This window comes from Oryx dammah, unplaced genomic scaffold, assembly GCF_014754425.2.
Source record: "Oryx dammah isolate SB20612 unplaced genomic scaffold, SCBI_Odam_1.1 HiC_scaffold_6, whole genome shotgun sequence".
NCBI classification, from domain to species: domain Eukaryota; kingdom Metazoa; phylum Chordata; class Mammalia; order Artiodactyla; family Bovidae; genus Oryx; species Oryx dammah.
Genome location: NW_024070190.1, coordinates 33,559,430 through 33,845,629, shown reverse-complemented (window position 1 = coordinate 33,845,629; position 286,200 = coordinate 33,559,430). Strand labels below are relative to the sequence as shown.

The window sequence follows — 286,200 nt, the reverse complement described above, 5'->3', positions numbered from 1 at the left end:
GACTGCAGCCATGAAATTAAAAGACGCTTGCTTCTTGGAAGGAAAGTTATGACCAACCTAGATAGCATATTAAAAAGCAGAGACAAAAAAAAAAAAAAAAAAAGCAGAGACATTACTTTGCCAACAAAGCTCCGTCTAGTCAAGGCTATGGTTTTTCCAGTGGTTATGTATAGATGTGAGAGTTGGACAGTGAAGAAAGCTGAGCGCCGAAGAATTGATGCTTTTGAACTGTGGTGTTGGAGAAGACTCTTGAGAGTCCCTTGGACTGCAAGGAGATCCAACCAGTCCATTCTAAAGAAGATCAGTGCTGGGTGTTCTTTGGAAGGACTGATGTTGGAGCTGAAACTCCAATACTTTGGCCACCTCATGCGAAGAGTTGCCTCATTAGAAAAGAGCCTGATGCTGGGAGGGATTGGGGGCAGGAGGAGAAGGGAATGATAGAGGATGAGATGGCTGGATGGCATCACCAACTCGATGGACATGAGTTTGAGTGAACTCTGGTGATGGACAGGGAGGCCTGGCGTGCTGCGATTCATGGGGTCGCAATGAGTTGGACACGACTGAGCAGCTGAACTGAACTGAAGAGGATTAAGGGATCTTCCCAACCCAGGGATCCAACCCAGGTCTCCCACATTACAGGCAGATTCTTTACCAGCTGAGCCACAATGGAAGCCCAAGAATACTGGAGACGGTAGCCTATCCCTTCTCCAGCGGATCTTCCTGACCCAAGAATTGAACTGGGGTCTCCTGCAATTGCAGGAGGATTCTTTACCAACTGAGCTATCAGGGAGGCCCATTAAGGGAGGGGAGAGGTTTCAATTCCTCCTTATCTTTATTCCACCAGGCCTGTGAGGGCTTTGCCAAAGTACAAACTCCTAAAGTCTTGCCTGATGAGAGGCTGGAGCCCTAGGAGGAAGAAGAGGTAGGGTCTTCTGGCTCCTGTGGGCAGGGGCAACTCCAATTCTAGCTTCTCAGAACACTCACCAAGGCCCCAGGTGGCCAGGAAGCACTGTCAGGGGCACGTGGGAGGCAGCTGAGAGGGGTGATGGTGGCGCCCCCTCCTCTTCCGCAGCCCCAAGTCTTGTTGTTGTCAAGTCTCCCCAGCAGAGCCTGTTGTTCAGTCATTCAGTTCTGTCTGACTCTTTGTGACCCCATGGACTGCAGCATGCCAGCCTTCCCTGTCCTTCACTATTTCCTGGAGTTTGCTCAAACTCATGTCCATTGAGTCGGTGATGCTATCCAACCAACTCGTCATCTGTCGCCCCCTTCTCCTCCTGCCTTCAATCTTTCCTAGCATCAGGTTCTTTTCCAATGAGTTGGCTCTTCACATCAGGTGGCCAAATAGAGTTTCAGCTTCAGCATCAGTCCTTCCAATGAGTATTCAGGACTGACTTCCTTCAGGATTAAGTGGTTTGATCTCCTTGCAGTCCAAGGAACTCTCAAGAGTCTTCTCCAGAACCACAGTTCAAAAGCATCAATTCTTCAGCGCTCAGCTTTCTTTATGGTCCAACTCTCACATGACTACTGGAAAAGCCATAGCTCTGACTGGATGGATCTTTGTCAGCAAAGTAATGTCTCTGCTTTTTAAATACGCTATCTAGGTTGGTCATAGCTTTTCTTCCAAGGAGCAAGCATCTTTTAATTTCATTGATGCGGTCACCATCTGCAGTGACTTTGGAGCACAAGAAAATAAAGTCTGTCACTGTTTCCACTGTTTCGCCATCTATTTGCCATGAAATTATAGAACTGGATGCAATGATCTTAGTTTTCTGAATGTTGAATTTTAAGCCAGCTTTTTCACTCTCATCTTTCACCTTCATCAAAAGGCCCTTTAGTGCTTCTTAGATTTCTGCCATTAGGATGGTGGTCATCTGCATATCTGAAGCAATATTTTTCCTGGAAATCTTGATTCCAGCTTGTGCTTCATCCAGCTCAGCATTTTGCATGATGTACTCTGCATATAAGTTAAATAATACAACCTTGACCTACTCCTTTCCCAATTTTGAACCAGTCCATTGTTCCATGTCCAGTTCTAACTGGTGCTTTTTGACTGGCATACAGGTTTCACAGGAGGCAGGTAAGTTGGTCTGGTAGTCTCATCTCTTTAAGAATTTTCCACAGTTTGTTGTGATCTACACAGTCAAAGGCTTTTAGCATAGTTAATGAAGCAGAAGTAGATGTTTTTCTAAAATTCTCTTGCTTTTTCTGTGATCCAACAGGTGTTGGCAGTTTGATCTCTGGTTCCTTTGCCTTTTCTAAATCTAGCTTGTATATCTGGAAGTTCTCAGTTGAAGCCTAGCTTGAAGAATTTTGAGTATTACCTTGCTAGCATGTGAAATGAGTGCAATTATTTGGTAGTTTGAACATTCTTTGGCATTGTCTTTATTTGGGATTGGAATGAAAACTGACCTCTTCCAGTCCTGTGGCAATTGCTGAGCTTTCCAAATTTGCTGGCATATTGAACACAGCACTTTAACAGCATCATCTTTTAGGATTTTAAATGGCTCAGGTATTTAAATAGCTCAGCGGGAATTCCGTCACCTCCAGGAGTTTTGTTCATAGCGGTGCTTCCTAAGGCCCACTTGACTTCACATTCCAGCACATCTGGCTCTAGGTGAGTGATCACAGCATCATGGTTATCTGGGTCATGAAGGCCTTTTCTGTATAGTTCTTCTGCGTATTCTTGCCACGTCTTCATGATATCCTTTGTTTCTGTTAGGTCCCTATCATCTCTGTAGTCACAGGTGGGTGAGGGAACTGAGCCTCAGATAGGTCTGCAAAGTGCCTGGGGCTCCCAGCAGGTTGAGGTGAAAGGATCTTCCATAAGGCCTGAAGGGTGTCTCTCTGACCTGGGGCACCTACAGTCCCGTTTCCAAGGGTCTGTCCTTGCTGGAAGGCGACAGAAAGCAAAGGCTTCCAAAGAGGGAATGTCCTAGTGGGGGTATGGGGTGCAGAGAGATCAGCCTCCCACCCCAGGGTATGAAGGGGCAGCTCCGTGGCCTTAATCATGAGGAACTGGGTGCTGCTGGGTGGTAGACAAAGCTCCACCAGGGAGCTAGAAGGTTTCAGCGCAGCCTGTGACCTGGACTAGCAATTTAACCTCTGTCATCAGAACATCAGAATAGTTTTCTCACTAGGTTGCTGTGGGGCTCAGAGGAGATTACAAATAATGGTTGCCAATATTTGCTTTATTGATTACTGGCTAGGAACCAGTCAGGAAGTCCCAGTCAGATCGAACATCTGCTCCTTAAGAAAAATGGTGTTTTAATGCCTGTGGGCTGGGCTCTGAACCTCCTCCTCAGGGTCTGCAGGGCTCAGCAGGAACCGGGGAGACCCAGACGTCCTGTGGACCCAGCTCCTGCTGCCCACACACACCTGAGAAGCCTGGAGGAGGCAGGAGAGCAGATGGTGGGCAGGAAGTATGGCCTTGGGGCACCGGTCAGACAAGGCGCCAGGGTTCAAATGACCTTGGGCACATCCCTTACTCTTTCTAAGCCTTGGCTTCCTCATGTATAAAATGGGCACAATAGTAGTATTTACCTCACAGCTTTGTTGTGGTTTAATAAGATACCATCCACCAATAGCACTTTGAAAAATCAACTGGTATTTTTTTCCCCACTGTATTTCCTCCCTTCCCCACCCTTCTCCCCTTCCTGCAGCTCTTTTGTGCTCATTGCCTCAGGGAGAGGATGTGACAGAAGGAGGCAAAGGAAAATAGAAAGAGTCTCTTCCAGACTTGTGTGCAAAGCCTTGGCTGGAGGCAAAACTGAAAAGATTTAGGGAAAAAACATCCTCAGTGAGTAAGAACACCCCACCCCACCTACTAGCAAAGCATCCCCTGAGAGGAGGAAGAGGAGGATGGCTGGGCAGATTGAGGAAGAGGAGAGGTGAGTCGAGGAGGTATTCTGGGGAAGCACCACCACTTTAATGGAGCTTTGGGATCTGGGAGCAGAGTGGGGACCTAGGCTCCGCTCATGGGGAGAATCCTGGGAGGCCATGAGGCCCAGCAAAAGGAAAGGGCTGGGCAGCATGACAAGGTCATGGCCTCAAACAGCCCCACTGTGAGTTCTCCTGCTCCATCAGGATGTGGAAGCAGCAGGTGGGCCCCAGATGCACCTGTGACCCAGAAGTGGATAGACAGTCCCATCCCCTCCCAGACTGACAGGATCGTCAGACAGGATCACAGGGCACCTCCATGGTGACCAAGTGGACTCAGGACACCATTTTCTCACTTGATGCCTTGTCTGTAATGACAGCCACCCTCCTCCCCATCGGAACTAGGACATCCTCCTGGGGAAAATGGCAATGCAACTTGAGTTGTCTGAGATTAAGATTCAGCTACCACTGGCACGGAGATTTGAAGAAAAAAATAACGCTGAATCATAGAAAATGAAGACCTATGTCTCACCCACTTGAATGATGGACTGTCTGCAACTGGTGCCTGCTACAGATTTAGGCAAGGAGCTTAGCGTGGTGCCTGATGTGTGGCAGGGCCTGGCTGCCACGCCCAGTGTGTCAGGCCCAGAGCCAGGTGGGTTGCAGAGCCTAGCCCTGGCTGTCAGGCTCTTCCCTGCTGAGGGTAATCAGGGGGGTAGCGTGGCTCTGGGGAGTGTGTCCCCGCTCAGCTCCCTGTCCTCCCCAACCTCCCTGAGGTCTGAAAGTGACATTGCTCCCCCACATTCCATGAACATTTCTCCCACTTTCCCCCAGGCTCTTGGGGTTCTCTGCTGAGCCTCTGGAGCCCTTGGCTTGATGGCTGGCACCACCTAAACTCGGTGAGCATAAAGCGTTCTCTGGGAAGATGGACCTCAGGGTGTCCTGCCCGACTCTGCATGACACAGAGATCTCCTAGGACACCCCAGCCAGTTCACCAGAGTCACAGCCAAGTGAGTGACATACCTACTCTGGACGGGGGCCATGCTTACACCTTTCTCAGCCTGGAGTCTTGAGAGGCAACACAATGGCTGGGAGTGGTCCACGTCGTCTGGGCAGGGGCAGCTTCATCAGGGTCAACAGAAGATTCTCACAGAACAGCACCCTGGTCAAAACCTTTCAAAGGCAGCTTGAGGTTGAATGTGGAGTTTTCTACACACACCTGGATCTGAGGGTCCAGGCTTTATCCTCATTCGTGGAGCTGATTTGCCTGAAATGTCACTGTACTAGTCAGGATTCACCAGACAAACAGAACCGGTTGGCCATCTCTAACCTTCATCACTGGGTTTCAGTAGAGCTCCAACTTTGTCACGTGGCTGGAAGCTGGCAGAGAGCCCTGGCTCTCACTCCTGTGCTCCTTTGAAAGAAACTGCTGTATCTCCTCAGGCAAAGGGCAGTCCAGATAGATTTTAGAAGCAATGTCAACCTCACTCCCATTACTTTCCTGTTTCCCACTCATGAGCTGTTTGTAGCTTTTTATCACGGACTCAGAGGTGCTTGGCTAAGCCTGGTTCAACAGTATGAGTGGCAGATAATCACAGTTGTTATATGGGTTCAGGGCAACTAAAAAAGACAAACCACCTGGTCCTCATTAACTGTGATAGGCAGCTGAGCTGCTCAGCACAGAGGGTGCACTCAGCAGACTTCAGCCGTCATCATCACCATCATCCCCGTGGTCATAACAGGCAGTCTTGCTCTAAGCTCATCTCTGCACTTATTCACGTTGTGACCACGAGCACGCTCATCTCAGTTCCTCACCTGTAAAACGATGGCAATGATAACATCCTCTTGGGATTAATTTGAGGACCAAATAAAACAATGGATGTAAAACTTCTTTAAAAAATATAAAAGTAAGCCAGTAGTATTATTACTTGGTAAATAGTTGAAATTTCTTGTACTTACACATCAAACCAAGCACAACTCACCTCTGAGCTTGATGACTGTGACCATTCTTGACAGAAACTTGTATGTGAATGTAACAGCTCTCACTTTAATCCAAGGGAGAACATTTTATTTATTTTCACAAGCTAACCCCTGCAATTAAGACAGAAAAGTGAATTTAAAGGAAAATAAAGCTTAGGTTTGGAAACTGGAACAGAAATAGAAGAATGCACCAACTTCTGATTGTTAGTGAAAAGCTCACCAGAGTTTGGTAACTTATAACTGAAATATGGGACTCTGGTTTTTAATACCAGTTTTGTCTTTTAAAGACAATTTGATGGTAAATCATTAAAAAAAATTAATGTGATTTAAAAAATGGACCATAGATATGAATGGAAAGTGCAGAATTGTAAAACTCCTAGAAGACAGAAAAAGTGAAATTCTAGATGACCTTGGATATGGCAATGACTTTTTAGGTAACCCTAAAAGCAAATAGATAGGGAAACAGTGGCTGACTTTATTTTTCTGGGCTCCAAAATCACTGCAGATGGTGATTGCAGCCATGAAATTAAAACATGCTTGCTCCTTGGAAGGAAAGTTACAACAAACCTAGACAGCATATTAAAAAGCAAAGACGTTACTTTGCCAACAAAGGTCCATCTAGTCAAGGCTATGGTTTTTCCAGTGGTCATGTATGGATGTGAGAGTTGGACAGTGAAGAAAGCTGATTGCTGAAGAATTGGTGCTTTTGAACCGTGGTGTTGGAGAAGATTTTTGAGAGTCCCTTGGACTGCAAGGAGATCCAACCAGTCCATCCTAAAGGAGATCAGCCCTGGGTGTTCACTGGAAGGACTGATGTTGAAGCTGAAACACCTATACTTTGGCCACCTGATGCAAAGAGGGGTGACTCATTTGAAAAGACCCTGATGCTGGGAAAGACTGAGGGCAGAAGGAGAAGGGGACGACAGAGGATGAGATGGTTGTATGGCATCACTGACACAATGGACATGGGTTTGGGTGGACTCTGGGAGTTGGTGATGGATAGGGAGGCCTGGCGTACTGTGGTTCATGAGGTCACAAAGAGTCAGACATGACTCAGTGACTGAACTGAACTGATCTGATCTGAAAAGCAAAATCTATGAAAGATGTAATTGATAAGTTGAACTTCAGTAAAATTACAAACTCCAGCCCTATGAAAGACTGGTAAGAGATACGGAAGACAATTCACAGACTAGAAGAAAATATTTGCAAGAGACATCTGATAAAGGATTGTTATCCAAAATATGCAAAGAATTTTTTAACTCAACAATAAGAAAGTGAGTAATTCAATTAAAAAATGGGCAAAAGACCTGAATTGACACCTTGTCAAAGAACAACTGGACAACAAATAAACATAAGAAAAGATGCTGAATATCAAAGAACTATATTAGAGAGTCACAAATTAAAACAATTAGATACCTCACACACCTGTTAGAAGGGCAAAAATAAAAAACACTGACAACACTATTTGCTGGTGAGGATATAGGGCAACATGAATTCTTATTCATTATTTGTGGAAATGCAAAATGTTGTTGTTGTTAAGTTGCTAAGTCATGTCTAACTCTTTGCTACCCCATGGACTGCAGCATGCCAGCCTTCCCTGTCCTTCACTACCTCCCAGACTTTGCACAAACTCATTGAGCTGGTGATGCCATCCAACCATCTCATTCTCTGTTACCCTCTTCTCTTCCTGCCTTCAATCTTTCCCGGCATCAGGGTCTTTTCCAATGAGTCTCCTCTTCACATCAGGTGGCCAAAGTATAGGACCTTCAGCTTCAGCATCAGTCCATCCAATGAATATTCAGGGTTGATTTCCTTTAGGATTGACTGGTTTGATCTCCTTGCTATCCAAGGGAATCTCAAGAGTCTTCTCCAATACCACAGTTCAAAAACATCAGTTCTTCATGGGAATGCAAAATGGTGCAGCTACTTTGGAAGACAGCAATTTCATGGGGCCGCAAAGAGTCGGATACAACCGAGTGACTTCACTTACTCAAACATACTCTTAACATATGGCCCAGCAATCACATTCCCTGGTATTTACCCAAATGAACTGAAGACTTATGTCCATACAAAAACCTGCACGTGAATGTGTATACCAGCTTTATATATAATCGCCAAACCCTGAAACAACCAAGATGGCCTTCATTAGGTGAACAGATAAATAAACTGTGGTACATCCACAGTGTAATATTATTTAGTACTAAAAAGAAATGCACTATCAAGTCATCAAAGCCATGGAGGATATGTAAGTGCTTATTACTAAGTGAAAGAAGCTGATCTGAAAGTGCTGCTTTACTGTATGATTCCAACCATATGACATTCTGGAAAAAGCAAAACTATGGAGACAATGAAAAGGTCAGTGATTTCTAGGGGTTTTGAGGGAGGAGATAAGGATAAATGGTGGGACTCAGAGGATTTTTAAGGCAGTGAAACCACTCTGTTTGAAGCTTAATGGTGAATACCTATCATTGTACAAAACCCATAGGATGTACAACATTCAGAGTAAACCCTAATGTGGACCTTAACCGTGGACCCTGGACAATAATGATGTGTCCGTGTAGGTTCATCGGTTGTAACAAATATACCTCTGTGGTGCGGGATATTGATAGTGAGTGGAGGAGGCTTGCATTTTTGGGGGACAGGGGTATTTGGGAACCCTCTGCACCTTCTGCTCAATTTTGCTGTGAATCTTAAAAATGCTGCAGAAAATAAGGTCTATTTTTAAAAAGTCGACATGAGAGAAACTGTCTTCCAATACCATTCTGTCCTCCTCTTAAAAATGTCCTTTTGTTGTAAATTTTTTATTACGGCTGAAGTCAACTCTTTACTTGGGACTCTGCCTCTTTGATGAAAACTTGAGAGATCTGAGCTTTAATTCCATGAAAGCCACTATGTGTCCTGTCTTATAAATCATCTCTTCTGGCCCTTGTTCTTTCTTTCTGTGTAGTGGGGGCGTTGGGTGTGCTGGAGGTGGTATGGGAGTGCTGAATAGGTGGTGCTGGTGGAGGAGATGATGGCAGTTGTGAGTGGCTCGGTGGTGACGGCACTGGGCAGGATAGTGGTGGTCTTTAGCTTGGGCATGATTGTTGTGGAGCTGGTGTGGGGGGGCAGAGGTGGGGATAGTGGGCATGGTTGTGATGGTTGTGATGGTGGGGGTGGAGCTGGTGGGCATGGAGGGGCAGTGGTTGTAGTAACAGTAGAGGTGATGGAGATGGAGGTGGAAGGAGAGGTGATGAGGGAGGGGTTGGTCCAGATGGTCTCAAGTTTTTTCCCAGAGCTGCTCTTCTCTGTTCTTTGATTTCTGCTGTCATTTGTGTGGACAGGGGTCGGCCTCTGAGGCTACCAGTGGAACAAAGAGGAAAGGAAGACAAGATTCAAAATCAGCAGGGCCAAATGCTTTCACTTACTTTACAAGTTCTACATTTGCATTTTGGGATCCTCTTCTCCAGTATTCTTGCCTGGAAAATCCCATGGATGGAGGAGCCTGGCAGGTGTAGTCCATGGTGTCACAAAGAGTCAGACACGACTGAGCAATTTCACTTTCACTTTCTGTAGTATTTGTGGAGTATAAGTTGAATTAGGGAGGTTATTCTCAGTCAAGAGTTCATCAGACACCTACGTCTTCCACCAAACTGCTGGAATTGAGATGAAAAAGAGAACACTGTATTGGAATTTTGCTGCACAAAATTTGAATTTGGGGATTATGTCAGACTCTCAAAAAGATGCCACACAAATTAGGAGAATTCTAGAGATTTAATTTACAAAGAGATATTTACAGAGGTGTGGCCAGGGTGAAGGGAAACCACCAGGGATGGTGCAGGAACCTGGGTTACCACCGCTAGTCTTGCTTACAGGAGTGAGCAGTTGCCAGCATCCAGGAGAGACCATGGTTTGTGTGTTGTAGCCACACATTCCAGGAAACAACCTCACTCAGAAGGACCATGCAGATAGTGGAGTGCAGTTTATTACACCGGCGGGCACAAGGCAGAGTCTCCTCTTAGCCAAGGACCCCGACCAGCATTTGTGAAAATCTTTTATATCCCATGTGTACGTGTCTGGACCCACCACTCCAAATTCCTCGAGACTTACATAATCCAAGAAAAATACAGTCCCAGTAACCCCATCATTCACGTGCTATGTGCTCATGTGCTCAAACAGTCAAACAATTAGCCAATAATCAATAAACCTGAGGTTACACTCTGATAGATACAGAAAAATTTATGGCCTGTCTGGAGGAAGGGGTGATTAGTGTATGTTTTCTCTTAGGCGATGAGTAACCTAGATATGATCTTCAAGTTTCCCCTGTCTGGAGGGGGTCTTATCCTTCTGTTGTTGTTTTCATAGGCACTAAATACAGAGTTCAGAGTCCATTGGAAAGGTGGCCGAGCATGATCAACATGAACAGGCCTAAGATGGAGTCTAGGCCCTATGAATTCCTGCTTCATGTGTGATAGAGGAACTTCTGTGGCAGGCTCCAGCCAGCAGGGGAGATTTTGTAGACATGTAGCCAAGTCAGTGGACTTCACTGTCCTCCCTCCCTCCAGTCTCCTACCTGGGCTCCCCACTGGCCAAACAGCCTAGAACAGCCAGAGGGCAGGGGAGCCCACTGAGGTGGTTCACCCCGATAAGTCTTCTGGGCAGAGAGCAAGGTGGAGACGGGAGGAGAAGGGACCCGGAAGCGCAGACATATGTCACTGGCCAGGACATTGTTCAGTTACCATTAGTTCTTCCATTCAGCACGTGTTTTTTGAACATCTGTGATGTTCTGGCTAATGTCAAGGCATGGCAGAGAAAGTCCTTCCCCTCATGGAGCTGTCGTTCACTGGGTCATGGTATTAGGTGTGACGTCAGGACTCTTGGGCCCAAAGCCGGAATGGCCGTTTAGTTCGGAATATGCCCCGCCTGACCCCTCTCTGCCGCCAGTGCACATTCTCATTGCTAGTCAAGTGGGCCAGGTCAAAAGTCGCCACCCCGTGCCCTTTCCTGACCCTGACCATGACGCATCCTGCCCCTCTGCACTGCGAGGCTTTACTTGACATGGGGGTTCCTGAGCTGCAGTTTCCCTGGTATGGTCGTGACCCCACCAGGAGCCCTGTGTCCCTCTGCCTCGAAGGCTAACTGGCGCTTACTAAGTACTCAGAGAGTAGAGGTGTGACAGGCATTTGAGGCATGACAATCAGTGGTTTTTTTGCTCTCACGAATATTAGTGCTCTGTTTTCCCACTTTTGGCCATGCCTCCCTCCCAACCTTTTTTTTTTTTTTTCATAATTTATTTATGTTTGGTTGCTTCACTGCTGCATGAGAGCTTTCTCTAGTTACGGCAAGCAGGGGCTACTCTTCGCTGCCGTGTAAAGACTTCTCATTGTGGTGGCTTCCCTTGTTGTGCAGCACAGGCTATAGGTGCGTGGACTTCAGTACTTGCGGCGCATGGACTTACTTGCCCCACGGTATGTGGAATCTTCCCGAAGCAGGGATCAAACCTGTGTCCCCTGCATCGGCAAGGTGAATTCTTATCCACTGGACCACCAGGGAAGTCCCCATGCTCCCCTTTTACCCTCTTCTTAGATCTCATTGTCCTCATAGACTCTACCCCACAGCAGCCCCAACCCGCTGTACTGATGACGGTTCCCACCCACAACCGAACTGCCTCCCCCCATCCCCTGTGGGCCACAGGGCTCTCCTCCTCAGCCAGCAGTGAGCTGGACTTCAACCCAGGACAGTGAGTTTCAGAGCCAAGTCTTCTGCTGCTTCTGGTGTTTGCAACCCGCTGCTGTGCAGCCCCACTGTAGATGATGTGAGAGTGCAGATGACAACTACTGACTGTAACGATGAGTGGTCTCTGAGCGCACACTCTGGGCCAAGGACACAGGGAGCCCCTTGACTCACATTGTCTCATTTAATTCTCACGACAGCCCCATGAGGCCATAGCTTGGCATCCCCATGTGACGGATGTGTAAACGGGTTCAGAGAAGTTTTCAGTGGCTTGTCAGACCATCCATAGCTGGTCAGCAGTGGAGCCTGACCTTGAACCCAGGCTGTCCAGTTCCAAATCCTGCTCTAATAACCACATCTCTACCCTTTGCTATTCTCCCCATACTCTACCCCTTCCCCCTCCAACAGAGTCTAGAGCAGATCTGGGCATAGAGAAGGTGCTTAATAAATGCATGCCGATGGATGGTTGGGTGAGGTACCCCATGACTGATCAACACGCTGGACCCCCTGACACATCTTGGGACACAGTAGCAATGGGAAAGCCTCTACAGTAAGCTTTGCTTCCAGAAGCCAGCATGTCTTCCCTGTAACAGCCTGATGTCCTTTGTCTCCCCAGACTGAGGCACTGGCTGGGCTTCCAGCCCTCCCAGGACATAACTCCTGACAAGTAGCCTTTGCTTCCAGAGCAGAAATAGCAGGCGGAAAACCCAGGTCCCTCTCTCAAGCCCCTCTGAATCAGAACGGCAGGAGCCCGTAAAACGTCCAGTTATGAAGTGTCACGGTGTCTGAAACAACTGCTTCTTTATTGCATAAGCACTCACCAAAAATTGGTTCATTTCTGGGCAGGGGCTAATGGAAAAAGAGAGCAGCTTTCCATGTATTTATTATGTGAAACCTAACATATGGGGAATATGTGTGGTGATATGTAATTAGACATAAAATGAGCCAGACTTGAGGAATTGCCAAGAATCTGCAGCAGGATAGTGAAGCTGCTTTACAGGGTTTGAGCGTTATCTTTCTTTGCCAGTCCAGCACTGTACTCCACTACCCCACTTACCTGTTAAACGGAGACCATGCCACAGAGAACCAGAGCTGGGAGTTCATTCTGAGGATACCTGGCCAGGCATCATCTTTGATTAGTTCCCATGTCTTTTCCAAGGCAAGGATATATTCCTCTTGATGCCCCAGACTCAAAGGAGATGCATATAGAGAAGGTGGGTGTGGAGGGTATGAGGCCCATCCCAGGAAGTGGGTGATAGAAGTAAGTGGCCTGATTTCCCCAGCCCTACTTGGACTGGGTCACCTGTTATCATTTATGACACACCAGCTGGACAGGTCAGGGAGAGAGTATTGGGGGGCAGAGGGAGACTGTGGTGGCTTCTAATTTCAGCTCTGTGGCAGTCTTGCTTTGTGATCTTTCCCAAATCACTGGAATTCCTAGGGCCTCAGTTGCCTACTTTGCAGAATGGGGGTGATTCACCCAAGAAGCCCAGGTACAGGAATATGTACTGGGTGACTGTGATGACAATGTGAAAGAGAGCCTGCTGTCCTGACCCTTCCGTGATAACCTGTCTGGTGTTTTCTTCATCACCATGGGTTGATTTCAGATGTTTCATAACACTATACCAGAACAGGTCACTGTGTGTGTTTTTTCCCCTATTCATATAGACGATCGGTTACATATACACCTGGCACTTAGCAGGTAACTAAGCTCTCCCTTGACTTGCAGATAATTGCTTGCCAAATTCTGCCAGTCTTACCTCCTTAAACTCTCTTGCATCTGTCCTCAACATCTCCTTTTTCTCTGTAACTGCCCTGGTGCAGTGTCTTTTTTCCAAACCATGACAACGGCCTCTCAGTCTGAACTGGGCTAGTGAGTCTTGTTTCTGCCTCTTCCCACTCCCTGGCACCCACCCCTCATCCTCTCTCCATCATTCTCTGCCCTGCTCAGTGTCCCCAGAAACTGACCCCTGTAGTCTCCTTCATGGGGACTGTCTTGCCAGCAGCTCTGGCTTCTGCCCCTGGAGAGCCCCAGGAGGAGATCCGAGGGTGGGTTCTTCTTGCTCCAGGCTCCAGTCCTTCTTGGAGCCACGTTTCTGGCCGGGATTACTTCCCCAGGGTCTGCACCTCTGGCTCTTCCCTAGTGGTGCAGTTTCTTGCTCTCGCTTGGCAGGCCTAGCTAACAGTGGCAAAGCCTTCCCACTGCCCATCTCTGAGGGTTTTTTCATCCCTCATTGGTCCCGCTGACACCTCCCTAAACGGTGGGCTTATTTACACATGGACTGAGCCCCCCGTCTCCTGCCGGAGACCCGAGTGTGCATGTTGTTCCTGTTTCCAGGTTCTCCCCTACCTGGCTTCTGTTGTCTGCACACAATTCTGCAAACTCTGTCCTGGACCGCATCTCTCCATCTCAAATACCTTTACCTCTCCTTGTCTTCATTCAGAGAAAGGGGGACGTTTACAACGCTCTGCAGCTTGGCTGGTGTTCTCTTCTCTGATCTACCTCTTTCCTCGCTGTCTGTTGCTCCCCGGCAGAGCCAACTGTCTCCCTAAACGTGAACCCCACTGCTCCCTCTCCCCAGGTCCACATGGTTCTAAATCCTACCTGCCCATCAAGCCTTGGCTAAGAAGTCACCTCCTTCGCAAAACTTCCCTCTCCTTCCAGCTGGAGCCATGTTTCCCTTCTCTGAACTCCCAGGAGACATTATCTCTTTCTCTCTGGTCACTTCTCACTTCCCCAGCTTCCATTAGGATAATTTATGGACAAGCTCTATCTTCCCTTTGGGCTGGACCTCTTTCATCTCCCTGTGACCATGTGGCACGGTCATTAAGCATGAGTGCTCTGGAGACAGCCGCCCAGCTTCAAAGCCTAGCCTGCTGCTTTTTACCCACACAAACTTGGCACACTGTGTTACTTCCCTGCGCCTCACGTTTCTCATCTTTAAAACGGAGGGGGTGTAACCATAACACCTGTCTTATAGGCTGGATGGAGGATTACATGCGTTAGTACACAGAGCACACTTAGAAGGGGGTCTGGCACATAGCAAGTGCTCCATAAATGTCAGATCTTTTTTTTGTCGTATTGTTTCTCTAAGCAGTGCACAGATAATGAATTCCATGTGTTGTCAGAGATAATGTGAGGGTAGATGGAATGATAGAATAGTGCCTTGAAAACAAAAACTTTCTCATCAGAAGGATTTTCCTGGATTGGTCATGTTGAAGAATGTAACCATTTCCAAAGCTAGAATTATATTCAGGGTCCAAGTCCTGCCTTCTCATTAAAGCTGTGGGTAAACAGATGCCCATTTAATTAGTGGCTATTTGCTTAGTAAAGCCTTATGTGACCCGTGAAGTAATCAAAATAATTATGGGCACAAACTGGAAAAAAAAAAACTTGCCCAAAGCCACACTGTGAGTGGCCAGACCTAGGGCTTGAACTCAAGTCTTACTGAAACTGTTTTCTTCTGTGCTTGTCAAGTTTCTGAATAATTAGAGTTCCAAACTTCCAAGCCCCAAGAGAAGGCGACCTCTATGGGACTAGCCTGGACAATGGGAACCCCAGTGAATAAGGGGCAAGGGCTCATAGACTTGGGGGTTCCCTGGGACTCACCAGACCTTCTTATGATTTGGGGGTGGAATTCGGGGGTCTGAAAACTCTGCTTCCTATTTGCCTTCTGGAGTTTTGCATCCCTTTCTAGGGGGCAGCTTACCCCCTGAGCAGGTCTCAAAACACCAGGAGAGTCCTTGCTTCTGAGTGAGAGACAAGAGCATATTAATGGGAAGAGATGGATGAGAAATAGGCTGGTTGGTGTTGGCCAGTCTGAAAACAAAATAGATCTGATCTGAGGACATTTGGGAAACTATTGACCTTGTCATGGAGCCCAAAGCCGTTGGTTAGGTGAGCAGGGACTTGGCAAGAACTTTCAGAAAGAATACTCCTGGCCTCAGCCCCCAGGAATGGTGGTCATTCCCACCTGGAGGAGGGAAGCTTGAGGAAGAGGAGCCCAAGGGGCCAGCAGTTGGAAGAGTGGGGAACCTGCTCTGGAGCCCATCTGCCCACCCTTGCTGATGTCTCACAAGCCAGTTGTGGGGTAACATCCTCGTCCCTGGGAGCCTCACATGCTGTACAGCAGGGTCTGGGAGGGAGCCTGAGTGAGGGCAAAGACAGAAAGAGGGGTGCTGAAGCTGGGCTTGGGAGTGGGGGTGGTGTTGGGGTAAGGCTTCTCTTATGGGCAGTGGGGACATTGGAGCCAGGTTGGCACTCCCACCCAGCCTTTTGTTAGATCTTTGGAAAATCCCCTAAACCCACCAAAAGTCAGCTTTTTCATCTTTAACATGGGACATTCATACCTGTTCCAGCTTTTTCAGTGTAATTAGGGGAAGGTGAAAAGTCTAGAGATGAGAGAGTGCAGGGATGGGGAGTCTTAGTCACCTGAGACAGGCGAATTCAAACCCTAGTTCTCTTACTTAGCTCTGTGCATCATTGAGAAATGGATAAACTGAGTCTCCTTGTCTTCATCTTTACAGAGGGGTCATTGTTAGGACTAAATAGTGATATAGGTTAAAGGTTTTAGCACAGCACCTGTTCATGTTATTATTGGCAAAGCACACTTTTAGGCACAAAGTCAAGTCTCAACAAATGTAAATCGGATGGACAATTTATGGAAGATTCCTTGGAAATTACAAAGACCCACAGAGATGTGAGGACTGTTACCATCAGACCCAGACAATGGGGTGCTTTGGGAAGCATGTGGGGTTTCTGTACCTGTGGGCCATTCTCCCTGCCTTCTGAGCCTCTCAGATTAAGGCGCAGCCAAGACTAGCCAATTCATACAATTCCCCTCTCCCCAAGGGGGGAAGGGCCCAGCTGAGATATGATTTTCTAGATGGGAGTTAACCTATGATCCAACCTTAAGTCTCTGTCCAGAATGTTCAATGGTCAGGACACTAGGGCCCTTTGGAACCCTCCCATAAAGCTCCAGTTGTGGGTTGGGGCAGTGGAGGACTTTTCTGGGAGCAGAGGGGTAGGAAGTGAAGAGGAGGGTCCCTTTGTCTCTTGGTGTGCTCCCCAAGGCCTGGCTACTGGCTGAGGAGATTGGTGTATCAGGATCTCCCAATCCTACCCTGGTCACCCTCTCATGGGATCAATCTTTCAACTTCCAAACACCAGGGAGGGAGCACATTCTTTCATCCACATGGAGAGGAGGTATCATGGGGTGTTGCTGAGAGATTTTACTGAAGCAAATATGTTCAAGAAGGAGACTCAAGAATTCCCCCTACCCCCATGACTACCAGATGTGAGTAGATGGGCAAAGGTCCACCAAAACAGAGGTAGCCCTATGGTCCTGATATACTGGGAGGGTTTGAAAACACCCATGGCTTGCTTGGCACCGGGTGTGGCTGGGCTTAGCCTGGAGGCCTTTCACTGTTCAGTGTTCCCTGATGAATCTAAAGTCACATCATAACAAAAGACTGACCAATTCATTCGGGAGGTGAAGAAACCAAAGCTCAGAAAAGTTTATGAACACGTCCCAGGATAGCAGGGCTAGAACCAGCAGAGCCCTGAGCCCAGGCAGCCTGAGCCAGAGCCCTCGCTTCTGAGCTCTGTTTCATATGACTTCCTAGCAGGACATGAGAGCTCAGATGAGACTGATTCTAGAGCATGGTTTCCTAGAACTGCTACTGCCTACTTGTAAGAGCTGGGGCAGTGCTGGAAACAAAGAAGAGAAGGCAGAGAATGGTTGATGGCAGCATCAATAAAGATGCAGGTGCTAGAACATTAGAAGATTCCAGGGGGGAGGATAATGGACAAAGGGCACGTTTTGTCACATTCCCTCTTCAGGTGAGACGGGCTGTGGGTAAGACGTAAGTGTGAGGTGGGGGATAGGCTGCAGACTGCTCTGTCAGCTCCCCACACAAGTTTCTGTTATTTAGCCTGGTTCTATGAGTACCCCCATCATCTAGCCAATTCAGGGTAAAAGAATCCTGAGAGATTAAACACCGGAGAAGTTTAGCTTTTGAAAGAATCATCAGTGAAGTTGGTTAAAACTTTTCAATCTTGTCAATAAAATTGGTTAAAACTTTTCAGTCAAACTGGTCAGAAATCCAGTCAGGTGCATTGAAAATTCAGGAAGCTCAGGCCATACTACTTTCAGTCGGGTTTTGTCTGAACTTCTGCAAAATCAATCGGACGTGTGGTCGGTTCATCACGAAGTCCTGGGAGTCTAGACGGAAGTACAAGCAGGCTTCACGCACACCGAGGTGGTGAGTTGGAAATCTGGTGAGTTCGGTCCAGAATCCAGCAAGGTCAGTCCAAAATGCTGATCAGTCCCAAGATCAGTGTGGTGAGACAGAGGTCTAAGCCGTGTAGTCAGATACTTACAACAACCTATCCCCCCCAACCCCCAACCCGCCCCCGGCTGCAACTTGGCATAGTGTGGGCCCAACATCCGGTCATGGGACTGGGTTTGTGCGGGGTAGACCGAGAGACAGAGGATTGACTGTGAAGGGGAGTGAAAGTGGAGACAAAATGGTGCTGTTGGGGGTTTCTAGAAGCATCTCCACCAGCAGCCAGGTCAAGGAAGTAACAGGCTGAGCAGGGGTGGCAATCCCAGACAAACCCTTTGACTGCCTCAGGGAGACCCCCAATGCCACTCTGTTGACCTCTGTAAACCTAGCATGTAGTCAAGCCATTAGGCCTTCAAAAGTAGCCCCTCTTCTAGCCACTGGGCAGCCAGCCAGGGTGTTGTCCCCTCCAGGACACTGTCCCATGAATACACATAGCTCGCCTGTCCCCTCTCGGCTGGCCTGTATGTTCTCCCACGCTCCTTCCCCTCTCTGGCCAGAGCTGAGCAGCAAAGCCAAGAGCTGGCCTGGTGCCCCAGCACACGGAGTTGTAGCTGGGCTCTGACCCAGCTCCTCAAACAGGTTCCATATGGTCCTCCGGCCGCCCCTCATCCCTCTTCCCCACCTTGACTGTTTCCGAGATTAAAACCCTTTCCTGGTTGTCAGCAAACAGCCTTGCTGCTTCTGCGGCTGAGCTGGTGTGGAATACTCATCAGAAGGCTGGCTGGAGGGGGATGGAACTTCTGGGCTCTTAGGTGGGGGGTGTGGGGGTGCAGGTGGCCTGAGAGTGGAGATGCCCCCGTGTGCCCTTCAGCCCAGCTGTAGCCTCTGGAGCAGTCCTTGAGTGTTTGCCCATGGCATCAGGACCCCAAGTCTCAAGGCAGGGACATGCAGTGATCTGAACCCTATGTTTTGAACCCAGAATTCCTCCTGCAGCTAAGAGGGATGTGATGAAAGCAGAGAGAGGGACAGCTGAGATGGGAGGGGAGCTGGGATGGGAGCAGGGAGGCTAATCCACATACGTAATCACTAGTGACAAACGGCCGATCAGTCGGCGGCGGGGAAGCCAGACGCAGCTGGGGTGAGTTCCCGGCTGCTGGCCCTGCTGGCCCCTGTGTTCACCCCTTTAGTTTCAAGCCTGTGGGGGTCTTGAGTCCTGGGACTGGAGTATCAGGTTGGATGCTCCAGGGGCTTGGGACTGAACCTACTTACCCTGGTAGTGAAGTATTTTAAAAATTATGCAGCCAGTCCGGCAGTCCTGGAGGTCCTGGCTGAACCGTCACCTTGGGTTGGAGCCTGTCTCGACTCTGGCTCTGCCTTTCTCCCTGGAAAGGCTTCTGTTGACTGTGAAACCTGAAGACACACACAGATGCATGCGCGTGTGCTTGTTGTTGTTGCTGCTAAGTCGTGTCCAACACTTTGCGATCCCATGAACTACAGCATGCCAGACTCCCCTGTCCTTCACTGTCTCCCAGAGTTCTCTCAAACTCATGTCCATTGAGTCAGTGATGCCATCCAACCATCTCATCCTCTGTTGCCCCCTTCTCCTCCTGCTCTCAATCTTTCCCAGCATCAGGGTCTTTTCCAATGAGTTGTATCTTTGCATCAGGTGGCCAAAGTATTGGAGCCTCAGCTTCAGTCCTTTCAATGAATATTCAGGGTTGATTTCCTTTAGCATTGACTGATTTGATCTCCTTGTGGTCCAAGGGACTCTCAAGAGCTTTTTCCAGCACCGTAATTCGTGCATGTGTGTACATGACCTTTCTAGATAGACACCCAGTGCTTCTAGGTGCCCATGAAATCCACAAGCAGTGCCCACCCAGGCTGTCTACACTCCTTGCACCCCTGCTCAGCACCTCTGCTCAGCACCTCTCCACCACCAAGTCCAGCCCAGAGGCTCATCTGGACACACAGGCACAGCTGATCCACTTCTAAGCCCCTGATGGAACCATGTCCTGGGGATTCTTAGCTTTTATCCCTCCTCCATCCTGTCACAGGCCCATGCCCAGGAGCTGTCTTCTTTGATCCTCACGATTAGCTCCTTGGTGCACAGGCTATCATTCCTCCCATTTTACAGATGAGAAAACTGACCCACAGAGGCACAAGGTTACTTACCCAAGGTCACAGAGTTAGTACTTGGCAGGGGTTCAGATGCAAACCAATGCCCGTCTGACTTTCAGGCCACACTCTGCACGCCCTCCTCTCTTGGCAGATTCTCTTCCCCACCCTGGGCTGCCCTACCCCAGGGGACACAGGTGTATTTAAACATTTTAGCCTCAGTGTGGGTGTGTAGCCAGGGGTCTACACATGCTTCTGTTAAAACCTTCTACTCCAGCCTGTGTGTTCTCCATAATCTCAGTGATTGGATTTTCCTTAAACTGAGCCCCAGTGCATTTTCCTCCCCATCTAGCTTTTTGTTTTGCCCTCATCACAAGCTCAGGAGCAGACCTGACCCACAGCTGTGGCTTGGAAGGGACACATTGTTGTTAATACTGTGGCCGTCCTCTTCCTTGTAGAGTACGATGCTGGTTTCATTGCCCCTCACCGCAGCTCTAGGAAAAGGGCAGGGCAGGAATTGTGCCCATTTTACAGGCAAAGAACTGAGGCTCAAGGCTTGACCTAGGCACACTAAGGATGAGGAGGAGCTGGAAACCAAAGGCAAGTCTCTCTATTTTTCCTCTTATATTTGTCCTAAGATGAGAATCACTTGATGTGTTTATTAAGTACTCATTTATAAGTTTTAATTCAGACTTTGAAATCTGAATTTCAGAGAAGAAAGAGCAATTCACCTGCCTCTTCAGACAGAGCTCACTTGCCAGTGATTGGCAAATCTACTAAAAGCCTTGAAATCTTTTATTTTTAAAAATCCTTATGCTGGAGAGAAAACCAGTGAAACAGATCCTCTGACCTGGAGCTAAGCACCCTGCTGCCCCTCAGGGGGTTTCACAGAGCCCCAAAGCTGGCTCTGGGCCCAGGTTACAAACTGTGAGCTACACTGTCATTCAAATCGCCAGTCTGCCACTTACCAACTTATGCCCCAGGAATGTTCTCCGTGCCTCAGTTTCCTCATCTGTACAATGGGGACAATAATGTTATCTGCCTCACAGAACTGTTGTGAGAATCAAACAGGCGAATGTCTGTGAAGCACAGAGAACACTGTCTGGCATGTAAGAAGTGCTGAATGAATCCATGTCATTCGCCCAGCCACCCTGTCTTGGCTGACGATGTGTTGAAGACTACAGCGTGCATTATCTGATTTAAATGGTTGTCTTGGTTAAAGGAATGATTCAGTGGCATCATCCTACTGAGTCAGAAAGAAACGCAGCCAAAGCAGTTGGTAGATTTAATTGAACCATTAGGAATGTTTTAAAAAATACGGATCAGCTTGTGGTGGATGCTGTCATTTTTGCACAGAGTGACCGCCACCTCCTTGCCTGTGGGAGGCTGGAGTGTGAGCAGATCTGCCTCAACACAGCTCCCCGCACCCCCTTCCAGGAGAAGTGCTTCCAGGAGAAGTTCCCACGGAGATGAGAGGCGTCAGACAGAGGACGTGCCGCCAGTGTTTCCTTGATTGCTCAGGTGCCCTCAGCGTCGCCATGGGATCAGGTCCTGGAAACCCTGAGTGGTTTCCCAGATGGGACCTTGGAGCTCTGCTGATTCGTTCTGCCTTCATTCTTCTAGGGGAGCTTGGCAAAGGGATTATTCACTTCCCCTCTTCCTCCACAAGGCTCTATTTACAGGGGCCAGCTCTGTCTGCTCTGGGCAGGAAGGGGTGTTGGGAGGAGGACAAGGACAGCCACTTCCTTCCAGGCCCTGCTGTCTTCTCTGAGGGACATCCGGGGCCTTGAGCAGTTCCGGGAAAGAGGCTGCCGGCTGCCACAGAGACTACCCCCCCGCACCCGCCCACTGGAATTGTCTGGAGCTGGGACCTCTCTGGAGAGGCTCAGGGGGGAACTTAGGACAAACCACATTTACATCCAGGTGACACTGGTTAGTTTAGTCATCAAAGGGCAGCCTGAGTGGGAGGGAAAGGATCCCAGAGTGGATATGAGAGACATGATCATATTACCTACCTTCCTGGTCAATGGTGTCCAAGGAAATAAGGTCCCCAATCCTCCCTATACCCTTGCCCTGCTTGACCCAAGCTGTATGCCAGCCTTGATCTGTGATGGTCCCTCATGCCCCAACCTCAGTGACGGCTGTTCCTCCTGCCTCAGGACCTTTGCACATTCTATCCATTATTGCTTTCCTCAGCTTTATCTGTGCAACTCCTCAAGCTAAGGTCTTAGTCTGATTGTCACTCTTCCAGGGAGGTCTTCCTCGAAGCTGTACACAAGCCCCCTCTTCCTCTTCCCCTCCTCCCCCACAACACACCTTTCCGGATTAGGTTAGGATATTTATTTTTCTCCCTTATTACACACACTAAGTTCTATGGATTTCTCCTTCAGGGCACTTTGCACAGTTGTTACAAACTTTTTCTTTGGTGTCCATCTGCTGGAATTCATAGCCACTAATGGGTCACAGATACATCCTTCACAGTGCCCTGCCTGGTTCCCAGGAAGCTGCTCACTCCAGGTCACATGTCTTTCCAGGGGTGACCCATGGACAGTGACTGGCTGATGCTGGAATACAAAGAGCCAGCCTGCTTGCCTTGATTTGAGACAACTCTTAAGGGCCATCTGAGCTCTAGAGTGTCCCATAGGATGGCTGAGGCCTCAGTTATAATCACACTGCAGGCCAGTGATTTGAGACAACTCTTAAGGGCCATCTGAGTTCTAGGGTGTCCCATAGGATGGCTGAGGCCTCAGTTATAATCACACTGCAGGCCAGTGATTTGAGACAACTCTTAAGGGCCACCTGAGCTCTAGAGTGTCCCATAGGATGGCTGAGGCCTCAGTTATAATCACACTGCAGGCCAGCTCTTCTCTGCCCAGTCCTCCCTTCCTTGGTTCCTTGTCATCTTCTGCAAACACTCCCTTAAATACTTTCTGCACACAGCTCTCTGAATCAGTCTTTCCACGGACCCCATCTGAGATACCCACCTTACCCACTTCTTTCAGAAACCTCTTTTTTTTTTTTTTTTCCTTATCAAATCTTCTCTCAGAGAAGATTCTGAAAAGCTCATTTACATGGAAGTACCAATGGTTAATAATAGCTCAGTGGGTTTCCTTTCCCAGAGTCATATGCTGTTTTATGATGCTGTTTATCTGCTGCTTACATCAAAGCCTAGATAAAATTTTTAAGAGTCAGGGAAGTGGGTAATGACGTAAGGCTGGGGGCACTTCGGATTCATCAGTAATCTAGGACCACTCCTTGCCAGCAGTCTAAGGGCCTGCACATATGTTCATTGGTGAGGCAGATACTTTTCAGAACCATTGAGGTCCATCATCTTGGGGGTCTCAGAGGGAGAAGCAGGTGGGTGTGACAAAGTGGGGCCTGCTTAGCTGTGTGACCACTTCCCCTTTGGAGCTCAGTTTCTTCAACTATAAAATGATGGATTGTAGTACCTGTTATAAAACTGCATTTATGGATTGGCCAAAAGTTCGTTTGAGTTTTTCCATAAGGAAAAACTTTTGGCCAGTCCAGTACATGTGTGCTCAGTTATGAAGATAATTTACACATTTGTTTCTATACATTAAAATGCCAGAAATAGATCCCTTAGAACAGAGGTTCCCAAACTTCTTTGTTCATAGCACTCTTAGAGTCAATAGTTTTCTATGGTGCTCTCAGGTCCTGGTGGCTCAGATGATAAAGAGTCTGCCTGCAGTATGGGAGACTCGGTTTCAATCCCTGGGTTGGGAAGATCCCCTGGAGAAGGAAGTGGCAACTTGCTCCAGTATCCTTGCCTGGAAAATCCCATGGACAAAGAAGCCTGGCAGGCTACAGTCCATGGGGTTGCAAAGAGTCAGACACAGCTGAGCAACTAACAGGCCAAAGGAAATACCAAAGAGGTCCTTTGATTAGGTATTTAGGTCTCAATAATGCAAAACGTGTTTTGTAGTCATCTACAAATCTAAAAATAGTACACATAAATTGAAAGAAAAAAGAAAAAGTTTACATTGATCTGAAAATAGACACAGTTATTTACTAACGGGATGTGTGTTGGGCACAGCACGACTTCTCAAACCTTGGAACCATGTTGGACACCATCACTCATTTCCTGTACCACAATGATTTTCACATGGTATTGGCTTTTTATCACAGCAACCACCAGAAAACGAACTTCACAAAGATATGACATTGTTGGAAGGAATGTCACGCAGTCTAACATGGAAACTGGGGAGCTAGTAGAGCCAGCAGTGTGCTGAGCACCCGACAGATGGCGCTGTGCTTCCCTCAAAGCCGGAAGGATCCTGGCAGCGTCTTCAGCTCAGTTCAGTTCAGTCGCTCAGTCGTGTCCGACTCTTTGCGACCCCGTGGACTGCAGCACACCAGGCCTCCCTGTCCATCGACAAATCTCAGAGTTTACTCAGACTCATGTCCATTGAGTCAGTGATGCCATCCAGCCATCTCATCCTCTTCGTTCCCTTCTCTTCCCGCCTTCAACCTTTCCCAGCATCAAGGTCTTTTCCAATGAGTCAGCTCTTTTCATCGGGTGGCCAAAGTATTGGAGTTTCAGCTTCAGCATCAGTCCTTCCAATGAATATTCATGACTGATTTCCGTCAGGATGAACTGGTTGGATCTCCTTGCTGTCCAAGGGACTCTCAAGAGTCTTCTCCAACACCACAGCTCAAAAGCATCAATTCTTTGGCCCTCAGCTTTCTTTATAGTCCAACTCTCACATCCATACATGACCACTTGAAGAACCATAGCTTTGACTAGACGGACCTTTGTCGGCAAAGTAGTGTCTCTGGCAGTGTCTTAGTGGATCTGTTATTGTGCCCTGATGTCTCAGGGCACCTTTGGGAGCTGCCACCTTAGCATTAGGTCTTCCCAGGTGGCTCAGTGGTTAAGAATCCGCCTGCCAATGTAAGAGACGTGGGTTCGACCCCTGGGTTGGGAAGCTCCTCTGGAGGAGGAAATGGCAACCCACTCCAGTATTCTTGCCTGGGAAATCCCATGGACAGAGGAGCCTGGCCGGCTGCAGTTCATAGAGTCACACAGAGTCCAACACTACTGAGCACAGATGCAACACAACCTCAGCACTAATCGCGATTATTCGCAGGGAGTGGGATTTTTGATAATTTTTACTTCTTTCTTTATATTCCCCATCCCCATCTCTTCAATAATGAACACATGATGCCTTAAAAGAGATCAGAATCAGGTAGAGGTGATAGCTGTACAATATCTTGAATGTACTAATGTTACTAATGGTAAATGCTTTTTTTTTTCTTTTTTTAAAAATAATTTTATTTTATTTTACTTTATAATACTGTATTGGTTTTGCCATACATTGACATGAATCCGCCACAGGTGTACATGAGTTCCCAATCCTGAACCCCCCTCCCACCTCCCTCCCCATATCGTCTCTCTGGGTCATCCCAGTGCACCAGCCCTAAGCATCCTGTATCCTGTATCGAACCTAGACTGGCGATTCATTTCTTACATGATAGTATGCATGTTTCAATGCCATTCTCCCAAATCATCCCACCCTCTCCCTCTCCCACATAGTCCAAAAGTCTGTTCTATACATCTGTGTCTCTTTTGCTGTCTCACATACAGGGTTATCATTAAAACATCTTTCTAAATTCCATATATATGTGTTAGTATACTGTATTGGTGTTTTTCTTTCTGGCTTACTTCACTCTGTATAATAGGCTCCAGTTTCATCCACCTCATTAGAACTGATTCAAATGTATTCTTTTTAATGGCTGAGTAATACACCATTGTGTATATGTACCACAGCTTTCTTATCCATTCATCTGCTGATAGACATCTACTAATGGTAAATGTTATATCATGTGTGTTTCACCACACACACGCACACACACAATTTCCTAAAAAAAAAAAAAAAGAAAAGAAAAGAGAGGTCAGAGAAAAAAATGATTTCTATGTTTTTAAAAATCTCAAACCCTTCAGAAAAGTTGGATGAGAAGACCAAAAGAGAAGACTCTAAGCTGGGAAGCTGTAAAGCAAGCACCACCCACAACGTGCACCAGGGAGTTTTCACCATGCTCACGGTCTGCCTTTCCTTGGAAGGAAGGCCATTCACCATTCCACCAGCTGGCCTCCTTGCTGGCAGAGATGAGAACACAAGCTCTGGGAGGTTATCCTCCCAGAAGATGACGCATCAGAAAGACTTCTCTGGGGGGGGAAGCATCCAGCAGGGGCCACAGGAGACGAGTGGTTGGTTTTAAATCTCTTACTTGACCATGCCGGCAGTGACTCTCACACATGATATCACTCTTGTGGATGCTGTACCTGTCCTTTCAGTCGCATAGCTTGGGTCACTCACTGCTCCAGCTGCCAAGTAAATGTAGAGAGACAGGGTTGTTCTTCTGCATGTGGTCATGTGTGTGCACACCTGCCCCTCTGATAATATCAGGCAACTGAGCCATGCATGCCTTCCTCTGCTGGACTTCCAAGGGCAGCATCTTCTGCTGATCTGTTTTAGCCATGAGGAAAGATGGAGGTTCAGAGGGCCTCTGGGAGTGCTCAGAGGTGGTCATGAACCTGTTGCTGGAGGTTCAGATGGAGACACAGTGAAGGAGAATGCCATGAAAGAGATGATAATCTTACCACCTGGTCATCTCTTCTTGCACCTGCTTCCTTTCCAATCTGGGACAGTCCCCTCCATCTTTCATCTCTCTCTCTCTCCCTCTTCTTATAACGCCACCTATTCTATTGGATTAAGGCCCCATCCTTATGATCTCATTTGACCTTAATTACCTTCTATAAGCCCCATCTCAAAATACAGTCACATTAGGGGTTAGGGCTTCAACATGAATTTGAGGAGACACAATCTATAGAACAATGAAAAGTAAAATGATGTTTTCAGCATGTGACATGTAATATTACATATCCCTTATTGGTACGTAAGTGTGGGGCTGGAACTACGTTTAAAAATAACTAGATAAATAAATAAGAGAAGATACTGAAATTGAAACATAATCTCCTCCACATTGAGGAATTTAAAATCTATTTGGGAAAGCAATACAAAAATCTGTAAGTGTGAAAAACAAAAGATTAAAGGACAGTTTCAGATACATGTTTCTTCCACTATCTGAAAGTAGAGGCTTCCTATGAAACCTTTTGTAAGTGAAAATGGTGTAAAGCAAAGAAGCTACTCCCTTAAAATACATCTTGCCTAAGACGCACGAAATAAGTCAAGATAAAGCACAGATGCTCACAGACACTTCAGATCTATGTTGGCTTGATGTTGAGGTGCTAAATGTAGCTGCTGGGGAAGGAGCTTGGCAGTGCCCCTCCTGATGCTCAGGGTGCACGCTGCCTCTGTCATAGTTCACTGCATAACAAATACTGAATGCTTTTTAGCTTTCACTTTTTTTTCAAAAAAGCAAAAGTGGTCTTCATTTTCACTTTTTTTTTGTAAAAGCAAAAGTGGTCTTCAAATCTCTCTCAGTTAGGGAAACCAGGTACTTATGTACCTCTTTCATGAAAAAGGAAGTTGTAGATCCAGAGAGATGATATGGGGTGGGAGGTGGGAGGGGGATTCAGGATTGGGAGCTTGTATACACCCGTGGTGGATTCATGTCAATGTATGGCAAAACCAATACAGTATTGTAAAGTAAAATAAAGTAAAAAAAAAAAAAAAAAAAACTTCTAAAAGCGAAAGGAACTTTTGAAAAGTGTAGGATACTTGTATATATTCATGTACTGCTGAAGCTTAGCTTGAAGGATTTTAAACATAATCTTACTAGAATGCAAAATGAGTGCAACTATACAGTGTTAGGACCAGGTACACCAAAAAATGTCTTACGGGCTTTAATGGCGAAGCGCTCCCGGGCGGGGTTCCCGGACCGAACGGGGCAGGTCGAGGGAATCCGCGCCGAACCGCGTTGGGAGTTTGTTTATATGTGCACGTCGCGAGGGATGGCTGGGTTAGCGGATGGGAGTTTGGATAGGCTGCTGGTTCGCGGCGTTGCGAGCTGATAGGTTTCTCTATGCCGCTGAGGCGGGGTGGCTTATGCAGCTGAGGCGGCGCGGTTCATGCAGCTGGGGGCGGGGCGGCTTTAGCTGGCGGAGTGTGCTGTCCTTGGTCCCTGGCATCTGGGAGGCGCCCTCCGTTAGGGACTTCCCCCGCCGGCGGGGGAGAGGAGGGGCGGCCCATCATGGCTCCCGGGGTCCGACCGTACATACAGTAGTTTCTAGATTCTTTGGCATTGCCCTTCTTTATGATTAGAATGAAAACTGACCTTTTCAAGTCCTGTGTCCATTGCTAAGTTTTCCAAATTTGCTGATGTATTGAGTGAAGCACTTTGTCAGTATCATCTTTTAGAATTTTAAATAGCTCAGCTGTAATTCTGTAATCTCTACTAGCTTTGTTCATAATAATGGTTTCTAAGCTCCATTTGACTTCAGACTCCAGGAAGTCAGGCTCTTGGTGAGTGACCACACCATCGTGGTTATCTGGGTCTTTTAGACCTTTTTTTGTGTGTAGTTCTTCGGTGTATTCTTGCTACTTCCTTTTAATTCTTCAGCAGTATGTGAAACAAAAAGTTCCAGATGTATAATCTGGGTTTAGAAAAGGCAGAGGAACCAGAGATCAAATTGCCAATATATGTTGGGTCACAGAGAAAGCAAGAGAATTCCAGAAAAATGTCTGCTTCTGCTTCATTGACTATGCTAAGGTTTTTGACCATGTGGATCACAACAAACTGTGGAAAATTCTTAAATACAAGGGAATAGCTGACCACCTTACCTGTCTCATGAGAAACCTGTGTGGAGGTCAAGAAGCAACAGAACCTTATATGGAACAACTGACCAGTTCATTATTGGGGAAAGAGTACTATAAGGCTATATATTGTCACCCTATTTATTTAACTTATATGCAGAGTACATCATGCAAAATGCCAGGCTGGATGGATCACAAGCTGGAATCAAGATTTCTGGGAGAAATATCAACAACCTCAGATGTGCAGAAGTGGGATATCTAATGGCGGAAAGTGAAGAGGAACTAAAAAGCCTCTTGATGAGGGTGAAAGAGGAGAGGGAAAAGTGGGCTTAAAACTCAACATTCAAAAAAGTAAGATCATGGCATCCAGTTCCATCACTTCATGGCAAATAGTTGGGGAAACAGTGGAAATAGTGACAGATTTTACTTTCTTGGCTTCCAAAATCATTGCTGACAGTGATTGCAGCCATGAAATTAAAAGCTGCTTGCTCCATGGAAGGAAGGCTATGACAAACCTAGACAGTGTATTAAAAACCAAAGACATCACTTTGCCAACAAAAGTCTGTATAGCCAAAGCTATAGTTTTTCCAGTAGTCATGTATGGATGTGAGAGTTGAACCATAAAGAAGGCTGAACACCAGTGAATAAATGCCTTCAAACCGTGGTGCCAGAGAAGATTCTTGAAAGTCCCTTGAACAACAAGGAGGTCAAACCAATCGATTCTAAAGGAAACCAACCCTAAATATTCATTAGAAGGACTGATACTGAAGCTGAAGCTTCAGTACTTTGGCCACCTGATGTGAAGAGCTGACTCACTGTAAAAAACCGTGATGCTGGGAAAGACGGAAGGCAAAAGGAGAAGAGAGTGGTAGGGGATAAGACGGTTACATTGACACAATGAATGTGAATCTGAGAAACCCCAGGAGATAGTGAAGGATAGGGAAGCCTGGCATGCTGCAGTCCATGGGGTCACAAAGTGTCAGACACAACTTAGCAAATGAACAACAACAAAAATAACCTGCATATGTGGAATAAATGCCACAATGTACTCTAGTATAAGGGTGAAGTAACAGTAGATTTCATAGCATGATAAAGTATCAGCTACTGCCTATCTCCTCATTGAGTCATTCTCCTAGATTACATTAGGAGAAGATAGAGAATGCTAGGAATATATTTGATCAACTGTTTTTGCCTGGATACAGATTACCTGATGACCAATCTCATACTGATGCTTCATTTTTATGTTTTTAAAGAGGTATACTTAGTTTATAAAAATAACTTTTTATCTTGAAATGATTTTTGGACTTGAGGAGTTGTGAAGATAGTGTAGAGAGTTTTCTACATCCTTCCTCTAGCTTCTTCTAATGTCAATAGCTTACATAGCCATTTGATAAGGTTCACTTATCAAAATTAAAACATTAACATCAGTACAAAATTACGCACTAAGCCATAGACAGTTTTGAGTTTTCTCAGTTTTCCACTGATGTCTTTTTTCTGTTTTGAGATTCAGTCAATGATACCACATTGCATTTAATTACTGTGTCTCCTTAGGCTCCTAACCTGTGACAGTTCAACATTCTTTCCTTGTCCTTCATGGTTTTACTGTGTTTGAGGAATACTAATCATATTGTAAATGTCCCTAAATTTGGATTTGTCTGATATTTTCTCAAGGTTAGACTGGGGTTATGGCTTTGGGGGAAGAATATCACAGAGGTAATAGTCCTTTCCAATAGCATCCCATCAGAGAGTACACGACATCAGTATGTCTTATTACTAATGATGTTAACCTTGAATTGGTTAAGGTGGTTTTTACCAGGTTTCTCTACTATAAATGCTACCGTGTATCCCTTTTTCTAGCTATTTGTTATAAATGAGGCAATCCAGCCCATACTCACTGAGAAGGGAATTAAACTAACCTTTTGGGAGAGACTAGTATGAAAGAATTTGTGGACATGTGTTTAAAATGCCATAGTAATTAATAAGTATTTTTTGGGGGGATACTTTGAGGCTGTACAAATATCCTGATTCTTCTTATATTTTGCCCACTGATTTTAGCATCTCTGGGTGGGTCTTGCCTGTAGCAGTTATTACTGCAATGATCTATTAATAGTAATAGAAAATAGTAAAAAAAAAAATTAAGCATTTTCCTTTTCCCTCAGTCCTCTAAATAGAATTCCACTAAATAGAGTTCTTGGGACTTCCCTGGTGGGCCAGTGGTTAAGACTCCAGGCTCCCAATGCAGGGGGCACAGGTTTGATCCCTGATCAAGGAATTAAGATCCCACATACCACACAGTGTGGACTGAACTGAACTGAACCACACCCACAATCAAGATAGTATGACCTCATCTTAACTTGATTACATCTGCAAAGACCCTATTTCCAAACAAGGTTGCACTCATAGGTGCAACGTGTCAGGACTTGTACATATCCTATTGGGGGAACAATCTAATCCACAACTCTCAGCATGAAGATATGAAATTCATCCAGGCTGCAATGTAGGTAAGTATTTTGCTTCTTTTAAATGATGACTAGTATCCTATAGTATGGAGATAACACAATCTGTTTATCTATTCTCTTGCTTCGGGCATATGAGTTACTTCCAGTTTGGGGCTGTTATGAATAAAGCCTTCTGTAATATTCATGTGCAGATCACAAGAGCTCGAGTTGCTTTGAATCCTCGTCAGTGCTCAGGTATTGTCCAGCTTTTAATTCTAACCATTTAAGTAAATCTGCAGTGGTAACTCAATCTGTGGTTTTCATTTTCATTCCTCTGATGATCAGTTCTGTTCAGTTCAGTTCAGTCACTCAGTCGTGTCCGACTCTTTGCGACCCCATGAATCACAGCACGCCAGGCCTCCCTGTCCATCACCAACTCCCGGAGTTCACTCAGACTCGTGTCCATCGAGTCAGTGATGCCATCCAGCCGTCTCATCCTCGGTCGTCCCCTTCTTCTCCTGCCCCCAATCCCTCCCAGCATCAAAATATTTTCCAATGAGTCAACTCTTTGCACGAGGTGGCCAAAGTGCTGGAGTTTCAGCTTTAGCATCATTCCCTGCAAAGAAATCCCAGGGCTAATCTCCTTCAGAATGGACTGGTTGGATCTCCTTGCAGTCCAAGGGACTCTCAAGAGGATAAATGAAGTTAATCAGTGTTTCGTGTACTTGTTGACCATTGCATGTTTTCTTTGGTGAAATGTTCACTTGACTTTTTTACACATATTTTATTGGGTTGCTTATCTTACGGGTTTAGACTGTTTGTTATATATTCTGGATGCAAGTCCTTTGTCTGGTATATAGATAGATATAGTAAATATTTTTTCCCAGCCTATGGCTTAACTTCTCATTTTCTTAAAGGGATCTTTCCAAGAGTAGAAATTTTCAATTTTCGTTAGGATCAATTTATGAGTTTTTTTTTCTTTTATGGTTCATGTGTTTTGTGTCCTACCTCTGTTAGGGAAAATAAAATGGAAGTAATCTTGTTCAGGGCTTCAGAAACAAGGAAGCAGAGTAGGCTTATGAAGTGTCTCTGACCTGCCTGGACACTACTCTGACCACTCGTGAGTGCACCAGCTGTTACCAGTAAGTCAAGATATAGATAAGGTTGAGAGTGGGTCTTGGAATTTTTGAGCCCCTAGCTGTCTGACCAGCCATGCCAGTTAGTTCAGTCACTCAGTCATGTCTGACTCTTTGTGAACCCCATGGACTGCAGCACACCAGGCTTCCCTGTCCATCAACTACTCCTGGAGCATTCTCAAACTCATGTCCATTGAGTTAGTAATGCCATCCAACCATCCCATCCTCTGTCATCTTTTCCTCCTGCCTTCCATCTTTCCCAGCATCAGGGTCTTTTCCAATGAGTCAGTTCTTCAATTCAGGTGGCCAAAGTATTGGAGCTTCAGCTTCAGCATCAGTCCTTCCAATGAATATTCAGAGTTGATTTCCTTTAGGATTGACTGGTTTGATCTCCTTGCAATCCAAAGGACTCTCAAGAGTCTTCTCCAGCACCACAGTTCAAAAGCATCAGTTCTTTGGCACTCAGCTTTCTCTATGCTCCAACTCTCACATCCACACATGAATAATGGAAAAACCATAGCTTTGACTAGATGGACCTTTGTCGGCAAAGTAATATCTAGAATCAGACCACTGCTATCACCACTATCAGACCACTGCTAGTATAGCTGGTGATGATGTTAGGATAGCAGGGGCATCAGTTTGTCTCCATAGTTAACAGGCTTATGCGCTTGAGCGAGTCATATAACTTGTCCCAGATTAATGGGGGCAAGTCAGTCCTGGTCCATGCCTTCTTAGCTAGTCTACTGTAGGAATAAGATGGAGATAAGGTGGGTAGTTTAATGAGGTCTGCTTCAAATTGCAGGCAGGCACACGAAGTGTGTGGAAATACTTGCCATCTCATCTTCATAAAACTGTGAGGTAGATATTGTTTTCTTCATTTTTATCCATGGAGAAATTTTCATACATGGAGGCTTGGAGAGGCTAGGTAACTTGCTCAACTGAAAGAACTGGGAAGTGCTGGAATTGAGATAGATGCTCCTCTTTGCTTTCTGCCATAAGGGTGCTATCATCTGCATATCTGAAGTTATTGATATTTCTCCAAACACTCTTTATTCCAATTTAGGCTTCATCCAACCCAGCATTTCACATGATGTACTGTGTGTATGAGTTAAATAAGCAAGGTGATAACATACAGCCTTGACGTACTCCTTTCCTGATTTGGAACCAGTCCATTGTTCCATGTCCAGTTCTAACTGTTGCTTCTTGTCCTTCATACAGATTTCTCAGGAGGCAAGTAAGGTGGTCTGGTATTTCCATCTCTTGAAGAATTTTCCACAGTTTGTTGTGATCCACACAGTCAAAGGTTTGACATAGTTAATAAAGCAGAAGTAGATGTTTTTATGGAATTCTCATTGGATCTCTGGTTCCTCTGCCTTTTCTAAATCCAGCTTGAACATCTGAAAGTTCTCATTCACATACTGTTGAAGCCTGGCTTGGAGAATTTTGAGCATTACTTTGCTAGTGTGTGAGATGAGTGCAGTTGTGCGGTAGTTTGAGCATTCTTTGGCATTGCCTTTCTTTGAGACTGGAATGAAAACTGACCTTTTCCAGTCCTGTGGCCACTGCTGAGTTTTCAAAATTTGCTGGCATATTGAGTGCAGCACTTTCACAGGATCATCTTTTGGGATTTGAAATAGCTCAGCTGGAATTCCATCACCTCCACTAGCTTTGTTCATAGTGATGCTTCCTAAGGCCCACTTGACTTCACACTCCAGGATGTCTGGCTCTAGGTGAGTGATCACACCATCGTGGTTATCTGGGTCATGAAGATCTTTTTTGTGTAGTTCTTCTGTGTATTCTTGCCACTTCTTAATATCTTCTGCTTCTGTTAGGTCCATGCTGTTTCTTTCCTGTATGGTGCCCATCTTTGCATGAAATGTTCCCTTGGTATCTCTCATTTTCTTGAAGAGCTCTCTAGTCTTTCCCATTCTATTGTTTTCCTCTATTTCTTTGCATTGATCACTTAGGAAGGCTTTCTTATCTCTCCTTGTTATTTTTTGGAACTCTGCATTCCATTGGGTATATCTTTCCTTTTCTCCTTTGCCTTTAGCTTCTCTTCTTTTGTCAGCTATGTGTAAGGCCTCTTCAGACAGTCGTTTTGCCTTTTTGCATTTCTTTTTCTTGGGGTGGTCAACCATGCTCAGGGCTTAACAAATACTATGACTCACAAGATAAAACAGCAGTGTAAAAAGGTTAATGTGACATCAGAGCTGCAATTTGCTCACAAACTAGTGCTGATACAGTTTGTAGCCTGGAATTACAAACAGGAATCCCCCAAACTGTAATTTGAAGTCTCACCTGTGGAGTGATTGCACTGCCTGGGCCTTTTCCCATCTGGGCCTCCACATTGCTGGTATACGGGACTTCCCAGTGCTGTTTGAGTCTGGATATTAGTCGGCCCAATTTGGTGATGTTTGTGCTGTTACTATCTTCTACAGTTTCTATTTCTTTCTTTTTTTTTTTTTTTTTGATGATTGTGTATTGAAAGCAAATTAGATAATTCTTTGTTAAATATTGAAATTGTTTATTTGTGTACAGTGAGTGATGTCTTTTGTTAACAAATCCTTAGAACCTGAGACAAAAGTTAAAACTTTTGGTAAACCAACCTCAAAGTCATGGTCTTCTAGAAGTCTTAGTTTTTATGTTTAGGTCCTTACCCATTTTTGGGTATTTTTGTATGTGGAGATTGAGGGGTCTTTTTTTTCATATAGCCATCCAATTGGTCTAGAATCATTTATTGAAAAGACTAGTCATGGTACATTAAAATACCTTATATCTTTGTCAAATCAACTTACTACCATGTGTGTGTGGATTTACTTCTGACTTCCTAATATGTCTATCCTTATGCCAGTATTACATGTTTTGATTAGTACAGTTTAATAAATCTTGAAATCAGGTAGTACAAATTCCTAAATTTGCCCTTCTCTTCAATATTGTTTTGGTTATTCTACGTTTTTTGCATTTCCATGTAAATTTTAGAGTCCGCTTGTTAATTTCTGCTCCCCCAGAGAAGCCCTTGGGGATTTTTATTGGATTTGCATCAAATCTGTAGATCATCAATTGAGGGTAATTGACATATGTTCAATATTGAGTCTTCTGACCTATGAGCATGATATAGTTACCATTTGTTTGGTAGTTTTTGGTGTACAAGTCTTACACATCACTGAATTTATTTCCAAGTATTTTGGGATACTATTGTAAATGATATTTTCCACTTCAATTTCTAGCTGTTTATTTTTGGTATATGGAAATATAATTAATTTTAATGTTAACTTTGTATCCTGCAACTGTGCTTACTTCACTTATCACGCTAGTGACTTCTTTGTAGATTATTTAAGATTTTGTATGTATGTAATTGTGCTGCCTAGAAATAAAGACAGATGTACTTCTTTTCCAGCCTGGATGCTTTTATGCTTCTGTGTCTTCCTATTCTAGTGGCTAGGACCTCCAGTAAAATCTTGAATAGAGATAATGATAGGAGACATCTTTCTCAGTAAAAGATGATAAGACAATTGGATAGCTATATGAAAAAACAAATGAACTCTAGTGATTCCTAGCTCTGTGTGGGCTCAGGGAATTTTTCAGTGTATAGCTCCCTGGTAATTGTTCTGTTCCCAGATATTCTTTGCTTAGCCTTGGATATTTACCCTAGTCTGCACAGGTTGGAATCCAGCCAAAGATTCAAGGGGACGATGCAGATTTTAGAAGTTTTTTCTCTGCATGACTCTCTTTTCTCTGGTATTCTGTCCTGAAAATTCTAGGCACTTTGGTCTCTCCAAACTCAAGTTTCTATCTCTTCAACCCATTGAGAGTTCCTTTCCTGAACTCTGCTTGGGTTCACCCACTCTGCTCTGCATTCCAGAAACTGCCTCCACGCAGAAGATTGGACTTCAGTCTGATCTCATTTGTTTCTCATCACTCAGTTCTGAGTTGCGTGTTGTCCAAAGTCTGAAAACAGTTGTTTAATTGTCTATATTTGAGGATTCCAACATTTGTAGTTCTTAGGCATGTAAATCTCTGGTGACTCATATCCTTGTGTTGTTGGTAATTTTTGACTGTGGGTTCGTCATCTTTGGGCATCAATCACAAGGGTCTCCATTGGGAACACCTTCCCCCAGAGAGGATTTGTACTTGGTTGGGAGCCAGAGAGGTACATCTGATCTGGAACCCTCCCCGGTAGACCCTCTCAAGAATCTGAGACTTAATTTAGGAGTTGCTTCATCTCCCCCAGCCTGCAGGTGGCTCCCTTTGGTGTTGCCAATAAGTATATTTACCTTCAGGTCCATATCAGCGTTGGGTTTTAGCTTCTTGTGACTTTTTTCCCACCTTATTTGAATAGTCTCTAATATTCTATAAGCTGAGAAATGTATTCAAAAGTCTGTGTTATAATTTAACCAGGCTTGAGTTTTTTTTAACAAGAAGGCTTTTCCAAGTATCTCGTTTGCCATAATATTGGAATCAGAAGTCCTGGTCATTCATTCTCCATCTGTCCTTTCATTTATCCACCCATTGATCATTTCTGTACGCCTTACTCATTCTCTATTGACCACCACACTGTTCCCAGCTCCTGCAAGATGTTTCAGAGAGAACAAGAGAAGGTGCTTCCCTTTCAGGAGTGACATAGTTGAGAAAGCATCTCTAACACTTGGACCCTCTTTTGAAATGCTCCTTCTTCACCTGCCAGCCCTTCCTTCCTTCATGGCTATGCTTGACCCTAGCATTGCAGGGCCCAGTTTTGAGCGGCTCCCAGTGCGGGAAAGGTTCCTTTTTGGCTTTGTCCATGACCTAGACTTTGGTGGGTCCAGGGCTACTCTGGACCTGGGACCCTTGAACCCACCCCTGCCCCTTACATGGTCACTGATCTGCCTGTGGCCTCAGCCCCATCCAGACTTCCTTTCCTGAAACTCCAGAAGCTGATGGGGTGGTGGGGAAAGGAGAGAGAGGCAGGGGTTGGTAGAATGTGGGTAGGGCCACACTGTGGGGTGTCTGGGTCTAGAGAACAGGTTCAGCAGGTGCAGCCCGGGTCAGAACAGGCCTGGCAGCATATGCTCACAGTCTCTGAAACAAGCCTTGCTTGTTAAAGGAGAAAACAAAGCAGCCCATCTTTCTCTGCATAGACTTCACGCATTTTGAGGCTTGTGGCTCCTTAAGGGCCCAGGCGGCTGCTGCCATTCGTGTGTTTGGCCAGGCTGGCTGCCAGCCCGTGCCCTGTCTCTCGCCCTTGCATCCCAGTGTCTGAAGCAGTAAATCACCCACACCCTGTCTCTGAGGGGAAAGAGGTCTCAACCTCCTGGGGCTGTGCAGAAAGAGGGCTCCCCGCACAAACACGCTCCTTCCCACCACAGACCGGCAGCCTCTGTAGCTGAAAAGGATTGGGGGTGGTAGTTTGGGCAGCGGGGGTACTGCTGAGGCGGTAAAGGGATGAGAGAGAATGAAGTCTGTTCTGCCCAGCAGCCTCAGGGACAAGGTGAGAGCAAAGGCCTATATTTCCTGTAAGTCAGTGCTTTCCAAACTTGCACTTGCCTGTGACTGACCTCGAGGTCTTTCTCAGAGCCGATTCTGATCGGGGGAGCTATAGTGGGGCCTGAGGGTTGTTGTTATTCAGTTGCTCAGTTGTGTCTGACTCTTTGCGACCCCATGGACTGCAGCACACCAGGCTTCCTTGTCCTTCTCTGTTTCCCGGAGTTTGCTCAAACTCATGTCCATTGAGTCGATGATCCCTGAGGGATGCAGGTCTAATAAGCTCCCTGGGTTGGCCACATGGCTGGGCCAGAGGTCACGAGGCGGGAGGCTTCAGGGTTTTGTCCCCTTAAAGGGTCACTGTGCTAGAGGCTGGTAGAGCTGCTCCCTGGAATCATCTGGAGAGCTTTAAAGGTCCTTGGCCCCACCCCTGCTGCTGCTGCTGCTAAGTCGCTTCAGTCGTGTCCAACTCTGTGCGACCTCATAGACGGCAGCCCACCAGGCTCCCCTGTCCCTGGGATTCTCCAGGCAAGAACACTGGAGTGGGTTGCCATTTCCTTCTCCAATGCATGAAACTGAAAAGTGAAAGTGAAGTTGCTCAGTTGTGTCCGACTCTTAGCGACCCCATGGACTGCAGCCCACCAGGCTCCTCCGTCCATGGGATTTTCCAGGCAAGAGTCTGGCCCCACCCCAGGTGTCACTAAATCAGCATCTGTGCCAGGGCTAGGACTTTGTGTGCTTTTGTTTCTAATGCTCCCCCAGGAGGTGTGAAGGTGCAGTCAGGATTGAGAACTACTGGGCTGGATTACAGAAAGTCGACCCTCACCTTCAAATTCCGTGCGTGCATGCATGCTCAGTCGTGTCTGACTCTGCGAGCCTGTGGACTGTAGCCCTCCAGGCTCCTCTGTTCCAGGTCATGACCGATAACTTGCACTTGGGGAGGAATGACTGGAAACGGGTTAGCATCACACTCTTCCCAGGAGCATCTGCATTTTCACCAGGGGCCTGTTTGGCCATAAAGGAATGGCAGTGGTGGATCTCCAGGGAGGAACAAGTGACCTGGTGAGGCCTGTGATCTCGTTCCAGCGATTTCATGCTCTGGCCTCGTGTCTTGGCCCTGAGCAGCAGAACTCCTGTTTTGGTCTGTCTGTTCTGCCCAGAATTCCCAGAGGTCCTGCAGCTTTCCACTGCTCAGGGGCGTTCTCTCCTCCACTCCTTTATCATCTGAGTGAAAGAGGCAGCTGGGGACCCTTGCCCGCAGGAGGCTGTGCTCCCCGTTGGTGACCCCCCACCACCACTGAGGACAGTGGGAATGAGGTGCTAAGGCCCGGGTCTTGAGTAGACCCCTCAAGGCCTGCACATCTGCTCTCCATTCCCTCTGCAGCAGGCCAGCTGAGCAGAGCCTTTCTCTTCGGAACCCTGGGAAGATCAGATCTGAAGGCCGGGTTCAGGCCACCCTCCATCCTCAGTCCCCCAAGAATCATTCCTTTGAGACCCTCTGCTCTTTCCCATGACCCCCCGGGAGGTGGCCGGCTCACGCTACAGTGGGGGGCAAAATGGTGGAGGTGGCACACATGTTGGTTCCGTGGAGAATTCGGGAAGCGAGAAGGTTGAGCCATTTAAAAAGAGAAGAAACCTGCTGTGTAGTACGGGGAGCTCAGCTCAGCACTCTGTGATGGCCTAGGTGGATGGGATGAGGAGTGGGGCGGGGGGGAGGGAGGTCCATAGAGCTGATCCACTTTGTCGCACAGCAGAAACTAACCCAACTATACCCCAATAACAACGGGGGTGGGGGGTCACACAAACATCAAGGCAAGTGAGAGTGTCTTCTCCACCTCATCTGTGAGGATCGCCACGAGGTCACCCGGGGCAAGTGTTCAGAAGGCTGAAGTCTCGCCCTCAATTGTCACCTCGGTCACTGTCACCACCAGGCTGGTAAGAGGGCAGTGCGGCCACACGTCCAGGGTCCTCTCACTCTCACCCAGGCCCCCAGGCGCAGAGAGAGCCGGGACCCTGTGGGGTGGGGATGGAGCTCTTGGGATCAGGCTCTACTTTAAGGAATGTCAGCGTCATAAGGACAGCAAATGGGCAGTGCTTGCTGGCCAGAGTGTCACTGACACTCCCGTAGTGTCCCCTCGTCGTTGGGGCAGTGCACCGTGGCAGCCGGGAGGCCTGGCCCTGCCTTTACCTTAGGTGGCTCATGGAGCCCCTTTGAGCTGGTTTTTTTCCTTCTGCAAAGCAGGGGCAATAAAGTAAAAACTGGACTGGGCAAATTCAAGCAAATCATCCAGCCTAATAACAAACAGTGAATAAATGGTGGCACACATCTCTTATCCATCCTACCACTATCCATCCACCCATCCATCCATACGTATATCCATTCATGCATCTATTCACCTATCATCTATCTATCTAATCTGTATGAGGGAAGGATCCAGTGGGTCTCACACCTGGGGAGCCTGTTGGCTCTGTTGATTCTGGACCCTCTCCCAGAGATCCTAATTCATAGGTCTGTGGTGGGGCCCAGAAATCTGCGTGTTAAACAACGTTTCTGGGTCATATCTCTAGAGGTGGTCCTCAGACCCCTCTCAGAGAACACTGACGTAGGCCCTCACCCTATTTTGCCCAGGAGGAAATGGAGGCAGAAGAGGGTGACCATCAACTGTGTGCCTTGGTGATTCCGAGTCCTTGGTTAGGACTCGGCCTAACCCCTGCCTCTGTGAGTGCGGTGCGTGTGTGGTGAATGGGGATGGAGGTGGGGTTGTGTCACCAGAGGCCCCGGCGGCAGCTGGCAGCCCACCACGCTGCCCTCTCTCCTGCACCCTCCCTGCCCACCAGCACTGCCCCAGCTCCCACACTGAGCCTGTCGAGGAGCAGGGATTTATTCCTTTGGGCAAGCTTTCCACCCTTTATTTCCTGTGTTATTTATGTCCCTTGCTTTTATCTCCTGCCTGGCTGGCCCGCAAGGCCCATTATGTCACTTCGGCCATGGCCACATCAATCTCCAGCCCCGGGGGTCCGAGCCCCCCAGCCCATCCTCCTCATTTATTTCCCAAGTCTCCTCAAGGCCCTGCCGGCAGCTGTCCCCACGTGCGGATGGCCTTGCGGGCGTTGTCCTCAGAGGGGACCATTGTGAAGGGGCCGTGGGCCCATTGGATCAGACCGGCTGCAGGAGGCTCGTCTGGGGCACAGGAGTGAGATGACCGTTCAGGAATCAGCATTGTGGAGCAGTGCAGTGGGCTGGCTGTCAGGCCTTCCTGTCCTAGCCCAGAGGTGCCCAGAGAGCTCCCTTAGACTTAGACAAGAAGCAGCCCATCTCCAGGCCTCACTGACTCCATCTGTGCCATGGGGGCTGGGGTAGGGCCGGGCTGCCCCAGATCCCAGCTTCCCGGGCTCCACTATAGGTGATAGCGCTTTCCAAACTGTGTTTTATAAATTAGCAAATGTTCATGAAAAACAACAGGAGGCAGTTCCATAATCTGTTTGGGAAGTTCTGGTTTGAACAGAGATGTAGAGAGTGGAATGGTGACTTCAAAAATATATGTTCACCTCATAATCCCCCAAAACTTGAATGTGACCTTATTTGGCAAAAGGGTTTATGCAGATATAATTAAGCTAAGGCTCTTGAGATGAAAGGGCTTCCCACATGGCACTTGTGGTAAAGAACCTGCCTGCCAATGCAGGAGACATAAGAGATGCGAGTTTGATCCCTGGGTTGGGAAGATCCCCTGGAGGAGGGCATGCAACCCACTCCACTATTCTTGCCTGGAGAATCCCATGGACAGAGGAGCCAGGCATGCTATCGGTCCATAGGGTTGTAAAGAGGTGGACATGACTGAAGAGCCTTAGCACGCGCACACACACACACACACAAGATGAAATCGTTTTGGATTTAGTGAAGGCCCTAAGTCCCGTGACATGTGAAATGTAGAGAGATCTTGGAGACTCAGACACATACACTCTGAAGCAGGGTGCCGTCTTTGAGCAGCTGAGTCTGTTCAGCTGAAGCTGGGGTGGGGCTGGACCTGGAGACTTACCTACAGCCATTGGGGGAGGCAAGCAGTGCCCTAGAGTCTGAATTGAGGTACAGATTACACAGCCAGTCTCCAATCTCAAGCATCACCCCACACCTGGGTCTCTGTGCCAAGTTACAATAGCTCCATTTATTGGCCTTACTATGTGCCAGACAGTCTGTTAAACACTCTCCATAAACTATCTCATCTAATCGGGTAGCTCAGTGGTAAAGAATCCACCCACTAATGCTGGAGACGCGGGTTCAATTCCCGGGTTGGGGAGATCACCTGGGGGAGGAGATAGCAACCTACTCTAGTATTCTTGCCTAGAGAATTCCATGGGCAGAGGAGCTTGACGGACTACAGTCCACGGGGTTGCAAAAGAGCTGGACATGACTTAACGACTAAACACAACAAAAAATCCCCATGATATGCGGTTACCGTCACTCCATCCAACACAAGAGGGTCAGACACTCCGGGAGGTCGAATAACACAACTGTGCTGTGGATTGCACACCATCTGACAAAGGCCTGGGTATAACCAGCAATGACAATCAACATGTTTGACAACAGGGGCTTTGGGACTCTGACCTCTTAATTAAGGTGCCACCCAGGAGCCTTCCCAGTCCAGACCAGCTGAACATCCACTTATAACCAAAACAAGTATATACTGGAATCATGTTGGGAAGACTGTAGGCACCAACAGATTCCAGCTATTCTTTTCCTTGGTGTTATTTTCATTATCAATCACTCCTCCTGGGACTATGGGGAGAGCATGGCATTCTGTTCTATTTCACACTGCATCCAGGTTTTCTAAGCTCTGATTTGCAGGTTGTTTTGCTGCTCAAGCATCTGCAAGGGCTCCCGACTGCCTACAGGAAGTACTCCACCTCCTCTGCTGGTCATAGCTCTTGAGGACTGGCTCCAAGATACCTCTACAGGTGGATTTCCCTCCTCCCCTCCAAGGGGGCCTTTCTCCTCTGGGCTGCTTCCTCGCTGTGCCCCTGGACGAGCCATGCACCTCCCTCCGTGGGCCTTCACTGAGCCATTCACCCTCTTCCGATGCCTCTTCACTGAACTGTCCTTCAAGGCTGCTGAAATCCAACCTCCAACCTTCAGAATACTCTGACATTCAGGGGGCACCCACTTTTGAAAATCCTACAACTCTCCCTACTTTGCTCACACTTGTTTACATGCCACGTAGCATCTGTTTTTGCCTCCCAGCAGCCCAGTCACAAAATCAACCTCTTGATGTCAGGAAGCCATGGCTTTGCTTCTAAGTCAGCATTCCCCAGACTTTAATGTGCCTGTGATTCACTTGGGGATCTTGTGAAAATGAGATCCAGATTCATCAAGACAGGATGGGGTGTGACCAGCCCCAGGGTGATGCTGATGTTCTGGCCCTTGGACCACACTTGGAACAGCAAGCCCCACGCCTCTCAGTCTTGGGAGTTTATAACTAAATACTACATCTGGGCCTCCCCCTGAGTCTCTCAATTAGCCATGGGTAGTCTGGGCACTGTATTTTTAAAAGCTCTTCGGGTGATTCTGATGGGCAGCTGGGGCTAAGAGTCACTGGGCCAGCACCATGGTTGAGGATGCTTAGACTAGAAGCTCTTGGAAGGCAGTGACCTGATCCTGGAGACAAGGAGAAGGCTGGGGAGGCTGAGGTACCATCGCATTTCATGATGAAAAGGAAGTGAAAGTCATTTAGTTGTGTTCAGCTCTTTTGCAAACCCATGGATTGTAGCCCACCAGGCTCCTCGGTCCATGGGATTCTCCAGGCAAGAACACTGGAGTGGGTTGCCATGACCTTCCCAACCAGGGATTCAACGCAGGTCTCCTGCCTTGCAGGCAGATTCTTTACCATCTGAGCCACCAGAAAAACCATGGTCAGGGCACTTCGAGAACATCAGGGGAGAGTACCCATGCCTGACGACCCAGCCCAAAGGCATCTCTAAACCTGCAGAACTGCCTGCTGGGAGCTGAGCCCAAGAAGACGTTAGCCAGGAGCTCCCTCCTTCAGCCCAGCAGCCCAGCGGGGTCAGTTGGTTCAGAAGGACTCCTGCCCTGGCACCCAGGAAACAGGCTACTGTGTGGAGTTAGAAGGTGCAGGGTGCCCTCTGCTGGGAGGTTTGAGCTATTTCTCTCCAGAGACTCCCAGGGTGAAGTGATCAGAGATGGAAAGGTGCAGTGGGAACGTGCATTGAGGCCTGCTTCTCCTAACCCCTCGAAATGGGGAGAGATCAAGGCAGGCCAGGATGCTCTGTGTCTCTTCTGTCTTCCGATTCCAGGATGGGAAATATTTGACCACACAGAAATTACGCCAAGTCCCTTCCACCTTTTTGTTCTCATCATTGTGATCATCATCGTCAGGTGACATGAAGTGGCTCATACTAGAGGTAACAGGACTAAAAACGTTGATGTTTGCTCTATGTACTCAAGAGGGGCTGGGCTCCGAGCACCCACAGATCCTGGTCTGGATTGCTCTGTGGTTTATAACACACAGAGGTCAGTGTGGGGTCAGCATCAGCAGTGATGGGAATTAGACTTCAGTCTGGAGCCAGGGCCAGGGGTCAGCCTATGGCTGAGATCCAGGGTCATCCTTGCAGAGTGGGGGTCACCCTTGTCCAGGGTTGAGGCTCAGTAACCAGGGAAGCACCAGCTGGCAGGTCCGTCTCATTACAAGTAATGGCCACACATCTGCCTATGGTGAAGGAGGCCTGTGTCTAGGAGACCCGGGCAGGAGAGAAGAGAGGAGAACTTTCCAGTTTCCTCCAGCTCCCCCAGGATGGCTGCTCCAGCTCGTCACCAGACTTAGGGACCGAGGGTCCAGGCATCAGTGCACCGTGCATCCGAGGCCAGTCCCCTGGGCATGATCCACAGAGGGCCCAACCCCTGGGCGCCACGTCAGGGCCCAGTGCCTCCTTCTCATGTCTGCTGGCTTTGACACATGCTTCCAGACCAGGAAAATGTGGGCAATACTGAGGGGACGGGGTCCATCCAGCACCATTTTGGGGGCATTGAGAATCAGCCTGTGGAGATGCGTGGGAACTGGCCCTGCTATAGACCAGGGATATGAAAGCTGGGGTCTGAGGGTGGATTTCACAGGTATGTGGGACTCTCTGTGATTTCATCGGATTCTTAGAGGGGCCATAATCCAAAAACATAGTTAAGAATCATTGCTTAGGCCCATCCTCAAAACCCATCCTCCCACAACCTATGTTTGTTATAGCTTTCTTCAGATACAACTGACAAACAATAAACTATACACTATATATTTATAGTACCCAATTTGATAAATTTCAACATGTGTTTATACTGTGAAGTGATCACCACGGTTAAGATAATGAACATATCCACAACCCTCAAAATAAATCTGCCTTCCATCACTATATATAAAATTAGAATTTTATATTAATGGAATTATACACTTTTGGGGGTCCAGTTTTTTCCATGCAACGTTTTTTATATTTATGCATACTATTGTGTATATCAACAGTTTATTACTTATTATTGCTGAGTAATATTTCATTGTGTGGCTTTACCGCAGTTTGTATATCCACGCATCTGTTGATGGATGTTTGAGTTGTTTCCAGGTTTTGGCTATTACAAATGAAGTTGCTGTGAACATTTGTAACTAAGTATTTGTGTAGACATATGCTCTCACTGGGCTTCCCTGGTGGCTCAGTGGTAAAGAATCTATCTGCCAGTGCAGAAGACGTGGGCTTGAGCCCTGCGTCAGGAAGATCCTCCAGAGATGGAAATGGCAACCCACTCCAATATCCTTGTTTGGGAGAGTCTCATGGACAGAGGAGCCTGGCAGGCTACAGTCCATAGGGTCACAGAAGAGTCACACTTGACTTAGCAACTAAACAACAACAACTCAGTTTCTTGTTTTCTTAAGCTTTAGTGTCATTCTTTAAAATATATATGTTATTGATTTCTTTTTGGTTGCATGGGTCTTTGCTGCTGCTCAGGCTTTCTTTTGTGGGGAGCAGAGGCTACTTTCTGGTTGTGGTGTGAGCTTCTCATTGTGGTGGCTTCTCTTGTTTCAGAGCACAGGCTCAATAGTTGTGGCACAGGAGCTTTGTTCCCAGGCATGTGGAATCTTCCTGGACCAGGGATCGAACTCAAGTCCCCAGCATTGGCAGGTGGATTCTCAACCACTGGACCACTAAGGAAGTCCTAACTCACTTACTAATTCTAGGATCTTCTTGTCGGTTCAATGGGGGTTTTCTGTGTATAGGATTGAAGAAAGAATTCATAGGGCCTGGACTTCATCTTAGGCCTGTTCATGTTGATCATGCTTGGCCACCTTTCCAATGGACTCTGAACTCTGTGTTTAGTGCCTATAAAAACAACAACAGAAGGATAAGACCCCCTCCAGACAGGGGAACCTTGAAGATCGTATCTAGGTTACTCATCGCCTAAGAGGAAACATACACTAATCACCCCTTCCTCCAGACAGGCCATAAATTTTTCTGTATCTATTGGAGTGTAACCTTAGGTTTATTGATTATTGGCTAATTGTTTGACTGTTTGAGCACATGAGTACATAGCACGTGAGTGATGGGGTTTATTGGGTTTGTATTTTCCTTGGATTATGTAAGTCTCAAGGAATTTGGAGTGGTGGGTTCAGACACGTACACATGGGGTATAAAAGATTTTCACAAATGCTGGTCGGGGTCCTTGGCTAAGAGGAGACTCTGCCTTGCGCCCGCCGGTGTAATAAACTGCACTCCACTATCTGCATGGTCCTTCTGAGTGAGTTTGTTTCCCGGAACGCGTGGCTACAACAGGATCATGTTATTTGCAAATAAAGACAATTTTGCTTCTGCCTTTCCAATCTAGGCATTGTTTGTTTTTCTTGCTTGATTGCACTGGCTTCAATATTAGTACCATGTTAAATAGGAATGGTTCGGGTGGGCTTCCTCGCCTTCCTTCCAATCATATATAGCAAGGAGGTATTCAGTCTTTCACTGAGTGAAAGCTTTTATTTGCCCTGGTAGGTTCTGGGCAAGCTCAAAGGGGTGGCATTTTAGGACTGTTTGGAGGACCTTGGAATTAGCCTTGGGCAGTACGCTCTTCTTTTCCCCTTTTTGGTTCAGACCTCATGGAGACTCCCAGTCCCTTGAGGGCAGAGATGTTATCTTTGATTCTGGTTTCTCATGCTATTCCTGATGTGGCTGGTGGGCTTGACAGATTCTTACCACCAACCAAGTCACTGAATCTTGCAGAAAGGGCCTATGTGACATGCCCCTCTTTGCTCTACCCCCTTTGCTTTCCTCCTAACCCAAAGGCAGCCATCCTTCCCTTCTTCCCTTCTGTTCCCCTCCAGAAACCTGGATGGAAGGCGACATGAAAGCAAAGGGATCAGGTTTCCTGAGCATCAAGTTCCTTTCACGAAGAGTCCTCATTCAAAAATAAACCTGTGGGGAGGAGGAGGGAGGGTGACTGAGACAGGAGGGAGCTGTTAGCATAGCTCTGCTTCCAGGCTGTATTTTTAGGGCTGGCATTTAGGCTTGGCCTGGGGACAAGAGGCTGGAAAATGCAAGGTATTTCCTCTTCCTGTCAGCTGAGACGCTGTGTGTGAGTGTGTGCATGAGGCCCCTGCCACCTTCCCACTTAACACCTCCCCGAATGGCAAACAAGATGCACTTCCTCCACCGGCCTGCTCTCGGCTCTGCTCTTGGCTCGGCTGATTACCAGTCCTTCAGTCCTGTCTCATCTTGGGACACTCTCGAGGTTTTTCCCCAGACCATAGCACAAACTGCTTCCTTATGGGAGAGGAGCACCTTGTTCCCTTGGGGGTGGGCTCTGCACCCTCTAGCATCCTGCATGGGAGACTCAGTGGTGACATAACTGATTCACTTGTTCGATTATTTATTCATGTGTTGCTAGCCGTGTGGCTTGTGTGTTAACTGCTCCGTGCCTCAGTTTCCTCATATGTAAAATGGGGATAATAATAGAACCTGCTTTATAAGAGTGTTGCAAGGATTCAGTGCATCAATATTGATAAAGTACTTAAAGTGGTTCCTGGCAGGTAATGAGAGCTCTGTAAATGGTAGCTGTTAACAATTTGAGTGCCTATTGCATTTCAGCCTTGAGCTTGGGCAGGGACTGGGGCTGGGGCTGCAGTGCTGAACTAAACAGATATGGTCTCTGACCTTTATTTGCTTATTCAATTAGAGACTTGGTTGCTGCCCTTCAGAATTTTAAATTCTCAACCTCAGCTTTAGACCCGGGTCCTGCTTTCTCTCCGTGGAGGAAAAGGTCTCTTTTGCCCATCACAAGGTGATAAAATATATAATCAGAGAGGTGATGATATTGATGTTAATGGCACTTTGTGGAATTCTTAGTGATTTTGTCCCTTCTCTGCTTTGTAAAGTTATTTCACTTTTCATCGTCTCATTTGCCTTATTTATGAATTGGAAGGGAGGACAGTTACCGTGGATGATTATCAGGTCTGTCTCAGCCCCAGAATCATCTCTTTATCTCTCCCTTGCTGTCGGCTGCCCACTCAGGTGCACAGGCTGTGCACTGCACAACTCCTGGAAGTGCTGCTTCCCGCGGCGGATGATACTCCGCACTCCACAGTTGTGCAGTGCACAGCCTGTTCGGCTGTATAACCTAGCCTGCTTATGAGCCACCGAAGCACCTAATGTCCCATCTCCTGAGTTTATGCAAAGCAGAAAAAAAAAAGTATAACATCAGTCAGCTCAAACAGGAATGAAAAAAAGCAAAATAACACTTATCTGATTTCTCCCCTCCTTCCCTCCTCCCTCCTCCCCCCTCCCCACCCCGACTTTGTCATTCCCTGAGCTTGGACGGTTATTCTACTGTTGGTTTCTTTTGCCCAAGACTTTCTCTGTGTCAGCAGAGGCTTGTTGACATTCCCAGTCATCCATTTGCAAATATTTATTAAACACAATGGGCTAGGCACCATGGTACATGCTGAGATACAGGAGGCCGAGGTCCTTGTTCTCATGGGGTGCGCATTAGGGTTCAAGGAGATAGCTAAGAAACAGGCAGACAGAGAGGCAGGACAGTGTCCAAGAGGGTTAGGTACAGTGTAGACAGTCATAGCGGGCCCTGGATGTGGGGAGGTGAGGGTTATGTACAGTGTAGACAATCCCAGAGAGTCCTGGATGTGGGGAGGTGAGGGGGCCAGTAGACTGAAGGGAGGGAAGACATCTCTAGAGAGGTGACACCGCAGTTGAGTGACGTGGGCACCCTCACACTGGCCCGGCCGGGAAGGGGTGAGCCACCTCCTATGCTTGGCCTCCCTCCATCGCCCCGGCTCTTTCTCTAGACCACCGCTCTACTTCCCACCACCTGAGAAAAAAGTCTCTAGTGGCCTTTCATCTGAAGAACAAAGGTGGTGGTGTTCAGTCGCTCAGTCATGTCCAGCTCATTGTGACCCCGTGGACTGCAGCACGCCAGGATCCTCTGTCCTTCACCATCTCCCAGAGCTGGCTCAACTCATGTCCATCGAGTCAGTGATGGACATCTCATCCTCTGCTGCCTCCTTCTCCTGCCTTCAATCTTTCCCAGCATCAGGGTCTTTTCCAATGAGACAGCTCTTCACATCAGGTGGCAAAAGTATTGGAGAATAGAGGTGGAGGCTCATAAATCTTCATTCAGACTGAAACAGATCCAAGCAGAGGAAGGAGTCCTTTAGGTCTCTCTGAGTGGATGTTTGGGCTGGGTCTCCCCTCTGAGCCAGCTGTTACATGGATATGCGAGGGTCACCTTGAAGGGAGTTGTGCGTGCCTGCCAGGCTTACTCGAAGGTGGCCTAGGCTGGAATGATGGGAAAACCAGGGTCACTAGGTCAGGCTGGTGAAGAAGAATAGAATTGTCTCCACTCCCTATAAGAACAATGTGTAGAAGCGAGATAGTCATGGGTTCCCAACCCCATGTCAGCCTCTTACTGGCTGGCTGAGTTGGGGAAGGTACTTGACCTCTTTGTGTCTTAGGTACCTTGTCTGTTATAAGGGGCAAGAGGTAATCGTATATACCCCCACGGGTGCTCTGAGGATCCAGTGAGTTTGTACACACAGCGCTTAGAGCAGCATTTGGAATGCATGAGCACGTGTGTTCAGCCTGATCTCATTTTTCAAGAGGATTATCTATCCACTGGCAAGTTTTCTTCTGTGTGTCAGAGACCTCTGTTCCAACTCTACAAATGCAGTCTTCATTCTCTCGTAAGAGGCTTGTCCTGGAAGAGAAGAGTTGTACATGGATCGGGGGAAATGTCTGAGTGTGTCTTTTTAATATATGGAAGGAGAACCAGCACAGCACGCATGGGACATATGCCCACATTTCCCGAGTTGTGTGCATCAGAGTTTTTAGCTTGAAGATGTGGGTATCTACATTTGCATCTCTAAAAGGAAGTTCTTTGTTGAGTTCTATAAATGAAGGTTTTTATTCATCTCTCCACCCCCTCATCCATCCATCTACCCATCCATCCATCTATCCACCCATCCATCCATCCATCCATTCAACATTCTATAGCTCTTTATTTTTTTGCTGGGTGTTGTACTGCTTTTTGTTTATTTGTTTTGTTTTACCAAGGTAAACCTTAGTCCAGGTTCATGAGAAAACAGATCCTACATCAAAGCTTGTGTGCTAATGCTTGATTGCGGGATACAATCCCAAGAAGCAAGAGTGAGGTGGGGTAGATGTAGGACAGTGAGGAAGAAAAGCAAAACCAAGGTGATGTGTTCCTGGGCTGGCCTCAGCTTCTCAGAAAACACAGCTGGTTGCTCAGTCATGAGGACCGTCCCTGGAGAGGGCCTGTGGAAGCACTATATCTGACAAGCCGCTGAGGGTGGAGAAAGAACAGGCGGCGTCTTTGCTGGTCCTTCCCCATCCACCAGGCAGCTGACTGCTCTGTAGTTCTAGACTGTATTGCCTGGCCCCTCCTGGCAGCCACTGGGGAAGCTGGAGCTTGGTGGATCCTGTGGAGTCTGACCCTGGGCACAGTGAATGTGAGGGTTTCCATCTGTGGCTGTGATGCAAGCTGTTCACCCACCGTCACACCCATGGGAGGCCAAGCTGATGGGAGCTAAGAAGGAAACAAACAGAGGAGCAGAGGCCAGGCTTCACTGGGAAAGGCCACTTTAGACAGGGGTCTGAGAACGCGTCCGGAGCAATAGTATTTGAGTTGAAGTCTGAAGGATTAGATGGAGTCCTCAGGAAAGCCGGAGGAAGAGCACTCGCAGAGGTGGAACTGGCCATGCGGAGGCCCATGGAGACTCGTGTGCTGAGGCCGTGAGAGCAGGTGGGGCAGCCGGAGGGGTGACTGGGGGTAAGGCTGGAGAGCCGGGGGGCCAGCCCCTGAAGAGCTTCCGGGTGAGATGTGGAGTTTGAATTTTATTCTGAGAGCCACTTGAGGGTTTGAGGCAGGAATGACCTTAGGCAAAATGCAGTTTTCAAAGTCAGGATGGTAGCCACGTGAACAGATAGTTGAGCACCACCTTGGAAAGGTTATCTCAGTGTCCAGGCTGGGTTCTGCCACCAGCTGACTGTGTGGGACCCCAGGATCGTCTCCCTGAGCCTCCTGCCTCCACGCAGGCAAGAGGCCCTGGGAGGCCTGGATGGAGGGGTGCAGGGGATAGGACCCCCCAATCTCAGGTGGGGAAAACGGCAGTGTTGGAAGCTTCTGTTCTGTGTCTGTGGAGAGGGAAGGAGGGACCATGTTCAACAACAACAAACCCCACTGGCCCTAAAATGCAGAGTGGTGAGGCTTTTCGCCTTTCTTTCTGTTGGTCTGCGGAGAGGGACCCAGGGCTCACTTGGTGGTTTCGAGGCTCTAGCCAGGAGTCTGCCCTGGTGACGTCCTCACCTGACTGCTGAAAGGAGCTTTGAGTTAATCATCTTTGAAACTGCGGAACGGTCTTCTTTTTTTAAACTTTTTTGTAGATTGTGGTAAAACAATTGACCACTTTAATGATTTTTAGGGGTATGACTCAGTGGCATTAATTACACTCACATTGTTTGGAAGCATCACCGCCAACCATCTCCAGGAAATTTTTCCTAAACCTTGTAATCGTTATTAAACAGCCACTCCTTCTCCCCTCTTCCTTCAGCCACTGACAATCACCATTCTAGTTTCTATCTCCATGAATCCGACTAGTCTGGGTGCCTCCTAGAGGAAGTACTTATAAGCAGAATCGTATAGTATTTTTCCTTTCTGTGACTGGTGTATTTCACTTAGCATAATGTCCTCACGGCTCATCACGCCATAGCCTGTGTCAGAATTTTATTTCTTTTTAAGGCTGAATAATATTCCCTGTGTGTGTATATATCCCCCAGTTCGTTTATCTGCCCATCCAACAACTTGGACACTTGGGTTCCCTTCACCTTTTGGCCATTGTGATTAATGCTATGAACATAGGTATAAAAATATCTGAGTTCCTGCTTTCAGTTCTTTGGGTGTATACCCAGGAGTGGGATTGCTGGATCATACTGTAATTCTATTTTTAATTTTCTGAGGTCCTACCACACATCCTATTTTCCACAGCAGTTGTACCATGTTACGTTCTGTGGGCCTTGCTTTAGTAGGAGGTGGCGGTGGGAGTGTCAGAAGCTCTGCAGATTAAAGGCCTGCCACACGCTCCTGGTGTCCTCCCTTCCTCTCCACAGTGGCTTAGGGTTGTCACGATGGTCTGGCTTCCATCTGCCACACTGACTGTGAGGTAGGGTCACTATCCCTCTTTAACTGAAGAGGACGCCAAACCTCTGATTCTATGGCAGACAGCTGCTGCTCTTTGCCTGCCCAGCCTCCACTCACCTCCTTCCGGTTTTTCCATTAGGGAGTCACCCTTCCCCCACTCTCAGTGCGTGCTGTTCAGTGGGAGCCAACTCTGACCCTTGGCTGCAGGGGTAAGTAAGGATTCTGCTTCCTCTGGACATGGTGATTAATTCAGCAGAAGTTTTATGACCCAGACCTGGCCAAACAAGAGCTGGTCGGCATCTTCCAGAAGTGTGCAAGAGTTTGGGGAAGTAGAGTTTGGTTTCAGCTGGGGTTAATAAAGAGACAGGATGGAGCTTCCAGCTTCTGGTGGCCATTTTCCCCACCTCTTAGGATGATTGTAATGAAGCATGAAGTCAATGCAGAAATGCTGAGCCAAGAGGTAGAAAGAGATAGACTCAGGGAATGTTATTCAAGCACCTGGATCTAACTGTACCTGAAGCTCTTAAGTCTGCGCCTGGACTTTTCAATTACAGGAATCAAAAAATCTTCTTAGCTTAAGAAGTTGAGTCAATGTTCTCTCCTTTTCACCTGAAGGGAATCCCACTCAATTTAGAGGTTAAAAAACTTGCCCAACATCACTCAGCCAGGAAATGGTGATGCTGAAAACTCAAATCCTTAAGGGAGTTCCTGGCTTAGATCTGGATCCCAGCTCAGGATCAGGAGTAACCCTTGTCTGGCTCTCGTTCAGAACTCGGAATCTGCTAGATATCAGGATGCGGCATCCTAGGACAGGAGCTCCAACCTGGCCAAAGAATTGCAGGAACCAGCAGAGCCACAATGCACAGGCTTTGTGAGCTAATCCCATGTGGAGTTGGTAAATTACAGCCTGTGGACCAAATCCAGCCCAACTCCCGTCTTTGTAAGGCCCACAAGCTAAGAAGGCTTTTTACATTTTTAAATGGTTGGAAAAAATCAAAATAAGAATATTTTGTGATATGTGAAAATTGCATATGTTCAGTTTTCTTCATCCATAAATACTGTTTTATTGGCTCATAGTCACACTCACTTGTTATCTGTGGCTGCTTTGCACTGCACTGCCAGACTTGAGTAGTTGTAACCACAGACCATATAAAGTATTTACTGTTTAGCCCTTTATAGAAAAAGTCTGCTGACTGCGGCCATATCTTGAGCTTCCCTTCTTAGCTTTCCACACTCTCTTTCCAAGCTATTCTTTGTGTCCTTTTAAGCTTCCTCTCCCTCCATCTCTGCTCCTTAAAAAAGCAGGACCCTCATGAAAGCAGGGAATGCCTGGAAAGCACTTAGCACAGGCCTGGCGCTTGGTAATGGTTCAGGAATGAAAAAGGTGCCGTCAAGGAACCTGATTCAGCAGCTGAGGACATGTGTGCTGGCTATGTATCCCATATCCATTGCTTACCCCATTGCTACTCCTCAGTGGCTCCCAACAAGGTGAAAATAATAGTATTATTTACCTCTTATGGTCCTTGTGACATCAACTTAGCCATTACATGTAGGGTTCTTGGAACGTAGGAAAGGCTCAGTGAGATCCTAATTGTTACTGTTCCTGTTTACTTAATATCTTTGGAGGTACCTGGTATCTGCCAACAACTAAACCTAGCCCCAGTCTGGCCCAGCATCCCATAGCAAGATCCCATAGCAACATCACCCACTGTGATGGGTGCAGAGACCTGCTGTCCTGACTCAGAGCTGTTATGTCATATCAAGCGGGGGCTCCATGATACCCCTCAGGAAGCAGCAGAAAGCCTACCAGCCAGGGGCTAAGAGAGGGGTCTGAAAACAGGATATCCTGGGGTTGGCCCCTACCTGCAGAGGGGTGTGTGTGGTGTGTAGCTGGATGATACTGACTCATTTATAGGAAAAGAAAGAGCAAATGGGTCCAGTGCAGGATGGAGATGAGGGCAAGGTAGAAACAGCCTCCTGAATAGCGGAGAAGGTGTCCCTTGGTTCAGACTATAGTAAGTTGAATGAGAACAGGTAGAATTGAAGGGTCCATGGGACTTCTGCCCAGGCTTAAGGCCACTCGGACGTTCAAGAAGTCTTGTGGGAGGGAGTTATCTGTGGACCTGCTGCCTCTCCAAGTCTTTAGCTTTGTCAAGGCCTTGGGGCGGGGGGCGAGCTGAATATTCCTTGCCTGAACCAGCCCCAGCCCACTCCCAACCACTCACTGCAGTGCGTTCCAGGCCAGAGCCCAGCGCTCCAGCTCCCCATGGGGACAAGCGTCCATTCTCTCACCCGGAGGGTAGGGCAGGGGCAAGGGGGCCTTCCTGGGCCATTTCGGGACCTGTCCCTCCCTAGTAACACAGATATGACAGAGAGCAGGGGACTATCCAAAAACTAGCCAAGTGGACACGCACGCACACGACCCACACACCCAGCACGCTCTTCTAGCCAGACACATCACACTCTGCACCCACACAGAGAAGCGCACAGCCCCTTCCCACCGCACACCCAGACCCACATACGTCCTCTAACACACACACACTGTGCTGACATGGCCCGGCCGGACTATGAGCACCACTCTCATGCTTGTTGGAGGCCAGGGCAGGCCGGCATCAGCCTTCAGGAGTGACCGAGAGAACCAGGTCCAGGGGACATCACACAGAGGCCACCAGAGGACCAGCAGGTTCTTACACACCACCTGGGCCAGTGACTCCCACACTGGGGGCACACGCTAGGGGCCTTTGTTGACAATTCTCGGGCCCCGTTCCCACCTGAGAACTGGCGAACCAGAATCTCGATGGTGAGTGGGGGATGGTGACCAGGGAAAGAGGGCTGTGATCTCACAGGCTTTCTCCAGTGCCAGACGGACTTAGTAACCTGCTCCAGCCCAGTCCCCTCACTGTTCAACACAGGAACCAAGGCTGAGAGCGGGAGACTGACGTGCCCCAGGTCACCCAGCAGTCTCATAGGAGAGCCAGGATGAGAACCCAGGTCTCCTCACTCCCAGTGCCCAGGCTTCAGGTCTGCAGACCCTGTGCCCTTTCCTGCCCCCCCACCAGCCCGAAGTGCCCCTCCTCTCCTGCCTCCCAGCAAGGGACCATCTGGCTCTGACGCTGTGCAGGGGCAGGGGGCCCACAGCAGGCAGACTGTCTCCATCCCCCCTTCCCACGTGAGGGAGGCCTGGCTTAGGGCACGGAGGGCTGGGCTCCCTGCAGTCGCAGATGTTTGCCGCTGCATGCTGAGCCCCGATCCTGCTCCTGGGGGAGGCCGGAAAGGCGCATCCACACGCTGCCCAAACATCTGGACTTTGCAGAAGGAGCCAAAGCACACCACCCAGATGTTCTCAAAGCTCAGTGCTGGGTGTCAGCAGAAAGCACATCTGGGTGGAGGTTATGCTTATGTTGGAGGGGAGAGAGTGGATTTTGTTCATAGATTCAAGGTAGTCTTTGAACAAAGCTGGTCATGGGAGTGAGCCTGGGGTCTTCAGCCTCCCAGCCCGGTGTGTGGAGTGGGCCAGACCTAGCCTCTTTGGGTAGGATTCAGATCCCAGGGACAGCAGCCAGGTGGGGTGAGCAATCATAAACTCACAATAATAGCTACCATTCGTGGAACACTCACTATGTGCCAGGCACTTTTCTGCACTTTACACATACTATCTCATTTTACACTGGCAACAGCCTCGTGGAGCAGGTACTATTACTGCTCCCATTCTCTAGGCCAGCAGTCCTCAACCTTTTTGGCACCAAGGGTCAGTTTTGTGGGAGACGATTCTTCCATGGAGCAGGAGAGGAGGATGGTTTGGGGATGATTCAAGGGTGTTACATTTACTGTGCACTTTATTTCTATTATTATGACATCAGCTCCACCTCAGATCATCAGGCATTAGATCCCGGAGGTAGGAGACCCCTGCTTTAGGCAGCTTAGAGGCAGGGAGGTCATATCACTGGCCCAGAGGTAGTGCTGGGCTCACGTGGAAGCCGATGCAGGTCACCCCTGACCCTCTATGCCACCTCATGTGCACCCCCATGGTTTCTAGGGGCCAGTCCCAGCATGCCCTTCCTTTCCCCAACACAATTTTCATATGAGGGATTTTTTCATAGAGGGGATGGGAGACTGGGAGGTGCCCCTTTTTCTTGTGGTTGAATCTTGGGGAGGAGAGGTTGTAGGGAGCCAAGCCAGGCCTTCCTCCTAGACTTGTGGGTGGCTGGTGGTGGTGGGTGCCAAGTGTCCCAGGGCTTCCAAGGAAAAGTGAGCTCCCTGGGGCCAAGGCCAGCTGTGGCCGGCAGGGCTATTTATTTTTCTGCCCCTAAGCCTTTAAGTCATCTGTTTACACAGGGAGGAAAGGAGCTGGGCTCCGTGTCCCTGCCCAGCACCCTCCCTTCCCCACAACCTGGGGAATGGCAGGCTGAGTGAAGGACCCCCAAGATCCCGTGGAGGAAGCTCTGGAGCCAGAATCATAGGGCCACTGGGAGACACTGCACTGAGGGCTCTGACTGGGATCCTGACCGGCCCTGAGCCACGGACTCCGTGCTCCCTCCACCCTTCCTGTAGCCCCGGTGGAGTCCTCAGGCTTATAGGACCTAACAGGTTCTCAAGAGCAGCTGGATATCAGCCATTCACCCCTTAGTATAAATGGCTCCTTGTGGCACAAAATATTGTGTCCTCTATTAAGACAGCATCAGGGGAAGGGGTGACAGGCCAGGAATGGAGTTGGGGGAGGCTTCCTGGGCTCTGTGGTCCTAGAAGAGGCAGGCTCTGCTTCTGAAGGCTGCTCTGGCTCTTTCATCCCATAAACATGTCTCAGGATCTAGGACAGCCACACTCTGGGGCAGGGCATACACAAGGAGACGAGGTTACTGATCTCAAGGAGCAGGGGAGCTGGAAGCATGAGGAGCAATCCGTGGATGTCCTCAGCAGCTGCTTTCCCCAGGTGTGGGAGGAAAGACGGGCAGCATCCCGGGGGGCCTTGCAGAGGAGGTCACACTTCAAGTGGCTCTAGAAACAAGAGTGGTTTCTCTAGCTGGAGAGCAGGAATTCCGGTGTGTGCAAGAGTCAGGTGCCCAAAACTCAGGGCCGACGCGAGAACGAGCACACAGAGCATTGAGGGCACTGACTGGGAGGGTGAGGCTGGAAAGGTTGGAGCTCGAGCAGGAGGGGCCTTGGGTGTCCCCTCAGAATCATAGGCAGTGGGGAGTCATTGAGAATTTGGAGCGACGGAGTGACAACCTCACAGTGCCGACAGAGAGAAATCCAGAAGGGCGAGACAAGAGGTAGGAAGACCCTGTGTGGCCTGCGAGCAAGACCAGGTGGCCAGACGGGAGGGCAGAGGTGTGGGCAGGCAGAGAGACTGGACAGACATGCACGGACCATATTTATCTCATTCCAGAAGGAGCTTGGAGAAGGCAATGGCAGCCCACTCCAGGACTCTTGCCTGGAAAATCCCATGGAAGGAGGAGCCTGGTGGGCTGCAGTCCATGGGGTCTTGGAGAGTCAGACACGGCTGAGTGACTTTACTTCCACTTTTCACTTCCCTGCATTGAAGAAGGAAATGGCAACCCACTCCAGTGTTCTTGCCTGGAGAATCTCAGGGACGAGGGAGCCTGGTGGGCTGCTGTCTATGGGGTTGCACAGAGTCGGACACAACTGAAGCAACTTAGCAGCAGGAGCAGAAGAAGGAGCTTAGGAAGGGAATGTGGATAGAGCCAGGTAAAACAGAGCTTCAGGGTCCTCCTTTCTCTGGACCTGCAGAGGAGGGGGTCAGAGGACCTGGAGGGAAGATGTTGGCTTGGAGGAGGGAAAGGTCCTGTTGGGTGGGTGAGCAGAACAGCCTCATAGCCAAAGAAGGGGAGGCACTCAGGTTCGGCTCTGAGTGATAGGCTGGATTTACAAGTAGACATAGGGTGGGGAGGGCATTCCAGGGAGAAACTGGCTGAACGAAGGCGATGGGCACAGCAAGAGCCCATACCCTTATTTCTTCTCGAGCCCCTTCACCAGCATCGTCTTGTAGCCTGAGGGTATTGATGACAGGATGTAAGCCAGGGCATCCAGCTGCTGTTTGACCCGTGGCTCTCTTCTCCTGGCTCCCGGAGCCCTCTCCCCAGTTCCTGCCCTTCTTGCTCTCCTTTGCTGCTCCCTCCCCATCTCTCCCATCTGATGTTGGCACCCAGGGCTCTCCTGAGCCTGTCTGCCTGCTACACGCATCCATCATGGACACCTGGGAGAAGAGGGTGGCATGTTGCAGACAGAGGAACAGCTCGGGCAGGCTCTGTGGTGGCGGAAGCTTGGCAGGTTGGAGGGACTAAGTGAAGACGGCGTAACTGGGGTGTCGAGGGCAGGGCAGAGATCTCCAGGGCTCTGTGATGAATCAGTTCCAGAACACACAGCCTCTCAGCCAGGGGAAGGTCGAGAAAAATTGGCTCTATTTCCAGAGAGAGAACCGAGGCACGAAAGGACCTTGAAAGAAGGCAAACTCTACAGCTCTCTGAATTCTGTCTCTCCTTGTGCCTGGGGTTCCTTCTTCCTTGTGGATGCTGTTTCTTTGCAGAGGGGCTAGATGGCAGAAGGGGCTGAGGACCAGGAGGCTTGGTTCTGCCTATATTCTCCCACTAACCCTCTGTGGGACCCCTGCAGGCCCCACCCACCTCAGCTTCCTGTGGTTAAGAAGGTTCCAGGGTAGTCCGGAACCCAGTCAGGTCAGCAGTGAGCCCCTTCCCAGACAGGTCCACACCTATGCAGGCGCCGGCAATTTTCCTGCCTCTGGAGGGGCCTCCTGTGAGGCTGTCCACATGTCTGCCTTGGCCAAGGCTGCAGCCTTCACTCATCTACCCTGTCCTCCCCCGGCCAGGACGTGCAGGGGAACAAAGGGATGAAAGAGCTGGGACTGGCTCGACTTTGAGATTGCTGTTCTCTGCCTGGCTTGCTGGAAGCCTCCCTCCTTTGGTACTCCTTGGCCTTCATCTGGACTTCCCTGGTGGCTCAGACGGTAAAGCGTCTGCCCGCAATGCGGGAGACCTGGGTTTAATCCCTGGGTTGGGAAGATCCCCAGGAGAAGGAAATGGCAACCCACTCCAGTACTCTTGCCTGGAAAATTCCATGGACAGAGGAGCCTTGTAAACTATAGTCCACGGGGTTGCAAAGAGTCAGGCACGACTGAGCGACGTCACTTCAATTTGGAGGAGTCAGCCAGCCTTGGCTGCTGCAGCCAGGGAAGATGGCAGATGGACGTGCACGTCATCTCTCGGACTGACGTCCTGCACCCTAGAGTGACCCAGAACTACAGGGTTCAGGCTCTGTCCTCCAAAGCATACTGGGCATTGGGGTCTCATCTATCACAGAAAGAAAAGGACCAGATCTCCTGGCTGCTCAGGGGGCTGAGGCCATGCTTCCAGGGATACTAGCTGTTCCCTCCAGTGACTGGGTCACCATCGGACCCAAGCTGGGTGCTGAGGTAGAAAGAGCACTGGGGGCGGGAGGTGGGCGGGGGGAAGCCTGGCTTTCCCATAACCCACTGGGTGATCTGGGGACGGCCTCCCCCACATCTCTGAGTCCCCTGTCCTCCTCTGAATGGTGAATGGTACAAGACAACCTCAAGGGACCCCTTTGTTCTATAGCTTGTGAAAGCATGACTGCAGGGTCTGGCCTGCCTGGGACACACCCCTGGGGCTTGGAGGAAGGTAGATGCTACAGTTTCGGCCAATAGTGACCACAGGGGTCCACTGGCCCGTGCTTTCCCCCCACAGAGCACAGCCTGCCTGCTGCAGCCACAGTGTAGCCAGGACCAGCTGAGCCACTGCCTGCTGCGTCCCTCCTACTGCTAGGTACCCCTCTGGGGCTTGGGGCTATCCTGGCCCTCACCTTGTCCCTTCATTTGCCCTGCTCTGGAAAGTCAAGCAAGGCTCCTTGAGAAACTGATCATAAGCTCTGTGAGGGCAGGGGTTGTATGGGTCTAGTTCGTGGCTTTACTTCTGGTCTGCTCAGGAAGGGCAGGGCCCTGAGTGTTCCTGTTTTGGGAAGTCCCACAGGATGGGCCCGTCAAGCAGGACATGGAACCCACTGGCCAATGCCCCTCCTCTTGGGGGTTCCCAAGGAGCAGAGAGGAAGACACCCCCTGAGATGCCCCAGAAGCAGGAGCCACAAGGAGGTGAGCCAACAGCTGCCCTTGACCCGACCTCTTGTTGGGAACTGCCCAGCCAAAGTACTCAGACACTTGGCTTCCAGGTCTAGATTTAGTTTTGATTCGCTGGAAGACCTTAGAGAAGTTACTTAACCTCTCTGGGCCCAAGTTTCTTCTTGGGAAAATTACAAGTAAAATTCTCATTGTTGTTTTTCTTTCCCCCACTTCTAAGGGGAGGAGAAATGATGGGAGATATAGTCATCTGTGTGATACAGATATTAGGGGTTACAGATGGTATAGGACAGACAGACCAATCCAGAACCCTCTGATGTAGCTTTGAGATCCATCACACACCCTCAAAACACACACACACACACACACACACACACACACACACACACACCAGTCTGCATTCCCTTTAACTCCTCCAGTTTTGCCAATGCAGTTAGATTTTTCCATACCTGAGGCCCAAGAAGAGGCCCCAGGTTACCGGAGGAGCTGGGCAGACCTGTGCTGAGGCAGTGGTGTGCTTGTGTTAGCCATGGAGAGGGCTAAGGGTGTGACAATAATGGAAGGAATAGAAGTTGTGGTTTTGTGGCTCCATAATAAGCTCATTTTCAAGTCTCGATTTCAGTGTTTTGGGACATTACTAGTATCTCCTCCTGGCCCACCATCCCAGTGAAAGAGGCCCATCCATAACTTTAGAGCTCAGGGCAAGGCAGCCTGCAGAGGTAAACTCACTGGTGCAGGGTCCCACTTTGGTTGCGAGGAGTGGGCCGCACTGCCCTCTGCCCCTCCCCTACTCAGCCTCCCTTGCCCCCACTCCCCACACACGCTCCTGTTCCCCAAGCCTTTGAGAAGTCTTGCGAGTCAGGTCATTAGGACCCAGGGTCTGCCCTGTGTCTGAGACACAGCGAGGGACAGAGAGGGGCCAAGACCAGAAGCAGGAAGTGGCGGGACCTAGAGCGGGACTCCCGACTGAGCAGCTGGCCCCTGCTGGGGTGACCGTGCACTTGCCAGTTCCCAGGGTGGGGGGTGTTGAGCCGGTGGAGCGGCTGTGGCCTGAGGGCCACCTTGGCCCCTGACCTGGGCCTTGGGGAACCTGGCACCCTCTGGGCTTCCTCTGGGAGACCAGCCCCTTCCACCGAAGCCACTCCTGGCAGGACAGCTGATGCCCAGGCCTTGGAGGGTGAGAGGCCTGGCAACGAGCCCTTCCACTGCCCTCTCACCGCCCCCCAGGGTCAATCCACAACAGCGCGGTGTCTCCACACCTGTCCCCTGGCCTGCCAGGGGCAGGGGCCCGGCAGGAGCCTGCTGTCCTTGTTAGCCTCCCCTAAACTAGGAAGGGCCTCCTCCACTAAGCACCATTCATTCCCATTTGGTCCTCTCCCCCTGAACTCCTTGATTTGGGATATATACTTGGAATGAGGGGCTTCCCTGGTAGCTCAGACGGTAAAGAATCTGCCCACAATGCAGGAGATCTGGGTTTGGTCCCTGGGTCAAGAAGACCCCATGAAGAAAGGAATGGCAACCCACTCCATTATTCTTGCCTGGAGAATTCCGTGGACAGAGGAGCCTAGTGGGCTAAAGTCCATGGGATCGAAAGAGTAGGACACGACTGAGCGACTAACACACACGCTGGGAATGAAGGCGTCATTCCTAAGGCTGAGGAGGGCTCAGTGAGAGATGCTCTCCCTGAAATATCTGAATTAATAAATGCACTCTCCTTGCTCTGCCAAGTTCCGCAGGGGCAGACTCAATACTAACAGAGCTGCCATGGCTGTCCTTGGGCCATGTCCCTTTAATGAAAGGATGAAAGACTCTGGAGGCAAGCCCAGGTAGCAGCTGGGTCATGAGCAGTGGTTGGCAAGTCTGTCTTCAGAATATTCACAACAAAACAACAACAATAATAGATAATTCATTTACCACATACCGTTTGCCTGCCACTCTTTTTAGCACCTCTCACGTGCTAACTCATTTAATCTTCACAACCTTATGGGGAAGGTATTGTCATATTATCCCCATTTCATGGATGGGGAAAATGAGGAACAGAGAAGTCAAGTGCCTTGCCTGGGTCACACAGCCAGGAGGTTGCTGAGGTGGGGTCTGGATGTCTGCAGATAAGCTGCACAGCTCCTACACTTGAGCATTCACGCAGACCGCCTCTGGATTCTTTGGTCGTTCAGTGCTCTCTCCCCCATCCTGTTGGTCCTGATTGAACTCCACCTACTCTTTCTTCCTGGATGATAGGAAAGCCCACGCTGGCCTGAGTGACAGCCGCACTCCTTTGTAAAGGATGTACCCTAGTGGATCTTTTAGGCCCTTGTTGGTTTCCCCTGTGGCTGCCCCCTGCTCCTCACCCCTCCCTGGCATTCCCCCAGGCCCCCAGCCCTGCCCCCCCTTTGTGGGGACCATGGCCCCCAGGGCCAGCCTGGCTCTGCAGGACTGGTGATTACACCCTCCCTACGGAAAATCGCCCGCTGCGTCCCCCCCCTACTCTGTGTGCTCCCCAAACAGCTGAGCCCGTGCAATGTGAGAGGGGCGGCTCCTTGCCAGAGGTTTCTGGAAAGCATCCAGAGGTCACTGTGGGCTGGCTTAAGTAGGCTGGGCCCTGACCACCGCTCTGAATAGCCACTGTCCCGCCCGGGGCTGCTCCCTCAGCTCCAGAGGGGGCTAATTGGTGGGTGGGGAGCTGTGGAGGGCTGGATGCTAGTTTGCAGCTGAAGGAGGCGACAGGGGAGCCAGGCATTTGGTTCGGTAGCTGCCAAATAGCAAATGCCAAGAGAAGATGGAATGGAGCATATGAATCTTCAGGCTAAAACTGCCTTCCCAAGCCCCATCTTTGTCTTTAGACCCAACCTTCTCCCGACAGCTGGCCTAGCCACCCACCCACCTAACAAGCCCACCCCTTACCTCTCAGACCACTACTGAGCCAGCCAGCTTGGACCCAGGCCACCTAACATTCGGAATACACACTCCCCAACCCCACCTAGATCCACAATGCTCATCCTTCTCACCTTAGCCAAGGATGCACGGCTCCCAGCAGGCCTGCACCAAGTCCGCACCCTACCTAGGTCATCTTTGGCCTGTATCCACTCACCTTCCACCAGATCTGTTGATTTCTGTCACCCAGCCTATGACCCCACTGCTGGACAGCCCACTCCACACCATCACCACTGTCCTCCCCCAGACTACTCCATCTGCCCCCATGGCCCCTCGCTGCCCATCCACAACATCAACCAACCGCCCACCTGTTTACCTAATGTGCAGCCTGCACTTCGTAAATCAGCCACTATTTCCAGACCCAACTCCCTCCAGGCTCTAATAAACGTGGTTCTCCAGCTCTTCTGGAACTGTCCAAGTATTAGAAGCCTCTTCTTGGACAGAGAGAGATTTTCTACTCAAGTCTCAAAGGAGCAAGGCATGTAGGCTGGGGTTCTTGAAAAAACATTGTTTCTTCCTCCCTTACAATTCAAGTACTGCCCTGCTGGGAGAGCATGAGATGGCTTTCCACACTCTCTGTTGCAAAAATCTCATTGGAAAGACAGTAAGTTTCAAAAACTAGGAGACAGCTGAAAGGGTCACCAGCAAATGAAATTCAGGAGGCCCCAGATAGATGGAAAGAACTCTTTAAAAAAAAGTTATTTATTTGCCTGTGCTGGGTCTTAGAAATGACAACCCACTCCAGTATTCCTGTCTAGAGAATCCCAGGGATAGGGGAGCCCGGTGGGCTGCTGTCTATGGGGTCGCACAGAGTCAGACACGACTGAAGCGACTTAGCAGCAGCAGCAGCAGCAGCCGCAGCAGCCACAGCTGGGTCTTAGCTGCGGCCCGTGGGATCCTGCATCTTCGCTGTGGTGTGTAGGCTCATTTAGTTGCAGCATTCAAACACTTTGTTCCAGCACATGGGATCCAGTTCACCAACTAGGGATTGAATTTGGATTCCCTGCATTGGGAGCACAGAGTCTTAGCCGCTGGACCACCAGGGAAGTTCCCATCAGAACTTTTTATCTAAGTTCCACGGAAAGGAAAGCAGAGTGGAGTAGTGAAAGGGTCACAGGCAAGGATCAGGGGCCTGGGTTCTGCTCTTGCCCCTGCCCCCGTGGGTGAGCTTGGGCACTGGACCGTGGAAGTCAGGGGTTCTGGGTTTAGACCCAGCTCTATCACTAACCATGTGGTCTTGGGCAAATCACCTGGCCTCTCTGGGCCTCTTCGGTAAGATGGCTGTGTAAGGAGATGACATCTTGCCTCCCTGGGCTCTGGCCCCACTGCTGTCCTTGGGCTGGTGGAGAGGCCCTGTCAGGAGCTTGGCCAGGTTTCTGGTGCCCTCTGTCCTTGGCACGCTGATTCCAACAGCAGGAGCCCTGCTTCAACCACTGACCAAGCTCTGCCTGGTGCATGGTTCCTGTAGGATTCTCTGTGCTGAGCAGGGAGATAGTAGACAGGGAGGCTGCTCCAAGTACTTCCTGAGAGGAAGACATGTCAGCAACATCCCCACGGCCAGACTCTGTAGCCCGGGGAGAGCGGCTAGGCACCATTTCACATGTCAGCACCCACTGACTGTTCATGGCTGCCTGGGGCACAGCTCAAGGAAGGAGCCTGTGCTCAACTAGTGATGTCTGCTCAGGGACAGGGAAAGGGGAGACGAACGCCAGGGGCTGGGCCTCTGGGTTTGTTTCCCTATTGTTATCCTCAAACCTTTAGTAAAATCTCATTTAGAAGAACATTCCCTCACTGTGACAGGAAATGAAAGGAGAATAGTGAGTCTGCCCCCGGGATCAGATGCCAAGTGGGAGCTACCTCCATCCCCCCACTTCAAGTCAGCGTAATGGTGGAAGGGGAGATTACCTGGAGATCTTCCCAAAAGGGTGACTCTCATGGTGCTGTGAAGTGTGGCCTTTGGGGCCCGCGAAAGGTCACACTTCACAGAACCTAAGGGTTTCTCTGGTAGCTCAGTTGGTAAAGAATCTGCCTGCAAGGCAGGGACCCGGCTTCGATCCCTGGAACCGGGAACATCCCCTGGAGAAAGAAATGGCAACCCACTCCAGTAGGTTTCTTGCCTGTGAAATCCCATGGACAGAGGAGCCTGGTGAACTACAGTCCATGGGGTCGCAAAGAGTTGGACACAACTGAGGGACTAATGCTTACCTTATGTACATTTACCAAAAAATTTTCAGATTTCCCCATGAAAATACAGACTCTATGAGGATAAAGTATAGTCTTGTGTCTGCTATTTCCAGTTGAATGAATTGTAAGCCCTGGATGACCCAGCTGTGTTACTTATTCAGTCTTCTCCTTCTTCCTTCCTCTATTCATTCACTCCATTTGTTCACCCACCCATCAATCCATTCATTCATTCACCCATCCCTTTATCCTTTCATTTATCCATCCACCCATCCATCCACCCAACCATTCATTTCTTTCTTCCTTTCCTCCATATTCACTCACTTTGTCCACTTATCCATCCACTTATCCATCCTTTCATTCAGATATCCATTCATCTATTTTTTCATTCATTCACCTATTCATTTACTCACTCCTTCAGCAAACATTCAGGGGCCCCGCCTCACCCCTACTGCCAGGAAATCCCTTCCTCCTTGTCAACTAGGCCAAGGAGGACTCCCAAGCTAGAAAGTTTTGAAAAATGACTGCAGAAAGCATTCGAGTGGGCAGGGGCCTACCACAGACCCAGGTAAGTCACTTTCCCGATTTGGCCTCTGTTCTCTCACTTGCAAATGGTCAGAGGGCAGTGGCACGAGAAGGAGAAGAGAGGAACTGCCAAAGTGAAGGGCAAGCGAGCAGCTTCCTGGCCTCCATGTTTTGCCCGTGGGAGAGCGGGTCCCCAGGTCTATATTCTTGGGGTCTGGGGGAGAAGGACATGTCCCAGGGGCTGGCCCAGTACAGCAGCCCCCACACTGTGGCAGTGGGGCTGATTTCTGTGTGCGTGGGCATGTGTGGGTGCTTCTGAGGGGGTTGTGTGTGTGCTCACATGCATGCGTGTGCGTTTGCAGGAATGTGTATACACACTGCACAGCATTCCCAGAGTGTGAATGGGGATGGGTTTCCACCCTGGGGGCCCTTCTTTAGAAGGAAATCACAGCCCTGCTGTCCCCACTGGTCTATCCATATCCCCTACCACCTCTCTCTCACTGCAGCCCATCTTCATCTTAGGAGGTCCCCTTAGCATAGTGGCAAGGATTTAAACTCTATACAGCATAGATCTCAATCTCAGATCTGCCAACTACTGGCCAGTCATGTGGTCTTGGGCAAGTGAGTTTCCCAGTGGCAAAATGGGTGTCGGGTGCTTCTGGGGACACAAGGGCACAGTGAATAGACAGGGAACAGCCCTGCACACGTGCCCCCTGAATTACGCTAAACAGTGGGGCCTCTACTCTGGGTGGAGGCAGGGGTAGAGGAAAGACCCATTTCCCAAAAATAATGACTTTGACCCTGAACCCAAGCAGCTGGTTGGAGCTGGTGGCCTCTTTCTGGGATTGTTTATGTAGCTTTCCTTATAAACACAAAGGATGGAAAACAAAGCCAAAAAAATGTTTAAAAATAAATGAATGAATGAGAAGTTGTTTGTGGGTGGCATGGACAGGGCCTGGGGCTGCCACAGTACATTACTCTGAGGATTAAATGCTTGCATCAGCTTGGGGCCTGACCCCAAGGCTCTCTCCAGCCAACCTCTTTTTAGTCACATCTACCAGTCCTTGCCACCTTCCCAGAGAGGTCTGACTCCTCAGCACTGTTACCTGGTCACAATCATGAAGAATTCCTGGAAGCCCCTGCCAGGAATTGGCCCTGCTCTACCCACATCTGTGTGACCTTGGGCAAGTCACTTTCCCGTCTCGGCTTCTGAGGATCCCTAAGTATCCTCTCAGCATTAACATCCTGTGATTGCCTTCTATCTAAGAGAGTGGTTATGAAGGCACTTTGAGAAGAATAAAGAACCCCATCAAGAGATTCATATTGCATATTGTTGGAGGATAGGGGGCCACCCCTTAAAGGATTCTTTAAAAAATTCCAGAACTTTCAGTTTAAGGTTATTTTGGCCAGATCTGGGCCTAGATGCCCCCTGAAATATTTGTTGATGATCTGTGCAATGAGAAGACCTTCCCCTTTCCTGCTCAGGCGCCAGTGCTGTCCTGGGACAGATTTGCCCAGCACACATCCTGGAGGATGGCCGACCCTTTCTGCAGGCTTCCCAGATGCAGAGCCCAACGGCAGCAGTGACCGTGCTATGGTTTCTGGTCTCTTTCTTGCTCAGAGCAGACCCAGTGTGGGATCCCGGTACCCTATCCTGAAAGCAGAGGGCATAGTGACCCTGTCTTCCAGGCAGGTTCTCCTCCAGCTGAGGCTATCTGCACCTTTGGAGGTTCTGAATCCTTGCCCTTAGATGCAAATACAGATACACAGCTTGGGGATGAGGAGAGTGTGAGGTTTGACAAGATCACGTGTGTGAGTGCAAAGTCGCTTCAGTTGTGTCCAACTCTGCGACGTTATGGACCATAGCCCATCAGGCTTCTCTGTCCATGGGATTCTCCAGGCAAAAATACTGGAGTGGGTTGCCGTGCCCTCCTTCAAGGGATCTTCCCCACCCAGGGATTGAATCTGGGTCTCTTATGTCTCCTGCACTGGTAGGTGGGTTCTTCACCACTAGTGGCACCTGGGAAGCAAAATAGCAGAGGATGGCTAGTCAGGAGACCCAGACTCACCTGGGTCTTTGGACAAGTCCCACCTCTCACTCAGCATTTTTACTGTTCTAGGTTCTTTTACTATAACGCCTAGTTATTGATCATCAGCCTTGTGGTAGGCACCATGCTGGGAACGTTAGTGAACAAGACTTGACCCCATGCCCTTGAGGAGGGTACACTTTGGTACAGGAATGACCACTCTCCTTTGCATCAGCACTATTCCTCTCCTTCCTGGCACTCACTGCAGGCATTACTAGTCAATCACAGCACTCTATAACACTGAGCCCTGATGTAACCTCAGGATCTCTTGAAACCCAACACTCCAGTTTCCAGTCAACTGGTACCAGGTGGGGATTATCCCCTGCCCAGCCTTTCTCACAGGGTCATTCAGGGAATAAAGCAAGATGGTAGATGGGTGAAGGGAGTGTGCTCTCAAAGCAAATCCAAGTGCAGAGTCTGCTTCTAAACTGTGCAAGCATGCAGAACTACTGAGAGGGTAGGAGGGGGCTCCCTTCCTAAATATTCTTGACAGTGAAACCAAGGAGGCAAAGCAGTTTGTGTGCAGAGACCAGGCCTGTACCCCAGCACCCCATGGCCTAGCCCACATGGCCTGTTCCATAAATGCCCACTGCATAAGTGAACGCATCCCCCTGTCTTTGCCCAGCCCCCTTCACCTACCTGGGAAGGGGGCCTTGCTTCCTCATTCCTCCTTTCTGGAATAAGTTAGCCCAGAACTGAGGGCTCCAGGGAGAACTCAGGACAGACAGCTCTTCAGAAGGCAGACCTAAGGCCCCTGATGCAGAGAACTGCAGTCAAACGCCCCTCCCAGTGTCCAAGTGGCTTCCTTTTTTGGCCAGAGCCTCCTGGGTCAGGTTGTCCTCAGTGAGGCGGGACGCGTCTATTTGGCACTGTCTCCCTTCCCACTCAGCAGCTAGCTAACCCAGTGTTCAGGCTGATTGTGGAAACCTCTGGGGTGTCTGGGGCCTGAGGCTGCTCCCAGAATGTGACAACACTTGTGCGTTAACGAGAAGGAGAGGAGGCTGGGGAGGGAGGCTCCTGGCCAGGGCCCTGCCAGCTGGGCTTCACCACCTACTTGTTTCCAAAGCAGGCAGGTGAGGAGTGGGGAGGTGGACTCCCACGGGGGGAAATGGAGTTTGGGCTTGGCAGGCTCCACTCTGTGTGTTTATGAACAGGAGTCTGGCCCTGCAGACCCTTTAAGGCCCCTCTCTCATCCGGCATCTGATATAAACCCAATAAAGCTCTGGGAAAATGGTGGGGCAGGATTGTTACTGCTGCTCTCCCTGTGGGGAGCTGGACCAGAGAGTTTCAGTGGGTCACTCCAGGACACACAGCCTCACAAGACATCATTTTTGCCACCTTTAGAGAAACCTAGAGATGTTGGGGCTCCAGCATCCACAAAAGGCTGCCCATAGGAGCAATAGAACACTCGTGGCAAGCACCTATGCCCTGGAGTTAAGCAGTCTGGAGCCAAACCTTGCTCCCCTCCACCCTCAAGCTAGGGGACCCTGGGCAAATGACTTAACCTTCCTAAGACTCACTTCCTCATTTGAAAACTGGGGGAAATTTTATCCATCTCATGAGAGTTTTAAAGAATTGTCTTTCTCTCTCTCTCTCCAAACATGAATTGAGATTTATTTTATGCCGTACTCTTGAATGCACTGAGGTACAAAGATGGAAAAGTTGCTGGCTCTGCCCTTCAGTTTAACCTAGGCAAAGAGGTCAACAAATAATAAAATACAGTGTGGTTAGGGCCAAGATTCTACACACTGGTCTGGAGATGCTGAGGAAAGGAGTATTAATCGTTGGGATGGGGAAGATTGGGAATCAGGATATTGAAGGATGAGTTGGAGTTTGCCAGGTAGACACAATGAGTTGGAAGGGTATTTGGGGAAGAGGGGACAGTCTTGGAAAGACTTGGGGGTTTGAAAGAATACCGCAGGTCTGGACAACAGGATCGCTGGTATGACTGACGCATGCGGTTCACTGCAAAGGTGACCTGGAAAGGTTGTTGGGACAGAGTGTTTATTTTGAAGCCAGGTAGACTGCACAACAGATGGCGAACGATGGGAAGATCTTCTGCAGGGTAGAGGTATAAGGGCTCTGACCTGGGCTGCTGCTTCTGGAACTGAGATCCAGGCTAGAAGCTTCAGCAGACACCTGCATCCTTGGGACAGGAATGGGCGAGGGGAGCAAGAAAGAACAAAGAGGTAGGACCTGATCCAGAAGCCAAACAAGGAGGAGGTACCCCAGGGCATTGATGCCCCCAAGCCTCATGCTGACCTAGAAAACTTACACTCCACAGGAAAAGCTTGAGGAAAGCAGGAAAACAGTCTACCAGGGGTGCTCTTGTTCCTTGGTTTCCATCCCCAGGCATTTGGCCACCCCAGGGAAGGAGATAGGTTCTTGGGCAGTAAGGAACTTCACTTTCCGGAGCAGAAACCTAGAAACTCAGAAATTGACCAGGTCACCCAGGGGCATACAGCAGATCTAGGGCCAAGGAGAGACTGAAGGGAGTGTTTCCAGAACTGGAAATGCTGGGGCTTTATTTGCCTCTAATTGTGTGGGGGAAGACTGAGAGTAGAGCAGAGGAGGAAAAGCCATTTAGGGGACTTCGTGGGCAACACTGGCTGGAAGCCCACTTGGAATCTTTCGTTTGCAAAACCCAGGCTCTTATAGTGTCCTTGTGCTGATTGCCCTGCGTAGGTGTGACAAGGGGGGAAAACAGAGGATAACTCAGGGGCAGGTGGGAGTGCTTGCTGAGACAGAGGTTTAGAGAGACGCGCCCCCCACCACCCGCCCCCGCCCCAGACTGGGAAGAGAAGAACGTCTGTGAAGCTATGGAGACCAGGGCCCACTCCCATGCAGTCCCCTGAGATACCCTTAAGAATTGCTGATGGGGAGACCCTGGGAGGCAGGGGGAGTGAACAGTAGGGACTTGGATCCTGGGTGCTAAGTTGTTTCAGTCATGTCTGCCTCTTTGCGACCCTATGGATGGTAGCCCGCCAGGCTCCTCTGTCCGTGGGATTTCCCAGGCAAGAATACTTGGAGTGTGTTGTGGTCCTGAAGCTGCAGCCAAAGACCCCAGGAACAAATGGGGCAGCCAACTTCACCGCACCATGGGACATGAATGATGAAGCTACCTCCTAAATCCTTGTGACTGTAGAGAGAAATGAGCTCCCCCTACCCCTAAAATGAGGCTTTCACAGGCTGTTTCCTCCTCTCCTGGGAAACTCAAGGTCATCTCTGGAAATGACGCCTCTCCTTTGATGCCTAAGCCAAAGCAATGACCCAAATGGTGGAATCTTTAGACAAAGGAGGGTGGGGGGAGCACCCAGGGAGGTCAGGGAGGAGAAGCAGTTCCTTATTACTGAGCACCGGCAGCAGAGGCAGCAGGAGTATGACAAGGAGGCTCTTCATGTTAGGTAACCTGGCTTCAAGTCCTTGCTCTACCACTGCGTGCTCTGTGCCCCTGGCCGGGCTGCAGGAATGCTGCTCCAGGGCTGGCATTGAGACAGGGAACTCACTGGGAGAATACTTGAAACAGACACAACCCAGAAGGAATCCGCATCCATAATATATCAGGAATGGTTACAAATCAGTAATGTTTTGTTTATACACAAATGTTTGTTACAATATGTTACAAACAGACTGCTTACAAATGACACAATGGAAAAGTGAGCTATTTTGAACAGACAGTTCACAAAAGGAACACAAATGACCAATAAACTCAAGCATGCTAACCCTCCTTGGTAATCAGGGAATTTAAAACACAATAATGATTTTATCATCATATTGGTAAAACTTCAGCCTTATTATAGTGAAAGAAAGGTAGGCAAGAATGTGAGACAGGGTCTCATCCCCACCAGGGCAGAAGTGTAAATTGGTACAACCACTGTCCACAGCAATGTATCTGTAGTAATATATTATATCCGAAAATATGCACAGCAATTTTGCTTCTAGGAACCTATTGAAGAAACATTAGCACATGTATACGATGTTCATTTCAGTATTAATGGTGAAATTAAAATGTGACGGCAACTAAATATTTCCAATCAGTAAGATATCACTGAAGTATGGTTTATTTCACAGCAGAACACAATTTTTTAGTTAAAAGATGATCCCTATATATTTATGTGGCTAAATCTCAGAATCATTGTTGAATGGGGAAAAAAACCAAGTCATAGACTGACATATGCCGGTAATCCTGAGTCAAGGTTCCATTTTGCTCTAAATAACCAAGTACCCAACCTACTCTTGTTTAAAGGAAGAGGAGTTTATTTTTTTTCTCAAATAGCAAGTAGTCTAGAAGAAGTAATTGTGAGAGCTGGGTTAGCTGCTCAATAATGCATTCTCAGGAATCTCCTTGGCCTTTCCTTTCTGCTCATTGCCTCATGGTTATAAAATGGCTACTGTAGTTCCAGACATCACATTTGTATTCAAGGCATGAAGAAAGGAAAAGGAAAAGGGTTTTCTCTTTGTAAAACCTTGGCTTTTTCTTTGGTAGAGGAAGCCCTCCTTGGTAGCCTTCCCCTAATATCTCATTATGAAGAACTGGATCATCCACCAACTTTTAGACCTTTATGTTTAAAAGGGTGAGGTTATCAAAAATCATTTAGAGTAGATTTTTTGATTATGTCTATTCTGACTGGTGTGAGGTAATACCTCATTATAGTTTTGATTTGCTTTTCTCTAATAATTAGCAATATTGAGCATTTTTTCATGTGTATCTTGGCCATCTGTATGTCCTCTTTGGAGAAACATCTATTTAGGTCTTCTGCCCATTTTTTTATTGTGTTGCTTGTATTTTTGATATTGAGCCACATGAGCTGTTTGTAAATTTTGCAGACTAATCCCCAGTCAGTCGGGCCACATTGTTTGCAAATATTTTCTCCCCTTCTTTGGATTATCGTTTTGTTTTGTCTATGGCTTTCTTACTGTCAAAAGATTTTGAGTCTAATTAGATCATCCCCCCCTTTTTTTTCTAATTTCTATTACTCTAGAAAAAGATATTGCTGAAATTTATGTCAGGGTGTTCTGCTTATGTTTTCCTCTAAGAGTTTTATTGTATGTGGTTTCACATTTAGGTCTTCAATCCATGTTGAGTTTATTTTTGTGTATGGTGTTAAAGAATGTTCCAATTTCTTTTTTTTTTTTTTTTACATGTAGCTGTCCAGTTTTCCCAGCACCATCTAATGAAGAGACTATCTTTCCTCCATTGTATAGTCTTGCCTCCTTTGTCATGGATTAATTGACCATGTGTGCGTGGGTTTATTTCTGAACTTTCTGTCCTGTTCCATTGATCTGTATTTCTGTTTTTGTGCCATTACCATACTGTTTTGATGATTGTAGCTTTGTAGTATAGTCTGAAGTTAGGGAGCCTATCATGATTCATTCTCACCCATTCTCCCTCATTTCAGCTGGTTTCTGCACATCCCTTGACTACATCAGATTCCATTAGCAGGGAAGAAAGGGGTGCCTGCTGGGTGGATGGTGGACAGTGTTGGCTACAGTTAAAATTTATATGGAAAATAAAACACACTCATGTTTCTATTTTTGTACCAAACACAAGGGTTATGGGGGTGGGGTGGGAATAAGAAATGGATTTGGGTGTGACACTCAAAGGGGCCTTGGGTTTCATCTGCAGTTTTTAAAAGGAAGGCTGAAAAAAAGAAGACTGTGTTCATGTATCACTTATGTAATTAAAAGTTAGTTTTAAAAAATACTATCAGTGTTCAGCTTTGGCACCCCTAAATCTGGCTCAATCGCAACCCAATCCAACACTGCAGAAACAAAAGCTGTCACCTGGCCCGTTACTCCAAAAAGTTCAACGTGGGGTCCCCTGGGAGAAGAGGGAGGAAATTGCCTGAGTGACTCTTGGCTCCAGGAAAAAAGTTGGGAGCTGATCACTTACAGCTTCACAGCCCTTTAAGCAGGGCTGTCTTTGACAGACAGAAAGTCAAGCCCTCAGGATTTCCTTGCAAATTCGCGGGGCCTCCCTCTGGAGTCCTTCCTCCTTCTTCAAACAGAAACTGCAGTCTGATTAAACCGCCTGTCAAGTAGCGGCAGGGCAGCTGCTGTCCTTAAAACCGCTTACGAGAGGCTCAGGGGCACAGGAGGCAGGACGGATGGGAGTGCTGGCTGGGCCCGCTCAGCGGGGAGGGCTGGGAGGGGCAGAGGAGAAGACTCCCTGTGTCTGCCACTGGGGTGCCACAGATCTGTGTTGCCAGAGTGCAGAGCCGTCTGTACGTTCTACTAGCACATTTTACCGATGTCTCAGCAAGTAAACAATCTGCCTGCAATACAGGAGATGTGGGTTCAATCCCCGAGTCAGGAAGTTCTCCTGGAGGAGGGCACGGCAGCCCACTCCAGTATTCTTGCCTGGAGAATTCCATGGACAGAGGAGCCTGGCGGGCTACAGTCCATAGGGTTGCAAAGAGTTGGACTTGACTGAGCAACTAAGCACCACCAGCACATTTTACTGGTTCAGAAATGGAGTTCCAGGGAAAGGAACTACCGGAGTCCACATGGTACAGAGGCTCTCGGCCTCACCTCTGACCCGCAGCTTCCCTGGAAAGCTGGAAGAGCAAAGGAGAGAACTGGGATGGGTCTGGGGGGCGACGATGGAAGGGTGTGGTTCTTAAGCACCAGCTCCTCCAATGCCCACCTTCGTTTCCTCCCTTGCCCTGCAATGCCCAGACGATATTACAGCGCCAGAAACCCTGCTGAAAAGACTCGGTCTCGAAGAAGGTCCTTGGAGATCACCTAGTCCAGTGTGGTGTTCTAAGAGTGAGCAGATAAAAATCCAACTTAAAAAAAAATGAAGTATATTAACTAGAAAAGATCAGTATATTTCTTGAGGTAAGGGTCAATATTGTTTTGGGAAGTTTGTCTGTGAGTGTTTTTGAGTCGGTGGCAATGGCGTTTTTTCCTTTGGATCCCAGATAGAAAGAAAGAAAGGAACAAAGAAAGAAAGAAAAAGAGCAAAAAAACCCCCACTGATTTGGTCTGTATGCATCATTTTACAGACAAGAAGACTGAGGTCAGGGTCGTACAGTGGGCAGGGATGGGACAGGGCCTCAGGGCTCCATGGCAAGCTGCAGCTCAAGCCGCTTCCCTGGTGATGGGGCTCCAGATCTTGTGGGTCCTCCCAGGGCTGCAAACATTACAGGAAGCTCTTCCTGGCTGCTCCTACATTTGAGCTGCTTGTTTACCCAGCCCTGCTCCATGGGTCCCCAGCTAGAGGGACCTGTTCCTTTGCTATTCCTGCTAAACATTCCTGCTATTGTAAATATCCAGCTGTAATCACCTTGTTTCTCTCTGAGGCCTCTAGCTTGAAGAAGTTCTTGTTCCTTTATGTGGAATCTGGAAGCGATCATCTCACAGTGGCTGGGTTTGAAGGACCAGGCCCCATGTTTCCGCTGGGAGGGCATCTGGCTGGGTTGGCTCACTTGGTGTGGCCACGTCAGGACCAAGAAACCTGAGTTCCAATCCTGTTGTGCCTCCACCTTGCTGCACGGTATTGCACAAGTCACAAGGTCTTTGAGCCTCAGTTTGCTTCTCTGTAAAATAAGCTAATAATCCCTACCCTCACAGCAATGATCAGATTAAATCAGCATTGATAGATAAGCTTACTGGTTTGGTCATGGGTGATTTTTACCTGACTAGCATCTGAAATGGCACCGCACTCCAGTACTCTTGCCTGGAAAATCCTATGGACGGAGGAGCCTGGTAGGCTGCAGTCCATGGGGTCGCTAAGAGTTGGACACGACTGAGCAACTTCACTTTCACTTTTCACTTTCATGTGTTGGAGAAGGAAATGGCAACCCACTCCAGTGTTCTTGCCTGGAGAATCCCAGGGACGGGGGAGCCTGGTGGGCTGCCATCTATGGGGTCGCACAGAGTCAGACACGACTGAGGCGACTTAGTAGCAGCAGCAGCAGCAACTATTCCTTACCCCTCACTCTTTCTGCTAAGTGTATCCAATTTTCTTTTGAGGGACCACATCTCTCACAATTGGCCCCAGAGATGGGTGTGGCTGACCCCCAGTTCGCCCCTGTACTCTCACCCTGACCCACACCTGGCAAGTCAGCGTGTTCTCTCTTCCTGGCCTAGTGATGGTTCAGGCATGAATGCATGAAAACGTGAAGCAAGCCAGACCAAGGGATGGAGAAAGGGGGCTGTTGTCAGCACCACTGCTAGGGCTTCTGAGCTGATGGAAGAGCCCAGAGCCGCAAGGAGTCAGTATCTGATGAGCCAACACGCTGAAAAAGAGATCTGGGAGATGGGGGAGTGAGAGACAGCTTGTTGACACTGCTTGGGTTTCTCAGTCCAGATAGACATAAGGCAAACTCTGCTTCCACCCTCTCAAGCCAATGAATTCTCCTTGTGGTATAAACCAGCTTGACTTGAGTTTCTTTCACTGGCAGTTGAGAATGCTGACTAATTCAGTAGCCAAAACATATAAAGTGTCAAAAAAAAAAAAAAAAGCGCCTTTCTCTCTCTGGGACCTCAGAGGGCCCCTCCTCTTTCTGCCTTTCCTGCTCCCGCCAGCAGCCTCCCTGCCTTTCCTGGCAGTATCCTGCACGCTCAGTGCCTCCTGAGACCCTCTGTTCTCGCTGGCTGGGGAAGAGCCAACCTCACCTCTCCTGTGAACCCATCCTGGACAGGAAAGGGGATCATTAACTGACCACATTTGGTTCAGACATTGATTTCTTTTGCACAGGGCTCCAACTCACTCAGTTCTGCCCCAGTGGATCCCAGTCCTCCTCCAGGAAGCCTTCCAGGCCTTCAGCCCACTTGGACCATTTCAACCGTGCAGCATCTCATCGCTGCCTGGGAAATTCCTCCTATTCACCAAGCTGCCCGAGTCTGAGCTCTGCCCTAGTTCTGCCCCCTCCTCCCCACCACTCCTCCCAACCCTTCACACCCTTTCCCTCTTCCCTATATGGGATCTGTCCCTTGGCTACTGCTTCTTGCATGTCCCGTTCTTGGCAGCCTCTGCTCTGGCTCTCCCCAGGCTGTCAGTGCACTGAGTGTGGCATCTCCTCACCTGCTGATAAAAGGGCCATGCCACATGTCCCCCGGCAGATGCCGGGACCTGCCCAGATGATGGGGGCCTCTCGCTCATCCCTCCTAACAGGTGATGGCCATCAGTCATCAGCCAGTATGGCCTTTCACACTGAATTCAACCTACTGACCCCAGCGTGGACTACTGTCCAGCCTGGGGGGTGGGATCCGAAGCATCTCCTCTCCTGTGCAACTTGGCAGTGCCTCTCAAGTTGCAGGGGGAAGTCAATGCTTCAAGGCCAGTCTCTAGCTGGATGTGAGATGCACTCACAGTCTGGGGTCAACATCAGCTTGAGATATGGTCCTGCTAAGAGTTGCCAGATGAAATGTAGGACACCCAGATACACTTGAATTTCAAATAAACAGCAAATTATTATTAGCATAAATATATCCTGAATTTTGCTATACAAAGCTCATGATCTGAGCCACAGTCAATTGAAGACAGTAAGGAAAACCACTAGGCCATGTAGGTATGACCTAAATCAAATACCTTATGATTATACAGTGGAGGTGACAAATAGATTTAAAGGGTTAAATCTGGTAGACCAAGTTCCTGAAAAACTATGGATAAAGGTTCGTAACATTGTACAAGAGGCAGTGACCAAAACCATCCCAAAGAAAAAGAAATGCAAGAGGGCAAAGTGGTCTGAGGAGGCTTTACAAACAGCTGAGGAAAGAAGAGAAGTGAAAGGGAAGGGAGAAAGGGAAAGATATACCTAACTGAATGCAGAGCTCCAGAGAATAGCAAGGAGAGATAAGAAGAACTTCTTAAGTGAACAATGCAAAGAAATAGAGGAAAACAATAGAATGGGAAAGACTAGAAATCTTTTCAAGAAAATTGGAGCGTTTCATGCAAGGATGGACATGATAAAGGGCAGAAATGGCAAGGACCTACAGAAGCAGAAGAGATTAAGACGAGGGGGCAGGAATACACAGAACTATACAAAAAAAAAAGGTCTTAACGACCCGGATAACCATGATGATGCGGTCACTCACCTAGAGATGAGCTTCCTGGAGTGTGAAGTCAAGTGCGCCTTAGGAAGCATTACTATAAGCAAACTAGTGGAGGTGACAGAATTCCAGCTGAGCTCTTTAAAATCGCGATAAAAGATGATGCTGGGAAAGTGCTGCACTCAATATGTCAACAAATTTGGAAAACTCGGTAGTGGCCACAGGACTGGAAAAGGTCAGTTTTCATGCCAATCCCAAAGAAGGGCAATGCCAAAGAATGCTCGAACTACCAAACAGTTGCTCTCATTTCACATGCTAGCAAAGTTATGCTCAAAATCCTTCAAGTTAGGCTTCAACAGTATGTGAACTGAGAACTTCTAGATGTACAAGCTGGGTTTCAAAGAGGCAGAGGAACCAGGGATCAAATTGCCAATGCTTGTTGGATCATGGAGAAAGCAAGGGAGTCCCAGGAAAACATCTACTTTGGTTCATAGACTAGGCTAAAACCTTTGACTATGTGAATCATAACAAACTGTGGAAAATTCTTAAAGAGAGTAATACCAGACGACCTTACCTGTCTCCCGAGAAACCTTTATGTGGGTCAAATTAGAGCCGGACATGGAACAGCTGATTGGTTCAAAATTGGAAAAGGAGTACAACAAGGGTGTATATTGTCACCCTGCTTATAGGCAGAGTACATCATGCAAAACACCGGGCTGGATGAATCACAAGCTGGAATTGAGATTGCCAGGAGATGTTATCAACAGCCCCAGATATGCAGATGGTCCTGCTCTAATGGCAGAAAATGAAGAATTAAAGAGCCTCTTGATGAAGGTGAAAGAGGAGAGTAAGAAAGCTTACCTAAAACTCAACATTAAAAAACTAAGATCATGGCATCCAGTTCCATCACTTCATGGAAAATAGAAGGGGAAAAAGTGGAAGCAGTGACAGATTTTATTTCCTTGGGCTCCAGAATCACTGCGGACAGTGACTGCAGCCATGAAATTAAAAGACATTTGTTCTTTAGAAGGAAGCTACGACAAACCTAGACAGTGTATTATTGGCTATGGGTTTTCCAGTAGTCATGTGAGATGTGAGAGTTGGACAATAAAAAGGGCTGAGCACCGAAGAATTGATGCCTTTGGTGCTCTTGAGAGTCCTTGGACAGCAAAGAGATCAAATCCTAAAGGAAATCAGTCCTGAATATTCACTGGAAGGAGATGCTGAAGCTTAAGCTCCAATACTTTGGCCACCTGACGTGAAGAGCCAACTCACTGGAAAAGACTCTGATGATGGGAAAAATTGAGGGCAAGAGGAGAAGGGGGCTACAGAGGATGGGATGGTTGAATAGTCTCACCAACTCAATGGACATGAATCTGAGCAAACTCTGGGAGACAGTGAAGGGCAAAGGAAACTGGTGCGCCTGCAGTCCACGAGATCACAAAGAATCAGATACAACTTAGCGACCAAACAACAACATAAGTACATCCAAAATAATGCATGAGAAATACATTAATATTTTTCTGTTGATTATCTGAAGCTAAATTTTATCTCGGTGTTCTTTATTTTTTGTTTTGAATAAATCTGACAACCCTAGCTATGTGGCTAAAGCTGGCAGAGGTTACAGTAGGTTGGAGAAGGATTCCCTGATACAAAACCTTGCAACAGGTGGCTGTGGAGTTGCTACCTCTGGATAACTTCAGAGAAGATGAAGAGAGAGGGTCATTCTGGAAAACACATCACCGTCTGCTTGGAGGTGGATGAGCTTCCAGTACTGTCCCCGCTCTGAGTCATTAACTGCAGGCCCTCGTGACTCTGTGTTTTGAGGATCTGGCTGTATTTAAAGCACTGTGAACTCTGATCTCCTCCCCAGATCTCAGGGGTTAAGCTCAGGACTTCACGGTTTCACATTAGAACTACAGAAGTCCCCTGCAGGTGGCCCTAAATTCCAAAGGGCCTGGAGAATAAAAGCAGAGGAGGGACAATTGCAACAGACATTAGCAGGAAGGGAATCAACTTCAAAATTAGTTTCCGCATATTGTACCCGAGTTTTTCATTGACTTTAATTGTTAAATTGGAGATGGATTCCTCTGGAGGGAAAATTTTGATTTCAGGATGTAATGAAATGACTTTATTTTTCTTAGAAAAAAAAGGTAAATTGCATATTTAAAGGGAAAATATTTTCCAGTGTAATAATGGCAATATTGAAAGTAAGTTGCCAAGCTTAAATGCAAAATGATTACAAGTATGTGTTTGCATTTGGCTCAGAGTTTCAAAACACCCAGTGACAGCTTAATTGAGCAGAACACAAGGCTCATAAACCTCTTTCCTCAATTTCCTACAGCAGCAGACAGCGCTGTGCTTCTTGGCTGCCTGGGTTGTGTTTCAGGGCACACTGGAGCTGCTGAATTCATAGGTATGATCCAGTTTCCTGTAAGCAAAAGCAGGTGGAGGAGTTGACATAAAGCTGAGCAGTGATTCCACAAGTGGCACAGGTGATCAGGTGGTGGTGCTGGGGGGTGGTGCAAACTGCAACGTAAAGTAATGGATGGAATGAGTGGTTGCAGGGACACGTCAGGGAGGAGGACCCAAGAAGGTAGAACTCGAGTCTTTATATTTAGAATTAACCTCAAGACTAATAACAGAACAAGAGCACATTTCTGTGCATTGTGTTTCTTCCGTTGGGGGTCCATCTGTAAGCAGGAAGCCTAAAACAGGAAGCTTTGGCCCATCAGAGATACCCTGGAAAATAGCTTTGCAGCACCTTGCAGACACATATGGAGTGACCCACCTCCTAGTGAAGAAGGGAACTCCTCCAGGACTTATTCTAATGTGGGGTAGTCTGCATTATGGAGCCAGTCTAGCATAGGAGTGGGAGTGGGAGGCAGAGGGAGTCAAGACCGGCAGCTGTGGCCCAGTTTTCTGATATTTGCAAGTTTGGCTCCCATTGTGTTTCTCTGTTTCCCTCTTGCTCCACCCTACCTGGCTCCGTCGTCCTCAATTTCCGCCTTTTCTCCACTTTGCTCTTCTCTGCTTCCACCAGGCCCAGGCGGGCCTTATCCTGGGCCGGGCCGTGCCCTTGGCTCTGGCCTCTGTGTGCCGTGTGCGGTGGGTGCACCGGGGGTGGTTTGTGGCTCAGAGGATGGAAACTGTTTTCCCCAGTTTGGAACGCTGGCCTTGTGTGGGGGCCGCTCAGATTTTTCCAGACGCAGTGTACTACTGCAAAGAGCTCTGGTGTCTCCGTTGTGCAAGAGCAGGGTTCGGGTGGGGATTTTTAGGCTTTCTTCCCCCTGAAATGGAAAGGTCAGTGAGCAGATGACAACCCCCTCAAAGGGAAGCAGAAGGATGTGGCTTTTGGCCAAACCCACAGCTAAGCATAAAGGTAACTACTAAGTGGGTGAATTCAGAGCAACTCTGGAAGGAGGGAGAAGAGACTGGAGAGCTGGAAAGCTTCTGGAGAAGGGCAGGACCTGTGCTAGAGAGCAAGGGAGAGAGAGTGGTTCCAGGAGAGAGAGTTCAGGGTAGGGTGGATACCAGGGTTTGAGAAGAAAGGAGGTTTGGGGAGGGCAGTGCCATGGACATCTCAGGGGAGAAAGTTTGAAATGGTCCATATGTCAAGGAAGAAATAAACCTCCTCTCAGATCCAGGATGGATAGTTCTGAGGGCAAGTAAGCTCAACTCAGCAGAGACCCCATGCATGTGGCTTAAACACAGTTATTCATTCTTTTTTTTTCCCACTCATCAGACATTTATTAAATACCTACTGTATGCCAGGCTTTATGTTTCCTGCCCTCTGGAAGTTCTTGGACTGGTGGGAGAGCCCAACTTCCATAAAAAATCCTGTGATATACTGTAATAAAGCCTAGATGAACCAGTCATAGTTCAGGTGCTGGTGAGAGAAGAAGGGCAGGCCTGTCCATCAGGCAGCTTGTGTGAGGCCTTTGAAGGGTGAGAGAGCTGTCTAATTAGTCTCTCACTCCTCCCAGGCTCACGTGAGCTGGCCTCGACTCTCCCACCCGAATATTCAAGGAGGCTTCTCCCGCACTCCAGGTCCTCTGCTCTGTGGTGGACACCAGGCCTTCTTGCCCTGACTCTCCAGAACTTTCTGTATCAGTCAAGCTTTTGTTCACAAGGTTCTCCTCCCTGTAGATCCTCCCACACTCTGTGTAACCTCTGGTGTTCTTTTGGGTCACTAGACTAAGCTAATTTGAGTCATTCCCCCTGAATGTTGAGAATGAATAAAGCCTTCATGTCTAGCCATTATGAATTATCTCTGTCCCTGTGAACACCATCATTGTCATCATATGTTCTGCTTTTAACAATTTCTTAATGACTTTAGGTTCCAGCAACCCAGATGAAATAGACAAGTAGAGATTCTTGCTCCTGTCTACGTCATCCACCTATCCACCCAACCATCTATCCATCCATCCACCTTACAAAGTTGGCACAATCATGGGGAAAGGCTTACTGTGACAAAAAAATAAACATGAGCATTCACTCCATGTGGAACTGGGCATTTCCTTTCTAGATGTTTTACTAATTATATGCAGACATATACATCTATATATTTTTTCAAAGTTGGTACCACTTTTCAGAGAAGGCCTTGTTTGTTTTCATTTAATGACAGGTGACCACTGCTTCATGGGAAGGTGAAATACATAGCCTTACAAGGAGTCATGGGGACAGATTCATGTGAGAAAGATGGAGCCCATACAGGCCTGGGTAGAAAGCCCGGCCCTTGTCTCTAGTCACTAACAAGGTCTCCTTCCTCTGTCTGGGTCTCAAGGAGACAGATCTGCAGAGCGAGGGGATTGTCTCATTGATTTCCAGAAACTCTTTCAGCTTTTGTTTCTCTGTAACAGCTTCTATTTATACTTACTGCAAATGAGCTGATTTAATTCCCACGAGCCTATGAGTGGGTGCTATTTCCACCCTCATTTTAGAAACCAGGAAACTTAGGAACAGAGAGGTTGGGTACCTTCAAGGTCACACAGCAGGGCATGACACAGTCAGGACTTGAACTCAGGTCTGTGTAACTTCAGAGCTTGTGTATTTGGTCACCACATCATACCATCTGCTGCATGTCAGTGGACCCAGGAAAGGACCGAGCAGGCATGCTGTGCTTGGGCTAGTAAAGACCTCGGTGCAGGGTCACCAGCATGGAGTTCAGAGTAAAGCAAGACAGATGCATCCTCTAAACTAGCTGGGCTTAACCCCCAGAGCCTGTGGCATCACAGGGCATCCAGGGCTGCTGCCATTTCCTCTGCTGGGCAGGGCAGGCACAACACAGGCTCAGCTGCCCTCGGGGAAAAACCAGTGCTTTTACTCCAAACCGGGTGTCTGGGCCTCCCGGAAGTGTAGGTTTAGGCAGTGTAGTTCCCAGAGACCCAAACACTGTCCTGAGGCTCAGAGGTCACAGGGAGGGTTCATCCCTGGAAACTCCATCTATCCAGAGACTCATCTGGCTGCCTCAACTGAAAAATCACCCCTCCCCATGAGACAAGCATCCTACGTGGAGCAGCAGGGCCGCTGAACATGGCAGGTCTCTGCGTTCTCAGTTATTCATCTGCCCCCCGCCTCCCGCCACCCCAGTTATCCACATCATCTGGCTGGTCTTGGCGGCAGTGACCAGACCAGGAGACGGCACGCCATGGATCCCAAAGCTCCCAGCGCACCCGCTTGGGAATGGGAAGCCTCAGCCTTGCCTTCCCTCTGCCCCCTCCTCCTCTTCCACCACCTCCAGCATCCGAGTCCGCCTGCAATTGAACCCAGATGCCAGGAAATATCTTGGTTGTACTGCTGAAGTGAAAACATATGGGTCTGATGAAAACTCTTCTGTTACAGTTTCATTAGTATCTTCCCCGGAAACTCACAGATGGAGGGGGAGACCTCCGAGGCCAGCGTCTGGCACTCCTTGTGCAGGAGGGCAGCACACACGTGCCCTGCTGTCTCGGAGAAGAATCCACGCAGGCTGCTTGGGGGCTGGAGAGGGAACGGGGGACGGGACAGAAGGCCCTCCACCCACCCCCTCTGAGCCCTGTTTCTCTCTGCCTTCCCAAGATACTCAAGATCCTAGATCCTAGTTCTGACTCTGATGCTCACTGACTGTGTGATGGTGAGCAAGTCACAACACCCCTCTGAGCCTCAGTTTCCTCATCTGTAAAGTGATGGTGAGTGAAAGTGTTAGCACTCGGTTGTGTCTGACTCTGCAACCCCATGGACTGTAGCCCACCAGTCTCCTCTGTCCATGGGATTCTCCAGGCAAAAATACTAGAGTGGGTTGCCATTCCTTTCTCCAGGGGATCTTCCCAATCCAGGAATTGAACCCAGGTGTCCTGCATTGAAGGTAAATCCTTTACCATCTGAGCCATGAGGGAAGCCCAAAATGATGATAAAAATGTCCTTTTCTCATAGTTGTTGCAGTGAAGCCAAGGTACTTTGGAGAGTGGACAATAGTCTGAGAGTACAATTGACTGATAAAGCAGACCGTCCCGCCTCCAACAAAGCTGTGAGAACCAAGACCTTGTGTGACCCATTTGGCAGCAAAACTTGAGCTAAACGGACATGAGACTACTCATTGAAATTATGTGTCCTCTTTGGTGTGAGTATCCACATGTTTTGCCCCCCAAATATTATTATGTTTGATCTTAAGGTGCTGCCCCAGTCCCTGCTAGGAGTTTCAGATGTTTAAATAGACATTTCAAACCCCAAATGTTCTGAAGGCTGGAACACATCCAGCCACAAGGGTTTGGGGTAGGGGTTTGTCAACCTGTTTTTGGAAATGAAGGGGAAATTCATTTGTGGTTTTAGGGTTTTTTTTTTTTAAAAAGGTCTAGAGTTGTGCTGGATTTGAGGTCTTTTGTCAAAAGCTCCCCACTCTGCCCGCATTTCCCAGGCGTTAGCTGTGACCCAAGAATAATTAATCAGGATTCTATCAAGCACGTACTAAGTATCAGGCACCGTACATACAATATTTTATAAGTATTATCTATTGTAACCTCCCAACAGGCCTGTGAAACATTTCTGTGATTTTCACGTTTTACAGATGAGGCAATGGGGGCTTGGAAGGTGGGTGACTTGCTCTTACAGGAAAAGCTGATAAGTTGTTGTTGTTTAGTCACTAAGTTGTGTCCGACTCTTTGTGACCCCATGGATTGTAGCCCGCCAGGCTCCTGTCTCCATGGGATTTTCCAGGCAAGAATACTGGAGTGGGTTGCTGTCTCCTTCTCCAGGGGATCTTCCTGGCCCAGAGGTTGAACCCACATCTCTCGCATTGGCAGGTGGATTCTTTACCACGGAGTCACCTCGGGCACCCAGGCTGATAAGAGGAGATTCAAACCTGGTCTGACCAACTCCAGAGTAAGTGCCTCAAGGTACCATGAAATCGTGGAGAGAGGAAGGGGCTGTCTTGGGAGGGGTGACATGCAAGGACAGGTCCTGGAGAGGGTGAGGGATACTCAGCTCTGCCCTCTAGCTGAGGCGCGTTCTTCCTAAGCCCAGACCTATATGTCTTTCCCATGCACACCTGGTTCTTTCCCTTCTCCAGCAGGGACCACCACCTCTAATCAAGCCTGAAGCCATGTCTTCTCTTTCCTCAGCGGTGAGAGTGTAAGCTCCCAGATTCTCCTTGGTCTTGTCCTGTTGGCCGTGGTTCTCAGTCTTCTCATCCCACCAAATGGACCCCATAAGTTCCAGACAGCTCATCTTGGAGTGACTGAACAGGCTGAACAAGTTCTAAAGTCCACAGACAGCTTAGGCATAAGGTGCTACAGACCACCGCCAGGGTAATAGGAGCTGCCCTGGAGAGCATCAGGCCGAGATCTCCCTGGGGACATCTTGCCTCTGGACCATTTACTCAGCTGCCCCCAGCTGCCCTCAGTGTCTCCTTTCTCTGTAGATCCAGCTCCACTGGGAGTAGTCCAGGCCTGAGTTTGGCTTTGTTTTTACATTACACAAGGGGATCATGAACATATTCTCATCAGAAAAAAAATACACAAGTGCACAAAGTAAACAATAACAGTTCTACTTTACCTCCGCCCTCTTAAACCTATTCTCTCCCCAGGGTAACTACTGTTTACAGTTCGGTGTGTATCATTGCTGTCCATCTTCTTGGTGTTTATTTGCACATATTTATCATTTGGACTTGTTTGGGGCATTTTATATACACATCTCACATAGCGTACTGTACTTCGCTTTTTTTTTCTGCTTACCATATGTTTTAAAGATCTTCCCATGTCAGGTCATATAAGTCTGCCTCATTCATTTTAACTGTTGCCTCATAGCTATCCCATGGATGTCCGAGGGCTTACACAACCACTCCTGCTGATGAACACATAGGTCTTCTGCAGTGAACATCATGTGTTGGTATTAATATACCCCTGGGTGATTACTTTCTGTAAGAGGAATTGCTGCGTCCAAGAGTGTGATAGTTTTTATTTTTGCTAGGTTCTGCCAAATTGCCCTCTAGATGGCTGAATCAATTTAGCATCTCACTAATCCCTTGGGCAGCAAGAGATCACACCAGTCAATCCTAAGGGAAATCACCCCTGAATACTCATTGGAAAGACTGATGCTGAAGCTGAAGCTCCAATACTTTGGAGCTAACAACCGACTCATTGGAAAAGATGCTGATGCTGGGAAGGATTGAGGGTAGGAGGAGAAGAGTGCATGAAAGGATGAGATGGTTGAATGGCATCACCGATTCAATGGACATGAACTTGGGCGAACTACGGGAGATGGTGAGAGACAAGGAGGTCTGCACGGTGCTGTCCACCCCCGTGGACAAAGAGTCGGACACAACTTAGCAACTGAACAACAGCAAAATCCCATTTTGGAGTCAGAGGCAGCGGTCCTCCTAGCTGACCGGTCTAGGACTCCCTGGCAGGTGGCTCTGAGATGGCTCATTTCCCCTCTGGGGAAGTTCTCTGGCAGCAGTGTGGGAAGGTGGACTCTAGCTATGCCAGGGTCAAAGGAGGGTTACACGGAGAAGGCAATGGCACCCCACTCCAGTACTCTTGCCTGGAAAATCCCAGGGACAGGCGAGCCTGGTGGGCTGCCGTCTGTGGGGTCTCACAGAGTCGGACACGACTGAAGCGACTTAGCAGCAGCAGCAGCAGCAGCAGCAGCAGCAGCAGCAGCAGCAGCATGATTACAAGCAGGGGATTTGGAGCCATCAATACCTGAGTTTGAGTCCTGCTCCATCATCCATGAGTGTTGTGATCTCCAGCAAATATAACTTCTCTGAAGCTTTTCATGTGAAGAACAAGAGTAACAATAACTAATCATATTGACAGATGGCCTAAATCTTAAGCCAGATGATACATACATGTAAAGCACTTAGTACAGTCTCTACATAAGTAAATGGCAATGAATGGAACCTGGCACTTTATACTGACTGATTGCTAAGATCTGGGTCCTGTTACCCAAAACACAGCCCTCTTTCCTCTAGGGTGTCCTCATATGTGTGTCAGCCCCTGAGCCCTGCCCCAGTGCGGGCACAATGTTGGCTGGCTGCTGGCCCATGCCTGTGGCATGCAGAGGCCAGAGCCCACGGGGAGTGGGGAATAGCACCCAGGAGGCAGGAGGAGCAGTTCTGGCCTCCTGGCCTTCTGGCCTCCTGGCTAGGAGGGCAGACAGGACACACCTGGATAAACACCAGTAAACAGAGGTGGGGGGTCTTACAAACACAGACCTGTGCCAGTGCAGCTTCTCCGAGATAAACGCACCAGAGCCAAGTCCCCAGGTGGGAGCAGAGGGAGATGTGGAGTGTGTGTGGCTTGTAGGTGGGGGCAGGAGACGGTGGGAGAGAGTGCAGCCAGACAGATGGCACAGCCTGGAAAGGTGAAGTGGAGGACAGAAGTGGGGTGCAGGGGGTTACCCAGAAGGTGGCTGTGCTCCTGGCACTCACTGTGGAGAGGAAGATGCCCTGGGCTAGTTGCCACCACAGTCCTCAGTTCAATTCCCAACCCACCTCTTGGCAGCTTGGCCTTAGGTAAATCTTCCTCCTTTTCTGGACTGTGGTTTGAGCATCTTAAAATGGCTTATGTGGAGGCTGCTGAACTTGGTTATCTAGAATCGTTTCCAGCTTGAAACTTCTAGGAATTACTGCCCCATAATAACATCCCTGCTATGACCAGTCTCATCTTGAATTTGAGTCACTGTGGCCATCACTCTAATCTCTCCGAAGTGCCAGCACTTAATACTTTATAAACTATGTTCACATCTGTTTCTTCATCTACTTCTGTCCTATAGCTTTGGATGCAGGTGAAGCTGAAATTCAGATCTCATTCTACACGAGATTACATGAGGGACCTGGGGCTCACTAAGATGAAACCACTTACAGGAGGCTGGCATCTTGCCTCTCCAGATGCCAACTGAGTGGTCCAAGGTGCAGAGAGTGGGTCAGATTGAACCACTCAGTGTCCCCACACACACCACCAGCAAAAGACGTCTGGCTCTGGTCACACCCACTGTGTCAGGCTCTTTGCCCAAATCACCTTGTCTAATCCTCATAGCCACACCAAGGTTGGTGCAGTCATGATGCCCACTGTACAGATGAGGAGTGGGAGCTCAGAGAGGTTGAGTTAGTGCCCAAGGTCAGGTAGCTGGTAAGCAGTACAGCTGAGCTTCCCAAGGCCCCACAAGCAGACCTCACCTCTCCTTTGCTGCTCTTCCCAGAGAAGGAGCTCACACCTTCACTGACATCTGAGAGCTTCACTCACCATCTATTTCACTTTAAACCATTCTTAAGGTCCTGTTCCCTTGCCATCTCCTCCAGGAAGCCCTCACTGACCATTCCTGCCACTCCCAGGCGTTTGTCCTTTTTTCTTTCCCCAGCGCACACTTTTGACCTTCCCGTCCGTGTCTTCCGGGTACTCTTAATCATGCTCCATTGGGTAGAAAAGGGATTCTCCTCCTCTCCAGCTGGAACTTGTCATTGTAAAGTGGGGTTTGCCATTTTCTAAATAAATATATTTTAATGTAATGGTAAAAAGAAATACCTGTTTTTATAACAATGAAAACTGTAGAGAACTATTAGGCTAGTGGCTCACCTCTCTGTAAGCCTACAGTATAAAGTAGGACCAATCATTTCACAAACGTGAAGCACTATCTTAGTTTGGGCTCCCCAAGTGGAGAGTGAAAAAGTTGGCTTAAAGCTCAAAATTCAGAAAACGAAGATCATGGCATCCGGTCCCATCACTTCATGGGAAATAGATGGGGAAACAGTGTCAGACTTTATTTTTTGGGGCTCCAAAATCACTGCAGACGGTGACTGCAGCCATGAAATTAAAAGATGCTTACTCCTTAGAAGAAAAGTTATGACCAACGTAGATAGCATATTCAAAAGCAGAGACATTACTTTGCCGACTAAGGTCCGTCTAGTCAAGGCTATGGTTTTTCCTGTGGTCATGTATGGATGTGAGAGTTGGACTGTGAAGAAGGCTGAGCAACAAAGAATTGATGCTTTTGAACTGTGGTGTTGGAGAAGACTCTTGAGAGTCCCTTGGACTGCAAGGAGATCCAACCAGTCCATTCTGAAGGAGATCAACCCTGGGATTTCTTTGGAAGGAATGATGCTAAAGCTGAAACTCCAGTACTTTGGCCACCTCATGTGAAGAGTTGACTCATTGGAAAAGACTGTGATGCTGGGAGGGATTGGGGGCAGGAGGAAAAGGGGACGACCGAGGATGAGATGGCTGGATGGCATCACTGACTCGATGGACGTGAGTCTGAGTGAACTCCAGGAGTTGGTGATGGACAGGGAGGCCTGGCGTGCTGCGATTTGTGGGGTCGCAAAGAGTCAGACACGACTGAACGACTGGACTGAGCAACTGGACTGAACGACTGAACTGAGAAGTCAACTCTGAGATAAGGTTGTGATTTATTTGTGAGGTTTATGTGGGAATGGTTTATCGGTAGTTGAGTTGGGACATGAGACAGGGAGTGGAAGACAGCCAGGAGAGGGTGTGTTTCCAGCAGGTGATCGTTATGGGCAACTGGGGTTCCATCTTCCTGGAGAACTCAGGGAAACAATTAGGACCCATGACATAGAGTTACCTCCCTGCAAGGGTGAGGGACCTGGTTGTTTAACTACAACTCTGTCAGTCACTGGTGGAGAGCTACTCCCAGGCAGAGCTGGCTCCAGTGGCCAGAGAGAAATCCCAGGCAAAGAGATACAGGTGCTGGAGGGCATGGGAGCTGTTGATGGGGCACCAAGAACAGCTACCACAAGTACCCGCAGGTACCTGGCTCCTGGTAACACAGCAGTGAAGGAGGTAGACCAGGTCTCTACAAACAAGGAACTCTTAACCCTCTTGTAGACAGATAATAATGAAAAACTACAGAGCAGATGGGGCTTCCCAGGTGGCTCTGCTGGTAAACAATTTGGCTGCAATGCAGGAGACCCGGGTTTGATCCCTGGGTCAGGAAGATCCCCTGGAGAAGGAAATGGCAACCCACTCTAGTATTCTTGCCTGTGAAATCCCCTAGACTGAAGGCAGAGGAGCCTGGCAGGCTAAAGTCCATGGGGTTGCAAGAGTCAGACATGGCTTAGCGACTAAACCACCACCACGGAACAGGTATCAGTGTAAAGGAGAGAGAACTTCCCAGGTCTGAAGTCAGATGGCCAGGATCAGAATCCCAAGTCTGCCACTAGTTTTGAGCCAGTTATTTAGTTCTCGATGGAGCTCAAGTTCCTCATCTATAAGACAGAAATTACAGAAGTAGAAACATCTTGGAATGATTTTGAATTTGTTAAAATCAATGCACACAAAACAGTCAGTGCAAGGCTCGTCATTCGCTGATGTTCACTCACTTAGCCATGTCCAGCTTTTTGCGACCTCCCTGGACTGCAGCACAGCAAATTTCCCTGTCCTTCACTCTCTCCCTGAGTTTGCTCAAACTCATATCCATTGAGTTGGTGATGGCGTCCAACCATCTCATCCTCTGTCGCCTCCTTCTCCTCTTGCCCTAAATCTCTCCCAGCATCAGAGTTTTTTTCCAGTGAGTCAGTTCTTCATATCAGATGGCCTGTATTGGAACCTCAACTTCAGCATCAGTCCTTCCTATGAATATGCAGGGTTGATTTCCTTTAATATCGACTGGTTTGATCTCCTTGCAGTCCAAGGGACTCTCAGGAGTCTTCTCCAGCACCACAGCTTAAAAGCACCAGTTCTTTGGTGCTCAGCCCTCTTTATGGTCCAACTCTCACATCCATACATGACTACTGGAAAAACCGTAGTTTTGACTAGATGGACCTTTGTTGGCAAAGTGATATCTCTGCTTTTTAATACGTCATAAAGTGCATTCAATGTTACCATCATCCTTCATTAGACATCATTTATGTCCTTAGACTAGCCTGGAGTTCCACTTTCACAGAGGAAAGGGAGGCTTCCAAGGCTAGAGCAGGGGACCAGTCCTGCCTAGGCATTCTGATGGCCTTGCACTTGTCACACAGGCCACCCAGCAAAAGCCTGACCCACAGTTACCTAAGCCTCAGTGTAACACGTAAGCATTTAGCTGCTGATGGGAGGGAAGATAGGAGTTTCATTGTGGGTCTGGAGGACTAGTGGGGATGGGAGAGGTGCCCGAAGTGCCCTCTGACCCCAGGCTGGGCCCATTCTGTCAACTTACAAGAAGAGAAGGGAAGTGGGACCGGGGCCTGACCCGTTTTGTTCACACAGCGCTGCTCCTTGCTATGGAGATTGGTGCTGAGGAAAGAGGGAGCTGCCCTCCCCTGACATCTCCTGCCAGTGGCCCCATAGCTGTGGTCGCTGGTGGTCCCTGGCGGCCAGGCTGCTGCCGGCAAGGGCTTCGCACAGCTGCTGTGCACAGCAGCCAGACTCCGAGGCAGCTCCCCGGCCGAGGGAACATTCCAGGACAGATTGGACTCATTAAGCACTCTCTGCTCCCTACTCCTGGCAAAAGCCTGGATTCAGACCCAGGCCCTATCCTGCCGCCAGCCTTTCTCTCGCTCCCCTTAATAGCCTGTGAGCCTCGTCGGGGGAGGGCACAGGATGTTGCTCAGCCCCTCAACATCGCTTCCTTTCTCTAGATGTTTTTCCCTCTGCTCCCCATGGTTCCTTCTCCTGCTGCTCAGTGTGAAACGAGCCACGACAGCCGCTGGAAGGCAATGAAAGGAAAGCTGGGTTCTGGCGTCGAGTCTGCTGTGTGACTTTGAGCAGGTCACCTAACCTCTCTGGGCAGCTGTCTGTTTGGATTGTCAGCAGGAACTCCTGGTCCCCACCTTCCCCACCACTTTGTGGAGATGAGGAAAGCATGTCTGGAAAGCATTGATGTGGGAAAACGGATGCTCCCGGGGGCTGGAACACATCCTATCTAGAGGCGTCAAGCCTTGGTCATCTCAGAGCACGCTGAAGCAGAGAACTGAATATCAGAGCCATCCAGTGAACCAGCCTCGCTTTACAAGTAGGGAAACTGAGGTCCAGCCAGTGACCAGGCAAGCTGGGGTTGGAAGCTGGCCTTCTTTGCACTGTACCACCTTATCATTTGAAGATGATGATGATGAGACACACGACTTTCGAGCATTTGTGGGCCAGACCCTAGTCTTCATCACTTTCCATGGGCCTGTCTGTTCCTCCTTACGAGGTGGTATTAGTAGCATCCCTCAGAAGTGAGACTGGAATGGTGGGTATGGCTATGCCAGAAATCTGTTTGCTTAAACAGCACTTCTTTTTTTCTTCTGGGCCCAGAAACTTCTGAGGATGTTTTGCAGACATAGAAGGAAAAATTATCTTTCAGGACCTGGGGGTATGCTGGATGAGAGAAAGGCTTAGAGATGTGTGCTGGGCCCCGAGGGGCACGGCCACTCTCTGGCCCCAGTGTGGCTGGGAAGGGGGCACGAAGGGGTGGCCGCTCCTCCCACACTCGCTTCTCAGTTTGTGCTGGGGGCACAAAGCAGGGTGGGAAATCTCCCTCGGAGTGGGAGGCAGGTGCTGGCACTTGTGCAAGGGGAGGCGAATGGACCTAGGGGGTATCACCAACTCAGGTGTGACTTCTGACTTCAGCCTCCACTAGCTTGGCAACCTTGGACACATGAGAACATATCTAAGCCTGTTTCCCTATCTATCTGTAAAACAGCCTGTATTCAGCATTTAACACTGGAGAGACTTGGAATAAACCGCTGATAGACTCAGTGCGGCAAGCCAAGTTCTATGGTGAAGGCACTGAACGAAGGACAGTGAGGGGTGCGCTGAGCTCAGCCTGGGGAGGGAAACTTGACCCCAGCAGAGGTTAGCTGGCAAGAGGGCAGGGAGCGGGCGGTGGGACCTCTCCAGTCCCTCCAGCACCCTCCCAATAGAAGCCGGCGTCTGCCCAGACACCTCTTGGCCAGGGGCTCCAGGGGGCCCAAACCCAGCCTAGCTCAGGCCAGACAGGCTTTGACAGAGGCCCCCCGCAACCACCCGCTTTCTCCTCCTAACAATGTCCTTCTCCCAGCCAACGGCAGTGAGAGGTGGGCCAGGGAGCTGACAGCGCCAGAGAGACTTCCTGTCTCCTTGCCCTGCCCTTCAGGTTTGGGTGTACCTCGTGGTCTCCCCGCCCAAAGGTTTCACTGGCTATGAGGTAGTGATGGAGTTACACATCCTCCTGCTTCCTGGGCCTCTGGGAAGAGGGACACGGCAGCTCAGGTGGCTCTGCGCCTTTGTCCTCGAGCCAAGCAGCCCCTCAAGGGGACAGAGCTGAGTCAAAGAAGAACTCCTCTTCTTCCGGCAAGGCCCCCAGCACAGGGCCCTGGCCTCAGGGTCATTCCCAAGGTGCTGAGAAACCCGCTATTCTCCACCCACCCACCCATCTTAGAAGAAAAGAGCCTCTCCCGACATGGGCACGTGCCCATGTGCGTGTGCGTACTTGGGTGTGCGTGTGCGTGCCTGAGCATGTGTGTGTGGGTGGGGAGGGGTCTGGAACCGAGGGTCCAGAGTGAGCTGCCAACCTCTCCCCTCTCTTTCTTCTGGTAACTCCCCTTCTGTGACAGCAACACGACAACGAAAACAAAATGATCTCAGAGAACAAAGCACAACGGGAAGAAATCAATCAATAGTGGGCGCCGGGAGCTGCTGTGATGGGAGCAGGTGCAGGCTGTCCTTACTCCCCTTCTCCTCTCTGATTTTTTGGTGGCACCAGGGAATGAAACTGAGGTGTGAGAGCTAGGAGGTTCAGAGAACGCTCAAGGGTGGTGGGCAAGGGCTGTGTAAGACCCCTGGGGCTAGCTCAGCGCTTCTGGACATATCATCCTTGCATGTGGGGCAGGCAGCCAAGGTCTTGGTCCTGGAGTCCCAGCGCCCCACTCTCCCGAGGAAGAGGTGGCATCCCTGTCTCTTCTGACAGCCACGGAATCCCTACCCTTTCAGTTCAGAGTCTGGTAGTTTACCGCCAGGGGAAAAAAGGAACAAAAAGGGAAGAAAGAAGAAATTTCATTATAAACTCTTGATCAAAGCGCGAGCTTCCTCCCTTCCTTCCACCTTTCCCTCCCTCCTTCCTTCTTTCTTTCTTTTCTTCTTTATTTCTCGAGTAGAAAGACCCAGGGAATGTAAACAAAGAATCTCCTAGCACAAATCAGGCTGCCTTGTTCCCAAACGCCAGGAAGAACATGTTTTCCTGGAAGCTGGAATCTGAGAGGTCTGCATGGCCAGCTGGGGCCAATGGCTCTGACAGGGATGTGATCAGGGCACAGAATCAGTCTGTGGGCTTCCTATGGAGCTCTGAAATAGCTGCCACTTAGGTCCAAATGTGCTACCTGAAGGAGGGTCCCAGAGAAGCCAGAGGGGTCCACTGAGGTCACCTGGAGCCAGGGTGCCCTGGGAGCTGATTTGCTAAAAAATGGGTCTCAAAGAGCAGGATGAGCCTTGCTGTCTGCAGAGTCCTCGGCCTCTTCTGGGAAGGTCCTTCTGACCTGCAGAAGACTCCATCACGTGTACACTGATGCACAAAGCCTCCCTCCAAACATTCTGCCCACTAATGGCTTTGTTTTCTTCTGAAATGAAACCCCTAACAAGAGGCAAAGCCCCAGCCGTATCAGTCACTTACACTTGAATATAAATAGGTCATCTGACCCTTTTCCAAGGGCGGGGTTTGGATACAAGGAAGGGAAAGAGCCTGAGAATGCTGGGTCTCCAATAGGGGTCACCTGAGGGGGAATGACCCAGAAAAGGCAGGGGAAGAGCAGGAAAGAATGTTCTCAGACGTCATACTTTAGGATGGGGCCAACACTTCCTTGAATAAAATTAAGGCTTTGCAAGGTCATGCCAAACCAGCGATCAGAAAGTCTACCTTCTCATGAACAGTGTGTGTTGAGAAAGGCAGAGGTAACAAGTCCTGGTGCTAGGCATATATCAAGTCCTGCACCCGTGGCATGTCATGCAATCCCCACAGTGCCTTTGTAAGGCCAAGACCACTCACCCCATGTGACCAAAGAGGGAATGAAGAGGCAGAGAACAAGTTGGAGCAAGGGGCAGAGCTTCGGTGAAATGCGGACTTGCGTCTGCAGCTTTCAGAGGACCTGCCTTTGCTACCACAGCCTGAAGCCACCTGTGGTGTGCTCTGGCTGTTTTGGGCACGAGTGTGTCGATTCCAAGGCTCAGAGCTCAAGGCTCTAAGGCTAGAGGTGGGAAGTGATCTGACCAAGATCACGCAGAGAAATACCAGCACACGTGCAAATGCTTGGTTCAGTGTCTTGCACATATTGAGGGCTGGATAAAATAGGCACTGTTATCATTATCATTATTATTATGATTATTCCACAGGGATGGAACAAATATCCAGCCCAAACTCTATCACAGCATATCAGGATGTCAGGGCTGGAGGCACCCTCTAAAGCAGATCCGCCAACACGGGCATCCCCCCGTGACAGAACAGAAGACTGAGGTCCATTTATGGGAAGTGATTTGCCTGACGTCACATGCACATGTGCTAAGTCGCTTCAGTCCTGCGTGACTCTTTATGACCCTTTGGGCTGTAGCCCACCAAGCTCCTCTGTCCATGGAATTCTCCAGGAAAGAATACTGAAGTGGGTTGCCATGTACCTCCTCCAGGGAATCCTCCTGACCCAGGGATCGAACCCATGTCTCATGTCTCCAGCGTTAGCAGGCAGGTTCTTTACCTCTAGCGCCATCTGGGAAGCCCCGCCTAAGGTCATATAGGTTACTAAATAATGTGCAAAGTTGGCACCAAACCCCAACCTGCTGACTCCATGACCAGCACCCTTTCCATTCTCGTTTGCCCAGCTTTTCTGGTGGAGTGGACTCAACAACGCCCCTTAAATCCCTGTCTTAGGCCTCCCTTCTCCTCCAGCTTCTGTCCCCAAGACAGCATCAGAAGCTGATTTCACCCTGAACCATGGGGCCTGGAATGTGCAGAGGGACCTCCCCAGGCCATGTGGCTGGAACAACATCAAGAGACATAGACATCAAGGAGAAGCAGGCTCCCCACTTGAACCTAGTTCCCATAGCTTCCCAGACTCCCTTGGGTCCATGCCCATGGCTGTCTGTGCTGGGTTTGTCCGGATCTGGGGAAGCCAGAGGTTAATGATGACAGGTGAATCATTCATTGGGCCTCCAGTACCAGACAACAAGCTCCCTTCCCAAGATCAGGCTGTGGAAGCTGGCCCCACAGTCTGGGGTTTGTCTGGTCCAGGGGTCCCATCACAGGGCATTTGGCACCGGAGGGAAGTAGGAGTATAGATGGAACATCCCTGCTTGGACCTGGAATCCTGTCTCTGGCTGAATCTTCTGTCTGCCTTGCCTTCCTGCCTCTCATCCCTTGCTACCACTTTACATTCATCAAAATTCTAGCCTGGTGACACGAAGCTCACACCTGTGACTAAGGGCACAGCAGAAGGAAGCCGTGGTTATCATCAGACTGGCCCGTAGGCAGTGAAGAGTTCAGCTCACTTAACTGGGGAACCACCAGCCCTAAGAACTAGTCCAAGTCTGGCCACAGTTTCCTGAATGACCTTTGGTAAATCACAACAACACACTGGGCGGTTCCTCTGCCCACAGCTCCTCTAAAGGCTCTCCCAGGCCTGATATTCTTGTGTTCTTTCATGGTGCCTGCCAGCAAGGCTCAATGGAGAACAAGAAACTAAGCATTCATCCTGTGCTATGCAGCCACTAAGTGCTCAGTACTTTACCCCGACCTTTTGGAAGGATGGTGTATCAGTTAGCTATTGCCATAATAATGCTGCATAACAAGAGCCCCAAACTCATTGGCTTGCCACACTGATCGTCTATTCTCAGGGATATTCAGATGGTCTCAGCTGGGCTTGTCTTACACTACTTCTTGCTGCAGGTTTGTGAGGATGAGTCTGCTCCTTGTGTCTGTCATCCAGTGGAGGCAGGGTCGGGGGGGATTGGGCAGGGCCCTGTTCCTCCCATGGAAGTGGCAGAGGTGTACGAGGGAAGCAGAAACACATGAAACTTCCTAAGAAGTCAGTGCCTTGGCCAAAATAAGTCACACGACCTCACCCAGAGTAATGAGGCAAAGAGAAAAGCTCTACTGGGGAGAGCCCATGCCAAGGCTTGGCTTCCAAGGAAACCTATCAGCCAATTCAGCATAAAAGGAATGATTCAGCTTCCTTTACAGGGAGGTTAAATTATTTACCCCACTTTCTTTATCGCACAAACTGAATACAAATATTTCCCTTCCCTTTTGCATCTAAGGATTGAAGATTTGAGATTCAGCCTTTCCTGCGTGCATGCGTGCTAACTAGCTTGAGTTGGGTCTGACTTTTCATGACCCCATGGGCCATAGCCCACCAGCCTGCTCTGTCCATGGGATTCTGCAGGCAAGAATACTAGAGTGGGTTGTCATGCTCTCCTCCAGGGGATCTTCCCAACCCAGGGTCTTCCTTCCACAGGAAATTTGGCTTGTAAGAACTCGACAGGAGAGGGTAATGGATAGTCCAAAGGAGTGACTGTCTAATAGTGGAATTTTGTTAAGCATAGCCGCTAGGGAAGAAGGGATTATCAGACATCCACATCTGTAGTCACTCTCTTCATGGATGCTTAAGTCCCATCCTGATTATCATGGCCTAGAAAAGTTTTCCAGGAGTTTCTCAGATCCATGCCATGCTCTTTTCACATTTTCTCTTGCTAAGCCATGATTCTTTGCTTCTAGAAACATAATACCTCTTCCGAGAGAAGTACTATGGAAACCTCACCACAAGTACACTCCCGTCCCTGATTGTACCCAATTAAAGGAAGACGCTGGTGGAAAAATGATTTTAAGGAAACATAGCTTTATTATTTTTAAGTTAATCCACTTGCTCAAGTGAACTAACCACTAAGCATTCCACAGAGCTGGTCTGCAGGGGACCTCCTGTAATGGATTCATCGGATGATCCATTAGTTATTAAACATTTATTGCACGACCACCATGGTCTAAGGGCTGGGGATTCAAAGCTGAGTAAATCCCAGCATTTGCCCTCCAAGAGCTCAGTCTGGAGGGGGAGACAGACACATAACCATGATTTTAAAGCGGAGTGGATTGGAAAAGACCCTGATGCTGGGGAAGACTGAAGGCAAAGGGCGGCAGAGGATGCAATGGTTAGATAGCATCACCGACTCAAAGGACATGAATGTGAGCAAACTCCGGGAGATAGTGAAGGACAGGGAAGTCACAGACATGACTGAGCGACTGAACAACAAAGGTGTGATGAGTGTGATGTGTATGGAGACTGCTGGAGCACAGAACAGGACAACTGTACAGGGTGGCGACTGGGGTTACTAGGGAAGATTTCCAGAGGGAGGAAAAGTGGACTTCCTACTTGGGTAGGATGAATAGATGCTTGCGGTGGTAAAGTTGAGGGGTGAGACAGAGCTGTCAGGGGACTTCTCAGGTGGGGCACAGCATGTACAGAGTCTCACAAGGGAGAAAAAGTGGGATGACTAGAGAAACTGACCACAAATTGATGTCCCTGGGATGTAGCATGACATTGCAGGTGAGGTAGTAAGAGCTGGGTCTAGAGTCATCAGCAGAAGCCAGATCCTGGAAGCCCAAAATCCTTGGTAAGGGTTTGAACTTCATCGTACAAACAAGGGTTGGGGGACATTCAAAAGTTCTGAACATGGAAATGATACAAACAAAACTGTGTTTCAGAGAAAAAGAGACAGCATGGAGGATGGGCTGGAAGCAGTGGGATTGGCAGGGACAGACTGGGAAGGAAGTGGCAGGGCCTCTCCCTGGTAGCCGGAGGAGGAATGGAGGGGAGGAGATGTTTCTGAGAAATGCTTAGGGACAGAATTAGTAGGACCTGGTGGTTTATGGATATAAAAGAAAAGAGGGAGAAGGAAAATGGCAGAATCACAGTTAGATTTACAGCTTGGGTTGCAAAGCACATGGTGGTCCCTTCAACTGAAATTGAGAATTCTGAGGGAAAGCAGTTTAGAAGGAGAAAAAACAGGATCAGTGTTTGATGTGGAGTTTGAGGAGCGTGTGGGTGGGACACCAGTGGAGAGACAGCAGGCAGCTTGCCCCTGTGGAGGAAGATCGGGGCTGGAGGCAAAGATCTGACAGGCGTGCACTTAGAAAGCACAGAGGAGGGGTGGGCTCATCCGTGTGCTCATCAGGACACTCTAGGCTTCAAGGAACAGAGCATACGCTGAAAAGCAGCTACAGCAAACAAGGGCATTTCACTTAATTTAGTTATTTCACTTAATAAGTTTAGGAGGTCGGTCTTGGGCTTCTCAATATGTCATCAAAGATCCAGAACTTTGCATATCTTAGCTCTGCCAACTTTGTCCATCCATAACCATGTGTCCCACAGTAACGTGAAGATAGATGAGGTTCCCAAAAGGCTTGGAACCCAAGGGAAAGAGGGTAGAAAACACTTGATGAACAAATGTCACACCTGCCTTTTGCTGTGTTTGGAAAGAGACAGGAAAGGGATAGACTCGGGGAGGAACTGGCTGGTTGATGAGCAGGAATAAGAGGCAATTAGATGTCTACTCATTAGTACTTGTGGGGATGGAAGAGACAACTGCTTCTTAACCCTAAATAGTAAAAGGTTAAATCGAAAACTACTTTGAGTGAGAAAGGCTGATGAAAACTTACCCTGTGTGGATTTCTGCTTTGGGCTATGGTGAAGTAACAGATATTGGATGAAACCCCACCTACCATAAACAAAGAGAAAAGTGGGGAAATTATATGAAACATCTGCTTTCAGACATTGGATAACCAGCAGAACAAGACTGTGTTCCCCGAGAGAAGGAAAACAAATGAGATGAATCCTATGATCAACCTGACTTTTTGCCTAGAGGCATTTACCAGCCTGGGAAAGGGGGACCCAAGCCCCATAGAAGCCTCACTGCTTTGAGGAGACAGAGATCAGAATTCAGAGAACTGAGGCAGCTGGAATTGGCAAAGAATGATACTGGAGAAGAGGGAATTATGCAGAAAAAGAGCTTCAGAAAATCACATAGAAGTCCTTGTGAGCTCTTTTGGCTGAATACTAAACTGTGCATGTGTAAAGTGGGGCTCCATGAGACTGGCCAAAGAACAAATAGTGGAGAAAGAATAATTACTGGGAGTTGTAAACTGAATGACTCTCTGAGCTCAAGCAGTTGGGAAATGTTCAAGTTCGGGACAACCAAGGTGGAGAGACCTCACTGAGCTCCCAGCGTATTTAGTGGAAACTTCAGAAAGGCCACACCTTAAGAGTAGAGCTAAGCTAGTCTACTAACTAGTCTACCAACTACTGACTCAACTAGTTTAACTAGCCCTGGGGTAAAAGCTATTATAGACTCATCGTGCTGCTGCTGCTAAGTTGCTTCAGTCGTGTCTGACTCTGTGCAACCCCATAGACGGAGCCCACCAGGCTCCCCTGTCCCTGGGACTCTCCAGGCAAGAAGACTTGAGTGGGTTGCCATTTCCTCCTCCAGTGCATGAAAGTGAACAGTGAAAGTGAAGTCGCTCAGTCGTGTCCGACTCTTCGAGACCCCATGGACTGCAGCCTACCAGGCTCCTCCTTCCATGGGATTTTCCAGGCAAGAGTACTGGAGTGGGGTGCCATCACCTTCTCCAATAACAAAGCATAAAGACACACCTTGAAATGATCTAACTGATCTCCAAGTAACTTGCCAGAACAAAAGTTGATACTCTTTAAAGAATGATAACAAAACAAACAAAAAAAGAATGATAACAAAATCCAGGGCTCAGTAAAATAGTATTCAAAATGACTGTCTTTCAGTCAAAAATTGCTGGATATGAGAAGCCAAGTAATGACACTCATAATTAAGAGGAAACAAATCAATCAATAGAAAGTGAGAGATGACAGATGTGATGGAATTAGCAGACGTGAATTTTAAACAGTTTCTCCCAAAGCAAGCGATCCAAGAGAGAGAATGAGAGGAAGACCAACACAGAAGCCACACTGTCTGATAACCTAATCTCAGAAGTGATATTCCATCACTTCGGCCATACTCTATTGGCCACACTGTCCAACCCTAGCACAGTGTGGGAAATGATTATGCAACATAAACTCTAGGAGGTGGGAATGTGGCCGTCACAAAGCCCTTGAAGGGAACAGAGAAGAAGACATCAAGAGAGATGGGGTGATATCACAAAGGCCAAGGACGAGAGTTCCAGAAGAGAGACGTTTAATGGTCTTGCAACAGTGAGAACCAGCAGCTAAGGACTGAGACATGTCCACTGAATTTGTCAAAGTCACTAAGAACATTAAGAGCAATTAAGAGCAGCTTCAGTTAACCAGTTTGCATTGGACTGAAGTTTAAATAGGTGGTGAGCAATTGGAAAACAGACGATGTAGACTACTGTTTGAGAAGGTTGGATGAAAAGGAGAGAAGGGAGATGTGGGCAGAAGCCAGAAGAGGACGTGGAGAATTTTGTTTCGGGGGATGTGAGGGCCTGAGAAGATTTTTAACGCTAGAAGAAACAGCCAGTGGACTGAGAGAGGTGAAGATCCAGAAGAGGGAAGGATGATGGATGGGGTAGCCTCTCGGAGGAGGCAGGAGAATTGGAGGTCAAAGACACAGGTGGGATGCTTGGCTTTGAACAGAGAGACACCTCATCCTCTGAGGCCGCTGAGGAAGGCAAGATGTCTGGCTAGGGCAAGACCTGAGGGTGCAGATGCCTGGGAATTGAGAACTCGTACCTGATGGCCTCAATTTTCTCAGGAAGAGTAGGAGGCAAGGTCACAGTGAGCAGAGACTGAACAATGATGTCAATTACCATGATGATTGCTTACATATGAAGAAAGCCTCGGAAACAGTCTGTTCTCATAGGCAGGGCAAGCTCTTCCCTTGTAATCTAATTTCACTTTCTATCTCTCAGCAAACTCATTTTTTATAGTTGGTGATGTCTTCAGACAGCACCTGTCTAAGTTACCACAAGGTATGGATTAATGGGGTTGAAATGTATGAGGGTGGGAAATACTTCTCCTCCATGAGTGTGAAAAATCATGACATCTCAGTGGAGCAGGAACCTCCAAGGTCTCATTGAACGTCCCACACAAAGGTCTGTCTTGTCATCAAGCATTTGTCCCCCTTTCTGCTTGATCATCCCACCAACAGGGAACTCACTACCTCTAGGGAGAGTCTTCCCACTTTCAGACGAATCCTTAGGTCTTTTTCTTCAGCAGGGCTGAAGTCTGACTCTGAGTGTCCCTCGGGTCCTATAGGAAGTCCCAGATCAAGCCTGTCTCCCACTTGACAGCCTTCAGTGATATTTCTCCTCTAGAATAAATCTCCGCTGTTTCTTCACCCTCCCTTATATGGCAGGGTTTTCTGACCCTCTCCTCAGACCCACCTTCTCCAGATTTCCTTCAACAAAAATAATCGTTCTCAAGATTCAGCTATGACCTGGCCTTGCAGCTTTCTTCTGAGTGCCCAAAGTGCTTAGATGAATGTCAGGCAACTCACAACTTCCCAGCTTGTGGGTGATGGAAACTTCTTCAGTTCTTGCTCTCCCAGGATGGTGGTCTTAAGGCTTTCTCACCATGGCTAAGCATGATCGAATCCTTCATTTGGCCTGCAGAAAGAGGTTCCTGATTTTCCTTTTGGATCTGTGGCTGGTATGGCTTTATGTTTATAGGTCACTTAAATCTCTCTGAGTTTCAGGGGAGCCTTGGCAACACCTCAGGTTAGTGTTTTGAAATATTAAGTAATGTTTCATTTCTCTGGTATTTCCCCCTTCCATACTTGGCTCCTCTCCTCTCGTCCCAATCCAACTTCTGTCCTGTGCTCTTGTCTCAGGGGAGGACTGTGGCCTCAGGAGGCAGGGGAAGGAGTCTCCTGTTTCGAGTTGCAGATGCCTGGCCCATAAGACAGCAGAAAGGGCTCACACCAGCAAAATGTGGAAGAAAACTTGAGCCATGATTCCACTCCTCAGATCTGCAGAGATTTCCTACATACCAGGATGGCCCCACAGAATAAGAATGACCCAAGAGTGGCAGGGAACTAGATGAGAGAGACTGGCAGTGGTCTTGTGAGGGGACAAAGGCCATCTCCATGGCAACTTGCAGGGACCACTGAGCAAGGACAAGCATAGTGATGGGCTTCACAAATGAGAGTGAAGCCCTGGATGACTGGACGCCACTTAAACTTCCGGGAAAGTAAAAAGGTGAGGACTCCGGCTTGGCTGGGGTGACACAGCTACTGTGTGTGTGCGCTCAGTCACTCAGTCGTGTCCGACTCTGCCACCCCATGGACTGTACCCCGCCAGGCTCCTCTCTCCATGGGTTTTCCCAGGCAAGAATATTGAAGTGGGTTGCCATTCCCTTCTCCAGGGGACCTTCCCGACTCAGGAATCAAACCCGCACCTCCTGCTTTGCAGGTGGCTTCTTTACTGCTGAGTCACCAGGGATCCCAACACAGCTACTACTGTGGCATAATAAGGCTTTGAAATAGAAACGGAGTAGTGAAGACTGGGTGAAGAATCCACCTGCAATGCGGGAGACCTGGGTTCGATCCCTGAGTTGGGAAGATCCCCTAGAGGAGAGAATGGCAACCCACTCAAGTATTCTTCCCTGGAGAATCCCCATGGACAGAGGAGCCTGGTGGGCTACAGTCCATGGGGTCGCAAAGAGTCAAACACGACTGAGTGACTACTCATAGCAAAGACTAGGGACAGTTCTTTCTCTGTCACACCTGATCCTAGAATTCATACTCACTGCTTCATGTCTTTCCCAGTGCTTCACTCTCCCCACTCTCCTTTGTGGTCCTCTCCCCTGTGCAAGGGAGCATGTCATCCACTCTAAGAGGTTCCAATAATTTTTTCTCTCCTGAATGAAGCACAGAGAGGTTGAATGACGATTCCAAACCACAGAGCTACCGTGATTCCAGTATTTAGTGTCTGTGCTCCCAGAGGTCCTGTGTCTGCTCCAGTCCTCTTGGCCTTGCCTGTCTTTCCTGGGCCATATCTCTGTTTAGCCTATGCTCCCATCCCCTACCCATCATCACCTCTTTTAAAAACTGACTCATTTCTCTGCTCTTCTCAAATCCTTTGTGCTCAAAACACCAAACCCTTACAATGTGGAAATGGCAACAACCAGCAGCTCATGATCTAATGCAGTCAAATTTGTGATAAATGAAGTTTGTAGTTATAATATTTGCCAGTGGGCTCTCACGAAGTAGTAGTAGGTAGTTTAGAAACCACTGTGATGCTGCAAGGTGTAATTCTTGGCTTTGCTTTGAGCTTATCAGATTGGTTCAAAGAAAGGAAAGTCCTGGCCAAAAAAGCAAGCAGTTAATTAAGGATGAAGTCGTAATGTGACCATGAAGGCTCAGGTCCTACAGTTAACCCCTTGAATATAATATGTCGCTTTCATAACGCCCATTGAGTTTCAGATGAAGAGACACAGATTAAGGAAGATGACAGCAAAGACGAACATGTGGCCTTTTATAGTTCTGCATCTCTGCACTACTCTTCCCTGGACCCAGACATCCTCCCCCTCTCTCTGGAGTCAGGTTCCCCTTCCCCTTCCGCTGAGGGGTATGTGCCGAGGCTGGCCCAGTGAGTCCTGCCATGCCTGCCTATGCCCCTCCTCCCCCATATTCTCAAAACACACAGTTCCAACTCCACCTCTCATTCGCCCTTATTTCCTTCAGCCTGTAGAATAGCCTGCTTTCTTACATCCTACCTCCCCCAGCTGAGGTCTCTGAAGAGCAAGGTTGCATCTCACGCACATCAGTGCTTATTGAGCGCCCAGCTGAACTTGGGCCTGGCAGGAGCAGACACTCAGTGATATCTACTGAATTGGACATGATCAAAGCTACACAGTAGGACAGTGGACACGTGGTCCCACGAGTTATGGGATTCTGTTGACTTGAATTCCACAAGAACGTCTCAGTTGGGTTAAACTTAGCTGCCTGGGACAGACGGGCTGAGCAAATAATATGTGGAATGAAAAATACACAGCAAAGCTTTTCAAATTACTTAGCCATTTGAGGAAGGGCTTGAGTAGGAATTTGTAGCAAAGCCATGTGCATTCTCTCAGAAACATTCCCACCAGCCAGGCTTCATTTCCCTGGGGAGTGACCCATACCTCCTTCCCACCCCCACCCCATGTTGCTTCTGTAGGGGTGCCTTTCTCTTCTCCCTTTGGAGCACGTCTTTCTCCAACATTTCATGGTAATGATCTCACTAATGATGGCCTGACACTGTGACTTTGACCCATTATAGACAAATGCTTTATCTTCTTAATAGGCTCCGTGTTTTGATACCCCAAGCAGAAACAACTAACAGGGAAACTGTCCTCATGGAAAGCCTGGGTTCTGCCCAAGATGAATCAGGTGCTTTTATCCCAAGGTGAGTGGGGGTGGGGCTAAGCTGAACATGCACTCTCTCAGTTAGGACACATTGAGGTACCAGGACAGAAGGCCCAATTCACTGGGCTTGAACAACAACAATGAAAAATAATTATTAGGATGTTTTCCTGAAAAATCCAATGTAGGTCTAGCTTCAGGTGCAGCATATCCCAGAGTTTCAAACTGTCACCAGGAAGCAATCTTGGTTCATTTCTCCATCCTATTCTTTTCTGGTAGTCATCATAATTGGGCTCCAGCTTGTGGTTAGATGGCCAACAGCAGCTCCGGGCTTTTCCCTCCCAGATTCAAGCTCAGTCAAAAATAGAAGAGATTTTTCCCCTCTTCTAATTAAGAAAACAAGTGCTTAGATCTGGCTGTCATTGGCCCAGATCCAGTCATGTGTCTATCTCTGAGCCAACCACTAAAGCCAAGAGGGTGGAACTGCACCTGACTGGCTAATCCTGGGTCACATGGTACCACAAGGTCAATTTAGGTTGCATGGTCCCATTCAAATCACATGGACAGGGAGTAATAAAGACAAATTATTCCCCCAAGAAAATCTGGGGTGCTAGTTCCATGAGGAAGGTAAGGTGCATCCATGTAGCACGGATTATGGGCTGCTAATAATGTGGTCCTAAGCTGTAATAAAAACAAATATCCACTACACGACTAAAGAGAAAACCACATTTAAGCAGCCCATAGTCCATGCTGCATGAACGCATAGTTGGGGTCCTAGGAATCTACACGCGTGTGCTCAGTCGCTTCTGTTGTGTCCAACTCTGCAATGATATGGGCTGTAGCCCACCAGGCTCCTCGGCCGATGGAATTCTCTAGGCAAGAATACTGGAGTGAGTTGACATGCCCTCCTCCAGGGGATCTTCCCAACCCAGGGATCAAACCTGCATTTCCTGTAGCTTCTGTATTGCAAGTAGATTCTTTACCGTGTGAGGAATCACAAGCCTTTTTGTGCTAATAAGATATTTAAATGTGTTTTTACTGATAAAGACATTGTGGGGTCCAGAGCACCATAAACCATGTAGGCATTTATTGGTTACCTCTCAGGCCCCAGTTGCACCTCCCAGGAGCCCTGTTTTCTGTGTGAAGATAATATTCCGGAGGGTGGACCCTACCCTCACTCCATATCAGGCGTGAAACCAGTTAGCGCGTTCCCTCCTCCTGCCCACCAGGATTGGTCCACAGCGAGCATGTGACCCCAGCCAGTCCAATCAGAATGAATCTTATTACCAGGACTTTCGCCGGCAATGCTAGGGTAAGATGCTGTTTCTCTTTCACAGGATATGAATGAGAAAGCGTGTAGAGCTGGGAGCTGTGGGCAGCCATCCTGGGACCACAGGGAAGAGAAGCTGAAGAGGGGAGGATGGAGGGAGAGAGGAATAGAAAGTGAAATAAAGAGAGGAAGATAAGGGAAGGAGGGAGGGAAGGAAGGAAGAAAAAACGAGTCTCAGTGACCCTGAAACTGTATATCAAACATCACCTGAAGCCAGACCTGCCTATGGGTTTTTCACTCGTGTGAGTCAATATCTTCACTTTATTATTCCAGCCAGTTTAAATCAAACTTTCTACGACTTGCCATCCAGAACATTCTAAACATTTTTTGAGCTGCTTCCAGGTCTGGGCAGTCTGTGGAAGTGGCTGTATACAGGCCTGTCTACCCTGAGTGTCACGAGAAAAGGTGGAGGGCAGCTCCCTTCAGAGTGCCTGGCAGACTTCCTTTCAGAGATCCAGTGCTCCTGGGTATCTGGGAGGATGCTCGACGTACAGAGCTATTTCAGGGTTCTGTGGCCTTGCAAGAGGGCTAGAATTCCATCGCTGGGCAGCTGTGTGCCTGCACCTCCAGGCACCCCGTGGATGGAGCTCCGGACTCAGAGTGGGACGGAGAGGGAAGAGAGGAGCTTAGATGCAACCACTGAAATGCCCCGTCTTGAGTTTCCCTGTCTTGGTGGCCACGTGGATGATGGCAAGGAGTCAGGTGTGTGCTAAGAGTTCAGAGAGGGACTTGGGTCTATTCATCAAGAGTCTCCCTCCTACTATACAGCTTTTAACCTTGTATAGTGAATGCTGGGACCACCCTGATCCCCCTCCAGGACAGAGGCATGGGTTCCCCAGTCAGAGGAGTGTTGCTGCTGATGGCTCACACATGGCTAAAGGGAACAGCCCCACCCCAAATCACCCTCCCCCACTAGGGAACAGTACTGAGCTAGTGAAATCCCAGGACTAGAGCAGGAGTGGAGGTACAGAGACCAATCCCCCTCAATCCAGGGCAGCTCTGCAGGGCATCCCCACTCCCAGCTCTCCATGGAGTTGACAGAGACCTCTTACTACAGCAGACCTCTTACTACAGCACCTAAACTTCTGCCTCTGTCCCTCTGCCCTGGGTCTCTGGTACCCCCTGCATGCAAATCTCTTTCTCAAAGCCTGTCTCCTTGGGGATCCCACCCAACAAACGACACTAGTGGAGATAGGTAGCTGTCTATGTGACAGGATATTAGAAGGCTGATCCCAATTACTTCTTTTCCTGAGTGTATATTAATAATGCTGAAAAAGAAATGGAGGTGAAAAGCACAGACAACTAGTTTGTGTTTTATTTAAACGAAGAATTATTTTTCTTGTTAGGGAAGCAATGATGATTTCTTGTGATTTGAGTTTAGAAATACACTTTGAGTCCTTTCTATGTACTAGGTAGCTCATGCCCTCCAAGACCCAATGTGGTAGCCTCAGTCCTCCTTTCTGCAGAACAGACAAGGGAGCCTTGGAGCTGCGTAGTGACTTATTGGGCAAAGAGCAGGTGGATAGCCCTCATGGCTTCTGGCTTCAGATTCACAACCTTCCTCACTGTGTCCCAGACCAACGAATTCGTGTCAGAGATTCTGGAGCACATGCTTGGATGGGGCAGAGTGGCTGATGTGGAAGGAAGTCCCTAGGCTAAGAAACAGAAGACTCCCTTCTAGTCCTGGCTCTGCCGTTTACTTTCTGAGTGGCCTTGGGCCAGTATTTTCACCTGGCACATCCTCAGTATGGAGTCACCAAAGTGCTTCTTCAGATGCTGAGTCCGACTCTATTGCCCTTTCCTTCCCCAGAGGGTGTTCCCAACCCAGGGATCAAGCCCATGTCTTCTGCTCCCACTGAGCCATTTGGGAAGCCCTACCACTGTGCTTAAAGTTTTCAACATTCAGATCATGGCATCTGGTCCCATCACTTCATGGCAAATAGATGGGGAAACAGTGGAAACAGTGTCAGACTTTATATTTTGGGGCTCCAAAATCACTGCAGAGGGTGACTGCAGCCATGAAATTAAAAGACGCTTACTCCTTGGAAGGAAAGTTATGACCAACCTAGACAGCATATTAAAAAGCAGAAACATTACTTTGCCAACAAAGGTCCATCTAGTCAAGGCTATGGTTTTTCCAGTGGTTGTGAATGGATGTGAGAGTTGGACTATAAAGAAAGCTAAGCGCCAAAGAATTGATGCTTTTGAACTGTGGTGTTGGAGAAGACTCTTGAGAGTCCCTTGGACTGCAAGGAGATCCAACCAGTCCATTCTGAAGGAGATCAGCCCTGGGATTTCTTTGGAAGGAATGATGCTAAAGCTGAAACTCCAATACTTTGGCCACCTCATGCGAAGAGTTGACTCATTGGAAAAGACCCTGATGCTGGGAAGGATTGGGGGCAGAAGGAGAAGGGGACGACCGAGGATGAGATGGCTGGATGGCATCACGGACTCGATGGATGTGAGTCTGAGTGAACTCCGGGGGATGGTGATAGACAGGGAGGCCTGGCGTGCTGCGATTCATGGTGTTGCAAAGAGTCGGACACGACTGAGCGACTGAACTGAACTGACCGATGTACAGCCTACTATGATGGTGATGAAAGTTACTCAGTCGTGTCTGACTCTTTGCGACCCCTTGGACTATGTAGTCCATGGAATTCTCCAGGCCATAATACTGGAGTGGGTAGCCTTTCCCTTCTCCAGGAAATCTTCCCAACCCAGGGATCGAACCAGGTCTCCCACATTGCAGGCGGATTCTTTACCAGCTGAGCCACAAGGGAAGCCTACTGTAGGTACTGGTTAACAGGTGCAGTGGTGCTGGCAGCCTGCAGGGGGCACCACCGAGAAGAAAAAAAAAAAAAAAACACGGGAAGAGTGGGACACCCCTCCCAAAGCCCACATTCCCTTTGTTGAACACCCCCACACCCCACCCCCTTTAGGCTCTCAGAGGCACTGGAATGGATGCTCCTGAAGCCTTGGGAGCCTCCAACAAAACAAAAACCACCACATCAGGGTGGAGCCCAGAGCTGGAAAGTTCTGGGTCTTGTAAAAGGCTTCGTTTGTCTTAGTTCTCTTTGGCCCAGGGAGACGACAGGAGACTGTTTTACTTACTTTCTGTTTTTTTAAGGAAAAGTTTCCATTATGGAAATGGTACGTGTTTATTTTTAGAAATCCAGCCACTGGGATCTATAACTTCTGTGGGAAGGAGGCGGCTCAGGGGCCAATGCTGACCCTCCTATATTAAAGGTGGGTCTGAGTTTCTTTAGAACCTGGGTTCCTCCCTCCTAGGCCTCTTTCATTTTGTCAGCAGAGCAGGAAACTTGCTCATAGACGAGAAAGAGAATGACAAAAGTTTGAAGTCCAGGGATTAGCAATAGTGTCAAAAAAAAAAAGGCTGACATTCATTGAATGCTTACTGTATGCCAGGCACTGGGCTATGTGCTTCATACCTTGAATAATTCATTCCCCATAACACTGAGAAATAGGAATTATTACCTGTACTTTACATGGGAGAAAAAATCTAGTCTCAGAGAAGTAGTAACCAGCACAGAATGGTGAAGTAAGAATCACACACCAGTCTGTCTGACCCCAACACTATTCGGACAGTCTATGTCTGAAAAAAAGCAGAGGGCTGCATGCTCACTACTACAGGTAAGGGCTCTCTGTTGGGGAAAAGGAGTTGAACCCCAAGGAAGAGGCAGGCACTTCCAAGTAACCCAGCTCACATCGATCAGGGGTCCTCCCACAGTGGAGGTGGCAGGACCAGGCAGCTCCCTAAAACAGGTGGCTTCTTCCATGGAACCCACAGAAGTTCACTGGCTCTCCCGCTGGCCCCAGGCCCTCCTTCTGGAAAACGCTTTCATGGGTAGAAGGGGATGACAGAGAAGGATTTCAGGGAAGGGACTGGATCAGAAGAAGCATTGCTGAGGATGGAGTTCACCCTGATCACACTTCCCATTGTGCTATGATAAGTTAGAGGGTGGGACCTGGTGCCAGGCTGCCTGGCTTCCCACTCTGACTATTGTGGGAGGTTTTTTGGCTATACTTTGAGGCTTATGGGATTTTGGTTTCTCAACCAGGGATTGAACCCAAGCCCTCGGCAGTAAGAGCAGGCAGTCTTAACTACTGGACTGCCAGGGAATTCCTCCACCCTGCCTTTGTAATGGTGCAGCTTTGGGTGAGTCATATAACCTTTTCCCTCTGAGTTTTCTCGTTTGTTTAATGGGGAGTAGAAATACCTGGGCTTCTCTGGTAGCTCAGCTGGTAAAGAATCTGCCTACAATGCAAGAGACCCCAGTTTGATTCCTGGGTCAGGAAGATCCCCTGGAGAAGGGATGGGCTGCTACCCACTTCAGTATTCTTGGGCTTTCCTGATGGCTCAGATGGTAGAGAATCTGCTGCAATGTGGGAGACCTGGGTTCGATCCCTGGGTTGGAAAGATTGCCTGGAGGAGGGCATGGCAACCCACTCCAATATTCTTGCTTGGAGAATCCCCATGGACAGAGAAGCCTGTGGGCTACAGTCCATGGGGTCACAAAGAGTCAGACACGACTGAGCGACTAAGAACAGCCCAGCAGAGAAATGCCTATAGTTGCAATGATTTCATCACGTGAGATGATGTGTGGAAAACACTTAAAATGGTCCCTGGCACACAGTCAGTGCTTAACAAAAATTAGCTGCTATTATTCTCCAAGTAGATCACAACGAATAAATAGTCACATATAAACAAAGTATAAATGATCAGACAGGAGGTGAAGTCCTTTCTATTTGTTGTCCCACCGCAGGTTCATCTTGCCTGAACTCTGGAGACACTTGGAATTCTCCAAAGGACCTGATGGGGTTGGAGACCCTGGGGTTTCTGTTCCAGGTGGTTCTCAAGCACTCCTGAAGTCCAACGTGGTACCATCTGGGACTCTTCTATTCAGGTTCAACTAGGATTTATTTAGCTAAGAAAAACCATCTAACGTTCTGGAAGAATTTGTTCTTCCTCCCACCCTAATCCTTTCTTGGGTCTTTTGGGTCCATGCCTCTAAGTTATGTACCCAGATTAGATCAGTAACACCTTAGCATCTTGAGTGACTTAGCATTCAACACAGCATCCTCATCAGCAGCGCCGTGATGGGCACTGCCCTCATCACCATGTCACTCCCATTCAGGTCACCATCAAATCTGAACCATCATCACCACCACCTCCATTTCTGGCAGCACCACTGTACCACCATAACCACCCCCATCACTGCTGCTGTCTTCACAATCTTCATTTTCATCTCATCACTGTCAGGCTTCTTCTCACATGATCATCTTTACTCTTCCATGATCACCTTCTGCTCGGGGGCAGTCGGGACCCTTTGGTAGCAAAAACTCAAGTCAACTAACTTAACCAGAAAGGGCAAAGCCTTCTTATGGGTGACTATTCCCAAGGGACTCAAACACAGAAGAGTGCTCCATCTCTCATCTCCACTTCTTCCTGCTATTCATTTAATTTTCTTCTGGAGACAGACCTCTGTCCATGTGATCCAGGGATTTGCATCCTGGCTTCTCAGTGACCCTGAAGCAAAATAATTTTCATTGCTAAAGCTCAGATTGAAAATTCCCATGGAAGGTCCCTGATTGGTTCCGTTTGGTTACCTTTTGGGTCAATTACAATGGCTAGAACTGTGTGTTCTTATGATTAGCCCAGATTGGTCACGTGCCAAACACAGATATGGCAACTGGGAGAAATGTGGTGAGCAGGTGGATAATTTAGTTTGCATCCACAGTCACCTTCCTCACCTACCATCACCACCCCCTCGTCTCTACCGCAACCTCCACCACCACCATCACTACCGTTCCTACCAAATCACCCTCGTCCTGAGAATTATAATGTGCAAGTCCTAAACTTCAAATTCCTGAATTTGGAATTTCAACAAATTGGAATTTGATGAAGTCTCCAGCCCTTCAGGAATTTTCCATCTCTGGAAAACAAGAAAGTTGGCATGTTCAAGGAGCTGGACTCCTAGGCCTTGGCCGTGGGATGGAGCAAAGAGGAGAGTTGTGGGGACAAATTCCAGCACCTCCGCAGCCCTGGCGCTAATCCCTGGGCAGGCCCAGCATAGCAGCAGCGTGTGTCTAGCCCAGAGAGGGCACCATTCCTTCAAATGCACAAAATTCCCACCCCAGTCAGAAGCTGTGCTTGCAGGAGCTCTCAGCACGTCTGCCCCCCTTCTCTGGGGGGATGGGGCTTGCTTTCGGATCCAGGCCTCCTGCCCCTGCTCCATCTCCAACCAAACATCTGTTTCCAGATGTTGTCCCCGAGCCATATAAAGCCAAAGGAAGACTCAAGTTAATATATCTACAGCAGACCGGACTGTCAGCGGCAAGCTAGTGTTGGGAATGGATCACTCGAGAAAAGCAAGAGCCCTCATTTCCTGGGGGGACATATAGGAAAGACAAACAGGGCATTTCCCCCGCAATGTTTAGAAATGACCTTAACAAAGCAACAGGCTTAAGGAAAAGGAGAAAGAAAAAGAAGCCCTTTGTAATGAAGTTTACAGGAACAAATGTTCCAGGTGGTTCTGGTTTCATAGCTACTGCTGGCCAAGGAACAAGAGGGAGTGAAGCTCTGTGGGGAGGGCAAAACGTCCTCTGGATTTACTGGCCATCGACTGCAGTCCAGACTCTGGGCCAAACGTGAACCTGGGGGCTGTGCTATACCTGGTGGGGAAGAGACCTGGCCCAGATCCAGCGCTGCCACTGTCTGCTGTGTGACCTTGAACCACATTCTGACCTCTCTGTGCTCACTTTCTGCAGGAGTCATATACCAGTGGAGCCTTGGGGGATTTATAAAGGTTCTTCTGGTCTAGGGATGGTGATACTCTCCACTTCCAACCAGGAGAGCCGCTCCTAAGGTGAGGCTGAGAGACAGAGGTCCGTGGTCAAGGCAAAGAGTTCCAAGCAGTGGGGGTGGGCAGCGAGCTGGGGATATGAGAGCACGCAGAGGCACAACACCCTAACTTGCAGTTCCCAGATGCTGGTAAACAGGGATCTGCTTCAGTAAACTAATTGTTCTCTTCATTACTCGTCTGTCATCAACCAAAAACATCTGTCTCTTAACCCACAGTTGCCTGCCTTTCTGACAGCTTCCCCACCCCCCACCCCATCGGGTAGAGCTCTAGTCCTGGGCTTCTTCTCCGAGCACATGCTTGGGGCGCCCTTCCACCATCCCCACGCTGAGGCCCAGATTCCAAGCCCTGTTTCCATGGGCTGACAGCTCAGAGGGGCTGCGTCTCACTCTCACCCCTCAACTGATTGTTCTTCCTCCAAAAAGCAGCAAATAGGGCCCTAATGGATGCATTTGCTCGAGCCTTCTGACGTCTGGCTGCAGCGTGATCATTCACCATCATCTCATTTGGATTTTGTATTAGAGTTTTGCACACATGATCTCATTTGAGTCTCTCGGTGCTCCTCTGAGTAGGAATTAATGTTCTCTTACCCCAGGCAGGAGGCTGAGATCCAGAGCAGTGAAGATACTTACTGAAAGGCACACAGTTTGCAGATGGAGAAGCCAGGACACAGCATTTCTGGATTTCAAAGATGGTGCTTTGTTTCAGCTCAAACCTGAGTCAGCAAATTGGTTTCACCCCTTCAAGCACTAACCTCATTAGACTGATAATAGCTTTCTGCTTTGAGAAGCATAAGCAGAGTGGTTGTGTGTGTGTGAGTGTGTGTGTGAGTGTGTGTGTGTGACTGTGTGTGTTAGAAGTGATGTTCTACAGTTGATTAGTCATGTCTTCCAGTGACGTGGGCATGGGAATGTTGGTATGTATGCCAAACGTGACCAGACCATGCCACCTGAGAAGAAAGGAATGGAAGGGACAGGTGATTAGGGTTGTTGGGGGTCAGGTGGTCACATGATGTATCTCTGGCAAGGGCTTACCGCAGAAGTTTGGAACGTGTGCTGTTACCCTAGTCCTCTCCTCTGTCTGGATCTTACCATGTTTGAGGCACCCGTTCAGTACTCACCTCTTCCAGGAAGGCTTCCTGCACCCTCACCCAACTCTAACTCCCCACCTTTCTTTCCTTCTCCAAGTTCTGAGTCATCTGCGTTTGTTTGGTCTTCAGTTCATTCTGCTGGGCCCTGCTGTTCTCTTTCCTATGTATGTAGCTCCCTACAAAGGCCCCATGGTCCTGTTTTTACCAGGAGCTCAACAGTAGATGTGGACTACTGATGGATCAATGACTTACACCATCCCTCCTCTCAGCTGCAGGAAGCCAGGGCTTGGGAGGAGGTGTGAACTCTTGTTTGGTCTTTGTCATACGTCCCCAGTCTCTGCAGCTATTCTCATGGCATTGATGGGCTGTGTTGAGTACTGACATGGCACTCAACACATACCATCTCATCCAATCCTCACTACAGGAGATAGGAATTGTTCTCCCCATAGTTCAGATTTTAAAAGTAGGTGCAGATTGGCTACACAATTTGCCCAAGATCACACAGCCAGTTAACAGTGGAGTCAGCACCTGAAACCACTCAGAACCGCCTCCAAGTGACAGGAAATGAGTCTCAGAGCTGTCCATGCCTGACGTTGAAATGAGGCCAGGTAGAGTTCTGCCGAATTATTCTTGATCCTCCTGAGACCAGAGGGATGTGGGCTGTTTGGAGCCTCCAGATGTTCCTGCAAGAGGTCATCAGGAGAAAGCTGGGAAGGATCTGGGCAGTAGAGTGGACAGTTGGTCATGGCCCTGGCTAACCACAATATTCCCCAGATCTGACTTTTTAGAGCCAAGTGATCCTATGGACAGGTCCACTAGCCCACCGTACTGGGCATTCTTCTCAGGTTGGGGTAGATAGCTACATCTGTGGATTCCATCTGGAACCAGGTTCATAGGTAGGTCCCTCCCCTATGGATTCCATCTGGAACCAGGTTCATAGGTAGGTCCCTCCCCTACAAAAGTCTGGGCTTCCCCATGTGACTTGTTTTAGCCAATGTCACACAAGGGGAGGTGTGCTAAGCACTTGCCACCAGGATTTGGTATCTTGGAATTTCCCTTTGAAAGCCGGCCACCATGCTGACAAAAGCTCAAGATATACCATGAGATGTTGAGAGGCCACTCTAGGTGGGGGACAGGGAGACAAGAGGCCATCTTGAATGTTCCAATCTCAGCTGAGCCCCCAGCCAAGTTTCCCCAATGCAGCCTCCTGTGTGACCTCAGCCGTGTTACTTGGAACAGAAGAACCACTCCACTGAGCCCTGTCAACTCACAGTATTATGAGAACTAATAAATCATTCTGTTAAGAAACTAAGAGTTGGGTCCATCTGTGATACTGCTACAGACGCCTGAAATACTGTCCCTGGTTACTGCCCAATGACTCCCAGACACAGTTGGGGTCTGGATCATTTAGAAGCATGCACCTGATCCCATATACACATCTTGACCAAAGCAGATTGCTTATGGGCAATTTAGCACACACCCATTCTTGGCACAAGTATGAGTGCACATCCTCATCCACATACTCACTGGCGGTACCTTAGAGACAGCCCAGCCATACTGTGGGCATCTCCATTCATCCACAACATTTGCACGCCTCTGCATGTCCACGGTTATACGTGTGTGCAGAAATGTGCATGATCTGTGTACCAAAGCACAAGAGTACATACACACAGGTTGAGGGAGCTGGGGGGAGGGGTCACACCCACACACATATGCACACAATCACTCATGGCCTGAAACTGCAAGTCTCTGAACTCCTCTAAGAACCTGCAGCCTGCTGAACAGGGTCCCCCAGCGTTTTCATCAGTGTAGCCTCCACACTTGGCTCTGCTCTCTTCTTAATGAGAGAGTTTGTTTTGGCCCCAGTTAACAAGGCTCCCAGGGCCTCCTGGGCAGGCTGGCCCTCCCCCGCACATCTGCGGCCCCTGCTCCTCTACCCCCATCCCCAGCTCTGCAGAGTCACAGCCAGGGAGCTGATTGGCGTGGTTGCGTGGGAAGGAAGTGGGGACTCGGGAAAAGGCATTTCCAAATGTTCGATCTTCAGCTCCAAGCAGGGGCTTCAGACTGAACCCCAAAACACTCTCCCCTGAGACATGGCATGCTACTGTCCTCTAACCTGAGGCAAACTAATTTAATCTCAGTGCCTGTAGAAGGGCAAGATCGAGGGCTTGAGCCCAAGAGAATGCCTGCATTTCTCGCCTTATTTCTACCCTGGGACTGGCCTTGGTGCATTCTCTTTGGGATCCCTATCTGGTGCAGGTCAGTACCTCCCAACACCCTGCACAGGGGTACAGCCCTTTCACTGGCTCCTCTTTGTCTTTAGGGGACTATCCTGCTCAGCCCCTGACCACCTCATCAGCACTTTACACTCTACTCCACTCTTCCCCTTTACACTCCACATTTCAGCCACAGTGAACCACTGACAACTGCTCTGATTCCCCAATTTCTCCACCATGCTCTTTTTCCACTCCAGGCTTTTGCACAGGCAGCTCCCTCCATTTGGCATGCCCTCTCTACACCCCTTGACCTGACTAACTATGCTCATCCTTCAGGTCTCATCTCCCAAGCATCCTCTCTATCCTGCTTGGTAGCACTTATCCCTGTTGGCCTCCACCACTAGTCTGCTGTGCTCACCACTGTGTCCTCAACTCCAGCAGGGCCTGGCACTAGAAAGGGCTCCATACATTTTTCCTGAATGGATGAATGAGTTAGGAAGGCCCTTATACATCCAAGTTTTCCTTTCCCTTCTTTGCTCATCAATTTCTAAATCTTACATAAGAGGAAGATGTACAGGTTAACATAGCTGGGGGAAAGCCAGAAGTAGAATCCATCCATCCATCCATTCTTCCATTCGCCCATTCATTCATTCAGACCACCATTTCTTGGGTATCTACACTGTGCCTAGTGCAGAGCATACAGAGATGGATACAGTCACCCTGCTTTCTAGAAACTCCCAGCCTAGGGGAGGGAACAGACAGACACAGGTCATAGTTAGGACATAGTTTAAGCTACACTAGACAGGCCAGTGGCTCAAATGGGGTAAGTTACTTCACTCGTGTGAGAGTCTAGGCTTCTCTGACAACTCAACTCCACAAAGTCACAAGGGGCCCAGATTCCTTTTGTCTTGTTGCTCACTACATGCAGGAGTTGGAAGCAGAGCCGAGAAACAGGGCTGTGATGCCAGTGACCATAAGGCCTGGGAGAGAAATAAGGAAGAGTCTATGATGCCTGGAGGAGATTCTGGAAGGTCCCCCAGAGCTGGCTTCCTTGGGTGAGGTTTCCCAGTTGGGGCTACTATGTGGGAGAGTTGGACCTGTTTAAAGGACTAGGGAAGGCAGTGGAGCAGAGAAATCCAAAAGGAAGAACAGATTGGAAAGAAACTAAGCAGGTGCAATCTACAGGACCTGATCCCAACTGGATGGAGGGAGTAAACGTGAGGAAGGAGACACACATCCAGCTTGAGCCTCAGGACAATGCCTGCGCCCTCCACCGCCCTCCACCGAGGGAATGAGAGCCAGTGTGCTAGGGAGCTGACTGTGAGGTGAGGTGGCGGGGAGTGCCAAAGGGAGCTAGCTGCCAGAGCAGCTGGACATGGGTGAGAGATGCTCGGGGATGTGGACTGTGGGTTTTCATGGGAAAGTCATCACCAGAGACAGAAACGAGCTTCGGAGGACAAGTTCCCCCAACTGCCCCGTGGGCAGTGCAGTCACCTTGAATATATATCCCCATCCCTTGGGGAGCTTCTATAAACTGGATGTGAACCTTGGCTTACCTGTGCCCCTACTCCCACCACAAAGAGATTCTGACTCAGTAAAATAGAGTGTTAGAACTGGACATGGAACAACAGACTGGTTCCAAGTAGGAGAAGGAGTACGTCAAGGCTGTATATTGTCACCCTGCTTATTTAACTTCTATGCAGAGTACATTATGAGAAACCCTGGATTGGAAGAAACACAAGCTGGAATCAAGATTGCCGGGAGAAATATCAATAACCTCAGATATGCAGATGACACCACCCTTATGGCAGAAAGTGAAGAGGAGCTAAAAAGCCTCTTGATGAAAGTGAAAGAGGAGAGCGAAAAAGTTGGCCTAAAGCTCAACATTCAGAAAACGAAGATCATGGCATCCGGTCCCATCACTTCATGGGAAATAGATGGGGAAACAGTGGAAACAGTGTCAGACTTTATTTTGGGGGGCTCCAAAATCATTGCAGATGGTGACTGCAGCCATGAAATTAAAAGATGCTTACTCCTTAGAAGAAAAGTTATGACCAACCTAGATAGCATATTCAAAAGCAGAGACATTACTTTGCCGACTAAGGTCCGTCTAGTGAAGGCTATGGTTTTTCCTGTGGTCATGTATGGATGTGAGAGTTGGACTGTGAAGAAGGCTGAGCAACAAAGAATTGATGCTTTTGAACTGTGGTGTTGGAGAAGACTCTTGAGAGTCCCTTGGACTGCAAGGAGATCCAACCAGTCCATTCTGAAGGAGATCAACCCTGGGATTTCTTTGAAAGGAATGATGCTAAAGCTGAAACTCCAGTACTTTGACCACCTCATGTGAAGAGTTGACTCATTGGAAAAGACTGTGATGCTGGGAGGGGTTGGGGGCAGGAGGAGAAGGGGATGACAGAGGATGAGATGGCTGGATGGCATCACGGACTCGATGGACGTGAGTCTGAGTGAACTCCGGGAGACGGTGATGAACAGGGAGGCCTGGCGTGCTGCGATTCATGGGGTTGCAAAGAGTCGGACACGACTGAACGGCTGAACTGAACTGAACTGAACTGAAAATGGAGTGAACCCCTCTCTGTGGATCTAGGTTCTTTTACCTGCAAAAGAAGAAACCCAACTCAAACAGGTTTGAGCAAAAATGAGTCCTATAACTGAAGAGTGCAGGCACAGATGAGCTTAGGCACAGTTTGATCACTGAGTTTAAATAAAGTCTTCAGGAATCGGCCTCTCTCCACCTCTGCTTGCCTCCTGTGTTGGTTTCATTCTCAGGCAAGATCTTTAAGAACAGAGGGAATATACCCCCTGTGGTTCAGTTCAGTTCAGTCGTTCAGTCATGTCCAGCTCTTTGTGACCCCATGGACTGCAGCACGCCAGGCTTCCCTGTCCATCACCAACTCCCGGAGCTTGCTCAAACACATGTCCATCAAGTTGGTGATGCCATCCAACCATCTCATCCTCTGTCATCACCTTCTCCTCCTGCCTTTAATCTTTCCCAGCATCAAGGTCTTTTCCAGTGAGTCAGTTCTTCACATCAAGTGGCCAAAGTATCGGAGTTTCATCTTCAGCATCAGTCCTTCCAATGAATATTCAGGACTGATTTCCTTTAGGATGTACTTGTTTGATCTCCTTGCAGTCCAAAGGACTCTCAAGAGTCTTCTCCAACACTGTAGTCCAGAAGCATCAATTCTTCGGCACTCAGCTTTCTTTATGGTCCAACTTTCACATCCATACATGACTACTGGAAAAACCATATCTTTGACCAGATGGACCTTTGTCAGCAAAATAATGTCTCTGCTTTTTAATATGCTATCTAGGTTGGTCATAGGACCTTTGTCGGCAAAGTAATGCCTCTGCTTTTTAATGTGCTGTCTAGGTTGCTGTCTAGGTTGGTCAGCCCCCTGTGGTAGCTGATACTCTTTCAGAAAGCCCTTTGGAAAGAAATAGCATTCCTTTCCCAATCATTCCAGCCTGATTCTCCTTAGTCTGAACTTGGCCACAAGCCCATCTCAGGCCCAAACACTGTAGCCAAGGGAGATGGAGATGCTAATTGGTTAGATTAGCTCACATACCCTAGAGACAGGAATGGGGTCAATGCTGCCAGAGCCAAAAGGACTCAGCTTGGCATCATTGGCAGGATTTTAAGGTACAGAAAATGGGTGAAGGATGGACTTCCTGGCAGAGGGAACTGCAAGAGCTAATATGTGGAAGCAGAAAAACACAGAAAATACTTTAGGAACAGTGAAGCTTGTATGCACAGGGACATTTTTTTCTTAGCTCTCCATTCTGGTACCCAGAGTATCTGTTTTTATCTTGGAGTGTAATCATGACCACAGACTAAACTCAAACTCTGCGCTAGCGCTGAAAGTCTATCTTCTTGCTCCAAACAAGAAATCCTATTTTCTAGAGAGGTTGATTAACTCCAACATTGATCCAACGTTGACAGAGAATTCACAAGTTTCTCTGACACCAGAGTCCCCCTGGAAGCCTCAGGGTTCATACAGGTCATTTCTGAATGCAGGGGTCAGGCTAGGACCCTCCCCCTTCAGCTCCCAATCACAGAGGATGCCCCCGCCCCCAAATCTTTTAGATTTCACTGCCTTGGCATTCCTGAGGGCCCTTAAAATCTTGAAAGGGAAAACATCAGCTTTTGGAATAAGAAAGGGAAGAAACTACTCTCCTCGTCCCCTTCCTTCGTGTTCCTTACCCTTGCAGGGGTTGGGAGGCTGGGGAATGTGAAGGCGGAACCAAATCTGCATCCCTGGATCCCCTGGCATATACCTCTCAGTGCAGAAATTCTCTAGCGCCCCCTGGTGGTCACTAACTCTAATGGGTTCTCTCAGGGTTTATTCTGAGCAGCCCAATTGAGACATCCATCACGGGGTAAGGAAACAGGCACACTTACCCCATATCCCATATTAAGGAAATGCTAGAGCTGGAACGGACCCAGAGCTCCTGGCCACCAGTCCTTTCTGCAGCATCACTTTCTATCTGCGGCATCACTTTCTATCCCTGTAGTCCTCCCTAGTGGCTAACTGACCTGGCAGGCAATGTTATAACATGTATTATTTATGATGTAAGTACTTTATTACTATGTTGCTCTATCAAATACACCTGCCACACTTTGAGGTGTGCCATGATACTGGATTATATGTTAACATTGATCAGGTCAATATATAAAATGTGCAGTTGGCAACGCTGTTACTCTGAAATGGAATCGCAGAAATGCTCCTGTCACCATACCCACTACCCACCTCTGTTTTACATTTCAGGAACCAGTCTTTTATCCCCCCATCCCTTCTCGATGTTCCTGGGAAGTAAGCTTTCTCTGTAAACTCAATCCCACCTCTTCCTCATTTACAGGAATGTCAAGAGGTGCAAGGAGATAAAGTCTCTCTGGGATACAAACATTACTTAAAATGGGAGAGGTGGCAAGAGAAGAGAGGAAACTACAAAATAGCCTTCAGGCAGCTTTCTCTACTGGACCATAGGAAATGATAGCGGAAGAGAGCCAAGGAGAGAATGGCTCACCTTTAATGGCTGCAATGGTTGGGGCAGGCTGGGCTGTCAGCGGAGGGCTGGAATGAGTCTCAGATCTATGGCAGACAAAAAGAGGAGGGGTCAGGACTGGCAGGCGGGAGGATTGACTGACCTATTGGATACCCTGAAATAACCCTCTGCTCAGTTTGTATTCACCTGTTTCCTGAACCACGAGTCCTGGTCCTGAAAGAGAGACAAGGGCACCAGTCTGCTGCCCCACCCCCACCCCAGAGGGTTGACTTTTCACCCCAGAGTAAAGCTGTGATTGGTGAAGTGAGCCCCACCAAAGGCGCTGGGGCAGCTGGAGGTGCAGAGTCGGAGGTGAGCTGGTCTGGGGAAGAAGAGAGGGGATGAGACGTGACAGGGGGTGCTCAGCAGCAGCTCAAGAGAATCAGACAGTCCTGCTCAGGAGGTAGACATCCATCTAGATCCCTGACAGTAACTCAACTGGGTTCCTTGGAGGATCACAAAGACTGGCTGTGCCGACTTGTCAGAAAGCAGAGTGATGTCTGGACCCGTGACTTAGCAGGAAGGTAAAGAGGACCCTAGTGTGGATTGGGAGAAAGGGAGAGAAGCAACCCCCAGCTCCACTCCACACCCCCTTCCTGCCTATAAATAATCCCGTGTCACTTCAAAGGGGACAGGGAGCGCGGGAGAGCGGCTCCCGTGGCCGGTGGGTTGGAGCAGCGGGCGGTGCTCACCACGCCCCCTACCCCGGGCGAGTTTGCATAAATAAACAAATCCAAGCCGTCGGCCCCGCAGGAGGGGGAGGAGGAGAGGGGAGGAGGAGAAGGGAGGGGGGCGGGAGAGATTAGTTTGGGAAGTAGCACGGATTGCTCATCCGATCCGTGCAGCCGCTGCTAGTGTGTCAAGTTACAGAGGCGCCGGAATCGGCCCAGCGCTCTTCGGCAGCGGCCAGGACCCACCTCTGCCCATGGGGCCCTCCATGTGCGCCCCTTCGCCCCGGGACTGAAACTGGCTCGCCCGGGCGACGGGAAACACCAAGAAGGACAGACATTGCTGAACCAACTGCGGACTGCAGATACTTGAAGGGAAAGACGGGGCAGAAAAGAGGGCCGGCCAGATTTCCCTAACTTTCCTGGACTTGGAACGTTCTTCGAAGCAACTTTTTTTTTCACCTGGGTGTACCCCCCGATTACTGCTGGTTGTTTTTTTTTTTTTTTTTTTGCTCCCCCCGTTCCCCCTCCAGCTGCTATTTTTTCCATCCTCTTTGCCGAGAGCAAAGGAAAGGGACATTTTTCCAGCGACACAAGCCTTTTCCCTACTGCCCCGGAGCTTGAGATCGCGCTTTGGGGCAGCGGCTCTCGCCTTTATTTATTCTATTTATTTATTTATTGGTTCTCAAGACGCGAGGGGATGGTAGCGGAGCGCTCCCGCAAAGCGACAGCCGCCGGTGCCCGCGGCCCTGGGGAGCTGGGCGCACCCGGGACAGTGGCGCTGGCGGTGGCGCCGGCGGAGCGCTGCGCGCGGCTGCCGAGCCCGGGGTCGTGCGGGCTGCTGGCGCTGGCCCTCTGCTCGCTGGCGCTCAGCCTGCTCTCCCACTTTCGGACGGTCGAGCTGCAGGCCCGGGTGCTGCGCCTGGAAGCGGAGCGTGGGGAGCAGCAAATGGAGCCGGCTATTTTGGGACGAGTCAACCAACTGCTGGGTGAGGTCTGTGCTCTTTGTTGCTGCTTTTATCCCTTCCCCGCGGCGCCCCCTCGCGCAGCCTCCAAACTTTGGACCAGCCAGTGCCCGTGGGCTCTCTCTGCCGCGCGGTGCGCCCTGGCCTCGCCCCAGTTGTCTGCGGGAGGGACGGGACCAGGGACGGACGCTGCCCTGCCAGCGGGCAGGAGGACCTGGGCGGCTAGCGCCGGACCCCTCGGCTCCCGCCTTGAGCAGGCCGTCTCCCACGTTCCGCGCCGGGAGCGCCCTGAGCGCGCGGGGCAGGTGGAGGAAGGCTAGGCGCCGAGGCGCGCAAAGGCGGCCAGGCTCCGTTTCTCCCTCCCGGCTCCTCGCCAGGGCAGTGTGAGAGCCGCCCAGCGCCCACGCGGCGGGACTTGAGCCCGGTGGCCCGGGGCCGAGGCTTGCTGGGCCCCCGCAGCCCTCCCCATCCATCCTTTGACGATCAGTGCTGCCTTTTATTGCCATATTCTGTTGGGAAGAGAGAGGGAGTGAGTTATCCCAGGGGCTGAGGGGGACAGGGAACATTCCTTGCAGGACGTGGTGGGCTGGTCTCTGCCCAGACCGCTAGGGCCCAGGTGTTGGTGGTTTCGGGTTATACTGTGCTTGGGCACAAACAAGCCCTCACTGTCTTGTTCTGAAGCTGTGTTTCTTGTCCCTGGTCCCCTGGAATGGTCCCCAACATTTTGTGTCTGTGTGTCTTTCTGGGAAAAGGATGCTGAGTTTTCTCCCATTCCCAAAATGTCCTTGAACCTCAGTGTATTAGAAGCCACTAGTGTCTCTTAGCCAGGACAATCCCGAGAATCATGAAGAGACCCCCAGTCCACAGAAAGTAGGGACACACAGTCTGAGGGGTGCCACCCGACTAGCGGCTGGCCAGGAGACCATTAGGCCAGGTGACGTCTGAGGATGTGGATAGCTCAGGGGACCCAGGGCCTCGTATGAGGGGAGGATCCACAAGTAAAGGCCGTGGCTGTCTGGGAAGAAGTCCTGGAACAGGCTGGCCATGGACAGTTTCCGAGGGGAAGGACTGGCGGTGCATCTCTTACTTAGAAGGAGATGGTGTATCAAACAATGAAGAGCGGGAGGTAGAGCCCAGCAGGCCTGGCTTTTATCCCCACTCTGCTACTTAGAAGCTGTGCCACCTGAGGCAAACACTCTGATCCCCTGAGCTCCACTCTGCCATCACAGTGGTGGTGCTGATGGTAAACGTGAGAGCCCAGCTCTGATTGCAGTGGTGCCGTGGCCATACTGGCACGATGTCCCAGTACCCTACAGCCAGGATCTTTTCGGTGCCTCTACCAGGGAAAGGCTGGCACTTGCAGCTCTCCGGGGCAATCATGGAGAGTGAGGTCAGAGGGCCAGAGCAGAGCAAGTTTACTGATGCCAGAGGTGCACCCGTGACTGCTGCCTTCAGCTCATTCCCACGCCCTGCCAGGCCCCAGGGAAGCCAGAGGGCTCCGTCAAGCCACCCACGGTCCCCTGGGACTCTGGGGGAAGCCGGTGGACTCCGCAGTGCCGGCAGACGGCCTTTGCTGGCTGATTGGCAGTGCACAGGGGACTGCTGCGTGGAAGGGGGGTGTTGGGACGTGAAGGCTGCCTCAGGTATCCCCGGGGTCCTGGCTGCTGAGAGACAAATGTCTGACCCTGAGTGTCCTGCCCAGTTCCTCTCTCCATCATCTCCCCTTCCTGGCCCCTCCTGCTGGCCAGGGCGTGCCCCTGCCCTTTCCTCAATCCTGGCTTCCTCCGCTTATGACTTAGCCAGGCCACGCCTCATGCTCCCAGGACCTTGGGGGTGACAGTGTTATCCACCAGGCTGAGCCTTCCTGTCTAAACTCCTACTGACTGTCAGACCCCCATTTTGCAGATGGGGGAACTAAGGCTCAGAGTGGGGCCGTAGATTCCCAGGGTCATGTGGCGAGATCCAAGACTAGAACAAGCTTCCAGGGACTCTGACCCTGGTGCTCTCCCCAGTGTGTCTGCCACCTTCCATCATCCACTCTCACGCACTTATTCCAAAAGTGAACCTGAGAGCCAGCTGCAGGTCAGGCATTGTGGTGGGGGGCACGTTTCTGCCTTCTCGAACTTACAGGCAAATAGGACACAGAGAAGGGAGTGGACAGTGACCACGTCATGTGAGAAATGCTATGAGAATGGAAGTAGAAAAGGTCTAGGGCTCCTGATGGCAGTGGCTCCCTGGGAAAGTGATTTTTCAAGTGAAGACTTAGAGGGTGATTAGGAGTTTTCCAGGCAAATGGGGATGAGTATGGGGCAAAAGGAACAGCTTCTGGAAGCTGAAAACCAGAGAGAGAGACAGGTAGCCGAGGTCAAGAGGGGCCTTAGAGACACTTTGATCTTTGTAAGAGCAATGGGGAGCCATGGAGGGGTCTTGAGGAAAGCAGTGATGTACACAGAATGAGGTGAAGAGCCAGGTAAAGGAGGGATGCCAAATAAGAGGTTAGCACAGACCAGAGAGGATAGTGGCCTGGCCAGGGCCCTTGTGGAGACAGAGAGGAATGAATGGAAATGGCAGCCTCCGTGGTGGGACCTGAGGTCGTAGCAGAGGGCAGTGGGACAGAGGGAGGGAGCAGTCGTGTGCAGGGAGGGGCAGGTGACCTGGTCTAAATGGCGATGACCTCAGGAGCCCTCTCCTGGAGGGGCCTGCGGGCCAGTGGCTCTGGAAGGGACTCTCTCAAGGCTGCACTGTCCAGTACAGTAAGCACTAGTCACACCTGACTCATTAGACTTAAGTTAATTAAAATTAAATAAAATCTAAATGTAGTTCCCCAGTCACACTAAGCCACCTTTCATATAACTGCTTGATAGATACCTAAGTGGCCATCAGACAGGACAGTGCAGCCTGAGAACATGGATGTCACCACATAAAATTCCATGGGATGACTCTGTGCTTGGAGCAGGCAGAGTCTGGGCCAGCAAAGGTGTTCAGGAGCAACTCCACCCTTTCTCTCCTCCACCCTTTCCCCTCCTCGGTCTGTTCTAGGTCAGAACAAAGAGCAGAGGTGAGGAGAAAGGTGAGAACTGGGGCCATTGGAAACCCCCAAGTGAATAGGACAGGGGAATGGTTTTGTTGCAGAATGAGTCTGTGAAATGGGCATGCAGAGGATTCCTGCCCACGAAGGCCCAAAGGCACCCCGTGTGCCAGGATTCTAGCTGGGCCTTGCCAGCCGTGTGGCCTCAGGCAAGCCATGACACACGCCCTCACTTCATATCCCTTTTCTGTGAAGCCCTGGCCCTGCCTTCTTCTTGGGGTCGCTGTGGGGCTCTCAGGAGATGGCAGGTGGAAAAATGCCCTGAAAGGTGCCACCACAGCAGGTCACGAGTGCCTCTGGAGAGCTCCCTGGAGCACGGGGCAGCCAAAGGCAATCCGTCCCGGAGCCAGTGAGCCCGAAGGATGGAGGAAGGGCCGTGGGCAGGGCCGTCCTGGGGAAGCACACAGCCTGAGCGATGGCCTGGAGGCAGCGGTCCAGGGCCACATGCTCACCACCCATCCCAGTGGGGAAAGCAGCATGCTGGGGGCGGAGGCTGGAGAGGGAGGGCCAGGCTGAGGGGACTCCATAGGAGAGAAGCCTGGAGTGAGGTGAGGCAAGGGCAGAGGTGAGCAGAGGCTGCGCTGTGAGTGATCTGAGCTACTGGGAGGGGGGTGGGTCGGGGCCAGGAGAGCAGTGTGGGGGCGGGCGCCCGCTCAGGGGAGTTGGGAGTGTGGCTTCCAGACCGCACTCCAGCTCTTCCCCCATCAGCGCCTCTCTCCCGGTCTGGGACCCTTAATGAGTGCTCCAGCTGCCCGTTAGTTGATTTGCTTGCTGTGAAAAAAAAAAAAAAAAGGAATGTCCCAAATGGAGGAAATCAGATGTCACCTAGGGCTGGGCAGACAGCGTGCAAAGACAGAGAAGAGGGTGGAATTTAAACTTGCCAAATCCATTTTGCAGGCTGAGGGGGAGCAAGGGGGTGTCAGCGGCCACCTTCAAGGTGAATGCTGAGGGAGGCCAGGCTGATTTCCTTTCCCCAACCATAAGAGTGACAGCAACTCTGATAGGAGGGTACAATGACCTGTGCTGTGCACATTATCTCTTTCCATCCTCATGACTTCCCCAAGGATTGACACACTTATTACCCCATTTTACAGATGAGAAGACTGATATCACTGTACCTCCATCCCACAGTCTCTGATTCAGTCCTTTGGGTATTGATGGCATTTTCCACTCCAAGAATCCCCTGGGAGAGGAAGTAGTTGAAACTTCCGGGCTAAAATGTCAAGGAACCCCAGGCAGACTCTTTCATCCCTAAAAATAATAATAACAACCCTTACAAGAGGAAAGCCTCACATTTATAGAGTGTGTACAGGAGCCCCTTATTGAACTCTTTCCAGGGGCATTTGGAGGAGAGATCAAAGCAGTGGCTGAGAGATTAGGGCTCTGGATGGGGTCCTCTAGGAATGAAGTACTGAGATGAGACAGGAGCAGGCTCTTAAACAGAGAATGTGTGTGTGGCGTGACCTGTGTAGAGTGCCCTGCGTACATCCCGGGTACCTGGACCTCAGTTAATGGACAGACCTTAGATCCAGATGTCCTCAGATATCGCCAGTGCTCCCCTGAGTCAGTCTTAAAACTACTCCTCTTTCCATGCTGTCAGTAAATGACTGGTCTTAAATGACTAGTTTTAATAGAGGAAAGACCCTCAGAGACCCTGAAGTCTAGTCCCCTCACTCTACTGATGAGAAAACAGGTCCACAGCTTCACACCAGGCATCAGATGAGCCTGGAGGTAGGACCCTCTGTCTCTGGTCGGCATCTCCCTTCCACACCACACCTCCTTCCTGGACAATAATGTTTGTCTGGCCAAGTGGCGACCAAGACAAGGCAAGTGTGTGCTTCACTCTCCACTTCTTGGCCCTCAGCAGACATTATTAATCACTTGCCACACACTTTCTCACTGAGCTTACATACAGCCTTAGAATCCTCTTCAACACAGGAAACTACTACCCTGCTAGCAAGAGTTGACATTCAAGACAAAGAGCTACTGGGGAATTCCCTGGCATTCCAGTGGTTAGGACTCAGTGTTTTCACTGCCGAGGACCTGGGTTCAATCCCTGGTTGGGAAACTAACATTTTGCAAGCTGTGCAGCACAGCTAAAAAAAAAAAAAAGCTGAAGAACTATTTCCTGACTCTAATTTTTTAAAAATACAGAGCAATATTTCCTAGAGATAAAACTAGGGAGAGTTGTTAAAGTTTCATTGCTTCTCTGAAAGCCTTAAGACTAGCAAGTGGCTCCAAACCACACTGAGGACCCCCAGCCCTCACAGGAAGACGGTGGGAAAAAGTCAAAGCATCTGAAACAAAATGCCGTCTGCCTTATGCATAGTCTTCCAACTTGACACTCTCAGAGAGATGCCTTTTCCCCTATTCCAGACTTGCCCCCATGCCTCTGGAAAGTCTTCCCAAAACACCCTGACCCAAAATGGCCCTTCCCCCTGCTGACTTCCTGAAGAACTGCCTGGCCGTGCCAAGTATCTAACTCAGAGAAGGAAAATAGGGCACATGCTGACTTCTCTTACCCCAGAAGCACAGCAGGCATTACTAATCACTCAACACATGCCCAGAGAGCCTACCTAGGTTTCAGAATCCTTCTCAACACAGTTCTCCACGTAGCCACTCCCAGTCTACTTGAGTCAATGCACAAGATAAAATCTGTTGCCAACCATGGCTTAGCTTCAGACACATTGTGCAGTGAGCCCTCCTCTCCACTGCCTTTCAACATCTTATCTCTCCATTTGATCACATACAACTGAACGTGGTGGGGGTGGGAGGTGGGCAGGAGCTTGATGGTCTCCAGTCCTTCACTGAAGCTAGCCTGGGGCTTTGCATAGAGTAGGCAGCCCTCACCAATTAGCTGCTGGAGAAGGCAATGGCACCCCACTCCAGTACTCTTGCCTGGAAAATCCCATGGACGGAGGACCCTGGTGGGCTGCAGTCCATGGGGTCGCTAAGAGTCGGACACGACTGAGCAACTTCACTTTCACTTTTCACTTTCATGCACTGGAGAAGGAAATGGCAACTCACTCCAGTGTTCTTGCCTGGAGAATCCCAGGGACGGCGGAGCCTGGTGGGCTGCCGTCAATGGGGTTGCACAGAGTCAGACACGACTGAGGTGACTTAACAGTAACAATAAGGTCCCACTGCCAGAGGCCAGTGAAGCCATCTCAGAAGTCAGCTAGCTATCTTCCACCCACTCCCCCAACCCAGACCCAGCTGTCTGCCCAGCATTTGCTCAGGGGGTTGTGCCCTGGAGGTGGTGTTTTGCAGCAGTCAGAGGCTGAAGTGAGGAACTCCTCCTGAGTCAGAGCTGCACCACAGGTCCCAGCGAGAGTGGGGATGGCTCAGTGTGGTGTGTCCTCAGCTGGACAGAGCAGCTGGGAGCATCCCTCCTCTGCCATTACCTAGTTGTGTGACCTGAGTCTCAGTGCTCCAACCTGAAAAATGGGCACAACATCCTCTTAATAGTGTTTTTGCAGGATTCAGATAATAACAACTGGAACCATTACTGGTGGAGACAAAATGAGGCTGCATCTTGTCCACAACTTTTTTTAAGTGTAAACAGAATTTTTGATAAAAGTGAGGTACAATTTTGAACACACCAAAATGGTTAGTTAAACTTTATAAAAATAAGTGTAATGTTTGAAGCAGAGCAACTTGTTCTATGCGGAAAGCCAGCTCTTTGGAAAAGACCACATCTATTAATTAATTTAATTCTCACAATAATCCTATGAAGTGGTTATATTTTTACTATTCTCTTCTTACAGAGAAGAGTGTGGAGGCCCAGAGAAGTTGCTTTACTTTCCCAAGGTCACACTGCTGCTAGTAAGTAGCAGAGCCTCAAACCCAGGTATTCTGGCCCCAGAGCTGGCATTCAGAGCCACATGTGTAGACCATCTGTAGAAAGTACCACATTGCCCTAAGTCAGCTGAGGCAGGTCACAGAGGCCAGGTTCAGGGATTGTTCAATTCAGTTTGGTTGGTCACAGAGGTGGCATTGACCGAGCTGACTTGGTGTCAGCTCACATTAGCATCTTTGTTTTAAGAATGGCACTGAGGCTTACATCAAGTCTTGGTGATAAGGACCCTCAGGAAAGTCCCTGTCCAGGTTTGGCTTCCAGAATGTTTGGGCTTCCAGGAGGGAGGGGGGCTGGGTCTTGTCCCTTGGACACTGAACTGTCCTTTAAGGAAGCTTAGCCCCAAATCTGGGAGTCATCCCCAGGCAGAGCAGAGTCGTTCAGGCAGAAGATTCTGCACAAGCCCCAGTCTCAGCCCTGCTGTATCGCCCTGTGCTTCTTCTTTTTCTCTCCCTCTTCTGCCCTGCTGCCTTCCTATATAACGTGCATCTATCTGTCTCTGCAGTTTCTTGAGTGTTTCCTTTTGGATCAAGATAAGGATAAAAGTCCTCTAGAAACTTAACTTTTAAAAGTGACTCTCCCCTCCTTCTCTCATGTCTGCACACCCTCAAAGGCCTGCCCCTGGACTGGTGATGGGTCAGCTGCATAATGGTACCTGCAGGACTTTAAAATATACCAGGGCTGACTCCCCTTCCCTAAACCCTGATCTGAATCCCTGTGGGCAGGGTCTGGCAGTGGGTTGTCTAACGAGCTCCACAGTTGATAGTCCCTCCCAAGTTGCTCTGCAGCAAACGTTGCACTTATTTTTATAAAGATTTCTTTTAACTAACCATTTTGGTGTGTTCACAATTGTACTTCATTCTTATCAAAAGAGACAGAGACAGAAACTGTATCTGTTCCCCTGAGCCAGGAGCACCCTGTGCAATTTACCCAGGGCCCCTCGCCTGAGTCCAGAGCAGTGCTTCAGGGGCTGATGGAGGCAGTCAGGAGGGTCACAGTGAGACTCAGTAACAGCCCTACCACGCACTGCATGGTTTGAAAGTATGGGAGGGTTAAAGAAAGGGAAGCATTGGGGTTTATTTTTTTGGGAGCAGGGTGTTGGGTTTTGGTTTTGGTCTTGTGTGTCCATGCTAAGTCACTTCAGTCGTGTCTGACTCCTTGCGACCCCATGGACTGTAGCCCACCAGTCTCCTCTATCCATGGGATTCTCCAGGCAAGAATACTGGAGTGGGGTGCCATATCTTCCTCCAGGGGGTCTTCCCCACCCAGGGATCGAACCAGTGTCTCTTACATCTCCTGCACTGGCAGGCAGGCTCTTTACCACCAGTGTCCTTTGTTTATATATATATATATTCCCCCCCTTTGGCTGCAGAGGCTCTTCACTGAGGTTCACAGGCTTAGCTGCCCTGCAGCATCTTAGCAGTGGGATCTTAGTTCCCGATCAGGAATGGAACCTATGTCCCCTGCATTGAAAAGTGAGTTCTTAGCCACTGAACCACCAGGGAAGTCCCTTGGTCTTAGTTTTTCAAAGAATAAAATCAGCTGAGAGTTTGCCATCCATACAGAAGAAAGGAGGTTACAGGAGAAGCCTCAGGAATGCTTCTCTCATCTCTTTTGGTTGGATTCTTCCCCTCCCAGAAGCAGTCTTATTGAGTCCTCAGTAAACTGGAAAGAAAGTCAGCGAGCTCCTCCAAGGGAAACTGAGGCCCGGGTGCAGAGAGGGGCTGGGAGGGCCCAGAGGAGGCTGGGGTCCTGGCTCTTCCACGTGTCGTCTGCTTGGCAGGCAGGCCTCAGCAGCAGCCGCAAGTGGGCACTCCCATCTCCTGTCTACAACCTCCTGCCCAGGGTGCTGGCCTCCCTGCAAAATCTCTTTGTGCCCCAAAGGGCGGGGATGTGGCTGTTGGCAGCAAGGACTCCTCCAATCCTTCAAAGGGTGAGGGCAAGCCAAGTACAAAGGGGCGGAACCGCCTGCTTGAGAGGCTGAGCACAGCCTTTCTGGGAGACACTGGACCCCTGTCTCCCCTCCTGGAGATAACTGTGGATTTTCCCAAAACCCTACGTGGCTGGAGTCTACATAGACTGGGCCTCCTCAGCCTCCTTTCTTCACCTTTCCCTCATCCCCACCTTCCCTGGCCTCCCTGATGCCCACAGTCCAAAGCAAAGTCTCTGTCTTTTCTTAGCTCAGCTCACAAGCTGCCACGGGCAGCTCTGGTCCACCCTGCCCCCTGCCAGGCAGCTCATTCTTACCTGTTTTTAAGTTCATCCAGGGAGGCCCTACTGCTCCCAGAGGACACATCTTCCCCACAAAGGCTGTCACAGGACGTGGGACTCTTCCATCCTCGGGACTTTACACCTGCAGTCTCCTGGTACACTACAGATGCCCCGTGAAGGTGCCTCTTCAGCCACCACTTGGGAGTTTTCTGCATCGGATCATGTTCTGACAAGGTGGCCTGTGAGGCAGGACAGGAACAGGGATGAAGAAAGGGGGCTGGTTAAAGGGGCATTAGCTGAGGTTCTCCCAGAAACAGCCTATGTGACTTCCCTGGGAGCTGGGGAGGTGGAGACTTGGGAAGTGACATGGGAAGTGGGGGTGGTCCTGCCACCTCCAGCATCTCCTTACTCATAGAATCAGAGTGTTAGAAGGAAAGGAGTCATGTGCTGGGATGAATCCCCCAAACATCCCTGGTTCTCAGACTTACACATCCTCAGTAACGGGGAGATCACTACTTTGTGCAGCTGGCTGCTCTGTGATTAGACAGCTCTGGCTGTAACGTGTGGGTGTTCTTCATCTCCTCAGAGCTCCAGGTCCATCCTACACCTGCCATCCCACTCCTCCAGCATGTCTTGAAAGCACCTCACATTCAGCGTCTCTCAGCTAAGCAGGACGTCCGCCCCTGCACACTCAGCACTGCACGTCCTGTCTCCAGGACAGACTGAAGCATCTCAGCCTCCCAAAGAGCCATCCTCTTCTGTGTGCCATGCCTGCCTCGAGCCACCCAGGCCCCCCTTGGCTCTCCCAGGCCATGGCAGGAGACCCTCACTCATCTGCCCCTGTTCACTCTGCCCCGCCCCCTTCATCATCTGCATGGCAGCCAGGATAATCTTTCAAAAATTCTAAGTATGATTACCCCAGTTCTCTGATTACAGCCCTTTAGGGACTTCATTGGAGAAGGAAATGGCAACCCACTCCACTGTTCTTGCCTGGGGAATCCCAGGGACAGGGAAGCCTGGTGGGCTGCCGTCTGTGGGGTCACACAGAGTCGGACATGACTGAAGTGACTTAGCAGCAGCAGCAGCAGTGACTTCATATTGCTTCTTACTATGATCCATGAGGGGGGCCCTTGCCAACTTCTCTAGCCTCATGGCTCACCTTCTCTTAGAGTCCAGCCAAATGGTTGTATGTGGTCATGGCTAAGAACACAGATTCTGGACCCAGATTGCTGGATTCAAGCCCAGCTCTGCTAATTACTGGCTGTGTGACCTTGGGCAAGTGGGTTAACCTCTCTGTGCTTTGGCTTGTATCTCTATAAACTGGGGTTAAGGATAGTAAGAGTATTGCCCCCTTGTGAGTGTTGTTTTTAGGATTAAAGAAAGTTAAAACAAGTGCTTTGAGCAGTGCCTGGTACTCCAGGAATAGATGTTGCAGTCTCCTGAAAAGAATCAGTCTCCCCACTCCCCCACCCACTTAGGACAGGCGCAGGAGAGGGTCATGGGCGCAGAGCCACGTTCAAATCTTGCCTCTGCTCTTCTTGGCCGTGTGCTAGTTAATTCACCTGTCTCTGTCTCAGTTTCCTCATTCATGGGTGGGTTTCTGTGAGCACTGAGTGAGTTAACATGTATAAGACTGCTGCCTGGTTTCTGAGAAGCACCTTATTATATCAGGTCTTAGCTGTTTCCCCCATACCTGGGCCCCTCCCCTGGTAGGCTGCTGCCTGTCCTCGGATGTCAGCTCAGCTGTCACTTTCCCATGCTGAACCAGCCTAGTCAGCACCCCTGGACTGGCTCTCGACACCTCCCCTCTCCTGCCAGAGCTCTGATGACGGGCTGCTTCACGTTGATGTGTGTGGTTTAGAGGCCCTTAGGTGCCCCTCCCTAGAGAGTAAGCCCCATGAGGGCAGCTTCCATGTCTGCTCTGCTCACATGTGGGTCCCCAGCACTTTGCATGGCTCTGCAAACAGAGATGCTCGATACCCACTCGTGAGAGGGAAAAAAGTGGCAGAGAGGGTCTGATCTCCATCCCAGCCCTCTTGCTTCCAGCCTCTCCCCACTCTACTGTGGGGGACCCTGCTTGGTCCTGCACTGGGTGCAGGAATGACCTCAGGGCCCCCGAAACTGGAGGTCCTAGGCCTCGTACTAACCCAGTGCCCATCCTGTTTCCTGTCTCCTGAGTCTTAGCTGATCTGGAAGAACTTTCTCACACGAAGGCTGGCAAGTTCACACCGGGACGTGCACCTCTGTCCCCTGAGTTTTCTGGCCTGCAGAGCCTGGAGCAATATCTCTCTGTGATTCTGGTGAAACGGGGAGGCAGCAGCAGCTCATGGCATCTAGAGAGTCCCCTATTTTGTGGCCCTGGTAGTCTATGATCAGACGCCAAGTCCCTTGCACAAAGAGAACGGGGGAGGAAGGAAGAAGACAGTTCCTCAGACTGCCCCGGGGTACCCGCTCCTGGCCTGCAGCACACAGGCTCCCAGAGCAGACAGGGCGAGTCCAGTCTGGGTGGGTGTAGGCTGAGTGTCTCGGTTTCCTCCACTTTGATTTCATCCCACTGAGCTGCCTGCACTCAGAGGCAGGCAGCCACACGCGGGCCCATCCCCTTAACAAACCCCTCTGTTCTGCCTTCTCTGGGATCCAGCCTTTGCTTCTCCCTGGATTGCCCTCCCCTCCCTTCTTTTCTATCTGAATTCTCCCCATCCCAAGGCCGGAGCCCACGTGGGACCACAGGGATGGATCCTCAGGGGGTGGGGGAGGCAGGCCTAAAAGTAAGTAATTTGATTCAAGTGTGGATCAGTGACACTGGACCAGGCCCTGCCTTCAAAGGGCCACCTCAAGTCTCCAGCAGGGCACCAGCCCCATAGCAGCTATGGCGTGGGGTAAGGAGTACGCTCCAGCAGCTGGGATGGAGCACACACTCTGTGCCAGGCATTGTAATCAGATGCTGGCACAGAGCTTTGCCCAGCCTGGTCATTTCAATGGGCAAATCCTTCTTTCAATTTCTCGTTCTTGTGGTCAAAAGGCAGGGCGGCAGACAGGTCCCTCACTCACCCACCCCCTTGTAGGAAGAAGGGGTCTGAGTTTCCCAAGAGGTGGAGGGGTAGGACCAGGTGTCAGCAGCAGTACATGAGGCCAGGCCAGCCTCACTGTGGCAGGTGGGAGGAGGCAGGCCTGGCATCCGCTCAAGAGAGAAGTGGCCTTCATCTGGTCACTAAGAAAAACAGGTCGGCATAGCAGGTGTTTGCCCTTCTGCACATCTGGAGCTCTCTTTCAATTTTCTGGTCTCATCTCATCTTATTCCTCCAGCTGTCCTGTGTGGTCCAGTGATATCTAATAGTATTCCTGTTCTATGGATGAGGAAACCAAGGCCCAGAGGGGCAACACCTCTTGCTTTGCAGTTAGTGGGAATGCTGGGACTAGACCCCAAGGTCCTAAGACTCCCAAAGGTAGCTCCAGTCTGTATCAACACCACATGCTCCATACAGAGCAATGTTTCAGCAGGGGGGGGGGGGGCGAGGGTTGGGGCATGTGCTAACCCCAAATAGAATCCCATTGCAGCCTCCAAGGGCAGGTGGGTTTTCACGGGAGTCATACACTAATATCAAAAATTAATTATTAAATGCTAAAGCTCTTAGCACAGTGCCTAGTATATACAGCTCAATATGGATAGCTATTACTATTACTATTACTCCTATAGCATAAGTCTACCTGGTAAGTACTTCTTGGTTTCCAAGGCACTTCCCACAGCAACACTTGAGAGGTTACTCTTAATCGGTCATGTCCGACTCTTTGTGACCCCGTGGACTGTAGCCCACCAGGCTCCTCTGTCCACGGGATTTTCCAGGCAAGAGTACTGGAGTGGGTTGGCATTCCCTTCTGCAAGAGATCTCCCTGACCCAGGGATCAAACCTGGGTCTCCTGGAAGGTGGCTAATATCCCCATTTTGCAGATTCTCCAGGGGGGAGGTGCCAGGCTCAAGGTCATGACTATTATGGAAATTCAGAGTTCACCTGGCCTCTGCTCTGGGCTCCCTCCCTCAAACCATGACTTGGACCTACCCACGTATTACAGAGGCCCAGGCTGAGCCTGATCCCTTTAAGAGCCCTGGGGCTGGACTCAGGGAGGGAATGGGCCCTAAACCCCACGCCAGACCGGAGCTGCATTCTCTGGGGAGAGCGAGTGGCCACTTGGCATTTTCCCTTTGATACTGATACAGGCATTTTAATAGCTGCAACGATCAGGCAGGTGGTATTTCAGCTCTGGCCATGAGGGGCATTCCAGGAGGCCCTGGCTGCCAACGGGTGAAGCAGGAAGGCTTCTCTGTCCAGGGCGGCTGGGGGTCTACCCCAGGGACTCTGAAAGTTTTACACCTGCCCCAGAGCCTCAGCGTGGGGATTTCAAACCCAGAGTCTCAAACTCAGATGCCTAGGGGGGCCAGGCTAGTGGCCTAAGGCAGTGAGGGTAGCCAGGGGGAGGGTACTGCGGTGGTCAGGATAGCACATGCCCACCTGAAAGGGGCAGCCATCCTCCCATTTACAAGACAGATCAGAAGTCTAGAACTGCATGAGATCTCCTGAGCAACACGTATTTACTGACCACCTCCTATGTGCTGCCGGGCCATGCTGTGGGCACTGAGGACATATTAATGAATGAAGCAGACCAAAATATTCGTGTCCTTGTATAGCTTGTCTTCTAAGGAAAGGGGAAGCAATAAGTAAGCTAAATAAGACAATGACAACAACAACAAAATTGGGAGGATAAAATGAAACAAGGAGGAAGGCTAGCAAACCTATTACAGAAAGGCCTCATGGAGGTCAAGCCAGGAAAGAGGCTAAGAGCCCGGAAGGAGTGGTCCAGGGGAGAGCAGGGAAGACATCCTCCATCAGGGAGTTTTTCTAGGAAAAGAGCTAAGTCGAGTCCATGAGGATTTTCCATTTCTTTTCTTTTTTTCATGATGGGAGGGAGAACAGCATGTTTGCATAAAGATTGTATCAGGGGCGAGCAAACAAGCACTGAATCCCACTGGAAGGCTGTTTTAGCAAATCCGTTTTTATGGGAACACGGCCCTGCTTATTTTGCCTTTCGCCTACACAGTAGAGCTGAGTGGTTGTGACAGAGGTCGTATGGCTTACACAGCCTCAGATATTTAGTAACTGGCCCTTCACAGAAAATGTTTGCTGAGCCCAGGCCCTACCCCCACACCAAGTTCATCCTGTGCCCTGTCCATTCTTTCTCCTGTATACCCCCTTCCCTTCATCCGCCACTCTCTATCAAGCTGCCAGGCCATAAACGGGACCTCCAGTGTCTCTGTTGGATGCGTGACTGACAACCTCCAGAGAGGAACCTCAGCCTCCAACCTTCTCACTGTCCTGGCCTTTCTCAACATGCTGTTGGACCACCCAGATTTGACCACGTGCTTCCTCTGCTTCAGGCCCTTGGTTGGCTGCATTGGGCCAAACCCTTACCCACTCAGCTCTCAAAGTCTGCAACCAGCTGGACCCCACTCAACACATGTCTCCCACGTAAAGTTCAAACTCCTTTGTTGATGGGGACTGTCTTGTTCTCTGTTTTGTAGTCGCACAATTAGTAGAAGCTCCATATATACAGGATGAATTGAACCAAAGTATTGAACCTGGCTTCCCTGGTGGCTCAGTGGTAAAGGGTCTGCCAGGTTCGATCCCTGGCTCGAGAAGATTCCCTGAAAGAGGGCATGGCAACACACTCAAGTACTCTTTCCGACAGAATCCCATGGACAGAGAAGCCTGGAAGGCTGCAGTCCATAGGGTCACACAGAGTCAGACACAACTGAAGCAACTAGGGAGCAGTAGCCACACACACAGGATGAATTGAACCAAAGTACTGAACCTGGCTTCCCTGGTTAGCTCAGCAGCAAAGAATCCTCCTGCCAATGCACGTAGACGTAAGAGACACAGATTTGATCCCTGGGTCAGGAAGACCCCCTGGAGGAGGAAATAGCAACCCCCTCCAGGATTCTTGCCTGGGGATCCCATAGACAGAGGAGGCTGGTGGGCTACAGTCCATGGGGTCGCAAAGAGTCCAACATGACTTCGTGACTAAACAGCAACCACACCACAACATTGAACTTGAAGGTGGAGGACCTGGACTTTAATCCCTCTGTGGCTTACCTGTTCAAAGCAATCCCCTTTTCTCTCTGAGTCTCAGTTTCCTTTATTATTAAATGGGGCTGTTTGTGGCCTGCCTTGCTGGAGGGCGTGGATATGACCCTGGTCAAGGCAGCTCCTTCACCTGAGAGTGGTTCCTAGAGAGGGGCTGAGCTCTCGGCAGCCACTGTATCCCACAGCCAAGGATGAGCCTGACCGTGAGAGCTGGATGGCTCACCACAGCGTCTGTACTAGCTCTGGAGTCTTATGGCTGTCAAGAAGCTGTGGGAATGTCACGAATCTGTGTCCTTCTAAATTTCAATTCCTTTGCCAACACCCCAATGCCTTTCCCACCACATTCTTATCCTTCCTTCCTTGCCCGAGTCACTCCTGCCACACTGTCCCTTCTCCTCTTCCTTGAAAACTCCACATGCAGCCCTGTCTCTGAGCCTTCACTTCTGCTGTTCCTTCTGCCTGGAACACACTTCCTCCAGATCGCTCCCTGACTCATTTTCTTACTTCAGCCAGTTCTCTCTTCTCAAACGTGCCCTGCACAGAGAGAACTTCTCTGACCCCTGAGTTTACAATGCCACCTTCTGTCACTCTCTGTCTCCTTACCCTAGTTTACTTTTCTCTATAGCACTTATCACCGCCTGGGTTATATATTCATCTGCTTCTCTGTTCATCGTCTCCTTCACTGGAAGGTGAACCCAGGAGGGCAGGGCTTCCTGTCCACCTTGGGCTGCACGCTCCATCTCCAGCGTCCAACCTGTGCTTGGCATCTTGCAGTTTGAATGAGAGACAGCCCTAATGGTTGCAACCTATAGCCAAAATGCTGCACACTCAGGCAATGGCTTGTTAGCCATTGACCAGCTCCTTCATTTAACAGAGTTGGGTCACACACCCACTTGTGTGCCACGCACAGCCACAGATAAGCCCCTTGGAGAGCCTACAGGTTGTTGGTGGGAAGGGATGTGGAAGTGGGTATGCACAGTCCCTTCCTGGAAAGTGGTGCTAGTGAGCTGGGTTCAGAGCTGGGCATCACAGGGCCTTCCGCCAGACCTCATTCTGGGATGTCCTCAATTTGCCCAGTGGCCACTCGTGCCCACCTCAGTATTCATCTACCCAGTATTTGTGTGCCAGCCTCTCTTTCTAAGTGAGGGGCTCCCCTTAGGGCTGTTCCTCCCTTCCTCCTCCTATATGCTTTGACTTCCTGTCCTCTTCTGCCCTCCCCTTCAACACGGCATATCTATCCCTACCCCAAAACACACACGCACACACACACACACACACACACACACACACGGTGACTGAGCTCCCTTTGCCAGGGGAATTTGTATACATCAGCATGTAGTAGACTTTGCATCAAAAGGCCTGAGTTCTCATCCCATATCCACCACATACCAGTCCAAGTTCAAGTCACTCAGTCTCTCTGAGCCTACTTTCCTTCATCAAGAAATGTGGTCACTATTTGGCTTCCCTGGTGGATCAGAAGGTAAAGAATCCGCCTGCAATGCAGGAGACCTGGGTTTAATCCCTGAGTTGCCAAGATCCCTTGGAGAAGGGCATGGCAACCCACTCCAGTGTTCTTGCCTGGAGAATCCCATGGACAGAGGAGCCTGACAGGCTATATTCCATAGTGTTGCAAAGTCGGACATGATTGAAGCAACTTAGCATGCACACTGAGTTTGATTATGAAAACTAGATGTGATTCCCTGTGTGAAAGCACCCAGCTCAGTGCCAGTACACAGCGGGGGCTCAGTAGATATTAGTTTGACGGGAAGATTTCCTGACCTTCTGTCTCCACTGCCAAACTAGAGATGACACCAAATCCTACAACACTTTCCAGGTGACTTCCTTTACCCTCACCCTGAGTGGGAGAGCTACACAACGGTGAGGAGGCAGGTGCTGGGGAAACACTTATGAGGAGTCAGCTGGCATCATAACTGGTCAGCGCATTGGAGTGGGACCCACAGCGCACAGGACAGTCAGTCACAGCCAGCCACGCAGCAGAGGCCCCGTGTGGCTAGATCTTCCAGTTTGTTCAAAAGAAGTTAGAAATGCGGACTTTCATGTGAAATCAGCCTCTTCAAAAGACTGGTGACAAATTCATTGAAAAAAAAAATCACTGTGGAACCAAATAAAATATATCTAGGGGCCAATTTGACTCTGGGGCTACTGGCTTCTAACTGCAGTCCTAGCTTCAGAGAAACAGGCCCAGATCTCAGCCTTCCTCCACCATGGTTTTGACCAGATTAGCCTCCTCTCTGAGGCCAGGTCCCTTACCTGTAAAAGGAATGTAATTATTATTGTTCAGTTGCTAAGTTGTCTCTGACTCTTTGCAACCCTGTGGATTGTAGCCCTTCAGGCTCCTCTGTCCTGTACTATCACCCAGAGTTGCTCAAATTCATGTCCACTGAGTTGGTGATGCTATCTAAACATCTCATCCTCTGCCACCCTCTTCTCCTTTTGTCTTCAATCTTTTCTAGCATCAGGGTCTTTTCTAGTGAGTTGACTCTTCACATCAGGTGGCCAAAGTTTTGGAGCTCCAGTTTCAGCATCAGTCCTTTCAACAAATATTCAGGGTTGGTTTTCTTTAGGATTGACTGGGTTGATCTCCTTGCTATCCAAGGGACTGTCAAGAGTCTTCTCCAGCACCACAGTTCGAAAGCACCGATTTTTCAGCACACGGCCTTCCTTACTGTCCAACTCTCACATCTGTACATGACTACTGGAAAAACCATAGCTTTGACTATACAGACCTTTGTCAGGAAAGTGATTTCTCTGCTTTTTAATATGCTGTCTAGGTTTCTCATAGCATTGCTTCCAAGGAGCAAGTGTCTTTTAATTTCATGGCTGCAGTCACCACCCACAGTGATTCTGGAGCCCAAGAAAATAAAATCTGTCACTGCTTCCACTTCTTCCCCTTCTATTTGCCATGAAAGTGTCATCATAGCTAACACTGATTGATGCCTCCTGGGGATCAGGCACCTTTCTTTCTATGCACCAACCTCTTTGATCCTCTCAGTAACCTATGAGGTTGGAACTGTTAACAGCTCAGGGTCTGAGAAAGGCCAGGAATCCAGCAGTCTGGCCCCAGAGCATACCTGTTAACCTCTGGCTTCCCCTCCAACTCCCTCCCTTGGTGGGGGTGAGGATGCGGGTGCTCAGCACCTGCCCTTTCCAGGTGTCTGGACTGGCAGCTGTGTATGTGTCATCCACTCATCTCCACGGAAATGGCAGCTCCTTGGGCAGGCATCTCAGTCTGCTTGTTGCCACATCTTTGGTGCCTTCCAGATTGGCTGAAGGGTAAGGAAGCTGATGAGGAAGGGGTCTGATGGAGGGACAGTGGTCCTGCCTGTGTCTGGCTCTGTGAGTGACACCAGGAGAACAGAGGTCACTGTCCCTGCCTCCAGGATGCAGAGACACTCAGAACTAGACAGGAAACAATTAGCAGAAAGCCGAGAAGCGCAGGTTGCTGTGCTCACGAGTGTCGGGTGCAGGGAGGCCAAACTGCTTTATCGGGTCTTGTGCTCAAGTTAATTTTCTTCAGAGCTCTCCAAAGACATCAGACCCTGAGGTGACTGAAATGGGACCTCTCCATCTGCTTCTTATTACCCAGATGCCTGGTGGCCAGTGTTTGATCCAGGATGGGTGCCCCTGTTAAACCCCCTGTCCCCCATCCCCCTCACTAGCCCCCTACCCTACCCTCAGTCCCTAGTGGCTTTCCAGGGCTTGGCATTTACGACCCCCAGTGACCCCTCTTCTCTGTCTCCTTGTGCAGAAATGGAAGCTCCACTCACGGAGGCGCCGGGAGACCCTGAAGACATCCCCAGGATGTCACTGCCCGCCAGGTAAGGAGCCCCATGCAGGGGTGACAAGGCCAGGGACACATACCAGAGGCCCTCTCAGTGCCCAGCCCACACTCTGTTCAGAGCGTCGCTTTTCATTTGGGAAGATGGGAATGAGAGTCTGTGATGTTCGCCTTCCATGTTCCCATTGATTGGCCCCCGATCCCCATCCATCATTCATTGACTTATTCAAGCTTTCATTTATTCCTCAACTCTTCTATGGGTCAGATACTGTGCATGCCAGGCTGTGAGATCATATATGATAATGAAAATGGCAAATTGTGCAACGTCGCACAGAGTTGAAAGAAGCCCCTGAGAAAAGGGACCTGGCTCCTCTGATTCACCTGCGCCCGATAGAATCAGTTCAAAAGCACTTATTCCCAAATGAATGAATTACCCCGTGATTGAAAAACTTCGCCTGTCCCACCTAGGTTGCTTAGGGGGCTGCGTGTTCACTATCTGGTATCTAGGCTACATACACACACACACACACACACACTTACCAACAAGGTTGAGGTTGCTGGGTGATGTGGTGTGATCAAGCTAACCAATCTAATATGAATTCCAAGTCATGGTCCCTGAAGACTTTTCCAGGTTGCCCACCACTGTTGTTAAGCTGCGAGAATGACAGATGGGCAAGTTTCAATATCCCCAGGAGTAACTTGAATGGGCAGCACCCCTTCAGGGGTGAGGGAGGAAGCTCCAAACAAGGGTGTGTGAGGCAGGTGACACTTGCAAGGAACTGCAGAGGGTTCACCCCGCTCCAGGTCTCTGCTGGCTCAGAGGCAGGCCCCTAGAAGCCCACTGTAGCAGGACACTCCCTGGGGGCTCTGGCGGGCCCTCCGCTGGACACAGGGGCTGAGGAGCCGGCACTCAGGGTCCCCAAGCCAGGGAGGGCCGCCAACAGATGCTGAGCTTGTGGGAAATGGAGGGACCACATCTGCTGGCGGGTGAGTGGGCTGAGTCACAGCTGGGAGTCACAGTTCAGGTGCCACGGGAGCTGGTGAGGCTGTGACGGGCTTCAGCTGGCCTCAGTCAGAAGAGGGTCGTCTGGGTTAATTAAAAGGGTGTCCAGGAGCCCTGGGAAACTCCTTCCCTCCCTTGGGGCCCTGAAGATTGAGCCCTGGGATCTGGGATAGCTTTTGGGAAGAGAATGCCAAGATTAATGAGATGAGGTGAAGGTGAGGCTATGTTGACGGGGCCTGGGCAGAGCGGCTGTGTGCATCGGGGTTTCTGAGGCAGCCCATATTTCAGATCACGGTGTCTGTTGTCCTCATAATTCCTGGTCAGTTGCAGTCGTTCTTGCTTGAAGTACAGAAAGCTGGTGAAGGGCAGGAGATTTGGAGCCAGGGAACATAGAGGTTTGGAATCCAGCTCTGACATTTACCAGCTGTGTGATCTTCAAGGGAGTTATTAACTTTTCTCTGCTCCGATGGTCTTGTCTGAGAAATGTGGGTAATACTCACCTTGCAGGCATGTGGCGGAGGTTCAGAGAGTTCCGTGGAGAGTACTTAGCACTTTCCTGATTCCTAGTTAGCACTACTAGTATTTTTTTTTTCTGCTCAATTCCTCTAGCACTTTAAAGAACACTGAAATCCTTATCAGACACTGTGTCCTGGTGTCAGAGGCACATTTACAGGCAGAAAGAGGCTTGGCTGTTTCCCTTCCCTGCCTGATAGGATTTCTCATATCCTGCCTGCCATCAAAGTGGGGACCTAACCAACAGGGATCCATGAAGTGCTCGGGAGAGTCCGGCTCAGGTGGTCCTGGGAAGCTGGGAGCTAGGAAGGGATGCCACAGGAGGGAGGAAGAATCTAGAAGACTGCTGCTTCAGCTCTTGGGTGGTGAGGAGAAAGCCGTAACACAGCACGAGTGGCTCGGGGATTCTGGGGGCGAGGAAGAGCGTATGCAGGTCCCTGTGGGAAGGGTCTCCAGCAGGGACTGATTTGGCCAGGAAGTGGGAGGAGAGTGAGCAGGGACACCTTCAAGCGGTGTCCTGGGTGTTGGGAAAGTCCCTAGAGGGCAGTTTGGCCCAAAGTACAGATCAGAGCCAGGTGGGCAACACCAGGAGCATTTGAAGGCCCCGAACTGAGGCAAAATCAGGAGAGCAAGGTATGTCCCCAGCTTTTCGGAAAGTCAGTAGAGAAGGATGTGAGGGCTGTGTAGAGGTGTCTCAGACAGGAGAAGTGTAGAATGCAGTGCATCTCCTGGGACAGGCTGGACCCCACTCAGTCCCCGGACCTGTCCTCCTGCCCGACCTGAGGCTTCTCGCCCCGTGGTAAAGGTATCTCCTCTGCACACAAGCCTGGGCCACGTGGCCAACCTGTGCTGAGCAATACTAGTCACTGCCCCTGCCCCTCACTGGGCAGCCAGGCTGTGCCAGGCACAGTATTGAACACTTGACGTTGACAGATGACCTTCCCCAGAACACTGGAAGCTGGCGCAATGGAGTTCTGGCATTCTGAAATGTCTGCAGTTCCCATGGTCAGTGGAATACCACTCTCATCTTTGTACCTGAATCATGCCTCTCCGACTATTTCCTTAGGGTCAGAGTTTATAAACCACTTTATGAACCACTTACAGTCTCCTGATACTTGCAGATGAGGACTTACGTAATTGTCACGTGTCACATACATCTTCACTTTTTTTTTGCCAGTATCTAATATTGTGCTCCACATGTAGTAAATGCTCAGTAAATATTAACTAAATTATTATCAATTATCATTCCTGGATGATTAGATTCTTTCTGGTGTTCTCCATCTGACCTCGGGTTGGTCTCTGACAACTTGTCTGCTCCGAGACCCCTTGGTGTCTTGCTTGATGCTGAAATCACTTGCTGTTAGGACACGACAAACAAGCACACACTCCCTCTGCCCACTGTGGCCACAAGATTTGGCCCCAGACCTGTGCCTGCCCTCGGTTTGCCTCTGTGGCCAGCAGGGCCGAGGCTGGAGCCCTGTGGTGGGTGTGTTCTTCCTTGTGGCAGCCTCGGGCCCCTGGGCGGCATCCAGAGAGGGCTTGGGACACACAATCGTGGGCAGAAAACCCACCTCTTTCCCTTCCTACTCTGACCTGGCCAGCATCCTCCCAGGATCCTCCCTGTCCCAAAATAGCCATCTATTGCCTGAGATCTGGCCGCATCCTGCTTCTGGGCTGCATGTACTGTTTGCCCGGGGAGTGATGGGCCTGCAGCCTGGGACGGGATGCCAGAGGTCGAGCCTTATTAGAAAGGTCACAGTGGCCAGAAGTTCAGAGGAATCGGTGTGGGCCATTTGCAAAGCATATTGCCTGGTGGGACAGGAGGAGGGTCTCAGGAACAGATATAAAGGCCGTGGGACTTCCTGGGCCACTTGAGAAGAATACACAGCTCAGGCAAACTCCCCTTTATCTGTCCCTGTTCTCAGTAACAAACCAGGAGCAGGACAATGTAGGCTCCAGTCAGCAAGGAAGCAGCTACTTGAGACCCGCCACGCTGGGGCTGGGCGGGGCGGGCAGCGGGTGGGACAATCCACGGTCACACACACACTCAGAGGGAGCTGTGACCAGATGAGCCTCTGGATCAGATCACTTCACAGGCTGGGCCTCATCTCTAAGGCTCAGAGTAGGTCAGAGTCACATGTTGACCACCAGACTGAGAGGTCTGCACTTTAAGAGCAGGGGCAAGTGGGTGATATGATCAGGTTTGGGCATTCACGCCATCACCAGCACTGGCCCAGGGGATGGATGGTGGAGAGAGAAGTTGCCTTCAGCCAGGATGGTGGGAGGCGCCATGGCCACCTTGTGGTTTAGAATTGCAAACAAGAGGTGTGCATGAAGTGGGGATCCCAGAGGAGCCTGGGGCTCTGGGAAGACTCCATTGAGGAGGTGGTGCTGGAAGGTGGCTGTAAAGAACAAGAAGCAGGTGTGAGGGTACATAGAGTATAAACTCAGCTGCCACCATAACTGAAGACACCCTCCCCCACTCCCCCACCAAATACAGAGATTTCAACAAGGCAGAGGAGGGTGACTCTTCCCTAGCAGCCAGGGGATGGTGGAGCAGGCTGGAAGGCTGGCCTCCCATCTTTATCATGTGGCTTCTGTCTCTGGGCTGCTGGCACTGCTTTGTTCTCACCATCAAATGGCCATTGTGAAAGGGCAGGGGCCCAGGGGAGTATATGCCCAAACCCTTAAAGGCAAGACTTGGGGAAATAGTCAAAATCGCATCACTTCCCTTTATATCTCATTGGCCAACACTTAGCACATGGTTACCTTCTGGTCCAGGGGAGGCTGGGCAGTGTTTTATGCTGGGCGGCTGTGTGCCCAGACACAGATTTATTGTTATGGGAGAGCATGTCCTGGGGAAGCACTAATAGTCTGCACAGAGGGCATTCCAGGCTGAGTCACGACATGGACAAAGGCTCAAGGAGTGAGAAAAAGACATGTCTGTTTAGAAATGGCAAGCAGTTGAGGGAAGCCAGAGCATAGAAGTAGTGATGGGAAACACAGGTGGAAAAAGACAACAGAGAGACAGGCTGAGGCATTCTGGCTCTCTCTGTTCAATGAGAGGCAAACGATTGTCATCCTGAGGGTGGTAGTTGATTGGTAATGTCTCCCTGCAAGTGCTGAGTTAGATCCCGAGGCTGCATCCAGGCCCAGCAGAAAGTGCGGCAGTCATTTAATGATGTCTGCTATGGGTATAGGAGTGGTAGGCAGTGAGGCCTGTGTCCTGGCTTTGTTACCCACAGAGAGTAAGATGTAGTGTCAGAGAAGGTTTGGGGACATGGTGATGTGACCTGATCCAATTCATATTCTGGAGCCCAAACTAGCAAGGATGTGGAAGGCAGAGAAACCCCTCCCAGAAACACAGTCTGTGATTCTGTGGACAGAACTTTATTTTCTCATGTGCTGCTATTTGTGTTGAGGTTGAAACTGCCTCTCAGGCTTGGTTATTTTCCATAGGTGCTGAGGGCTGGTATCTGCATGTCCTGAAGTCTTTCCTTTGTCTCGCCTGGCCCTGTCTGTCCTGGCACCAGATTTCACCTACAAGAGCCGCATGGTGTTAACAAGATCAGAGCTATGACCAGAGCTTCTATCCCAAACTGGACTGCAGTAGAGCAGATCCATCACCTCCTGCCCGTTTCTTTTCAGTTCTCCTTAGTTCAGACTTGGCTAACCCAGAAATGGGAGAATTCAGACCAAAATATTCCTTGCTGCCATTGGTGAAAAACAGGATTAACGAGCTGATGGTTATTTTAAGGAGAACATTTAAACTAAAGAAATACTATTGTCAGAAAGTCTGCTTCACATGTCAATCACTGATGGTTAATTCTGAGTCATTTTGGCTATTCTTTAAAACATCCCTAAGGACCGGTCTGGGAAGAGACCCCCCACCCCTATTCAGTTCAGGCTCTCCCTTGTTCTGCTTTCACACGCTGTGTCAGCTTTGTTCTCCCCACCCCCGTCCCACCTCCTCCTCCTGACTTTGCAGGTTTGACCTTCCACTCAGGCTCCAACTCCTTGTGGCAACATCAATGCCCCCTGTCCTGTGCCCTCTGCACTCCATCGGTGGCTGGGTTCTGCCATCTCCACTCCTCTGCTCAGAAAGTATTTGTGGCTCCCGAGTGCTTATAAACCGGAGAAGGCAATGGCACCCCACTCCAGTGTTCTTGCCTGGAGAATCCCAGGGACGGAGGAGCCTGGTGGGCTGCCATCTACGGGGTCGCACAGAGTCGGACACGACTGAAGCGACTTAGCAGCAGCAGCAGCAGTGCTTATAAACAGCCCCCACTCCAATGGAAAGTCCACATTATCTCTCTAGCCTAGTCTCTGATCAACATCCCACCGTGCTGTCCTCTTTTGTGCAGAAAAATTGGGCTGTTCACCTGCCCTGCCTGTATACCAGTGTTGCTCATGCTGCCTCTATAACTGTGTTCTACTTGATGATCTTGTCACCCCTCCAGACCTGCTACAGTATCCCCACAGTTCCTTCCATCTTTCTCTCCCACCCTAGTTCTGCTATTAAGTTACAATGTTAACATATTGCCTGGTGTGTGCTCAATGTATAATCCAGGCAAAACCACCTACTGGGACAAGTCATTTGTCTTCCAATGAGAAGTGGAAACAGACCAAGAGGTGTACACCTGTGAAGGTTTCTCCTTGGCCATGAGCGTCAGTGATTTGATTTAGATCCTACAGGTGCAATCCTCAGTGTGAGGCACTTACACAGTGAGAGGAGCCTTTGTGGGTTTCCAGCCAGGGAGAACCTTCCCTGCCTATGAATGCCACCAGGCAGCCTCCTTGATATCTCCCTCTGGATGTGTTCCAGGCCACCCATCCTTAAAAGGCACACAGCTGAAGCCAGTGTCTTTTCCTCACACCTGGCCCTTTCCCAGTATTCTGATCCTGTGGAAGCGCTGTCAGCACACCTAGGCCAGAAGTTGGGTGCCAACCCGAACACTACCTTTTCCTTCCCATCCCCTAGATCACTAAGTCTCAGGTTACCACCCTGCCAATCCCTCCACCTCCACTACCACCATCATCAGCCTGCTGCCATCTCTCACCTGACTTGCTGCAATAGCCCCTAACAGGCCTCCTCCAATACCCTTCCACCCAGAAGTCAGCAAGTGTGACCCGAAGGGCTGCAGCCTGCCAGGCTCCTCTGTCCATGGGGATTCTCCAGGCAAGAATACTGGAGTGGATTGCCATGCCCTCCTCCAGGGGATCTTCCCAACCCAGGGATCGAACCCAGGTCTCCCGCATTGCAGGTGGATTCTTTATCACCTGAACCACCAGGGAAGCTTGAAGTCAGCATGGTCTTTTTTTAAACTTAATGCATCACCCTACAGCTTCCCTGGTAGCTCAGGTTCAATATCTGAACCCCTGGAGGTCAGGAAGATCCGCTGGAGAAGGAAGTGGCAACCCACTCCAGTGTTCTTGCCTGGAGAGTCCCATGGACAGAGCAGCCTAGCAGGCTACAGTCCATGGGGCCGCAAAAGAGCTGGGCACAGCTTAGCAACTAAACAACAACAAGGCTTTAACTAGGCTTAACCTTCAGCACTTTCAGTCCCTTCCAGTATAAAGGCCCAAACCCCTAATGTGACCTGCCCACCCCCTAAGTCTCCCCTCCTGCCGGTCTTCCAGCAGGCTCCCTCGTGACACCCAGCTGCCACTCCTCTGATGGCATTTGGATGGAGGGGCTGTAGATGAAGGGAGGTGCAGTCAAGCCAGAGCAGGGATGCTGTGCTTTAGCTATCAGACAACTAGTTCAATAAAGCCTGGACGCTGGGCTTCAGACAAAGGCACGTCCTGGAGCCTTTGTGTCCTCTTTCAGCTCCAGCTTGTCCCAGAAGAGGGCTGGCTGTGGCCTTGGAAAGGGCACCTGGCCTCAAGGAAGCCCCCAGCCCTCGTGGGAAGGGGAGGGTCAGGGAACAGGCTTGGGAAGGGCCAAACAGCCGGGATCCAGGTGCTGCCCTCTAAGAAAACACTGCCCCCCCAACTGCCCGGGCCCTCTGGAAGCGCTTCCCCTCTCAAGGCCGACAGCGGGAGGTTTAGAGCTGCCCAGGGAATTCTCTAAAGTTAATTTCTTCCCCATTTCCTCTCGAAAGCACTCCCAGACCCCCAGGCCGCCTGGAGGATGCTGATAATGTGTTTCTTCTAGATGGGCTCTGATAACGCCCACCCGGGTGGTCGCGGAGATTTGTAGAGAAATAAAAATAAGGAAATGGGGGTTCCGGACAGGCAGTGTGCTGCGCCCAGAAGGGCCCTGGACTGGGAACAGGTCCCAGACCCTGAGGGCTCCGAGAAGGCCACTGCCCTGTCTCTGGGCCTCAGTTACCTCATTTGTGAAGAGAGGGGGACACCTGTGAAGAACAATTTAACCATATCTGGTCCAGTGCAGAGAGCTGCCCCCCTCTTGCCACACCTGAGAGAAACACTCACACGTGCGTACGAGAGGAAAAGGGGTCCACCTCAGCACTGTGTGTGTCACTGACCAAAGGGAAAGAAAACCTAAAAATTTGTCAGTAGCAGAGCGGAGACTCGTTGTGGGGTACTGAATAGTGGTACAGTTAAGTCCCGTACATACGAGTGAGTTATGTCCTAAGAGCACGTTCCTAAGCCCAGTTTGTTTGTAAGTGCAACCAAGTTAGCTTAGGTACCCAACTAACACAATCGGCTATACAGTACTGTACTATAATAGGTTTATAATACTTTTCACACAAATTATACATGAAAAACACAAAAAATAAAGCATTAAAAATTTTTATAGTACACTACCTTGAAAAGTATGTAGTGCAATACAATAGCTGGCATACAGGGGCTGGCATCAAGTGAACAGGCTGCCTGTGGGCCACATCAGCAAGGGGACATTGGCCCACTGAGGGTAAACAGGGACCTCATTTCGTCCAGGGTTGGGTAAGTGCCTGACAGAGGCATAAGCATCACATTTGGAAAGTGAAGGGGTAGGAGTGAGGCTTTTGAAGAGACGAATCAGGAAAGGCTTCCTGGAAGAAGTGGCATGTGAGGCAGGCCTCGCAAGACCAGTGAGATGTCAGTAAATGAAAACCTTTATAAGAACATTGCGAGTGACAATGTGTAGAGACAATGTTTCCCACTGTGGAAAGGGAAGAATAATCTAGAATGACTATAGCAACCTCATGTGGAGGGATGGAGGAAGAGAAAAGGATGGGAAGTCAGGATGAGGGAGATGGGCTATGGAGGGAGTTGGCTGACATGCTGAAGATGCGTGGTAGGTTTCTCAGAAAGGGTGTGACATGAGCCAGCTGAGCGCAGCTGCAAGGGGAGGAGAGTTAGTGTTAAGGAGCCAGGAAGAGGCAACACCAATCCTGCTAAGAGAAGACACAGAACATCAGGAGGTACAGGCTGAGAGGTGGTGAGACTGCAGAGGTAAAATGGCCATTGTAGGCTACTGGTTAGGTGTGGGCAAAGCAGGGGTCAAGGCCATGCTGAAGTTGTGAGCCCGGGTAACCAGTGACAATCCTGGCATGTATTTCTGCTAACAGATGGCATTATACCTCAAGCTTAGGACAGTATAACTTATATTCCCACCAAGCATTTTGAGCTGTAGAGCTGTGGTTATCCCTAGTTCAATGATGAGGAGACAGGATCAGAGATGTTCAGAGACTGTCCAAGGTCTACAGCTAGAAGACAGAGTCCAAGGCTTCCGATGCCGGCCCATTTGCCCTCAGGGACAAGGCAGAACAGAAGGGAGTAGGGTGGAGAGGAAAGAGGTAGGGCTCTATTTTGCTTTTTGGTTTTTTATTTTTTGGCCACTCCATGAAGCATGTGGGATCTTAGTTCCCTGACCGGGGATTGAACCCTGTACCCTCGGCAGTGGAAGCACAGAGTTTCAACCACTGCCAGGGAAGTCCAGGGCTCTATTCTGGACAAGCTGGCCAGGGGTGGGGTTGGGGGTGAGGATGCAGGATGTCTCTGCGTAAGTGCTAAAGTCCTGGGAGGGCTCCTCCCCGGGGGTGGGAGGAGGAAGCTCTGATTCTGTGACCTTACCTGTACCGGCAGCCGTCTGGCCGTTAAGGCCACTGCTCAGGGCAGAGAGGGCAAGGGTGCACCTTGCTGGAGACTTTGTGCCCTGGGAGTTGTCGCCTCTCCCAGGGCGAGCTCTGACCCCACGTCTGCCAGGGATACGGGGCTCCCTGCCCCCTACACAGTGGAGGGTCCTCCTCTGCCCGCTCTGTCCTGGAGGACCCCTTTACAAATGAGAAGACGGGGCCCAAAGAGGTTATGTCATGTGACCAAGGAAGCTTCCAAAGCAGCGGTACTGAAGGAATGCTGGTGCTGCTCTGCCGGAAAGGAGAAGTCAATGGGAAGGGCCGTGGCCCGCGTAAGAGACTAGCAGGTCAGACACCCTTGACACATGGACGCAGCCCTCAGCTCTTCCTGGAGCCACCCAGCCGCCCACTCCCTGGCTGGTGCCCCCACTTCTTCTCAGCCCCGCCAGCCTCTTAGCTACTCCCCGGCAGATTCCTGTCCACCGTCAAGGCAGCTTGGATGGTCTCTGACAGCAGCTGGTCTGACTGCCCGCTTCATACCTTTCACACCTCACTCCATCCTCCCAGCCTCTCTCTGAGGTTAAGACCTTCACATGACCACATTTCCAGATGAGGACTCTAAAGCTCAGAGCACATCTCTCAAGGATACCGGGCTAAGAAGTGGCAGGGTTGTAACCTGAAACAAACTGTCAGAAGTTATGTCCTGACGGACTTCCTCCAGCCACCAGAGTACTTCCTGGGAGCAAACTGAGGACTTGGTAATGGCCATAATTCTTGTCCAGGGCAGTAGTATTGGATAAGGCTGGAGGACATAAATTAATAATGATAGCAACAACGTGTATCAAGGGCTTACTCTGTGCCAGGCACTGGTATAAGCTCTTCATCACATTATCTCATTTAATCCTCATAATTACTTTACCTGGCGGTTCCTATTATCTCCCCACACAGTGGAGGGTCCTCCTCTGCCCGCTCTGTCCTGGAGGACCCCTTTACAAATGAGAAGACGGGGCCCAAAGAGGTTATGTCATGTGACCAAGGTCGCGGAACTAGCATGTGCTGGCGCCAGAATTATTTTAACCTAAGAAGTCTAGGGTCTTCCCAAGTGGTCCAGTAGTTAATAATCCACCTTCCAATGCAGGGTTGCAGCTTTGATCCCTGGTTGGGGAGCTGCTGCTGCTGCTGCTAAGTCACTTCAGTCATGTCCGACTCTGTGCAACCCCATAGACGGCAGCCCACCAGGCTCCCCTGTCCCTGGGATTCTCCAGGCAAGAACACTGGAGTGGGTTGCCATTTCCGGCTCCAATGTATGAAAGTGAAAAGTGAAAAGGAAGTTGCTCAGTCGTGTCTGACTCTTAGCGACCCCATGGACTGCAGCCCACGAGGCTTCTCCGTCCATGGGACTTTTAAGGCAAGAGTACTGGAGTGGGTTGCCACTAAGATACTGCAAAAAAACAAAACCAAAAAACCCCCCAAAAACCCAGAAGCAGTGTTATAACAAATTCAATCAAGACTTTTAAAATGGTCCACATCTATATACATATATCTTAAAAAAAGTCTGACTCCAAACAAACCAGAACAGTGTCAGAAGGCAGACTTGCTCTGCCTCCCTGTCTCCGTCACTTTCACTCCGTCACTCAACAAACTGATGCCATGCTCTGTCCTCAGGAGGCTCAAAGGAGCTCAGGTGAAGCGAGTCCAGGTAAAGGGAAGAACAGGCAAAGCAGTGGCTGCTGCAGAGTCCAAGAGCTCCAGTAAGGGTGGGCCTACTGGAGATAGTGGCAGATAGTGGCAGATGGGTCCCCTGCATGGGGCAGTCCAACTGCAGTCTTGGGGTCACCTCTGTGAGGTGAGCCACAAGCAAGGCAGGGACCAACACTGTTGACGATGGCCTGCACAGCTGGCATTTGTCCTAAGTCACTAACCCTGGGGGTTAGAAGAGAGCCAGTAGCCCAGCTGCACTGGGCTCCTTGGTGAGGAGAAGGAGAGGCCCCCAGATCCGCCTGAGGGGGTGAGGCAGAGGTTGGTGGGGGTAGGGCAGGCAGAGGAGGGAAGGAGAAAAGGATCCCCAAAGAGTCTGACCCTCCAGTAGCTGAGTGGCAGCAAGACTGCCCTGGGCCTGCCTGCTCATTCTTTCCAGCTCACTTGACCAACTCCTTGCAGCCCAGCGCTTCTTCTCGCCCACCCCCACCCCCCCCCCCCAGCCTTTGCCGTCCGCTTGTGTATGGCAGACATGGCGCGCAAGGCAACGGGGAAGTGTCCCCAGTGGGCAGAGGTGCAGTGAGAGGAGCTGGGTCCATGCCTGTGTCACCGCATTCCTTGGCACGAGAACACCTCCGCCCAGTGGAGACCCTGGGCAGGGCGGGAGGTGGGGTTTGTGGGGGGTCAAGCACCAGCAGGGAGCTCCAGCAGAGGGGTCTGCCACTTCAGCCAGCCCAAGTAGGGGAGGAAATCCGTGAACCCTGGCGTGGAGATGCAGGCGCGCACCCAGCAGGTGCGGGTGGCTGAGTGGATGCCAGCTCCCCACATAGCTATAGGCGCTGTCACAGGGTAGCCGGGCACATGGCCAGGGAGGCCTGGGCCTCCGGGGGCAGCGTGGACAGGGCAGGGGGCAGTGGGCTCCTGGCATGGTGGCCTGGAGGAGGCTCCCCTGGCCGTACCTCCAGACTCCCTCCTGGACACCTAGGGGTGCCCCAGGGCTTTGGGGCCCAGAATGTCCCCTTCATCACCCTTCAGACTTAAAAGCTGGTGTCAGCCCTCCTGGAATGAGACTTTCCTCTCTCTCGGGTGCTCGTGAGTTTGCACACTTTGGCCGCAGGGACATTCCTGTGGCTTCACCCATTCAGCGCACCAGCGTTGGTTCTGATTGGCGGGTCTCCATGTGGCTCTAGCTCCCAGTACCTGACTGCATCACCCCCTGCTCTGCTCTTTGCTGACTGGAACTTGGAGGTGTTGACAGGAGCATGATGTTCTGTTTTTACCTCAGGGAGTGGGGACGAGGAAGGGGCAGATGACTCACTGGACTGAATGTACACTGACTCTGGGAAACAACACTGGCAGTTCACCGAGATACTTTTTTTTAATCTATATCATGTTATTCTTTTGAAGTCATGTGCTCTTGCTCTGGAAAGTCTGTTCAACTCTAGAAGAATCTGGCTCCCAACTCTTACAATTATAATCCTGGCTTCTGCCAAGTGCCCCCCAGCTTAGCTGAGGAAGGAGCGGGAAGGCAAGCTGTGTATTCAGAGAGGAGAGTGAGGAGCCTTTAAGGTGTGGGGAGAGATCAGCCTTAACCCTGGATCCTGACCAGGTGCGGAGGGATGGAAGAGGGCACGTCTCCTCCTTACAGTGGCCAGATCCAGACCGCGACATCAAATGGACATCAGAGGCTGCCTTGAGGGGGAGGCAGGGGCCAGCCCTTTCTTTGAAGGGAAGCTTCTGAGCAATCCAAACTTTGTGTGCACGCTCAGTCATGAGCGCTCTGTGAAACCCCATGGATTCTAGCCCAGCAGGCTCCTCTGTCCATGGGATTATCTCAGCAAGAATACTGGAATGGGTTGCCATACCCTGGTCCAGGGGATCTTTCCAACCCAGAGGTCGAACCTGAGTCTCTTGCAGCTCTCGCATTGGCAGGCAGGTCCTTTATTTACCTGTCACGTAAACATAGGAGCAGAGCCCCGCAGGTGGGATTGGGGTGTCCTACTGGTGACCCCTCCAGATACCTGGATACTCTAGAAGCAGGATACAGAATACGTCCTCCAATCTGCTTATTTTTAGAATTGCGAAAAATGAGGCCCTAAGAGGAAAAAAGGAACTTGCCTCAACCTGCAGTTAGATGGGCACGGCGAGGTTCTCAGTGTCTTGTCCTCCAAGTGCCTCCTCCAGTGGCACTCCTGGGGCCACAGGAAGGGTGGACTTTTACGGAAACCAAGGCAAGGCAGAGGAATGTAAAATAGCCCAGTGGCCAGCATTGGCCAACACTGTGATGCATCCTGAGGCCAGGAGCTCCCACCAAGATGGGCAGCTGGTTCCGGATCCATCTGTCCATTTGACAGCCTGTCCTTCCTGCCAGAATAAATGGTGATGTCATGTCCCTAAAGCTGATTGGTCCCTGAAGCCACCACCCCCCGCACGACTATTTCCAGGGATGAAGTCAGCTCCAGTCTTCTCGACTCCTCCCCCGGGCATGTCTCCCTCACCCTTCTTGCTTCTGCGGTGGACGGTAAGTCCTTTGAGAGTTAGACATCAGCCTTGACTCTCACTTCTTCCCCATCCTGTCTGCCCAGCCCCCAGTAGGGTGGACTCCCAGGGCAGTAGGATCATGTTTCTGTAGAACAACAGACTCAAAGATTCTGAAGAAAGAAAGAAGGAAGATACAGAGAAGGAATGTTATTTTTATTGTCCAAAGGAAGCTCAGGCTTGGGGCCCATTTCTGATGCTCATTCTAACAGCTGTAGTAGGGCTAGCTGCTACCCACAGCGTTTGCCCACCACAACATCCCCTGTGATATAAGTCACTCTCTTAGTCTTGGGAAGCTCCAAGGTCCCCCAGCCCTTCTGTATTCCCACACGATCTGGTCTTTGTCATCCACCAGCACAGGAGACCAGGGCCCTGTGGACTGGCTACCCTTAGGCACTCCATCCACTAAGTCCTGGGCAGGCAGGGTGTGTTCCTACTCCAGGGCATCCAATCAGCCCCTTCCTCATCTTGCAAGGGCCACCTGTCTTGCTCTTGTCCCTCCCTGACTTGTGTCAGAGCTGGACAGGCCAAGACAGGTTTTAGTTTGAACTTTGGCTTTCTAGACAGAGTCTAAAACACAGAGCAAGAGGCTTCTTCAGCCATGTGTGGAGGCATCTGGCAGGATTGTCTGCTGGCTGAGTTCTAGGATTTGACTGTGTTACAATGGGCAAGTGACCTAACCTCTCTGAGCCTCAGCTTTCTCATCTGTAAAATGGGGATAATGACAGCATCTATCTCATTGTACTGTTGTGGGCACTGAGAAGATGTATGTAAATCTTTTGGTACAGTGCCTGGCACAGGGAGATGCCTACTACATGCTGCTCTCCAGCTCTCCTGAAGCCCCACCTGGGACTCTTTTGACTGCCCACATTGCCTCTGAAACACCACTACCCTGAGACCAGTCCTTCCAAAGGGATATGTTTGAACATCTGTCTGTTAGCCGTAGCAAATACAGAAATCTCCACTGAGGCCCTGCTATATGCAGAGCACCAGGCATTTAGGTAGATACAACCTTCATAAAGGCTTCAGATCTGCCCTGAGTCCTAGCTTTCATGCAGTGATGTGGCCCTGGCTCTCTGGTTCTCAGTTCTTGAATCTGTGAAATGGAGCTGTGACAGTCTCACTGCATTGCTCAGTGAGTTCCTGTGTATGCAGCTCCTTTGAAAGCTCTAAAGCAAATTTCCATTTGCTGCAAACGTACCAGTTGTTATTTTGTAATTTACACAAAGATGAAGAAGACCCTCCTTATCCCTCCCCTTCTAGAAGCTCCTCTCCTGATTGGGACCTGAGCAGTATCCACAGGAAACATTTCACTATTTATATGTTGTGATGTGTACATGCCAGCTGTGGCATTTAGAGAGTGTGGTGGGCTTAGAAGCCTCTCCCAGGCAGGTGACCCCTTCACTCATTCATTTTCAGGGGCAGATACTGTGCTAGACTCTAGGGGTATAAAGGTCAAATTAACTGACCAGCCTTGCCCTCTTGGGGCTTCCAGTCTAGTAGAGAATGTAAGCATGAAAGTGAAAGTGAAGTCACTCAGTCGTGTCCGACTCTTTGCGACCCCGTGGACTGTAGCCCACCAGGCTCCTCTGTCCATGGGATTCTCCAGGTAAAAGAGCTCCCCTACTGGTCCAGTGGTTGAAACTCTGTACTTCCAAAGCAGGAGTGCAGGTTTGATCCCTGATTGGGGAACTAAGATCCCACATGCCTTGAGATATAGCCAAAGAAAATCTTTATTTTTTTTTTAAGAAATAAATGAGAAAAAAATCCATTGATCATTATGATGAAATTGAATCAAAAGCATATATTCTATGGAGCCTGGTAGTGGTGGAGCAGTGGTATCTGTGTTTGGTGGTGGCCAGGGAAGGCTTCTATGAGAAGGTGACCTATGAGCTGACAAAAGGGACCCAGTCTTGTGAAGAGTTAACATGATCCAGAACTTGAGAACTGCTTAGATAAACCTGGCATCGAACAGAGCACCAGAAAAGTGTCTACTAAATTATTTGGGCTTCCCTGGTGGCTCATGTGGTAAAGAATCTGCCTGCAATGCAGGAGAGCCAGGTTAGAACCCTGGATCAGGAAGACCCCCAACTGATTCATTAATTAGTTCAGAGGATGGGGTGTGAGCATTCCAGTCAGTAGGGATGGCATGTACAAAGGCCCTGAGGTAAAAATGAGCTCAGCGTGTCTGAAGAAGAGAAAGGGTGGAGCCACCTGGTGGAGTGAGTGATAAGTAGAGAGGTCGTGCCTCCTGAAGGGCACAGCTCTGGCCTGTGGGGTTTGTAAATTTCATCCCTGGTGAACCAAAAGTTTCAAAAGAGGGAGTCACACATTTCACGTACAATTCACATTCCTCTTGGCTCTGGTAGAGAATGGATTATAGAGGCAGGGAGCAGAGGTAGGGAGAGAAGAGCCTACTGTGGGTGTCCAGGTGAGAGGTGGTGGTAACAGAGGCTATAGGGAAAGAGGAGAGGCCTGGGCTGTGTTTTGGAGGTGACATAGGCAGGCCTTGCTGGTGGGCTGTCTGCATTGAGGGGAGACGGAGAAGCAAGGCAGGACTCACAGCTTTTCAGCTGGAGCATTGGGTTGTGCGGGGCAAGGGGCTGGAGCATGGCTGAAGCCCTAAGTGCCGGGTTCCTGGAGACACAGCAGCAGACCTGGAGGAAGAGACTGGAGGGACAGTCAGTGGCATTGAAGGCGCCGGCTACTTAAGGATCTTATCATTTACACACCCCCAGCTGTGGCATCTGTTGAGTGGAGTGAGGAGTTGGTTAAATGGCCTGCTTTCACTTCCAGTTCATCAGTTCATGCCTGGGTTTATCAGGTGCAGAGAGGGGCCTGGGTTTGGGAGGAGGGAGAGACGGGCCTGTCTGTATAGTTGTGGAACACAGCTTGTTGGCTGGTGTGATGCAAAGGGCCCCCAGAGTAAAGATGTCCTGAGTTCCCCTTCCCACCACACGGCTCCCGGCGCACTTCCTTCTCCACTGACTCCTGCTTGGCTAGGATGAGGGGCCCCCTTTGAAACTTGAGCGAGGTAAATTTAGGACAAATTCAGGAAGTGCTGCTTCTCACAGTAACTCGGGAGCTCAGGGACCGGTTACCCCTAGAGGTGCTCCAGGCTGGGAATGTCACAGGATCCCAAAGGGATCCAGGGGAAAGACAAAATACAGAGCCCTGAAAGGCTCTGGAGAGGAAACCTGGGATCTGAGTGACCTTTAAGTTGACGTCATGGAGGAAACCAGTCCCGCGAGGCTTGTGCTGGCAACGGAGTCGGGAACCTTCCTCATCTAGCTCCGAACCCCCCGGGCCCCAGAGCTGGAGGGACCCCACACTCTGCCCTACTCAGCCCTCTCCTTTTACCCAGGAGGACAGTCCTCTGTCTTCCCTGCCGGAAACCCCACAGTGGCACGAGTGCCTTCATGTCAGAGTCCACTTGGCCCCATCTGGTTCATCTCGTCCCCCTGCCCGCCTTGCAGTCTCACGAGGGCTCTCCCCCATCCCTTCCTCTGCCCTCTGCTGAGAACACTCTTTCTTCATCTTTGCTTGTTAACTCTCTCTTACCCTTCGGATTGGACCTTACTTATAATTCTGATCCAGCGAGTCCTCCCTGGTTCCCAGCCCCTCTCCCACCAAATGCCTCTGCTAAAAGCTTCCTCACAGCCTGCTGCTGGTCTTCCAAGCATACCCTTATCCCACAGTGTCATCATGGCCTTTTTAAATATCCATCTCCCCTCTGCACAGCCAGCTCTGTGCCCTTCCCAGCACCTGGCATGGAGTCCATACTCTACGAACCATCATTTTTAAGGTGTCAAGCCCGGAGAACGGAATTGCCTTGCACACAGTCACAGCAGCATCTTTACACTCATTCATGCATGCATTTGTCACAGAGCACCTGTTCCACACTGGGACCTAGCAAGGTGCTGGGGACCCCAGGGCGTGCAAAGCAAGTCCCAGAAATTACAGTCTAGTGAGGGAAGCACCTCCATCAATCCCGCTAGCAGATGTGCAATTGCAGGGGTGACCACTCCTACCAAACAGGGTACAGGCTTCCATGACAAACTGGAAAGAGCTCTCAGGGTAAGAAGGACCAGGAAGGTTCCCCTGAGGAAGTGATCCTTGAGGAGTAGAAATTAATCAAGCAAAGAGGGGAGGGAGAAAGTTTGATTTCAGGCAAGGGAACCAGCATGTGCAAGGATCCTGAGGGAGGAAGGAGGAATGAGGAGCAGAAGGAGCTGTGTGGCTAGAGCAGGGAGCCTGTGGGGGGAGAGTGACATGAGCCGAGGTTCATATTAAGGTTTTTGCTTTTATCTTGAGAGCAATGGGGAGCCACAGAAGGGTATTGAGCAGAGCTGTGACCTAATTATACTGGTACTTTGAAAAGTTCAGACTGACTTCTGTACAGAGCAGGGACAAGACCCTGGTGTTCTCACACCCAGCCCCGACGTGTTCTCACACCCAGCCCCCACGTGACATTCGTATTCTGTACACCTGCCCCCTGAGGTCGCTGCATCTCTAAGCACTCGCTCCCTCTCCCCCACCTCCTGAGCACTCATCTGCCCTTGCTCCTTTGGTCACTAGCATTATCCCTACGCCGAATGCTGGCCCCACAGTCTCGACACCCTTGTCTTCAGCAGCCACAGCAGACAGAGGGTACCCAGATGCTGGGGGTTCAGACAAAGCCCACAGTGATTGGCCAGCGGCATTTACACCAGAGCTGTGGCCCTCACAGGCCCCAGGTCTGCAAACGTTGGAAGTCAGTGCCAGATACAATCTAGGTTAAATCTTCCCCGTTGCCTGGGCTGCAGAAATGCAGTGAGAGTAAACTGTTTATATTCTCCAGCTGCAGAGCCTGGGACCAAGGGCCTCCTGCAAAGAAACTGTGGCTCGTAGGATGTGGGAGGATGTGGGATCATCTCCTCCAGCACTCACTGTCACAGCAGGAGAGGAGGGCCCCGGGGAAACCCTGGGTCTCACACAGGGCAGTCACGCTGCACAAACTGTCAGGGGGTTCAACTGGTGGTCACAGAGGTCACCAGCCTGCACGGGGGCTCGTGTGATGATGCCAAACTCCTCCCCATCATACCCACAATCCGGGGGTGAGGAAAGGAAATGGAGTTAAAGCCAGGTGGCTCAAAGCATGAGTTTGGGGCCAGACAACCCCAGTTGCAAGTCTTGCCTTTATCCCTCCTTACCTTTGTCACTTGGGCAAGTTTCATAATCCCTTCAGTCTGTCTTCATTTACACTGAAATGTCGATTATGACTGCCAGTAGCCACGTGTGATTTGTTGTTCAGCCGATCAGTTGTGTCTGACTCTGTGACCCCATGGACTTCCAGGCTTCCCTGTCTTCCACTATCTCCCTGAGTTTGCTCAGACTTAAGTCCATTGAGTCAGTGATGCCTTCCAATCATCTCATCCTCTGTCGGCTCCTTCTCCTCCTGTCCTCAATCTTTCCCAGCATTAGGGTCTTTTCTAATGAGTCAGCTCTTCACATCAGGTGGCCAAAGTATTGGAGTTCCAGCTTCAGCATCAGTCCTTCCAATGAATATTCAGGACTGATTTCCTTTAGAATTGACTGGTTTTATCTCCTTGCAGTCCAAGGGACTCTTGAGAGTCTTCTCTAACACCATAGTTCGAAAGCATCAATTCGTTGACACTCAACCTTCTTTATGGTCCAACTCTCACATCTGTACCTGACTTCTGGAAAAACCATGGCTTTGACTATACGGACCTTTGTCAGCAAAGTAATGTCTCTGCTTTTTAATATGCTGTCTAGGTTTGTCATAACTTTTCTTCCAATTACACTTCAATTAATTAAAATTAAACAAAGTTTAAAACCCATCTCCTAGGTCCAACCTATTTCAAGTGCTCATGTGGCGACTCTTGCACAGCGCAGAATCATTTCCACCACTACAGAATGCCCCGTTGGACAGCTTTGATCTATAAAACGAGGATGATGAGGAGACTTATCCTGTGGATTTTGATGAGGATTAAATGAAATAATGAATGTTGAGCAGCCTGACACAGCACTTCAGGCAGAGTAAATGTCAACCAGTGTTTTCTGTGATGGTGAAAGTGGAGACAGGGTTGGTGACAGTCTGTTCATTTCCATGTACTTTCTCACCACCCTTCTGCATCTACCACAGAGAAGCTGCCATCCAATAAAACATCAAGAAACCTGGGTTTATTTATCAGTAAAGGGGTTGCTGATCCTTTGCTCTGGGCCAGGCTCTGTGGCTGGTTTTCAGTAGGTCACAGACTGGAACAAGAAATGGTCCTCATCCTCCAGGAGTTGTTGTTTTCTGTTAGTCACTCCGTTGTGTCTGACTCTTTGTGACCCCATGTAGCCTGCCAGCCTCCTCTGTCCATGTGATTTTCTAGGCAAGAACATTGGAGTGGGTAGCCATTCCCTTCTCCAGGGGATCATCCCGACCCATGGGTTGAACCTGAGTCTCCTGCGTTGCAGGCACATTCTTTACTGTATGAGACACTAGGCAAGCCCCATCCTCCAGGAGAAATGCCCACAAATAAAGTGTAGAATGTAAAATGCACCCAAGGAGATTCAGAAGCAAAAAAAACAGGGGGTCTAGCAAACCCTGCGGGTGTCATTGGATCTCCGTCTTAAAGGAGATGTAGGGCTTGATTTTGGGAGGGGAAGAGGACAGCCCAGGCCGGGAGCAGCAGATGCTAACACGTGGGGTATGAAAAGCTGTGTGTGTGACGGAAATGATGGACAACTCAGCATGGCTGGTGCAGAGGGCACGGGTGACAGGCCCTGTACTCAAATGCCAGAGACTCTGGAGTTGTGAGGTCGGCGATCCGAGGGAAGCTTGTAACTGTGTCCCGCCTGCCTGGGCCTCACTTCTGTTTCAAGTACACCGCCTTCTCTACCTGGAGTTACCGGGTCCAGAACGACATTCCCCATTTTCCTCTTGAACCAGCTCATTTCTCTTGTGTCCTCAAGCCTCAGGGAGAAGCAAATCTCACCCCTGACCACCAAGACCAGAAACTGGATCATCATCACTGCTTCCACCCTATCCCTCACCCACCCGCACACCTCCTGGCCCCCGGGGCAGCAGGCATCATGACCTACACCTGGGACTCAGCCTCCTTGGCATTCCCCATTGTCTGCCCCCACCCCACTCCATGGGGGGAGGACTTACTCTCCCCATTAGCCCTCCTCCAGATCCTTGCCGAAGCCTGCTACCAATTGCCTCTCTTCCATTTTGGTCCCTTCCCCCTCCTCTCCACCTCGCAGCCGTTTCTCAAAACTGCAAACCCAATCAGTATCTCCATTGCTGAAGACATTAACCCCTGCTGAGATGCTCCCAAGATTTTGCTTCTTGCTCAGCCTGGTCTTTTTCTACGTCCCAGCCACACTAACCAAGGCATTCCCCAACCTGCAAGCCTCCTTCACCCCTTCTTCTCCCTCAGCCTTGCCCACCCTCCCCAGCAGGAATCAGCTTCAGGCCACTTAGTCTGGAAAACTTTTTCTGCTTCCTGCACCCACTTCCTTTCTCAGTGTTACCCCTGCCCCTTCCATTTCAGCCTTCCTCCACGTTGACTCTGACATCCACCTGCACAAAATATCACCCACACTGCTTTACTATGCAGATAGGTGCCCAGACCCCACACCAGACCTATAGCATCAGGACCTCTGAGAGTTTAGACAGGCATTCCAGGTCATCCTCTGTCCACTGACTTCTGAACACCGCTGCTCTCTATACTAGGGCTCCCCAACCTCTGGGCCTTGGACCAATAACTGCTGTAAGATCAGTGGCAGCATTAGATTAGAAATAAAGTGCACAATAAATGTAATGTGCCTGAATCATCCCCAAACAGTCTCCCTACTTCCAGTCTCTGGAAGAATTGGCTTCCCTGAAATCGGTCCCTGGTACCAAAAGGGTTGGGGACCGTGGGTCCGTAAGTGTCCTCTGGCTCAGTGTTTTGTTCTTCTCTCTTTCCCCTGCTGGACCGCACGTTCCTGGACACAGGAGCTAAGCCAGGGACAGGAACGGAGCCTTGCTATCTGTTTCCCCAGTCCCCGCCACAGGACCTGGCCTGGAGCCCATGCCCAGTCGGTTCTGAATGAACCATTCCTGGACGTGGCATGCTTCCCATACCCTCCTCCTTCCAGCTCGTGCCGGAAATAACCTTTTATGAAGGCTTTTGTGAGTGGCTTGTGATCTCTCTGGGAGGCCGTGCAGGTTTCCTTTGGTTACAGGGGAACTGAGATGAAGGGTGGTCCAGCCCTTGATGACAAGGGGCTGGGGGTGGCCCCAGGACAAGGAGCCTCAATGAGGTGGGGGTCTGGTCATGTTCGAGGGGGGTTGGGGAAGAGTGTCCTGGTTCCTAATCAACAGGAAGGGCCTTCTTCCTCCAGGATCACTTTTCAGCCCAGCTGCTTGGACATAACCTGAGCTGGGGTTGGGGCTGTGGGGGAGGGGCAATGACAGACAGGCGGATGGGAAGGCCAGCGTCTGGACAGACAGCGCGTGGTCCTGCAAGCCTGCCCAACTCCCGCACACCCCCAGTTGCCCGGGAAAAGCCCGTCCAGGGAGAAGGCTCAGCCGGTCAGCACAACACCCTCCTGCTCCCCTCCCCCAGCCCTCTCCTCCCCTCCTTCTGCTCTCTCCAACCTCAGGGACATTCAATCCTTCCTTTGATGGACAGCCAAAAAAAGACTCCTTCCACATCCTAAATTTGTTAGCACCAGCTAATCATCTTAACCTTCCTCTCTCCTGCGCTCCCAACAGGCGCCTCCTTAAAGACACAGGGTACTTTTTTTGAATCTCAGCAAGGAGCCCCAAGAGGAACCAAATTCCCCACCCCCACCCCCAGATGTCCCTCCTCTGTGTAGTGGCTGCTGGTTAAGAGTGGGTGTGCAGTCATTCGGGGTCGGGGCAGTGGCTGCAGCTCTGCTGCCTGGAACCCTGATTCCCCCTCCATCAGTCTTAGCTGGGGCTTCTCAGCGGGAGCCGCAGGTCTCCTTAGAGGCTCACCCGCAGGGAGCTACCTGAAGACTGAAGGCAGGCAAATCCCAGGCGAGCAGATGGATTCTCTTGCTCAGACACTCCTTCTCACCCCTCTCCTATTTTCTCCACTCTCTCGACCCTATGTCCTAGCCTCTCTCTCCTCCTCCTAACAGCTCCCATCTCCTGTATGCCCAACAGTGTACAATGACCCATGCTTGGGGCTTGACTCCAGCTCCTCTAGAACTCCAGGAAGTAGATGGTCTTACCCCCATTTTACAGATGAGAAAACTAAGGCTCAGAGAGATGGAGGAATGTGTGTGTATGAAATCATCCCATGAGAGTCAGGACTGGAGACTGGACCCAGGCCTGACTCAAAAGCTGTGCTGTTGACCATCCTGTCTCCAACACACACGTCTGCATTGCTCACGTGTGCACGCACGTCCTGTAAAAGTGACCTACTATGATATGTTCAATGAAGTCGCCCAGGACCAGGCACACAGTAGGTCCCCAACACACAAGTGGCCCTTCCTCCATCCTGTGCCCATGTCTCCCTCTCTCTCCTTCTCCCTGCTTACAACCCAGGTGAGAAGAGCCAGGACAGCAGAGAATGTGGCTCCGACCTCATCCTGGCCCTAAGCCTCCCAATAAATAATGGGTCTGTGTATAAGCCTCAGGCTCTGCAGCATCTCAGCTCTGGAGGACAGGCGTTTGCAGGCAGGGGATTAGGAGCCCTGGGAGGGAGGGATGGGTGCTCCAGCCAAGGCGGGGGAGAGGCCCCGAATCCTTCACCACCCTCCCCATCTGTGACCTGTAAAAGCAACCAGGCAGGCCCCACAAAACTAGCCAAGAACTTAAAGAAAGTTCAAAGTCCTCAGTGTGGGGGTGGGGGTGGTTGCTGGGGAGGGGGTCCTCCTCCTGCAGGGGCTGCATCCTGACCCGCAGGAACGGGAGTGCCTTCTGAGCACCGGTGTGTTTGGAACTCAGACGGGAAGCACAGCCCTTCTAGACCCCTGGCTCCACCCTCTTTCCCCTTCCTAGTCTGTCTGGGTTCTAAGAGTGGGTTCTAAGAGTAGGCCCAATGGATTCTAGGATCATTTGCTCAAATTCTGTAAGTCAGGAGGTGAGGGAGCCCTTGGGAACAGCTGAAGCAAGGGGCTCTGGGGGAGGGTGCAGGGCAGATGCAGAGATTGCCAAGCAGATGGATAGATGGCAAAAGAGCATCGCGAAGCTGTACAGCTGAGGTTGCTGACAAAATGTGAGCGAACTGTGGCCACCCTGTAACAAACATCCTGAATGCATGTGATGGCCGAGTAACGAGAAACAAAACTGCCGTTTAGCGCATGCTTATTCAGCGAGACACTTGCATCCATAGGTCCTGCCCTCACAACTGCTGCAAGTCGCTACTACCAGCTCCACACGTAACTAAGGAGACTGAGGCCCCGAGAAATTAAAAGAAACTTGTGGGGGGCTCCATAGCTACTGAGAGTCACTGGCATTTGAACCCTGGTCTGTCTTACCAAATCTCATATTCAGTGGCTCCCAGTGTTATAGGAAATGCTGGGGGACCTTCTCTGGTGATCCAGTGGTTGAGACTCAGCCTTCCAATGCAAAGGATACTGATTCAATTCCTAGTCAGGGAACTAAGATCCCACATGCCTGTCACAACTAGAGAGGCCCATACCCTGCAGCTCCTGAGCCTGTGTGCTCTAGAGCCCATGCTCCGCAACTAGGGAAAGCCTTCGCGCAGCAACAAGAATGCAGTGCAGCCAAAAAAAAAAAAAAAATGCTGGGAATGCAAGCAAAACCCCTCAGTGAAAGAGGGAAAAGCCCGCCAGTTGTGAGCTGACTTTCTGTTTCACTTGGCTGACATCTGACTCACCTGTCTTCCCTGCCCCAAACTCCCGTTGTATCTTTCTGGAGGCAGATGGACAAGGGTGTTTCATTGGAGCAGAAGGGAATCTTCCTCTTCTTATAAAAACCGAACGAAGCATCTCCCTCAGAAGAAACAACCAGCACCAGGGAGGAGCTTAAGGCAGGAAAGGCTCCTCTATCACCTCCAGTATCCTCCTCTACAGTGAACCTTGTCCCTACATGTCATGGACAGTGCTGATGTTTGTCCAGTCAAGGGCTACCACATCCAGATGGCATTTGCTCCTGCAACACCATCCCCAAGGGGTACCCTGTATTGCCTTTGTCCCTAGCCGCCCAAGGTCCCTTTACCCTCCTCTGCCTGAGCCATGCCAACACATCGTCTCCTTATTCTCCTCCAGCTCAGATGGACTCAAACTGCCTCAACAACTTTACCAAAAACAAAGAGAAGTTTCCTGGCTGGCAGTCCAGTGGTTAGGATTCTGTGTTTCACTGTCAACAGCCTAGGTTCAATCTCAGGTTGGGGAACTAAGATTTCTGCACCCCCCCCAAAAAAAAACAAAAGAGAAATGTTAAAACCAATTATTATTATTTTTTCTTTCAGTTGTGCCATGCGGCATATGGGACCTTAGTTCCCCAACCAGGGATCGAACCCATGCCCTCTGCATTGGGAGCGCAGATTCTTAACTACTGGACCATCAGGGAAGCCCTCACACCAATTTTAAAATGTCTTAGAATGTTAAAAGGTTTTTAAATCGCAGTGCCTACAAGGAACAGTTTCCTGACCCTAAGCCTGCAGAATGTCATATGCAGGCTTTAGCACTGTTCCTGGTCCCACCAGAGAGAAGGGCTTTTGCTCCCCTTGAATCTCTTTCCTGCTTTCTCCAGGAAGGCAGCTGGGGGCTGGCAAAGATGCCCTGGTCGCCTGACCAGGTGCTCAAGAGGACTGGGCTCACAATGCTAACTCACCATTTCCCTCCATCCCCCCATGGAGACCACGGGTGGGGACTGAGCTAGGCAGCCCTTCTGCCCCATCTTTGGGAAGGGTCGTGGGATTATTGCCTCACGGTGGCAGGTTTCTATTCTAATTTTTTTTTCGAATAAGAGGACAGGATATTGTTTATCTTTTTTTTGTATCTCTTTTTGATCCTGGCTTAGCCCTACCCGCCTCCCACCAACCCTGGCCCCAATCCTGCAGACTTTCCGACCACAGTAGCATGGGAGGGCCTGTTTCTTCTGAAGCCAACTGTGAAGTCTGGTGTTGTGTCCAGGGCCTGGTGATAAGGATGGTTTCTTCTGACATCTTCCCAGGCTGCCTCAACCTGTCCCCAGGGTCAGTCACCACTCTCATCCCCAAGTGACTCTTTTATGGGTGGTTGGTTTTTTTTTTCCATCTGCTTAAGTCACAATGTTCCTGGACTCTTTCCAGGCCTTGCCCACTGTGCACTGCCTTCAGGGGATTTCAGCTTCCCCAAATTGTTCTGCCCCAGTGCCTGGGATAGGCCTTCATCCCCCAGCCAGCTCCCAAGGGAGCTCAGAGGTCAGGAGAGTAGCTGGATTGACCATCCTGGCCTCCACTGAATAATTTATTAACCACTGTCTCCATTAGGGGCTGTTAGTACATCAAAGGAGTATTTGTAGAGCCTGGGAAAGTAGTGACAAAAACAGACATTAGATGGTAGCTGCAGCTATACCGTAAAGTCTCTCTGGGTGAAGTGGAGGTAGAGGGAGAGGATCACTTTTGTTCTTGATTACAGCAAAGGTGAGATGAGCCCCAAGTGTCCACATTACCTAACATGAATGTGTGCTTTGACTCATGACATCTTTGAGTTCAGGACTTTAAGTTTGCATTGCCCGGCGCAGTACAGCAAAAAGAGTAGATTCCAGAATCAGAAAGATCGGGGTTCACATCCCAGTCCTGGCATCTGGAAGCCGTGGGAAATCTGGCTCACTGTGGAGTGTCACAAAGGCTGAGCTTTACTCCCAGAAGGATGAGGGCTATAGTGCTTCTCTTAGAGGCCTGGGGAGGGGCCCAGGGCCATGCGTGTAGACTGCATGGCGCAGGAGGGCACTCAGTGAATGTGACCCCTCTCCCTTCAGGACATGTCCCATCTGGGGACCCTTTGGGGGCCCTCTGGTGGCCAGCCTCACTTGGGGGTGGCTGCCTTCTGATAACAGCTGTGCTTGGCTTAGTACTGTCGTCATAGCGACTGTGCCCAGACTCCTCCACTGTCTCCCACCAACAGGTGAAAGGACCAGCTGTGCTCCTGTGATGCTGAGGGGCTGAGGCCGAGGTGGGGTCCTTGGGAAGCTGAAACAGGGGAAGGGAAAGGGAGGAAGCAGGAGTGGGCAAAGGGAGAAGCTGAGCTGCAGTGCAGTCTCAAGGAAGGCTCAGCCCACCCCAGGGAGCTTTGGCGCTGGGATGGCCCTTCAGTGGGCTCAGGAGCAGGCCCACCGTGAGGGGCCTTGGACAAAGGGATTCTGTTCAGCCGAGGCAGTTCATGCAAAGCACTGACGGTGAGGGCTGCATGCCGGCAGCCCCTCTGCCTTCACTGAGGGAGCCACACATCCCCCAGGGGAAGGCCAGTTCCCAGGGAGTTTCTGTACTGTTCCTGTGTAGAACTTGGAGGCTGGGCAGATTCAGCAAGCATGTCTGTTCCCCTTCAGCTCTGACTTGGAGGATTCCTCAGGTTCACAGAAGTGGGAGAATCAGCAGATGCGCCTCCCTACCCCTAATCCGAAATCTGGACACCTTAAGGATTTCCCAGTGCAACCTCCAAGGTCCTTTGGGGTCTGGCCCCTGCTTGCCTTTCCTGCCTCATCTCATGTCAACATCTCTCTTTTTTTTTTTTCCCTCCCAAAGCTCTAGGGCAGAGATGCTTAATAGAATTTCCCACAGTGATGAAAATATTTTATACCTGTGCTATCCAATACAGTAGCCATTAGCTTCACGTGGCTATAGAATACTTGAAATGTGGCTAGTGAGACTGAGAACTGAATTCTTTATTTAATTTAATTTTAATGGCCACTGGTGACTAAAGGCTACCAAGTGAGACATGGCCGCCCTAGCTACAAAGGCCTTTTTTCTTCCCAGACACCCAAGTTTGTTCCTACCTCAGGGCCTTTGCATTTGCTACGTGGCTTATATAGAATAATCATCATTTGGACCTTCTCACACTGGCTCCTTCTCATTTTTGAAGTTCCAACTTCAGTTTCATCTCCTCAGAAAGGCCTTCCTCTACCACCTAAACTAAAGCATTTTCACATTTTCTCAGATTTCATCCTCTCTTCATTACGTTATCATATTTTAACTTCTTCAACAGCAGTTACCAATGCCTGGATTTTTCTCATTTATTTCTGATTTTTGTTTGCTTATCGCTTGCAACTAGAAAGAATAATAACACTGTACAAATCTAACATTTACATACCACTTGCTATATATTGGGCACTGGTGTAAGCACTTCACATACATGATCTCACTTAACTCTCACAGTACCCCATGTATCCACGAGGACACCGAAGCCAGAAGTTGACTTGCCAAGGTCTCACTGCAGGACTCTTGTTCACCTCCGTAGCCCCAGCATCAGCTCAGGACAGTGCCTGACACAGAAAACGAGGGCTCCATAAATAACCATTGACTATGGGCTGGCTAAGACTCTCCTGGGCTGGTGTGAGCCCAGGGTGGTCTCCAGCCCTGGGTGTGGGGCAGTAACCCTGCAGCCCTGTGGAACCATAGGCCGAAACAGTGGGCTGGAGGTGAGGTCATGGGTGTAGCCTAGTCATACCCACCCAATCCTGGAGCCCCCAGTGGGCTGAGTGGGAGAGGAGTGGGGACTAGATGGGTGAAACTGGAGAACTTCTCCCAGGCAATGGAGTGATGCTCTCAGCCAACGTGGACTCAGCAACTGAAGCTGGACAGGGCCGGGGCTGGGGCCAGGCTGGGGCTGGGCCAGGGAATGGGGCTGAGCTGGGGCTGAAGCTGCTTAGCCTGTGTTTATTGTGCTTTCCTGATGCCTCAGGCAGAAGGGGACCAGAGCTTTGGAGACCACCCAGCCTTTCCTTCCAAGAAAGCTCTCACACCCGCCTGTCCCCCCATCCCACCCCACGGAAACCCTGGCCTCAGGCTGCCCAGCTGCAGGGGCGGGGTGGAGGGGCTGTGTATGGTGGGTAGCTGTTTTTTCCTGGGAATCAGCACCTGATAAGATGGCCTGGGCTCCCAGACCCCCCAACCCCCGCCGCCACCCCTTCTGAACAGCATCTTCTCTTAATTAAAAAGTCAGGCAGGGCCTCCTGTCGGGAAGCGACATTCCATAAGGAGGGGACACTGGTGGCCACCAGAGAGGCTTCACCCTCCCCTTGATGCCATGTCCCCGTTTCCTGCGGGCTCCGCATCCCACCCCCTCTCCACGTGCAACCCCCTCCCCTGCAGGCAGGGCTTATGGACATGCAGGAACTCCATTGTGGCCTCTTTTCCACTGGGGGGCCTGGAGTAGGCGTCCCCACCTCCCAGCTGAGGACAGCACTTTGAAAACTCTCAAGAGTTTATACACATGTGAGGTCAAAAGCAAGGGCCGAAAGTCAGAGTGGTATTCACACAAGGTTTCATATCAACCCAATAGTCTTGCTTCCTTAGCCTAAGAAAAGTTATCAAAAATGCTAAATGCACAAAGATATTCGTTGTAACATAAAATATAAAAAACAGAGACTTTCAGATCTAGTAGCCAGCAACTCTAGGCCAATCACGGTATATTGTGTAGTCATTTAGAAGATGTCATTTGGAAGGCGGCACGAATGTGGGAATGTGATTACTTTGTCGTGTTGAGTGAAAGAAGCAGGCATTCCCTATTGCGTGCTGGCTGGTTTCAGCCCTGCCTAGGTATGCATGTGAAGGAGGATCAGAGGGAAGAAGGGAAAATGGAAACAGTTGTGTGCGAGCAGGGGGGCTCGGGGGGTGATGCTTTTCTTTCACAAAATGTCCTTTAATGTTCCTGAAGAGCTGTTTTAACAATAAATAAATGCCAGAAAAACAAACCAAACTCTTTTTAGAAAGCAAAGCCAAATGCGAGATCCAAAGTGTTTTCACTCTTCTCAGCTTAGATGTATCCAGTTCCTTGGCCCCTCTTCACCACAGGCACCCCGCGGCCCCCACACAGAACCGTGAGGTCACCCACCTCACTGTGCAAACCAGGCTGGCCCCCCAGCCTGTCTGGGTTGGGATATAAGACCACAGACAGAGCCCAACTTCATCCTTTCTCCTTCCTTCTGTCTCTTCTATCACATGTTTAGGCTCTTTCAGTTCAAAAGATAGTGGCTTCCATCTATCTCTGCTTGCCACCAGACTCTGGTTAGAGCTTCTACATCCTCCATTTATGAGAGTTCTTTCCCGGCCAAGGATGGCAAATATGTTTGTTCATGGGAGCCAGCTGTGATTGACTGGTTGTGGCTGCCAAAACTATCAGAAGCAACATAGAGATGGATTAGTTATGTCTGCCCTGGGCCCTGGATAGATGAGTAGTGGTCTGTATCCCAGGTATTTTCTATCCCAGAGTAGTCTGGTACTACAAATAGGAGTTTGACATCAACCCTGCCAGTGCATCCCTGTAGAATCTTGGGTACTAAACAACTTTGTTCCATATAAGGAAGAGTGGGTGTGCCCAGTTCCTTAGGGAGTGTGCTGCTGTGGAAAGAGAATGGACTCTGCAGTCTGATGGGCCCAGGAGAGAATCCTACCTCCATCATTTATTAGCTATTTGACCTTGGAAAATCTATTTAACCTTACTGAGCCCTGGGATTTTCATCTGGTAAATTAGAATGTGTGCAGATAGACTGTTGGTATGGGGATTAGAGATAGTGAGTAGGAAGTGCCCAGTCTACTACCTGGCATATGTTCGGAGGATTTGGTGGTACCATCCAGGCAGGTGGCATGGAAGAAAGCCCGTGCCAGGATGCCAGTCTGCTGCCCCTGAGACTATATATTTTGTTATGGCTAAATGGCCCACAGGGACTTCCCTGGTGGTTCAGTGGTAAAGAATCTGCCTGCCAATGCAGGAGATGGAAGAGACAAGGGTTCGATCCCTGGGTCGGGGAGGTCCCCTGGAGGAGGACATGGCAACCCGCTCCAGTGTTCTTGCCTGGAAAATCTCATGGAGAGAGGAGCCTAGTGAGCTACAGTCTATGGGTCACAAAGAGCTGGACATGCTTACCAACTAACAACAACAAATGACCCACAATTAAGTATGCTTACCTTAACCATGACCTCGTAGGCAGATAGCACAGGTGCTTGAGACATGGTTAATTGAGAGATAGAGACAAGCAGACTTTTCACTTGGTTATGCTGTTTTTATAAGTTAAACACTCTGAATTTTGACCAAACATTAACATTTATTAATTATTCATCACAGTGTATATTTTTAATTGTGCTCAATTTAAAGTAAGATTTAAGAAAAGTAGATACCCAGGGCAATTAAGCATCTCACTAATTGTTAGTTAATCTCAATCACTGTTCAACACAACCCTGCTTTATCTGCAAACCTGAGTAAAGCTCAGCTTTCTAACTCACGGGCCACCCTGAGGCTTAGGACTTGTTCGGTGCCAGTCTTCAGTTCAGGGCTTCCAAACCCAGCAAGAGAAAGGAGGCAAAGCTGAGTGAGTGTAAACATGCTTGAAGTTGGCATAGCTAAACAATTCCACACTTGATTAAAGCTAACTCTCAAACAGAAGCTCGCTTTGCAAATACTATTAGGACACTGTTTCTTCAGAGACTCCTAGCTCAGTGACAGCCAGTCGACTCACCCATCCACCTATTCATGTCCTCAGCAATATGAGCACATATTCTGGGCTGTGGAATTGGAACACATCAGGTCTGGAAGGTTTCCAGAGGTTATGAATTGAGAATTAGCAGCTTGAAGACCGAATGCAGCTTTGTTTAGCTTGCAAAGTAGTCGTTTAAAAAAAAATTTTTTTAATTAATATCAGCATTTAGAAATCAGATGATTTTATCCAATTGGAGCTTTTCTTGCTTATTTTCAAGATCTGACAATAGTGTGTCTGCATCCCCTCCTGGCAGTACTTGGTTGGAACTGATAGGCAGTGACTCTGTCTTAGGCGCACAAGCAAGCCTCTGGCACTTTGCCACAGTCTCTACCACTCCCTGTTGGGCTACACCTGGCTTTCTTCATTCATTCATTACCTGTCTGGCTTCTCATAGGCTCTGGAGTTGGCAGCATCTAATCTTCCTCAACTTCTCTTAGAATAGTGACTAATGATTGAAGGTTGCGCCCATCAGAAATCTTAGAGTCTCACAGAAAAGACAAAAAGGAAAAACATGGAATTGGCATCCTCACATAGAAATGAGAACAAGAGCTAACTAAATATTTTAAGAACTTTGAGAGAATTGTGCGTAGGACTCTGGGGTTGTAGTAAATCAAAGCCAACTGCCTGGAGGAGGTGCTGTGGAGCTGCGGTGTACATGCTGTGACCTCTGCTGGAGAACTCTGTGTGCCTTCTGGATGTGACAAAGGAGCATTGCTTGCACAACTGCTGACTTCTTGGGAAAGACCCAAGCTGAGGGATGGGGGCGAGGCAGGAAGTAACTCTCCTTGGGAGAGCTGTCCAGAGCTTGTGGGAGGATCTCATGGCTTCTTGCCAGAGTCAGACAAAGGTGATAAGTTCAAGTGGGACTCTTGATCCTTATCAAAATACAGGTCAGAACCAGCAGAATCTGATGGACACCCCAGCCCTGACTGATTGTCACCCTGACACCCAGGGAATGTCTTGATAGAAAACCTCTCCCCATTCCCTGGCCTCACTGCCCCAGTCTGTGCTCCAGCAGCCCAGCCCCTCTGCCCTGTGCCGGAGGCCACTCAGGAAACTGGCGGCCAGAGAACAATGCCTGCCCTTGGCCTCAGTCTGCAGAATTGGGCCTGCAATCTCCATCAGCAAGACCTATACCGAGATTTCCTCACTCAGGACTTCTTCTTCTGACCCCAACCTGGAAGTGTCCAAGGAAGCAAGAAAATGCGTAATTCGTCCTAGTGACTTCATACTATTTCATTCACATGGTGGCCCAGCCCCATCCATCCTGCCCTGCTTATCTCAGCTTACCCTGACCCCTGCCTATTTGTTCTTTGCGGTTTCCAGGGTTTCAGGGGCTTATTTGGAAGGCAGGGCAGCATGGAAACTAACAGCCTGGGTCCTGGGTCACCAGCCGTGACCTCACACAGGAAATACTACCTGTCTATGCCTCAGTTTTCTCATCTGTAAAATGAGGCTCACAAAGGTATCCATCTTATAATGCCTTTAAGAACTGAATACGGTCATGTCCATAAAACACTAAGAATAGTGCCTGGAACATGGGAAGAGTTCTCTGTGTTAGCCATACTTGTGGTTGGAATGGAGGAAGGCATCATAGCCTTCTGGGATAGGAGGTCATTTTTTCCAAGTTCACAACCATAGTAATTATCATAGCTATCATTTACTATATATGCTTACTCTAAGTCAGGAATAGTGTTAAACTCTTTATCTGTATTCTTTCATTTACTCGTTGAAATCCAACAATGTAGATAAGATGATTGTGCTTCCCTGGTGGCTCAGACGATAAAGAATCCACCTGCCAATGCAGGAGACCTGCTTTTGATCTCTGAGGCAGGAAGATCCCCTGGAGAATGGAATGGCTACCCATTCCAATACTCTTGCATGGAGAATGCCGTGGAGTGAGGAGCCTGGCAAACTATAGTTCATGGCATCACAAAGAGTCAGACACAACTGAGCAACTAGGCACACAGATACTATCATTACCCCCATTTTCTAGGAAAAGACACTGGAACTCAGAGAGGTTAAGCAACTTGCTGAAGGTCACACAGCTAGCAAGTAGCAAAGTTGGGATTTGAATCTGTGACTGTTTGGCTCCAAAGCCCATGCTCTTACCCATGATTCTGGGCAGGAGCCCAGTTGGATAATTGGAAAGTGCAAGTTGTCAAGTTTCTGTCCCTCTGCTTCTAAATAAAAGGACAAGGAAGTTATGAGACTGAGTGTGTGTGTGGCTGCCTCTAGTCCCTGCTCAGACAGGCAGTGTCTCGGTGAGGTTAACAATCCACCTTGAGTGGGGGTGCTTGAGGACCCAGCTTTAAGAGAGGGGGGAGTGGTCTGAATCACCACGCAATCCTCAGAGGGGCTGTCGTTTAGTCTCTCAGTCATGTCCAGCTCTTTTGAGACCCCCATGGACTGTAGCCCACCGGATTTCTCTGTCCATGGGATTTCCCAGCCAAGAATACTGGAGTGGGTAACCATTTCCTTCTCCATCAAAGGGACTAGAAAGGACTTATTGCAGATTTTCATTCTCAGCAGTCTAGCTTTCTCGCTCCACCACCAAAGTCTTACTGACTTTTATTTGCTTTCACTGAAGCAATAAATATAGAGGTCGAAAAGGAGAGCTTTAGGGTATAACCGATTCTAAATGCCAGCCTCTTAACAGCTGTGTGAACTGAGATAAATTACTTAACTTCTCTGTGCCTCAAGAGACCCATCTGTAAAATGGAGCAATGAGAGCTGAAACTGCTTGTCAGGGTTGTGGAGGCTAATCAGTGATGTGATGCACAGCTCTGCCACTAAGGCCACGGCAGAGCTGCCCTGGCTCCAGCTCTATGACCATACGCCACTGATGTGACCTCTCTGCCTCAGTTTCCTCCTCTGATGGGTGTGGATAATTGTAGTGTCACTTTGCAGGGCTGTCGTGAAGAGTAGATGAGATGATATAAAACATGCTTGGCTCTTGATGGAGGTTGCTGAGTCCTTACTAAAATATTAGTATTTATAACCATGGTGGGACAAAACTCAGGATACCAGCCCCATAAAGGGTTGTCAATAACTGTGACTTTAATATAAAAAAAGTTCATCCTTGGAAGCTACAGGCCTTGTTGTAAAGACAAAACCTAAGAAACCTATGGCTTCTCCTGGGCCTCCAGGGAGGGGAGTGGGTAATGTCCCATTGTGGGTCTGACCAGGGTCTCGAACCCCCACCAACCCAACTCTCCCCTCCTCCAGCAGTTGCCTGGTGGGGCCCAGCCAGCAGAGCTGTGATGTTTGAACTGCCCAGACCAGGGCCTGTCACAGGAACATCGAATACTGTGGCCAGATCCTGTGACAGGAAGAAGGTCTGGGGTCAGAGGGGTGATACATTAGAGGCTTGTCCTCCTGCAGGACCAACGTGACAAGCAAAGGGACAAAGAAAGCCCCAGTTCAGGGCTCAAGTGCAGGGGGATAGGAGGAGAGAGGCAGTCAAGGGTCTTGTTAAGACCACTGCCCCTCCCCAGACAGTCACTGGTCATTGGCTCAAGTCTGCATGTGAGCGGGCTGCCCAGGGGCTGGAGCCAGAGGGGGAGACCCAAGTTCCCTGGGCAACACTTCTCCTGCCTGAACCCCAGACCCCTGCCTATAAAATGCAGCCGCTGGTACCTGCAGCAACCTTTCAGGGCTGTTTCATGGGTCAAATCAGGAAAGGCAAAACAGGAGCCTTGAGAGGGCAGAAGGCTATGTGTCCATGGACAGCCAAGTCCAGGCACTTGGCACCCCAGGCAGGAGCTCACTGGGGAGTAGGGACCCAGGTAGGTGAGGGCCTCAAGGGAAAGAGGACAGCATCCCTCCAAGACCTGAAACAAATCTGGTTCCAATCTGGATGAAAGTCAGGGTCCAGCACCTGAAATCAGGGGGAGAGCCGCAGTCTGACACTGGGGGGGCCCCTGGTTTTTGTCTGCAGGAAGAAGTTGTCAGATGCTCAAGCGGAGAGACAGAATGTCCAGGTGTCACTTAGGGCAGGGAGGCATCTCCTGAGCTGGAGGAGCCCCAGGAACAGGGACAGTGTCTGACTTTCATGGTGTCCAGCACAGCAGCCCTCAGGCGGCCGGTGCTGAGCAGGTGTTTATAATGATAAACACTCCTCCTGTGAGCATGCAGGGGACACCCCTCATGCATACAAAGATGCAATTGTCTTCCCCCTCCTCATACTGCACTCAGTTTTGCTCTCAAGCCCCTTCCTCTGCTGAGGGTGAGAAATAACCCAGAGAAACTCAGCCACGTCCTGCTTAATACTTAGCCAGTTAGGCTCATCGCTTGGTCAGTTCAGGACACCAGCCCTTGCTCTCTCATCCTCCCAGGGTTACAGCTGTCATGGTGCTGGGGAGGGGACGCAGATGTGGCCTGTGGACATCTTTGGTCGGAGCCATTGTCCATTCTGCAGGGGCTGGTGCTGCCCTCTGTCCCCTGGGTAGAGCCCCTGAGGCCAGGTCCCCACACCCAGCCTCCTCCTCCTTGTCTGTGGCCTCCTGCCAGCCCGCAGCCCTCAGGGCCACTTCCTGGAGCCCCAGGGCTGCTTCCCCATCACTGGGCATCTGGGGGTCTGGGGTGGTGGGAGCTGCAGTAATGGAAGAAGAGGTCCCGCCCCTCAGCATCCTTGGCTATGGGCTTCCTCTTTGACTGTACAGACTGACCAACCCAGCAACCAGAGCCGTCTTCTAGAGGGTTCTTGACCCCAGACACTTACCCTCACCCATTCCCAGCCAGTCCAGGGACTGGCTTCCCTGGAGACACGGGGCTGTGTGAAGAATGGATGGAGACGAGAATAAAATCGGGGTTCTGTAGGAAGGAGGAAGGGAGAACGAAAGCTAGGGAGACAAGAGAGACTCTGCTACCCCTCCCACACACATCCAGAAGTACAGGGCAGGGCACCTGAGCCTCCCCCATCCCACCACCTCTGCCTGTCCCCAGGCCCTTCCCAAAGAAGAGGAGGAGCAAGGTCAAGGAAGGGGGACAACCTGCATGGTGAAGGAGGCTCTTGCCAAGGGCAGAGGGGTCCAGGAGCCATCAGAGCTGCCCCCAGGCCCCGTCACGGTGTCTGCAGGAAGACGGCCGCTCAAGCTGCCCTCCGGTGGCTGCAGATACAGCAACAGCAGGTCGTCTGGGGCCTCCTGGGACCAGGACGTGAGCCAGGCTGGAGGGGATCTTACTGGCTCCTGTCCCTTTTCTGCTCACGTCTCCCAGTCCCTCTGCCAGTCTTGATAACTGGAGGGAGAAAGGGCTGCAAGTGATGTTAGTTCCTACCCCTGGCATGAGGTATGGCTGGGGAGTCCAGGGTCCCCAGTCTTTCTACTCTGCTGCCCCTCAAGGCTACCCCGGCCCTCCCTGATTAGTCAGAAAATAATCCCCATGTTTCCCTACTTGATTTCCTGTGTCTCACCCGCCAGATGGCTCTAGTTCCAAGATGACTAATGGATTTCATCTCACGTGCCAGCTTCTGCTGATTGATAGTAGCCATGTTGGAAAAAATTATGAACACTTGTCAAGGCTCGCTGGGGGAAGACTAGCTGTGATTGATTAGCAATGTCTGCCACAAGTGCAGGAATAGAGAGTGTGGTATGTGTGATTTCAGCTCACTCCTCTCAGGACCTGTTGCTCATCATCAGCCTGAGCTGGAAAGGTCTGGAGATGCCTTGTGGCTGACATCATCATGGGACAGATCAGAGCCACAGTGTGCTGGAATATGGTTAACAGTTGGCTCTTGGGTTAGGGTGAGGCTGCTTTGTAGCTTTTGCCAATTTCTGTGGTGTGAATACTCCTACTGTGGTTGATTTCTAGCTGCCAATGTGAAGTCACTGAATGCAGAATTGGGCAGAGATGAGCATGACCGGCCCTCACAAGACACCATCTGAGTACTTATATATTTTTTCTAAAAACTGTAAAGCCTGCCACCTCTCAAAGCTCTGCCAGTGGTGGGCTGCTCCAGGAGGGGCACTAGACTGAAACTCAGGATCCCTTACCAGCCATGAACCATAGGTAACTCACGTCCTTTCTAAGCCTCAGTTTCCAGATCTGTAAAATGAGAGCTGGGTTGTGGTGAAGCTCAGTGAGCTAAGATACAGGGTTCTTAGCATCAGTTCACTAAGCATGGTTCATCAGACATGCTTCCAGAGCACCAAATCCAGGTGCTTTGCTCAGAAATTTGCAGTGACCATCCCTGTAAAGCCAGTATCCCCACTGTGGGGTTACACAGGAGAAGGGCTTCCTGTTTTCTCTGATGTCAGCCTTGGAGGGTGGAGGCTGCTCATTTCAGTTTCCCTTAATAGGCCATCACACCCGTCACTGACCAAGTTCTCTCGGTAGTTTTTGAGCTACTCGTGTTTCTGTTTTTCAGCACTCCTTAATGCTGAGGTTGCTCCGTCATTTCCACTCCATGTGTGTGTCTTCTTCAAGCTTGGGAGCCTCATGGTCCTAAGAGGCTGTGCCAGGCTGTGTTCATGCCACAGCAGTGTTCTGCATGCCTGCATGTTGAAGACCAGCTCAGGAATGCATGACTCTGTGACCATAAATACATACCCTCAGGGCCTCAGCTTTTCTCTCTGTGGAATGGGAATAATAATAATAGTAGCTACTTTGCTCATTCATTGGGAGGTATGTAAAATTGTTTGCATAGTGTCAGGCACAGAATAATTGCTCAATAAATGAATTGTCATTTGTCCTAGCAACGTCTTGAGTGGAGGGAGAATGGGCTAACATATAGAAGATCCTCAAAGTTGGCAAACCATAGGTGGAGCGAGGACCAGAGCCTCAACCCAGGAGCACAGGCAGGACTGCAGGCATGTGGGGAACCTGGAGACAGGACTTCTCCCGTTAGTCCATGCTGGATTCCTCACTCTTGACACTTTTGAGATTCGGAGTCAGAAAATGGTTTATTATAGGAAACTTCCCCATACACTGTAGGGTGTTTAATGGTACCCCAGCCTCTATCCACTAGAAACCAGAAGCAGCCTCCCAGTAGTAACAGTCAAAAATGTCTTCAGATATTGCCATCTGTTCTCTAAGGGACAAGATCCACCCCGATTAAGAATCCCTGTTTTGGCAGACAGAGCAAGACAGGCACTGTAGTTAGTCACCCAGGTCCTAGGAGAGCCTGGGATGCAGAGCCTGTCCTGGCAGGATGGGTGGGTCGGCACGTGGCGGAGACAAGTGGCAGGTGGTCAGCTGCAGGCAGCCTGGCAGCAAGCACCAGGCGGCATGGGTTGGGGCTAGGACCCCAGCTGCTAGGAGCCCAGCAGTCAAACAGGGTCAGATCACAGCTCATATGACGTTGAACTCGGGCACACTCTGTGGCCCTTTGCTTTGTCTATTCAGGATCAGGTTTGGATTCAAGGTCTGGATGGGCAGAGCCCTCTATATTTTGGGGGTCGGGGCAGGGAGGGGGGTTGGGGAGGAGGGGAGAGCTAGTGAGGAAGGGAGGCGGAGGGCCCTTACCTGCCCAAATTAGAAGGCTGCCCCTTCCAGCCTCGATGACCTTCATGACCTCCAGTCTGGAAAGCACAGGCTTCCAGGAAAGAGAGACCAGGTTCATAATCCAGGCTCTGCTACATGGAAATTAAGCCTAAAAAATAACAGATGCTGCCATTTAAGACAGGGAGACCACCTTGGGCAGGTTGCTTAACCTCGAAGCCTCAGGTTCTTCATCTGTGAAATGAGGATAATGCCAACCTCATGTGGTTGATATAAGGACTGAACATGCTGCTATAAGGGCTGTGTTTAGCAATGTGTCTGCCACATCAACTCAGTAAACGTCAACTGAGTGAATGAGTGAATCCTCCTACAGCCTATCTCCCTTAAATCCTTTTGTTCATTTTAGTTCTCTTCTCTGGAATCTCTCCAGCTCTCTGACATAGGAAACTCTTGATTTCTCAACAGGAGGAAATGAGTTATTCATCTCTGTGTCACTAACACATCAGGCCTGGTAGATCTTAGATAATTAAAAAATGAAGTTTTCCTTCCTCACAGGCAAGGACTGTGCCTTACTCATCTTTATAGAGCCATAGCCAAGCACAGCTTAGGATACACTACAGGCTTTTGTTAAATGTTTGCTGAGTGAATAAATGAGCATGCTAAAAATGGTTGAAATAAAGGTGTGACATAGAACACGACCCCGGATTCTTTACTGGAGTCCACCCCGACGTGTCCTTTCAGGAGGAACATGACTGTCTTGGTTGGAGGAGATCAGCCAATCCCTAGGAAGGGCAAGTGTGGCCTCACTGAGGTGGTGGCTGAGAAAATCGACTACACAGGCCATGAGAGGCAGTGTGGCCTGTTAGGAAGACTCCCGGGGGGAAGTCAGGAGACCTGGGATCTGGACCCATCCCTGACACCCACCTACGTGGTGACCCTGCATGGCCTCTCCCCTCCCTGGGTTCTGTTTCTTCATTTGTACAATGGGGACTTGGCCGTGCCTTGGGGTGACTCTTATGGTGCTTGGCCAGGGTGACCCGTCAACTAATGGCCATATGATTGAGCATGGCCCAGTGACCCACATGGGAGAGCCACCAGTGGCATCGAGGCACAGCTGATTGCACAAAGCCATCAGCTCCCAAGCTGCTGCCGGGAGCTGGGAGCTGCCGGGCATTGAGCATGGTGCTAGTTGAAGCTTGCTGTCTGAAATCCAGAGCTCTGATGGAAGCTAGCAGGGGTAGGACTGCAGTTAGATTTTCCAAGAGGCCTACAGATTTTCCAGGGGGACCCTCAAGGATTATCCTTAACAAGGGAAAAACTGTTAATGATAGGGTCTTTTTTGGTAAGTTCCTATCTCTCTTCCCCTTCCTAAGGCACAGAATCAACTGAAAAACACAGGCTTTTTCCATCCTGAAGTCTGTGTGATTCGCAAGTGGGGGAAAGCTAGCCTGGTAGAGCTTGACAGAACCACATTCCCTTGCATCAGAAAAGCGACCTATAAAAGAGAGATGAGAGGATGGGGTCCAGAGAGAGGAGTCAGAAGCTGAACATAGTGGGCATGCGGAGGAGAGGACTGAAGAGGTCTGTGGGCGATTTGGGGGTGAGGTGGATTGCTTTTTTCTTTTGACTTTATTTTTAATTGAAGGGTAATTGCTTTACAATACTGTGTTGTTTTCTGCCATACATCAGCATGAATGGGCCATAGGTATATATGGTTTGCTTTTTGAGTTAGAGGCATGGACGAAGAGACAGGAGCTCCACCAGTTACTAGCAGCTTGACCTTGGGGGGTTTGTGCTGTGCCTCAGTTTTCTTATCTACAAGGTAGATAGAGAGTGGAAAACGCTTAGAATTGTGCCCAGCATGTCGTAAGAACCATAGCAGTAGGTGCGACGGTGGTGGTGGTGATATAAAAATCCTTGAAATCAGCAGTAGAATTTATATTCCTCGGGAGGACCAAGCAAACCTCTCCTCTGGGTGGGACCTAAGTGCCAAGTCTCCGGTTGGCTTACCGGCTGCGTCTGGTGACAGCTGCATGGCTAAGGCTGCTAACAGCAGACAGGGCCATCGCCGGGGCTCTGCTGCGTCACCACGGACGCCGCCCCCGAAGCCTGTGCACTGGGAGCCCGGCGGTGCAGGGCGTCTGCTCTCCATGTGGCTAAAACCATCCACAGTGCCGTGGGCTGAACTTTGTCACCAGCCTGTTTCTCACGAGGACACTCACCCGGGCCAGGAGGCACGGGCTTCCCAGCTGGGCTGGGCCCCTCTTGCTAGTGCACTCGGGATATTTTCAGATTCTGGGTGACGTTCCCCTGCCCCTCCATCTAATAGGTCCCAGATGCCCCCTCCTCCCTCGGCCTCCCGCCTTCTTGCTGTTCTGAAGCCTCGCTGCCGGCCTGCCTGGGGCCTCCTCACCCGGAAACTACCTCTCTCTGTCCCCCTTAATGTGATGGCTTGACAGAGCCCAGCATGAAAGAGGCTCTTTCCTCTGAGGATGGAGAAGCAGGCAGATGAGGGCGGAGAGAAGGAAGCGGGCTTTGGGAACACGAGGAGCCAGGGGAAATATAAGGAGTCTTTACTGGCCAAGCATAAAGGAAGCGACGGGAGTCGCAGCTGTGTTAACGTGGCCAGGTCACCAGGGGCTGGGCAGAGGCACCGGGCCCAGCCGGGAGTCCCACGGGCCCTGGGCTGGGCTTTGGTGAATCATGTTTGCAGAGATGCCTTTCAGTTCGCTATCTCTCAGCTGCTGCCTTTTTCTCTCCCTTACCTTCCTACCCATCCTCCTGCCCCTTTTGCGGAAAAATTGAATTTGTAATTCTCGGCTCTTGGTAATAAGATAGGGCTCTTGCTGAGGCCTGTGGGAGGGAGGAGGGGGGAGGTGGCCACAAGGAGGAGGAAAGAAAGGAGGGAGGCTGAAGGGAGGGTGGGGCCGGGGCACAGAGGTGCGCGGTGAGAAAGAGGGAGGGGGCAGTGGACCCGGGAGGGCAGAAAGCCTGACTCAGAGCTTACCAGAAGCCAGGGCAGGCCTGATAGCCATGGAGGGGAGCTCAGGGAAAAGCCTCCTTTCGCTCCTGCTGCCCCTGCCTATTTTCCGTTGCGTTTCGTGGGAGCATGGAGAGACAGCAGGCGTGCTGATGAGCACAGTCTCCAGGTTCTGTAACGCTCTGACCCTTGTCGAAGTGCCTTGGTGCCCAGCACCCCACATTTAGCAATGCCACCAAGAGCCCAAACTGGAATGGATCCCTCAGAGCCTGTTTTCTAGGGTGGGCAGCTGAGGTATGGACTGGAAGTTAGGGCCACAGCCCAGCTGCACCTGGGACCCAGACCTCTGGATTTCTCATCCAGTCATAAAAATACAGAGGTGAAATAAAGGAGGAAGAGATTAGATGGGTGAAAGTGGGCCAGGAAAATGCAAACTTCGGAGACCAACTGGAAACCCCACAGCTGAAGAATTCTTGGATGCTCCCTCTAAGGCAGCCCTTACGGCGGTGACACTGATGCTGGCATTTTCTCTCTCTCTTTCAGGGCCTCCTGTAAGTACTCCTGTGAAGTCTGGTCTCCAGTGTCCAAAAGGCCTTGCTCTCTGCTGGTAACCGGGCCCAGGGTGGGGGATCTGAGCCCCTTATACTCTGCACTGAAGTCTGCAAGGTCCCCCCCAGAGGGTTGACATGGGCGTCACTTTGCTTCCCATCCACCTCTGCACCCCCCAGGGCCAAACAGAGGTTGTGCCCAGGGGAGCCTGTCCCCGAATATAATCTGAAAGCCTGGCTTCCCCATTGTTAGCCTGCTCCTTTGTCCTCCAAAGAGGCAAGTGGAGTCAAAGGAGCACCAGGTATGAGAAGAAAGAGGTCATCTCTACTCAGGTCTGGGTCCTTGAAAGATCTCCTGGCCTCTCAGTAAACAGGTCGGTGAGTGGCTCTAAGTGTGGACTGCTCCTAGGACATGGTCTTCGCCCCACTGTGTGGGCAGCTCCATCTGGCCAAGTCACTTCAGGCAGGTGGTGGCTGTTGGTGGTCGTGTTTTTCTGTAAGAGAGTGATGTCAGCGGGTTAGACAGGGAAACAACACAATGTTGAGGCAGCTGGTCGGTCTCCTTCCCCGGGCATTGGCCTAGAGTCCAGGGCAGGGTGGGGGAGCCGAGCCATTTCCAGAGAACCTGAGAAGAGCCCAAGGAGACTGTCTCCCCGAAGTAATGGATCCAGAGAACAGGAGCATGTCTTCTGAGGACAGCATTTGATACCCCAACAAAAGGCCCAGAGGTCATGCCCCGGGGAGCTGGGAATTGGAGTTGAAAGAGCCAAGCCCTCCACATCAGATCTTTCTCAAGGATCCTGAAAGCCTATCACCAGCCCTTCCTTGGAGAAGTCATTTCCATAGCCGTTGTCTTGATCTGAACCGTGGAGAGCAGCCACCCTGTTTGTAATGAGACCATGATGTTCTGTTCCATCCGTGTTCTGAAAGGCACATTGAACCCAGGCTGACGATACCGCCCAGCTTGCTCGTTGCTCACTTAGAGAGAGAGGAGAATCTTGTCATTCCCTGAGAGGAGGAGGGCTGATTTATCATGCATGTTTTGGATGTCAGACCTCAATTCCTGTCATCAATCTTCCAGAATAAACTCTGCGTAGGAAACTTCGACAGACCACCTGCTGGCAATGGGCTGCTTTTCCCTTTCTTTTCTGACAAAGCCAGAAAGAGTCCTCACCTCCCCCACTCCAGGGACCTCCCCCATATACCTGGTCCCCACAGCCAGGCTTCCCAGCTAACCCGAGTCAGTGCTGGGTCCCTGCCAGACTTGGGGGCTGTGCTCCCCAGGAATGCAGTGTCCTGAGAGCTTCTGCAGGCCTTATCCCAAAATGGTCCCCAGCCGGGGAGGTGCTGTCACTGCTGGGGGCTCTGCAGGGTGGGAGCAAATTGAGAGGTGGTTGGGTGGGCTTCCCAGGTGGCACTAGTGGTAAAGAACCCGCCTGCCAGTGAAAGAGACATAGAAACATGGGTTCGATCCCTGGGTCAGGAAGATCCCCTGGAGGAAGGCATGGCAACCCACTCCAGTATTCTTGCCTGGAGAATTCCATGCACAGAGCCTAGTGGGCTACAGTCCATGGGATCGCAGAGTTGGACACAACTGAAACGATTTAGCTCGTATGCATGCATGGGTAGATATGATCCTCTCCTCCCAATGCCTGCCCAACCAGCCCCCAGCCCCCAGCCCCATGGAGTGAGGGACAGGGGCCCAGGTAGCTCTCCTGAATTCTCAACCTAACACAGAAGAAGCCTGAGTCTTTACCTAACCCTGGCTGAAACCACAAGATGAGGAGGAAATTGGAAGCCTGCCAGGGTGGAAATCATCCCCCTTGTCTGCTCTCTCTGCTTCCCACAAAGGAAGAATGCTGCCAACCAGAGGCAGGGAGAAGGAGATGGCAGTTGATCACAAGGCTGGTCTGCCGCCCTCTGGGTGTTTCTCAGGGCGCCTCCTGGGGTAACTCCAGTTCCTGTGGACATAAGGACAGTCAGCACCTAGAGAACTCAACCATAGAGGATGGATTTAAATAGCAGCGGGGATCATCTGAGTGGTAGAAAATTGGTGCCCACCACCGCTGCACCCCTGCTGCCCATGACAGACATTGCTAATCAATTAGGAGGCATTTTAACCAAGTGCTTTCCTCGGTCACTACCAGTCTACTGGAGTCCACACTAGCTGACAGTTGTTGGCCATTCCGGCTCTAGATTTAAGAGAGGGTATCTTGATGCCAACTGTGAGACTGAAACAGATGACCAAGGGAAGTATATGTGTCTCCTACTTGAGGAAACACAGGATGTTCAGCTGCTGGCCTTGGTTGAAAGTGATGCTTGCTGGAATACCAGCTAACACATACTATGTGTTAGACTCTGTTGTATTTTTATGGAAGCAGTATAATAAAGTGATTACAAGCATGGACTCTGGAGCCAAGCCTCCTGGGTCTGAATCCTGCTTCTGCCACTTCTAGCTGTGTGACCTTGGGCAAATTACTTTAACTCTCTGCGCCTCAGTTTCCTCATCTATAGGATGAGAATAGTGATAGTACCTGCCTCATCCACATGTAAGGAATATATACATAATTATATGTATGGCCTGGAGAAGGAAATGGCAACCCACTCCAATATTCTTGCCTGGAGAATCCCATGGACAGAGGAGCCTGGCGGGCTACAATCCATAGGGTCACAAGAGTCAGACACGACTTAGTGCCATCTTTCTTTCTTATATGTATGGTTATGTGTGTATATGTATACATATTATACATACCTATATCTGTGTATACTTATGTATATATCTTTCCATATTTAAACTCTAGAAACAGAAGGCTTCCCTAGGTGATCCCCAAAGATTTTCAGGAGGAAATTATTATTCTTTGCATTTTTATTCATTAATTTACTACTTCATTTTATTTCCATCCCACGTTATTCCAAGAAACATTTGGGAGGGATTCATAAACTAAATATGGAAACAGTGGGTAGGTGTGTGGAGAGCAGAGGCAAGAAAGCAAGGGGCATCCAAGCTGACGACCCCACAGCATCCTGTGCAGCCAAGCCACAGGTTCAGCTTTGAGCTTCCTGGTGGACAGAGCGATCAGGAGAGCAGAGCTGCTCAGGGAGCATGGAGGGTTAGGGGAGCACTGGGTTGGGAACCCTCCACAGATGCGCCTGCCTTTGGAACCGAGGGAGGTGGCCGCCCCTTGTGGGCACGCTCCCTGATGGCATTTAGAAGCGGCGGAAAGAGGGACTGGCTCAGCGCTACAGCTCTGGATCAAGGAGGACACCAGGGGGCCCCAGGCTGTCTTTGTGGGGCTGGGAAAAAAGGCGGCTGCGTTCCCAGGTTCATTTGTTCACAAGCATGAATTAAAGACCTACTAAAAGCTCAGCACTCCTCAAGGCACTGGGGACACACCCACGAGCAAAGCAGAAAGTGCCCTGCCTGCCCTAGGAGCTTACCCTTTGGTGCCCTGGGGGTAAAACTCGGCAGAGAGAAGGGGTGGACACTGACCCTCTACCTACGGAGCTGCTAACCAGCATCCCCTGAGCTTGGTTCTCTGTGGGGCGTCACTGCTCCCCACCCCACCTCCCGGACATCCTCAGAAACAAGGCCCCAGGAAGGGGGCCTTATTCCTGGTACTGCCTGCATTTGCTCAGCAGCCCTGGGGCAGAGGGACTTGTCTCCAGATGGGCACCCTGAGACCTACTGCTGGTGTTGCTGTGGGCTTCTGGGAAGAGTGGGATGTCAGGAAGGAGAGAAACATGCCTGACGGCTGTGCCTCTGAAAGGAGAGCGCAGGCCTGGCTGCACACACCTGCCAGCCATCCTCTTCTCCTCTGATGACTGTGGTCCTCAGCGCTGGCTCCCTGCCAGCCCTGTGCCACATGCTCTACGTACATCAGCTCATTCGATCCCAAGAGGTAGAGATTGTTCTCCCATTTACAAGATGAGGAAACTGAGGCACAGGGAGGCCAAGCGGCTTGCCTGAAGTCACTGACTAGTAAGTGACAGCCAGGCCGGCCGACACCAAAGCCCTGCTCTTAACTGAAGCTGGCTTCTCCCTTACCATGACCCTGTCTCTCCTGACCCCAGGCCTCAGCCATGGGGGCTTGGCTCCAGAAGCTCTCTCCAGGTGGTCCTCCCCACCCTCTGCAGGGCACCCCACCACCCTCTTGTATCAGATCTATCTGGAAGTTGGAGGCCAGAAGGAAAAACATATGAGTTTCTCAGAAGCTCCTTTGTTCCTGCGCCCCCTCCTGTGCATATTACTCTGAGAATAACTATTATGATCAATGCTTCATTGAATGTTTTCCTCTCTTCAATGGGATTTTAGATCCATCATAGGGAGTCTTTAGTCTACACCCAGAACTGTGCTAGGCAAGAGTCCTAGAGTTATTCATATAAAGGGTTTGAGACAGACACAGCTGTGGTCAGTGAAGACAGGCTCCCAGAGCCACATGGGCTGGGGTCCCACCTCCTGCTCACCCTCAGCGCCAACTCACTGGAGAGAGAGTGGCCTGAAGCCAGTTAGAGGCATCAAAGGAAGGAAGTCCCACTGCTCCCCTCACCATCCCGGTGGAGGGGAAGAGGTCCCCCCGGGGAGGCGCCCACCCTCTGCTCCCTGGTCATGGTCCACTGGCACAGACGGGGCAGGTCCCCCAGAAGTGTCCCAGGCAGACTGGCTCCATCAGAGGTGGTGTCTGGCTTCTCCTATGTGGCAGGACAGGGAGGGCCAAGCCCCAGGCCCTCAGGCCCTTTCCCAGGCCAGGGCCAGAACACATGCGTGGGAACCCTGAGGCACAGAGGCTCAGAGAGAGGGGGCGAGCTGGTGAGGCCCAGAGCTCTGATGGTCTTTGAGGGATAGTTATGAAGAGGCATTCTTGTCTTCTGTCCCCTGCACAGGCCCTGGGCCTGGCACAGAGAAGGCCTCTGCCAGCGGCTTTCCTGAACGAATGAATGCATGCTACAACTGAAAGGAAGTTTAGTGATTAAGGCCCTGTCTTCATTTTGTCTACAAAATAACAGAGGCTCGTAGAGCACAAGGGACTCCAAGGGCACCCAGCTAGATATTGCAATACACTGACCTTCCTAAACTTCACTCTTCCTCCTTAATTTCAGGGTCCTGCTGGAAGACCCGGCCTCCCGGTAAGTACCTTTCATTTCTTTTTACCTTTGCCTTTCTCTCACGTGCTCTTCCTCAATCCAAGGACAGGAGAGGGTGGGTGGCCACTTTCTACCAGGTGTGTCTGGATGGGAGGCCTCTCTTCAACATCTCTAACCTACGGCTGAGGGTGAAGCACCTGGGTACCTTTCCTGGGGGGCTGGGTGGGAAGGCAGCCCCCTGGCTTACTGGTTATCCTGCATACCAGCTTCATTAAAGGCCACTGTCCCTGCTATGTCCCCTGGTAAGAGTAGACTCAAACACTTTATTTTCCCCCTGAGTTACCATTTCTGAGTGCTAGAGAAGCTGGGTCCAGTAACCATGGGGGCTTTGGGATAAAAGGAGAAATAATACTCATAGCCGTCTCTCACTGAGACCTTAATACATGCCAGGCATCAAGCTAAATGCTCTCTATATGTTTGATTTGTTTACCAACTCAATAAAATGGGTACTATTATGCCCATTTTATAGATGAGGAAATAGAGAGGGGAAATAGCTGGTCCGATTGTCCAAGCCTCAGTTGTAGACCTCTTGAAGGCCCCATGTTATCACACAGCATCCCATACTATTGTTTTCTGTGATCCATACTGGGCATCTGAGACCCATCTTTAAAGTCTTCAAAGACATTGCCCTGTGGGGTGTAGCTTGGGGCATCGAAGCATGGAGTACTGGATACCATGGGCCCTCGGATGGCTGTTGGCTCAGGTGAGATGCTCTAGCCAGCCAGAGGGCCAAGGTGGCCATTTAGGGGGAGCCAGGGCTGGCACCAGGCTGCCCTCTCTCCCTGCCCTGAAGGCCACATCAATTGGATTCCAGAGCCTCCCGTGCATCTTTCTATCCCAGTTACTCCTCTTTTCAATGTGAATTGTACTATAACCTCTTGACTAAACCAGTAACTTCTAGAATTCAAATCTAGCAAGGACTCTCTTAATGAAATATATGTGGGAGAATGTTTAGCTTTGAAAATGAAAACTGTCCCAACAAGTACGAACCCTGGAGCAAAGAAGGACAGGGAAATCTGTCCCATGAAATCCAAGGAGAGGGAAACGTCAGATGACTGGGGGAACGTGGGCAGACTTTGTTTTTTCTCTGACAACGTCCACCTTTAAAAAGCATTTGGGGGCAATTCGCAGAGCAGGGGCCGCCACACAAAAATTTCCAGTCTCCGGCCACTCCATGCCCATCCCTAAACCAAGCATTTTATGGCCAGGACTGCAAAGACCATTAGTTTAAAAAAAAAAAGAAAAGAAATGAAACCAAAACACACATCCTGCAAGATCATTCAAAAACACAAGAGCAAGTGGGCCATTGGGATGTCACAAGTGACGACCAGTGGGCCTGGCATCCTCAGTGGGAAAGGTCACAGCCCTACTCAGGCTTCCCCATGAAGGGACCTGGGAGTGACCAACAAAAAGATCTGCTGATGCTTGTTGTGAAGGGCAAAAGTGTGAAGGGCAAAAGTGTGAAGTACACACATGCTTATAACAATTGCTTCTCCGGAAACTTGCTGGGCTCAGTACCTATAGACAAAGTCTACACGGCACTCACCAGGTGGCAGGCACCCAGAGTTAGATTCCCAGAGCCATAGTCTCTTGGCATCCTCTCAGCAGCCCCAGGAGAGAGACCTGGATGCTCAGGGAGCTTCAAGGAGCTCATGATCCATGCTCATAACCCTTGCTGCAACCCCGCCACTCTTTCCCAAAGTCTGAACACTTTACTGAAGACACCTTCAGTCTTGACAGTGTGCTTGTAACAGGAGCCCAATTCAGAGCTGGTTGCTACTCCCTGGTGTGTCCATGTACATCTTAGGATGCTAATTATCCCTCACAGCATTTGCCTAAGTGGCGTCAGCAGACACAGAATCACTCCAGAAATGCCCACCCTTCAGATGAACCCACAAACCCAGCTCTTTCCTACCGGGACAAACACCATCTGATTTTCAGCTCCTGTAGCTTTCCATCCTTCTAGGCTCCCAGCAAACCCCAAGCCCTACCCTAGATTTTATGAGTCTGCACATATATGATTGCAAAAAAATATTCTCTACCAAAAGAGGGAGGAATAAAACTTAATAAGCAGATTTCCAGAATGAGGAGATATAACCCCTGGCTGCAAAACAAAGCAGTTCCATCTGAGCAGCTGAAACTTGTGATGCGGCTGAAGCCACATGGCGCAGTGATGGTGCCGGGTTGGTGGCGAGGAGGGGCAGGACTCTATTACTAGTCTTTGCAGACACAGGGCTTGGGGAGGAGCTGGGGACCACGGGGGCTATTCCCCAGCTCTGGCAGAGACAGAGCAAGGGTAGGGATTCACCCTTCTGTCAGATGGGAGCTGCCATTCACTCTCCCTGCCTTGAAGCTGAGCGTGATGAGGATGCGACCAAACAGTCTGTGGGGCTCAAGGGGCAAGTTCACCCACGATGCCTGGAAATCATTCCAACCGCCCAGACAAACCAGATCTTGGGTGTGTAGCTAGCCATGGGGCCCCTCACATGCTGGCCCGGCTCCGGCCACCTCTAATTGTTTCTGCCTCCTTCATCAGGGGGACAAAGGTGCCATTGGGATGCCTGGACGTGTGGTGAGTTGGAGCATCTCGGCCCACTCGGGCAGCCATTGCTTGCTTCCCTGTGCTGGCCTGGCCTGCAGACCCCCCCACCCCCTAGGAGGCAGTCGGACCTCTCGCTTCTCCCCAAGGCTGCTGCAAAAAGGACACTCGAGGAAGAGGGGAATGGTTTATTCCAACCCTTCAGATCTTGCAAAATGGCTTTAACTCTCTAGAGAACTGCCATGGCAAAGGAAAAATCCAAAAATGGCACGAATAAAGGCTCTTTGCCAATCACTACCAAGGACTCCCATCCACCCTACGCCCTAACCCCCCCGCCACCGCCCCGAGACAGGCAGCTCACCCTCACATTTATAGCTGTTCCTGCAACCATCCTCCAGCAAGAGCAGTGAAAGATGGCAGGAAACGCAAATGGAAAGTGCCCTACAGAAACTACAGGGTAGCCAGCGTCTGGAGGCATCTTCCCTAGACAGAGGCTAATAGGGCTTCCTTCCAGGCAGTGCCTCCAATCCTCACCAGGAAGGTGGGGGTTAAAGCCTTCGTTTCCTGCTGAAAAAACAAGATGGTGAAATGGAAGGCATGATAGGGAGCTTCTGTCACAAATGGGAAGGTTAGCGCTAGACTTTGAGGGCCGAGCACCAGGGTTTTTCCTGGTGCTTGGAAAGGCAGCACCTGGTGGCCGCCTAAGGCAATGATGACCACACACCAGCCTGCCCGCCCCCCCAAGTCTAGGACATGGCCCGAGCTCCTCTCCCCATCTGACCTCTGACTCCCCACCAGCCGCCAGCCTTAACCTCCACCCTGGTTTCCAGTGCCCCCTGACCAACCCCATGCCATCTCTCCATGTCACTCACATGCTTTGCCTTGTTTACATCACCTCTTGGCCTGGGCTGGCCTTAGGCCTGGGTTTGGCATCCTGTGTGCATGGCTGGCCTGGTGTGAGCCCGGTGCTCAGAGGCACCAGATCACAGCTAACACTTGAAAGTGCTGTCTCTTGTGCTCAGGGCCTTCCATGCATCAGCTCACTCGGTCCTTCCAAGAACTACATGAGGCAGGCACGATGTCCACCCCCATCGTTCAGATGAGAAAACTGAGGCTCAGATGTTCAAGTGTCTGTCCCAAGGTCACAGGTCCAGGAAGTGGCTTATTTTAATCCAGGCAGCCTGACTAAATCTGTGCTCCTAACCCTAATAATGGAATCCTGCCTCCCACCTCCCAAATCCCCTCCATGGGCATCACGGCTCTAAGGAGGGTCTGATCCTTAGGGTGAAGCCATAGTTCTAAGCCTAGGTTCTGGGACACTTCAGAGGTTCAGGACAAGGGTTCCATGTCGCAGAGCTTTGAGCTCCCTTGGGCCACCCAAGAACTGTCAAGACAGGGAGACTGGGAGCCCTGGGCCACCCTGTTGGGCAGTTCTCCCGCCGCTTCCCAGATCACAGCACTGTGGCATCCCTGCCTCACCCTTTCTCTAGGCTTCAGCTCTCTAAGCCCAAACCCTGAGTCCCCCAAGCTGTCAGTGTGTCCTGTGTAGAGTAGGGGGATGACATTCAGCCAGCCTTTCTCAGGGGCTCACTTTGGGAAAGCCTGGGCCAGGTTCATTTTCCACCACAGCCTTCTGAGATCCTGTTTGTCTATGAGCACATTGAAACTCAGTTTACCCAGGATTAGGGTGGAGTTGGGTCTGGTACCCAAGACACCCAAGTCCTTGCTCCTGACAAGTAAGCTTCAGGAGTCTACCCTGTGTGCAGCCGCCAGCCTGCCGGGAAGCCTGCAGAGAGCAAAGCAGCCCCTCCAGGCCTGCCCCCTCATGCCCTCCTTCTCGGGCCCTATGGATATATCCCCCCAGGAAGTATCCATCCACGCCTTGTTCTGGCCACAGGGAGGCAGGGGGGGAGGGAGGAGAAAGAGCGACAGGAGGTCTCCCCATTTCCTTCTACACAAAGCTATTTTCAAACCACCTTGGTGCTTTTATGCTGCTTGTGCTGTTTTAAATGTGACAATGGGCCCATCTGGCTGCCCCGTAGGTGTCCTGGCACGGGCCACCTGAGAAGTACGGTGGGTGGACGATGGGTGTGAAATGCCTGAGAAGTTCTCATGATTCACCAGAGGTGGCGCTCCTGGCTGCTATGAATGAGGGTGGACTGGTCACCGTGGGTCCAGGGGTCCTTGGCCATGACCCACTTCCCTCTGCCTCCCGGCCGCGTCCTCCCAGATGTGTGTCCTTCTGTCTGTGTTCCTCTTCGCATCTTGCCTGGCCACCCCTAACGACTCCTGTCGCGTCTAGCCTGGCAGCTTCGTGCTTGGTGTTCGGCTAGACCTTCAAAAGGGCTGGACTCCACTCACCTCACAGTCCTTGAAAGTCTGTCCCATGCCCACTCCCTCCTCAAAAGACCCAGGCTGCTGAGGCCACAGCTCCGCAGACATGTTTCTGGCCTGGGTGGGCTCTCCTTCTTTCTGTCTCTCTCTGTCTGTCACATACACACACACACACCATGCACACAGATGTCAAGAGGGCTTCTTAAGGTCCCTGCCACTATTTCCTTCCTAGTTATCTGGCTGGGTCCAGCCTTTGGGCTGAGACAACAGCCATCCACGAGCTATGCTTGTCAGACTTGGGACCTGTCGAGTGTCAGCATCTGTGTTTGGTTTTGTTTCTTATTTCACGGTGATTTCTTGTGTTTGGTCATCATGCCATTAACACGAATTCTTGTGTGTGTGTCTCTCTCTCATCCTTTCTTTTTTCTCTCCCTCCCTCCCTCTCTCTTCCCTGCACCCCATGTTGCATGTGATCGCCCCAGGGAGGAAAGGGCCAACCAGGCGAGAAGGTGAGTCCACACTTTCCCTTCCGCAGCAGTGCCTCCACCCCCTGGACTCATGCGGGGTGCTTTTGGAAGCCCCCCATTCCAGCCCTCCTCCTGGTGCACAGGCCCCAGTGGAGGCTGCCAGCCCAGCCTGCTCTGCCCTCGCGGCCTCTCACGGCCGGGTCTCCTCACAACCTCCACCCCATCAGGCAGCAGTCGTGGGCTGAGGTCCCACTTCCCCGACTGAGGTCCCACTTCCCTGGCTGAGGGGTCTCTGCTGCCCGTGGGGGCTGCGCATGGCCTCCTGGCACTGATTTTGGCCTTAGACAGTCACCCTTCCCAGAGGTGAGGACAGAACCAGCTGCCGTTGTCTGTGGCTGGTCCTAACCCCATCTGCAGCCCACCACTGCCCCCTCAAACCGAGACACTCTCTTTGTGCTGCCCCCCGAGAGAGTCCCCCGGCAAACGCCCAGACAGACTCCCGGGGTGTTAGAGTGGAGTCTCCCAGGAAGCTAGGCGCCAAAGAAACAGTCCTCTCCTGGAACTGGGTGGGCTCTGAGGGATTATAGAGCAGTGTAGCTAACCAGCTGGCTCTCGAGATGAGGCCCAGAGTGGGTGTGGAGCTTGCCCGAGGTCCCACAGGATTAGAGATGACCAGAGGGCTAGAAGCAGACTCCTGGCCCCAGCTCCACACTTCCTTGCCTGGACACCGCAGTGTGTATTTCTGCAAGTCTCCCCATCTCCGAAATAACGACAACAGTAACGACAGCAACAGCCATATATTAAGTGCAGACTGTGTCAGGCGCTGTTTTAAGCAGTTTACTCTGTAACAGTAACGTCCCAGGCAACAGTGATGTAGCCCTTCCAGGGAGGCTTGGTAGTCCCATTTACATGAGAGGGAACTGAAGCACAGAGAGGCAGGGTCGCATACCCGACGTCACACAGCAGAAAGTGACAGAGCTGGGGACTTCCCCGGCAGTTAAGACTCGGTGCTTCCACTGCAGGGGGCACAGGTTCAATCCCTAGTCTGGGAACTAAGATCCCACATGCCTCATGGCATGGCCCAACAATTTAAAAATTAAAAAAAAAACTTTTTAAAATGACAGAGCTGGAGAGGATTCCCAGGGTGCCTGACTCCAGGTTGGACTCAGGTCCCTAACCACTGTGCTATGCTGTCTTCCAAGTATAACGAAGACTGGGTCTCACCCTCACGGGTGGTTAAACCACCCAGGGGAAAGACAGAGGACATGATCACAGTATAAGAATAATAGCAGACACTTGTTAGCCCCTTCGGAGACCCGGCATTCTTTTAAGCATTTTACACCATTATCTCATGAAATTTTCACATCTACCCTATGAGACAGGTGCTATTATCTCTGCATTACAGATTAGGAAACTGAGGCAGAGAGAAGTTAAGTAGCCCAAGGTCAGCCTGCACAGAGCAGAGCTGGGCTTCAAACCCAAGGATTTTGGCTCCTATCCATCACACTCTGTTGCCTTGTATAAAAATTATTATATAATTGCAATGGAATAAACAGCTACTTAATTTGAATTCACTCTTCACCTGCGTGTGAGGCATGACATTTTACAAACGTATTTCCGTCCCTTGCCCTGTAAGGGCAGCAGAGTTTCTCTCAGCATCCTGTTCACAGAGGAGATATGTGGGCTCAGAGAGGTTCCGTGAGGCAGAGCAAGACCTACAGGTGAGGCCTGGGCATTTCCTGGACTCCTGGAGGGAAGTAGCATCCTGCCATCCTCCAGCCAGGCACCGTCAGGATCCTTCTGCCAGAACATGACCTCTCATCCCCACCTGTGTTCATAAACCTTTCATCCTCCTTCTGTCACACTTCCCCCAAGCTCCAGCACACGCACACGCACACACACACACACACACACACACACACACACACACACACACACAAGCTTATCTAGGCAGCTGGACAACATGGCACTTTGAGCCTCCAGCCCAGCATCCACCATCCTCTCCGGGCTGAAAACTCTGCCGCAGGCTTAACCCCTCTGTGTCACTCCATACCAGGACTAGGAAGCCAAGGCAGCTCTAACCTCCAGGCTCAGGCCTGCTGGGCCCACACAGCAAATGTGTGTCTTGTCCCCACCTCTGTTTACAGCAGCTCCATCCGGGGGCGGGCTGCTGCCTGGCAGTTCCAGGGTGTGCAGCCACGTGGGCACTGGGGACTGGGGAAGAAGGCTCAGGGGGTGTGAAGTTTGGCTGGGGTTGGGGCAGGCTGGGGAGCATCCTGAGCAGGACCCTGCGGGGACACCTCTAGGGCCTGAGCAGCCATGGCTGAGCTGAGTCTCGCTCCTTCCCTCTCTCCCCCGACCCCTGCGCCTCCCTCTTTCCCATCTCTGCACGGCATCCTCTTCTCCCCACTTCCCGGCCTGGGGGCCCACCGCCCTCTTTCTCTGGTCCCCAATTACATGCTGTCACTCATATCTCTTCTCTCCATTCCTCCTGCTTCCCCACTGCCCTTCTTGATCCTTCTGGAATGTTCCATGCATCCTCTTCTCATCTCCTCTCCTGTGAGCCCTTCATCTTCCTCCACATCCTCTGCCTCCTTGTCCTGTGGTCTCTGGGTCTTGGGGCCCCCCCTTGCCCTCTCTGCCTTCCCCACCTGCCAGCTTCTCCTTTCTGTTCTTCCCCTCTCCCCTCCCGTCCCCTCCCTCTCCCCCTCCTCCCTGTTTCTCTCCCACGCAGGGCGCCCCAGGAGATGCCGGCATGTCCATCATTGGTCCCCGTGGCCCCCCTGTAAGTGGTTTTTGCCCTTCTTTGGGATGGATGGATGGGTGAGTTAATGAGAAGGGCTGGGTGGGGAGGGGGGTACACAAGTCCTGGCTGTGCCTCTGGGTGTGATGCCTACCACATGGGGTGCAGTCAGCCTGGCCAGGCCTCAGTGCTGCTGTCGATATCAAAGAAAGTAGCCTAAATCCGCCTAAGTTACACCCGCTTGGGAAGGTTCCTGAGAGCCGACCCTCTAGCCACGAAATGACAGCAGCTGTGAGGCGGCCCTGCCGTTTACAGGCAGAGGGAGGAAGTGCTGGCTCTTCTTGGGGTGGGGAGGCCCGGTACTCCAGCTTTCCAGGGGACGAGCCTTGTTTCCAGATGCCCAGGGAGCAGCTACCCCAGAGGCCTGGTTCCCTGACCCAAGCTCCCACTCCTGGTCTTGGCAAAGCCTGCCCACCACTCGCCCACAGAGGCTCTTTTTTGTGCTTGGTCTGGGTCCCAGTACCCTCTGCCCAGTGGCCAGGGGCTTGGGAAAATAGAGAGACACTTCCCCTCCAGTACAGTTCCTTAGGGACCCAAAGAGGGGCTCGGGTGATGCTGCGGGAAGATACCGTGACTGTGGGAAGGAGGACTGACTGTTTTTCTCAAAGAGTGTCCGACCCACGGGGCTTCAATCAAATCTCCAATTGTCAGAGCAGAAGGGACCTCTCAGAAGGGGAAACTGAGGCACAGGGAGAGGAACGGGCTTGGCCAGGGTCCCGCAGATACAGAAGGATTAGAACCCAGGACCCCTGGCCCCAGGGCTCCCCCCATAGCAATGGGCTGCCATCTCCATGCTCTCCTGGGCTCTTTTGCGGACTGACCATGCATGGGAGGGGGAAGGGATGTGGAGGCCTAGCCTCAGACTCCCAGAGCCTCACCCAGTGGGTGGATGAAGCCCTCTAACTTATCCCCCTGTGTTCAATGGCAAGCAAGAGTCTTCTACCCACAGACTAGGAGAGGGGTCAGAGAGCAAATTGCTAAGCTCTGTCCAAGGGAGAGGACCCTTGGATAGTCAGGGAGGGGCTATGGTGAAAGCTGGGAGCAGAGGGGGAGAGCCCAGGAATTTTAGCAGGGGAAGCCAAAGGATAGAGTGGGGCTGGCAGGGCTGGCCAGCCGGGGGCCTGGGCTGGAGGCAGGGATTGAAGGGTCCTGGGCTGCACAGACAGGCTTCAACAAGGTTTCCAAGGCTCAGACCACACAATAGTCCTGAAGACTGACACTGTGCACTTACTCTATGGCAGTATCCTGAGACCGTTACACATAGCAGCTTACTTAACCCTTACGAGGACCTCACAGGGAGGTACTATGAGCACACCCATGTTACAGATGAGAAAATCGAGGCCCAGAGAAGTTGAGTGACTTGCTGAAGGTCATACAAGTAAGTGGGGCCTTGCTAGGCTATGACACTCAGCTGGGCTGTGTGCTCAGAGTCTGCCCTCTGACCTCTGCTGCTGTAGCAGACCACCCGGCCACAGAGTTCCCATCACCTATGTTTCTGGGCTCACGTGGCTGCTGCCACAATGGAATGTAAGCCCCCTCATGTATTGGGTACTCCTGACAAATGTGGTATGCAGCTGGAGGGCAAGTCAGGAGGGCAAAGTCAGAGAAAGACAGTGCCCTAGGTTCCAAAGGCAAGGACCAAGCCTGGGGTGGGCCTGTTAGGAGGACAGGGGAGTAACACAGAATACGGGCCGTACCCCTTGGCCACCATCTCTGCCTGCCTCCCTGTCTGACACAACGCTCCATTTGTGTGGATCAGGTTGGTCCTCTTACACCCTCTTAGCTGCAGCTTTCAGCAAGCTACGTAGAGGTGGTTGAAAACACCCCACATCCAGAGAATACGGGCAGAGGGCGGGGTCTGCTTTACCGAACACTGCCCCCCCAACCTTCCACCCTGCTTCTGGCTCAGCGTGCATAAATATAACCACCACGCTGGACTTGGTTCCAGCGGTGAGAAGTACTTTCTATTTCCGGTAATAGTGACTGCTTCCCTCTCATGGACACCTGGAGATATGCTGGGTCCTAAACTGAAAGATCATGTATGTGCTGGTCTGCAGCTCCCAAGAAAGCTGCGAGGCAGGCCCTGCCAGCCCATTTCCCAGAGAGGGAAAGACAGGTGCAGAGTTGGCCTGTGGTCACCTGGCTCCTCAGCGCTGGAGCTTGGTTTGGGCCCAGGCAGCCTCATTCCAATGCCAACGTTGTTTCCCCAATACCCTCTTTCATGTTTTAAGCTCAACTGTTTAAAAAGGATATTTACCTTGAGGAAAAAGCCCTCCCTGTGAGTGCTGGGTTCGTGTTAAGAAAGGCTTTATGGCTTGACCAGAAGGCTTGACCAAGCCCAGGGCCCTCTGATTTTGGCCTGTGTGTGTGACCATCACAAAGTTGGCTGGGCCCACCCCCCCTGAGTCCTCACTAGACACCAGGGCAGCCCCTGCAGCTCCTCCCAGCAAGCCCCCTGGAGCTAGTGAAAGTAGGGGGACCCCAGAAGACCAAGGGACCACTGCAGTCAAGGGGCAGAGGTCAAGTGGGCAAGCCCTCTGTGACCGGCAATGATGGGGAACATATGGCTTTCCACTTAGCCAGGAAGGGCCTTGAATATTCGCTGCTAATGAGAACCAGCCTTGCTGCTCTAGGGGCCACCTGCCTCCTCTCTTGGAACTTTAGAAATGGTCTTTGCAAAGGGGGGACCTCCACGCACTTTGGTGAAGGATGGTTCAAGACGCCAGAACAATGGGCCCCATTAAGCTGAGCTGGAGGCTGGGACCCCGAGACGCTGGCTGGCCCTGCAGGCACTGGAAAGGTCATCAGCCAGGCTAAGAAAGCCCACCATCTCAAAGGGAGCTTGTTCCTTCCCAGAGCCCCTAGCTTTTCTTCAGAGGCAAGAAAGAGCTGTCTAAAGTTCCAGCCCTCAGTCACAAGGAGACACCCTACAGCCAGCTTGATACACCTGCTGGATGTGTCTTCATTTATTCATTCCACTAATATTTGTCAGGCACCGACTGCATCCTAGATCCTGTGTAGACGATGAAACCCTGACTGCATCCCACTTACCCTTTTGCAGAGAGAAACCACCCTATAGTGATTATAGTCCAGATGGTCAGTGCTTGGCTGGGAACAATTAGGGACACGGAGAGAGGCACCTGACCTGGGGTGCAGGCAGGCAGGGAGGACTTCCAGGAGGAAGAGGTAACTAAACTGTAATCAAGAAGGAGCAGAACTTCCAAGGCAGGTACAATTCCTGTAAACTACTGGAGAAATGGACAAAGTCCTTTCTAAAAACATTATTTGTTTATTTGGCTGTGTTGAGTCTTAGTTGTGCCACGCAGAGTCTTCCATTGCAGCACACAGACTCTAACTGGGGCACGTGGGCTCAGTAGTTGTAACACGTAGGCTTAGTTGCTCCATGGCATATGGAATCTTAGTTCCCCAACAAAGGATTGAAATCAAGTCCCCTGCATTGTAAGGTGGATTCTTAACCACTGGACCACCAGGGAAGTCCCAGGAAAGTTTCTTCTAGAACAAAGCAAGAGCAAGGATGGTGAGAAGGAGGTTGTTGAGGTGAGGGAGGACCCAGTTTTGAGGGACATGATATCCAGGAGTTGGGACTTTATCCTTTGGGTTATGTTCTGCTAAGGGGGGACATGACCAGACTTGCAGTTTACAGAGTTCCCCTGATCCTTCCGGCTCCAGCACTGAGCATGTTTAGAAGAGGCTGCAGGTGCGGGGCTGGCTGGAAGGCTTAAAATGGGCTGTGATGAGAGTATTTACAGAATCACAGATTTCCAGAAATTGGCAAATGCTGCACAAAGCAGGGCTCTCTTCCCTACTCTCCCCAGCGTAAGTAAGTATTTACTAGCACAGAGTCCTGCTGAAAAGATGGTTAGCACTGACTTGGGGTGGGGGAGGTGGAATGAGGCAGGCTCTGGACAGATCTATGACTGGCTCTCTTTGAGAGGTCAGCCAGGAGGGAAGTTTCTCTCCAGCCAGAAACTTTGGTTCGTCTATGTTGCTTTACCCTACACACATAGGCAGGAGAAAGGGAGGGAGGAGTCGACACAGGGATCCACCCGGCTCCCTCTCTTCCCTGGCCTTGAACTAAGGGAAGAGATTTTAGAAAGCAACATAAAGCTTATTTCCCTTGTTCTTATATTGGTGTTGTTTAGTCCCTAAGTCGTATCCAGCTCTTTTGCAACCCCATGGACTGTAGCCTGCAAGGCTCCTCTGTCCATAGGATTTCCCAGGCAAGAATACTAGAGTGGGTTGCTGTTTCCTTCTCCAGGGGATCTTCCTGACCCAGGGATTGAACCCAGGTCTCCAGCTCTGCAGGCAGATTCTTTACTATCTGATCCACCATGGAAGCCCTTGTTCTTGTACAGAAGGACATAATATTAATCAGCAAATTAATCTACAAATAAATCTATCATCCATAATTTTAACATGATTCTAATACTAGTGAATTTGGGGGTTGGTTAGGAGTTCAGTGAAGCAATATTCAATTTCATTTGGAAAAAAATCTTGTAAGAATTTCAGAAACTTTTTGAAAAATAGAGAAAAGGGCATAGGAAGGAGAGGTGTAGTTCTTCTACTAGATAGTAAAACGTATTGTAGAAACAGAGCAATTAAAACAACAAACAGAACAGATATAAAGCTAAATGCATCTTGAAATCTGGTCCATGATAAAGACTTCACTTCCCAATAGAAAAATAAGATAGATTGTTCAGGAAATGCTGCTGAGACAACTACAAACAGCTTAGAAATCAGAATAAATTTCAAATGAACAAAATACTTAGATATAAAATATGCAGCCATAAAATTAGAGGACAAACCATGAGCAAACATTTATATTTCTGAACTGAGGAAGGTCTTTCAAAACGTGACCTAAAACCCGGAAGCCATAGGAAAATATTGATACTTTGTTGACACAGACGTAGAGTTTCCATATGGCAGAAAGCATACCATAAAAAAGACAAATGCCAAATTGGAAAGAATATTTGCAACACATATGACTCCCAGTTATTATTCTTGTCAAAGAGCTTTACTCAAATCAGTAGGAACAAGATAGAATGCACACAGGCAGTTCCCAATAAATACAGCCAGTCAATAGCCATTGGAAGAGGTGTCCACCTTCGGCATAGACGTGAAGAGATAGAAATTAAAGTCCAGTTTCAAGCCTCTCCATGTGCCTCCCCAATCCGCAGCCTCTCAAGGAAGTGGAGTCCCGGTTTCCAGCTGGTCAGTGACAACATCCTTCCCAAGATCTCCTGAAAAAGCCTTGGTTAGCCCCAAACTTGGCTCTGGGTTGGAGAGACGCACCCTGCTACCAGGGACGGCTCTGTAATTAGCAAACCATGTGATTACCCCCACCATGTAAATATTATCCGGAGCGGGACTGAAGATGTTTCTTGGAATCCTTTCCTCCTGACCTTTTCTTCAGGCCTCTCAGAGTTCAGCCTAACCGAAAGTTTACACTGGGAGGTTTCCGGGTTTTCTCCTTTGTGCTATTCTTAGCATCACTTATCCTTGAGAGGAGAGAAGCCTGGGCCCTTCTGCTACATGAGTGGTATCTCCACCCTCTTCCCCTTTTGGATGCTTTCCACAAGCCCATCTGAGGCCCGGAGCATGCTCCAGTGTGCTACCCGCCTGACCACTGCATGGATTCTGCCCACAGGGACCCAGTCCCACCCAGCCTTGTCCCCTGAGCATGTCCCCTGAGCAGAGGCTCTGGACACTCAAGTCCACAGCTTCAAGGAGGACCCAAGGGGCCCAGAGAGGTTTCATGTTTACAGCAGATGGACCCAGAGAAATCCTCCTCAAGATATAGGGTCTGATTTGAATCTACTGCTTGGCAAGTACAAACCTCCATTGACCCTGAGACGTATCAGATCAAAAGCAACCTTACTGAGTTCTGGTGCCCTTAAGTTCAGTTCAGTTTAACAAATTTCAGCTCAGGTTACCGTGATGATGGCAGCTACCATCTCAATAGGCTCTGAAGATATAACTAAATGACCCTGTGAGTTTATATAGCTAGTCCCATTCTATAGATGAAGAAACTGAGGCATGGGGAAGATAAGCAGCTTGCTCCAAGTCACACAGCCCTCAGTGGAGGTGGAGACAGGATTAGAACTCAGTCTGCCTGACTCAAAACCCAGACTTGGGAAGAGACTGAGGCCATCTCAGCCCAGGGGAGACTCCAAGCTTAGAGCTAGGCATGTGAGGGATGTGGTGTGTCCAGGGACAGGCAGGTCAGCCAGGGTGCCCAGGCAGAGAGTAGGTGGGAAGGTGAGGCACGTAAGGAGCTAAAGTGGTGCACTGGGATGAGATTGAGGCTGACCTTGAAAGATGTGTGAGCAAAAGAGAACTCTGGCTAGTTATTTGGATGGGGAGTGATGGGATCCAGGTTTCTCAACTCTGTCACCTTGGACCTCCTGGTCACCCCACCCCAGCCCTGGATCTGCACAGCCTCAGCCTTCTTCTCACCTCCACTCTTCTTTGTCCTGAATCTGGATCATAAACCTCTGGACTGTGGCCAATGAACCTGCCTCAAATTTCCAACCTGAATACCGATCTGTGTACTTTGCACCCTGGGGAAAATGAGCATGATGGCTCTGCATCCCACAAAGATGGGGGGGTGTATCCAGACATTGTCCAACGAAGAGAGCCCCATTAGCCAGGGTGAAGGGACTCAGGACAGTGGACAGTCTGACCTGTTCTGGCCTGAAAACACATTCCGAAGGTCAGTTCTGATATCCAAACCATCCTTAGATAGGTGGCCATGAGCACTAACTGTGTGAATGAAGAGGACTTGGACAATCACAGTCAAGGAGTTCAGTGTGCTGTAGGTTGAGTCCCCAGCATCCTTGCTCTCCACCCTGTTCCCACATAGGGGTTCAGAGCATCCAGGCGGGCAAAGAGGAACTCAGGGAGCTACTTCCCAGAAAGACCCGAAGGAGGCTGACTGCCTACGTTCCCCTTTCCCACCACCAGTCCCTGGAGGAGATTTCCTATCATGGTCCATGCCCATCTTTCCCCATCCTGCCTCCCAGGCTGCGTCTCCCAGGGACGATCACAGCGGAATGGGAGGGAATCCGTGGACCCTCTGGGAGCCCAGGTGAACCAGGGACTAAGGTTTGGCTTCCTCACCTCCTCACCCATCGTCACTCCTCTCCCACTCTTTTCAGGGTCAGCCAGGCACCCGAGGTTTTCCAGGATTTCCGGTAAGTGGAGAGGACTGGTGAGTTGTGTCTGCGGAGACCCCTGATCCTGGCTGGGTGATGAACTTCAGGCAGGGCTGGCCCTCAAGCTGCCTGTGCACTTCTAAACCCCCGTCAGCAAGGACCTCTTCCCGCTGGCTTTCATAGGAAGCTGCCAAGGAGAGTAGCCTGGTGCTCGACTCACAGTGCAGAAAAGGACAGGGACATCAACATGGAACTAGAGGCATGGCAGGCCAGACAGGCTGCAAGGTCACAGGCCAGGAAGCCTGGCTGGCCCGTGGACTCTGGGGAAGATGATGCATCCCGGGGAAGCCACCTCCACCCTGGCTATGAGGGTTAATCCTCCTGGGGTGTGGGGCAGTCGGCTGGCCATCTGAATGTCCGGGGAGCCCCTCCTAAGGCCTAAGACAGATTCTGAGAGCAGGATAGGAGGCAGGCCTTTCCCACAGGCCTCAAGACTGGCTGGCCCTGCTATCCAGGAACATGCCATCCACTCTCCTCTGGGGTGAGAAGGATTTTGGTACCAAGGTGACTGCCACCTGTCAGGTGCCAGGCATGGGGCAGGTGGCATTTCTTTCACTCCTCACAAAAACCCCATGTGGGAGATTATTTTATTCCCATTTTAGAATGAGAAGCCAAGGCTTACCTGTTTCATAACAGCCAGTGGTGAAGCAGAGACATGAACCCTACCTTGTTAGAGTCCAGAGCCTGTGTCCTTAAGCGCCCCCAGGCTGCCGGTCTGCCAGAACACCTGTGATGCTCAGCCTTCACCTCTGGCCTGTTTATCTTTCAGGGTCCCATCGGGCTCGACGGCAAACCGGTGAGTGGCTCCTTCGCGCTGTGGTCTCCTCCCCCTAGCTTGGTCCAGAGCACTAACCTGGGCTCTTTTAGTCCTTCTCGAGACCCTGACTCCTTAGAAGGCACTTTAGAAAAAAATGAGTGTTCTTGGGGTGTACAGTCATTGCCAATGAGAAGGGGAGGACGGGCCGTTAGAACGAGTCGCCCCAGCCCGCGTGGGTACAAATCCACGGCCAAACTGCCCTCAGCCTCTGGAGCAACAGCCATCCTAGAATGTGCTGATTCCGGGCCTCCTGAAGGAGCTGGAAAGGAGTGGGGCGGGGAGAGAAGAGGGCTGGAGAGTGCAACCTGCTACTCTGAAAGGAGCCCGGGCTCTAGCTCACACCCTCGCCCCCTGAACCCCCACCCCAGCACCTCAGGGTGCCTCCTGTGTTCTCCTCGGGGTCTCCCATCCTGGTTGAGCCCACACACATGCCCAAGTCCATGGGGAGGCTGCTGCCCGTCTAAAGCACCTCTCTGTTCATTTCAACCCTCTTGACATGGCAGACACAGATGTTCATGAGAGGGGCAGCTGTCGGGAACGGGGTCCTGATTGCAAACAGCTCACTTGCTCTTCTCCTTCCAGGGCCGGCCAGGACCAAAGGGGGAGATGGTAAGACCACCTCACCCTAACCCTAAGCCTTCTCTCAAGGGCGGGGAGTGAGGGCGGTCGGACTGGCCCTCCTAGGCTAACAAACCCTACTCAGCCGAGGGAGTGTCTGCCCCAGGGTCACTCCCCAGCTGGGTGCCACGCATCCCACTTACTCAGCACAGGGAGGAGAGGTGGGCAGGGGGCTTTTCCACCTGAGGAATGTGGAAAGAGAGGTCCAGAGAGTGTCACACAGAACTGGCAGCTAGTGTCCCCAAACCATCACTCATGCTCAGCACTCACACTGGGTGCGAGGGGTATCCACCCAGCACTACATCCTGAGCCTGATTTTCTTTTCTAAAAAATAATTTTTTTTATTTATTCTTGGCTGTGCTGAGTCTTCGTTGCTGAGCAGGCTTTTCTTGAGTTGTGGCAAGCTGGGACTACTCTCTAGTTGTGGTGTGTGGGCTTCTCCATGCGGCAGCTTCTCTTGGTGCCAAGTGTGGGCTCCAGGGCTCACGGGCTTCTGCAGTTGCTGCATGTGAGCTCAGTAGTTGCAGCTCCTGGGCTCTAGAGCACAGGCTTAATAGTTGTAGCACACGGGCTTAGTTGCTCCACAGCACGTGAGATCCTCCAGGATAGGAATCAAACCCGTGTCTCCTGCATGGGCAGGCAGATTCTTTACCGCTGAGCCACCAGGGAGGCCCTGAGCCTGACATTCTAGTGTTCCCTGCTCCGGGCTGCCCAGGGCTCCAGGCGCTCCTGCCCCAGCCAGGCAGACAGCAGACCTGGGGAAACACACCACTGTTCCCACCTTCCTCCTGCTCCTTCCCACTTTCTGCAGAGCCTTAACACAGTCCATGCAACCCCAGAAGTAATAATGATGGTCATCAGCTGGGTGCTGTGCCCTAATCCTCATAGTAACAGCTTATCGTCCTCCACTCTGTAGAAGGGGAGATAGAGGCTCAAGGTGGTTGAGTATAGTCCTCAAGGCTACACAGCTTGTAAGTAACAGAATGGGATTGAGACCCACATGGTAGGATCTTACCCTCCACCATGCCTCCTTTTGCTGCCAGGGCCCTTTGTTTAGAAAGAAAAGGACCCTTCTAAGGGGCTCCTCCTCCTGCCCTCCCTCTGCCCCACCCCAGTTAACCACCCATGAATCTTACCCATCTGTTCTGGAGTCAGAACAAATTTGAGTTGAGGGGGGAGGGGGGAGGGGGAGGCCATCCCTTCTACCATGAACCCACATCGGTGTGATAGATTCCCCCATCTGCCTCATGGTCATCCATCAAAATCCAGCAGGCCACAGTGCCATTAGGCTCCTGTTTGGCTTGGCACAGGGACCTCAAGCTATTAATTCCACATTCCATCTAGTGTCATTATCTTGGCCTGCTTATCAGCTGTCCATCTCCCACTCTTCCCCGCTTCCCGGATGGTTTACCATCTGCCAGGCGTCCAACTTGAGTGCTGGGGCTTACCGCCCCTGCCCAGTTTAACCTGTGTCCTCACCTGTCAAAAGGGGGTCACCTCTGCCCCACCCACCTCCCAGTAGCCCCGAGAACCTGATGTAAGGTGTAGACAGGATCAGGGTCCCACCAGTGGTATAAAGGAGAACCAGGACTCCAAATTCACGTCTTGTCCCACCATTCACAGGGCTGTCGTAAGGTGGGAGGAGTTAATTCACATCAAGCATTTCAAACAGTGCCTGGCCCAGAGGAAACACCACTAGAGGCACACTGCCCTGACCCTGACCTGTCCTAAAGGGGCAGCCTCAAGAGCTCGTTGGTGCCAGGTGTTGCTGGACCTTGAAATACTTAAACTCGAAACTCAGATTTTTGTTGTACTCTCCACGCTCTTCAGTATTGGCAGTTAATTGAAATAAAAGTGTGTGGGTTCAGCAGAATACCCCCGGGGACTGTGATTGTCCCATGGGCCACCGTTTGGGATATCCAGACTCAATCCTCCATGTCTCTGCAGTCCCAAACCTTCGGGTTATTTTGCTGGGTCCCTGGACCTCCTGCTCTCATCATACTCCTCTCTCTGTCCCCAGGGAAGGTGGCCTGGTCCCCTGTAGTTCAGTCCCCTGCCAGATGCATCATAGTCTGTTGAACTTGATACTAAACACTTGGTCAACCGCATGGGCTGGGATGACACATGGTTTGTCCCAAAGACCACTTGTCCCTTCCCACAACCTCCTGGGAATCTCCCAGTTTGGTAATTGGCCCAGTTAGCAAGTCAGGGACAAAAGGAGGCCTTTCACCCACCCAGATGAATCTGTCCATGGGGATCCTGAGGTCTCCAAGCCCTACAGAGACTGGCCTGGCAGACGGGCCCTCACAGGCCCTCAGGATGGTGGCTGGAAGGGACCTCAGAGCCCCAGGGGTCGGGGCACTGCCTGTGACTCCAGCCAAGTTCGGAAGCCCTGCCCCCTGGGGTTCCAACTCAGTTTAGAGCACGCAGCAGAGCGGATGCAGCTGGACCTTCATGATCCCAGTGCTGCCACTGCTCACTGAGCCACAGGGCCTTGTCTCCATCACCTCGTCTGGGAGAAGGAGCGACGCCAGCGCCTTCCTCTCGGGCCAGCGTGGGGGTGAGCTCAGCATGTCCCAAAGCCTGCCCCCGAGGGGGTCCTCAAAACAAGGGGCACCTTCCATCTCCCTCTCCGCTCCACACCAGCCAAGCGTGAGGCCTCCTCAGCCCCAGCCTCAGGTCAGGCCCCTGAGAGAGCCAGCTGGACGCTGCATCCCCCTCAGAGAACTGGGGTCCACCCTGAACCCAGGCTCCTTTCTCAGCCCTGTGAGCTTTTGACCAGACCCCCTGGAGGGGAGCTCTGAGGCCCTTACGTTCCTTCAAGGAACCCAGAACACAGAGAAATTCCTGCTTCATCTCTTTGGCCAAAATTTCCTCCAAAGTTCCTGATGTCTGGAACACTGCCCCAGCCCCCGTGTCCCCAGAAGCCCTTCTGGCTCAGTGGGTTTGATGCTGAGGCTGCGGAGGGTAGGAGTTAGAATGTGCTTTCAGTTCTAAGAGGAAATGGCCTGAGAGTGCAGGGCGTCTGGCAATAGCCGAGCCCTGTCCCGCACGTCCATGCAGCCTCCGCTGTGGCCGGCCCACAAGATGCTGGCGGGGGCAGGCATAAATGAAAGATGACACCTGCTCTTCTTCATAGTCAAGTGCGGGGAGCAGGGCACACCTAGTCATGTCTGCCGGTGGATGAAGAAGCTGGGCCACAACAGCTGGACTGTCTCGGGCACAGGAAGACCAGACATGGGTGGCTAAGCCCGGCCTTCGGGACTCAGGCCTTCCAAAAAGTTTCTTGCACGATCCCATGCAGGCCTGCATGACTGATTCTGCACGTCTTCTTTGTTCCACTCACCTGTGGGTGTTTCTGTCCCTCAGGGTCTGGTGGGTCCCTGGGGACAGCCGGTTGGTATCTCACCCCAGGGCTTTCCAGCAGAGAGGCTTCGGGCCCTGGGTCCTGAGCCTCGGTTTCTGACTCTGATTTCCATTTCTTTGTAGGGACCTCAAGGACAAAAGGGAGAAAAGGTAAGCCGATGGGGGTTTTCTAGGATTTTCATCTCAAGAAGCAGTCTTCCAACAGGTAGGGAGGGTTATTTTCAAACTTCAGTTTTTATCAACAGAAGCAGGGAATCCACTGTGGCACTCTATATGAGAGAGAAGGGAGGCTGCCCTGGGTGGGGGTCTTTTCTTGAGGGAAGGGGACAGCTTGGAGCCTGGCCCTTCTCAGCGTCTTTATCTACACATCCCACCTGCCACCCCCATAGTATTTCCTGACCACCTCCCATGAGCCTCTAGGATTTCAGGGGGTCCGTTTTGTAAACTCCTGGCTTGGCCTTCTTCCCAGCCTTCTATGTACTCTGTCTCCTTGAGTTTCTGATGGGGGCTCTGCTGGGCTTGCCCCCAAATGAATGGTGCAGGGACCTGGCACCCCAGCTCAAAGAAGGCATGTCTGAGGGCTCCGTTGCCCTTGCCTCGGTGTCCACTATTCCCATCCAGGGACTCCTGTTTAGGGCCCAGGCAGGGGATGGACCTTTCCGGAAGATACTCCCAGCCAGGCCTGGAGCACAACCCCTGACTCCATTGTTATAGCACATGATGTAAAGTGGCAGAGACCTGCCCTTGGCTCCGTGGGGCCACATGCAGGCAGGCCCTGGGGGTTTCTTCCCCACTGCCAAGCAGGCATGAGGGAAGGAATCAGACAGAGCCCGGAGGCAGGTGGTGTGTGTGTGTGTGTGTTTGCGTGGTGTGTCCCCGGGTCCTGAGGTTGCCCCCCAGGGTCAACCTCCCAACAAGTGTCTAACACCTCCTCTCCTTCCCTCTCTTCCCCAGGGTCAGTGTGGCGAGTACCCACACCGGGTAAGTGAACCCCGAAAACTGATCCATCCCTGGGGCACAGCCCCCAACTTAGCCTCCTCTTCCCTACAGTGCTTGGGGCCGGGGGCACACAGACCCTCTGCACTCAGCAGACAGAGCAGCACCATGATGGGGGCAGGACGTTGGCCGGCCCCCAGGGTCGTGCCTGGTGATCAGCGTGTGTGTCTTTGTGCAGAGCTATGTGCCAGCATGTGTGTATCTGGAGCTCCTGCGCTCCTCTGCAAGTGGCCTTCAACATAAGGCTGTGCAACTTGTGTGAGTCTGGGTCTGGCTCCCTACCCAGTATTTCTGTGTGTCTGTCTGTCTGGCCAGCTGCCCGGCTGTCTGCCTGCCCTGGCCAAATCACAGGGACTTTTGGGTTAGTCATTGTTTCGGATGACCCAGACCTGCGTGCTGGGAGATAGTTGGAAGCTGACTATCAGTGCAAGAGTGAAGTCTTTGTTTTGCCTCTAAGAGTCAAGGCAGCCTCTCCAAGTGGGGTGGGGCTTTCAGGGCTAGTGTCCTGCTCTTCCCCACCCCCGGTCCAGTTCCTACATTCCCTTGCTGCACGCCAGGATATGGAGCCCAAAGCCTGCTGTAGTCCTGTTGAGGGCCCTCAGATGTGTGCACTAACATTGAGAGCCACTCTCGGGGACGGGGCTGAGGAGGGGCAGTGGGGAGTGAAGGTGCAAGAGCCCCAGTGAGCTGGGACACCCCTCATTTTGTGAATTGCCCTCGCCACTCTCAGCCCCGGGCAGTGGGGACAGGGATGACAGGCATCTTTAGGTGTCCATCCCCCTGTAAGGCAGGCTGCCTTGTGCCCCCCAACACACACAGTGTGGCCACCCTGGCCATCCCCCCCTGCCAGGCAGGGGACTTGAGAGAGTGGAGAGAAAGACTAGCCAGACTCGGAGTCAACCAGCCTGGCTCCAAAAGGCCCCGGGAGGGCCTTGCTAGGTGCTGACCTCTGGTTCCCAGGCCAGAGAGAGGCTGGGGGCAGGGTGCAGCCTTGAATGTGAGTGGCTGGGGTAGGGGTGAGGCCAAGGCTGAGTAGGGGGTGCAGGCAGGCCGGCGAGGGTGCAGGCAGGCCGGCGGCAGTGCAGGCAGAGCCAGCCTGTCGGCGGCATGTGCTCCGGGGAGTCAGGGGCCCTGGTGTTCCGGCCAGCCTGATCCCGATACAATAATAGAAGGTCAGCTGTGTTTATTTGAAACGATGGGCTCACAGGATTGTTATGTTACCCGAAAAAAGACAGCATCCCCCAGCAGCAAAGACAACACAACTGTAGCCACTTTGACAGTGTGTCATTAGCTCTGAGCATGGGGCAGGGAGAAAGGAGGGACTCTGCCCTTGAGCCCAACCCAGGAAGAGGGAGCCAGCAGGGATGGAAGGCTCCAGCACTTGGCCACAGGCTGCAGAGAAATCCAGGGTTATGACTGCGCCAGGGTGGGTAACAAGTCAGGCTGGGTGAGAGTGGAGTTGGGGATCCAGCTGATGGGCAGGGCAAGGCAGCTGGCACCTTCCATTCATCTGGAAGTGGGTAGGAAAGCAGGGTGTTTCTCAGGTAGGGGGGCTGTTGCCTTTCTGAAGGGTCTGCAGGCCTGAGGGGGGTGGCAGGCCTCCCAGCCCATGAGATACGTGATCCAGGTAGTCTGGGCCTCTGAGCCAGCCTGCAGCATCCCCAGGGAAAGAGGGGGAGCCCGGGTGGACAGTGGGTGTCTGGGGTGCCCTGGGAGTGGGAGCTGGTATCTGAGCCTGACACTCACTCTCCCCGTTGCCCTATCTTCCCCCAACCCCTACCCCTTACCCTACCCCAGGAGCACCTAAGTGGCTCTCTAGCAGCTCTGCGCTCCAACCAGATAATTACTCTGAAGGTTTGTAGGTTCTGAAAGGTCTCTGGGCCCCTCTGGTGAGAGGCTCCATGGACACAGAGCCCAACGTTGCACATCCCCAGGCCCCAGTGGGAAGGCTGGGGCTCCTCACGAAGCAGCTACCCATGAAGGTGGCAATGACCCAGAAAGGCCATGACTGAGCTCCCGGGTTTCTGGCCGGGTGCGTCCTCAGCCCAAGCAGCCCTTGCTTCTTAATGCTCCTCCCAGCCACCTTGTGTGAGCTACAATGCTTTCAGAAACAAGAGGTGGATTATATGCCCTCTGTTTTCACATGGGTTCTAACCTCTTCCTAAAGCTGTGGGGTGCTCAACTCCACTGGATAGAAAGACTGGAAGCAGCCAGAATTTCCAGAAATGAAAATTGCGTTAGCTAACATGATTGCCTCTCCCCGCCCCAGCCCCCCAAAAAAGTGGTTGAACATGCCAGAGACGTCTTTGTCCAGCCTCGATGTTCCAAGCACCCGGGTGAGGCCTCAGTAGCACTTAGCTGGTGCCCACACTGGTCTCACCCTCCTCCTGCTCAGCCCCCGGGAGCCGGGCTCGGCTCTCCCCTTGACCATCTTCCCCAGATTCGCTGACACCAGCCCTTCTCGTCCAGCTGAAAAAAGAACCCAGGGGTGGCCGCCCACCAGCCTGGCTTCAAGTACCAATTTAGGCTGATCCTGCGGCTCCCAAGTCAGAGCCTCAGAGTCTGTTCCCCTCAGCCCTGCAGCCTCTGTCCACGACCAGGGACCCGAGGGCCTGGCAGTGCAACGCTGGGCAGTGTGTCAGGAGGCCTCTGCGGCCCAGCTTGGCCATGGAGGGCAGGCCTGGCCGGGGGGCCCCCCTCCCCAGTGGGGAGTGCTGCTGCCAACACCCCGAGGGCTTGCCTCCTCCCAGGGATGGGGCGCCTTCCAAGGGCAAGCTCAGAGCTGCACCCACAAGCCTCGAGTGGCCGTCCACGCCCTCCCTCCAGTGCCTCAAGCCCGCTAATCTCTCTTCTCTCTTCCTCTCCTCCCTCCCTCTCGGCCACCCTGCCTTCCTGGTGGACTTTCGACCCTCCTGAACACCTGCGATCTTTGGCCTCTACCCTCTGGCCTTCCAACTCATCTTTCTCCTCAGCTGCTGCCTCTCCTCAATTCAGTGCGGCTGGCTCCACCCCCAGTCATTAAAAGGCGGACCTTCCAGGTAGACACCTCCCTTGGCCAGAGCACGCGGGGCTTCCCAGGGGCTGGGGAGTCTCTGGGCCCTGACGAGCCAGCTGGGGCTGTGGCAGTGACAGTCACTCAGTGGTGTCTGACTCTTTGCGACCCCATGGACTGCAGCCCACCAGGCTCCTCTGCCCATGGGATTTCCCAGGCAAGAGTACTGGAGTGGGCTGCCATTCCCTTCTCCAGGGGATCTTCCCGACCCAGGGGTCAAACCTGGGTCTCCTGCATTACAGGCAGGTTCTTTACCATCTGAGCCACCAGGGCTGTTGGCAAAAGCAGAATCTCACTGCACTCCCACTGCATAAAATTAGACAAAGATGGACCTGCAAATGCCATACACGTGGAGATGCGCGACACCCAGGCCCAGAAGCCTCAACCACTATCTCACGGTTACTGCTCACAACAGCCAGCAAAACAGCCGCCACTGTGTGCCAGTCACCAGGCTATGCGTTTTACGGCCTGCTTTCATTTACATTCTCACAATCATTGTATGAGTTAGGCATGATCATCCTTGTTTCACAGATGAGCAAATCAGGCTCAGAGATGTTAAGTTGCCTGAAGTCACACAGCCAGTAAACTGCAGAGCACCCACATTCTCCGACTCTTACTAGTTATGCAATTTGGGGCAAGTTACTTAACCTTTCTGTGCCTCTGTTTTCTCATCTGTAAAATAAGAATAATAATGGTTCTTACTGTATAGGGTTATTGTATATGCAGAGCACTGGGAATACTTCCTGGCAGAGTTTAAGTGCTGAAATTACATTAAGGCTCAGAGAGGTGAATCTGTACCCAAGATGGCACAAACAGCAAGAGGCAGAGTGGGAAATGGCAGTCGGGTCTTCAGACCCCACACCCTGGGCTCTCTCATTTGGACCTACACCCTTTATATTTAGAAATGCAGATTGCTTAGCATCCAATCACTTGTAACCTGAGTTTGAGAAGCAAGGGAATTTGCAGAGGAAATGTAGCCCACAACCAACAGGTGTAATCATTGTGAGCAACTGCCTCCTTCTTCCTGCCTTACTAAGCCAAGGAGGCTGGGATAGGACCAGATCACAAAGAACAAAGAGCAAGAGAGCACAGACCCAGGGATCCAGGCAGAGGCATTGCAGCTTGATGCCAGGCCAGGAATGCCATGGCTGCCCTCGCACCCCTAGCCTTGCTCACACTGGGGGGTCAGAGGTGACCCCCAAGGTCGCAGGAGTGCTGGAAGAGGCAGGGCTCTGAGACGCTCTCTGAAAGCCTGACAGCAGGGGCTGGAGCCAACATCTGGGCTGACTCAGGAGCCCAGGGGCCTGAATGTTCAGGCATCTGATTGAACAAGGCTGAAAAATCACTCCAATTAATGGCTAAAAATACAGAGGGACACATGACACGTGTGCTACCCAAGCCTCCATATCCCATTACACCAGCCGAATCCTCGAGAGCCTCCATGTGCTCCAAGCGCTTGTCCAATGCCTGGTTATTCAGGGGGCTCACTGGCAGCTCAGAGAAGCACCAGGCCCACCCCACTCTCAGCCACCCCTACCCATGTCAGACCCCATTTCAGGAGAGCTGAGTCCTTGCTCTCAGAGTGGCCATTTGCCTCGGCCCCCATCACCCACCTCCTGGCCCTAGTTGCACTGACTGCGATGCATTGAGCCCTTGCTTGGCTCCAAGCTCTGTTGTAAGAATTCTACACGGATTATCCCATGTAATCCCACACGGGCCACCATGCAGTGGAACTGGCACCCTCATCGCCACCTTACAGAGGAAGAAACTGAGAGGGGCCGAGGCATGTTACTGCCTCCCTTTTCAAGAACAGGAGGAGGATACACGAGAGCTTTCTGTGATGCCCTGACCTGATTTCTAAAGTAGAGACAGACTAGGGACCCCTGTCTTTCCTGCTGCAGATTCGGCCTTGAGAACAAGGTTTTTATTCTGTCGGCCACCATGGGACACAAAAAGGGTTGTCCATTTCCAATCAATAAACCAATATTGATTTCACAGGCTCTGTAAGATGCTTAAACATTGGGTTTAACATTAGTTGAAAAAAACGATGTGTTTAGCAGATGGCATTGAAGGTCATTGCCAAAGTGCAGAAATTTGGATGGTGAACAGTTTTTGCTGGGGGCTTATTTGGAATGAATAGAAAAGTCTAGAGTTCTGGGTTTTGATTCCAATTCTCCCCAAATTCTCCATGTGACCTTGGTCAGGGTGCCCAACTTCTCTGAGTCTCCGTTTTCTCTTCTGTAAAATGGGACTTATGACCCATCTCTGCACCTGCCTTCTCCACCATGGACTCTCGAGCCCTTAAGTGGATTCTTAGAGGGTGTGGCAGGACGTAGCTCAGACCAAGAGTGTCACTGCTGGTGGCCTCTGTCCTAGGATATCCCATTGGAGAGACGGTTCAAGCGGATGCTGCTAAAATCTAAGTTCCCATTCTGAGGTCGTGCACTCCTATTTATGATATGGGGTTTGCAGCAAGCATCATCAGGCCCCTTGTCTATGTACAGTGTTATAAAGGATTACTGAGATTACACTGAGAAGGGTGGGCTGGCCTGGAGTCTGGCCACCTGGATCTCCTGCATCCCAGCCTGGAGCACTCATACCTGCCAGGCTGTTCTACTTGCGTCTGTCTGCAGGGCTGGACCCCTCAGCAAGAGCTGAACCCAGAACCTCCCCAGAGAGGTAGTGGAGAAAGCAACCTAACGACGCTGGTCTGCATAGATTGAGGATGACACGGGCTGGCCCCCAGCCCTGAGAGCTGGGTCACATGGACCAGGCTGTCTCCTCCTCCTGAGGGAACACGATCCCACCCCTACCTCCCTGGGCTCTGGGTCCACCCTGGGCACCTGCATGGGGTGGGGTGACAAAGGCTTCAGGATAAGGAAAAAGAATAATAATAGCGACTCCAGAAAGGCACGAAGCACTTTACACCTTCAAAACTCAACCAAACAAAGGGTTGCAAACTCAACTGTCCTCTGAGGTCAGGCACAGATCACACAAATGACAAAGCTGGCTGCACACAGAATGGTTTGGAAGGGTGGGGCCTGAGGGACCCGGAGAGCCCAGCTGATGGCGGCCCCCAAGCAGTGTGGGTCTAGCTGGCCCAGGCTCCATTTTTTTCAGCAGAAGCTACCAAGCCATATATATATATATTTTTAACATAAAATCTCTTGCCCAATTGTTTGGTGAGCTAAGCAAAATTCTGTGGCCTCTGACCTAAGGACTCAGTTGATCCTCTAGGCCAGATAATGAAAGACGGCAAAATGTGAGAAGAAACAAGGAACGGCTGTTCTCATCTGAAGGCTGGGAGGCCAGGGCGCGGAGATGGCGGGCGCGCCACATGCAGGGAGGGGTCGAGGCAGGCCAAGGCTGCCAGCCACCTTGGCTGGACCCTGGGCATCAGAGCAACCTGGGAACAGGACTGTGGCTGGGCCGGGGGCACTCACCCGCTCCTCCGCCTCTGCCGCCGCAGCAGGGCTCTGCCCTGGGGACCAACAGCTCCCGCAGCAGGCCTCTCTGGAAGCCTCTCTCTGGAGGCCTAGTGTCTTGACCTCCTTCTCACCGCCATCGGCCTCTGCATGCGTCCCCACCACCGCACCATCACGCCACGCCACCACCGCCTCCCCCAGAGCCCATGGCGGGGCCTCACCGGGTGCATGGCCCTGGGGCGGGACGGTTCCACAGCCCACGGCTCCCTCTCTGACACTTGTTTCCACCAACCTCAGGGTGAACAGGGCCAGGCTGGCATCCAAGGCCCACCAGGGCCACCAGGCCCTCCTGGACCGAGTGGACCTCTGGGGCACCCAGGACTGCCAGGGCCCATGGGGCCACCGGTAAGTACCCCTCCTGCACTCCACCAGCTCCTCTCCTTCAAGATTCATCCCCTGAACTCTCTGGAAGTTTGGGAACTGGGTAACCGATGGGACTCTGGGCCCCCGCTGAAAGGGCAGAAACACATGGGCAAGGCTGAGGGGCATGGCTGGCCCCGTCCCTGAGGGAGCTGCCCATCTCCATCACGCTCACCGGTTGCTCTCTGGTTCTGAAAACACATAATGGGACCATGCGTTCCACTTCAGCCACTGCCTCTGGGGGAAAACCATGAGCAGGCCTGCCTCTCCCAGGCTCAGGAGAGAGGAGCTTGGAGAGAAAGTTCCCGGGACCACGCTGATGGATGTCCCCTGCCCCCTGGGCTTAGGAAAACTCGAGTTGGGATGATGTGTCCTAAAGGAGGTAGCAAGGAGGCATCTGATGGCCTAGCATCCCTAACAGATACGCCTTTGCTGGTGTGTGTGGATTTCCCGCTCCCAGGCCACCTTCCAACCAAGTTACACACCCGGTCGGGCAAGAGGACCCTGCCTCGAGCCTGCGGATGGGACCACTGCCAGGAGGGGCTCAGGGGAGCCAACAGACACCCCTCTGGGCAAGACCACACTCAGGCAATAGGTCAGTCCCATTGTCCACCGGGTCATCTGCTTACAAGCTCTAGCCAAGCCCCAACTCTTTCTCAGCCCTATTTCATGCAAGAAAGCACCAGGGCAGAGTAACTCAGAAAACCCTGGACTTCTTCTTTAGAGAAAATGCATCTCTACCCAGAGCTAAGACCAACATCAGCAGTTATTAGAGGCAGAGGGATTAAGGACAGTCTGTTTGATAATGTTTTTTCCACGTGGCTTTTTTTAAAAGTGTTTTTCTTTCATATGACAAAAGCATCATATATCCATTGTGAAAAATTTGGAACATAGACGAAGAAAAAGTTTTAAACTGTCTGCTTCCCCATACCCAGGGTTCCCCATCATTACCGCTGGGGAGAGTCCTTTCCATTTTTCTCCTTAGACTTCTCTGCACAGAAACGTTTTTCAGGTTGGTGATGTTTTGAATAGCATAACACTTTGTATCCTGTTACTCTCTTCACTTAATCTCGTACACCATGCCCTTTCTTACGTCAGGAGTCTCCCATGATACAGATTTTAGGACTGCTGGGTCTCTTTACAATGTAGTTAATGGGTTCCCGTCTGTAATATACATCCTTAAACATAAATGTGTGTGCACATCTCCAATGCTTTCATGGCAATAGATTCCCAAAAGTGGAATTACGGGGTCAGGGGTGCCCCTGTCAAGTAGCCCACGATGAGTATGGCCACATTCCAGGTCACTTGGCTTCACACCTGGGCCCTCGGCTACCCCGGCTTCCAAGGCTAAGGTTCCGTATAGAGTCCCCCTAGGCTGGCTGACAGCTCTGGCCAGCCAGGGCAGCCAGCTTGACCAGAAGGCAGCATAGAAGAGTGAAAACCTACCTTTCTGGGAGAGCCAGCTCTCCTGCTCAGCTTGATCCCCATAACGGATTTTAAATATTTCCATGATTTCTCCCCAGAACGCTGGGGAGGGAAGTTAGTCTCACTTCCATGGATTGATGGATGGAAAAGCAGAAAACCTAAAAGGAAGCAGAATTTAGAGAACTGAACCAAACAAACCAAGCCAAGAAAATAAACCAAAATTTTAAAAAGTGCTCAAGACCCACTTCTTTCCTGACAGCCCTCACCCGAACACACTGGGCTCCCGATCACTGAACCCAAGCCAGGCAGTTTTCTTTGTTAGGTTGTTTATAAAGAAAAAAAACCAGAACGCATGTTTTGAAACCAATTAAAACAGGCCAGACTCAGGCATCATGGTTTTCTCCAGCCAGTGTTTGCCATCCAGACCCACGCCCGAGACCACGCTAGAGCCTGCCTTCCCTTTCCACTCCCTCGGGCTCCTGCAGGGCTCACACCACTTCCCCCAAGCTGGCTCCTTTGGTCACAGCGCCCCAGGGGTGGGGAATGGAGACAGAGGGCTCCCCTGCAAGCTGGCAGGGCCAAAGGCAAAACCCAAGCTCTGCTGGGCAAGGTCAGCTTTCCAGGGAGCGGCTCTAGTTAGGAGGTGGGTGGGTGGGGACCTGGACCAAACACTATCAATTTCACATGATGCCATTGACCTATTTTACAGCGGGCCAGCACAGCAGAGAGGCCCGAGGCTCTCATGTGGCTCCAAAGAGGGACAGGAGCCTGTTGTCCCCACTTGCCCTGAGCAGGTTTCAGATGCCCTTTGAGGACCCTCTTGATCTGTTCTCCAGCACATCCAGAACCCGTTACAGCCTCCACTGTAAATGTGTTTGTGTGCGTCCGTGCTCAGTCATGCCCGACTCTTTGCAACCCCATGGACTGTAGCTGCCAGATTCCTCAGTCCATGGGATTTCCCAGGCAAGAATACTTGAATGGTTGCCATTTCCTACTCCAGGGCATCTTCCCGACCCAGGGATCGAACCTGTGTCTCTTACATCTCCTGTGTTGGCATGCAGATTCTTTACCAACTGCACCATCTTAACGTGTTTAGCCCTCAGCATTTGCCAGTGGAATCCATCTCCACTCACCTTTCTTCTTGCTTCTGCAGGGCTTACCTGGGCCTCCTGGACCGAAGGTGAGGGTCCTTCTGGGTGATGCATCGAGTGGGTGGGAAAGTTCCCTGGTAGGTAGAGGGTGGCGCGCTGACAGGTACTGAGTAAGGGGCTGAGAGGGAATTGATTGACTTCCACAAGGATTGCACTTTCGTGGGCTCAGGCCAAGCAAGTGCTGTGGCTGGTATGGAAGATGCGGCCCTGCTCTCCAAACAGATCATGGTCCGAGTTGGGAACTCAGGTGCCCAGGACATTGTCATAACATCCCAGTAAAACAGTGGCTCCTAAGGGGCCAGGACTAGAAAGGACCTTAGGGGCCATCCAGTTCCTTTTGAAACCTTATCTGGAAGCCCAGTGTCGAGTCTCCCTTTGAAGCTGGAGTCCCTGTGGCTCTAGGAAAGAGAAGTTGCAAAGCACTGATCCAGCCAGCCATTTCACAAATGCAGAAGCTGGAGTCCCAGGGGAAGTGACTTGTCCAGGTGCCACAGAGAGCCCATGGTGGAACCAGAACTGACCCTCAGGGGTCGGTCCTGTGCCCCTACCAAGTTAACCCTTCCCTCCTCCCTCAGCCTCTGCAAGACAAGGACTGGTTCTAAAAAGTCAAACAGTCCCTGCTATTGTTCCAAGGTTGGCTGGAGGTAGAGGTCAGAGGATTTGGAGTCATTGGAAAGAAGAGGGATGGTAAAGTAGAGGAGGGGGTGCAGCAAGAAAACCCCTCTAATGGCCTTATCTTGGTTCCCCTCAGGGAGACCCAGGCATCCAGGGCTACCATGGCCGGAAGGTAAGAAGGAGGGGGAAGGGAAGACCCGCTCCCCACCAGGTGACAGTCCAAGTAGGGCTTCACCAGGGTCTGGACTTGGTTCGTACATGCTTTTGCACACACATCAGCAGGGGCCTCAAAACTCTTGAATTTAAGTGATTGGGGGTTGTGTCTCCACTGAGGAAGCAGGAGGCTCAGGGAAGGAAGGGCCTTGGGCAAGTCAGTGGCCCTGCTGGACCTCAGACCAGGAATGTGTCCCCTGCCAACCCCACTGGCCGTGTCTGCACAGAGGCAGACCAGGTTCTCACCTGCCGCCTGAGGGCCTAGTAAGCGGGGACCAGACAGCTTCTGAGTATGGTAGGGGATATGGAAGGTCCCAACTCTGCTGTCTGGCCACTCACGGGCCAAAGAGACAGAATTCCTACGCAAAGAACCCTAGTGAAGGCAATTGCGCTAACCACTACCATCCCAAAGCGCCGTGTCAATATTGGGGTAGGAAGTTCAGGGAAATTCATTCTAGGTTGGGAGGATTTGGGGAAGTCGTCAGAGAGAGGACAGCCTCTGAGTTCAATCCTGGTGAATGGGTAAGTGTATCAGTTTTCTATTGCCGTGTAACGAACCATCCCAAACTTACTGTCTTACAGTTCTTTCTCAGGATTCTGTGGCTTGGCCAGCTGCCTCCTCGGGGCTCACTTATGCAGTCACATGGGATGATGGCTGGAAAGGCCGGGGGACCAAGACGGCCTCGTCCACATCCCTGGGGCTGGTGCTAGCTGTGGCCTGGGTTCCTCTGTTCTCCTCCACATGGCCTCTCAGCCCCTAGTGTAGGGCAGATGGATTTCCTCACAGCATGGCAGGCCCAGGTCAACTTTCAAAACAGGCGAGTCCCAGTGCACAAGTGCTTTTCAAACGCATCTCTTGCATCACATTTTCTGAGGTCCTGTTGGTCAAAGCAAGTAACGCAGCCAAAGCATTCAAGTCAGTGGGGCGGGAGGACTCAGCCCCTGTTCTTCTTGTGGGAGGGTGGCAAAGCCTTTGTGACCATCTTTAATCTACCCCTGTGCTCCTTCAAGCAGCAGATTTCAAGGGAAATGGCATTTTAGACAGGGAAACAATTGAGTCAAGGCCCAGAGATGGTCATTACAATAACTTTAATAATGTAAAAATAATTTTAACACTATACACCACTTACTGAATGTCTCCTGTGTGCCAGGCTGGCCTTCAATGGGACCTGCGTTATATCTAATCCTAGGAGGCTGGTACTCTTCTTCTCCTATTTAACAGATGAGGAAACTGAGGTACAACCTAAGAGGCTCATAAGTGGCAAAGCAGGAATTCAAGTCCAGGTCACAGCCCTTCCCATGATGCCATGTGTCATAAGGAGCCCATCCCACCCTCCAGGCCTCAGCTGGGAGGCTCTGGCGCCTTCCAGGGGGAAGAAAAGAGACAGGAAAGAAAGGCAGGATGAGGAAGGGGACGGATTCTGGAAAGGGAAGAATCAGCTCCGGAGAAGCACATTCCATAGGCTCTGTAGCTCTGTAATCCGACAGGGGCCTTCACTGCATTGTTTTATGGGTGCTTGGTGGGTGAAATGGCAAGACCCGAGAGGTCTTTCATCAGTTCTGCATAAACTGCGAAGTTTGTACTGTGTCAGGAAGTGGAAATTACAGCCCCCGAGGTTGCTTCCATCCATTCTCGCAGACTCACAAAATTCACTGCCTCCCAGTGCAACACAGGGTCGGCTTTCCCATTAGCAGCCAGACCAGCTCTTTCAAGCTGTGAAGAAACTTCAGGGCAGCAGTTTCCCCTGGGGTTATGGGGATGCTCACGGCTGGCATCCCTACCATGGCAGGCATCTGCATTCCCCTGCCAACTGGAAGTCTGGTCCATTCAGAAAGGAGGTTGGCGGGGGTGGTCTGTTGCCTGAGGATAGAGAGGCGTCAGCTTGGGGCTAGGGTGTCGTGCTGGTACAGGGCCTGGTTCCATGATTGTGGCCATTCTGGGTGAAGTTTATGGGAGGAATCGTTCAGCCCTGACTGTGCGGAATTTGCAGAGGAAACCAGTGTGGTCCTTCTGACAGAGGGGCAGCCTCTGATCCCAGGGAAGCCTGCTCTGGAGAGAGACGGCTCAGGGCTGCTAGAGGGGGCTCAGGGCTGCTGGGAAAAGCACAGATGTACTTCTTTTGCCTGACTAAGGATAAAGCAAGTGCTGATGGGTACCTTGAGAAGGAGGGAGCTCCCTGTCACCAGAGGCATTTAAGGAGAGGCTGGAAAACTATGGGTCTGTCATGTGTTAAGAGAAGCTCCTATATCTGATGGGAGACTGGATTGAAATCCCTTCCTGCTCAGGGAAGCAGCAGCTTCCTAAGAACAGAGCTGGCTCCATACCCCCTAGAAAGGAGCAGCCTCCCACCCCACCCTGGCTTTATGAGTCAGACCCCTCGAGTCTATGTCCAGGCCTTTCTTCATCCACATCCAGGGCTTGTCAGAAGCATCACCACTCAGGTCTCCTGGGGTTCCGAGAAGGCCCTTCTCCTTCATGCTCAGCTCATGTTCCCCACACTTTCTTTCTCTGTTGACCAGCCCCTGCCCTTCCACAACAGCCTCTTCTCATGGAATCCAGGGGGAGCTGTGAGGTTGCCGGCTTCTCTGCGTTTCTGGAAGGCTCCTGCCTCCTCCTTTTCTCCCAGCCTGTCCTTGAGACTTCTCAGTAGGCGCTCCAGAGCCACCAGGTGGCCCTAGAACTCTTGTCTCTGTGCTGGCCCTCCCTCTCCTGGGACCCTTGTCCTGTCATCACTGAAGCCACAGCCTCCTAGTCCAACAGAGGCCAGAGGGTGTGCCCTGGAGACCAATGGCCAGCAGCAGAGCCCACCCCCAAGAACAACTTGGGGGTCATTCCTCTAGGTTAGGCAATACTCAGGAGACTACGAGTGCCTGTTCCCGCTGCCTGAGCCCCAGTGATCACCATACCCAGGCAGAAGTATTCTTCCCATCAGTATTCTTAGATGAAGAGTCCTTTTGCCATGAGATATTACTTTTCTCCTTAAAGTGTTTCATCCCAGTTTTCAATTCTTGGATGAAGAATCTTGCCCAAGGACAAGGGCAGTAATTACTTCACATCTCTGGTTCAGCCAAAGTCCTTTCGCTCTGTCTCTCACTCATCTCATCTCACCTTGGCCCAGTAATCTGATGTGTTATCCCCACTGTCAAGAGATGAGAAGCTCAGAGAGGTCAATACTCTGCCCAGCATTGCACAAGTCAAGTGTTAGTCACCCAGTCGTGTCTGACTCTTTGCGGCCCCGTGGACTGTAGTCTGCCAGGCTCCACTGTCCATGGAATTCTCCAGGCAAGAATACTGGAGTGGGTTGCCATTCCCTTCTCCAGGGGGATCTTCCCGACCCAGGGATTGAACCCAGGTCTCCTGCATTCCAGGCAGATTCTTTACTGTCTGAGCTACCAAGGAAGCCCCAACATTGCACAGCTGGTGATAATCATGCTGGGACTGGAAGCTAGGTCTCATGAGTCTGAACCCAGGAGCCAGTCTTCTCGCCCTAGTGCAGAAGGAAATGTCTGCTCGGGGGAGGCGGAGTGTCACCCCAGGCTAAGCTAACTGTGCAGAGACCACCCTCCCCTGTGGTTTCTCTGGGATGTGGAGGGGTAACCCTCTGGCTCTTTTCTTTTGTCCACCAAATCTCTTTTCTCTCTTCCCTTCTCTGCTCTCGAGGCCTGGAAGGAGGGACCCCCACGAAGGGCAGCTTGGTCACAGATGCTGGGAAGATGAGAGTTTGCTCCCCCGTCCCCAGCACCCTGTGCCACCCAGTGGGGACATCGAGCTGGGACAGAGGCCATGGGACACCCTGTGTGTTCAGGGTGTGAGGGGGCCCCATGGGGTAACAATGGACCCTCCACATCTGCTTCCGTTGCTCTCTCCTGGCGACTGACACACACGCGGGGAGGCCTTTCTTTCAGGAAGGGATGGAATGTAACTCTCAGCAAAGGCACTTCTGGTCCTGTGAAGTTTGCTGTTGATTAGATCCATCCACCACCGCTGCCACCACCACCCACCCCTGCAGCCGGTCCCAGCCTGGCACCCTCTCTAAGGCCGGCCAAGGCCGGCAGGGCAGCGTCTCCACCGGCTCCTGGAGATCACAGCCCGGTGCAGCCGGCGGGCCGTGTGCTGCCGCAGCCCCACTCACACCCAGCCCCGTGGCCTAGACACTGGGAGCATTGTTGTGCGCCCATGTGGTACCTATTTGATCCAAATTTATGGCACCAATCTACTTTAAATGAGTTGCAAGACGCAAAATGTGTGTTTAAAGCATCGCAACCTTGGCTCTCTTTCAAGAGGATTGATGAGTATTGTCAGACTGTGTATGGATCACAAAACCTGGTGAAAGCTTATCTCCAAGCACGTCAGAACTGGCCCGTCCATCTTGGCAGTAGGGGGGGTGACTTTGACACATGTGGTGGTCTGGGTGTTAAGCCTTGGGGTTTGCATGAAGGACCAGAGCTGACCACACATTGCCATCCTGCCAGCTCTTGGCTGTGCGTCTTCAGACCAGTGCAGGCAGGATGTGAGAACCTTGTGTTTACTCAGCTTGTAACTGAAGTCGCACCTCCTGGAGGCTGTGGGGCTCCCCGGAAAGAGGGACTCCCAGGGAAGGAGATCCGATGGGCCCTGTGGTCGGCTGGCTAGGGTGCTGAGTGAGGGTGTGAGGAGCAGAAGGGCACCCACCTGGCCCATCTGTTCACCCTACCTTAGTTCTACAAAAGGGCAGGATCATTCTGACCTGCCAGTCAGAGCAAAGGATCATGTGGGTGGACACACTTCTGAAGAATGATAACTAGAATTATTATATCTGCCTTTCTGGGCCTCTTTGTGCCAGGCTGTATAGGGGCACTTTGCTTGCATCATCTCATCAGATCCTCCATCCCTAGTTTACAGATGAGCAAACTGAGGTTCTCAGAGGTGAATCCCCCTAGGGCCACAGCTACAAAGCAGCGAAGCCAGGTCTTTCTGGCCCCAAAGTCTTATTCTGGATGACTTTACTACCTGTGTTTTATGAGCCCAGGGGACCTATAATTTCCAGTATCCCACCACCACTGCCTACTCCCATCTCCTCCACTAGAAGGAAAGAAGGAGGGAGCTGGCCTGTTTTCCTTCTTGTGAGAAGGTTGTGGCTGGATTCAGGCCCTCCTCCAAGTCTCCCAGGCTCTCTGTGAACGTCTAAGGCAGAGAACTTGGGGGCACTTGGTGTATTTTGTTCAAAGAACCAAAGAAGGGGAGTGCTTTGCCCAATGGCACTGATTCTACCCAAATGCTTCCCCAGGGAGCTGACCTGGTCCTGCAACCTCCAATAAAGCTAGGAGAAGGCTGTCTGAGCTGTGCACCCCAGCGGAGAGACCTCCTAAAACTTCCCTGCATCCCCTGACTCCCAGAGGACCTGGGCAACCCTAGGCTCCATGCCATGCTGACGTGCAGCAGAGCATGCCCTGCAGAGGGAAGCTGTAGAGGCAGAGGGGGGACAGCACTTGCTTTCAAAGCCAGGAATTCCTGGGGGGGCATCCAGGCCATTTCAATTAAAGCAGATCAGGGAGCTGAGACATGGGCCCCACATCTGAGGCCTCGTGGGAGCTGACAGCCCTCCTGCTCCGCCTGCCTCCAGCCCCCAGCCTGTGCTCTCTGCCCCCTGTTTCTCCTGCACTCCCAAGTCCCCAGATTAATTAGAGCTGACTTTTCTTTTTGGAACTAACTACAAAATCAACCGATCTCAAATCGAGATTACAACCCAGCCGCCCTTCCAAAGCCCTGGCCTTCGATGGGGCGCCTGACCCCGGTAATTCCCTGGATCACTTCCTGCCGGCCCTAATTACCGGACGACCTGGCGTTTCCGTGGCCCCAGGGCTCTCCAGTCTGGAGCTGGCTCAGGCAAGAAGAGGGAGCCGAGCTGCCCTTCTCCCGGAAGGGAGCCCTGGGAACTCTTCAGGGGAGAGAAGGACAGTAGCTCTCCTCACCCGGCTTCTCCAGCCCAGGAAAGGGCCCTGGTCCAGAATTAAGGCCTGAGTCACCTGCTGGCCTCCCTCCAGTCCTCCACTCCCCACACTTCTCCCCTGCAGAGAACAAAGCGTCTGTGTGGAGCTGCTCGGGCTCAGCACCCCCCCAACCCGCAGCAGGAGCCTCACGTTAGGGAGGTACGTTGTCTCCCCCCTGCTTCTCTGGCCTGACCTTTGCTCTGCTGGGGAACTGACCTGGAAGCCCCCCACTTCTTGCCTCCTTTGCCAAGTCCCTGCCCTGTTTGTTCAACAAACAGTAAATCACCAATTAAGAGAGCAGAACATGACTGGTTTGTGCTCCAAGGAGCTTGCTTCCATCCCATCATCTGGGCAAAGGATGGGTCCTCCCACCTGGAAACAGAACCAGAATACAGAACCTATTGATGCTTGGCAGGCGCTCCAGGCAGGGGCAGCAGGAGTCAGTGGCATCCTAAAAGTGGTGGCTGGGACGGCCTTCAGGGTCATTCAGGGCAGTCCCCTGTCTACCCGCGTGAACTCACCCAGCACTTTCTTAGCCACCAAGAGCGGAATCCACCCCTTGTAGGCCAGCCATCCAGCATCCTTGGTTCAGGGAACCAAGGTTAAAAGAGCCAGCCTTTTGCCGGCCTGGCTCCACAACATCAGCCACCACCCATGCTCCGGGCATCTGGGGCAAGACCCTCTGTAATGCTTGGAGCACCCACTTCCGCAGCCCCCCAGGCTCCCTGCTCGGAGGACAAGAGGTGCAGGAGATAAATTGGGGCCCTCGGGTTTTGGCAAACTATGAGAGCTCTGTCCCCAGCTAAGATGTTAGTGAGTTAGTGGATCTAAGTTCAGCACAATTCCAAACTTGAACCTTTTAACCAAACAAACAAAATACTTTCATGTAGGAAAATGGGAACGAAGGAGCCTCTAAGTGTGCTCTTACAAAGACACATCACAAGGAAAAGTTCTGTGAACACACACGTGTCACTGTCCTCCCTTTAGCAATGGCCCTGGAAACACCCCCGACTCCGCAGCCCCCATCACCCCTGCAAACGGAGGCCCTTGCTCACGGCCACCCTGGAGTCCTTGATAATGACTCTCAGCCCGCTCTCACCTCTCCCATCGTCCAGAATCAGTGTTTTCTGGTGCAAGCTGAGTCCAGACCCTGGTTCAGAGGTCAGGCTGGCCTGAGCCCCCGGAGACAAGCCCTGGAGAAGGAGACTGATGAGACTGGAATGAGCCCGCGGGGTGGGGTCAGCCAGGGGCACCCTGGCTTCCTGCCCAGCAGAGGGGTGGGGGTGAGGGAGGCCCTGAGATGGGGATCAAGGGAGTCTGGGTCACTTGCAGAATTAAGAGACTTGACCCAGAGGGAGGGGAAGGGCAAAAGGTCAGCCATCCTAACGAGGAGACTGCCTCCTCCGAGGGGCCCAGATTTCCCTGGAGAGTGCGGTTGTATCTTCACAGACAAACCTTCAGGATCTGAAGACAACCCTGATTACATCAGACACCCTCACTCCAGGTTTTGATCTGCACAGTGCGTGCGGAGATTGGGGATAGAAACCCAAGGATAGAGCGTGGGCAGACCCCAGCCTCCTCCCCTGCTGAGGCACCCCAGGCTGTCCTTTCCGGCAGGAGGAGACCCACTGAGCCCCTTGTAGAACCACAGTTTTACCCAGAGCTAACATCCCTTCCCCCACGGAACCTTGTTCTGGGGCTGCCAACACACCCAGAGTCAGCTCCTCGGCTTGGTCCTCCCAGGAGCAGAAGTGAGTAGGCGGTGTCTAGTCCTCACTTTGCAGGATCCTGAAGCCAGAGAGAGGAAGTAAGTTATCCGAGGTCACACAAACACCCAGCTCAGCTCTGTTACTGGAGGTGGGAAAGGTGAGGGCAGATGCATTGTGAGGGAAAGCTGTCAGAAAGATGGGAAGAGAAAGAACGGGGTTCAAATGGGGTTCACACGGGAGATCTTTGAGTAGTCAGGGCTGCGCAAGCTGACCTCCCACTTGCACCCACCACCACCTCAGGGGACTCTGTCTGGTGTCCCTCTGGGCTGAGTCAATCCAGTTGAATTGTTTGGAATGAAAACTGGGGACTTCAGCTTATGAGCTATAGCTACAGTTACCAGAATTCTGATGAAGTCCTGTGGCGCCCTCTGCTGGCCTTAGGGCAGAACTGTGGTCACAGGCCAGCCGGGCTCAGCCTTTTTCTCTGGTGCCTGTGGTTGTAAAGACAGCCCTGGGTTGAGCACTGACCCCTCACTCCTATGGGGCACAGACCTGAGGGCCCTCCAGAATATAAGGCTTTGCCCTGCTTTTGGCCTGCAGAAGGTGTTTAATGGAAGCAACGGATGCTTGGGGTTGCCAAGCAATAGAACCATCTGATGCGTGGAGTTGGCTGAGAGAAATGGGTACCTGGGCTTTGGCAGATAAAAGACTTGTGTTCAAATCTCTGCTCTGCATGACCTTGACTATCGTACCTGGCCTTCTAGAGCTCACCTGTGGGACAGAAATAACATCCATTCCTACACTGACTGGAGGGGATTCCTAGAGATTGAACAGAGGATGGATGTGACGGCTTCACTCAGTGCCAGACACAAACGCAATAAATGGCTGAGCCTTTCTCTGCTCTTTCCCACAAGAGGGATTTTCCAGAATTTAGTGCCTGGGGCACAATCTTGTCTGTTGCGGTCGCTTCTGAGTCCAGCTCCATCACCCCTGCCTGTGGCTCAGGGGTCCTGGTGGGGTTGGGATGAGGGAGGGCTCCTGCATTGGAAGCTAAAATTTCTGGGCCTTTTGCAGAATTTCGAGACCTGGCCCAAAGAGGATGGGGTGAAGCCATCCCTGGCAGACATGATTTGAACGGTTATCCCAGGCTTCCGGAGCAGCCCCTCTCACTGACATCCTCGAAGGCCATGCTTCAGAGCCGAGCCCTTGGGCCCTGAGTCTGGTCCTCTTCTCATTGTTTCTCTTGTCTCTTCCTGCAGGGAGAACGGGGCATGCCAGGGATGCCGGGCAAACACGGAGCAAAGGTATGCAGTGCCCCCCACTCCCCAGCAGCTCCCCCAGCCGTGGTGCTCTCTTCTAGTGCCTCCTCCTTCTACATCCTATCCTCCCATAAAAACAGAGATGGGGTGCACGTTTCTTCTCATCCTCTCCCCTTGCTGCCTGGCCTGTTGTTCAGGCAGGGGTGTTCCTTTTCGGCCCATGAACCATCACTCACCAGCAGCCTCCTAGCATGGCCAGGCCTCCTCCTGGGGATCAGTGGGTCATAAAAAGAACTTCTCAGGTACCCTCAGCTCTGGCTGCAGTCCTGAGACCCATGTGGGAATCAGGATCCCCTAAAAATGACATTCACTTGAAATTTACTAAGTGCTGTGCTTGGCAGCTTATTTACCTCAAAGTTGGTGGTCTGGAGCTGATAAGGAAGTGGGGTTCACTCCCAGCTGCTCCCTAGTCCACTGGGACTTAGAACTAGAGGGCTCCCTTAAGGAGAGTCCTATAGGCAGCCTCAGGGGCCAGTGAGCTTAGTAAACTCAGCCACCTGCTGTTGTTCACTTCCTTGTGGCTCTCCTTCCCCGACTTTCTCCTCCATCTCCTCCTCTCGTATACCCCCCATTCCACCCAGGAGCGCCCCTCATCTAGCCCAGCCAGGGACTGCCTGCCATGATGCCCTCTGAGTCTCCCAGGAGGGTCTAGAAGCCCAGGGAGCCTGGCTGAGCACAGAGGGTCTTTCTCAGGCCATGAGCTCAGCAACCCCCTTCCCTGTATACCTGAGCGGCAGCCCAAAGTCTCCATGTCTCATGTCTCTCCAAGAGGAGGCTGGCCACCTCTTCTGTGCACCGCACCCCCCTCCCAGGTGAGAAAGTCCCCATGCCTTTCCTTCTGTCTGCCAGGGGGCTCCTGGAACCACTGTGGCCAGGATGAAGGTCAGTGGACCTTGTAACTCAAGACCTGAGGGGCATGATGGGAGGGATGGAGAGAGTTGGGGTTTCAGGGGCTCAGTGGGTGGCCACTGGACCAAGGCAGGAGCAGGCAGAATTCAGAACCGTTGCCCTTAAAGCAATATGTATGCCAGATGCTCAGCTTGAACAACAGATGTTAACTAAGCCGCACAAGCAACTGGCAAAGGTTTACCAGTCTCAGTGAAGGTCCCACCAGCCTGCCAACGTGAAAGGAGTCTAGTGCTCTGCTTTACTCTCCAGAATTTCAGCCGGTGGGCAGGAACACTCCCGAAGTAGAAATTCTCTATGTGGATCTCCTCCAGGTCATTTACAGGGACACGGCATCCAAAGCAAATGCCCCTTCCTTCCTCTCCCTCCTCCTGGGCCGCCTGCCTCTCTCCTGCCACCATCTCACCTCAGGGAAGAATACGAAACAGTCCAGGAGGGGCCCGAGTCCGAGGCAGAGGAAAGCCCTGAGCTGACCGGATACTTCTGCCCCCAAATGCCTTCACTTCTCTTCTCCTGGCCTCACTCATCTGGCTCTCTCCCATTCTTTACCAGTCTTCTTTTCTCCCACACAGGGTGAACCTGGGATCCCAGGAGCCAAGGTACTGATACAGAGGAAATGTTCCGGGCAGCCCGGAGCATCAGGTGTGGGGTGGAGGTGGGAGGGGCTGCTTTTGTTTTGCTCCTGGTCCCCTGAGGCTGCTCCAGAGCTGGGGACCTGACTGAGCAGAGGAGAGCCCACCCCGGAGGGGCTTGCTTGTCAAGAATGCGCTGCAGACGCCTCGCGTCCCCCTCCCTGGATCCTGTCCCAGGCAACTGTCTGGTTTACATTCCCACCAGCTGCAGCGGGCGGTGACATGGTCCCCTACACCCACAGGGATCTGTCTCTCATCCAGTCCAATAAGAGGTGTAACATGAGAAAAGTTTCCATGGTCAAAGACATTTGAGAAATAATGGAGCTTGAAACTATTACACAGGCTTCTTTCCTGCAGGCCTTCTCAGAGCCTTTACTGTGCTAAATATACACTGGGAAACTCTTTTGGGGGCTGCAGAGAATGAGATGGTTAGACAGCATCACTGACTCAATGGACATGAATTTGAGCAAATTCCGAGAGATATGAAGGATAGGGTAGTCTGGCACGCTGCAGTCCATGAGGTCTCAAAGAGTTGGACACGACTGAGCAACTAAAGAAAAACAAAGTAACTTCTGCAGCATTTTCAAACTTTCTGATGAGGACAGCCTTTTTTTAAGAGGTGCCTCTTAGGGGGCAGGTATTCTGAAAACACTCGTCTATGATTACTGCCCCTTGTACCCCTCACCACTCCCACCCCATCCTCTTATCAGTGACTTTTTCTTCTTGCCCCAAAGGGAGACCCAGGAGGAACAGGGAAGCCGGGGCCCCCAGGTTTGCCGGGAAAGAGGGGGCAGAGGGTAGGATACTGTGTCTCTGACTGTGTGCTCCCTTCATCCCGGCATCTCCTGGTCCCCCCGCCGTTCCCACCCCCCCGCCCCCATGGTTGTCATGCTGCTTGCAGTGTGAGGAGGGTGCATGTGTCTCCAGGAAGAAGGGAGTGCTGGCCAGGATGGCCTGCAAATCTTCGGAAATTCACACTCGAGGGCACAGCCTTTCTCCCTGAAAGCCACTGGGTACCCGAGAGGAAAGCCCAGCAGAAGGAAGGGAGGTCCTCCCTGCCCCTGCTCCCATCCCCCAGGACCTCAGCAGAGCAGCCCCACACCCTTCCCCTTAGACCACCCCCGCCTCAGACAGGGGTATGCCCCCGCTAAAGCCGCAGGCACTGCAGGGCGAGCTGGGGCCTTAGGATTCACGTCCCTCTCATCACTGGGGCTTTTACCTGGCCCTCCTCACCTTCTGCATGTGTGTGCTTAGTAGCTCAGCCATGTCCAGCTCTTTGCAACCCCATGGACTGCAGCCCGCCAGCTCCTCTGTCCATGGGGATTCTCCGGGCAAGAATACTGGAGTGGGTTGCCATTTCCTTCTCCAATGCATGAAAGTGAAAAGTGAAAGTGAAGTTGTTCAGTCATGTCCAGCTCTTTGCAACCCCATGGACTGCAGCCCGCCAGGCTCCTCTGTCCCTGGGGATTCTCCAGGCAAGAACACTGGAGTGGGGTGCCATGCCCTCCTCCTGTCATTCACACTTTCTGCCCCAGGGCAGGTGGCAAGGGGATGACTGCTAAAGACCCGATGTGACACCCTTTGTGTTGGCCGCTGAAAAGTTCGTTGAGCCATCTGAGTGAATTAAGAGCGCAGGGCCCTCAGTGTATATTATTACATATGAGAACCACCATCAGCCTAGAGCAAGTGGAGCTTCTCACGCTGGCCTGGAGGGGCACTCTTGAGGGGCCCTCCTGATACAGGACGCTGTGAATCCAAGTGAAGTCTGACACAGAAGGAGGAGCATCAGGAGAGCTGGGTGCTCCACTGAGGGGGTCGTCCACAGTCACAGAGACCCTTCATCTCTGCAATGAGAGTGGGGCTCTGGGACCTAAGCCACGGGCAAGAAAAAGTATCCTTTGGTGGTAGAATAGAGAAGGGTACTTGTTTACTGGGCTTCCCTGGAAGCTCAGCTGGTAAAGAATCCGCCTGCAATACAGGAGACCCCGGTTCGGTCCCTGGGTCAGGAAGATCCACTGGAGAAGGGGTAGGCTACCCACTCCAGTACTCTTGGTCTTCCCTGGCGGCTCAGATGGTAAAGGGTCCACCTGCAGTGTGGGAGACCTGGGTTCGATCCCTGGGTTGGGAAGATCCCCCAGAGAAGGGAATGGCTACCCACTCCAATATTTTGGCCTGGAGAATTCCGTGGACTGTATAGTCTGTGGGGTCACAAAGAGTCAGACACAACTGAGCGATTTTTGCTTGTTTACTAGGGCTGCCCTAACACGGGACCACTGACTGGGTGGTCTCAGCAGCAGACACTGACTGGCCCACAGTGCTGAGGCCGGAAGTCCGAGATCAGGTGTCAGTGGGGTTGGACACCCTTCTGCGGGGTGTCCCGTGCCTCTCTCCTGGTTCCTGGGAGCTTGCTGGCGTTCCTGGTCTTCCTCGGCTTGTTGAAGCATCACCCCAGTCTCTGCCTTCGTCTTCACGTGGTGTTCTCCCCATATGCATGTCTGTGTCCAAAGTTCCCTTTTCTTTATAAGGACACCGATCATACTGGATTGGGGCCCACCTGACTCCAGGGTGACCTCATAATTTAGCTAATTACATCTCTAGTGGTCCAATTGCCAAGTAAGGTCACATTCTGAGATACCTGGAGTTAGGACTCCAGCATATGAATTTCACGGGACACAATTCAACCTGAGGCACACTTCTCAAAATATTCCTCCAAAGGAGAAGTGCTGGTATGATGGTTTTTGTCCTCCCTAGAGGCAGGGAGGAGTGTGCAGAAAGCTCTCCCTAGAGACCAGGAGCATCTAATTGCTAGATGTTACAAACATAAAAAAAGAGCAAAACAGTTTTAAAAAAATAATGCCAAATATTTGCATTCTGAATGGCTCACATCTCCCTAGGAGACCCCCCTAAAGGGACTCAATGCTCTTGGCTCCTCTCCCTCCATAAATACCAAGGGCCCTGCCCACACAGGACTGGGAGGACAATGATACCAGTGGGAAATGTCCCAAGGAAGGAGTCAGGTCCCTGATAGGGTCCAGCAGGAAGTGAGTCCTTCAGAGAACAGCCCAGGTAAGGGCAGGGAGGCAGGAGAGAAGAAAGTTAAGACCTTACGTTGGAGGGCTGGACCCTTCGCCAACATACTAGAGAAATGGTTCCTAACCCAAACTGTCTGCTTTTCCTCCACAGGGTGAAAAGGGGGCTGTGGGGTCCCCAGGGCCACTCGGCCTCTTGGGGCAGAAGGTGGGTAGCAACCAGCTCTGAATGGTGGGTTCTGGGCAGAGGTCCAGCATTCATCCCCACCCACATTTCCCACCCTGCACATTCACACGGGCCCCAGCATTACAGGGGTCCCTCCCAGATTGGGGAAAAGCAGTTGGAACACAGCCAGATTCTGTTTTGGGGGACAGAAGCACGGGATACCACATGGGAAGTCCTGACTGTCCCCAAAAAGCCCCAAATTCAAAGAATTTACTAGCTATGACTTGGTCTGATTTCTCTCCACCAGGTCTGAAAGTGTAGTCTACAGTACGTGAGCTCCACAGACATTCCATTAAAAAAAAATAAGAAGTCAAATAAGTTTGGCTCTATACAATAGACCCTCAGAATTCTACTCAATACTCTGTAATGGCCTATATGGGGAAAGAATCTGAAAAAGAGTGGATATATGTACATATGTATGTATGTATAACTGATTCTGTTTACTGTATACCTGAAACTGACCCAAGTCAACCATATGCCAATAAAAAATTTTTTAATAAATAAAACAGGCTCCTCAGAGAGTCATAAGCACCTTGGCCTGTCCAAGAGGCTCCTGGCACCCCATGGTGAAGGAGCCTGGAAAGCTTCATTTCATTTCGCCTTTCTGACATTGTTTGGCCACCAGACCCCTCTTTGTCACAGTCTTGAATATTCCCAACCTGCTGAAGGCGTGTTCCCTGAAACACACTTTGAGAAACCTCGATTCTGGTCCTGTGGGGATCTTGTTCTGGCTTATACCTGTTCCACTTGAGTAACCAGCTCCATTCTCTCCTCACATCCCATAGCCAGGCTTCTCAAAGCCTCTGGTCCCCAGCCGTGCTGGAGCCCACAGTTCCCCAACATTCAGCACAGACCAAGGGGCAGGCTGCTGTCTTCAGTCCTTTGAACTGAGGGGAGAAAAGACAGGGACCAACCACCTCCCGCAAAGTTAGTGATGGTAACTCTACCTTCCACCCCCAGGGAGAAAAAGGCGATGCTGGCAACTCCATTGGAGGAGGCAGAGGGGAGCCCGGTCCCCCAGGGCTTCCTGGACCCCCAGGGCCAAAGGTGAGTCTTTCCCTGGGATCAGTGCTCAAGTCAAGTGTTGGCCTTATCCCTAGTCCATCTGGGGGACTCTGTATCCTGGGCACCTTGCCTTCTCTCTTCCTCTAAGTGTGTGGTTGGTCCAGTGGATTCCAGAAAGGTCCAAGCTCCTGGGACCGAGCTCCTACTTCCAAGCAGTGACCTTGACCCTCCAAAAGACATGCCCTATCTGGGGCAGTTGGAAGTAGGAGCCACTGACTCAAATGGCTGTGATGTAGCTGAGTCAAGGGCCAGGCTGCCAGGTCTTTGGATAATCAGAAAGGCCCGTAGCCTGGACTCTGAATCGGCCACAGAGACTCCTGCCTCTCCCTGCTCCTCCGGTCCTAGGCCTCCTGGGGCCCCCTCCTCACATGCCTAGGCCCTTCCCACTCGCCTCTGCCTCCCAGGCAGGACCTGGTGAGGTGAGCAAGTGTTCCAGGCTCCAAAATGACCTGCCTCCTACAGCCGGCAGTTGATGAGGGTCCATAGTTAGGGCCCTCAACAAGCTGGACACATGTGTGTTGACTAAGAACCAAGGAGGGCCTGGCAGCACAGAACTCAGAGGGAGAAAGGAATAGATCAGGAGGGCTGCTTGGAGGAGGTGGGCCTCGGCAGGGCCCAAGGGTGGGGAAGTCAGACAGGTGGAATAGGGGGAGTTAGTAGATACGACCAGGCAAAGATAGAGCCCAGAAACACTTGCTACAACATGAACGGCCAGACCATCTCTTGCCCCCTGCGTGTCCTCATCCCATCTCTCTCCTGTTGTCCAGGGGGAAGCTGGAGCAGATGGCCAGGCAGGCCCCCCAGGACGGCAAGGAGACAAGGTACGGAGGGCCCCGATCTAACAGCTGCAGGATGAGGGTCAGCTTGAGAGCTCAGAGGGAGAGAGAGTCTTGGCCGTCCCTGCCACTGGGTCCCCAGGCACAGGGCTGACAGCCATGACTCCTGCCTGCCATCTCTTGTGGTCACCTTGGGCTTTGGGGAAGCCTCTGAGATGGCGGCCAGGCACAGGCAGGCCCAGGGATGAAACGCTGGGCCTGGGAAAGGCAGTGACCCAGAGCCCCTGCATCTACTATTTTCTAACCGCTGGTAAAGGCAGGCTCCATTCTCTCCAGCTCCTCCTGTAGACAGGTCAGCATGGTGTTGCTGTGGGCACTGTAAGACTGTGGGTGCGGGGAGGTGCTGGCTGCTATCTGGAGGTGATGCTCCCTAAGCTGACCAACTGAGGGGTCAGCAGAAGTTGAGTTATATTAAAGGGTTTGTTTTCCCTTTATTTTTACTTACTATCTTCATTTTTAAAGCTGTGTTCAGTGTTCATATCTTCCCAGTTCAAGTATGGAACTGTGCTTTGCTTTTCACAATTTATACCACCTTTCATTTATTTCCCACGGTTCTGTCCTGTTTCCAACAAGTACAAATCCTCCCCACCCAACCTGCTCCAGGAGGCAGGGTGTTTCTAATCCCTCATCCTGGCCCCCCACGTTTCCTCCCACACTTTGGGTCTTCCACCAGCAGACAGGAACTGCCAGGGCTCTCCACGGTGACTGGCGACCACCCAGGCAATTGACACAAAGTTTCTGAACCCTTGCTCCTTGAGCAGGATGGGAACAGGAAGGCAGAGGGTCTGGTCTCTGCTCCCAAGACTTAGGGGACTAAAGAGAGGTGCCCAGACAAACAAGGGTAGAATCACCAACAGCTAACGCAGGACAGAAATAAGACCTTCCAGTGTGAAGCTGGAGGGAGCTCAGAGGGAGAGAGGCATGCGGGCTGGGGGAGGCGCTTCCCGAGGGGTGGACCCTGCATGAGCTGGAGCCCTGCGCCCTCCTGGCCGGGGCTGAGCTGAGCCTCCCAACCCCTCCAGGGCCCCAACACACAGACCATCTGGAGACATCAGACTCTCTGTAGCCACTTTATGCCTATTTCACTGCAATTTTGTCCTGCAACAGGGGGAGCCTGGAGCAGCTGGTGAACAGGGACCTACTGGCCCCAAGGTACGTGAATCTCTCATCCAGAGAATCAGGGCACCCCAGCCCAGCTCCCTGGGGCCACGGTGTGAACTGGCTCATCTGGGGCTCTCCGGGAAGAGCAGTCTGGCCGGCTGGGTTGTCTGGCTAGGATGTCTGACATTGCAGCCACAATCAGACTCAGCGTCCCCCAGGTCTGTCTAGTTTAGGGTTCTCCACTGGTTCTGGATTCCCAGAGCATCCTCTGAGCGTGTCTGGAGCCCCGGGAGCCACCGCCAGCGGCTCTGGATCCGCCTGTGCAGCCAGCGTCGGCTCTGATCCCCTTTGGCAGGAACAGGAGGTGCCTGTCCTGAGGTCCCCGCTGGCCCAGACCCTGGGTACAGGTGTCATTTGTCTCCTAGGGCTCCAAGGGCGAAACTGGGAAGGGAGAGATGGTGGACTACAACGGCAACATCAACGAGGCTCTCCAGGTGAGCGGGGCCACCCAGAGGTGGAGATCTGGGGTTCCTCGTGGGCCTTGGAGCTGGGCCCCAGGCCTGCTGGGAGATCTGAGCCTCTAACCCTCCAAGGCCTGGCCACTAGGCAGAGCTTCCAGGGAGCTCCCTTGTCTCGGCCTCCCCTATTATCCCCCAGGCACACAGCTCCCTCATTTGAAATCCAAGTGGCCCAGCTCTGGGTCACTGAGAGTCCTAAGTGGAGCACCCTGGCACCTGTGAGGTGCTGGCCCACTTGTGGCTCTGGGACTCCCATTTCTCTGGCACACAAACTCCCCCCTTCACTTGGCAGTACTTGTCTTCCTGTGACCCACCTACCTTTGTGTCAATGTAATAGTTCAGGTTCATACGGCACCCTCCTTTAAAAGTGGGGTTCTTGGGACTTCCCTGGTGGTCCAGTGGTTAAGACTCCATGCTTCTATTGTAGGGAGCCTGGGTTCAATCCTTGGTTGGGGAACTAAGATCCCTCATGCCATAAAAAAAATTTTTTTAAGTGGGGTGTTAGCGACATTTGGGGCTGGTTAATCTTGGTTGTGGGAAGGCTGTCCCATGTGCCGGAGGATGTTCAGCAGCATTCCGGGTCTCTACCCACTAGATTCCAATAGATGGCACCTACGTCATTGCCTCCCAGCTATAAGAAACAAAGTATGTCTCTGCACACTGCCGAATGTCCCCAGGGGGACAAAATCACCCCAGACTGAGAACCGCTCCTTTAAAGGAATCCTTGTACCTATGTGAATCCATTTTTAAGGTGTACAGATTTTTTTAAATGCCAACAATTGTCCCTCTAATTTATTTTCAAGTAGCTCCGTGTTTTGTTCTACTGTGTTTAAAGGGAGTATATCAGAGCCTTAAATCTGGGTCTTAGAAGAAGGGGGAAGATGAAGGGAGGGTCCCGGTCAGTGATTAGAAAGAAGACGCTTCTTTCTTCGCTCTCTGGTAAAGGGACAGTTTTCAGTCCCCTTTAAGGCATATCTGAGTCTGTTGTAGACAGCATTTGGTGCTTGTGGGGTGTTCTCTTTTCAGTGATTACGACCCTCTGGGAGAGATGAGGGTGGGGTGAGTCTGGGAGACACAGAGTCCCCGAGAGGGTCTACCTCTGTGGTGCTCCTTCAAGGGGCCCAGAGCCCACACTTCCAGGACTGTTTTGAGGGACCTTCCAGGTGGCTCTTGATTTGCTCTTCAACTGATCATGTGATGTTGATTTTTAGGAGATCCGGACACTGGCCTTGATGGTGAGTCCTCATCCCTTGATTCCCCCCAGGTGCTGGGCTGAGGGCTGGGAGTGGGCAACCTGAAAGCTAAGCCTGGAGGTCTCCCCTCCAGAAGGTTAGGGTAGACCCTGCTGTGCGGGAGCAGGGACTGGCCTGAGCCTGAGCAGAATCATAGCTGTCATCTGGAGTGGCTCTTCGCCAGCTCAGCAGGGCGCTCTTGTCAAAGGATAAATGCTGGGTTCTCTCTGCAGCGGCATCGAAAAAGTAGTGGTATGGAGGAAGAGATTTCTATGTTTCTCCTTTTACCCAACCTTTCACTAATAAAGTATAATCCTAAGAAATCAGTAGCAGTCCTCCACCTTTCCTGAAAATCAACTTCATTATTTGCATCTGGAAAACCAGTGTATTCTAAGCCTGGATCCTGCCTGGGTGCCCACCAGTGATAGGCCCTCAGTGAATATCTGCAGTTAAAACAATCACCACCCGCTCTAACTTCCAAGTCAGAGAAAAGAGGAGAGATCAAGAAGTTCTCAAACTACTCATATTTTATGTCATTCAATATTTTTTAGTGGCCATATGCCAGAGAACACACTTAGACATGATACAAATCCAGAATTAAGCCCTGGTCATATGATGCCTCAAACCCAGAGATTGGTATTAACCAAATGGTTCTGGAATCAGTGAGCTTCGTTTAGAAACATTAAAATATATTATTTGAAATAGCTATTTGAAATAAAACTTTCATGGAAAAAATTTTTAATTTTTAAAATCAACCTTGAATTAACTGTACATACAATAAAATGTACCCACTTTAGGTGTAGAATTTGTTGAGTTTTGACAAATGTATATAGCCTTGTATCCACCACCTCAATCACTCCAGAAAATTCCTTCATGAGACTCAAGAATCAATCCCACACTTATCCCACTGATGTGCTTTCTGTCACCACAGCTTAGATCTGTCTTCAGTTCTGGAGTTTCTTATGAATGGAGTCAATCAGTATGTCAGCCTCCGCATCCGGCTTCTTTTGCTCTGTGTCCCGTGTCAGAGTTTCTTTTCTGGCATGGCCTGGGCCGTGCTTGGTTCTTTTTCACTGCTGTATAGTATTCCAGACACTCACCACTGATGGACATTTGGGTTGTTGCCCAGTCACTATCAGGGAAGGTCAGATTTGTCTTCTAGGAACCCAAGGATTCCCCAGGGTGTAGAGGTGTATAGGTGTCGTTCTAGGATCCCCACCCCTGTCTTTAGCCTAAACACACAGAGCTTACCTGCCTTACACTGTGGGATCTCCTTGTTATTTTCTTTGCAAAAAAAAAAAAAGTGTTCCTACTGCTGATGAAATGTTTGGAAATAATCAGCCTCCACATACACCTCCCTGGAGACAGGCCATCCCTCCTCAGTCATAAAGTTCTCCCACGAGTCTCTCTTTCCTTTCCTAGGGGCCGCCTGGTCTTCCTGGGCAGATCGGCCCACCCGGACCTCCAGGGATCCCAGGCGAGAAGGTAACACTGTCTTGACCAGGCAGATGCAGACCCTGCAGAAGCCCCGCATGCGTCTCTGAGCCCGGGACCCCCGGCTGCCCCTATCTGTGTCTTTCTCATGCTCCCAGGGCCACCACCCCACTCCAGCCTGTAATTCTCCCCAAGCTCCAAGGCACCGCCTGCCCTCCATCCCTCCCACACCCTCAACTCTGCCGTTCTCCCCTCACTGTCTGTCTGAGGCTCCTGTAATTCACAGGCCCCTCTGTTACGGTGAGGCCTGGGTCTAGACGAGCTCGCACCCTAGCTGGACCCACAGCAGGGACCCAGCCCGCCATCACAGCACGTAGCACTTGAGCCCTCCGCAGTCTCACCCCTCCCTCCATTCCTGCTTCCTTTTGTCCTCTGCCCTCATCCCTCTGGGTTTTCTCAGAAAGCCATGCTCATTTGTCCTTCTGTCCTCTGCTCGTGAGGCCTTCTACCCTGAAGTCCCTTCTTGTCTCCTGTACCTTTCAAAGTCCTCATATTTCAATTCCACCTTGAAGGCTGCCACCTCCTCCCCGAAGCCTTACCTGATCTACCAGGAGGAATTCCCCGCTCTTCCCTCTCAGCTTGCTTTGGTGGTGCAGCTGGTTATTTGCTGTGCTGTGCTTAGTCACTCAGTCATGTCTGACTCTTCGCAACCCCAGGGACTGTAGCCCGCCAGGCTCCTCTGTCCATGGGGGTTCTCCAGGCAAGAATCCTGGAGTGGGTTGCCATGCCCTTCTCCAGGCAATCTTCCCAACCCAGGGATTGAACCCAAGTCTCCCACATAGCAGGTGGATTCTTTACCATCTGAGCCATGAAGGAAGCCCAAGAATACTGGAGTGGGTAGACTGTCCTTCTCCAGGGATCTTCCCTACCTAGGAATCCACTGTTGATTAACCACAGGCCTTGGGCTCACAACTCTGCACTGGGGTCCTCACCTTTAAAACAGAGTCAGTGAAAATGCATACCTTCCACGTGAGTGCTGAGGACACCTGACCCAGCAAGTGCTATGTAAATAAGAGTTACTGTTCTCCTCTGGTCCAAGAGTGACCTTGGGTTGTTCTGGCTGCAGGGGGAGATTGGACTGCCAGGCCCTCCCGGACTCGATGGGGAAAAGGTAAGGACACGCCCAGACAAACCTCTAAAGATAGTCTTTGCCCTGGTGGTGAGGGTGCAGAAGGCTCTGGAGGGAGCCCGGGTGCACACCTTGTGGGGAAGGGAGGAGAGGGGAGGGGGGACCCACCTGTAGAAGCCCCTCGATCCCCACTGCTGGCCCCAGGAGGAGCCAGGCAGACCCACGCTGGGATGGGCCGGGGCTGGTGGCCAAGGCCCCTCAGATTCCCACAGGCAGCTGCACAGACTCTCTGCCTGGTCCAATCAAGCACCAAAGAGCCAAGTCCTTTGGGGCCCCCACACCCCATTCTTTCACGTTCTTCCCCTCGATCCTCCGTGCGTGTATCTAAATACATGTTGTTGATCTTTTCTCGAGGGACCTCGAGGCAAACCAGGAGATGTGGGCCCTCCTGGTCCCCAAGGCCCCCCAGGAAAGCCTGGGCCTGCAGGAGTGAAGGGAGAAGACGGCCTCCCGGGGAGCCCAGGAGAGAAGGGGGAGAGAGGGGAGACGGGGCAGCCAGGACCACCGGTGAGCGCCAGGTCCCACCTAGCATGATACAGCTGTGTGCTGCACCAGGTGCAGCTGGAAACCAGGGTCGGGAGCCGGGGACAGGGGCTCGCCTGCTTTCTCCTCCAGCCTTGCTTTATGAAAGCTAGTTTCCTGCCTCAAGAGACCTGAGTCCTGCTCTGTCAGCTCCCATTCACAGCAAAGTCACTGAGCCCGGCAGAGCCTCCGTTGCCTCATCTGTAAAATGGGGATGATAATGCCATCCCTGGATACCTCACTGGGTTGTTAGGAAGATAAAGTTGTGGGTGTAAAACTGTCTCTTGGGATAGCATACAGAAGCCCTAGACCCAGGAGAGGTACAAACAAGGGACCTTGCCCAGGCCAGCTAGGTTTGACCTAAGGACGTTCTTTGGGCCTCACGGCTTCCATCTGAGAAATGGATGGCACCCTAGACATCTGCTTTTGGGGGAAGGGGGTCCCACGTGCAGGCCGCAGCTTGTCCGCAGACCCCAGTGTGATGGCCTAGCCCTTGATTAACAGAGATCTTTGTCAATCCGTAGGGTCTAGACGGCCCAACTGGGGAGAAAGGAGAACCAGGTGACCAAGGGAGAGCCGGAGCGACTGGACTTCCTGGCCCAATCGGGCTCCCAGGATTTATAGTAAGGCGAGGGGACTGAGCGTCACGGTTGCCAGCAGACCTCTGCTGACGAGGGCAAGCAAGTCGGGTGCCCTGACTGCGGCCACCTGCCTAGCAGGTGCCTGGTGTGATGAGGCTGCACTGACCTCATCTGCCATCCCTCCCTGGGGACGGGAGGGTCCTCTGGATGAGCAGCTACTCCCTGAGGGGCAGATGGGTGTCAACAGGGGTTCCAGCTCCCTCCACTCACAACATGATGGCCTCCCTCTCCAGGGGCCAACAGAGTTCAAAGGTGCCAGAACCTTGAACTTGGAGGAATTCTCTTCTTAGAAGTAGAAAGAACCTCAGAGGTCAACCAGTCCCACCTCTGACCCAGTGCAGGGGCCCTCGGAAGCCACTGACTGCCCACTCAGCTGGGACAGGCAGGCAGCTGGTGGCCTCCTGACATGTCCCCTCCAAACTGGAGGGAGTGCTCCCTATGTGGTGTGAGGGTCCCCCATCAACACGCTGTGGGCCTGGCTCTGCTTCTGGAGCCATATTTGCTTTCGGTAGCTGCATAGCAAGTCATCACAAATTCAGTGGCTTAAAACAGTACACATGTGTTATGGCGGTGTCCATGGGTCAGGAGTCCACGGGGCCTCCGCCCAGCGCTTCTCGAGGCTGCAGTCATGTTGCCATCAGCTGCATTCCCGTTTAGTGCTGGGGTCCTCTTCTGAACTCACTGCCATTGGCATAGTTCAGTTCCTTCTATAGTAGGGCTGAGTCCCTCAGCTCCTACAGGTCACCTACGGTTCCCGACCACACAGCCTTTCTCATAGTAGGCAGAGCACATTACAGTAGCCTGCTTCTTCAAGGCCAAGGCCAGCAGGAGTGTCTCAGTGCACGCAAGTAAGACAGAGGGGTGTGTGTGTGTGTGTGTGTGTGTGTGTGAGACATACTTGTAACACAGTCTTAACCTATCAGTTGTATAACACCTGTATAATTTGTACCTAAGCTTATAACATAATCACAAGAGAGACACACCATCACCTTTGCCACAGGCCGTATTCTGTTGGTTAGAGACAAGTCCCAGGTCTATGCCAGGGTCTCTACCCTATAGGACCCATGCAGAATATCAGCCTCTCCTCCCATGTGCTGTTAATAGAACCTCAGATTCAGGAAGCCGGTGATCACAGGCTCCCTGCCCTGGTCTTCATCCTCAGGCCAGTTACCCCCCATAGCTTCCCAGGCGATCCTTGCAGAAACCTAGTCTCAGCCTAGTCCTAGTCCGGGTCTGGTTTGTCACAGATTTGAGGGTGACTATCCCGGACTCCCCGGAGTGCTGGCATCCACGCCATGTTGTTTTGTGTCCACAGGGAGAGAAAGGAGAACCAGGGGAGAAGGGTGACCCAGGAATGGAGGTAGGTTGTGCCTGCTCCGCGGTTTGTGTCACGGGCATTGTGACAGGGACCTCATCACACCACAGCCTCCAGTGGGCACAGCATTGCCGTGCTCTAGAATGAAACTCACAACTGCCTGGCACAGGAAGAGGGCGGGAAACCAGATTTCCTGAGCGCTTCAGGATCGTTGTGAAGTTCGCTCCACTGATCAGGTCCCTCAGTGGCATTCACACGGCGCCTGCCACGCTCCATTCCCAGTGCTAGAGCCTGGAGACAGGAAATAAACAGACTGCCCCTGCGCAGCAAACAGTCTCCACCTGTAGGCACTAGAATGGCAGCAGCTCGGGGAGTCGGGTGAGCACCCCAGCGGATGGGTCTTTGGAACAGCGTCTATAGGAGTTTGCCCAGAAGCTCCAGAGGTAGGGTTTCCAGAGAGAGACAGTATTCTTATGAGAAGAGGGTGGTGGTGAAGGGGAAAGGAGAGAACTGTGGAGTGAGAAGTAGTCAGGATGGAAGCCACCTTCTCATAAGACAGGGGGGATCGGGCTCAAGGAAAGAGCCAGGAAAGCAAGAGGAATCAAGGATGCATGAGGGGGAGGCTATTTGTTGGGAGAGCCTGCACCACCCCAACACCACCGCAGAGAGAGACCCCCAGACCTTCTCAGTCCCCAGAGAAGTCTCCTCAGTCACCCTTCAGTGTCACCAAGCCCTGTCAGCATTTAGCAACCCAGACTTGATTATAGAACACGTGTGTTATTTATTTGGATAGCCTCCTAAGGAAATGCTCTGAAATTCAGGAAACACATAATATGCAAAAATGTTCCTTCCAGATGTATTTAAAGTACAGATTGGAAACAGCCTGCATTTCTAACAAGGAGGAAATGATTAAATAACTTACCACAACAATACTAATGGTAATAATAGTCCCCATGTTGGAGAGTTTTTCTTATGCCAAGCCCTGCTCCAAGCTCTGACTAGTAGGAAATCATTTTTATTCCATTCAGTGAAAGAGCTGAATATATATATATATATATATATATAAATATATATATATAATATCATCATAAGTATAGATACACATTCAAATACATTTTATGTATCAAGAGAGTGTAGAAGAAAATAAAGCAAAATATTAGCATTACTCAGAGATATTTATGCTTTTTCCTTCTTTCAATTCTCTTTTTCAATTAATTTATCTTTTTAATTTATTTTTTAACTGAAAGACAATTGCTTTACAGAATTTTGTTGTTTACTGTCAAACCTCAACATGAATCAGCCATAGGTATACATTCTCTTTAATTTACTATGTTAATGAATTTGTATTCCTTTAAAAATTTTAACATTTTAAATTATCACATAGTAAAATTGACTTTTCAGGTCTATGAATTTTAATATATGCATGATTTGTGTAAACTCTACTCCCATCAGGATATATGATTTACTTGTTTATACTAAGGAAAAAAAAGTAGTAAACATTTTTTTTAAGAAGGTAGAGTTTGCAAAGATTGTATTCCCTACAAGGTGACTATAGTATCGTGAAGCTAAAAACTCCACGTGGCCAGGGAACAACAAGAGTTCCCTGTCTGCCAAGTGCAGGTCACCTGGCAGAGGGTCCCCATGCTGGCCACACTCCAGGGGATTCTGTCCCTGGAAAGGTGAGGTGTCCAAGGAGAGTCCAGAAGCTGAAGTGTGGGGGCCCACTCAAAAAAGGGCAGGCAGGTCTCCTCCCAGCCTCTTGGGTAACTGACTGTGGACAATGGATGTCCATCTTCACTGGAGATAGAATCTGCCCGTCACAGCATCCTCCTCTGAGAGGAAGACCTCCCAGGGTTCCTTCATCTTCACTCTCCAGTCCAAATCTCTTCTACTTTAACCTACCTTCAAAGGAAATAGAGACCCATATTCCACCTCCTGTCTGCTACCAACCTGGGGAGCTTGAGGAATATTCTTGAGAAGCACCTCGGTCTCCTTCCATTCCAGATAACCAATCTCTGTTTCTTTAAGCTAAAGGTCTCAAACTCAAATGCTAGCCAGGACCAAGCATGAAACAAATGACTGCAAAAGGTCTGGTTCAAAACAATAGAGAGGGACTTCCCTGGTGGTGCAGTGGCTAAGACTCTGCACTTGCAGTGTGGGGGGCACAGGGGTACTCCCTAGTCAGGGAGATCCCGCGGGCTGCGTGGCACAGAAAAAAAAAGCTTTAGCAAAAAACAATAGGGAGTGGTGAGGACTAGGGTAAACCGAAGGACTGAAGCCCCACCTAGTGGGGAAAGCTCTCCTTCAGCTTCAGGTAATTGTTGCCAGGCAAGAACAAGAACAGGTTGAACAGTATGTGAACCGTGAACTTCCAGATGTTCAAGCTGGTTTTAGAAAAGGCAGAGGAACCAGAGATCAAATTGCCAACATCTGCTAGATTATTGAAAAAGCAAAAGAGTTCCAGAAAAAACATCTATTTCTGCTTTATTGACTATGCCAAAGCCTTTGACTGCGTGGATCACCACAAACTGTGGAAAATTCTTCAAGAGACGGAAATACCAGACCACCTGACCTGTCTCTTGAGAAATCTGTATGCAGAGCAGGAAGCAACAGTTAGAACTGGACATGAAACAACAGACTGATTCCAAATAAGGAAAGAAGTACGTCAAGGCTGTATGATGTCACCCTGCTTATTTAACTTCTATGCAGAGTACATCATGAGAAACGCTGGGCTGGAGGAAGCACAAGCTGGAATCAAGGTTGCCGGGAAAAATATCAATAACCTCAGATATGCAGATGACACCACCCTTATGGCAGAAAGCGAAGAACTAAAGAGCCTCTTGATGAAAGTGAAAGAGGAGAGTGAAAAAGTTGGCTTAAAGCTCAACATTCAGAAAACTAGGATCATGGCATCTGGTCCCATCACTTCATGACAGATAGATGGGGAAACAGTGAAAACAGTAGCTGGCTTTATTTTGGGGGGCTCCAAAATCACTGCAGGTGGTGACTGTAGCCATAAAATTAAAAGATGCTTACTTCTCAGAAGAAAAGTTATGAACAACACAGCATATTAAAAAGGAGATACATTACTTTGTCAAAAAAAGGTCCGTCTAGTCAAGGCTATAGTTTTTCCAGTGGTCATGTATGGATGTGAGAGTTGGACTATAAAGAAAGCTGAGCACCGAAGAATTGATGCTTTTGAACTGTGGTGTTGGAGAAGACTCTTGAGAGTCCCTTGGACTGCAAGGAGATCCAACCAGCCAATCTTAAAGGAGATCAGTCCTGAATATTCACTGGAAGGACAGATGCTGAAGCTGAAACTCCAATACTTTGGCCACCTGATGCGAAGAACTGACTCATTGGAAAAAAAACCCTGATGCTGGGAAAGATTGAAGGCAGGAGGAGAAGGGGATGGCAGAGGATGAGATGGCTGGATGGCGTCACTGACTCAATGGACATGAGTTTGAGTAAACTTCGGGAGTTGGTGATGGACAGGGAGGCCTGGTGTGCTGCAGTCCATGGGGTTGCAAAGAATTGGACATGACTGAGTGACTGAACTGAACTGAACTGAAGAACAAGAGCCTGGGGCTGCCAGATTTTCTGGTTTTTCAAAAACATCTGGAAGAATAGACATTTTGAGGCATTAGGGTTTTTTTCCAACATTGTGTAGGGAAATGAGTTTAGGAGTTTCTGGTCTGTTCTAAGCCTTCATTTGGGAGGCCGTGTGCTGGTAGTTCTGTCTTTCCCCTTGCAACTCCAGCCGGACCCCAGACTATGGCAAAGGCAGGGCCACTGAGAGTATAACGAGGTGGGCTAATCATTTCCCTTTGGCTTCCAGGTTCCTGGGCCACCAGGGCCAGAGGGGCCTCCTGGACCTCCGGTAAGTTTAGAGGACTTTTCTGTGTTTTAGTCCACTGTGACTAGGCCTAATGTCCCCTCTCCATGGCAGTCACTGGGCTTAGCCTCAGCCTTAGGTCAGCTATCATCTATTTCCACAGAGGGATTTTCACATCCACGTGCCCCCTCCATGCTCCTCTTCCCTCCCGCCTTAAACAGGCATCATCTCTGTGACACCAAGGAGCCTGGGCATTGCCTGGTTTCCTGGAAAGAGCTGACGGGCTTGATAGCCCCGAAGTCTGGTCATGGGGTCTGGTCCTTCCTCGCAGAAGTCAGAGTCACTCCGTTCCTTTGCTATCAGACTTCTGTTCTTCTCCTTCTATTCTGACTAACCAGCCAGCAGGATTAAAATAGAAAGTGACCCATTTAAAACTGACTCCACTAGGTAGGCCCTTTCATAGTTACAGATGATAAGGCACCTTTAAAGGGACCCCTCTGCATTATACTTAGAGGATCCCTAACCTCCCCCTGGATCAATAGATGCTGGTCCCTGCCTCTGTGGGGTTTGCAGTTCCCATGAGGATGGGTCACCCCGTTGCCACTGGTACAAGTAGTAGCAGTAGCAATAATGGCAGTCGCCAACATTTATTTAAGCTTACGATGTGCCTGATACTATGCTAAGCACTTTGTACATATCAATTTATTTCATTTTTGCTGGATTCCCTCTGAATCTTCTTTTCATGACACTGAGTATTCTCTCATGAGTCAGCTGTGGGGGCCACAGAGCGATTCTCAGTTAGTACCTGGCTGGGGAAGCCTGGCTCAGACCTCACTCCAGAAAGCCCCAGCAGACCCCCTTTAGCATTTCCTTCTATCTCCCCGAGGTAGGGATCCCAGGCCAGGCTCTATACCCTAAGTCCTTGCCCTTTTGCAGTCCAACTTGTGGACAACGAGATTGACTTAACCAGAAATGCAGTTCTGAGGTGCCTTGTTTTGATTCCAAATGCAGGGGCTCCAAGGCGTTCCTGGACCAAAGGTAAGATGAGGTCACATGGCAGGTGCTGGGCGAGGGGGTGGAGGAAGGAGCCCTGTCGGTGAAGACAGGAAAGCGACAAAAGTGCTTCAGAGGCAGACCAGCTGACCCCTCCCCTAGACGAACTTATGTGACACTTTAGCCAGTGGGGTAGAATTAGGACAGAATAAAGTCCTGTGGTCCCATTAACATCCATCACTGATGCTGGACAGGCTTTGGATTTAGAATTTTCCCATCTGTCGATTGACCCTACGGAGTGACAGGTCAGATTCTTAGCCAATGATGAGATCCTTTTTCCACGTAACCTACCCCAGACCCTTCACTCACCCTGAAGTATAGGTGGGAGACAGAGGGCGGCAGAGCACAGGACCCCTTCCTGGAACCAGGCCCACTGGACTCTGGCCTGGGATTCTCCCAACGCCCTCCCCCCGCATCTCAGATGGATACAAGAGGCTGCAAGCTGCTGGCATGGGGAAGCCTGTGTCTCCTGCACTGACATTCTTCGGGGGACAGTTTCTTTCCCTGATTAGTTTGGGAGACTCAGGGATCCAGTGGCGGCATTTCTGGCATTTGCCAGCCAGGATCCCCAGCATCCCAGTGTTTCTGCTCTGCAAATGGTCATCTGTGCCAATGCCTGACCTGGAACTGATGTGGGTTTGTCTTCTCTCTTGCCATCCCCTTTCCCTTTGGGTTCCTCAAAGTTACTACAGAGACACAAGGGACTCCAACATGAGCGGAGCCGGGCTAAGAATTCAGTGATTCCTGGAGTCCCCAGCCAGCCACCCCTGGATCAGCCACCTCCACCTCCTCCCTCCTCTGTCTGCCCCCCTCCCCACCACGCACCCCTGTCTCCAGGACCCCAGAATGCAAGGGTGAGTTATCTGGGCCATGCTCTCCTGTGATCTCGCCCATCTGCCTTCCCTGCAGGGGGAAGCCGGACTAGACGGAGCAAAAGGAGAAAAAGGCGTCCAGGGAGAAAAAGGAGACCGAGGTCCTCTGGGATTACCCGTAAGTATCATGGACCCTGCACACTGGTATGAGGAGCCCAGCCTGGTGGTTTTGAAGAGGTGCTGAGCAGGGCCCCTGGAAAGACCACTGGAAAACTCAAGGTTCAAAAGTTGTGAGCGTCCCAGAGCTCCGTGGGGTTTTGCTTTCCCACCTGGACTAGACCGTGGGCTCAAGTTCTCTTGCTGAGGGCCTCCTCTGGGCTGGGCCTGGCCTAGGTTCTGGAGGAATGTGGATTTGAATAAGATAAGTCCCCACCCCCACCCCAAGGAGTACCCAGTTGGAGAACCAGAGGGAGCCCAAGAACAGCCTTATTGTGCTCAGTCCCAATTGTGCTCGTTTGAGGCAATAAAAATCTCCCTTTACTGGGGCCGAGCTTAGCACTGGGACAATGGAGTGTTCTCCATCTCTCTCCTGCTTTCCCAGGCAGACTCCAGGAGAGCCCCTGCTCTCTGCTCTTAAGCACTGGCCACAGCAAAAAGCTTACAAAAAGTCAGGTCTTCCTGTCCCAGCAGGCTAAGGCCACTCACGTCTTGGTTCCCTGAGATCTCTAATCTCAGCTAAAGGCCCCAGGTCCGGGCGGGGGCTGCTCGGCAGGCCTCTGCATCTCCAGATGTGGGGCCTGGGCTCAGTGAATTCCTGTGTCCCGAGCTCCAGTGGGAACCCCACTGGCCTGGTCACTGCCTCACCTGTCTCCAGGGAAGCACACGTCACCACCATCCCCAGAGCCCTGGGCTCCACCCTCCCTCACACCCCAGTGAGGTTGGCACACTTTGTTTGTTTTTCAAGATCTGGAAGGAAACTTTAGGATTCCCTGTAATCATTTTATTAATGGGTCCGGAGAAAAAAGTGAGTCACTTGAATTCACAGAAGAAGTCAATGGCCCAGCAGGGCCAGAAACTGAGCCTCTACTGAGGCCACGGCCTTGCAAAGAGTGATTTTCCCAGCTACTGGGGCTTCTTCTCTCCCAAGCACAAGGCCAGCTCCCACTCCAGGAAACCATAAAAAAGCAGGGGAACGATAGGAAGCCCAGTTGACCCAGCTTGGCAGGGCTAGAAGTTCTGGTTAATGTAATCACAGCAACCAAACAGCAAGAGCAAAAGGTATGATTACACCTCATTACTGCATCAAATGCGGGAATATTTAAGGAGCTGATTTCGCCTAACAGACTACATAGTAACTGATGACTTTAGCAGATACTTTTCCCATGTCTTAAGCTGTGTCCAGAATGATTAAGTGTTTTTTACTATTAGAGAGACTTCCAGTCCCCCACTCAACCACAAACCTCTCCTTGTTCACTTTCATGGCCCCAACGACCCTAGTAAACATTGGGGAATTCAGTCAGAGGTTGACATGAAGACCAAACAGGTAATATAAACAAAGAAAGAGCCAGACGGAAGACAAAGGAGCCAACTGTCTTTAATTTTTCAGCTTTTGATAGAGACAAGGGGACAGAGAAGTACTTTAGCTGGCTTAGGAAAACAACAGAGCAAACAATATTCATAAAAGACAATTAACATGGACTTCAGAGGGACAGTAAGGAGTAGTGGGGACTATGGTTCCTGGAGACCATGTGTCTCTTCTTAAAAGGCCCAGTCCCTGCTCAGTTCAGCTGACTTGCCTTAGGGGAGTGAGGGTCCAGTATTTCTGCATACTCTAACTTTTCTAAGGAAGCTAGACATCTGGCATTTGATGGAATATCTCATTTTCTAATATTAAGTCAAAATTATTTGCAATGCTACAACCCATATAGAATATGTTAGTGGTCCATATATGGCCCCAAAACCTCCAGTTCATGCCCTCTGCTCCAGACCGCTCAAGATAACTCGGTATTAATCCTGCATAGATGGATTTCCCTGGTCTTACAGTGGGTAAGAATCCGCCTGCCAGTGCAAGGGACACAGGTTCAACCCCTGGTCTCAGAAGCTTCCACATGCTTTGGACCATGCACCACAACTATTGAGCCTGTGCTCTAGAGCTTGGAAACTGCAACTGCTGAGCCCACATGCCTCGACTACTGAAGCCTGTAAGCCTAGAGCCCATGCTCTGCCACGAGAAGCCACCACAATGAGAAGCACATGCACCATGTTCTTCATTCTATATAATGCAGAATAACCCCAGCTCACCACAACTGGAGAAAGCTCACAGGCAGCAAAAAATAAATAAATAAATAATGTATGTGTGTGTATATATATATATATATATATACATATATATATACTGCCTAGACAAAGTATATGGATGCTTAGCTCAAGTTCTATTTTTAGGCTTCACCTAAGTGTTTTAGTTCATACAGCAGCAACCTGTGTTTCCAGGCACATCCTACTGAGTTCTTCCTATTTTCCCTGCAGAAGAGATTCTCCATGTGCACTGTTCACTGTAGTCACCTGGAGTTTTCAAGTGTGCTATTCCCCAGGACTCCCTCTTAGAGACTGTTTGAATTGGGCTGGGGTGGGCCCAGGCATCTGTGTTATTTAACATCACCCCCAGAAGATTCTGACATGGTAGCTGGGGTTGAGAACCACAACTTTCTAGGCCATAAGCAAGATCAGTCCCAGGATTATGTGGTCCTAGGACTGAGAAGCAAGGCCCTGTGAAAAAGTGAAAGTGTTAGTTGCTCAGTCATGTCCGCCTCTTTGCAACCCCATGGACTGTAGTCCACCAGGCTCATCTGTCCATGGAATTCTTCAGGCAAGAATGCTGGAGTGGGTAGCCATTCCTTTCTCCAGGGGATCTTCCCGACCCAGGGTTTGAACCTGGTCTCCCACTCTGCAGGCAGATTCTTTACCATCTGAGCCTCCAGGGAAGCCCCCTGACTGTGAAGCGAGGCCCTGAAGGATCCTACTACCTGATATCCTTCCCCCAGGATGAAACAGCTCCCTTCCCACCTCTTTCCTGGGGGTATTCTCCCACCTTTAAAATCCTGAGGCCTAGGCTCATTTCTGAGGCTCAGTTGGAAGCCACTTTTAAGAACTCAGTCTTTGCTAGCCTAGAGTGTCCTAGCTACTTCTCCCTGGCTATCACATCATCAGCTCTCCTAGGTGAGTTTAAGGAGCAGCATCATAGCCCAGCACAGGACCAAGAGCTCTAATTCCCACTGTACTATCACTGGATGCTGCCTAGTGAGTTGGTCTTAATAGCATCCTCCCTGCCAGCAAGTTTAATTCCAAGGGGTAAATAGCCTTAGACCTCTGTCCTAGGAGCAGTCAGCTGCTCCTAAAGCCTTTTTCTATAAAAGAGGCCCTGTCTGGGATAACATGAATGGATTGAGTTTGTGTTAAGCTTTGCCAACTGTAAAGTGCCAGAGAAATGTCAGGCAGCATTAGCATCATCATTCAGGGCCCAACTCCTCCCCCCTAGCTGAAGCTGAAGTAGGCCAGCATCTACTGATGTTGTAATCCAATGCTGAGCCTCCTGGGGTCCCCTAGTGTGGACTCACACCAGCAGGTATGCAGAGGAGGCTGGGAAGACCATCCTTACCTGGGCCCCGCCTGCCATGTCTACCCCAAGTAAGACTGGTCGTAGAAGGATGCACTCGCTCTGGTTCAGACACCTCTCCATGAATGTACTTTCTGTATCTCTTTCCCTGGAACACTGCAACCTCTTGGGAGAGAGGTTTCTGAGAGAGGATGGAAGGAGAGGGGGGCCGGGGGCACAGAGGATTGGGGTGGCCGTCGGCACTGCTCTCCATCCAGCTTGCTCAGCAGTTGGCCACACTGCACTCAGTGTCTCCATGTTTTTGTTGGTTTCCATGTGAATACATTACCTGTCCTCCCAAGCTTATTTCTCCCATTTTGTTTGATGACCAGCATTTATGTCTGTCCAGAGTCACTGCTTCACTCACCTCTCCCCTCCCTGGCCCCTTTTTCTCCCTCCCGTTCCTCCCTTCCCTGTCTTCTGGTCCAACTGTTCCCTTTGTCCAGGGAGCTTCAGGTTTGGACGGCAGGCCTGGGCCACCGGTGAGTGTCACTTCTCCGTTACCCCTCCACCCCCCCCACCCACCCCACCCCACCCCACCCCCCCCACCCCACCCCACCCCACTCCTGGCCTATAAGCCCTTTCATCTGTCCTGCTGTGGCCTCGTGTTTTGTTTTTTTTTTCAGTAAATCATGGCTTATCCCACCACCGACACCAAAAGGTGCCATTTGTGTCCAGTTCACAAGTGCTCATTCAGGCCTCTTGACCAAAGACAATAGGCCTTCATCTCCATTTCCCTGTTCATAGTATGCACACAGGGTCCTCAGATCTGAGTTTCAAGACCACTGGATGTGGGGTCGGAGGCTGCTCCGGTAGCAAAGACTCTGTTCCTAAAGGAACGCTGAGTTCAGCCTGGGACTCAAGCCCTAGAGGTTTGGGCCGCGACTCAACCCCACCAAACACAACGGTGTCTGCATGTGCCCATCGTGCTGTGTTGTTGTCATCCTGTGAGCTCTGTCCATCTCCTGTCTGCCCACAAGGGCTTTCTAGTCCTGTGCAGCCACCAGTCTGGCACATATGTGGGTGAGGCCAGCACTGACGGGCGAGGGTGGGTGGGGCATAGATGAGCACACAGGCAAGTCCCAGCTGAGTGTTCCGAGAGCCTTTGACACCCACTCCTTTCACCACATCTGCCTCACACCACAGTCCCTTTCTCTCTATCCTCCTTGCACCCAGCACACCTTTCCCAGGTGGCCAATCTCAGCTAGAGGGATTATCTGTGGCTGAAATCAGAGAAACCGTGACTTCCTCTCAACTACTTATTCATTTTGGACAGAGGGGAGCAGTGCAATGTATACATTTATATCTTCTGTCCCCTTTGAACCTGAAGGTTTTTTTCTCATCAAATCAATAACAGAAAGTTAAAGGAAAATGTTTATGGGAAGAGTGATCCTATCTTGCCAATACTAACATTTATTGGGCACTTCCTAGGTGTCAGGCCCAGAACCAAACGTATGCCACATTTTCATCCATTCTAACCTGGCAGCAGCCTGGGAGGCAGACACTCCTGTTTTCATTCCCATTTTACAGATGGGAAAATGGACCCTTAGGGAGACCAAGAAACTTCTCCAATATCGCAGTTTACAGGCCTTCGAGGGAGGAGTTGAAGCTGACCAGTGACTTCAGAGCGCTATTCTGACACTCTGTCACGGATGTCCGCAGCTTTCCCTCCTCCCTCAAAGGGGCCACCACAAACATCTTATGTCTCTTTTTTCCACGTAAAGTAAATCAGCCTTTGCCCACTTGCTCCCGCACCACCTGTCACAGCTACATCCCAGCACCACTGGGAACCGCCCATAGGCCCAGGCCCAGGCCTCATGTCCTGAGCAAGAAATTTAATCACTGAGGCTGAGCAATAGGAAGCTCTGAATTATAGGTTTTGCCTGGCAGGGCTATAAATCAGGAACCTGGAGAAGATGTTTAATTATGCCCTAGCAAGCCCCACTCTGTTTCTAAGCAACACAGCTCTGATCACTCCCACTGCCCTGTGGGGCTGCAGCCCCAAGTCTGGGGCACGTAGGACACACCTCCACGGCAGGCCAGCGTCAGCAGACATCCACTAATCTACCCTCCAATCCAGCCTGTCCCTCAGGGCCTGGGGTGGGGACAGAAGGCCCGGCCAGAGGCTGAAGGCCAGGGCCCGCAGTGGGGGTGGGGTGGGGGTGGGCGACGGCCGAGCGGCCCTCCCACGCCTGCCTCTGTGTGTGTGTCTGCATCGGTCTCTGTGGCATGAAGACCCTCCCGCTGCATGTGGAGCTGAGCCAGCAAAGGCGTGCCAGCCCCCTGCCTCCCCACCCCCGGGATGGCGCCAACTCCCTCCTGAGCGCTTCTGGGAGCAAACCAAGCAACTGTTCCTGCCGTTTTCAGCCTTGGCAAGCTTGGCCGTGAAGCGAAAGGGTTTCCTTCCTCAAATCTGGCTCTGAGGCAGGGGGGAGAGCTTTCTCCCCGAGGCCCCCCAAACCAAACAGGAATGTGGCCCAGTCCAATGACCACCCTGCACGAGCCAGGCCTCGCCAACCCTGAAAACTGGGCCTCTGGACCTTGCTCATCTCCAGGCATCGGGCGGGGATCCCGGGCTCCCCTTAGCATCAGGGCCCTCACCTCAGCGTCTTCTCACCTCCCCAGGGTACTCCAGGACCAATCGGAGTTCCAGGCCCAGCGGGACCAAAGGGAGAGAGGGTGAGTGCCCAGCGAGGTGGACCAGGGGCCCCTCTGCCCCTCCTCTGCCTCAGGCCCTCAGTCTTGATTCCTGCAACCCACAGGGCCACCACGTCAGCCCAGCCAACTCAGCCCCCATCTGTTCCTCCTAGACCCAGCCAGCACCTCGTGCACGTCTTCTCTGATGATGCTCCCAGCCTGTGGGGGTGCAGCAGGCCTGGGGTGCTCATTTTTTTTTTCTGGCCATGCCACTCAGCTTGTGGGTTCTTAGTTCCTCAACCAGGGATCAAACCCATGCCCTCTACAGTAGAAGCTCTGAGTCCTAACTACTGCCCCTGCCAGGGAGGTCGAGGGGTGCTCATTTTGTAACTACGAGTGGACAGAGACGTGGAGAGCTTCCTCCCCTCCGTTTCTAGTCCCGTGGCCTCAGTCACAGGTGACTGCCGAGGCCCCAGACCCTGCTGTCACCAGCCATGCCTGAACTCTGCAGTGACTTAGGGAAGCAGCACGGAACATAGTGCCAGGTGGTGGTAGAAATCCTGGGGACGTCAAGAAGCCAGGAGACCTGTGCGTCAGACCGGCTCTCGTGGGTCACTCTCCCCCAACCAGTGCGGTACAAGGGTTGGGGGAGGAAAGCTCCCCACACCAGTCCTCCCAACCAGGCCTGGTTTCCACCTTCTCAGGGCCTGGCATCACTGGAGGCCTGGCACAGGCACTGGACCTCTGAGTGGGCATCTGCTGGGCTCTCCACCTGTAAGAGCCCACCCTGCTGACTCTGCCCACGGCAGAGGCTTTGTCTCTTTAGTTCTCAGACCACACAACTCGGGGAGGGTGAGGTGGGGGAGGGAGCTTCTGGAAAGAGATGTGGACTTCCTCGAGCTCTGCAGCCCCTTGGAGAACCAGGGTGGTTGCTCTAAGGGGGGACATCTGCAGCTTCAGAGAGAAATCAGAGCTCTCTTTCTTTCCCCATTGCCCCCCTCCTTCTCTCTGCCTGTCTCCCTTGTCCATGCCCATTTCTTGCTCCTTGCTCTCCTCCCCTGCTTCTCCCTGTGGCCAGCCAGTACACCCGCCCCAACAAACACACAGTCCACAGAGGCCAGGATCTGTGGAAGAAGGGTGAGAGGAGCTCCCAAGCCCCCTCCTCGGGGCACGTAGTCCATGCAGTCACCCCACCCTCCACCCAACCCTTACTTCCTGGGAGGCTCTTTGAAGAGACTGGAGAGGTTGCCCAGGTTTAGTATGAAAACAGAAAATGGCTTTCGGAAGGTTGTTACCATGTCACGGAAGGCTCATGTGTTCTTTCTCTGGTTTCAGGGCAGCAAAGGTGACCCTGGGATGACAGGACCAACGGGAGCAGCTGGGCTTCCTGTAAGTCTCGTGGGATCAGAAGCTCCACCCACCCGGATGCCCCACCACAGAGGCACTGTCAAAACAGAATACCCAGGGCCTGGAGCAAAAAAATCTAGGGCCAAGCGAGGAGAATTCTCATCTCTGTGACAGATGAAGCAGCCAACTGCCACCGGCCCACTCTCTAGAATTCCCCTGCTGGGCTCTGCTCCAGGCAAACCCCGGGGCCCATGGCCCCTGAGAGGGAACCGGGTCCTCAGCAGTGTGGACCATCTGGCACACATGGCTGAACCCCTTCCCTGAAGGCCTCTGTGTTCGATGCAGTGAGGGTCTCACAGGTGACAGTGCCATGGACCCTGCCCTCACGGAGGGACAGAGCAACATCCAGATCATTAGACGGAAGGGAGACGTCTCCCAAGACGGGCAGCTTCCCAGGGGGCTGGCTTCCCCTTTGCAATGGACTTCTCCTTGCTGGGTTATACAAGTTGGCTGCCTGCGAGGGGGCAGGACTTTGGTTTCCCACCCACTTGAAGGTCGTACACTAATTGGGTTCCATGCTCGGCAGTGCCTGGCACCTCCAGCCGGTCTTTGCTTTACATCCCTCTCCAGTGGAAGACAAGAGGGAAAAGAATTGAAAGCAGCCTTGTAGAGAGATTTAGTCACAGCAGCAACATTTGCAATAGCTAAAAATGTGAAGCAACCAAAGTGTCTGTGGTACGTGAATGAATAATCAAAACGTGGTATATATGCACAATAGCATAGTTTCCAGTCTTAGGAAGGAAACTCTGACATTCTACACTACAGTGAACCTTGGGGACATTTAAGTGAGATAAGCCAGTCACAGAAAGACAAATACTGTATGACTTCACTTATATGAGGTATTTATAGTAGTCAAAACCATAGTGTCAGAAAGTAGAATGCTAAGTGAAAGGTGGAATGAGTAGTTACTGTCTAATGATACAGAGTTTTAGTTTTACAAGGTAAAAAGGGTTTTGAAGATGGAAAGTAGTGGTAATTACACAAAAATATGAGTGTACTTAATACCACTGAACTGAATGCTGGGAAATGGTTAAGAAGGTAAATTTTGTGCTGTGTGCTAAGTCGCTTCAGTCATGTCCAACACTGTGCGACCCCATGGACTGTAGTGTACCAGGCTCCTCTGTCCATGGGATTCTCCAGGCATGAATACTGGAGTGGGCTACCATGCCCTCCTCCAGGGGATCTTCCTGTCCCAGGGATCAAACCCACGTCTCTTATGTCTCCTGCATTGAAAGCCAGGTTCTTTAACAGTAGCACCATATTTTACCACAATAAAAAAAATTTGAAGGAAAAAATAATAAAGATAAAGAGAGCAACTTGAGCCTTGAAAAGAGGGGCTCAGTTTTGGAGTCATTTTTCTAGCAAGAGGCAGGTGGGATCTAGGAACTCAAATCTGGTCAATACTCTGACAACCCAGAGGGATGGGATGGGGTAGAGGTGGGAGGGAGATTCAAGAGGGAGGGGACATATATATACCTATGGCTGACTCATATTAATGGATGGCAGAAGCCAATACAATTATTGTAAAGTAATTATCCTCCAATTAAAAAAAAGAAGAAGAGGCAGGCGGGAAAGCCATGTGAACATCTGCCTATCCAGGAGAGGTCTTTGCTCCTGTCTAGAAGAACCCGACCCCAGGCCAGGGTGTTGGCTGCAGAGTGAGAAACCAGAACTGTGTTTGACTTTACCCATAACTCATTATCTGTCTCTAGGTCAAGTTCCTTGAGCAGGTGTTCTCCTTTGTACCCCTTCTGTAAAATGGGCTCATGAAACCTGTCTCTGATGAATTAGGCACCAGTAAAGAGCTTTATCGAAGAAGGCAATGGCACCCCACTCCAGTACTCTTGCCTGGAAAATCCCATGGATGGAGGAGCCTGGTAGGCTGCAGTCCATGGGGTCGCGAAGAGTCGGACACGACTGAGCGACTTCACTTTCAGTTTTCACTGTCATGCATTGGAGAAGGAAATGGCAACCCACTCCAGTGTTCTTGCCTGGAGAATCCCAGGGATGGGGGAGCCTGGTGGCCTGCCATCTACGAGGTTGCACAGAGTCGGACATGACTGAAGCAACTTAGCAGCAAAGAGCTTTATGAGCCTGGAAGGAAGGACTGTATGGCCATCCTGTGTTTTCTCCTTAATGTGTCTTTGTTTCTCTGATTTATTGCAGGGTTTACACGGACCACCCGGGGACAAAGGAAACCGGGTCAGTCTGAGTCCTCACACTTTGGCTCTGATCACTAATGTCTTCATGGTGAGGTGGAATGACCAACTGGGGATTTCTGACTCAATGTGGAAATACAGTTTTTCCTGATAAATCATTCTAAATTAAAAGACTTTCTAGAGAGGGGCTTAATCCGTGGCACTCAGGGAGCCTAGGGACCCAATCCTGAAATTGTAGCACGTATTTTTCCACAAGGAAAGGGGAGGCTGAGTCCCAGGGCGGCCATCAGATTAGCATCGCCATCCAGTGACAGGGGTCACAAGCCCAGCTCTCTCTAGGTTGCCCTGATAATGGGCCCCTAAACGAGATTTTTACATCCATCATTGCTGAGTCCTAGTCTTTTGACACTTAGTTTTACCAGGCATCCCAGGTCACTGGTGAGAGAGAAAATAAATCCCAGCTCCAAGAACAAGCAGACAACTGTTGTACACAGGCAAGCCTTTTAGAAGGATCCCAGCCATTGTTTCTCTTGGAGAGTCAGCAGGACTATGACATGACTCATGGCTTTCAAGGACCCTGCTCCTCCTTTGGTTTCTGCCATCTTCACCAGGACACAGTTCTGAGTGTCCACAGCACCCACGGCCACCTCATGGCCACATGGCACATTGGTGCCCAGCAGCAATCATCTCACAAGATCTGATCAAGGGCTGGCCTTTGGCTTCCTTTCTAGAACATCTTGTTGGCTGCCTCATCACAGTGGTTCTCAATGGGGTGCACGTCCCCTAGAAGGCCAAGAGCAACTTCTAGTGGGAATAATATTCAAGGATCTTAGAGGTAGAAAAAGAGTGGGAAGAACAGAAGGGGAAACATGCTCCAAACTATAATAACATGTTCTGAGTCCCCACGAGAGTTAGGCACAGAGCAGGGGGCTTGCAGAAGCCTGGCCTTCTGGCTGATCTTTGAACACTGATAATAGAGCGTTCATGAATAGAGTATGTCAGAATCTGTACATTAATATCTGGCATCAGCATCAGTCTCTTCCATTTAAGATGGCTTTACTGAACAGTTCCATATTCCTAAAGTTTCCTTTCTGGCAGCTGCTCAGAAGCAATCCATTTATCCCATATATTCTATGAACAGGCAAGGAAAGGCAAAGCTACCCCTCTCAGACTGTCCATGAAAAGCCCATTGTTGCCTTATTGTTGCTTGTGGAGGTGAAGCTGGAGATGTTCAAATCCCCTCATGCCCACTGGCTATGGAAGGGGGCTCCTAAACTTTGCCTCACATCACACCTGGGGTACCCCATCAGAGAGGCTCGGAATAAACCACTGGAATAAACAGACCCACTTCCAGAAATGAGCCAGCCAGTTAAGGCGGCCTGGAAAGCCCATCTCTGACACTGGCGTCCAAGAGTTCAGGCCACTAAAATAATTGATCATTCCACCTCTCAGTTGGCATACTAACCTCCTTTCTAATTTATTTCTGGAATGTTCTGGTTTTCTTTGTTATGTTCAGTTAATACTTGTTAAGCCTCTTTCTTAAGACTTTTTCAGTTGGCTTGAGGCACTGGGCCATCTGAAGGCTACAAAACCAATCCTTGCAGTGGTGGTGACTGTGTTGCTCTAGAGGCAGAAGCAAGGCAAGAAAATGCCCTTGTCAGGACTTCCCTGGGAGTCCAGTGGTTAAAAGTCTGCTCTTCCAACGCAGGGAGCCCGAGTCAGGAAGCTAGGACCCCACACACTGTGCCGTGCAGCCGATAAATAAATAAATTTTTTCAATGCCCTTGTCACAGATGGAGAGAAGGTGGGAGGCTAGTGGCTCTGATGCTTAAAGAACCAAGGTCATTGAATGAGCCACTGAGGACCCATGATTCATTGGGAAAATATTTCTTCTCCAGTTCCTGTTCTAAGGTTTTATATACTTCTCCCCTGTCACACATATAAATTAGCAATATGTCACTTAGTAAAAATCAAGTCCAGAAAACAGGCAAGTTACATGAACCTTCCTTGGAGTGCCTCATAAAAAACCAGTAGACTTCTTCCAAAGGGCAGGTTTCCAAATCAAGGACCAGATAATTCTTCCATCTAAGAGATCTGACTCTCAAGGATGCCAGAATGTCCTAGAAGAGTACCCCCTACAGCTCACCTCCTCTTTCAGACCTTTTTATACCACTGGCCCTAATGGGGCTTTTGAGGGGAGAGATGAGGGCTTGGTGATAAAAGCCTCCAAAATGAAGAAAGGTCCAAGCAGAGTCAGCTCTGTGCCATGACCTGGAAACTCAGGTATGGCACCTGGAAACTCAGAATGCTGACACTTTGGTCCAGGGAAAAGGCCAGAAGTGCTTAGGTGATGTTCAGGTTGGAAGTTTCATTACTGCTCATGGAGGTGAAGCTGGAGATGTTCAAAGTCCTTCATCCCCACTGGCTATGGAAGGGGGCTCCCAAACTTGGCCTCACGTCACACCTGGGGCACTCCATCAGAGAGGCCCGGATGGGTGCCCCAGGTCTGTTATCCTATCTCCGAGTGACCCAAGACACAGCGTTAAGACCATGCTACTCCGAGTCCCACCAGAGAATGGTTTTGGGGCCTCCTTTCTGCTCATGGAAGGAGGACGGTCCTCATAGTGGTGGGCAAGGCCCAGAGGCCAAGACAGGCAGCTTTCTTAGGGGAAAGAGTCTGTCCTTGTCACTAGGGGCATTCACCTTGTCCCTTAACAGCTCTGTAAATTTAGCCACTTTTCGGATGAAAAAATTCATCACAGGGTAAAGGGTGGTGTGAATTTGGCAATCGGGGCATCAGGAAAATTGGGTTTCACTGTGCAGCTTCCTGCAAACCAGCCAACTGAAAGGTCTGGGAGCATTCATGCAGCTTCTCACTCTCCAAGAGGTGCCATCTGCAATGTGTGTGTGTGTGTGTGCGCGCAGGTGTGTGTGTATGGGAGAGTGCACATGTGTGCATGTATGTACATGCTTGCGTGCGTGCATGTGTGTGCACATGCATTTTTGCGTCTTGCTTTCCCAGGTCCCCTTGCCTCCTTCCTCTCCCCCATCTGCTCTCTCTCGGCCTGGGCCTGCTTCTTCCTCCCTTTACTCCCTGAATATTTCTCCCTCTCGATAGGTTCACCCATTACAATAATCCCATAGCCTCATCCTTTCCCTTCCAGTCCTCCAGCTTCAGTTTATTTCCTCTAAAAGCAGTGTTGTTCATTTTTAAAGAACGCCCTGCCACTTGATTCTGCCTGCCTGCCTCCCACACCAATTTGACACCCCTCTGCACCAGGGCCCTTTTCGTGTCCTCTTTGGGGAAAGAGAGAAGCGAGGATGTAGGTGAAGTTACAACTCTGATGTCTTCAAGGGGCACCCAATAAGGCCACTTCCTGTGCCCTTAGAACCTGACAGCCCAGAGTGCAAGTTTCCCATCCTGAAGGGACCTCGGCTAACCCTCTGCCCCCCACAGGCCCATCATCAGGACCTGCAGAGCCCCACTCCCAGGAGCACTACTCACCCTCTGAACTTAAGGAACTGTGCTCACTTTTGTGCTGGCCTCACCCAGAGTATAAGGGGCACCTTCCTGAGAAAGTGTCCCACGGGGCTTCTTCATCCCAATAGCAAGTGGTTTTGCTTGTCCACTGTCTGCAGGTTAACAGTCCCATGGTTTCCTCACTGGTGGGCATATCTTAGAGCCAATGCCATGGCCCCTAAGATGCATAGGCACAGTTCCTCTTAAACACACTAAGTAGGCATTTGCATTTTAGAAAACTCACTTAGAAGGATGCATTGGCAATTGCAGGTAACCTCTGAAATCAAGAAATGGGGGTAATTTTCAAAGGCCTGGAGAAACATCTCAAGTATTCTTATCCATTGCCTCCCTCTAAGGAACCCTGTAGCCTTCCACTACTGGAACGCAGCAGACAGGAGGCCCAGCCTCTTGGCAGCCTTGGCTCCCACGGTGGCCGACGAGAAGTGACGACTGTTACTTCTCTTATTATGAAGCTGCGGTCATGACTGAGCACACACTAGAGGCCAGTGCACGCATGCGGGCTAAGTCGCCTCAGTCGTGTCCGACTCTTTGTGACCCCATGGACTGTAATCTGCCACGCCACGCTCCTCTGTCCATGGGATTCTCCAGGCAAGAATACTGGAGCGGGTGGCCATTTCTTCCTCCAGGGGAACTTCCCGACCCAGGGATTGAGCCTGCATCTCTTACGGCTCCTGCACTGGCAGGCGACTGCTTTATCACTATGGTGGTTTAGTCGCTAAGTCGTGTCCAACTCTTGGATTCTTGCGACCCCATTGACTGTAGCCTGCCAGGCTCCTCTGTCTATGGGCTTCTCTAGGCAAGATTACTGGAGCGGGTTGCCATTTCCTTCTCCAGGGGAGTCTTCCTGACCCAGGAATTGAACCTGGGTGTCCTGCATTGCAGGCAGATTCTTTACCAACTGAGCTATGAGAGAAGCCCTTTATCCCTATACGCCAGTATTAAGCACTGCTGCTGCTGCTGCTAAGTCGCTTCAGTCGTGTCCGACTCTGTGAGACTCCATAGACAGCAGCCCACCAGGCTCCCCCGTCCCTGGGATTCTCCAAGCAAGAACACTGGAGTGGGTTGCCATTTCCTTCTCCAATGCATGAAAATGAAAAGTGAAAGTGAAGTCGCTCAGTCATGTCCAACTCTTAGCAACCTCATGGACTGCAGCCTACCAGGCTCCTCCATCCATGGGATTTTCCAGGCAAGAGTACTGGAGTGGGGTGCCATTGCCTTCTCTGGTATTAAGCACTAAATGTGCACAAAGACCTCGCAACAAAGTTCTGAGGGCGGTGTTATTATCCCCTCTTTACAGATGAAGAAACTGAGGCTCGGAGAGGTTAAGTAAGCTCCCAAAGTCTCGTGGCTGATAAGAGGCAAATCCCGTTCAGCTGCAAGCCTTCTCTCTGACCATTAGGTTACCCACCCCAAGACACACAGTGGAAGCCCCCAAGTCTGAGACAACCGGCCTTCAATAGAGGAGAGTTCCAAGGAGACTTCCCAGGGGCATGCTTGGTCCCTTATAAGGAAATCCGACATATTAAACCCCAACTCAATTTCATTACACAGAATTTCCCACAGCCCTTCTTTAAATGGAGAGTGACCTTGACATATGTAAAATAGAGTTCAGTTTAGAAAGATGATGTTTGCTGAAGCTTTTCAGAAACAAATGAATTCCTTGAGTCAACATATCCGTATACAAGTAGCTGCCCATGACCTCAGGCCAGGATGGGCCAGAGAACGGGAGGACCCAGCTGAGAACCCAGACACACAACATACATACGTGCACTTATACACACTCGTGAGAGCACACACTCCTGCATGCACACACTGTGTACACACACACAAGCTCATGTACAACCATGTGTGCCGCACATGCCTGCATGCCAGGTTCACACACACACACACACACACACACCAGGGCTCTGAACAAAATCACCCTGCCTCCTAAGAGAATGTCAAAGGGATGGACCCAACTGGGACACAAGCTGTCAGGGCAGATCCTTTTTTTTCTAATATGAGTGATCTATGATGATCTTTTATTTATTTATTTTTGGCTGTGTGGCACATTGGATCTTAGTTCCCCGACCAGGAATCGAACCCACACCCCTTGCATTGGAAGATGGGAGTCTTAACCACTTGACCTCCAGGGAAGTCCCAGACCCCTTAAAAAATGAACCCTCAAAGAGAAGGAAATGGGTCCCCCTGTCCATTATATAGATGCATTCCGGGCTCAGAATTACTATCATCCATTTGCACTTCCTCCCACCTCTGGCTCTCAGCCCTACTGACCCCCACACACACCTGCCTTACTTAGCCAAATACTCAGGTTCTTTGTGGGGTGGGTTGGACACTGATCCCTAATCCTGTTGAGGAGACTATCCTAATTGAGAGAACCTATATTCCCCCTTTTTTTTCTGTCTCTAACCTTAACACATGAATGATCCTAAAGTTTTGATGTTTTTTTTTTCTTGGACTAAACCATTATTTACAGGGGGAGAGGGGAAAGAAAGGCTCTAGAGGGCCTAAGGGGGATAAGGGAGACCAAGGAGCGCCTGGATTAGATGCCCCCTGTCCATTGGTATGTTTCCATGTATCACTTGGTTTTTCTGTTTTTTCTGGAGGTTTGCAAGCTGGAAACAAAGAAGGCAAATAAACTAAGATGAAAACCGAATGACTCCATTGCCACTACCAAAACCGGTCTGTTCATGTGGCCGATGAAATTCTGCCTGCTGTTGGTGTTGCCTTAAAACCACAGCTGCAAGCAATTCCCGCTAAATCCCTTCCCTTTGAAGATGCTGAACAATTGATGTGTGGAAATGGAGACACCACAAGGAAAGGGATTTGGGAGCAGGCCTCGGCGCTTAGCTCCGGGATGGCTTTGGAAGCCAGGGTAGCATTTGTGAACCACCCCCATTTGCCTTCTTTGTTTTGGGGCCACCTCGGTGGCCAGCAGTTCAAGTCATCTGAATTCCCACTTGGTCAGGATGCAGGACACCAGGGCTAGCATCTCCTGAGGGTCATCTTTGCCCCAAACAGGGCAGAATGAGGCCAGAGAGGGGCTTTTATATGCAGCTTCTCAATGCCCACCAGCCGTCCAGCCCAAACCTGCAAAACTGCAGACCAAAGTCAGTAGACAGACACCCCCAGGAAGCCTTCCCAAAGCAGCCAGTGAGGAATGGTTCATGGCACATCTGCTGGGCTTCTCAAGTGTTCCTCATCCCATTGGAAGGTCCTGAAATTATGATGCATTAAGTTGAAGCTCATGTGTGCTGACACCAAGTGCGTTTCTAAATAGAGAGGGGGCTGGATGGACACGTCACCAAGCTCAAGGTTCCTGGAGCAAGAGAGAGCAGAGGCGGCTGAATTGGGAAGGCAGGAATCAACTGGGGTTTGAGGTTTACCTGTAGATGCCCTAAGGGTCCTGCATCCTGGCCAGGATAAGACTGGGCCTCTCCACGCCACAGTCGGAGCTGGCCACCCTTGACCGAAATAATCATCGTGGTTGGTTTTGTGAACAGGGACACCGAGGTTTTAAAGGAGAGAAAGGGGAGCCGGGGTTACCAGGGCTGGACGGACTGGATGCCCCGTGCCCATTGGTATGGCATCACCCTCCCTTGCCTGCATGGCCAGTATGGGCTTCCCCACGTGTGCGGTTTGTGCCTGTGTGCCTCTCCAACTGCCCTCCACACTCCTGCTCCCTCCGTCTGGCCTCCGCTTCCCCCCTCTTCACTCTGCAGACACCAAGGGTCACCCTGCCTTGGCTGGCCCTCAGGAGCTCCTGCACGTGCCCCTCTCGCATGCAAAGCCTGCCAGGAGGCTTTTTTTTTTCTTCCTCTTGCAGCAGCTTCAAAAGCCCATCACCTTAATGTGAGCTGGTCCTATCCATCCAATGCCAGCTTTAGCTGCATCAGACCCTCCTTTCAGAACTGCTTCTAGACAAACCTCCCACTAGAAAGGAAGCCAGGGAAATGGAGTCTCTGCATTAGCTCTCAGGACTGTGACTTCTCTGCCTTCACACACTGCAGTTAGTTGGATGAACATTTGAATGAGATGCCCAACTTGGCCCCACGTCCCTCTCCACTCCAGCATCTCACTATTTAGCAGAGGACAGATGGACACCCTTATAAACACAGGGCAGAATGAGGAGTTCTAGAACCAAAGTTAGAGGAGGGGGTACTCTGCTTGACCTTCCAGCACAGATCTGGGATCACTGTCCAGGTGACACCCCAGTACCAAAGGATGGTCCAAAATCAGGATTCTAGATCCTAGAGAGCTCATCCTTTTTAGCTTGAATCCCAGAAGATGCTGCAAGACCCTCCCTCGGTTTCCTCTTTTTTTTCCACATCTTTCAGTGGTTTGCCACCAAAAAGTCTAAGAGAACATGGAAAGGTTGAGAATGTGGTTAAGGAAGGGAAGGGAGGAGACAGGGAGGAAGCGAGACACTGGGGACCCACTCCCAAGCATAAGACCTGCCTAAGTGGCTACGGTTCTGGTTCCCCAGGGCCCAGGCCCTCTCCAGGCAGGGACCTTCTAGGCTTCTACAGCGATCCTTTCAGCACACCAGGGGGGAAGCAGAAGATGGCCCTTCACTCGACGGCAGTTTGCTCACAAGCTTCCTGCCCCCCTCAATTTCCCAAGGAGGTTTGGAGCTCATGGAGCTATTTTCACACCAGTAATTGTCAAATGAGAATTCCCAGCCTCACATCCCCACTCCAGGGTCACACGGGAATTATCTTGGGACAGAGGAGAAAAGGCTATAAGAAAAGATGCTGTGTGACCCTGACAGGTGATCAGAGCCCCTTGAAGGGACTTTCGGGGACCAGGAGAGGCAGATTAAGCTGACAGAGTGGCTGCTTCCTGTCCCTCGCCCGGTCTCCTGAATCCTCAGCATGCGGCATGCAGCTCACAGGCACCTTTCTCAGCCATGGGATCTCCCACGCCCTCCACGGCACCTCCACTGATCATCAGCCAGTCATCCCTTCTGCCACAGCCTTTTCCAGGATCCCAAAATCTGAGTTCTGCCAGCTGCAGCCCTGGCTCCTCACCCTGCTCTTCACCCACATATTGCCAATGCACCCCCTCCCTGCCTGCCCAGCCCTCCTCTGTGCCCCCTGCCACCGTCCACGTGCCAATGGGAAGCCGCTGTGGCCCACGGAGGCTCCTGTCCCTCCCAGAGTCCATGGGAAGTGTCGCACTGTGGCGGGCTGGGAAATGGGACCCAGGTCTTCATGGAACCCTGGGATGTACCACCTTCCCCTGCAGAACCTCCCCAACCCAGAAGGGACGATGCAAGTCACCTTGATTTGACCTTTAATGCAAACTGGCATTTTCTCCAATAACGTGTCATTTGTCTATTAATTTTGCTGTGGAAGTTTACATACCTTCCCTTTCTTGTTTTGCGTTGTTGCTGTTTGCCGTCTCCTGCATTGTGTTACGGTGGGTGTGGGGCAGTGGGCAGCGGGGGCAGGGGTGTGGGAGAAGCGCCGCTATTGATCAGGATTTTTAGTACAAGGTAACTAGACTTCTTCAGCACCCGTGCAGGGCCAGCTGTCTGCTGGGCTCCAGGCGAGCAGTTTCCACGCCTGTCGTGGGTGGATGAGTAAGTTCAGGCATAGGGGGCTCCCATTCCAGCCCCTCGGGGGCTGACCACTTGCTCGGGTCTCCTGAAACCCTGTGTGCATCTCCTTCTCTGCCCTGGAACCTGGAGTTCTAGAACCTGGGCTGCAGTTCTAAAAGACTCAGACTGAGAACCAGATTGCTGCCCTGGTTCCGCCTCATCCTCCCTGCCTGCTCCTCAGGGGTTTCTAGTTTCCCCCAGGGCGCACCAGAGCAGCCAGGACAGCCGGGCGGAGGAGACTCAGGATGTCCTGAGGCTTCAGGTACTCAGTGGGGGCACCAGCAGAGGGGACAAGTGGCACCTGGTGGGTTCTCATCCTACCACTGCTCATCCCCCCCAAGTCCCCAGAGACAGCTAAGGCTGTGCCAGGAGCCCCACCTCCTTGCTGAAGGCACCTCGGCCCCATGTTGAAAGCCTGCAAAATCAACCCTCCTCCTCCTTATTGATCAACAGATGGGAGCTGCCTGGATGTCCACCCCCAGCTGCTAAGGAAGAGAGAGAAATCAGAGAATGAGAGAGTGGGGGGTATTTGTTCCATAGAGCTGCACCTTCCCCAGGCTTTATAGAGGAGGAAACTGAAGCCTCCAGCTGCTGAGTGGCTCGCCCACGGGCACCGCACACCCAGTACAGCCAGAGAGGAGACCAGTAGGCCTCTGGACTGTCCTCTCCCCCACGCTCAGGTCGCCTCTGCTCACGGGCCCACAGGCGATAGGACAGCCCATCTCAGCTTTGAACTGTCACTACATGTGAGCTTGGCCTGCAAGCAGACAGGCGGGCTTGCTTCCTGCCTCCTTCCGAGGATAGGCCCTGGGGTAGAGACGAGAAACAGACAGTATCAGGTGGGCTGCACCCTGATCAGCTGACACGGTGTTTGTGGCCCTTGTTCCCCTTATCCTGCTGCTTGTTGGGCCATCCCGGTGAGTCTGAGCCGTCCTCCTTTCTTCCTCACTGCAGGGTGAAGATGGCTTGCCAGTTCAGGGCTGCTGGAACAAGGTAAGCTTTCCTGGGGTTCCAGGGCCTCAGGGAAGAGTTGTACGTGGGCTCCATTTTCTGCCGTGGGATAAAGCATGCACGATTTCTATTACAGGCCTTCCTGCAGATAAGGCAGCAAGACGTGGGTCCAGAAAGGAACAGTCCTAAAAGCAGGGACAGTCCCAAAAAGGAACAGCCCCCAAAGCAGGGTGCCCATTAAACATTCCACTCACTGCATGCACTTGAGAATATTTAAAAATGGTTTTTAAGGCATCAGGAATTTCCATGGAGCCGGACAGATGACATCTTTATGCTTCGTGAGGTTAATTTATACCATACTTCTACAAGGAGTTCTAAACCATGTTTCAAAATCAGTTATTATTAGCTAGTCTCATAGTGTTCATAAGAGGGCATTTAAGCCATATGATGACGTTTATCCAGATGTAGGAAATCTCAGTTGCTTTAAGTATAAAGTCATATGGATTCTATACCTCCTCATAGAGACCTGCCAGCTCGTCATTCAACCCTTCCCCTTGAACTTAAATAGTCAGAGTTTCATGCTTCTGCACGTTGAGACCTGCCCACCCTCCCTTGGAATCCCACAGTTCCTACCAACAGGGAGGTTTCATTTGTTCACACCTGCCTTTGGCATTTGCCATCATTAAAGCCACCTGACACCACAGAGCTGTGCCCTCAACATAGTCACCCGACTCATCCAGGGCCCCCAATGTGCAAGGCTCCCCTGCATGACCGGGGCCATTGGTTTCCTAAGCCAGAAACCCAACTTGGTCTTGGAAAAGGCAGTCCCACCTATGGCCTCCCTTCCCCTTCCTCCTGTTCAGACTTTCCACCAGCCCTCCACCACCACTGTCTCAAGATCTTGGTTCATTCTCATTAAAGAGCCGGAGATCCTTACCTGCCCAAGAGTTTGTGCTTAACTAATCCAGTCCTGCCCAGTGACAGCACTCACACTTACAGTGAGATGAATCCACTCCTCTGGCTAGATGTCCACCGTCTCATTAGCTCACAAGAATTGGTAAAAGCAGTGAAACCACCAAGACACCAGGCTGTAGGTTGAGCATTTACTCACCCAGGTACCTAAAACACCCCATAGCCAGAGAGAGGAAAAGCTCTGCTTTCAAGGGAGATGCCTCCCCAGGAATCTGTCTGTCACTTCATCCTCTTGGTTAATTCCCCTAGACCCCGTTAAAGCTCCAAGAAGCAGGAAAGAGGTGTGTCCCCTAAGAAAATGATTTTCTTTTCAGGGTTGCTGTGGATGGTTAGGAGATAGAAATGATTGAGCTTAGCAGGGGAAGAAGAGCTACTCTCGAGAGGTACAATGTCTGGGAGAAGCAAGAAGCAGCTAGAGAGCCTGATGGCTGTTGATTCACATCATAAATTCATTCTGGGAAGATTGGGTAATTCAACAGCCAGGCCTCCAAAGGCTGCATAAAGAGAAAGCGCCCTCTAGTGACCAATAAGGGGAATGACCAGAAAGAAAAAGTGTTAAATAACTTTACACCCTCAGGATGCTGACAGTCAGCACCAAGGTCTTGGAGCAGGGGGTTCCTGGCTCCCCCAGGTCCTCTACCCAAAGCTCTCCCATCCAACCCAGACCTACCTCACTTCCCACAAGGGAAATAAACACTCACAGACACTAACCCCATGTTGTTTTGTGTTTGTTTTTGTTTTGCAGTGATGCCTCTAACCTGGGATTGGCCTGTGTGTGTGTTTGTACATAGAATATTTATTTTTATACAGTTTTCACTTTTTGAAAATGCCCGAAGTATGATGCATCTTACAGATTTTTTAAAAAAAGGAAAACCTGCATATTTTGTACAGAAAATACCAACCTCTTCCCTTTTGTTTACAAGATGTTTTGCATACGTCTAAGACTCTAATACACTTTTCATTTGTGAGTACGGCTGTACGTTTGCATGACATTTGTGCACACTTATTAAGTATTAAAGCTTAATAAATTATTGTGTTCCAGTGCCAAAAGGGGCCAACCAGCACTCAGGGGCTGGCTGGTTTGTGTGTGACTTCACAGATACAAGAAGGTCCATGGTGTTTGCTAAACTAGGTGTGTCTCAGAATATTTTAAATGCTTATGGATTTTCACTATTAAAAAAAGTGAAACATGGAAATTCTTGATCCTGATTCATCCCTAAATTAATTACATTCTTTTCTTGTTAAATCAGGAACTCCCAGAAGCAGGGGTCCTCACAAATATAATGGTTTGAGGACTTCCCTGGTGGCCCAGGGGTTAAGACTCTGCACTTCCATTGCAGGGCACAAGGGTTTGATCCCTAGTCTAAAAAGTTCTACATGTCTTGCAGTGTGGCCAAAAAAAAAAGAAATATAATGGTTTGAACCATGTTAAGTCCAACAGAGGAAGGGCCAGGTCTGTATTAAGCAACGTCTTTTATCACGTACCCCACGTTCATGACAGCTCGATGTGCACGTGTAAGGTTCCGTTGCGCTGAAACCCTTCAAACCCCCAGGGTTACAAAGGGCTAAGTGCTAGTGCTTTTGATTTTTGGTTTGTTTTCCTTCCTTTTGAGCTGCAATCATTAATACCAGCTATTGTTGATGATGGCCATTCATCTGCTATATTTGCAAGGTCCGCTTACAACTAGCCGCTGAAAAGTTTGCCCCAACGGTCTTTTCGCTCCAACAAAGGACATTCAGAAACAAATCTGGTTAAGATATTGGCATTCTGGTGTTTTTTTTTTTTTTTAAAGAAATAGAATTTTACTGCTTTCTGTACTGTTCTTAGTACACTATTTATAAAGGTCTCACTGCTTATAAATAAAACAAACCTATTTTAATGACTAGGCAAATATGACCTATGGGGTAGCACACAGGTTTACTGTTAGGTATTACAACATAATTGGTGCTTCTAAAGGGCTTGAAAATACCAAAGTACTTGAGTAATTTAAATACCCTTCCCCATTTTGTTTATACTTTGTCTTTATATACATATATCCTTTCATCATAGACAGCACAAAAGCACCCTGAAGCAGAGCCCCTGTCCACACGTAGTCACACGAAGTCTAAGTTAGTGAGCTTCACATTCGCGGGGCCCCTGCCTTGTTGTGGGATGAGGTTGCATTCACAGACTCTTGTCTTCAGGGGACCACATGCTGCCCAAACCCCAGGGACCTTACTGGTGTTCTTACCAAATGTCCACTCAGATGATTTGGACATCAGACACCTTCCTCCCCTGAGTCTTGGCTTCCTTGTTTGAAAAGAGAAGCAGTTGAATTAGAGCTGCTCTCTGTGGTCATCTGTTCCCTCACCAGGCAGCAGAAGCATGAAGGACCCAGGCCCCAGCTGCCAGCTGGCACAAGTTACTTTTCTTACTGAGGGGATCCCAGGATGCCGCACTTCCCTGATAATGCCTAAGCCCACCCCCTAGACCCCACCCAGAGCCAGCTGCTCCACCAGGCGCAGTGAACACAAGCCTGGGCCTTTGGCGGGCTTTCAGAGGATAAGACATTATTTCATATTTTCATTTATTTTAAATCCAAAGGAAAAAAATTGAATATATAATCATGCATCCAGCCAGGGTTATATTTATCTTTCTATCAGAGCAGTCATAAAATGTAATTTAAAAATTTTTTTGTTTTGTTTTGGAGTACAGCCGATTAACAATGCTGTGATAGTTTCAGGTGGACAGCAAGGGGACTCAGCTGTACATACACATGCATCCATTCTCCTCCAAACTCCCCTCCCGTCCGGGCTGCCATGTAACACTGAGCAGAGGTCCCTATGCTGTTCAGTAGCACCTTGATAATTTTTTGTATTTTTCTGAAGGAAAGCGTCTGCACAGTCAAAAGTGCCTGTGAGTCACAGCACAGCTTCGTCCATCCTCTCCTCCTGGAGACATGCTCTTGTCCTGGCTCTACTGACTTGTGCTTCCTGCAATGCCAGCCTCTTCACCGTTTCTTTTGCTTCCTCACCCCCTCACCCAAGGTCCTAAGGAATCAGAGTGGAACCTGTCTGTTCTAGTCTCACTGCCTCATTCCATTTCAGGGTCTCACTGGAGCAATCAGAACCCACTTGTGATTTTGAAATAGGGTTAAACATGCACTGGAAAGTTCCAGAAGTTGAAATACTGTGTTAGCTGAACACCCTGAAAAACTCTGGGCAAACGCAAACATTACTTTGTTTCCATCCTCATCTTTTGTTCATTTACTTCTTGCTGTGCCGTGCTTAGTCGCTCAGTCGTGTGCGACTCGACTCTTTACAACCCCACAAACTAGCCTGCCAGGCCCCTCTGTTCATGGAATTCTCCAGGCAAGAAGACTGGAGTGGGTTGCCATGCCCTGGAGGAGGCGATCTCCCCAACCCAGGGATCAGACCCAGGTCTCCCGCACTGCAGGCGGCTTCTTTACTAACTGAGCCACCAGGGAAACAGCCCTCATTTACTTCTTACACCTCAGCTGATATCACAAAGGATTCAAAGTCACTGGCAAGAATATAGATAATAAAACAGAGAGATGTGTAAAGAAAAGTTTATAAGTCAGAGTCAAGGAAAACAAGTCAGAGGCGGGGGCAGGAGAGCCCAGGAGAGGCGGGGAAGAACCTCTCAAGTTTCACTTCCAGGGGCTTGGTGGTCAGAGAAAATAAACCATCAGCCCGGTTTCAGTGTCCACGCTGCCCACCCCTGGGGGGAGGTTCACCAAGTACCATGTACACACATAGTCGCCCGCAAAGTTTGGCACATCCTTAGCCAAGACACCCTCCCCGGCAAGGGCTGCAAGCCAGGCTCCACACACCCCTGACTTCAGGGTGCCCCGGGCCTCTTTACTTGGACCTTAACCCAACTCAACTCCATGTCAGAAGCATGGAAACAAATAGTCAAGAAGTAGCTGTGGCAGTGGGGTGAGGGTTGGGGGGTGGCCTCCCTGGTGACTCAGTAGTAAAAGAATCCACCAGCCAATGCAGGAGACAAGGGTTCTATCCCTGAACCGGAAAGATCCCCCATGCCACGGAGCAATGACTGGAGAGGAGTCACTGCCTTTCACAACTAGACAAAAGCCCTCACAGCAATGAAGACCCAGCACAGTCACAAATAAATAAAAGCAGCAGCAGGGGCTCCACACTCATGCTGGCAGGCAGGAGAACAGGAAGAGGCAGGAGCTCTAGGAACGAGAGATGTGTCTTACAGGAGAGATGGCCCAGGGAGGGCCACGCAAGGGGCTGGTGGCAGAGAGGACTCAGGGAGGTTAGAGACGCTCACTCTGGTCCTGGGGACTTTCAGCCCCCCTTGTGAGAGCCATCTGCTCAAGGAGTGGCTGGGGCACCAGCCCTGACCAACGGGGCAGACCACAGCCCTGTTGGTGACCTTCTCTGTGACCTGCAGGGAGCTGCTCTGGAGAACCACCTTCTCTAGTTTGCCCCCTTCCCCGGGCTCTGGCACCAGATGCACCTGGTGGCAAGCACTGTCTGCCTGGAGACTTGCAAACACCCAGCTAGACAGAAGACTGAGTCAGCCCCGTCCTGAGTGGCAGAATAACAGGTCCTCTAGGTCCAAGTAAGGGTTCTCACCAAGCTCGGCCACTTGTACCTGTGCAGCTCGCTCAGGAGACAGCCCCTCCCACGAGCCCCATGGCCCCACCACCGCCTCCCACGCGCCCCAAGGCCCCACCACCGCCTCCCTTGGTGCTTCCTCCCCACCTGGTCTCCCTTCCCCGGATCCCAGCTTCACCTGGCAGAATGGAAAGCCACAGATGTGGGGAGGGTCAGCGTCAGCCCGAGAAGGGGGCCGGCTCTGGCCAGGAATCAGGAGCCTCAGCTACCAGCCCTTCCTCTACCGCTCAGTTTCCCCAGGTATCAATGACAGGGGACCTCTGACATCTCGAAACCCCCTGATTCCACCGACTGGTCGGCTCCTGGGAGGACTGGGACACTGGAGCATGCTGTGCCCCTCAACCTAGAGTTGTTTTCAGCTGTGACAGTTTTGTGCATGGAGCTGGCATTGCAAATCCATGTGCCGCATGCATGAGCTTCGTAACCCTGAATGACCAGACTCCTGGACATGCCCTGGGGAGTGGGTGAGCGGGGTCAGCTTTCCTGGGGCAGTGGTGGCTGCAGACCTGTTCTCTCCCAGCGGTGTCCAAGTTGCCACATTCTTCAGGGACTCAATAGCACAACTTTCACCACCCGGCATGCAGCGGGAGTCCCAGAGCCCCACGAATGTACAGGGACATGGCTGCCTTCCTAACTCCGGGCTCTTGTGCCCTTCCTGGGGCCCCACCCACACACCTACAGCCTGGCCCCAGCCCCAGCCCCGCACCTGGACACACTCTCAGGCAACTTGAGATGTCAAGCACCTAAGACCCCATCCACACCACCGAAAAGAGGGCCCAGAAAAGAGGAGGAGATCCACACGGAGATGGAGGGCAAAGAAGGAAGGAAGGGACGGGGGAAAACCAGCAGCTCATTGCTCCAAGGAGGGGAGTTTTCAAGGGGGAAGTTTCCTTGAAGCAGTAGTGGAGGAGGGCCAGGGAGGAGGACGCGGGGAAGGGAGCTGGATTTGACAGGCCTAGGGAGAATTCCACGTGCAGAGACTCTCAGTTCCTTCTGGGTTCTTCTGTTGGATGAGTCTCCCTCTCCAAAATGACCAAGAACTCTGTCTTTTTTCCCCCTCCACCTCCTATTAGAGGAGGAAATTTGGTCTCCCATACTAGACAGTGAACTCTTAGAGGAAAAGGACTTTCTCTTTCACTGGGCTCCTCAGGGACCTAGCTCAGGTCTCTCCCTGCCATGGCTGGGACTCACACACATCTCTGACCTGCTGACTTCTCAATATACTTTATTAAGCATCTACTGTGTGCAGGCAGTATGAGGGAAGAGGGACCACTAAGGACCGTAAGCCTGCCCTCTGGGAGCTAATAGGGTACCAGGCAGTGCAAGGACTGTGCTGAGCGCTAAGTGAGGGTACATCTGAGGATGCTGTGGCCGCCAAGGGGTCAGAATGAAGAGAGGACCCGGGGGCCAGGAAGGCATTAACAGCACTGCAGACAGGGGCCCCTTCCTCGTCTCATCCTCCTCATAGACTCTTCCAGTGAGCGGGATCCTGGGTCATGCTAGCTTCTGGAATTACAGGGGGGCAAACCGGATTGTGGTGGAAGGAAGAGGGTGGGTCCAAACTGGGAGGGCCCTTTCCAAGTTCGCAGGTCAGTGGGACCCCTGGCTCAGAGAGGCATCCCTATGTGCCCATCACCAGCGGGGCTCCTCAAACACTCGCCTCTCTCTGCCTCCTCAAGGGCCAGAGTCCATGGTTAGTCGCCAAGAAGTGAAGCCAGGCTGCCCAAGCTTTGGGAAATGAGTTTTACCCTGGAGGAGGGAGAAGACGGGAGCTGCCTCTGGACAGAGGGTCGCGGGCCGAACCCTTTCCGGGGGTCTGGCTTGAGGGTGATCAGGAGACCGTGAGACACCTGCCCTCACCCTGCCTGTCTCCTCCAGCTCTTTGCTGGGCTTTCTGCCGCGGCCCTGCAGCTAGCGCCCTCTGTTGGCAGCTAGCGCCCTCTGACGTTGCCGCTCTGCAACGGCGCTGGGATGCCATTTAGGCGCTGGAGCGCTGTGGATCTTCGAGCAACCTCTCTGCAAAGTTGCTGCCGGCATGGTCACCCTCTGACCTTGAAAGCCTCCCCAGGAGCCTGTGGCCAGAGACTGGTCACCTTTCCCAGCTCCTTCTCAACAGATTTCCTTTAACTTCCTTTGGTGCTGCCACCATTAACCTTTTAACTTCCTGGGCTCTTTCAAATGTTGTAAGCTGATCAACATACCAAGCAAGCTACAAAAGCAACTAGAGCATGTGTCTTCAAGAGAATGGCACAACAGTGTCGTAGAGGAGAGAAGCCCATGAGCACGGCTGGGCGATGAGCTTGGACATCTGGGCTGGCCCTCAGAGCCAAGGGCCTCACGCATCTCATGATGGAGATAGGCAGCAAGCTTCCTGCTTCCAAGAGGACCTGGAATACCCCTTCTTCCTTTAGGTTGAAGGGACCGTGCCTGGGATGTACCCACCACTGCCTTTCTTCTTCCTTGGTCACCATATGCAGAGGCTCAGTGGGTACCACTGGGTTTTTACAGCCAAATTGACCAGCCATCCAATGCTTCTTCCATCCCTGGGCCCACGGGAGAAATATAAAACAACCCTCTAGAACATGGTATTAACAAGCATGGAGGGATTTGAGGACTTTCACTGACTCACAGGATCCTGGACATATGCATATATCAGTAGTAAAATGGTCTGTGTCACATGCTGGCAAACCACCAGCTGTGAACCTACAACACGAGGAAGACAGATCCATCACAGCCACCTTTTAAAGAGGAAACTGCCGGCGCCCGGGTTCATTTTACTGTTAAAAAAAAAAAAAATACAGGGAAATCGCCTGCTAAGAGACATTTTTCTTGCACTCTGCTCATTCCAAAGACAAAGTGTTTTATTGCAAAAGTCTGCCAAAATAAGCCAGCCTGCAACTCCCCCCGCCAGTGGGAGGCACTCTGGCCTGAGAGGAAGGAGGTCTGTGAGCTGGCCCTGATTGCCCAGTGCCGGCTGGGCCACCTTGGACAAGTGCCTGCCATGCTCTAAGCCTCCTCTGTTAACCTCGGGAAGGTTCTGCCTGCCTCACAGGCCATGGGAGGACTATCTCCATGAAAGGACTTGGAACATGGGAGAGAGCTATATAAAGGTTAGACAAGGAGATGCTTAGTATTCAGTTCAGGGAAAAACCTTGCTTTTTGTAATCAAACCTCCATTAACCGGAGTCACTTGAGAAATTGTTCATTAAGATTTCTGGAGAAATTTGGTTCAGAGCAGGCCCCCTTGTGTCCACACAGAGGACCTGCTTGACAGACATCTTGGACACTGAGAAATGGAGATATGGAAATGGTGGCCAACGTGATGTGGGACAGGATAGATGTGAACTGGCTTCCCCACCCCAGGGAAGTTGCTTTTTTAAACTAAATGTCATAAATGTTCGTACTTTTTATTTTCTTTTCTCTAAAAAGAGAAAAATCAGCAAATTTTAAAAATCTTTCTTTGAAATTCCAGTTACCCATATTCCTAGTTGAATGAGCACTTTTTTCCCTTTTGTTGGCTCCAATGTAAGATGTGTTATTGGGAATTCCCTGGCGGTCCAGTGGTTAGGACTCCATACTTTCACTGCTGAGGGCATGGGTTCAATCCCTGGTCAGGGAACTAAGATCCCACAAGCCTCGTGGTGTGTCCTAAAGACAACAACAACAAAAATAAGATGTGTTGTTTATTCTGGGCCTATTACTATCTCCCCAGCAGCAGCTCCCCTCTTCTGCTCCCCACCTGTGGCCTCTTGGACATTGAAGCCAACATTCCCCGTGCAGTCAATCTGTCGTCTTAAGTTTAACAATCATTTCCTCGGTATTTCAATAGAAAAACTTCTCTTGCACTGCATCTTGCAGTAAACTTCAGTGCAGTTTATTGAACATTTGGTGTATTTTTTAAATGAGTCAGAACCTAATTTTCCGAATTGCATAATGAAGATCAACAGCTTGTCTGACTGATTATATAGACTAGAGAGTAAGGAAAAATAAAAGATTTTCAAGAATAATTCCTCGATGGTAAAAGCACTGGTGAATTACATTTTTTTTCCTGTGTAATTATTTTTGTAAGGACCTATCCATACTGCAGGCAGTGGGTCTCTTGTATGGAAGAAAAAAAATTTACCTGCATAGAGTTTGCTGATGGTTTAAGTTTCTCTAGCATTTCTGTTTTGATGTTAAGGTGAGATGTCTTCTTTTTATTTTTAATAATTGTATTTTTCCTATGACTTTTAAAAAGTTATTTCCTCCAAGCTCTCCTTTGGGTCAAAAGCGCCTCCTGTGAAGGCAACCTGGTGCTAAGTTCCTGGAGCGAGGCATCCTATACTGGATTCCCTGCCTTAGGGGCCCCCAACGATAGGATTTATTTTTCTGGGCTCCAAAATCCCTGCAGATGGTGACTGCAGCCATGAAATTAAAATACACTTGCTCCTTGGAAGAATAACTATGACAAACCTAGACAGCATATTAAAAAACAGAGACATTACTTTGCCAACAAAGGTCCGTCTAGTCAAAGCTATGGTTTTTCCAGTAGTCATGTACAGATGTGAGATTTGGACCTTAAAGAAGGCTGAACACCAAAGAATTGATACTTTCCAACTGTGGTGTTGGAGAAGACTCTTGAGAGTCCCTTGGGCTGCAAGGAGATCAAACCAGTCAACCCTCAAGGAAATCAACCCTGAATATTAATTGGAAGGACTGAGGCTAAACCTGAAGCTCCAATACTTTGGCCACTTGATGCGAAGAGCCAACTCATTGGAAAAAAAAAAAAACCCTGACGATGGGAAAGATTGAAGGCAGGAGGAGAAGGGGATGACAGAGGATGAGATGGTTGGATGGCATCATCAACTCAATGGACATGAGTTTGAACAAGCTCCAGGAGATGGTGAAGGACTTGGGAGCCTGGCATGCTGCAGTCAATGGGATCACAAAGAGCTGGACACAACTGAGCTACTGAACAACAACAGGCTCTCCTATCCTGACCACTGCAGGAACCCCTGTCACATCCTAGTGCCTTTTCCCAAAAAGAGATCAATTTTCAATTAGCAGGCCCTCTCGTAGCTCCAGGTCCGTCACTGGTCTCCGTGGCACTCCTTTACCACGTCCCTCAGTGTCCTGGGCTTGCATCTCCTCCCCTTGTCAAGCAGACAGTGAGAGCCTGGAAGGTTTCTACCCTCTTACTGCCTTTGTCACTTTCCCAAATGGTTCCCAAATCCTCTTACCAATCTCTGACCCTCCAAGGGGTAAGACCCCAGCCCTTCAGCCTGAATGGTCTTCTCAGCCTTTCCTTTTGGTTCCCCCTGAGGATTTCACCTCCTTATCTTGCCTCCACCCATGACCTGTTTTCTTCATTTTTTTCACCTGTTCTCTCCATTCAGACCGCCCTCAGACCACCCACCACCTCCACTCTCTCCCCCTCAGACCACTTGGCTCCCTCATCTCTCTCTCTCTCATCTCCTTTGCCTCTCTCCCCATCCTCAGCCCCCACCCACCCCCCCCCACCCAGTTCCCCCACACGTCTTTCAGCTCAGTCCTCTGAGCATCATTTTAGCTCACCTCTGCAAAACAAGACCCCTGGGGAGAAAGATCTGCAGTTTGGTCAACATGTGTGACAGCTTTGTTTTCCTACCAAACACTCCTGTTGCCTTTCAATTACATAGAGTTGTTGACAGATGTAACATTTATCCTATTATGTTCCCCATTGGAAGAGAAATCCACACCTTTGTTTTATTTGATTTTATTTGGGGTTTCTATTCTGAATCTGATAAAACATTGTGATTAGGACCTACCAGTGAAGAAATACTTTGTTTTCTGGCTTCAGGGTCATAAGTAAAGTCTCTAGGGTGTTTTTTTTTTTTAACTGGTTTTAAGTTCAATAAGTCACAGCAGATTTCTTAGTCTAGACCTGTGACTTGCTCTGTCTCCAGAGGAAGCCCAGAGGCTATGGTGCAGAGTTTCCTTTTCCTCATCCTTAAAGTGAAAGGTTGAGACTAGATTTAATATTTTGTGCTTCTATAATTTAGTAGCTTTTTTGCTGATTTCAATGCGTAAATGCATTTTTCCTTATGCCTATCAGGGATCGGTTTGGTTTGGTTTTTAACCAGGTGTCTATGTTTTCTAGTTTAAAGAGGGGGTCTGGCTCAAGCCTGGGTTGAGAAACACCCACTCCCCACCGAACCTGGGTAGAAAGCTGTTTTGGACAAGGAGGGGCAACAAATCCCTGTGCTGGTTCTTTCCTTTTCTTTGGGAACTCACTTGGTTTCCTTCCATGCATGAATTGCTGGAATCTGGGATAAAGCCTCTAACACATGATAAGACATTCAGAGAAACCCAGTGCCAAGTATTTATGGCTAAAAACATAGCTGATCATTTTCTTTAAAACTGAATCTTTGGTTTATAGCTTAGCCAAAATGAAACAAGCCAATTCCATGGCCATCCAAGACCCCCACAAAAGACCCTCAGTGTTCCCCATGAATGAGCAAGGGTCTGCAGGGTCCCTGCCACCATAGCCATTAAAGTGCAATGTGTGCTCCTGAACGATCAATGTGAGAAAGTCAGTCTCTAAGTAGCTCTGTTGCTGTCCTATGGCCGAAAGGGTGTATAACTGTGTCTAAGAGAAATTAGCAGTGTTTTATGTGCTATCAGAAGGCATTACTGCAAGTTCATGCAGGACAAAGTGATGTCTCTGGGAAAAGGATTGTGCGTGGACAGTGTAAAAACAAGTCTTCTAAGCCCCTGCCCAGCAGGAGTAGAGGCAGAAGAGAGCAATGTTTAACAATACCAACTGGCCAAGAAATACACTCTTCCTGGGCACACAGACTTGGAGGAACTGGCTGGTTCTTTGCTGGGACACAGTCCTCCAGTCCAAATGTTAACCTAATCATAAACCAAGCAGGTTCCCACTCAGAAGGAGACCCTGAAAGAAGCCTGGTTTCTCCAGTTAAAGTTTTCTTTTCTGAAGTAGCCATTGGTGAGGACGTCCCTCATCTAGCCCTGAGGCATTCACACTGGGCTCTTCAGAGCAAGTCCAGTTCTGAAGGTCAGTGCCCACATTTCCCAGCTGGTCTACCCCAGACTGCTGACCACGGAACAAGATGCCTTCCTGGGGCCCTGGAGACCTGGGGCCTCGGGGACTCTGCTACCAGCCACACAGAGACATTCACCAGATGGTGGGAACCCCAGAGTGTGTCGGTCCAAGGCTCTACCTTCAACCTCAGCTTCTCTCTACTGACCACGGAGACTGCTTCAGGGCAGAATGCCTGTACCTCAGACCCTACTTTGCTTCAGTAGCCAGACTCCACTAAGCACCATGACCTCTTCCAATCATATTCTTAAAAAGGCCTTCAAAGAATTTAATCTATTTTGAGAATTTTCTTTGAAAGAAACAGGATAGAATCTCATATTATATTCTAGCGATTCAGCAAAAAAAAAAAAAAAAAAAAGCCATTTTACCAGGAAAAAAGGCACAAAGGGCAAAATGCTTGATTCCCTTATTCCCAGCATTTGCTTTCTGCCCAGCTGGACTTTGCAAACTTCCACTGTAATCCCAGGCTGATCTTTCCAGCCTGTTTATTGAAGCAATTGGATTTTATGCATTTGTTAATTTTACATTTTCATGTAAGCTTTTCTTCTTGTTATTTGGTGCATTTGGAGTACAATGTTTAAACACACAGTATTTTATTTCCATAGTAAGCTTGATAATGGGACAGTTTCTTTTGCTTCTCACAATCTTCCGTTTGAGTTTCACTGTACACACCCATTGATACATTTTGTGCTGCATACATGTAAATATTTTACATCATACATGTAAATATCTTCTGTTATATCTTGGTATTTTAAGCATTGTCTGTTTTTTTAATTGTGATCACTAGCACTATTATTCTTTTATCATTCTTAATTTTGGATTTTTTTTGTGGGGCACTCAATTAATTTTTCTAATCACCTTTGATATTTTGGAATTATGTTAGTTATTTGGGATAGTAGACCTAGGAAAGCACTTTTTTTAAGCAGTGAGCAAGCTCTTTGATAGACAGATATTGACATTAAAAGATCAGTCCTTTAACATGTTACCTATATGGTTTTCTTCTTCTTATCAGGTGCTATTTCAACAAAACTGATTGCTGGATTGTTCTGTCCTTTCCATTTTTTACTTTGATTTTCAATTGCCTGATTCAGTTTGCCAACCTGATCATACCAGGTCAAAGACAGCATGGAGTGGGGTCTTTGCTCCGTTTGAGTAACTTCCAGGCTACAGGTGAACCACAGGGAAAACATCCCAGGTGATCAGTACTTGCCTAAGGACCTATTTCTAGATGGCTTCACAAGTGGCTTCTTCAGTGTTTTTGACATAGAGGGCAGAGCCCCCGGCTGACCCATACCCACATCTGTTTGAAAGTTCTTGCCTCCCACAACCAGGCATTCTGACCAACTCCAGCCCAGCCACTGTGACACCAGGGTTAGGGCACTGAGACGGGGTCAGTTTCGATCCCAGTTCTGCCAGTCGTGCACTAACTGGCAGTCTAGTTAGTGACCAGTCTAGCCTGGTCCTTGGCCCCATGAAGTTCAAGGCTACATAGTCTTTGCAATTGGAATTCTCTCTACTGAAAAACATGGCTGAGCAAATGAGCCTATTCCTTGAAATGTACCCTTGCTCCTCCCAGATGAGTAACATTGCAGCAAATAAGTCCAACTACTCTTTTAAGTAGAAAGCTGTACCCACTGGAAACCCACAAAGGCCAGTGCCCTGAACCACAGTATCCTAAGGCTCAAAGGTGAACCCACGCAAGTGATGTGGCAAGATCAATTACTAATTATTCTGAACAAAGGCTCTTTTGGAGAGCCCATCATGCTAAAAGGATGAAACAGTAACTGCCTAAATCAGCAGAATGTTAGGCAACGGTTAGCCTAATGCACTTAAACCCGTAAGGAAAAAAAGAGACAGA

The 286,200-nt window shown here is 50.6% G+C and overlaps 1 protein-coding gene across 6 annotated transcripts; it reads left to right on the top strand.

The window, feature by feature from the left end:
- Nucleotides 1–123,406: 123,406 nt before the first annotated feature.
- On the top strand, nt 123,407–273,810 carry COL13A1 (collagen type XIII alpha 1 chain). Of its 6 annotated transcripts, none has more exons than XM_040242194.1 (39): nt 123,407–124,263; nt 143,296–143,365; nt 172,232–172,239; nt 190,829–190,855; nt 193,410–193,445; nt 196,229–196,255; nt 198,948–198,998; nt 206,195–206,230; nt 207,021–207,047; nt 207,651–207,677; nt 211,176–211,202; nt 212,007–212,033; nt 213,846–213,902; nt 218,823–218,930; nt 221,524–221,550; nt 222,273–222,308; nt 231,288–231,332; nt 232,826–232,852; nt 236,069–236,122; nt 237,101–237,187; nt 237,973–238,026; nt 239,149–239,193; nt 239,568–239,636; nt 240,872–240,895; nt 242,315–242,377; nt 243,453–243,497; nt 243,870–244,022; nt 244,562–244,660; nt 245,994–246,038; nt 249,832–249,873; nt 250,840–250,866; nt 251,791–251,871; nt 255,792–255,827; nt 257,971–258,024; nt 259,318–259,371; nt 261,556–261,591; nt 268,593–268,670; nt 271,646–271,684; nt 273,360–273,810. In XM_040242194.1, exons 1-39 carry the CDS (start codon nt 123,970–123,972, stop codon nt 273,360–273,362), a joined length of 2,145 nt encoding a protein of 714 aa, XP_040098128.1. In that variant the 5' UTR covers nt 123,407–123,969; the 3' UTR covers nt 273,363–273,810. The 6 variants fall into 6 exon arrangements, with proteins under 6 accessions (XP_040098128.1, XP_040098132.1, XP_040098127.1 ...); XM_040242193.1 differs by lacking the exon at nt 268,593–268,670 and adding an exon at nt 267,566–267,652 and having other exon boundaries at nt 123,409–124,263; XM_040242195.1 differs by lacking the exons at nt 196,229–196,255; nt 268,593–268,670 and adding an exon at nt 267,566–267,652 and having other exon boundaries at nt 123,409–124,263.
- Nucleotides 273,811–286,200: the final 12,390 nt, after the last annotated feature.

What these genes read in the sequence shown, in the direction of transcription:
- COL13A1 (XM_040242193.1), top strand. Translation starts at nt 123,970, where the DNA reads ATGGTAGCGGAGCGCTCCCGCAAAGCGACAGCCGCCGGTGCCCGCGGC. An exon ending in TCAACCAACTGCTGGGTGAG is followed by an intron (nt 124,264 to 143,295) that starts GTCTGTGCTCTT and finishes CTCCTTGTGCAG; the next exon opens with AAATGGAAGCTCCACTCACG. An exon ending in ACGGCAGGCCTGGGCCACCG is followed by an intron (nt 255,828 to 257,970) that starts GTGAGTGTCACT and finishes TCACCTCCCCAG; the next exon opens with GGTACTCCAGGACCAATCGG.